Source organism: Monodon monoceros, unplaced genomic scaffold, assembly GCF_005190385.1.
Source record: "Monodon monoceros isolate NGI ecotype Baffin Bay Population unplaced genomic scaffold, NGI_Narwhal_1 Super_Scaffold_1, whole genome shotgun sequence".
NCBI lineage: Eukaryota > Metazoa > Chordata > Mammalia > Artiodactyla > Monodontidae > Monodon > Monodon monoceros.
The window spans coordinates 64,480,837-64,757,509 of NW_021703765.1; the positions used below are offsets into that span (position 1 = coordinate 64,480,837).

The following is a 276,673-nucleotide window of genomic DNA, read 5'->3' on the forward strand; positions in this document are numbered from 1 at the left end:
TTCCCTGGTGGTGCAGTGGTTGAGAGTCCGCCTGCCGATGCAGGGGACACGGGTTCATGCCCCGGTCCGGGAAGATCCCACATGCTGCGGAGCGGCTGGGCCCGTGAGCCATGGCCGCTGAGCCTGCACGTCCGGAGCCTGTGCTCCGCAACGGGAGAGGCCACAACAGTGAGAGGCCTGCGTACCGCAAAAAAAAAAAATCAATTGACCATCAGTTGTGAGGGTTTATTTACATACTCATATTTCTATTCTATTTATATATATGTCTGTCCTTTTGTCACTACCACACTGTCTTGATTACTGTAAACTTCTATTAAGTTTTGAGATCAGAGAAGTGTGAATCTTCCAATTTTGTTCTTTTTCAAGATTGTTTTGGCTATTCTGGGTCCCTTGCATTAATTTTAGGATCAGCTTGTCAATTCCTGCAAAAAAGGCAACTGGGGTTTTGATAGGGATTGCACTGAATCTGTAGATTGGGGAGTATTGCCATTTTAATAACATTAAAAATTTTGATTCATGAACACGGGTATCATTCCATTCATTTAGATCTTTAATTTCTTTCAATGACATGAGTAGTTTTTGTTGTACAAGTCTTGCACTTCTTTGGTTAAATTTATTCCTAAGTTTTTTATTCTTTTTCATGCTTCTGTTAGTTTGCTTGGGCCGCCATAACAGAAAAACCATGGACTAGTTGACTTAAACAACATAAATTTTTTCACAGTTCTGGAGACTGAAATCCCAAGGTCAGGGTGCCTGCAGGGATGCTTACTGGTGAGACCTCTTTTTGGCTTGCAGATAGCCACCTTCTCCCTGTGTCTTCACATGCATTTTCCTCTGTGCATATGTGGAGAGACTGAGATCTCTGTGTCTCTTCTTCTTCTTATAAGTACACTAGTCCTGTCAGATTTGAGCCTCATTCTTATGACCTCGTTTAACCTTAATTACTTCCTTAAAGGCCCTATTTCCAAATAAAGTCACATTGGGCATTAAGGCTTCAATATATAGCTTTTGGGGGACACAGTTCAATCCATCACAATGTAAATGGAAATGTTTTCTTAATTTCATTTTCAGATTGTTCATTGCTAGTGTATAGAAAGATAATTAGTTTTTATGTATTGATCTTGTATCCTTTAGCGTTGCTGAACTAGCTTATTAATTCTCATAGTTCTTGTGTGTGTGTGTGTGTGGATTTTCTACATGTCATTGCAAATAGAGCTGGTTTTACTTCTTCCTTTTTAATCTGGGTATCTTTTCTTTCTTTTTCTTGCCTGATTGCCTGGTTAGAATCTCCAGTACTATGTTGACTAGAACTGGGAGGAGTGGATATCTTTGTCTTGTTCCTGATCTTAGGGGAAAGCATTCACTCTTTCACCATCAGGTATGATGTTCACTGGGGTTTTTTCATAGATGCCCTTTATCAGGTTGATGGAATTTCCTTCTATTCCTAATTAGTTGAATGTTTTTAGCATGAAAGGGTGTTTGATTTTATACACATATTGTATTCATGCTTTTTTATACATATATTAAGACAATCATGTGGTTTTGTCCTTTATTCTTTTAATATGTATTAAATTGATTTTCATATATTGAACTTGCAACCTCAGGATAAATTCCATTTGGTCACAGTGCATAATCCTTTGTATCTATTGCTGGATTCAGTTTGCTAGTATGTTTTAAGGATTTTTACATCTAAATTCATGAGGAATATTGATCTGTAGTTTTCTTTCCTTGTGATGTTTTTATTTTTTAAATATTTATGCATGCTGCTCAGGGTCTTAGTTGCGGCACACGGACTCTTAGTTGTGGCGTGCATGCGGGATCTAGTTCCCCAACCAGGGATCGAACCCGGGACCCCTGCTTTGGGAGTGTGGAGTCTTACCCACTGGACCACCAGGGAAGTCCCCCTTGTGGTATTTTTAAATTTGGTTTTGGTATCAGGGTGATACTGGCCTCATAGAATGAGTTGGGCAGTATTCTCTTTCCTTTTATTATTTTTTTTAAGAGTTTGTAAGGGACTTCCCTGGTGGTCCAGTGGCTAAGACTCCATGCTGCCAATACAGAGGGCCTGGGTTTGATCCCTGGTCAGGGAACTAGATCCCACATTGCTGCAACTAAGAGTTCGAGTGTCGCAACTAAAGATCCTGCATGCTGCAATGAAGATCCACATGCTGCAGCTAAGACCCTGCGCAGCCAAAAATAAATAAATGTTTAAAAAAAAAGTTTGTGAATTCTTGTTTATGTGTTTGGTAGAATTCAACAGTGAAGCTATCTGGTTCTGGGCTTTTCTTTGTGGGAAGTTTTGATTACTGATTCAATCCTTTTGCTTGTTATAGACCTATTCAGACTTTCTTTTTCTTCTTGAGTCCATTTCAGTAGTTTGTGTCTTTATAGAAACATTTCCATTTCATCTAGGTTATCTAATTTGTTGGCATACATTTGTTCATAAAATTCCCTTATAATCCTTTTTATTGATGTAAGATTATAACATCCCTCTTTCATTCCAGATTTTAGTAATTTGAGTCTTTTCTTTTTTTCTTGGCCTTTCAAGCTAATGGTTTGTCAAGTTTGTTGATCTTTTCAAAGAATCTACTCTTTATTTCATTGATTTTTCTATTGTTTTTCTGTTCTCTACTTCATTTATTTCTGCTTGAGTCTGTATTGTTTCCTTCCTTCTGTTTCCTATAGGTTTAGTTTGCACATCTTTTTTTTTTTTTTTAGTTTCTTAAGGTGTGCAGTTAGGTAATTAATTTGAGGTCTTTCTTTTTTAATATAGCATTTATAGCTATAAATTTCCCTCTAAGCTTTAGCTGCATTATAACTTTTGATACATTGGGTTCTTGTTTTCATTTATCTCAAAGTATTTCCTAATTTTCCTTGTGATTTCTTCTTTGACCTATTGGTTATTTTGGAGTGTGTTGTGTGATTTCCATGTATATGTGAATTTCCCACATTGCCTTCTGTTATTTATTACTTTTTAAAAAACTTTTATTGAAGTACAGTTGATTTACAGTGTTGTGTTAATTTCTGCTGTACAGCAAAGTAACTCAGTTATACACATATATTCTTTTTCATTATGCTTTATTACAGGATATTGAATATAGTTCCCTGTGCTATACAGTAGGCCCTTGTTGTTTATCCATCCTATATATAATAGTTTGCATCTGCTAATCCCAAACTCCCAATACTTCTCTCCCTCATCCCCTGCTCAACAACCACAAGTAGTCTGTTCTCTATGTCTGTGAGTCTGTTTCTGTTTCATAGATATGTTCATTTGTGTTGTATTTTAGATTCCACATATAAGTGATATCATATGGTATTTGTCTTTGTCTGACTTACTTCACTTAGTATGATAATCTCTAGGTCCATCCATGTTGCTGCAGATGGCTTTATTTCATTCTTTTTTATGGCTGAGTAGTATTCCATTATACATATATACCACATCTTCTTTTTCCATTCATCTGTCTTTGGACATTTAGGTTGTTTCCATGTCTTGGCTATTGTAAATAGTGCTGCTATGAACATAGGGGTATCTTTTCGAATTAGTTTTGTCTGGGTATATGCCCAAGAGTGGAATTGCTGGATCATATGGCAACTCTATTTTTAGTTTTTTAAGGAACCTCCATACTGTTCTCCATAGTGGCTGCACCAGTTTACATTCCCACCAACGGGGTAAGAGAGTTCCCTTTTCTTTACACCCTCTCCAGCATTTCTTTTTTGTAGACTTTTTAATGATGGCCATGACCAGTGTGAGGTGGTACCTCATTGTAGTTTTGATGTGCATTTCTCTAATAATTAGTGATGATGAGCATTTTTTCCTGTGCCTGTTGGCCATCTGTATGTCTTCTTTGGAGAAATGTTTATTTAGGTCTTCTGCCCATTTTTTTGATTGGGTTGTTTGTTTTTTTGTTATTGAATTGTATGAGCTGTTTGTATATTTTGGAAATTAAGCCCTTATTGGTCACATCATTTGCAAATATTTTCTCCCAATTTGTAGGTTGTCTTTTCATTTTGTTTATAGTTTCCTTTGCTGTGCCAAAGCTTATAAATTTGATTAGGTCCCATTTGTTTAGTTTTGCTTGTATTTCTATTGCCTTGGGAGACTGACCTAAGAAAACATTTATATGATTTACGTCAGAGAGTGTTTTGCGTTTGTTCTCTTCTAGAAGTTTTATGGTGTCTTGTCTTATATTTAAGTTTTTAAGACATTTTGAGTTTATTTTTGTGTATGGTGTCAGGATGTGTTCTAACTTCATTGATTTACATGTGGCTGTCCAGCTAGCCCAACACCACTTGCTGAAGATATTGTCTTTTCTCCATTGTATATTCTTGCCTCATTTGTCGAAGATCAATTGACCATAGGTGTGTGCCTTTATTTCCAGGCTCTCTGTTCTGTTCCATTGATCCGTGTGTCTGTTTTTGTGCCAGTACCATGCAGTTTTGATTACTGTAGCTTTGTAGTATTGTCTGAAGTCTGGGAGGGTTATGCCTTCACTTTGTTCTGTTTCCTCAGGACTGCTTTGGCAATTCTGGGTCTTTTATGGTTCCATATAAATTTTAGGATTTTCACATTCTGTGAAGAATGTCATGGGTAATTTGATAGGGATCATGTTAAATTTGTAGGTTGTTTTTGGTAGTATGGCCATTTTAACAATATTAATTCTTCCAGTCCAAGAGCATGGGATATCTTTCCATTTATTTGAATCATCTTCAGTTTCCATTATCAGTGTTTTATCGTTCTTGGCATATAAGTCTTTCACTTCCTTGATCAGGTTTATTCCTAAGTTTTTTGTTTTTTGGGTTTTTTTTGATGTGATTTTAAACGTGATTTTTTTTTTTTTTTTACTTTCTGATATTGCATTGTTAGTGTAAAGAAATGCAACAGGTTTCTGTATGTTAATTTTGTATTCTGCTACCTTGCTGAATTTTTTTTTAATCAGTTCTAGTAGTTTTTGTGTGGAGTCTGTATGGTTTCCTATATATAGTATCATGTCATCTGCATATAAGGACAATTTTACCTCTTCTCTTCCAATGTGGATACCTTTTATTTCTTTTTCTTGTCTGGTTGCTGTGGCTAGGACTTCCAATACCATGTTGAAAAGAAGTGGTGAGAGTGGGCATCCTTGTCTTGTTCCAGATTTTAGTGGGAAGGCTTTCTTTCAGCTTTTTACCATTGAGTTTTATGTTGGCTATGGGTTTGTCATAAATAGCTTTTATCATGTTGAGTTATGTTCCCTCTATACCCACTTTGGTAAGAGTTTTTATCATAATGGATGTTAAATTTTATCAAATGCTTTTCCTGTATCTGTTGAGATCACCATGTGGTTTTTGTCTTCTCTTTTGTTGATGTGGTGTATCACATTGATTGATTTGTGTATGTTTTACCATCCTTGTGACCCTGGGATGAATCCAACTTGATTGTGGTGTATGATCCTTTTTCATGTGTTGTCAGATTCCATTTACTAATATTTTGTTGAGAATTTTTGCATCTATATTTATCAAATATAGATATCACTATATAGCTATAGATCAATATATTCATAGATAATAGATTAATATAGTCATCAATACAGATACAGATTTGCTGATACTGGCCTGTAATTTTCTTTTTTGGTGTTTGTCTGGTTTTGGTATCAGGGTGATAGTGGCTTCATAGAATGACTTTGGGAGTATTCCCTCCTCTTCAGTCTTTTGGAAGAGTTTGAGAAGGATCAGTATAAGTTCTTATTCATATGTTTGGAAGAATTCCCCAGTGAAGCCATCTGGTCCTGGACTTTTGTTTGTAGGGAGTTTGTTTTTTTGTTTTTGTTTTGTTTTTGTTTTTTTAAATTACAGATTCTATTTCACTTCTAGTGATCAGTCTATTCAAATTTTCTGTTTCTTGATTCAGTTTTGGTGGGCTGTATGTTTCTAGAAACTTGTCCATTTCTTCTAGGTTGTCCAGTTTGTTGGCATATAATTGTTCATAGTATTCTCTTATTTTTTTTTTATGTCTATGGTATTTATTATTTCTCCTCTTTCATTTCTTATTTTATTTGGGTCCTCTCTTTTCTTCTTGGTGAGACTACCCAGAGGTTTGTCAATTTTGTTTACCCTTTCGAAGAACCAGCTCTTGGTTTTATTGATTTTTCTGTTGCTTTTTAATCTCTTGTATTTATTTCTCTCTGATCTTTATTATTTCCTTTCTTCTGCTGACTTTAGGTTTTGTTTGTTCTTCTTCTTCTAATTCTTTTAGGTGGTAGGTTAGGTTATTTGAGATTTTTCTTGGTTTTTTTGAGGAAGGCCTGTATCACTATGAACTTACCTCTAAGAACTGCTTTTGCTGCATCCCATAGATTTTGTACAGTTGTTTTGTATATTTTTATTTTTATATGAAGCTGATACAACTGGATTCTAAGTACACTGAGATTGTCAAAAGGTTACATATTTCCTTCTGATTCTTTAGGGTTTTTCTTTGACTTCATACTCTTTTTTTAAAAAAAAATTCAGTGTACCTGTCCCATTTATTTTAACAAACACAAAAACATTCTCATAATGTTTAACATTTGATGGACACAACCCTATATTATAGATACTATTGTTGTCCCAACTTACAGATGAGGAAACAGAGACATGGAAAAATTAAATTCTTTGCCAATTTCCCACAACTAATAGATGGCAAAAACTGAGATTTGATCCTGGGCTTCCAGCATTTGAGCCCATACTTTCAGTTAGCAGCTCTCAGAGTTTCTGGTCTCAGGATCCCCTTATATTCTGAAAAAATGACTGAGCCAAAATGTATATGGACATACAAAGGCCCTAGAATATCTAAGAAATCTTGATAAAGAAAAAAATTTTTAATAAAAAAATGACTGGTTCTCAAAGCTGGAAGACTTAACCAGCATATTTCAACATTTACTACAAAACTACTGTAATTAACACAGAGTACTTTTGGAGCAAGGATAGATAAATATACCACTGGAACAGAACAAAGAATCCGTAAATAGACCCACAGATGTATGTTTTCTTGATTTACATCAAAGGTGCCACTGTAATTACATGGGGGAATTGATTTTGGAACAACTAATTGTGTGTATGGAGAAAAGTAAAGCCTGACCTTTAACTCAAACACAAAAATTTGTTAAGTATATCATAGACCTAAAATCAAAAGCTAAAACAATCAAACTTCCAAATAAAAGCATAGGAGAATATTTTCCTGGTATTGTGGTAAATAAAGTTTTTAATCAGATCACAAAATACACTAAACCAAATAAGAAAGATTGATAAATTTGACTTAAATTAGAACATCTGATCATCAAAACGCATCATTAAGAAAGTAAATAGGGGCTTCCCTGGTGGCGCAGTGGTTGAGAGTCTGCCTGCCGATGCAGGGGACACAGGTTCATGCCCCGGTCCGGGAAGATCCCACATGCCGCGGAGCGGCTAGGCCCGTGAGCCATGGCTGCTGAGCCTGCGCATCCGGAGCCTGTGCTCCTCTGCAACGGGAGAGGCCACAACAGTGAGAGAGGCCCGCATACCGCAAAAAAAAAAAAAAAAAAAAAAATAGGCCAGCTATAGAATGATAAAGAATTCATATATAGAATATACAAAGAACTTCTACAAATCAATAAGCTAAAGATAATTTTTTTTCCTATTCATCTTTTTTTTTTCTTTAGGGTTTGAGGTAGATTTTTTTTTTAAGGTTTTTTTAAAATTGAAGTATAGTTAATTTACATTGTTGTATTTCAGGTATACAGCAAAGTGATTCAGTTATCTGTGTGTGTGTGTGTGTGTGTGTATGTACATACATATATACATATACACACATATATCCTTTTTTAGATTCTTTCCCATTATAGGTTATTTTAAGATATTGATTAATCTTCGCTATGCTGTACAGTAGGTCCTTGTTGTTTATCTATTTTATATATAGTAATGTGTATCTGTTAATCCCAAACTCCTAATTTATCTCTCCCCACCCCTTGCTATCCCCTTTGGTAACCATAAGTTTGTTTTCTATGTCTGCGAGTCTATTTCTGTTTTGTAAAGAAGTTCATTTGTATCATTTTTTGGATTCCACATATAAGTGATATAGTATTTATCTTTTTAAAATGAACACAAGATTTGAACAAGCATTTCATGAAAGAGGATATTCAAATGACCAATTAATGTATTAAAAGGAACTCAGAATAATATCAAAGAAATGCAAATTAAAACCATAATAACACAATTAGCAGAATGGCTAAAAAAATTTTAAACTTTCATTATCAAGTGTTGCTGAGGATGTGGAGTAACTGAAATTCTCATCCATTATGATTTGGCAGCTTCTAATAAAGCCAAACATAGACCTACTGTGGAACCCAACAATTCCACATCCAGGCATATGCTCAAGAAAAATTAATTCATATGGCTACCAAAGACTTGTACAAGAATGTTCATAGCAGCTTTATTCATAATAGTCAAAAACTGGACAAAATCCAAATGTCTGTCAACAGGAAAAGAAAACAATATGTGATATAGTTGTACAATGGAATATTACTGGCAATAATAAAAATGAACAGACTATTAATACACAGAATGACATGTATGAATCTCAAGAACGCTATGCTGAGAGAAAAAAGCCAGGCACAAAAGTATACATATTATGATTCCATTCATATGAAGTTAAGAACAAGCAAAACTAATCTATGATGACAGAAATCAGAATAATGGTGACCTCTGGTGGATTGGTGAGTCCTTCCATGATGATGGAAATGGCCTATAACTTGAATGTGGTGGAGGTTACATGGTGTATACATATGTAAAAATGAATTGAGCTGAATCTTTAAGATTTGTGTACTATATGTAAATTATACATCAGTAAAACTTTAAATAAAAAGGACCTCCAAAGAGCCTTTGTTTATGTGAGTTATATCTATCAAATTTTATATTAGAAATTGAAATTGTGAAACTTTAAGGTATTAACTCATTTTAAAATAAAAAATAAAAAACTTACTACACATTAACATACATAATGTCTTTATGAAAAATAACTATTTTCTAAAACAAAATTAGAGGAGTGGCATTGTTATACATTTTTGCAAATTTCTTTAACGTCTGACTAAAATAAGACAGCTGGAAAAAAGACAGCTGGATTCTCAAACCTGCTTCTGCATTTAATGTGTTAAAATATCATGTTATGCAGCCTTTGGAAGCTCTACTGTACACTTACAGGAGAAGGCAAGTGAAAAGACAAATGAAACTTATAAAAATAGTTTTAACCTCATGATTCTCTGGAGTACCCCATATTATACTTTGGGAACTGCTGCTCTGACCCACCCTCCTTTGCTGCCTTTTTAGCTTGTTGCTAGAAGAGAAATGTAATATCCAAGTTTAGAATGGGGTTCATGTTAGCTATTTTATTACACAGATTCCTTAGTATCTCTCTCATTTTCCACAGTTCTACCCCTGCCTCCCCTACGTTTCCCAGGGCCAATAAGTTTGGAGATGAGGACTTCTCTTCCTCTTGGCCCTTGTCCTCTCTGTAGTGGAGGCTATATTCCAGCAAGCAGGTAGATGTTAACAATAGGACACATGAGCATGGCAGGGGCTGACTTTGATCATTATCCACCCTCTTAGCATAATTATCATCATAAGTTGCTGCAAGAATTAGTTTTTGTTTCATCTCTCAACTCACAGGTCACCCCTATGACTGTATAGGAAGCACCTTGGTTAGTGACTTAGTAACCTCAGCTGTCTCACACCAGTTCACATCACTGTCCTTTCCAGAGGCAGGACTGCCTTAAGGACCTTGACATGGCACTCTTTTGCTTTCTTAGTATGTCTTTAGTTATAGTTTAGAGCTGCTGGGTACAGCCAGATGACTGTAGGTACTGGTTGGCTTTCTGAGATGCATCTAATATGAGAGTAAGACATACGCTTCAGAACAATGTTTTCCCAACATTTTTTAATGAAAAATTTCAAACATACAAGAGAGTTGAAAGAATTTTATGGTAAAAACCAATATACTCATCATCTGGATTTTACAATTTACATTTTACTATATTGCTTTATCATATATCTGTCTATCCATCCCTCCATCCATAAATGATTTTTTATGCATTTCAAAGTAAGTTGCAGACATAAATACACTACACTCCTCAATGCTTCAGCATGCATACGTTTAACTAGAATTTAATGTTTGTGTAGAGGGTTGGTTTTTTTTTCAGGTAAACTTCATATATGGTTTACCCAAAGGAGCTGAAAACTATGTCCACATAAAAACCTGCACATGGATGTTTATAGCAGCTTTATTCATAATTGCCAAAACTTGGAAGCAACCAAGATGCCCTTCAGTAGATGAATGGATAAATGAACTGTGGTACCTGCAGACAATGGATTATTTTTCAGCACTAAAAAGAAATGCATTTCAAGCCATGAAAAACAAATGAAGGAACCTTAAATGCATATTACTAAGTGAAAGAAGCCAATCTGAAAAGGCTACATACAGTATGATTCCAACAGTATGACATTCTGGAAAACGCAAAGCTATGGAGATAGTAAAAAGATTAGTGGTTGCCAGAGGTTAGAGGGGAGGGAAGGATGAATAGGCAAAGCACAGGATTTTTAGCATGGTGAAACTGTTCTGTATGATACTACAATCCTGGTATGTTATTATATATTTGCCCAAACCCATAGAATATACAAAACCAAAAGTAAACCCTAATGTAAACCACAGACTTTGGGCAATTATGATATGTCAATGTAGGTTCATCAGTTATAACAAATGTACTACTCTAGTGAGTGATGTTGATAATGGGGCAGGCTGAGCATATGTGGGGGTAGGGAATATATGGGAAATCTCTGTCAGTTCTTCTCAATTTTGCTGTGAACCTAAAACTGCTCTAGGGACTTCCCTGGTGGCGCAGTGGGTAAGAATCCACCTGCCAATGCAGGGAACATGGGTTCGATACCTGGTCCAGGAAGATCCCACAGGCTGCAGAGCAGCTAAACCTGTAAGCCACAACTATTGAGCCTGTGCTCTAGAGCCGACGAGCCACAACTACTGAGCCCACGCGCCCTGGAGACCACGCACCACAACTGCTGAGCCGACGCACCACAACTACTGAAGCCCGCGCACCTAGAGCCTGTGCTCCACAACAAGAGAAGCCACCACAATGAGAAGCCCGTGCACTGCAAGGAAGAGTCGCCCCCACTCACTGCAACTAGAAAAAGCCAGCACACAGCAACGAAGACCCAATGCAGCCAAAAATAAATTAATTAATTAAAAACAAAAAAAAAAACTGCTCTAAAAAAAATTATCTTAAAAAAAATAAGTCCTGTCAGAAGAATGAGCTCTCTAGAAGACAAAGGCTGCTTTCATTTAAAAAAATTCATGTACAGTGAAGTGGACAAATTGTAAGTACAGCATTTGGTTAGTTCTGGCAAATATGTTCACATGTGTATCCCATATAGAATTGTAAAATATGACTATCACTCCAGAGTTTTTCTTGTGGTCCTTCTCAGTGAATCCCTGACCCCACCACACTCCCGGAGACAGGTACCTGTTTTCAGAATAATTTTTAACTTATACCCAGTGAAATTCTTTTTCAAATTAAATCCAGAAATCTCTGGATTACTTGGGCTTATTGTTCTTGGTTATAGACTCTCTAGAAGTCACAGAAAATTTCCAGCCTTTCCTTAGATGATAAGATATTTTGTGTAAATGACTTTTTATCTATAAGTTATTTTTTAAATTTACTTTTTATTTTATATTAGAGTATAGCTGATTTACAATGTTGTGTTAGTTTCAGGTGTACAAAGTGATTCAGCTATGCATATATCCATTCTTTTTCAGATTCTTTTCCCATACAGGTTATTACACATTATTGAGTAGAATTCCCTGTGCTGTACAATAGGTCCTTGTTGATTATTTTACATATAATAGTGTGTATATGTTAATCCCAAACTCCTAATTTATTCCTCTCCCCACCTTTCCCCTTTGGTAACCATAAGTTTGTTTTTGAAGTCTGTGAATAAGTTTCTGTTTTGTAAATAAGTTCATTTGTATCATTTTTTTAGATCCCATGCATAAGTGATATCATAGGATATTTGTCTCTTTCTCTGTCTGACTTCACTTAGTGTGATAATCTCTAGGTCCATCCATGTTGCTGCAAATGGCATTTCACTCTTTCTTATGGCTGGGTAATATTCCATTGTATATATGTACATCTTCTTTATCTATTCCTCTGTTGATGGACATTTAGGTTGCTTCCATGTATTGGCTATTGTACATACTGCTGCAATGAACATTGGGGTGCATGTATCTTTTCGAATTACGTTTTTCTTCAGATATACGCCCAGGAGTGGGACTGCTAGATCATATGGCAACTCTTTTCAATTTTTTAAGGAACCGTCATACTGTTCTCTATAGTGGCTGTACCAGTTTACATTCCCACCAACAGTGTAAGAGAGTTCCCTTTTCTCTACACCCTCTCCAGCATTTCTTATTTGTAGACTTTTAAATCATGGCCATTCTGACTAGTGTGAGGTGGTACCTCATTGTAGTTTTGATTTGCATTTCTCTAATAATTAGCGATGTTGAGCATCTTTTCATGTGCCTCTTGGCCATCTGTATGTCTTCTTTGGAGAAATGTCTATTTAGATCTTCTGCCCATTTTTTGATTGGGTTGTTTGTTTTTTTGATATTGAGCTGCATGAGCTGTTTGTATATTTTGGAGATTAATCCCTTGTTGGTCGCTTCATTTGCAAATATTTTCTTCCATTCATTGGGTTGTCTTTTCGTTTTATTTATGGTTTTCCTTTGGTGTGCAAAAGCTTGTAAATTTGATTAGGTCCTGTTTATTTCTGTTTTTATACTGAGTTATTTTAAATTATGAAACAGAAGAACTGATCTTCAAGCACAAAATAGGTGTTCAATATAAGCTTTTTATTTCCATAATTCTAAACTGCATGGATCTAAGAAAAATGTATTTAATGGGCAAAACTTTCAAAAGAAAAGAAAAAGCAAGTCACTGTCACTCATTCCTATATAGCAATAGTCCAGTGAAGGCAAAGCTCTCAATGTATTGTACAAGGTGAAAAAGAAGCTCTCAGGCTTCAGAGTTGCAGGATATTATTAAAGCCCTGTGACCATAAACCAGGCTGGCCTTAGTGCCTCTTTCCCAGACAGTCTTATTTAACATCAGCACTCCAGGCAGGGCAAGTCAGACCTTTCAGAGCCAGGAAAATACCTCCTGCAGTGCTTAATCATACACATCTTGAGGCTTGTGGATAAACTCTTTATCAAACGAAGGCTTGAGTCCCAAACAAGTATTGAATGGCTCATTTATTCCTTCTTTTGTCCCACCAAAATGATTTTTTTAGTGCATGGACAATTCTGCAGAGATTTATTAAGTCTTCATATAGACCTATTCCTGTGGAGCATGTGAGGATGAAAAATATTCTCAATTTCAAGGGGTTTTATGTTTTAGGGGGAGAACCAGGTAGAGGAGAATTCCAATTAAGAGGAGGTAGGGCATGATGGAGAGGGAACTTCTGGAAGAGGGAAAATCTGAACTAGACCTTGAAAGATTGGTAAGGTTTTTTTTTTTTACAAATATGGATGAGAAGAAAGAGCAAATAATTTTTCATACTGCAGCCCGAGTGATGTTTATGAAGCACAAATCTGATCATTACATTCCTCTACCTAAAGCCCTTCATCGATGAGAAATATTAACACTCGTGTTTTATGAGATAATAGTGCCTGGCACACAGTGGATGAGGAAACTGAGGCCCAGTAGGGGCCGTGCCCTCCCCAGAGCTAGGTACTTAATGGCAGAACCAGACTGGGACTTAGTCCCCTAGGAAATACTCCTCTCCTTAGGCACCTCAGTAGCCATTTTAGGTTCAAGAAAATAAATCAGCATCCTAGGATACAAGTATATCTGGGCTGTGGAGGACCATACAGCCATTCAAACCGGTGGGCACATCTGCGTGTAATCACCCAGAAGGAAATTCAAGATTACTGCTAATTCAGTAAGGGAAGTTGCAGAAATTATAGGTAGCATAATCCTGTTTTCACAAAACTAATGAAGTTTGTGAGTGGCAGGAAGAGGTCTGGAATGATAACACCAATGTGCTAGCTGAGGAGGGGGGATTTGGCAGAGGAACTTTCACTTGTTAACATATACATTTCTTTGTTGCTAGAGTTTGTTTTGGTGGTGGGTGGTCGTCTTGTTTTATTTACAAGGAGCATGCGTTTTGTTTCTAATTAAAAAGGCAGGCAAAACCAAACTCTCCGCTGACCCTCAGGATTGTGTCCAAACTCCTTACTGAGGCCCCTCTTGATCCACCTGCCTTCACGCCTCCTCTCCCCCTTCCAGTTTCGCCTGCATCCGAGCTCCAGCTCCCAGAACTCAGGGCTCTGCCTTCTGGACTGTGAGCTGCTTCTTCTCTCTACCCTTCTTTTCCCCTTCTCTCCGTGGGGCTTTTATTTATCCTTCAGGGCTGGTGCTTCCTGAAATACTTTCTTCCCTATTGTTTGGCACCATGTTGCCTTCGTTTTCCTTTTTCTTTTCCTTCCTGCCCTCTTTGGCAGCTCATTTCTTCTCCCTGGCCTTTTAGCTCAGTCCCTGGCCGCCTGTTCTCTCTCGGGCGGAGCTCCTTCCCATCCACTGCTTCCGTTCCATCGCTCTGCCTCGACTCTCACACGTCCAACCCCAGGCCACACTTCCCTCTGAGCACATTTGGAGAGCCTTCTTCAGAACTAACCCCCCGACTTCCCCGGGACACACATACCCTCAGCAGGTGACACTGTTGTCCTTCCTGTGTACTTCTCCCCTCTCTGCAGCCCAGACACTTTTCTTTATTGCACTGCTGCTCCCTTCTCACCCAGAGCACGATGGCCCTGTACCTCCTCCAGAAGGCTCTTAAAAACACAGCTCTGGTGTTCCCCCTACTGAAAATCCTTCAGAGGCTTCCCGCGGCTCTGAGGACAAAGACCTTACTCTTCAACCTCAGGTTCAGCTTATCTGACCCGAGCTCACATCCCCCTGTGCCCCCTGCACACCAGCCCCACTGGCCTTTCAATGCTTCCCTCTAAAGGGCCTTGCTTCCGAGACCACTGCCCTGCTGACCTGGCCCTCCTCACAGCCTCCCTGCACCCTGGTTGGTGCCTAGTTACCACCTCTCTCTTTCCACAGAAATCACACTGCTCAAGGAAACCTTTCCTGATGCCCAAACTAGACCAAACCCCTGATGGGGCGCTCAGAGCCCCACCACTTTCCGTCACAGTCCTCCTCACCGTTTGCTATGAAGGTTTGCATAATTCATGGGTTCACTAGACTGAAAGCCCAGGCTAGGGACTGTGCCTGTTTTCCTCCTTTTGTGTCCCCCAGACCTAGCAAGGACAGGCACTCAATAACAGAAATGTGAAAGTTGAGGGAGAGGAAACAGATGAGGAGAGTTAAGGGGAGAAAGTCCATGGGGTCGAGAATAGCTGAGTATGCCTGGTAGGCCAGCTGATGTCAGACCAAGGAATCTGGGTTGTATTTTGTGAATCAAAGGAGGTCAGCCAAGCTTCCAGGGCAGGACAGCTGAATTATATGATCAGCTCAACAGTGTAAATGGGATGACCTAGTACATTCCAAAAAGCCTTCAACAGTTTGGATTGATATTGGCTATGTCTCTGAGAAAAGGAATCGGGGATGGATTTTATTTTCTGTGTGCTGTGCTTGAAGTCTTTGGTGTTACTACTGTAGGTGAACGACACTGGAGGACTTCTCATTCAGCGGTCTGAGTGCTTCATCCATTAGCTCGTTAGGACGGGAAAGCCTATGACGATAGCCGGCGGAGCATTTCTGTACCTTTCTTTAGCAAGGAGTCCAAACATTTTTTGAGTTCAATTTTTTTTTTAAAACAGGTGTTTACTAAAGTGAGCAAGGATCTTCTGCAGCTGTTTGGAGCCTGAGTGGCAGATGACACCAACTAACTGGGGACAAGTATGAGTTACACCCCAAAGGCTGCTGCAGCAGGATGCCCAGACAGCACATAGACCACCTCCACACCTGCAGAGCTGAGAGGATGTCAGGTAAGGGGTCCATAGTTGCTCAGTAATGAGGCTTGTGAGAGAAATACTTTAACTGGAGGTGAGGCCTTGATGGCAGTTTTGGCTTCGGAAGCAAGGTTGGGGTCATCATTCAGCTGCCTCTCCCTCCACCTCCTGAGGGGCCCTAGGTTTTATTTATTTATTTTTATATTATTTTTGGCTGTGTCGGGTCTTAGTTGCGGCGTGCAAGCTTCTCTCTAGTTGTGGCACACAGGCTCTGTAGTTGTGGCTCATGGGCCTCTCTAGTTGTGGCTCACATGCTCAGTAGTCGCGGCACACGGGCTTAGTTGCCCCGCAGCATGTGGGATATTAGTTCCCCGACCAGGGATCGAACCTACATCCCCTGCATTGGAAGGCAGATTCTTAACCACTGGACCACCAGGGAAGTCCCCTTAGGTTATATTTAAGTAGACCGCCTTCCCTACCTATAACTGTGAGTGCCAAAGCAATCCAAACGTGCCTCCACTCTAAGCTATAAAGAAACAATTAACCACAGTTAATGGCCCATAATTTTACTTCTGTATTCTATTCCCAAGGTTCCCTCCTAAGTTATTACCCATGAAGAAACATAAAACTGCACATAAAACTGTATTTCACGGAAACAAAGTGAGCTCTTTTTTGCTTTATTTCCCTCTGATTTAAAACAGTGGGTCTTCCTAGATGGAAAAGAGGTTCATCCCCACAGATGGGAAAGGCTACCACTCAGTGTTTTGCACCATTACAATGCAGACACATGGGACAGGACCAGCTACAGAATTTGCAGGGCCCAGTCCAAAATGAAAATGAGGCCTCTTGTTAAATATAGTAGGAATTTCAAAACTGCAATAGAAGTGCATTAAACCGAGGGCAAGGTCCTTCTGAGTGCGGGGCCCTGTGTGACTGCAGAGGCTGTGCACACACCAAATGTTCTAGGTACTAGGAGGATGCGGGGTTGGGGGGGGGGGAACTCTACCCCGAGAAGCTCAAGCATAGGAGCAGCTCCTTCCCTGGCAGAGAGCCTCTGCAGAGGAGGGAGCGTCAGGAGACCTGGACAAAGTATGGGGTGGCCAGAGGGCCACTGCTGAGGGAGCAGATGGTGTGGCCAAGGACAGCATTCTCTTGGTGGTCCTCCCAGTTCTGATCTGCTTGGGGTTTGGTTATTAGAGGGCCCACGGATCAGAAAGGAATTGGGGTGCTTTAGAAAACTAGAAGGAAGGGGCAACAAATGAGTGTAGAAAACACTGGGATTGAGGAGGCATGAAGAGAGGGAGTTTCTAGAATGGAATTATCCCTGTTTTATTTTCATTTAATCAACCAATCTTTTTTTTTTTTTAAACTGAAGTAGAATATCAAATTTAGATGATTTTTCCCCCTAAACCTACTCCTCCCCATTCTCCATTTTAGTAAATGATCCAACTGGATGGATCACTGTCCATCCAGGTGATCCAGGCAGAAACCTGGAGTCTGGTTCCTCCTCCTCCTTTGCCTCAACAGTGCTCACTGAATCCTGTTAGTTCTCTCTTCAGGGTCCTTCTTGGGCCTGCACATCTACCTCTGTATCCAATGGTGCCACCACCACTTCTTGCCATGACTGACAGCAGCCTCCTCACTGCCTGGCTTTTGAATCATGCAGACTAGAGTTCAAGTCCTCATTCTGCCACATGTTAGCTGAGTGACCTTGGATAGGGCTCTTCACCTTTCTGAGCCTCAGTTTCTTCATCTGTAAAATGGGAATAATAATACAAAGGGTTGTTGTCTGGACTAAATGAAATGACGAAAGTGTCTTAGCACACAGTACATGCTCAATGAATTAGCTTCTTGTCTCTTTCCCTCTTCATTCCTCAGGCCTTAGTTTATACATTACTTCCCTAGGAACCCCTCTGCTGACTTGCTGCAAGTTCCCACAGATCCCCAGACTGCTCTGCAGCGTTCATCACACTTACCTGTCTTTTGTCCACAGTCTTCTCCATGAGCACAGGATTCTGGCTTTCTCTGCCTACTGAGGTGCCTGACATGAAGTAGGAATTCATATTTTGTTATTTGACTGGTATCCCTGTATATAATCAAAGGTTCCCAGCCATGGGGTCTCTGTAATGTCCCCCCACCAACTCTAGGTAAGTTGGTAGATGACCATAAACAAACGATGGAAACCAAGAGCATCCTACCCAATATAAGTTAAACCTAGGGCACTGGGGCAACTCGTCATAGCAGATCCCGTTCATGAGAAGCAGACCTAGGTCAGGTAAGGCCCATTCAAGGCCACCCTGACCAAGCCAGAAAGCCAGTGCTCCAGATCAACACAAACTTCCCTGGGAAGGCAATGAGGCTGGGCTAAGGAAGGGACAGCACTACGGGCAGGACCACCCGCCCTGGAGAAGGAATGAAGGTGGCCCCCATTCATTGACCCAGGGCCACCTGAGTAGTTGGGCCAACCCTTCTCCTCAGGCCTTGACAGCTCCCCACTAGATATCCCCCACTGAGGCCAGTCAATTGCATGAGAGGTATGCACACCAAGGGGCTGACGCCCTGAGAAGCCCAAGGTGGAGGGGCTGGGTTTTTTGTTTTCTGAACTTTGAAATAACATATACGTAGAAAAGTACATTAAAAATCTGTAGTTTATACTCCAATAAAGATGTTAAAAATTTTTTTTAAAAAATCTGTAGAGGCTGATATCAGATGAGCATTCATGAAACCCACTACTCTGATCAGTACCTAAAGCATCTCCTGCACTCTGGAAGCCCACTTACCCTCCCCAACCTGCTCGCTCCAACCCCTAGAGATGACCAAGGCCCTGGCTTTTGTAGTTACCATACCTTGGCATCTGAAATAATACTTTTGCCTGGTTTTGAACTTTTAAAGAATGGAATCATAGAGCACATAATATTGTTCTTTTTTCCGTTCAGTATTATGTGAGATTCATCTGTGTGTTTGTATGTGTAACTAGTTTATTCATTCATTGCTGTGTTAGATCTTGTAGATGAATGTTTCACAAATTGTTTATCCCTTGCTCTGTTGATGGACATTTGTGCTGTTTCTGGCTTGTGTATTTTATTGCCTTAGTGTGACGCTGTCCTGGATGACTTGCAGAGGCAAGGGGAGTTTGGAGCAGAAGGGAAAGGAGGGGGAGAGGCAGGAGGAGCTCTGGGCATGGGGGCAGGGCAGGTGAGAGGGACTCTCAGGTCAGATAGGGCTGTGGAAGTACAGTGGGGCTGATGGCACCGTGGAGGAAAGGGTGCCAGAGGGCTCCTTTGAAAGTTTGCTCCTACTCAGAGACTAGAGGAGTGCAGTTCCCCTCTGAGGGCAAGTGTTCTGCGTGCTGCAGGCCATGGTCATGTGGTTTAGCAGGCAGGAGTTCAACTCCTCCACCTTCTGGACCTGCTGCCTGAGCCCACTTCTCTGTTCCCCATGGGGTGCAGGGCCGGCTCTGCATGCCTAGAAAGCCAGGCAGGGCAGCTGATAGCAAAATATTGCGGGACAGAGGCAACACCACAAACTGGCCAGGGAGTCACCTCTGGTGCCTCTTTCTCAGGATGGGCAGACATCAAGAGATTTGTGTTTGGGAAGTTCAGGGATCACCACTGCCCATCCAGACACTGACCAGAATGGAGGTAAGGCGGCAGAGCCCCGAAGGGAAGGGGCCAGCATGGCTGACTGCTTGCCCAGCCCTCACCTGCCCTGGAAGCAAGGCCACCCCGTGGAGCCCACCTCTCGGAGACTCCCAGCAGCCCCGGGCAGAGCTCCCACCCCAGCAAGAGAACCTGTCCCTGGTAACACTCCACCCACTTAAGTGGCTGGATCTTAAGTATTTCACCTTGGGGACCATCTTGGCTGGAGATGGCTGGGAGTCCCTATCACCCCTGAAAGACCTGACATGTTTCCCTCCTCCCTCCAGCTGAGCAGGTACAGGTAAGAAGAGAAGTTCTCTTGCCTTGGAGCAGTACGGCTGCCTGGGAAACGAGAAGGGTTCCTGCCGCTTCCAGCTCTGGACGACGTGTGAAAGCAGGTAAGGTGGGGGCCTCAGGCAGAGCAGAAGTTCAAGTGTGGGCTTTGCAGGATGCTACCCCTCATGCCCTCAAAGTCAGGGCAACTAGACTTTGTAAAACATGATCTATTTCCTCATTGGATCCTCAACAGCTTTGTGGGTTGACTGGACAAACTTCCCCATAGAGGAGAAATTAAAGCAGAGTAGAGTGGTCAAGGCTACACCCTAAATCATCAATGAAGGGGCTAGAACACAGGTCCCACAATCTCCGGGTCAGGGCAGCACAGAGCTACGCACACACAGGCATGTGCCTAGGCAGACACCCAGCTCTGGCTTCTTGGGCTAAGAGTTGCCTTGACCCCTGACACCTTGACACCTGCCTTGGGGAGGAATTCAACTCTTCCTAGCAGGGCTTGGGAGAGAGGATGGCAAAGTGACATCAGTGTTCACACCTGCTTCAAGCTGACTGGGAAGGAAATGCTGACATCCTAGCACTTTAGATCCTGCACACAGAAGACAAAAGGCAAGGCCCGTGCTGCAGGCCTTTTGGTTCAGCCATCCTTTCAACTGACAAGACTGGGCAAGCAGTCCTCAGGCCCATGAGAACCAGTCCCCAAGTTAATGCCTCAGAGCTGCACAGGGTGGATGTAAGGGTATGCATGTGAGGTGGCCTTGCACACTGGTTCAGGTGGGCATACCTGATGCCTTAGCAGTTTCTCCAAGCCCCTGGAGAAGGATGACTTCGCTGCATTTCTGGCAGAGACTCATATGGAACTGTTGTTAATAAAGTGTCTCCATTTTAAGTACCCTGATTTATAAATTTCCAGGGAAGCAGGTGTGGAAGGAGGGCAGAGAACTGAACCTCAGGAACACCAATACCAACATAGGCACAGGGAAAGGATGGTCTGGCGCAGCCTCTAAGGCCAACTGCAGAGGCAGAAGAGCCAGCAGGTATGGATAGTCCTTGGGGACACCCAAGAACGTGCTGGGGTGCAGAAGTCTGAGGCAGCAGTTGGCTGGTTTATCAACTCAAGTGAAAGAATAGAATTATGCTACCCAGGTCAGGTCCCAAGGGCCGACAGGGACTTCAAAATTGGGAGCCTCCCCAGTATAGAGTATGTGCCAGTGAGTACCAGAATCTTCTGGGTGACTTGAAAGAACCTCTAGTTCTAGGGACTGATTTTCCAATGGGCAAAATACAGTAGGGGAACCATTTATAATTAACTCACATCTGTTTTAATTTGGATGACGAAGGCTTAAATATGTTCAGCCACCATGGGCTCCTTTGGCATTGGAGATGAAAGGAGGATGAGCTGAAGGCAAGGTCTTCACTCCTTTTCCAACCTTGGGCTCGCTTGCCAGGTAGTGAACACAATCTGGCCCAGGCCTTAGACATCCATGCTGGGCAGAGGTAAGGCCCACCTCGCTCTACCTACCCCCTCAGCCTGGAGAGCTGGCTGGTCTGCATATCTTAAGGCTTGGTCAGTCTTCAGTCAGGAACCTAAAACTCATCACCTGTTCAGCAAAGTGAGGCCACATCAGTCTCCACAGGACTCAGAGTTCTTAGATGCCACCCCAACTCCAACAAGCGATTTCTTTCTCTTGGCCCCCTTTCCCATTGCTTTTATAGGACTTTAAAGCAGCAGTGCACCTGCAGACTTGCATCCATTAAAAAAATATATTTTAAGTTCATGAACTTTAAAGTCTTTGAGTAGTGATAAACTTGCAATTTATTTTAACTCAGATCAGAATGTTACCTCTGTAAGGTGGAAGACCCAGGGCAGGGCCAGTCATCTTCTAGTTTTTAATACATGGTGGGACAGAAGCTCTGTTTGGCTCTGACCATTCAGAATGTCCACCAGCAGCCAGAGACAGAAATGTCACCTCATTTCATGGATGGTGGAAAGGGGAGCACTTTCTAGGCACTCACTGTCAACCCCCCCTTTGTGGCCAGTGCTCTGCTCTAGATAAGGAAATGCTCAGTTCCTCACCACCCACGGGCAACTCAGCTGGCACTGCGGGGCTGGATTCCAGCCCAAGTTTGTGGGCTCAGAAACCCCAGGTTCTTTCCACCAAACGAGTGGTTTTGAAACTGGCTCTTGTGGCAGTGCTTCAGAGGTTCCCTGCAAAGTGTCATCTTAAATTTTAAAAGTCGTCTGTAACACGTACACTCAGATGTAAAACATGCATTGCTTAGGCTGCCGGAGACCTCAGGTAAGGCCTCCATTATTGTGCTTGTGTGGGCTTCTCAGGTCGCTGATGCAGAAGGGGCAAGCCTTGTGCTGGGATCGCCACACCCAGCTGCAACTCAGTGCTATGGCTCTCACCATAGTACAGTTTTAGTGATTATAACCTTCGTGTGTTTCTTACCTGATGTATGGAGGATAAGGGCTGAAAGCAGGTATTGGATATTCCTCTTGATCTTTTTTCAAGTATCTACTTCAGTTTTGTCCATAACTAGAGATTGCAGACAACCTATGACTATTTCCACTTACACAGATAAAAATCAGGATTTTTTCCTCCATACTATACCAAACAAAATCAGATATAAATTGGACACTGAGATAGCTCACAACCCATTTGCACTAGTCAAAAATGCTCCCCCCACCACCCTTGCCACCCCACTAGTTTAAGACATGACTTGAACTTAGTTCATGCTATTAACACTTTTTATGTACATGAAAGGTTTAAAAGAAAAACAAATACTGCATTACAATATCAAAGCCTTTTGATTTGGGTTACCAGGGAGAGGAGGGCTCACAGTTTAAGCCTTCTGGTAGTGACTACTAAGCTCTTTTCCAAGATTTCTGGTTTGGCTAACTCAAAGAGAGCCAGGTTAGAGTAACTATTTATCTAAGGCTGCTTTCTGGAAACCCAAGAGCACTGAGGGGAAGGGGGCAGGAGAGAATGTTTCTTATTCAAATTCTTCTGTTTATTCACTGGTAACCATGGATGAATCTTTGCTGCTCCCTGAAACTTGGTTTTCTCAACAAAATATCACAAACTCAAAATGGATTAAATACCTAAATGTAAGACCGGATACTATAGAGGAAAACATAGGTAGAATACACTGACATAAATTGCATCAATATCTTTTTCAGTCTATCTCCCAGAGTAATGGAAATAAAAACAAAAATAAACAAACGGGACCTAATTAAACTCAAAAGCTTTTACACAACAAAGGAAACCACAAACAAAAAGACAACCCAAAGCATGGGAGAAAATATTCACAAACAGTGCGACTGACAAGGAATTAGTCTCCAAAATATACAAACAGCTCATGCAGCTCAATGTCAAAAAAAAAAAAGCAAACAACCCAATCAAAAAATAGGTAGAAGACCTAAACAGACATGTCTCCAAGAAGACATACAGATGGCCAAAAGGCACATAGATAGATGCTCAACACTGCTAATTATTAGAGAAATGCAAATCAAAACTACAATGAGATATCACCTCACACCGGACAGAATGGCCATCATCAAAAAAATCTACAAATAAATGATGGAGAGGGCGTGGAGAAAAGGGAACCCTCCTATACTGTTGGTGGGAATATACATTGGTACAGCCACTATGGAGAACAGTATGGAGGTTCCTTAAACTAATAACAGCTACCACATGATCTAGCAATCCCACTCCTGGGCCTATATCCAGAGAAAAACATGGTTCGAAAGGATACAGGCACCCCAGTGTTCGTTGCAGCACTGTTTACAGTAGCCAAGACATGGAAGCAACCTGAATGTCCATCGACTGATGAGTGGATAAAGAAGATGTGGTACAACAGAATGTTAGTCAATTAAAAAGAATGAAATGATGCCATTTGCAGCAACATAGATGATGGGCCTGGAGATTATCATACTAGGTGAAGTAAGTCAGAGAAAGACAAATATATGATATTATGTGGAATCTAAAAAAAAGATACAAATGAACTTATTTACAAAACAGTTTCACAGACTTAGAGAATGAACTTGGGGTAAGGGTGGCGGGGGAGGATAGATTGGGAGTTTGGGATTCAGATGTACACACCGCTATATTTAAAACAGATAACCAACAAGGATCTACTGTAAAAAATAAAAAATTAAATTTAAAAAAATCAGGAGGTTGGATTAAATCAATGATTTCAGACTTTCATTTTAATCATCAGAACCTTTCTTCAAATCACATCACATCTTACTTGGAAGCCTAATACTGAATGGGACAGAAGGCTCGCTCCCCACAGAACAGCATGAAAACCACAAAACCACACTATCTAAGGTCCCTCCCCCCTACCTCTAATACCAGGATTTCAAGTCCCAGGCCTCTGAAACACAGATGCTGACTCCTGCTGCCCCCTCCTGGCCAGGCCCCTCCCTGTCTCTTGAACAGACTAAGGAGTGGAGCTGTTTTATCCCATGCACCTAAAACACTGGTCACAAGACTGACTAGAGAACCACAGTGGCAAGGGGCTGAACAACTGTGGGTGAAAACGACATTTACTTAGTTTACATGGTCACGGAGGCTATAGCAGAATCAATGCTGTTACAATAGTGGGCACTACTGTCAGCAGCAACACGACGTTTTTAACCAGATTCCGAGCCTCATGGGTTCAGTTTGCATTTAAAAAAAAAAAAACTTAAACCAGTCAGGAAGAGTGAAAGGTCAATTTTGAATGCCAGTGTAAAACAAATTTCACTGAAAATACAACTGAAATGCAACTGCTATGAGCACTATAAGAGAAGCTAAGAACTTCGATATGATAAAAAAGTGGTAAATAAAATACCACAGCAGCATTAAAAAACTTTGTAATTTCTACTTCAGAGGGTACCCCTTCCCTTTCCTCCTCACGCCTCCGACAACTGCCTAGTCTGGAAGAGCCCTGTTCAACCAGGGAGGGAGCTGGTATCTGCACAGATGTGCAGCAGATGAACTCCACACAAGGGAGAGGACCAAGGTGTAAGTGTGGTTGTGTACCGGGGGCAGGGAGACTCCTGTTTAAGAGTCAGAGGCTTAGGAGCGTAGCCACCTACTCCTGCTAGATGCCTCTCACACATTCTTGTCCTGCCCTTCAGACATCTCATCAGTAACCTCGACTTTGAACAAATGTTCTTAAAAAATGTGACTAGAAATTAAACAGCTGGGACTCCTGCCATATTTTCCAAACTCCAAATGGAGACTCAAGTCATTTTGCTCCACAGTCCAGGTCCATTTTCACTCATTGTTAGCCCTACCCTCAGCTAATGCAGTCGGGTGGGTACAGCTGCAGCCCTGGAGACAGATCACTTGAATAGGTACCAGCAAAATGAAAAGTCCTGCAACAGCACCTTCAAAGCAGCCCTTGTTCTTAAGACATCAGCAGAGGTCATGGCTACAGTTAACGATCTCCCAGCCTCGTGTGCAGTGGCCAAGTATATCAGCTGTCTCAAGGACAGTGGCCTGAAACCATATTCTAGGGTTTATCCTCAATTCCCATTTTGATATTTTTTAATAGCTGGAAATTAACAAATGCTCTGGGGCAGCATTTTGTTCATTCCCCTTTAAATCCGCCACAGTACCTTTTTAATTCTTAGAATATTATTCTCTGCTAACATAGAAATGAACAATGAGCATATTAGCAAAATAAAGAAAAATTTTCTGTACACCTTTACTAGGAAGTCTCAGTGGATTAAGGCAGTCCTATCATTTTTTGGACTGGGATTAAGGACACCGAAGTACAGAAAGAGGGGAAAAATTCAGAGATGAAGAGGACATCCTGGCATCTCAAGGTCACCGTTAGTACTCCACTGCTTAGACCAAATACCTCCATGTGACAGCCTGAAGAAATCTGGCTGTGTCCTCGGATAACAGCTTTTCTTCACATACTGCCCTCTTCCACAGGGCAGTTCCTTGCCTTGACTCGCACTGTGCAGGTCTCACCAGCACCGGGCTCTTCATCTTCCGTAACGCCAGTAACTCCCCCTCTATGGACCCAACAGCCTTGCTAGATCCTACAAGTGTTTTTAACTTGCCAAGGGCTAAGCATTAGCCCCCAGGCACAACAGGAGCTCTGTGTAGACACACATTGGCTGACACAACTCAGGTTTTTACAAATTGGTCTGAGCACAGACTTGGCTCCCAGATGGACTGAAGGCAGCTGAAGTGGCACCTTCTCCTCCCAGAGGACAAGTTAGTTCTCAAACACCTGCCAGATGGCACACACAGCTCTCAGACTGGAACCAGCTGAGCTGTTTCTAAGTGCGTCTGTACTTTAGGAAGTGAGTACATCCGGAAAGTGACCTTGGAAGGCTCTCCGGTAGCTCAGAGCAGGTCACTCATCAGAGCCCCCAACTCACCACAGATGTGAGGCTGGCAACCCCAGAGCTGGGCGTTACTCAGTACCTACCTTCCCTCAGGAAGAACTGCATAACGTTACGTCCCCCACAGGCCCACGGGATGGGAAGTGTGCCCAAGAGTGACACAGGAAAGAAAATCCACCTCCGCGAAGAACAAGAACTAGTCCGGAAGTGACTAGAAACTACGGCCTTCTCGGCTGGTTGCAGAGCTTAGGAGCAGAGGTTCCTCCCTCTGTGTGGGAGGAGGAAGGAGACCTCTAGTTAGGCACACAAACCACTCATCCAATTCAGTTTCTGCCCAAGGTCTCTCTGCCCACCCGTAATTGTCTCATCCAAGACAGGCAGAGCAGAAGCACTTTCTAGCCACCCTCCCCGCAAAACCTCCTTTCAGTCTCCACTGCACGCATGCCTCAGTTCTTACCTGCTGCTACAGGTGCAGCTGTTGCTCCCTGCGTGGGGTTAAGGGGCTAGAGCACTGGCTAAAATCAAAGCAACAGCAAAAAAACAAAAACAAAAACGAGCCTGGAGGACAGAGGTAGTTTTAATTAGTGTTGACACTCAGTTCTTCAGATAAGGAAGAACAGCTGATTGTTAAGATGTCAGACTGCTTTGCCTTTTTAGCTTTGGAGATGTTAGTGGCAAAAACCATCGAGGAAATGTGTTGCAGTGTGTGGGTATTGTGGTGCGGCTCCTTGCCAAGGTCCAGAGTTTAAAAGAAATCAGTAGTTTTCCTTTGCCAAAGTCAACTTTCTCAGCAGCACCTCAAATTGCTTCTGTGTAAGAGGGAAATGGGGTGAAGGGGAATAAACCACAGGGAAAAAGAATTAGAACGTGTTAGCAAATGCTACCATGCGGAACACTAAACTTTATTCACTTTATTTATATATTTAACAGTTCTAAAGTATTTACTTCTTGCTTTGACAAAAAATGAAAAATATAGGAGCACTGACCAACTCCTCTTTAGGAGAAAAGGGTTATATATACAGCTACGGAGAGTTATGGTTCCTCCTTTACATACAAAGAAAAATATTAATAAAAAAGTGCTTCATTGATCAAAAAAGGGCTAAGAGCTGCAAGCATTTATTCACACTGTACATCAGACCCAAGAAACCCGTATCGTAACCTCTTGGCACCTGTCACTAGGACCTGCACAATCTTCAGATAGACTGACTTCTCCCCACCTGCAAGGCCAGACCACACAGAGTGTGAAGAACTTACACCCTGTTTCACTAAATTCAGATTCTGAGCAACCTCCTGCCACTGGGAAGTCGGATGCACTCAGACGCTCTTGGCTTTGCCTGGACTGACAGCTCCAGGGAAGGCTTCTGGGCCTCGTCTTATCTACACCCAGGCACACACAGGAGCCACCTTCCTGAGAGACAACTTGCCTTTAGCCAGGGAATTGCTTCCAAAGGGTAAGTAGAGTTCCCAGCCTCACCCCCACTGCCCACCACAATCCGCCCTGTTACCAGTTAGCAGCTTTTAGCAGAGCCAAGCATGGCCCTTCCCCCGAGAGGGAGGGCAGGCACAAAACATGGATGCCAAGATCACAAAGCACAAACCTAAACTCCTCTCCACTCTTCTCCATACACACCTCCACCACAAATATTCTTGATTTAAGGCTCTTTTTGGACCCCATCGAAGCTTACTAAGGAAAGGTGCCTTGCATCTCCTACGGGCTTTGTCACTTCTCTAAGGAGCCCTGCAGAGTCACCAAGTGGCCCCTCACTGCTGACCAGCAGCACAGGAGCAGGGCAGTGGGACTGCTGGGTCCTTCCCACTGCTCCAAGAAGGGGAGGCGGAGGAAGGCTGAGTCTATGGGACATGCTCCCTTCTCCAGACACTGCACTCTGAAAGGCTGATTCTACCCCTAAAGGGGGAGATCCATGATTGGTTTGGGAGTGGGGAATTTTTGGAACCCTGAGTCTGGATTTCCGTGTGCTAGACGAGGAAGAGAGATTGTTTGGGGGACCAGGCCCCAGAAGGGGCTTCCAGGCTCAGGGCATACTTTGGCCTTGACCATGGCAACAGGATACTGCACTCTGGCCAGTCTGCACCCTATGCCTGAGGGTGGGAAGCGCCACACAGCCTGGCTGAGGGGGGCAGACTGTTGACAGTGAGGGGAGCCCTAGACAAGGGGTCAAGTTAAAAAGAGAATCCCATGGGGGAGAATAGCCAGCCACCCATTCCCAGCCCTCTCCCTGCTTCACGAGTGTACCCCTTCTTTACCCAAACAGGGTGGGAGCGCCTAAGGGGTCCCACTTACTATGTGCCTGTGCCCCTCCCTCCAAACCCCAATCCCATTTATCTGCCTGTGGGATGGGACTAGCCCAGTCCCTCTTGGAAGGGAGAGGGCACCTGGGGCACTGCTCTTAGAGCAGATGCTTTCGGCGTCCTCAGCAGCAAAGGTTTTTCCAATCCAATCCGCTCTGATGTGGCAGTGATACAAGGAATGGTCACAAACGTCAGCACTGGCTTTATTCGCTGCTCTCTATCTGAGGCCTCCACTCCTGACTCAACCAGCCTCCTCCCATCCTGAGGAACTAAGCCACCCCTCAGCATCGCCTGACAGCAGGCAGCTCAACAGTTACAGGGGGCCTGGCAACCTCTGGTCTTCCATCCAAAAAAAAAAAAAGACAAATAGGGTACTTGTCTCATTTTTGGAGGCAGAGGGAGGATAGAAAATGGAGAGGAAAACAAATGTGGGGGTGGGTTGGGGAGGGAGAGATCAATCTACAATCCAGTGGTACATCCCAAATTTCCATCACTCTGCACAGTTGGTTCCATGTCCCCATTCCAAAGTGCACGGGCCTCTCAGTCTGCCCAGGCTGTTGTGGGCCTGTCAGAGGAACAGCAGCTTGGCCTCTGCCTGCCCCAGGTCACTGAGCTTCAGTTTGAAGTGGCAGCAATGGGCTTATCCAGTTCAAGGTCAATGCTGGAGCTTGTGGGATGCAGGCTGCTATAACAAGACTTGCACACTCGACTAGGTTCAAAGAGCTGTTGGCTGGGAACTGGAACCTTCTGGTTACAACAACTGGAGCAGAATACGTTCCCACAATTCCTTGAGATGAGCAGAAACAAAAACAGCATTAGTGTCAGCAGACACGGGGTGGAGAAACCAACTTCAGAAGACAGCGCTTCTCTGTACACGATTCAGATATGCCGGAGACTCCTCTAATATCAAACACTCATTTGTCTAAACCCACGAAGAAGCCAGGGAGGGAGGGGACCGCTCCCTAGCATAATCGCACACCACTTTCACTTTAGGGCCAAGGACCCTGGCTGCCTCACCACTATGGCTCAGGGTTACAAGGTGTCAGGTAGATGCTGCTCAAGAGAGATCCATGAAAACAAATGAGCCCAGGGCAGAAGGCAGCTGCTAGCTCAATGGCCAAGTCTTGGCCCAGGAAAACCCTGTGGCCACACCCACCTGGGCAATGGCCTCTGTGTAGCTTATGATCACAGAGAGGCCAGAGTCCAATGAACTGCCTCTGAGCTAATCAGATGACAGAAACTCCCAGCCCAGTTGGGGAGTGAGGAGCCTTGCCCAAAGGCTCAGAGGCAGCAACAGGAAGAACTGACTGCTGCCATCTAGGACTGCTTTTGCTGCCAGCATGCGAAGCCAGGAGACAAGCAACCAGTGACACATGCTCAGGGTGAAAAGACAAGAGCACAGGTGAACACAGGTGCACACACACACCCTATTAGACAAGGATGAGTTGACACTGGGTCACTCCCCTGCCCCCATGCATCTCCAGGGAATATCAGCTCTACCTGAAGGCCTGACTGCACCCAGGTCCCCAGCCTCTCTCCATTCCTCCAGTTGAAAAGCCCAGCTCTGATGCGCCTGTGCAGCAAAGGTCTGCACACCCAAACTGATGCCCTTCACAACTACCAGGAAAGGGAACTGGCAGAGGATGAGTTTCTGCTCACCTTACAACCCCACCCCACTCTGGGGAGGCCCTAGAATAGGAGACTCCGAAGAGTCTAATGCAGCCTGCCAAAGACTTGGGGCAAGCATCTAAAAGGAAATCCTCCTCCTTAGCCAGTTATCACTCACTACCTTTTCATTTATGCTCCTCAGAAAGGAAACCCACTGCTGGATTAAGGATCATTTAAGCACAGAAGAGAGAATACTGAATACCCTTTGGCAACAAAATACCACCGCAAAAGGAAAAGGCTAGACAAGGAGCAATGGAAAGACAGAACTAAAACACAAGACTTCATCTTCTAGAATGCAGTGAGTACTTCACAACTCTGTTTCTGAAAAGCATGAGTCAGCAACAACTGTGGTTACAGAGAAACATTACCTAAATCTACTTCTGGATGTGTACATTTATTTAACATACCTTCTGGAATTCAGCTTAAAGGCCTGACATGTATTTGATGAGTTAAGCTTTTCTATCTGACTTCTTTCAGGGGATCCTGATAGACCCTAAGTGGAGTTTTCCCTTAAGTCTTCAATGCTAACAGTTCTCCAGAAAGACCATCTCTGTTCAGTCCTGGGCTTTTTTTTTTTTTTTTTTTTCCTTAAAAAAGTCATGCTGTTTGACTTGAAAGTCACCGGCATCATTCTGGCATCTAAGTGAACGACTGACCCAAAAGAAATAGCTCTAAAACCCCTCAACTGGCTATTCCACAAGACCAGCGCCTGCTGAAGCACCGCTTCTTGCCATAAGCAAGATGGCTCGGCTGACCTATGCAGTCAGCAGGGGCAACCACGGCTGCAACCTGCAGCCAGCTGCTGTGGTCCCCCCACCCCACCCAAGCCCACCTGCTTGCCTGCCTGCACTCCTGCCCCAAAGCTTCATCCCAATGAGTGCAGAGAGGGGGAAATGGTAGCGTTAGTGTGGAGAAGTTACTGTAGGTGTGCAGAAATCACAGACAGGTTGTTGCAAATGCTCACCACGTTTGATCAACACGGTCAATGTCCCTGCAAGGAGGGGAGAAAGAGCTCAGAGAAGAAGCCAACTAAAGACATTTGGGCTTGGGGTGAGCGTGGGGAGAGAGACAGTCCTAGAAGCATCATCACCAGACAAAGAGGTGGTTCCATTTTCAATCCAGGTCCATTCATGTGGGTGGGCTATGTCACAGTTCAGATAAAATTCCTACCCCAAGAACACTGAATATCCTCCAGTCACCACCCCAGCTGGGGCAAAGCATCCCTAACCACTCACTACCCCAACCCAGAAGGAAGAAAGAAGTCAGGAGCCTTATGGATTGAAGACTATACCCTAACCTATTCCCACTAGTCCTCCAACCAATAAGTATGCGGTCAGGGAGAGGGGGTAAGGAGTAGGAAAACGAAGTTCTCTGCCCACAGCAGGAAAACTGTCTTTGCTCACAGCAGCCGTGCTGAATGGGAAGAAATTGTATTCTAGGAATAAGAAATGGCGGTGTGGGTGGTGGTAGCAGTTGCTTCATCAATCCAGGAACCAAAATAAAAAAGGGACATCATTTTCAAAACTTACTCACGATCACTCTAAAATGGAAGAAAGACACCCAGTGCAGTTCTGCAAACACCAATTTCAGAGGCACAAAAGGTGAGTCAGGGTCCTGAAGACCCTGGGGTCTGCCTCAGAACACTGCCAGCCAGCTGCCTGCATCTTTCAAATCTGCAGGCTCTGTGGACCAAACCTCAGCCTCTACACCCCCACCCACCCCACCACACCCTCCCAGTGGCACCTGCAGTGGTGCTTCCTGCTGGCAAGCCAGAAGGCGCTGTCGCATGCATAGCAGTGGGCAGCCAGGTGGTCAGGGAGCCAACGGGTCATCTGTAAAACGGATGAGGCCAGGTTAGTGACAGGAGATGGGCCATCCAGCCGGAGCCAACAGAGCCATGCTGGGGGGCAGCAAGAGTCACAAGGACCACACTGGCTCCAGTGGCACCAGCCCATCAGGTCTGATGTCAGCAGTACAAGAAAGGCGTCCAAATCGTTTCCCTGGAGGGGACTCCAAACTCCCTTGAGATCAAGTGGCAGGCAATAGCACCCTGGGTCGCTATGAGAGCTGGCAAGGCTCCAGTTCATAGAGGCAATGAGGAGAGAGGGCTGGCCTGCTACATCTCCCTTGCTGAGAAATTCTAGGCTTGATGGGAATTCATAGATGCTGAGATTCAGAGAGGCTCAAGGCTAAGTGTGCTGTGTGGTCATTCCTTAGCCAGGGGCAGGGGGAATGGATGATGGGGGTAGAGAAGAACTGCAGAACAGTTGCATGGGTGGCACTCAGAACAGGGGCTGAGCCTGTACCTCCGTGTCCTGTTTATCCACCTGCTCCCAGCTGGCTTCAGAGAAAATCTCTGTGCTGCAGCGAGACAAACAGTTCTGATCCAGAATGCTTTCCGAGTCAGGAATTGAAGTCTGTTGGCAAACAAACACAGCTGAACAGAATGAACCTGGTCTCCTCCCAGAAGAAGAAAGGGCTTGGCAAAGAAGGGAGCACTGGGGACTTTGGGCGGGCCTGGGTGTTAGGGCTGCTGAATCTCTAGGTGCCTCAGCCATCAAGAATTGGGTTGAGCAGGTTCAGAGACAGGGCTGAGCTCAGCTAGAAGAGAGATACACAGATCTAAGGTTATGTGCAGGGATTCTAGAGTGGAAAGACAGGCCTCGGGTTCCAGGAAGTGAGTAGGGCAGAAATGACCAGGATGAAGTGGGAACTCAGTGTCAGCTGCTTCAGGGGGCCTGTCAGTCCAACCCTGCCACTTACATGTGTGTGTTGAAACTGAGTGCTTTGGGCATGTCCTTTCTCTGAAGGACTCTGGGAAAATGAGAAACCATCATTAGTATAAAGGAAAAACCAAGTCAGTTTGAAGTGAAAGTCATTGGACGAGCCCGCCTTTAATGTACGCTGACTGCTTCAGAGCCAGACTCACACTTGTCCTTAATCATGTCGAGACTGCCTCCTTGAGAACCTCCCCTCAGGTACCACCACTCCGGTCACCAGGCTCCATCAGTGCTAACTCCCAACAGTGATACCTCTCCCCATTTCTACTGCCATCACCTGCCACAAGGTAGGTACAAATACCTGTTTAAAAAGAACTAAACCTTCACAGCTACAGCCCATGTTATGTTTGGGGGTTGGGGGGGTGGGGTGCAGCAGCTAATTGTTCACTAGCTACTGGGGTAGGACAGGCACTATGATTTCACAGGAACATTTGACATTGCCCTACAAATATTATTCTGCCCAGGAGTTCACGCTTTTCTCAAGGCATGATCCTCTCTCCGAAGAGAACTGACCAACCACATAGTGAGTGCTAACTCTCTTCCTAATTCTGTCTAGACAGGATACCTGTGGAAAGTAAGCAAGACAGGAAAGAAAAAGAAGAACACACTGCCAATCACCTGGCTGAGGCTGATCTCCAGCCTCTCTCAATTCTGGAACTTTCCAGTTCTTTCAGAAATCTGTACAAAGGGCGCCCCGGCTCAGTGTGCCCTGTCTCCTTGTGCAGCTATGGAGGCACCATAGTGTACTTACCACTTCATCCCCAAAGTCCCCATTGAAGCGTAGGGAGCTGGTCAGGTACTGGCTCTCCAGGCGACTCCTCAGCTCCTGGACTTGTTTCTTCAAGGTCTCCACTTCCTGCTGGTGGCCCGACTCAATCTGACGCAGGCGCTGTTGGATAGTGTCCGTGTACAGAGGCATGCCGTCATCGTCCAGGTGGCTGCGGGAAGGCTGGTCAGGGCTGCCAGTTGCAGACACCCTCCCCGAGTGGCTGTGCAGCCACTTGTGATGCAAGTTCCTCGAGTGTAAGTGGGCAGAGCTGCAGCTTGTGGCAGACAGCTGGCGGCTCAGTGAGTCCTTGCTCCTACCAGTCTCCCCATTGGCACAGTGCCCATTGGGGGTAGGGTACTTCTGGAGGGTACTATGCCCTGGGAGCTGCTCTGAGGCCTTATTTTCAGTCTCTGGAGCACCATTGCACACAAGCCCCTCTTTACATTCAGCTAAAGGCAAGGCACAAGGAGAATGCGCTGGGCTCTGGGTGCTGCTGGGGGAAGTCCTATACACCAGAGATCCCACTTGGGGCCTCTCAGCCAGGCTCCTCTCTGAAGGCCTGGGCTCCATGGCTTGAGGAAGCTCCTCCTTGCCACTGAACCTGCCACTGCTTACCCTGGCAGGTAAGCAAGGTCTATCATGGCCTTGGGGACCACTTTCTGACTTCACTTTATCTTCCACTAACATGTCCATGGAACTATCCGCATTTGGTCCTCTGGTCTCAAATGAAACTTGGGAGGGCAGAGAACTTGACTGTGAGGTACCAAAGCCAACTTTCACATCTACTGAGATTGGAAGGACTGCCTCCTCCCTGTCCTGTGTGATAGCTCCTATTCGAGACTGTTCCACAGGGACCTCCTGGGCATCCTCTCCCTGGGGGGGCTCCTGGAGAGAACTGGGGAGAATACTGTGCCCACCCTGCTGCTCAGGAATACCCTGTGAGAGCACAAGAAGGCTGGTGCCTAGATGGTGGCTCCTTAGAGCAGCATCACCCAGTTCTGGCTCTTGATGAAGCACAATGGCTGGGCACTCAGGGGTCTTCCCTCTCCTCCCCTCTTCTAAAAGAGCCTCCTCTTTGACCTCCTGCATCTCCCTGTGGGCAGGCTCCTCTACCCCACTCTCCTCTTTGGTGGCCTCTTGCAGGATATTCTCCATCTGCCCCTCAGCTACTCCAGCTGCAACAGACAGCTCGGCGCCACCCAGCACTTTGGCTGGCTTCCCCAGGCTGTCAGGATCCAGAAGCTCCTCTCCAGGACCAGCCAGAGTGCTCAGTTCCAGCGAACGACGGTGCTCCTGCCACTTCTCATTCAGGCTTGGGTCACTGCTGCGCCGGCTGGCTAGAGGCACTGTGTTCTCGCAGGCGGTGGTCAGATTGTCAAATGATCTAGTCTTTGGTAGCCTAAAGGAAGGAGTTTGGGGGAAATGAGAATATGAGGTTGTTCACAGGGAAGTAGGAGACAACAGGTTTTAACAGGCAGTCATTTCATAAATGGCTCCATTACGGCTACTCAAGGAGCCATGGCGCATCTGGAGTAAGGCTCAGACTGCAGAAAGGCAGAGCTCCAGGACGAGTACTTCTATTCCTCTGGCACCATCCCTACCCCATGCCCAACACATACAAATAAGCTAATAGCAAACGCTATTTTAAAAAGATATTCTTCATGATACTGCTATGTTTCTCAATTAGTGGCAGAGGAAAGTAGCACTGCTGATCTTCTGATATTACAATATTTTAAATTATTATTCATCAGTCTGAATTCAATAAAGCTAATTCATAGATCTCAAAGCCAGACTGTCTATCATCTGATGGCATCTGCCTTTCAAGCCCAGGACAGCAAGTCACAGCAGGGAGGCAGGAGCACAGAGCAGTGGCTGAAACTCCAGCCAGAGGGTCACAAGAAACCCAGAGGATATGCTCCATCACTGAGAAACTGCTCCTCAGAGATCTAAGAAAGATGTGTGGAACCAAATAATGTCATGATCTCCAACCATCCCTGGATGCATCCCAACACAGGAGTGTACACCCACAAAGGACCTGCAGTCTTGGCATCAGCCCCAGGCTCACCGACTCAGAGGTGGATCATCAGGGCTGGTGCCAGGGGCTGGGTATGGTGCACAGCTGTCGTCCACAGGGGTGGACGGGGATGGGCAGGGCAGGTACACTGCACTCCACAGCATCAGGTTACGCACGTGGCACACAGGGTACAGCACCTGAAGAGAAAGCGGTGGACACAGGTTTAAACAACTTCCAACAAGTCTGTTAGAAATGTCTAGAAATGAGGGTGAAGAAGCAAGCACCAAGCAGGAACGCCCAGCAGTCCTGCACAATCTCCAAGGGGCATTAGCATGAGTGGATGCAGCTCTATCACGGCGGGTGGTGGGTAGACGGGACATTTTTCACCTGACAGCCTCTGTGGGAATGAAAATCTAAAAAAAATTCTTTAAATCCACTTCTCATTAGTTGTTTCTTAGGTCACCTTTATTGAATGACTGGCTTTTCTCAACCTAATTTGTTGCTTTTACCACACAAGAAAATGAGTCATTCTAGATGGTTGATAGTTCCCTAGTACAAAAGCTTGGCTTCAGAACACATTGTCAAACCTGTTTTATAGGATCATCTAAATTAATCAAGTGAAAAGGAGGAAATTTTCTTCTGTACTGTTACTTCCCCAGCAGTCACAGGAGAGAGAGAAGCAGTTAGCTTCAATCTTTCCTTGGACTACTTAACTGTAGTAAGAGGTTTATTAATTAATAGTCCAGCAAATCAATATAACCTCTGATTAGCTTCCTTGTGACTTTAGAATTTAAGATGCATTAAAAGGAACATTACTGTGTACATTACTGTGTACCAATGCACAGATATAAGTGCCTCCTTTTCTCTGCTTAACAGAAAGTGTTCCTTTGAGGAACAAAGTCTTAAAGGGCCTGCCAGTTCTCCATGTGAGTAGAGGATCACACAGACACACTGCTAGTGTCACAAACAGTTTTCTGCTGAGACAGATGCTGTAATGGGTATCATTGCCTGTTGACACTGGAAGGGTGCTGGGGGCCTGCAGCTCCTTCTGAGCTATCAGGGGCATCCAGGGAACAACTTAAGTGCCTCCTCCACCTGTTAGACAGAACATGCTAGAAATAAGCTCTGGCGGAGGTGCCAGAAAAGATTCATGTCTAGAGTGGCAAAGTAGAGATGTTTGCTAAATCAAACCACCCTGAACAAAGAGCAGTCAGAAGCAGGGCAGAATAACCAGAAAACAGGCCTTTCTCAGGACAAAGTGGTTGGGAAAAAATGGAACTACTCCATCCAGAGACAACTGAGATGCCTTCGAGAAAACAGTCACTTCTCAAAAAAGATCCCATATGTCCCCATCCCCAAATTCATTCTGCTGATGAGGGAGAAAAGACTAAAGAATACATACGGCTTCTGACTGAGAGGAATACAGTAGGTTTTTGAAAGCCTTGTTGCCCGCCCGAAGCAGCGACCACACAGAACACGTCCGTTCCTGAGTATGTTTTTCCCCTCTCTCCTTGGCGTTGTTGCACAGGAATGTTCCAAACAGGCAGGAATAGGTATGCTGCACCAGTTTCACCTATGGGAGTCCAATATGAGGCAAAATCAAACAATGGGTACGCATTTTCTGGGGGAAGGTCAGCCCAGCTAAGCCACCTTCCCCGACACCCCTGATGTGCACTTCAGTTCATGCTTGGTAAGGATGGGGGACCCAAGTAAGCCACCCAATCGCAGACTCCTCATAACCCCAGCCACCATCACTCCTGAGTCAAAACGGCAAAGACAGGGTGTTGGCACCCCCATCCTCTTGACCTCCCTGGCACCCCCATCCTCTTGACCTCCCTTGTAAACAGTCTCCAAGGTCCCCAGTTAACAGCTATCCATATAAACTGGGCATAGGAGCAGGTCAGTATGCAACCCAAGTCTGAACTTCTAAACAGCTTTTCATTCAGCAAGTTGCTATTGAGCATCTCACATACCCCAAATGTTTCTGTGGGTGCTGGACAGGCAACAGTGAGAAGACGGCTCTCCTGCCCTGGTAGAGCTCGCTCTGGCTGTGGGGGTAGGGGTGACCAGTGCTATGGACAACAATAAGGCAGGGTAAGAGGGCCAGAGCACATGCAGGGCAGCGTGAGAAGGCTCACTGGCCTCTAGAGACCTGATGGAAATGAGAGAGCAGATCATACCAGCCGGGGGTGGGAGAGGAGGCTGCTCCAGGCACAATGGCCTTGAGGTGAGCACAGGATTGCAACTTCTGAGGAACTGACAGACATTGCATGAGGTGGAGGATGGGCAGACATTGCATGAGGTGGAGGATGGGAGGAAATGAGCCTGGACAGGCTTGCAGGCCATTTTAAGGACTGTGGAGAGAGCCTTGGAGGCCTTGCAGAAGGGCCTTGCAGGCCATTTTAAGGACTGTGACTTATCCTGTGTCAAAAGCAGAGTCATTGGAGGTTTCTTGACAGAGGAATGATACGGTCTGTATCATGTTTTAGAAGGATTCCTCAGGCTGCTAGACTGACTCGGGAATTGGGGCAGGAGATGTGGTGGCTTAGACCAGTGTTGGGAACAGCACAGGTAGCAATAAGTTATCAGGTTTTAGATATATTTTTAAAGCAGAGCTGCAGAATCTGCTGACAGACTGAATATGGAATATGAAAGAAAGGAGAGTTGAGGATGACATAAAAGTTTTTGCCCTAAATGAATCGAAGGTGTGAGTTGCCATTTGGTGAGATGGAAGACTTCTGGAAGATAAGTTTTGGGGTGGAGACATATGGAAATCAAGAACTGAGTTCTGAACGAGTTAAGTTTGAAATACCATTAAGACATCCAAGTGGAGATACTGAGTAGTCACAAGTGGATGAGAGCCTGGAGTTAAGTGGAGAGAGAGATCTGAGCTGAAGACGTATGCATGTAGGAATCACAGAGAGCAATTAAAGCCAACAAACTGGATGAAATCCCTAGAGAAGGAGGCTGAGCCCTGGGGCACTCCCAGCATTCACGAGTGGGGAGGGAAGGAGGAACCAGCAAAGGAGACAGAAAGGACCAGTTGGTGAAGCGGAGAACTAAGACTGTGCTGGAAGTCAACTGAAGAAAGTGTTTCAAGAAAGGAGTGATTAAATTGTGCCAAATTTTAATGATGGATCAAAGAAGATGAAGGCAGTCAAAAGGTACAAACTTCCAGTTATAAAATAAGTAAATCGTGGGATGTGATGTACAGCAGGGTGACTGTAAGTTAGGAATACTGTACTGTATATTTGAAAGTTGCCAGGAGAGGACATCTTAAAAGTTCTCATCACAAGAAAAAAACTTCATAACTACGTATGGTAACAGATGTTAACCAGAATTTTGTGGTAATCTTTTAGCAATTTATACAAATATCAAATCACTGTTGTATACCTGAAACTAATATAATGTTATCTATCACTTATACTGCAATTAAAAAAAAGGGTGATTGAAAACTGATCACTGGATTAGAAATGTGAAGGTCACTGGTGACCTTAACAAGAGCAGCTCTGGTAAAGTGGTGGAGTGAACACCTGACTGGACCAGGTTTAAAAGAGAATGGGAGGAGAAGCGTTTGAGAGAGTAAATGTCAAGACTTGAGGAGCTCTGCTGTGAAGAAATGAGATATGAAAACTGAGGTAATAGCTAGAGGGGGATGCAGTACCCAGAAACGGTTTTGATGAAATAGGAGGCACTATACCATGCTTGTATGCTGATGGCAATGATCTGGTAAAAAGGAAAATAGGCTCATGCACAGGGCAGGGAGGAGAAATGCTGAAGCAATGAAGCTGAGCAAAGGAGGGGGATGGAAGCTGGTGCACAAGTGGAGGAGGGGCTGGAAGAGGGCAAGGATAGTACATCCTCCTTCAAAGGACAGGGAGCAGAGAGTGTGGAACAGACACAGGGGGGTTGGTAGATGGACTGGAGGGAGCAGATGAAAATCTATTGCTTCTATTTCTAACTACTGTTTAGTGCTTTTATCATCCATTTTAAAAGTTATGTTTAGAAGAACTCAAAGTTTATGTAAACTTAGTACACATGGATTCACTAAATAAACAAACACCTGTTTATTACTATTGTTTTTAATTAAAAATGGAAGAATGACCCCTCAAATTCTAGAAAGGATGCAGTTTCATGTGAAAACTGGCCCACTAACATTTGCATTGATACCCCTATGAATTTAGAAGGTCCCCAAAACGAAGAATCACAAGCCCAAACTCACAAGGAATGCTTCATTGAACTCAAAAGAGCACGGAAATTGCCTCTGAAGCTGATGAACACAGTCCAGCCACTGTAAAAACACTGGGCAACGCTCGTTCAGATCATCCGAGTTCTCCCCATGACCACACCGGTCAGCAAACTTGTGGCCAAAATCCAGCCACTCCATCTCCACGAGGACCTGGAAACCCTGCGGGGAAGCACCCAGGAGAGACCCATTTGTGCTTGTCTATCCAAACTATAACTGTTCTGAGCCTAATGTCACCAACAGTGATCCCTTTTAACACCTTCCCACTAAGCCCACCAGGAGCCCCTAACCCAGCCCCACGGCCAAAGGATGGGACACAGGCTTAGGGCAGTGTCCCGATTCCCTCAACTCCATTCCATAATCATCAAAGGGGTGGTAACTAAGCATTTATCTAAGTCTTCGTTGAGACTATTTATATTTTTAGCCCTTCATTCACTATAAAAAAGTCATACTTTTTCCCCCCTTAATTTCTTTTTTATTTTTTAATTTCTTTCATGGTATGCTTACAAAGTCATGTTTGTAAAATCTTTCCCCATCCCAGATTTACATATATTTTAGGGTACCTTTATGGTTTTTCTTATATCTTTAACCCAATAGGTGATTATTTCACAATAGGGTTCTTTCTCCACAGAATATTGTGGTGATATACAGACCCATTACCATAATAAGCATGTCAAGATCCTTCTATAGAAGCCCCACTTTCCTGGGGTATCCAAGTAGATACTCTGCAAAGGAAAACATGTCTGTATTCTCAATACCTGGTTATTCACAATCTACCCCCTTTTAAGAGGCACAAGCACTGTGGTACGTACCACAACAATTTAGCTCAAGATAAAGGAGTAATGATTCAAAACTACAGAAATTTCACTTTCACTGGGCCTAGCCACCTCAATCAAAACCGATCATAAAACCCTCCAAGGTTTCCCCCACTCATCCTGAAGTGTCAAATCCTACCTCTATGGTTCGGTAATAAGGGTCCAGCAAGAGCTTAGCCAATGCCACAATCTGGGGGGTGCGGTCCCAGCCATCCGAGCAGTGCGCTAGCACTGGTCGTTGATCACGATCCACAGCATGCACTACCAGAAGTGCTGACTTCAGAAGCACAGACAGGTGATGGAGCCATTTTGTACTTTCAAGAGCTGAGAGCCAACTACAAAAATAAAACAGAAGGGGATAGGAAATGCTGATTTTTATGATATACTGGGTCATGCCAAATAGCAGTCATATTCAAAAGCAATTCCCAAAGACTTTTCCTTCCAAATAAAACACTGCCAAAACAAACAGAAAATCTCTGTGTTTACAAAGCATGTACAAGGATGAGACCCAAGCCCTACCATGCAATAGAGGAGAGCCTTAGAAATAGGACAGTAATTAACAGGGCCACCTTCTGTTCCAAAAATGTTATAGCTAATTTCCCAGAGAGAATTAATATTTAATATTCTTTAGTCCATAATAGGTATATCTACCCAGTATAAGAAAAGTAGCTCTTCCTGGAATCTTCTCCAAAAAACAACAAAAAAACAAAAAACACAGCCACTCTGAGATGGAAAAGAGAAAATATTTATATTTAATGATCAGCAACTCTGCCCAGCAAGTCCTCAAAAAAAAGGTAAAGAAAACTCAAATGTAAGTATGTCTGTAATAAGATACAAGCTAGATGCCACATCCAACAACAGTGCAGACAACATCGCTTACTACCCACACCCCAACACCCACCACTGATCAAGTCTTGAATGTCTATGGATTAAAACTGGATGGGCCCAAACTTATGATTTAGACTCACACAAATTAATACGCCTGTGGCTACACAGCTGCTGGGCTTAGTACAGACTAGATTCAGCAGGGATCTAAAAACCTTTTGAAAGGCCTTCAGGGAGTATCAGATCCCAAGAATGGCCCCTTGGGAATAATCACAAGCTGATCACAAATGGTTTTTTAACTGTGTTGACATTTTATTTCTTGTGCCCTGTCATGAATTCTACTCCCCAATCCCCCCAAAAAGCTCCAATTTCTCCAAAATGTGATCAGATTTGTAGTTAAGACCACAGTCTAGTCCTTCAAACTCTGAGTTTGAGGAGAGAATAAATACTTCTGTCAGGGGACTATGAGAAGGCTTTTGCCAAGACTAGCCTATAAAGGCTTATTAAACCTTGGGGAATTTGGAATAGTCCAAAGAGATGGTCTTTCCAGGCAAACAAACACCAGAATGTACTGCATAAGCAGTGGCTTCACATGGATTTGCTTGTTATACCAACCAGACTCTGACTCCTCAGTGGGCAGACACTGTGTCTCAGGCACAGCTATACCCTCCTTGTGCAGTGCCTAGCACACACTGAAGGTTCCTACTTTTTAAACCGTGGATAAAAATTCTATCTCAAGACCTTCTATGTCCTACTAAATACCTGAGAAACATTTTTTGCTGGTGGATTATTTATTCTCATTCCTCACACAGTCTTGAAAAAAAATAAAAGATGAGGCTTAGGAGAACAAATACTAATTTATCTCCTGGCCCCTGGAGAAACAGTAAATGAGAACCTGGTTCTCTTGAACCTGACTGAATCATTCTTACATACCACTTGGTGTCATCCGTCCATGCCTAACACAGAAGCTGCACTCCAAAATCTGCCAATGGAGGAGGTGTGCTGAGACTCCAGGCTCCCTTGTCCTATTTTCAAAAGCTGAGGTAGCAACCTAAGCATGCCGTAGCCCTCTACGGCCGCAAACAAGTGTCAGGAGGCTCGCTTATAAGCTGGTCCCGCCTCTGCCATAGCTTCTTTTTATCCACAAGGGAAGCTTCAGTACTGCATTATGATTTGCTGCCAAAGACAGACAAAGCATTTCCTTCTTCCTTTACAACCTCCCTCCTCCTCCCTGACATTCATTTGGACCAAGCAAGGGCTAATTACATCTTCTTGACTCAGAGTTTAAAAAACAGCTTTTTAAGAAAGAATTTTAACTTATGGAAGATATTAGAGATCAGGTAGTACTGACTCTATCCCTTTTATTTTATAGACAGGAAAAACTGATAACCACAGGAATTAAGCCACTGGCCTAAGTCACACAGTCAATTAGTGGCAGATCTCCTGAATCCTCAACCAGGCTCTTTCTATGCCCTCCCCTTCCTTTAGGGAAGAGTACTACTAGCTAGGTTCTGAATATGCATAGCAGATGCAAGTTGCTAATCCCCAAAGCAGGGCAGCGATCTCATTTCTTCGGTCAGGCTTTTCCCCAAGGACAACTGCTTCACCCTCTGGGCTGATTGCAACTGTGATGAATTTAATCATTTGCTACCAGGAGTTAGTACAACTGGTTCAGGCAGCCATTTGATTTAATAAATCAAACAATGCTGCAAAATTGATGCAATCATGAGATCTATTGAACAGAACCCAGGGAAACAGCTATGGGACCTAGCACAAACACCAGAACAGAGAAAATTCTGTCTTCTCTGGCACATTTCTGGCTTCCTGAAACAGTAAAACAGGGGATTTGAAATATTTATCTGTCCATATTTGTTTTACAGAGCATTCCTCCTAATTTATCTTGTATTCAAACAGTTCCCTTGGGGGGAGGAGTGTTATTTCACCTTCCTCACAGCAAATGCCAGCCATTCATTTTTAATAAGCAATAAAAATCATGGTAATGTTCTTAGTAAGTAAGATGGTAGTTTAGAAATTAGAAGCAAATGTAAAAGGAACTGACCTACTGGCAAGTTTAAAGAATTTTTAACCCTTTTCAGAACATAATGAATAAATTTTTACTCTTCACAGTAAAACATTCCAGTTCATAGAAAGTTAAGTGTCACTACAGTATGTCAGAAAACAAAGAATTAAGTTACTCTGAGTCAAAAACATGTGGAAGAAAAGGAAGAGGGCCCAGGAAAAATAAGACGGCAATGCTTCCATTCTGAGGGCTGAGATCTGTTCTTTGCTGCACATTTTAAACCTTTCAAAGTGCTAGATTTTTCTTCCAGCTCCTCCTTTGTGCTGCATGCTCCTAACACAGGAGTAAGAATAACCAGGGACTCTGAAAGTTAAACTGAAATTCACCAAAAAATAGAAAGACACTTTCAAACTCATTAAAAAAAAAAATCAGTGCAAACTTAAAGCCAAAGCCAAGGTCTTACTTTCCCGGATCTGGCATCTGTGTGCACAGCAATCGCAGAGACTGAAAACTCCTCCGAATTGAATGAATATTTGCCATCCCCATAAAAACAACTTCACAGTTCGGGTAATACTCTGGAGAGAATAACAACAAAGAGAACACAAATATGTTGAATTTAAAGTCCAAATGGCCAAATTTAAAAGGAGCAAACTGGCTATAAAACAAACCCACTGTAGCTGCTGACTAATGAAATGCCAATGTTTTGATGCCTATTAGCCCAGTCCTTTATTATGAGAGGAAAACAGTGCTTGATTTTTAGCTGTCTTTTCAAAAAGGAAGGTTAGATTTGTGAAGAAGATACTGATATAAAATAGAAGCTGTTATTTTTTTTAAAAAAAGATGTGTATACTTCCATCTTACCCCAGGTTTACTTCTTGGGTCTCTCCTCACTTTGCATCTCTGGAATCTCTTTGAAAAGAACCTAGCAGAACCATGCATTTCTGCATTCAAATTTCACCTTGGTACAACTGCTTTTAGATTCCAGCTTAGCTCACAGCTGAAAAAGGAGCTCAGTGCCTCTACCTGCTCCAACAGCACACAACTGGCACCTAACAGGTCCTTGGAGAAAGCCAGCGTTCAAACAGTAGGGGTGTTACAGGTCAAGACTGAGGCACTTTGCTAGAGTTTTGTATCTGCTGCTTCAATTTCTACCCCATGTTTTCTAAGTAAAAGTCATGTGAGGAGTTTTCTGTGAGGCTAGTAATGAGCATACCCACTGTCAAACACAAAAAAAAGCTTTTAGAAGGCTGAGAAACTGAGCTGCTAAAGAAGAAGCTTCCAAACATAACAGGCCTTATTATGGGAGAGGATTTACTTTCCTTATCACCTAAAAGTTGGCACAGGGAAGGAAGATTCTTTGGTTTCACTGCACCTCCTCCTCCATTTCTCCCTTAAAAAGAGCATACGGTATTAAGAATCCAAAAAGGAGCTCTGGCTGTCTCAAGACAGGTTGAGGAACATGGCTTTCCATTCACTTCAAATTGAGAACTAAGACCCAGCTGGGCATGGGGTGGACTCACAGGGACAGAGGGTCAGGGACGAAAGCACTGTGCGCCTCACCTGGGCATTCACAGCCTCCTCCTTTGGCTCGGTTCGCCACAGCTGCTGCATAGGAGCGTGCATCCAAGATCAAAAGCTTCTGTGGTTGGACAGCTAAACTCTCTGCTCCTGAAGCATTTGACAGAGAAGAATCTAGGGACATCAGGAGCAGGAAGGAAAAACTAAATGAACCTGTCTCTCCCAGAATTGCCACAAAGTAAGAACCACAGGCACTTATTACAGTATTCAAAAAACTCGATTAAGTGAAACCCACCTAACCAAAACTACATTAATACAATAGGACTTCTCTCTCTAGTTTGTTTTCTATTTTGCCTACAATCTCCTATACCGCATTTCTGTAGTCCTAGAATGACTACAACATAATCCTGGTGTTTTCCCCCATGGTCTGGAGACACTGTAGGTCCCCTATTACATATATATTCCATCTTGTCATGATGGCAAGAAAGACAACAAACACTCTAGTCCACTTAAACCAAGTCTGAAACAGAGGGTCTTCTGGTTTTTGCCAAGATCCATGACTCCTCAAACAATCCCATCAACTGATGCTTCACTCTCTCTCTCCTATGAAACAAATTCTGTGTCTTACAGGAAGAAGGCCATTTCAAGAAAAGGTTCTCAGATGCTATAAAAACTGCTGCCAGAGGCCCAGGGAGCACCTTACCAAACTCCACATCAGAAAGGTCTCCTGCATTGGGGAAGTCTCGGGGACTGTTCCTAGTTGACAGCTTGCTGCCACTGGATCGGGAGTCGGAGGCACAAGCTTTGGCTACTGACTGCACCAGGTGCTCATCATCAGCATTTCGCCAGCCCCACCAGCTGACCTCCGGCTGTCCACAGCGGGCAATGACAGCTCCATTGCTCTGGTGCCTGTGCGGGGAACAAGACAACAACTGTACCCATCCCAGTGGCCCCATTCAGATGCTCTGTGCTCATACAAAAAGTGAGATAGTAGATTTTAAATGCCTTAATGAACAGCTTGACTGCAAGTAAGTGATGGGTTAGCTTCAAGTCCTCTCAGGGCAGAAGTCTTATACAGGAACAAGAATAACAAAACCCTGGGACTTCCTTGGCGGTCCAGTGGTTGAGACTCCACACTTCCACTACAGGGGACACGGATTTGATCCCTGGTCAGGGAACTAAGATCCCACATACCGTGCAGTGCAGACAAAAAATAAATAAGTAATAATTAGGGACTTCCCTGGTGGTCCAGCGGTTAAGACTCCGTGCTCCCAATGCAGGGGGCCCGGGACTGATCCCTGGTCAGGGAACTAGATCCCACATGCCACAACTAAAAGAGCCTGCATGCCACAAACAAGACCTGGCACAGCCAAATAAATAAATATTTAAAATAATAATAATTAAAAATAACAAAACCTATCTGCATCTTTCTTGATTACCAAACCATTTTAGAGACCTCTGTAGAATCACCAACAAAATGATAAAAGTGTATTGTCAGAGAAAAATTAATATTCATAAAGAAAATACTTGAATATTTAAATTTATTTTTTGAAAATCAGTTAAAAAACTACAAATACCACACTTAATAATGAAGGATTAATCTCTCCTTTTTAATACTACACCTGAATATCCTAGCATAATAGATGCTGACAAACATTTGTTTCGTCACTGACTTCTGAGGGCCCACTGTAGCAACTGTACACTTAGGGCTGGCTTGAGGATTCTTTTCAAAACAAGATCCCACACGTGGGACGGATATACTTACCTGGCCCATAGTGGACTGCTTTACAAAACCTCCTGACATTTCATGAATCACAACTGCTCTTACTATAGGCAGATAGCTCAATGAGCCAGCCACCCTTCTGTAAACTATTAGAAGGAAATGAATAGAATAAATATCAATAAGCCATACTCTGATAAGATCCTTTATCAAGAAATAAGACCAGGGCTTCACTGGTGGCGCAGTGGTTTTGAGAGTCCGCCTGCCAATGCAGGGGACATGGGTTCGTGCCCCGGTCTGGGAAGATCCCACATGCCACGGAGCAGCTAGACCCGTGAGCCATGGCCGCTGAGCCTGCACGTCCGGAGCCTGTGCTCCGCAACGGGAGAGGCCACAACAGTGAGAGGCCTGCGTACCGCAAACAGGAAAAAAAAAAAAAGAAAGAAGACCAGAAATCATACTCATAGTCTACCTTAAGATGCTCTAAAAACCCAAGCTTTTCTTCATTAGGAATTTTAGTTAGGCAATTTTAGCAACTAAAAAGTTATAAAGGTAATATTATTTGGCAATGAAAAGGAATCAAGTTCTAATACATGTTACAACACGGATGAACCTTGAGTATGTTATTGCTCTTAAGTGAAAGAAGTCAGTTATGAAAGACCACATACTATGATTCCATTTAAGTGTCCAGAATCGGTAAATCTATACAGACAGAATGTAGATTTACTGACCCAGAACTAAGGAGCTTGGGGAGGGAATGGGGAGTGACTACTAATGGGTCTGGGGTTTCTTTTTGGGGTGGTGAGAATGTACTAAAATAATTGTAGTGATAGTTGCAAATATACTAAAAAAAAAATCACTGAGCTATACACATTAAAAGAATGAATTGTATGTGACATCTCAATAAAGCTGTTTTTAGAAGTTATAGAGGTAATCATTCACTTTAAAAATAAATGAGTAGAAAAGCTAGTAAGCAAAAATTTTTAATGTCTCCCAATTCTATATCCTAGAGAGAAATGTCAATGTCTTTTACTCCCATTAAAGTTGTTTCTAAACACATATTCATACACACATATAACACATGTAGGGCATAGATGGATTTTTTAAAAACAGACTATTGAATCTATTTATCTTGTTCAAGGAATGTGAGAAGGATTTTTGTTTTCAATCCTAAAACTCATAAGCAATAAATTAAATTTGGCAATAATCAAATTCCACTGGAACCATCAGTTTGCTTGTAGTTTTTAAATCCTCCCTCATTAGGAGACAAATAATGGAAAGTACTTGTGTATTGCCAACACATTCAATTGGGTCACCTGCTGAATGGAGCCAAACTATAAATAAAACCTCACTGATTCTTAAAATGCCTCCTAGCATATTATAATAGGTGCTGAGTAACCAATGAGCTGATTGACAGCAAACCCTTTATAGGATAGGCTGGCAGGGCCTTTCCTGCACATCCTTTTCTTCTGAAATCTTTCCCATCAATGCTCGAGAGGAACAGTAGATGGCACTCGTCAGCCTGGGTCTTGGGTTTTAAGGGCCACATTATTTTTTTTTTTGGCCGCATCACGCGGCATGCAGGATCCTACTTCCCCCACCAGGGATGGAACCTGTGTCCCCTGCAGTGGAAGCAGGAGTCCTACCTAACCACTGGACCGCCAGGGAATTCCCTAAGGGCCATAGTATTATAATAGCTAGATTGCAACTGAACTGCTGCAATAAGCAGTGAAGTTTTCTGCAGTCTTCTAAATGCTTTAGATTGCATGAAAGAGAACAAAAACACTACAGCTAAAAATCACTAAAGAGCATTTCCATCATTTTACAAATAGAACAAGGAAAAATAAAAATTAAGATGTCCAATGTATGAGTCCCCTACTAAATACTAAATGCTTCAGTTTTATATAGAAAGATACAAATGTTTAAACTATCCTTAAGTTAGCATTAATCAACTCCCTAAATAACTAGAAGTTTCTAACAATCACTCAATGCACAAAGGGGGAGAGCTGTGAATTACACTACAGATGGGCGCCCTTCGCACCATCTTTCTGTGTTAAAGCAATCTCTGTCTTCAATAATAAATCCAATTAAGCACTCTCTCATCACCATAGGAGAAAGCACTAAATCAGGTGCTGGTTCAGCATGGTGCTGTCAAGTAACTGCTGCTAGCAACCTAAGGAGTCATTACTGCAATTTACAGACAACTACATTCAGTAAACACACGATGGATTCAGAAGCATCCTGCCACCTGAGCTAGGGAAGCTTATGCCCTCTGGAATAAACTTTGGAAGGGGAAAGAAGCTTCCCATGTTTACTCTAAGTTTTTTTCTTCAGCCTACGCTTTTAGGCCTCTCTACCAACAGGGAGAATTCACCAAAAGACCCTTACTTTGAGAATGAGAATCCTTTCCCCTTATGCTCAAAGTCAGCAAACCTCACAAATGCCAGGGCTGCTGATCTAAACAGCTGCTGTCCACAGAGCAGCAGCTGGCTGCTTTCCCTATTTGAGCTGGGCCGATCACTGATAAGACTCATTAATCCTTTCAGCTTTCACTGCTCTAATTCCTGTGTCATCCTTACCATTTGAGTGATAAGTAAATTTGGTGACCTACTTTTCTAGGAGTGTCTGAAAACAACGGTGATGAAAACTGAGGCTGAAAACTTAATGGGTTCCACTGGGACAGAAGCAAATACGTACTTTTCCATCTCTCCCTCTTCAGGGTGGGCATCAGAATCTGCCTTCCATGGGCTAAACAAGCTGGTTACCTCAGTGGGAATTCCACAAGGAAATAAACCCCTTCTTACAACCTCAGTATTTCAATGGACTGCCTCCTGGCATGAGTTTCTAACTAAACCTCACTGGTTTGGCCCGAATTCAAGGAGAGTCCATAATGTCTGCAAACTGGAAAAATGAAATGGAGAACGTGATATTACAAGGACATCTGAAACTGTTCCAAAATAAGAGGGAATGACCTCTTAAAAATTTAACATGATTCTGTGAGAACTGAGCTAGCTATTCACTGAATTACAAAAGCAGCCCTCAGGAATACAACCTACTCCAGACATTGCTTAGGAAGCCCAGTGCTTCATTCAGATGTTGCAGCATACCTGTGAAGTAAGAACATCATTCCCATTTTACTAATTGGGAAAGGGCTGAGGTCAGTTAGGGGACTTACTCAAGGTGCCACAGCAAGGTGTGTCAGAGAGAAGACCTGAATTCTAAAACCTGTGCTCGTCACCACAACACCACCCCCTCCTAGGACCTGCCTCCCTTGACTCTCCTGCCTTTGATCTCTGATAGCATCTATCCAGCCAAGCCCTAGCCTTCTTCTCTAAATGCTCCCTCTCAAAGCAGACCTCTTCCATCTGTCAAAGTTTCAACCACAAAGACAATCACAAATGACTCAAATCTACACTCCCAATTTGTACTTTCTAGGATTCATCTCTCTCAATCCAAAGGCCAACATCTGAAGCTAAATGCAATGAGCACATTATCTTCCCACAGAATGTCAAAAGGATCTTAAAATAGCAAGTCCAGCCACTTTTCTATTAAAATTTTTTCAGTGTCAACTGAATCATCAGGTAGTGTTCCAGATGAATTACTGGTATATGAATGGATGAGCAGCTTCAGCAATAAGGAAGTACAGAATAACCTGGAAAGTTCCCTGAACCACCCCCCACCCCCACCCCCAGGTTAGCAGCAACAGAAGCAGCAGACCACATGCAGTGGGCAGTAGCACCAGACCAGGCTGGGTCTGGCCAGGCTTACTTACCTGTAGACGACGGCGGGGATGCGCTTCCAGGACCTGAAGCTTGCGACACTTTCTAGTTCTTTGTCAGTGATCCAAGCAGGCACTATGAGCTCCTGTGGATAGCTAGCACACAGCCTAACAGGGAAGGTGAGGAAGAGGGAGAAGGGAAGAAGACAGAGAGGGAGGGGAGAAGAGGGAGAGACATGAGTGAGCCAGCAGAAGGATGTCGATCAAGCTACCCCAGAGCCTGTTAAAAGGCAATGAGGAGCATTACCTGAGTCTTGGCCTGCTCAGCAGAATGGGTTGCCTTAAGTGTTTACTTATGTATATATGTACTATCTTGGATTGTTCCACTTGATGCTGCCTTTTGGAAATCTGGCGATCTTAACTATCAAGGTAAAAAGGGGAGTTGAGAGGCAGTTACTCCATTGTAACTGTTGTAACCAATATGTGGGTCATTTCTAACTACACAAATGCCCAGTCCAACTGCAGAGGTGGAAGTCTGTGTTACCTCTACCAGACCCTCAGTCTTTCAGGGAAACATGAAAAGAAGGGCCAGAGCCCACAATTTCAAGTTTCCAGAGACCTCATAGGATTACTAACATATTCTTTGATGTGAACCAAACAGGGTGTCCTAATTATAGGTAACAGGTGCAGCCATGGGTATATAGATAGAGCACTATGGGTCAGCCCCATCTGCATACATAATCGTAGCTCCATTAAGCCAAGTTAGTAATGTGAATATGCTATTAATCATAATTTCTATAAAACGTACTTCAGAATAAACTACACTCAAGGGGAAGAAAAGCTGTTTTTCTCTTTTTTTAATTTAACTTTTATTTTATATTATAGTTGATTTACCATGTTGCATAAGAAAAGCTGTTTTCATTAGGGAAAATACTAGTAGGCACATACTAGTCCAGCTGGTGCCCTAGAAAGCATTATTTCTGATAGGTTTTTTACTTACAAGACATGTCTCTCTCTGGGAAACCCAATATTCCTTCTCAATAGCGAAGGCAATAAGACATTTAATCCAAATCCAAAAATATACAAACTGCTCCTCGTCCTCCACTACCATCATGGCCTACCTACTCTATGCATTAGGGGAAGAGGCAGGAAAATACAAACTGCTTAGGAATTGAGGGATCTGATCATTCTGCACTAAATCTCTCTCTCTTATTCTCAATTTCCAGATTAAGTATCAGGAATTCAAAAGCCTAACCAGGAGAATGGAGACTGACCAAAAGTAGCTCCACAAACTTCCTAATACCTATCTACAAACTGCTAAAAATAACCTAGGACACAGATTATAAATTAACACTCTAACCATAAGTCTTGTTCCTTTTATCTTCTTTCAAGCTTAAGAGTAAATTTGGCTCTTATTCTTCCTTTGTAGTACGAAGAACTTTTCAATGTCCTGAAGGCTGGTTCTGAAGTGGAAATAGTGGGCTCAAAGAAGTTAATTTTTTAAATCCATATTAAAAAGAGGTTTCTGAAAACCACTAGCTTTTGAACTCAAAAATTTTTTCTCAACAAGCTTAGCTTAATTCAGGTTTTGTTTTACTTCACCCAATATTCTGGATCACTATATTCCTTGTTCTCTAAGGATTACATTACCTAGTAGTCAGCTCTTCAGCAAGTATGAGCTTCTCACTTGTAGATAAGCAGTTTCCAGTATAGGAAAGGTGGGTTACATGTGAGCAAAGCCTGTGGCAGCCTCAGGCTCCCTGAGGACCCCCCTCCTCACTCCACCTCAATTCTCTAATTTGACCTGTCACTGAGAACAGGCAAAGTATGATACGTCTGTAGCTCCTGATTCTTCACACCACCTCCTTGGCCAAGGTCCATGTTAAGAGCTGTGCATAGTAATTAGCCGTTGTTTTTCCAACAAAAAAGGAAATGCTCCGGTGGCTACCCACAAACAGTCCAGGAAAATACCTATCATAATTTGAGGCAGCTGGAAGGACAACAGAGTGATTAAGGCCTCCAATTGCTGCAGGGAAACTTAAGAGGAGAAGGATATGTTAATTTTAAAATTCTGGACAATTTTCTTTTGTTTTATAGAAATTTGGATCACCAAAATCATAGTAGTTAACTGCCCTCCCCTACCAAAGTTCTTATACCTTTTAGGGAAATAGGTAATGGGAAATATGTAATAATGGTTACATTAATATTTAATGGTTAAGCGATCATAGCTGTGACATTAGTTTTAGATCAACAAATTAGAGAATAATACGGTAGCCTATTTCATAGGATCTGGAGTAAAATTACAGTAAAAACCAACTCGTAAGCGTTTTATCACTGCTTCTGAGATCACTAATCTTATCTCTAATGTGATGTCAAGCAGTGATGAGAACAATAGAAACTCCCTGTTTACAGGTAAGCACAATATTATCTAGACATGCATGTGCCAGGAAGAATAGGAGGGGATAGAAAGGAAGGTTCCAGGATCCTACTATAAGTAAGGATCTCTTTCCACTCCAGTGATAGCAATGGGAACAGAAGGCTCAAGAAGTATGCTGAAGATGAGGCATTTAGATTTAATAAATAAAACTCCATTTCAAAGAAAAAGTCTAAATTCAAATGTCCTGCCACATGAGAATTGGGGTTTCTTGCAAAGGCAGTGGCCATGAAACACAGTCCACAGGGATCAAATACAACTCACTTGTACTTTTCATTGATGTTGGAAATCCTCCAGGCGTTGTTCATATCAAAACCCATCCGCTCCACTTCGTTTTTAAACCTTGATGTTACGTGCTCCCCTAAGAACCACAGGCAGATAGAAGAAAGGACGAAATGAATATGATTTTCCACAACAGGTGGAATGAAAGCATTGCTACCCTGCTCAGTTATTTTTAAAAAGGTATTGTATAAATAACATATTTAGTTAAAAAAATCTCCTGCCAGGTAAGACTATAAGAAGAAATGAGGAAATTAATTTTGATTTTAATTAAGAATTAGTATTATCTCTTCAATTAAAAATAAACTAAAAAACAAAAAAAGAATATTATCTAATCACTACTATCAAATTTGAGAGTAGTATCACTGGGCTCATTTTACAGAGGACAAAACTGAGACTGAGGTGATTATTATGGCAGGTCTGTCTAATCTAAAAACCCATGTTCTTATCCCTATACTGGCTACTTTCCCATTTCCACACTGAGACTGATGTATACATAAGAAATAAAATCAACAAGTTCATCAAGAATAGTAGTATAGACCTATAACTCCTCATGAGAAACACTTTGGGCCAGATTTCAGAACCTGAATTTTCTGGATTTTAAGGTGTGCATGTATAATAATACTGGGTTAATGATATCAACAGCATTAACCAAACACTAACATCATTACAGTGAAATGCATGGATAATTCACACTAAATGGGATAAATAAAGCAACAAATAGTTCAGATCAAGTCAAACTACCAAATAAAATAAAAATCTTTTGATTTTCAGAACCTTACAGATTACAGAATTGCAGTTAAAAGATCATGGACTTTTAACTGCCAGTACCCAGGAATCTCAAGAAACACCACACTAGTAACTACAGTGCTGAGCATTTGTAAGAACATCCACCCAAACAAATATAACCTGCCTACATTTGCCCTAATGAATTTGGCTGCTTCTTCAAGACAGCGAGCAACAAAGGCAGAAATGAACCGAACATAAAAGTCATTAAATCTGAAATAACTTCCTTCCTTGAAAACAGTCCTAGAGCAGTAATTTTATAAAAAACAAATAAACAACAACAACAAAACAAACCATTAAGCAGTACCTCTAACATATAGTATTACAGGTTGTAAAATAAATACTGGTGGGGGCTGGGAGAAACTACAGTAACAAAAGCATAAAACAGCCAGCACTGGTGATCAAAGCTTTGCTCTCCCTGGGAGAAGAGCTTCAGAATATGAAATAGCAATTACTTGAATGAAGGACAAGTCTATAAAACTACTTCCCATTTAAACTGCTTTTCTTGAGCTTAAACTAAGTTATTATATGTTTCCTGAAGGAGAGCTATAAAAAGGTGAGGTTCAGAGATGCAGGAAGAAATAATCAACTGAATCTATCCCATTTTGGAAAAGTTTTAAAAGAAATATAATCTTCCAAATAGGAAAAAGCTATCTGAATTGGAGTGTTGTCTACAAATTGCAAGGAGTGGTGACCATCAATAATTCTACACAGGGAATCTTTCACTTTTAATCGCAATATAAAAGCTGTAAGCACTATGGCAACTTCCAAGTTCATTAATTAATGACAAGATTTTCCCCAACCTAGGATACAGCTCTAAGTCTTTGCAAAAGGTAAAGGTATTTTAATTAATGGTCATTTACATTAGTACCTCTATCTTAAACACATACTCTAAATAGAATCTTCTATAACTTTAAAATAATCACTGGCAAAATAACAACAAGAACCTCCTCCTCCTTCCCCCCACTCCTCTCCCACCTCCTTCTCTTCCACCTCCTTCCCCTCCTCCTCAGGCAGTTTTCTACATAGAACAATTGCCCAAGAAAGGGCTTAGAATTACCATCCCCCGCATGAAATTCTGAGCTACACACAAAGAAATATACACTGAGTACTGAGCACAGAAAATCTGTTGTTTCAAGTTCCTTGAGAAGAGTTTTAATTATCTTTGTATCCTCTAAAGCAGTGACTTCATCAACTTCAACTTTGAAACTGACCATCACAACCCACAATAAGAATGTTTTGCATCACAACTCAATACGACATATTTATTTTTTTAAAGTTTCACAAAATACCCACCCTTACTATGTGTGTGATACATTGATATTTTCTATCCTGAATTTTCATTTCATATTTCATTTCTTAAAACTTTGATTTCATGACCTACTGGTGGATCACAACCTAGTTTGAAAACCACTGCTTGAAAAAAAAATTTAGCAGCAGACCTTACATACATGAGTAATTCAACTGGCTTTTGCTAAATTGTGTTAGAAGTTCACTTGTGTTTATTCTGCCAGAAAAGTGCATGCCAAGCACATATATTGCTGGATTTCCCTTAAGAACTCCCCTCTCAGAATTCTCGTGTCTCCACTGATTCAACATTAGATATGCTGTAACACCCCAATTTATTTGTTTAGCTTTGTATTTCCATTTCAACCCTTCCTGTGTGCTTCCCCCATCCCCAAATGAGGATCTGTCCCTTTTTAACATTTTGTATTTCTTATACTACAAACAGTCTAGCAATTCTTATTTTAATGGGAATGAAAAAATTTTAAAGCAGTAAATCCCTCTATCATAACCACAGTGTCAACCAGCAGTCTAAAAACAACTTCCCCGCAAAAGCCTAGCTTCCCAGTGATTCTGAGTATTCAAGCCTACAATTATACACAACTTAAAGGCCTGGGATAGAAGGGCCAGGCCCTTACTGTGACGAAGAACAGTATCAGAGTCAGAGAAGGTGAGAACTAGCCCTCCCAGATTTTCAAATACGGAGGGAAGAATCCTTCTTTTCTATGAACAAAGGTCCCAGTACAGTCGTCTAGACGTATACACTTACTGGACTGCATTTAAACTCAGAAAACGGACTCTGCTGACAAGGGCTTTTACTTTATACGAAACAGGCAGCTGCACAACAGTACATGACCCAGAGTCATGCTATTCATAGTTAATCAAAATGTGCTTAATGGGTATATCATAGAAGAGAGGTCAGAGATGTGGGTCTGATGCTACTAAAATAGCAACTGAATTGCCCAGTCATCTGTCAGAACTCCAGATTAATGCTGAAGTACAGAACAGTCACCAAGAAGGCAGCTAAAATGAGGATGTTGAGCATATGGGAGAGAAGCTTTAAGCTTTAGTCCATTCTTTTTTTTTTTTTTTTTTTTTTTAATTTTCTCCTGTTAATTTTTTTTAATTTTTGGCTGCATTGGGTCTTTGGTGCTGTGTGCAGGCTTTCTCTAGTTGTGGTGAGCGGGAGCTACTCTTTGTTGAGGTGCGCGGTCTTCTCATTGCAGTGGCTTCTCTATTTGCGGAGCACGGGCTCTAGGCACACGGGCTTCAGCAGTTGTGGCGCGCGGGCTCTAGAGCGCAGGCTCAGTAGTTGTGATGCACAGGCTGAGTTGCTCTGCGGCATGTGGGATCTTCCTGGACCAGGGCTTGAACCTGTGTCCCCTGCATTGGCAGGCAGATTCTTAACCACTGTACCACCAGGGAAGTCCAGGCCATTCTTATTTAGAGTTTGAAAGGGGCTAAGAGCAGAGTCAAGAGTTTTACAATGAACTCCAACAGCAATGTGGTGACTTCCTCCAAAGCAGATTAAGACTTAGAGCTGTGGCCACAGTATGGCTGGCTTAACTATGACAGGTTCAACAGTCAGAAACTACGATTTATATGAATACAGGGTAATGATGTAATTTTCCCATTTCCCCCCTCTCTGACACATTCTACTCTTAACAGGCTAGGCAGAGAAGAATCCATAAAAGGTTTTATTAACTTCTGAAAGACTAAACTAACTTCCACCCTTCAGAGTCTATGCTTGTGGTCTCATGTGTTGGGACAGATTACAGAATGGCATGACTCTGAAATATCTCAAGTGCTGTCTCACATAAAGATGACTTATAAGAATGTGGTTGTCTGGTCTGCTTGTAATTGGTAAGTAATGCTGTAGCCACCACCAATACTCAATGACATTGGGTGGAGACGAAAGAACTAGGTTGACTGGCTTTAAAAATGCCACCACAGGGGCTTCCCTGGTGGCGCAGTGGTTGAGAGTCCGCCTGCCGATGCAGGGCACACAGGTTCGTGCCCCGGTCCGGGAAGATCCCACATGCCACGGAGCGGCTGGGCCTGTGAACCATGGCCACTAAGCCTGGGCGTCCGGAGCCTGTGCTCCGCAACAGGAGAGGCCACAACAGTGAGAGGCCCGCATACCACAAAAAAAAAAAAAAAAAAAAAAAAAATGCCACCACAGTATTTTTTAAAAGCAGGTTTTCCTCTGTACTCCACAGTGAAAATATATAAAAGGAAAAAGCCATACATATATACACACACTCAAACCAAGTCACTGAAGTACAGTAAGATTGCATGTGAGTTGTAGCAGGTTGACTTCAGTGTGGAATGTATATATTGAAAAGAAAATACAACCTTTACGCATAGAGTAAGTTCCAATCAGTTACAATGGCACCGTCTTGTATATTCATAATTTCCAAAATGTATTCACAAGCATGGCACATAGGAGGCACTCAAACATTTACTGAATTGAACTCTCCAGCATTAACAGATTTGATCTTCAGAATATCCAGATCAGCTTGGGCAGGAAGAAAAAAAAATGTCTCACTTTGAAGAACAAAAGAAACTAAAGTACAGAGAGGATAAATGGCTTGCCCAGTATTATTTTTAAAATTAAATGGTAGAGTACAGGTTTGAATTCAGGTTTTCTAGTTCATAAATCAGTATTCTAACCCCCAAATGCCTCCATCCATCACAAACCCATGAAAAGACAGGAAATTGGATGTCCTGGTGGCCAACGAATACCAAATATCTTCAAGAAGGGAAAGACCTGGGGACCAAAGTCATCTCAGCTCAGGACAAAGTCATCTATAATTAATAGACAGGAGTGAAGTTTTGATCTGACGCATCTTAGGAATATTCTACGAGTTGACTCAAATCCTAAAGAAACTAAATTATCAAGGGAATAAGGAATCATCTAAAGATGAGGAATTTTCAGTCTGTGGTTGTGAGAGAAACAGGTTAGGAGAAATTCAAGCCTTGTTAACTGAACACTGGCAACCCAAAACTAGGGAATGCCTTTTGGAGTTAAGAGCCTTAAACAAATCAAAGTTCTTATATAACATAATACAGCAAGATACACTCAATAACTTCATTATCCTACGAGATGGTAGAGGTTAAAAATCTAATAAATAAGATATAATGGCTAAAAACTTAGCAAATACACATGTAAGATTTGTGCATTTCATTGCATGTAAATGTTACTTTTTTAAAAACTAAAAAAACTTGAAAAGAGCCATAAACAAAAAAAATTAAAATACAATGGCATCTCATATAAAGAAGGAAAAAGAAAGATGCAATGGATAAGAGAGTGAAGTGAGAGACAGCTAAGGCACATTCTCGTCACCTTCCAAGGTTGGTGTGGGTGACTCTTGTGAACGACTTTGGGTTCCACTGGCTGACCAGCCTTGTGGGAAGCTTGGATTCCTGGAGCTTTCCCTGAGGCTCCACAAGGGCAGGTGCCTCTGTTTTTCATCTCTGTATCCACAGCACCCCATACAGTCAGCTCCCAATAGCTGAGAACTGGGTTCAAGTCCTGGCTCTGTCACTGCCTAGCAGTGGGACTTGGCAACAGGCTTTACTCTGAGACTCCGTTTCTTTGGCTCCCAAAACAGAAACACCAGCCTATCCTGCCTGTTTGACAAGGTCATGAGGGTCAAACAAAAGTACATATTAAAGCATCTTTAAAAATATGTCTGTGTTTGCTATAATTTAATTAAATATATGAACCAAAAGCTTTAACCAGTGAATGAGCCAGGAAACAAAGGGATCCAAGCATTGCTAGATTAGCCTCCAATGTTTAAAACAACCCAGGGCAGAATTGTTAATATTGAAGGTTCAGGACTGAAAATTGAGGTTTAAAGGAAAAAGTCTCTAGAGTAAACGTTATTGGAAGGAAGCTCACAACGTTTCACTGCTTAGGAATTCAAGACGTTGCTTCCAAGCTAGACACATTAAAGATTCGGTGCTGGACCAGCAAAGTTCTATTTACGGCAACGTACAATTTATAGAAAACTACACACAGAGAAACAGCATGAACTTGGTCAACGCCATTTTTGAGGGAGAAAGACAGTGAGTGTGACAAAGATTTCATGAGGAGTCAGGAAGCCTGGGTTCCAGTATAGGCCCAACTTCTTTATTTGCCCTGAGAAAAGTCACCTGGCCTCTCTGGACCTCTGTTTCATCATCTGTGAGATGAAAGGGGTGACAAAAGGTAATCTATGACTTGAAATTCAAAGACAGCAAAAAGCCATTTTGTAATCCATTATTCTGTGGCCTAAGTTCACACTTCTGTACCTTTGTTCATGCTACTTGCTCTGTCTAAAGTTCTTTTCCCCAGTCTGTTATCAATGAACTCTTATTCAACCTTCAAAGCCTACTCAAAAGCCACTTCAAACGTGAAGTCTTCGCAAACATGTATATAACGCTCGTGGCTCCCTTCCACTGGGCTTCCCTAACACCCATACCCTAGGTGTTTTTAGTCAGGCCCAGTAAATTGTGATGCCAAGTCTAGTGTTCTTTCCTTCCCCCTGAAAGGTAGGAAACATCTTCCGTTGAGCTTAGAAGAATGATGGGCAAATGCTACGTGCTCCATAAAAAGTACACTGATTAAATACACGAATGCTAAGGAGTCCCATTTCATGTTATGGATATCTCAAGCAGTATTTCAATGAAATCACCATCTGAACGTTTTAGAAAGGCCTACCTGGCCTGCACAGGTCTCCATGTTGCTCTTTTTCACTGGCGTAGACCTCCATGCACCAAGCATGGTATGCAAATGAGAAGAGATCTTCTATTTTAGCAGGTGGTCGGACTGCATTGTTCAGTCTTTTCAGCCACTCTTGACACTGCTCAAAGGTTGAGAACTGACACCTTTGTAAAGCCAAGCAAGTACAAATGTAATCAGAAGACAGCTGACAATGAAACCTAAGGGTAGCCACCATTTCAAGAGTGCCTACTCACAGTGAAATGATAACTACAGTCAAAAAAGCACCAGAGGGCTTCCCTGGTGGCGCAGTGGTTGAGATTCTGCCTGCCGATGCAGGGGACACGGGTTCGTGCCCCGGTCTGGGAGGATCCCACATGCCGCGGAGCAGCTAGGCCCGTGAGCCATGGCCGCTGAGCCTGTGCGTCCGGAGCCTGTGCTCCGCAACGGGAGAGGCCACAACAGTGAGAGGCCTGCGTACCGCAAAAAAACAAACAAAAAAAAACACTAAGGTGGTCTAATGTTTATGATTTATAATAACAAAACATGTCCAACAAATTTTAGCCAATGGTGCAAAATGTCAAGAAGAAGAAAGCTGGACATGTGGAAAACCTATTTTTTTTAGACTAATAAAATCTCTTCTGAGATTGACAATTATTAAAGTAAAATGACAGTCATTCTCTTCCAGGAATGGGGTTTTATTCCACTTCTTCCACCAAAGCTTTATGGTTGTCCTTCTCAAACAATATGTTTAAAGAAGTTCTTTTTGTTTTGTTATGACATTATTATAGCAAGCTCAAAAATGGTTCACAGTACTTTTAGCCAATTAGGGAATAATTTCAAAATTTATCTATTTAGCAATTAGAATAAATCAGCAACTTTAGATCGAAAATAAGATACATTACACTGAAATTTTCAGATGTTACCATGTAGAGAAAAAAACAATTCTATTATCAAGTGCAATTTGCATTATATATAACTAGGAGGTTAAAATAATTAGTGTAAAAAATACTTTATCTTTTTAAATGCAGTATCTAAAATTGAGTAATTAATAAGCAACCTTTTAAAACTGTGAGTTATAACCAGTATCTATCAAAAGCAAGCCAAATCTCAATGGCTAAAAAGCAACTTAAATATTTACCTTAAAACCAAGGAGGAATCAACTATACTCCAACAAAAATTTAAAAAAAAAAAACAACAAGGAGGTCACTTAAACCTCTCTCTTGTCCCAATCAGTGTGGCTCATCAATATGTCCACACACAATGTTTACTGGCACTCCAGAACAGGTCAAAGAAATACAGCAAAAACTTGGGGAATTAAAAACTGGTAGAGCTACTAAATTTAAAATGCATTTTAGGCATCACTTTTCAACCATTATAGTAAAGACTAGATCAGATAAAGCCAACACTGGAGAAATGTGATGAGAAGCAGGACATTTCTAGTGTCTTAAAGTGCCTCCCAGACTGTTGATTAGTTGCAAGGGAGAAAATATAGAAATTACACAGAAAGCGGGTGACTCCTTGACAAGAGTGATCACAACTAACCTCACCAGCAAGGGACAGATGGACACCATTTGCCTCCAGCTGTAATACAATCTCCTGAAAAGGACACAACCTCATACATATAGTATTCCAGCTGAGAACGCACAACCTCAATTTAATCACAAGGTAACACCAGATACAAAATAAGAAACTTTCTATTACAATAAAAGATTTTTTCTTCAAAACGTTAATGTCATAAAAGATAAAGAAAGGTGGTAGAAAACATTTCAGATTAAAGAAAGCTACAGAATCACGGCAACTAAATGTAATAAGTGACCTTGTCTGGATCCTGTTCTGAACGAGGTAGGGGGAATGCTATAAAGGGCATTATTAGGTCAACTGACAAAACTGGAACATGGAGAGTAGATTGGATAAAAAGTATTATGAGTGCAAAACTGTGAAGTGACAATGATACTGTGGGTTATGTAAGAAAATACCCCTATTCTTAAGAAAGCACACTTAAGTATTTCAGGGCAAAGAGCCATGATTATGTAACTTACTTTCAAATCGTTCAGAACAAGAATTTCACACACTAGCGCGTGCGCGCGCGTGCACACACACACACACACACACACACACACGCCCCCTGCAAACGATAAAGCATAGGGTAAAATGTTAACAATACTAGTGCCCTTTACTATTTTTATGTTTGCACCTGTTTTGTAAATTTAAAATCATCTCCAAATAAAAAACACCTTTCCAATAGCAAAGTAGGCTAAAGATAACATATTTCAGGGACTAACTACTCCGAAAATACTCCTAACTAGGCTGACCCTCAAAAGCTGTTTTTCTGTTATCAAATCATGAATCCATCCTTTAAGAAGTATTTCCCACACTAAACAATAGCATAAACTCATCACATACCTGATAATTTTGCAGTCTTTGCAAGTCAAATGAAGCTGAAATATATCTCGGCATTCAACACTTTCTATAAGCTGTAATGGAACCTGCAATTAAAAAAAGATGAAGTTCCCTTAGTCAAAAAGGTACTGACCCTGCAGTTCTTCAGTGTGTCCAACAAGAGTGATTAGAAAGTTCTGCAGGAAAAAGAAGCAGAGAACTGCATATCCATCTAAATCAATAGCACTCAAGTGATTTCCTGGGTGATTTAGGGTTTCCCTTTCTCAATCTCTAATCAGTGCCCTCAAGTCATGTCATAGCACAAAGCTAACTAATAAAGAGGAGGCACCACATCTGGAAGAACAGGGAAATACGCCATCTTTCTGGCAACAAACTTTCAAACTCATCTCTCAAAGTACTACTTTACAAGGTTAGAGCTTGCTGTGATTTGTGATGACACAGAAGCTAAAGGGAACCAGAACAGTTATCCTGTCTTGTTGACAGAAAAGAGCTGCAGATCAAGAGGCTAGTGGGGCTACACTTGTCACTTGCCCCAAATGACAAGGTGGGCTTGTGGCTTTGTGTCAGCAAAGGAGAATCTTGAAAAAGACTGGAGGTCTAAACTGCCTGCAGGTTGCACAAAAAAGACAAGAGAGTAGACAGAGCTGCAGGTCAGGCTCTCTGCTCAGTAGACTAGGTAACGAGGAGAAGGGAGCAGGTCTCACAGTGGCCTAATTATCTAGGTCTAATTTGCTGCAAAAGACAAGCTGAGGGGACTTCCCTGGTGGCACAGTGGTTAAGAATCCGCCTGCCAATGCAGGGGACACAGGTTCAAGCCATGGTCCAGGAAGATCCCACATGCCACAGAGCAACTAAGCCCATGCACCACAACTACTGAGCCTGCACTCTAGAGCCCATGAACGACAACTCCTGAACCAGCATGCCACAACTACTGAAGCTCGTGTGCCTAGAGCCCGTGCTCTGCAACAAGAGAAGTCACCGCAATGAGAAGCCCATGCACTGCAACGAAGAGTAGCCCCCGCTCTCCACGACTTGAGAAGAGAAAGCCCACGTGCAGTGACGAAGACCCAAAGCAGCCAAAAAAAAAAAAAGACAAGCTGAGGAGCCCTGTCTGCCAAGTGGGGCTCAAGGTATGAGTAAGCTGGGATGGTTCTTTCCCTGCCAATCTGGTCAGCAGACTACTGAACACAGGATAAGTATGACAGTGGAGAGGGATCAAAGAAGGCAGGCAGACAGGAGGGAAAGCATCTGAATAGGGTGACAAATCCTTAAGCGGTTGTTAGAATCCTCCCTCTGTCCCTCATCTTATCCTGGTTCAACCCCTGGCTTCAAAAAACAATTTCCAAAACTTCTAAAGAGAGCCTGGTAAAAATAATAGTAGATATTCTCACTCATTGGAAAAGGGTCTTTTTACACTGTATCAAGCCCAACCAAAATGTGGCTCTGGGAGTTGCAAGGAGCATTCCAACAATTCATGTTTTGCATGAGAAGGAGGCAGTCTCTTCCAACAGACAGAAACAGGAGAGTGCTGCCTGCACAGGGTGGCCCTCCTGTTAGCTGAACCAGTTTCAGAAACAGACTTCTGGCAAACGCTGCCCCACCATGCAGTTGCCAGAGTCAGCTGAGAACTCTCAGAACAAGGATGTGGAGATCAAAAAGAAGCCCAATGCCGGACATCTTAGACAAACAAACAAACTGGGGCAGGGATTAAAAAGGGGAAGAAAACAAAATAATATTACTCAGGTAATGGCTGGGAGTTCTACCTCAGGACTAGAGCCTTCTTTTTTTTTTTTTTTTTTTGTGGTATGCGGGCCTCTCACTGCTGTGGCCTCTCCCGTTGCGGAGCACAGGCTCCATACGTGCAGGCTCAGCGGCCATGGCTCACGGGCCCAGCCGCTAGGCGGCATGTGGGATCCTCCCGGACCGGGGCACGAACCCATGTCCCCTGCATTGGCAGGCGTACTCTCAACCACTGCGCCATCAGGGAGGCCCGAGCCTTCTTGATTAATCAATAAAATTCCCTTACACTTATAATAGGACCAGAAGTAAGAGAAAGACTAAGAATTCTTGCCTGTGTTCTGAGAAAAAAAGGAGCTTTGGCCCTCTGTTTTTGTTTAAGTCCTTAACCCCAAGGTGCTGTGAGAAACTGGAGTTGATGCAGCTAAAAATTCTTTCAAGACCTGTACGTCTAAGAAGGAAAAAAAAACCCAACAATGTATCAGTGGGGATAAATTGTGAAGAAGTAATAGGAGATTAAGAGATCAGAAGAGAACACTGATTTGTTCTCAGGCCAGTCCTCTGGGTATCCTATAACAGACTCATGTTGGGTTTCTTTGTTTTTAAACCTACAACCCCCTTCTCCCTCCCCCCCCCACAAAACAAACAAACAAACAAAAAAGAGCTGCCAGACTGGCAATTAAGAGGCCTGAGTTCTTATCTCAATTTTCTAAACTTTTACCAGCCAAAATGGTGCATGCTTCCTGACTTCCTTGGACAACCTTCCAACCTTCCTACATGACACAAGCCTTTGCTTTCTCAACCTCGGATGGTCACAACTTAGGAAGTCCCAGGAACAGGGAATGGGAAGAGTCTGGGGTAGAGTGAGAGTGAGCTTTACAAATCCACCTGCTCTCTCAGCAGTCACCCGCATCCCAGATCCCCTTCTATCACCTTTCCTTATAGCTAGAAAACTTGAAAACCAACTAACGCTATTAGCAGCTGCTGGAGGGAGGGGACCAGTCTGTGCTATTTTGCTACAAAGAACAGGTAAGTTTACATCCCTACTATTGGACTAGAGCCCAAGAGCCTATGTCCAGACTTCCAAAATACAAATATGCAACACCTCAGAGCATGCAAAACACATGCTACCTAAATGCTTTCAATATACAAATTTTCATGTATTTTAACACTGCAAATTTAAGGAATAAGGATAAAAATGTTGGTTGCTAGTATACAGATACTAGCAAGTCACCAGAAACAACCATGTGTACTCAAGTCATAGACACAGAAAACAGATTTTAATAATCATGCAAATTGTCACATGCAAGGAAGTTTAATATGCAGCAAGAACAAGGACCTAAAAGGGAAATACCTGATTTTATATCAAATGAGTATCTCCCTTTTTTCTTCCCCTTTCACCTCAATGTTACTCTTCAATGCACCCCTGCCCCCAGACTGCTTCCTCTTCTAAAAAGCCAGAGATAGGCTTCTTTTCCTCTTCATACATCCAACGAAAACATAAGGTTCTCTACTTTTTTAAAGGCAAGTCCACTGATTTACGTTTCTCAACTTTCATCACATATTAGGAGGCTCTCTTACCATTTCCGTAACTAGATATACCCAATATTCAACCTCATAACAAAGAATTACAGACACAAGAGCCAGACCATTTTATAGCCCAGGAAGGTTAAGCCACTACACTAAAGCTAGCGGCAAGTCAGGACAAGAATCCATGGCTGTCCTCTAGCTCAGGGTCCTTCCATTACATATGGTACTCCTTTCTTTCTTCCTCTAAGATGCCCTTCCCTTCTGTGTGAGCTCTACTTTAGTTTTTCTTTCACAATTAAGTAGTAGCCTCTTTACCAGGGATCTTCAAGAGGAAAACAGAATGTAAACCAAGATTCCTTAGAGGCAATTCAAAGAAATCTAAAGTCACATTCAAATCCTCTCTTACCCACTGATTCAGTGTTTTGTAGCAACTCATTTTCTTTTTGCTCCTTTCTCCTCTGCCTTCTACCTGCCAGGCAATTCTATCTCCCATTACAGTGCTTTTCCTCTTATAAAACCCACCAAACTCATGCTCAAAATACATCAAACACACTCAGTGCTGTTAATTCCTCAAAAGGTCAAAAGTTATATCATGTACACCAAAACTCATAAGAGCATCAATCCAAAAAAGCAGAAGAGTGGCAGTTTAAAAATTTAATAGACATGCACAAGTATAAAAGACCCACAGTACTGTCTCATTCCAGAGGGAATTTTATATCATCATATCCTACTATATTTACCATAATTCATTCTGGGTGGGTGGGGGTGTGTGTGTGAATTATTTTTTAAGCACCAGAATTTAAAAGTGGGATAATGTATACCTTTTAAAAACAAATGCCCTTTTTATAGCATGAATGGGAAGTACTAATCTTGCATACACATGTGAGGTAAAACTGGCAATAGCAGAGTAAAAAATAATGTAATGAGTCTTAACCTAAAATCTGTAACACACTGGAATATCTGGACTCTAACTCCTATGACTCAAAAACCAGTCAGAGGGGGCTTCCCTGGTGGTGCAGTGGTTGAGAGTCCGCCCGCCGATGCAGGGGACACGGGTCCGGGAAGATCCCACATGCCGCGGAGCAGCTAGGCCCGTGAGCCATGGCCGCTGAGCCTGCGCGTCCGGAGCCTGTGCTCCGCAACGGGAGAGGCCACAACAGTGAGAGGCCCGTGTGCCGCAAAAAAAAAAAAACAAAAAAAAAAAACCAAAACTGTCAGAGGAAGAAGACTGTCACAGGTTAAAGACCCAAACTCTTCATTGCTCACCTGTGGTATTTACAAGATACTCTTCCAGCACTGGTTTCAGAAGCTATTCTGATTTATGAGTGCTAAGGCCAAAGTGCACTGTTAACAATAACCTCCTTTTTGATGCTTGGGGAATGAAGATTTTTGATATACAATAGTTAGGCAATGGAAAGAATCTAGGAAAATGCTAAGTAAAGTGTTTCCAAGTATACTTCCAGCTTGTTCCTAAGAAGCATTAACAGAGCAGTCTGGAAATGGAGTTTTAATGTCCTTTTAAATACTCACATTGACTTTACAAATTATTTCTGGTTGAAATTCAGTTTACATTTTTTGAAGGTCACAATTCCACCCGCTTATGTTTAAACTGTGTGGCTTTATCCCCACCCCACAAATTGTCCTCATATAGGAAACCACTAGAACTTTGTCTAATATGAAGGAAGGGACTCATGCAGAGATGACACACTTTGCTGATTTGCAAGGTGAGCATCTGACACTCAAAACCAGTTTGTTCCAAGCACAGGTGCAACAACCGCCTAGAATTCTCATGCTACTTACTGGGATTGCAGAAGCAGCAGATTGAGAGGCGGTCTATTGAATTACACAACAAGAATTGTTTAAAAATTTCATGAACTCCACTTGAACACTTACTTGTTTATAAATTAGTTGAACAAATTACCTGTACATATGTAAAAATATAGTTTGGGAAAAGCACAGAATAGGAGCAATTCATACCTTAAATGCTACAACTGAACTGTACTAGAGGTTCTTTACCCCAGAAACTGGAAACTTGATATCCAGTGAATGTGTGTGCATTAAAGTAATGATGTATCTCAGCGCTGCTGTGAAATTTACAGAGAATATATGATTATCAGGTAACTATTTAAAGCTTGACAGTAAGTCATTCTCTAAAGTGCTAAATGTGTTGATTCAAAAGCATACAAAATGATGTGTGTTGATTTAAAAGCATACAAAATGATGCAAACTGGAGCATGCCACAATATATACTGGCACATCTGGGTAATGGTAGATTTATGTTTGATTTAGATATAATAACCTTTAAGGGGGGGGGTCTCTTAATCTCACAGATTTTACTGAAATACTCATCTGCTGAGGGAGGACCCAGTGTAGGAGGAGCCATTGTTTCCTGGAGTAACCACAGGTTTTAGGAACCTTAGCACTAACTGCGATGTGATTAACGTACTTGTATGAAGAAGTCCTAGTCGCTCTCAACCTGAAATGTTTAAAGTCACTGCAACGCCAAAATACTTTTGCACAACAATTTTTCTGTGCAAAACCATTATCTTGGGCTTTTTAAAACGTGACATGCAGGCTCTATGCCTTAGAGGGTTATAATGCTAAATGGAAAGCACTTTTAGGTGAAGAAATGAGTCAAAAGTAAAAACAGGGGTAAGTTTTCTTAAGCACTGTATCTCAATCACAGTGGGGGACCAAGAATTCCAGTAAACAACCTACTCATACAGCTACTGTTAAGAGACAAGATGACACAGGCGTATTTACATAGAAGTATGTTTTAAAATGAACTTTAAACCTAAAGGGGGTTTAAAAATGGTCTAATATCAATTTCAAACCCCTATTAACTTCAATTCACTTTAGTATTTACTGAATACCATGGCACCAGTACACATGCTGGATTCTGAAGATACAAAGATGAATAAGCAAAAAATTACAGCATATCTGGTAAATGTTGTAAAGGTATGTTCAAGATACAGAAAAAGCCAGAAGAGAGGGTAATAAACTGTCAGGGAGGGAAGATTGAGAAAGGCTTCACAGAAGAATTTATCACCTGAACTGGGTTTTGACAGATGCAGAGAAGTTCCCTGGGTAGGAGAAAAGAGAACTCAGAGGTGTAAAGTATGTCTGAGATTCCAAGGAGGGTGGTTTTACCAATACAAAGGGAAGAAGGGGGAAAAGAGGGATACAGAAAAGCTGTCAGGGGCCAAGGATCATACCATGCTAAGTAATTTCATCTTAGAAGTAGTTAAGAAACACTGAAGGGCTTCAGGCTGGTGAATGACATGATCAAAGCCATGCTTTCTCTCCAACAGACCATATTCCCAAATAGATCTAAAAATAGTCTCTGAAATACTTCGCCATAAACCAAAAAGCTGAGAGACAGAGGACTGTATGGAAAAATGCAATAATATGAAACTAAATTATCTCCACATGCAATTTAATTACAATTTCATCAATTCTAGACATTTAAACACAGTTTAAACACAAAATTAAATTGGGCAATTCTACTAATTATTACTGTCATTATTTCCACAGTAACTGGTAGGAAACGCCTGGTTGCTGGAATGTTATAGGAGATTCAATCCTGTCCCCTCTTATCACGGCCACCCAATTCCAAATGGGCCCTTCTGAATACAGTGCTATATGGTAAGAAAGCACAACATGCCTCTTTCCTTGATGAATCCAGTGTGTATTTTTAGCTGATAGGCAGAAAACTAACATAACAGATATGATCATAGCCCAAATCTAGAAACCAGAAGGAATTCAGGCCACAATGATTCCTGGATATAAATGCTTAACTACAAAGAATAATAATAAATACTAAAATAATAAATGCCAACCACAAAGAAAATGTCAGCCATTTGAGTCTTGCCAAGGGAAAAATATGATGAAGGAATTGGGTAACTTCTGGATGGCTGAGTAAACTTTTTCTAAGAATCCCAAAATGAACCCCAAAACACACAATCTGAATGAAACTACAGTCCTGAGCTTTTACAAGATGTCATAATACACTTCTTTGTGCTAGAACCAAAGTGCAAAAAGCCACAATACGGTCCAGTGAGGAAGGAAGAAGGCATTCATTTGGTTGAAATACATGAACCTTCACATTTTTGTGGTGAAAGGCACATTTATTGAAAACTATTAATGATGGCAAGTGTGCTGGAAGAACCAGTTCACTGAGAATACCCTCATAATTGAAAAGGGTAAATGCACTCAAAAACTGAAAGCCTTCCTTCTCTTCAGCAATATATAGTCCATTATGCAAATACACATTGTACTTGACATCTATACTTAATACCACTAAGGAGCCATTAGAATAACTTCATCCTATAACAGAAGTCTGCACTGAGCTCAAAGTACAACTCAACATTTGACATTAAGGTCCAGGAAGTTCTCTCAACTGAGGCAGTCAGCAACTACTAAAAATTGAGGAATAAAAGCCTATATAGCCTTTGCACCCTTACAAAGCTTAATGGTACAACATTACCTACTGCAATTCATGCAGTGTTAGTAGACAATGGACACCTTAGCTGACAACTACATGTATCATTTTAAATCACGCACAAGAGTTGCTTGCTAACCTAGTGTCCCTGAGTGCTTAAATTACGTGAGAGAAAAGCAGAGCACACAAGGTTTTCAAACCAAACCCCATATAACACTCCTCTCTTTGAGAACAGTAACATGTTTTTTTTATTGAATGCTTCCTTTCTCCATCTACTTTAGTGGGAGAACAGCTGAGAAACACTTACGTTAACCAGAGACTCCTTGAACTTGATGTGAAGTCTGTAATTAGAAAGGGCAATGATGGCATCCTCAGCACGGCCCACATACTCTGTGCTTTCTCCATGAAGTTCAAGGAAAGGAACCTTCAAAATGGAAGAAGAAACCCTTCAGAGTTTTGAAGCAGTAAAGCAAAGTGTTCAAACACGGGTCAGGTGAATGGATGATAAACACTGTCACTCAAAAACACTACATAAATGGGTAAGGGACCTAAAGAGGATGGGTTTATACCCACAAGATTCAAGATTCATAAAACCTAGTTATTCATATTCTAAACTACAGAAGGAATGACACAGAGATGATCATCTCAGTGAATTCTCAGGAAAAAAAAAAGTCTTTCTAAAAGGAGAGATGTTTTCCAGCTTATATTTCTATTATGTGTATGGATCAGGAAAAAATATATTTTTCTAATACATATTTTCCTATACATAGTACATTACTTGAATCCATTAGCTCTGCTACATTGTTACTATGATGCTTAATACTTATTTCACAGTCAAAAGTGGCCTGAAATTACCTGAAGATTCTCATCCTCCCGGATCAGCTGCTTCCTGGGAAAGATCTGATTGGCCTGGATGCACTCAAGGCTGTGCCGAGTCTCTTCATCCTGGAAAAACCCAAATGTTTAAATAATTTCAAAGCTCCTACTCATCCATACTGGGTTTTTCTGCCATGTCTAGAAGCATAATAACAGTGAGAGTCCAGTGACCAAGGTGAACTGGCAGAAAGCTCAATGAAAAAATATTCACCCCCAAAAGTGTTCCATCTAATACATTAGGCGCCTTTAGATGGAGAACACACCAATGCCAAAAAAAAAGTCAAAGAAGTTAAGAACATTTCTATTAAGCACTAGTAAGTTCTTAGTATATTACTTTTAAGAGAAACCAAGATACAGTGGCTTTTTTCTCTTAAGTTATAACCTTTAATTCTTATTTTTGAAAGATACATTCTGTATTATATAAAAATGAAATGATGTGACTCCCGTCTGGAATTTGCTTCAAAATAATTGGAGAGGGAAGGGAATGGGGCATAAATGAAACAGAACTGTCCATGAGGGATAATTCATGCAACTTTTAAGTGAGAGTTCACTATACCACTGTGTCTACTTTGGTTATATGTGAACTTTCCATAACAGAAAGTTTTTTTCTTTTCAATGTAAACTTAAGAAGTGAATTCTCAAACTGAAAACATGTGTGAACCACTACCCCTAGCATAATCTGCTTTATATTACAAATTAGATTTATTACTATTAAGGCAATTTCAAAGAAGCAATAAATTATAATCTAAATGGCACGTGAATTGAACTAATTATAATTTATATTAAAAAGCAGCCTTTTACATTATGAATTTTTATGGTATAGGAAGACCAGGGGGAAAAAGCAATCTGGTGGAAAGTCTGACTTTAAATTATGATGGAATCTGTTTACACAGCAAATTTTACATAAGCAAAACCATATCATGTTAAACTGACAGCACCAGTAAGAAGTACAACCACTAGTTAGTGGACATTTCCACACATGCTACTTATCACACTTCTAACAATTTTTTAATCTCAAAGAAAGAAAAATCCTACCTATAAACAAACAATACTCAAGGTTTTTTGTTTGTTTTTGTCTGCATTGCTGCATGCGGGCTTTCTCTCTAGTTGAGGAGAGTGGGGGCTACTCTTTGTTGCGGTGCGCAGGCTTCTCATTGTGGTGGCTTCTCCTGTTGTGGAGCATGGGCTCTAGGCGCATGGGCTTCAGTAGTCATGGCACCCGGGCTCAGTAGTTGTGGCTCACGGGCTCTAGAGCACAGGCTCAGCAGTTGTGACACACAGGCTTAACTGCTCCACGGCATGTGGGATCTTCCCGGACCAGGGATCGAACCCATATCCCCTGCACTGGCAGGCGGATTTTTAACCACTGCTCCACCAGGGAAGTCCCCAAGGGTGATTTTTTAAAGAAATTTTATCACGAAATATGTCGACATTTGGAAGATCTGCATTACTCGTTATTTTCTCATTCCTCATTATTTTCAAAATGACCCATTCTTTTTTTTTTTTTTGCGGTACGCGGGCCTCTCACTGTTGTGGCCTCTCCCATTGTGGAGAACAGGCTCTGGACGCGCAGGCTCAGCGGCCATGGCTCATGGGCCCAGCCGCTCCGCGGCACGTGGGATCTTCCCGGACCGGGGCACGAACCCGTGTCCCCTGCATCGGCAGGTGGACTCTCAACCACTGCGCCAACAGGGAAGCCCCTAAATGACCTATTCTTGATGTTACAAAATTATGCATGGATAAAAGATTAATTTAAAGTGCAAGACAGACCTATGGTTTTAACATAATACAAAAAGTTCACTGATATGGCTTCAGATTCCACACTGCAACTAACCTTCAAAGAACTGATACTGGTCGGGGCTTCCCTGGTGGAGCAGTAGTAAAGAATCTGCCTGCCAAGGCAGGGGACACAGGTTCAAGCCCTGGTCCGGGAAGATCCCACATGCCGTGGAGCAACTAAGCCCATGGGCCACAACTACTGAGCCTGCGCTCTAGAGCCGGCAAGCCACAGCTACTGAAGCCCGCACGACTAGAGCCGGTGCTCTGCAACAAGAGAAGCCACCGCGATGAGAAGCCCAGGCACTGCAACAAAGAGTAGCCCCCGCTCGCCACAACCAGAGAAAGCCCGTGCACAGCAAAGACCCAATGCAGCCAAAAATAAATAAATAAATTTATTTATTAAAAAGAACTGATACTTGTCAAGTTCTGATGCAGTATAAAAGAAGAATACACACAACTACCTGGAAAAACTATTAAAATACTCTTCCTCTTTCTAACTATGAATCTCTGTGAGGCTGGATTTACTTCATTTATTTAAAAAAAAACATACTGTAACAAATTGGATGGAGAAGTAGGTATGAGAATCCAGCTATCATCTATTAAGCCAAACATTTTTTAAAAAAAAACTGTAAAGGGCTTCCCTGGTGGCACAGTGGTTGAGAGTCCGCCTGCCGATTCAGGGGACACCTGAACACCTTTAATACCAATTAAAGCTGTTTAATCTGAAGTCAGGCTTTCTATAAAACCAGTCACCTAGTGATGAAACGAACAGCCATACAGAGACTTCAACAACACTCACTCACTCAGCTACTACCCATAAAACTGTATCTTTGCTACTCTAGCTGACTGGGCCCATTCCAACCCCTCTAAGGGGCCATTTTATCTTGAGGCACAGGTTTTATCTTGAGGCACAAACTTTTTAAAAGTTTGATACTTAAAATGTATAAAGAAATTAGCGGCTTCAAATTCTAAAAATAAAACTGTAACAACTTTATAAATGGTTCATAAAATGCTACCAAAAAATATAAAACTTGTCATATACTTAGCAGTCCTAGGGAAGTGACACTGCTAAGTATTCACCATGACTGTCAAGAAATCATAGCTGATAATCAAATAATTTCAAAAGCAAAAGTATAAAAATCTATTCAGTTATTTATAGCAATAAATAAATAAAAGTTTAATGAAGTTGGTATGTTTTAGTAAGGTTGATATGACATGGCTTGGAGCCTCAAGAAATATAATTACCTAGGGTGTACGAAGAATGACTCCACTTCTATAAATACCAAAATAACTTGTTATATGAAGAGTTTTGTGTCAATCTGTTCCATTTTATTCCTTTCCACTCACTTCCTCTGAGGTCAATGATTGGGTGAAGGAATAAGGGACATAGTCATATTTGAAAGGAACTCAATTTTTCTATAAATGTTACCTTTTTTTCTTTTAACCAATACTATTTCCATTCTTAAGATGTAGTTCTTGACTTAAAGAATACTGAGTATTTACACTCAGCACTAAAGAGAAAAGATATGAGAAAACTTGAATTTAGGAAGTTTTTCTCATAAACCAATAGGGGATAGGCAGGAAAAGCTATAAAATATGGGGGGGGGGCTTTTAAAAATTATTACATAAAAGTACACTGTAAACATGCTTTCTCAGCATCACATTAACTTTTTAAACTCACCTAAATATATAAGGCCTAAACTTTTATTCTCTTCAAGATCATTTGACACATCATTAATTCTTTAAGTGATTCCTGGACTAGATTTTTACTGACCTCTAAATAGCATAGAACTGAAATAATATAGCAGGCCTAAAAAACAACAACAACAAAAAAAAAACTAGAGAAGCCATTTATCAATTCATTCTTGCTGGCACATTTACTTGGGGGCTAATCCAGGCCAATGCATATAACCAAAGCAGTTACCAAAAACTGAAAATGGAACAAATGATTTTCAGCATAAGAGAATTGAGAATTTGGCAAACAAGATGAGCATAAAGAAATAATATTTCACAAATGAAATAAATGCTTTTTTTAATAAAACTGTCTCAGTTCACGTTACCTGTACGGCTTCTGGACTGATTTTCCCCCTTACACTGGATGGCCAAAAAGTTCGTTCGGATTTTCCCACAAGATCTTACAGAAAAATCCGAATGAACTTTATGGCCAACACAATACATAAAAATGCATTTAATCCCCAAGGATTAGGATAAACTATTCACAGACTTTCCAAGAAGAATGGTAAAAACATTACTTGGCTAAACATAAGCTGAATCAACTACCTAATTTATTACAGTTTCTGAGTTTCATATGTAAAAGGGAGGACAAACTTGAGATGGCTGATGGAGGAAGAGCTGGAAGGAGACAAAAGGCAAGGAAGGAAAAGTCTGGGGACTTCCCTGGTGGCACAGTGGTTAAGAATCCACCTGCCAATGCAGGGGACACTGGTTCAAACCCTGGTCCGGGAAGATCCCACATGCCGCGGAGCAACTAAGCCCGTGCGCCACAACTACTGAGCCTGCGCTCTAGAGCCCACAAGCCACAACTACTGAGCCTGCATGCCACAACTACTGAAGCCCACGTGCCTAGAGCCCATGCTCTGCAACAAGAGAAGCCAGCACAATGAGAAGCCCGCACACTGCAATGAAGAGTAGCCCCCGCTCACCGCAACTAGAGAAAGCCCGTGTGGAGCAACGAAGACCCAACACAGCCATAAATAAATAAATAAATGTACTAAAAAAAGAAAAAGAAAAAGTCTGTCAAGTGTTAGCCTGATAAGAGGCTTGAAAACAAATTTCTCCTAGGCTAGCTATAAGCAGTAGTTTATTAGTAGGAGAATGTATTCCACATGGTCGATTTCCTGCTATTGCTGAGGAACACCAGGCATTGTGGAATCTGGTGGTACTTAATCTCCACCAGCGCCATATATGGTCACCTATAAAATCTTGAAAAGGGATCAGTCACCACAGTTCCAGGCTAATTTCTGCTATTCACTAAACTATGCAGGTAAGAGACTTAAGTCTATACCTCAGAAGTCAACATTAGAGATAAATATTTAAAGAACATGGCGAGTAGAGGCTGACCAGTGGAAATGTCTATAAACTGAATTTATATACAGCCTTCCAGGATAAAAAAAAAAAACTATACTTATGAGTGAAATATCTGTAGGAACATTTGACAAATGTAAAAGTTAAAGTGACTGTCAGTCTGTCAATTTATCATTCTTAAGACTGGTATTAAAGGCGATCAAAAATAAATTTCCCTTGATATAATGTTTGTGATCTGTTTCAAAATAATACAAAGAGGTGTGGGTGAGGGAGTCAGAAGAAACAAGTGCGGCCATGAACTGACGATTATTGCAGCTGGTTGATGCATATATGAGGGTTCATCATACAATTCTCGATATGCACAGGCTTGAGATTTTCCATAATGAAACATGAAAACATCTTCCTAATACTTAATCTCCCGAAAAAACCTCAATCTCATTTAAGAACTTTTAAAAGTATGAGAATGTTACTCAAATTAGTATAGAAGTATACACTAAAAAAACAAAGAAAAACCAGTACTTCTGAATTCTCTTTACAAAAAATAAGGATTAAGGACACAGAACCAAAATTCTAAAACAAAAGAAAATATTAATTAATATTATTTAAATCAAATGATTCAACAACTTGCAAAATGATATGTAGCTAGTAAAAAATCATTAGGAATCCAATGAGTCAACGAGTGAAAAATGTTTAATTCATTTAGTGAAATAAGCAAAATAATTATGTTTTAATTCCAACTACATATCGACATAAACTAGTTAGAAAGGAACACAACCATGGGTTTTGGTGGAAGAGTTGTAAATAAGTACTTGTAAAAACTTGTTATAATGCTACTTTATGACAGATTTTTTAAAAAAGACCCATGGTCATATTGCTCGCCAAGTGCTGCACACAGAAGTATCTCCAGAGCACACCAGGAAGACCGTCTGCAGGGCACCAGAGACCCCAGCAGCACCAGAATGAAGACCACACCGTTGTAGCTATGTGGTACACAATGAAGGACAACCCCTCAGTACAGAACAGAGCTGCTTTCATAAGCCCACCATTTGCTACTCATTAGCATTGGCATACATACCATAAAATATTAGGCAAACACTTTTTCAATTCATTAAAAACTCGTGAAAACCAATAAAATCAGTGTTTGGGTATAGAATACATTAGAAAGTTGTTATGCCCATAAACTAAGAAAAAACTGGCAAAGATTTAAGATGAGAGCAGTTACCTTTGTCGTCGTTTTAATGACACTTCTATACAACTAGTTTTTCTGTTTTGTTTTAGTTTGTTTTTAATTTTGAAAAGCATTTTCCACCCATGTTCCTAATGAAGCTTGAAATTAACATGGCCTTTTCAATTCCTTTTTTGTGCACCAGCATGAGACAGAGTTTGGTTCTAGAAAACATCACCAAGATAGAAGCGGGACAATATTACAGAGGACCATTTCCTTTTTAAGCCTTGGAGCACGGTTTACATGTTCTCAGGATTGATAGAAATGTGGTTGGCTCATTGCTCCATCATCTCTGCCTGAACTGGGTCTTAAATGGCCCACAGTCACTGAAATACACTCATTTTAGTCAAAGACGTAGGTAGGTAGGTAGGGAGTGTGCAGAGCTACTTCATCTTCTCTGGGATAAAAATAATGCCTTAAAGAGACAGGACAGGAAAGACAGGGAATTGCTTCTATCCAGAAAGGTAAATTCATAAAGAATATGTGTATGACCATATAATTCTCCCACACACAACAAAACACACACATGCGCGCGTGCGCACGCGCGCACACACAAACACACACACAGAGAAAAACTTTTCATGATACCTTCTTTCCTAGAAAAGGAATAAGAACCCTGTAGTCCAAGAAACATGGGTTTTAGTCTTGACTCCATTTACTATCTTACTGAAAAGAGACAATATCTAACTCACAGGATTAAAGTTAATAGAAGCAAAACTGCTCTAAGACACTAGAATATTCTAAAATTATTACTACTAAGTAAACAATAAAAGAAAATAGACAAGAGAGTTCTGGGAAAGAAAAAGTGAAATGATTTCTCACAATAACAAAAATGGGTAACTGAACTTATTAGTATTCACTTAATTGTCAGGACAGAGTTCAAGTTCAATTTTCTTGTTATTTCTCTGTACTTACCATGACAGGAGGCCCAGATTAGGAGGAGAGATCCCCGTCCTTTCTTCCGTATCTTGGCAAGGCTTTTCTTTCCTTTATGCCTGGATCTTGAAAAAGAAAAAAAAAAAAAGGACATAATTGGCAATTCCCACACACACCCCCACCCCGTTTGGCCATACCCTAATTAAAGAAACTGCATATACAAGGAGCTAAAGACCTGACCAGTCAGCCAAGGAAAAGCTGAATATCACCCAGCCAATCCCCACTAGTCAAATCCAAACTCCTTAACTCCCTTGTGAAAATCCTCCTGGTCATAAACTATTTGAGCAAAAAAGTAGCAAATGCTCACGTTCTTAATGTTGATAGCAATACAAAAAATATTATAAACCTTAGATGAAAATAATAAAGCAATAACTAAAACTGACCTGCAAATGCAAAAACAACATTCTTGTAATATTACAGTATGTTTTTGTGGTTATCTGTAAATTCAAAGTGGATCTCCCCATCTGTGGGAACCAAACTGGCTTAGTAAAAAAATATGAAAAAACTGCCTTTTGCCCCAATATGCTGTGCTCACTGAAAAGTCACATAAACTGCACTAATACCTTTACCTGGTTTTCAGAAACAACTATAAGAGTGGGGGAGGAATACCTAACAAGAAACTCAAAGACAGGCTAGTAAGAACACTATCATCTCTAATAAGTAGCTTTTTTAAAAAAAAATACATTTCATGCAAAGCCAGCATTTCTAGTTCACTGAACTTCCATGAATATAGGATATTTTAGGCAGTCTGGGATTCAATATTCAAAGTAAACTCTTTGTGAGCAGTGAAAGTGAGGGAACAGAGGACATCAAAGAAGTAGCAGGGCCCAGAACATGTGGAGCCTTGTGCAGTTATGAACAAAGGAGTGACATGAGGTGACTTAAAGGATGGCTCTGGCTATAGGGCGGGAACAGACTAGATTGTTGGGGGAGCTGAGGGAGCATAGGAGGAAACAGGAAGACCTGTCAGAAGGAAATAATCACCATAGGAAGTAGTGATGGAAATGGTTGAGACACTGCTGGATTCTGGATATATTTTGAAATTACCACCCACAGGATTTGAGCTAATTCATTAAATAAAAGAAGTCACACTTTCTGGCTTCAGCATCTAGAAGCAAGGATTTCCCACTTACTGATGAGGGAAAACATTAAGAAAAATGGATTACCCACTCTGTGCAGAGGTACAGGAGGGGAAACAGGGAATCAAAGGTTCCATTTTAGACACATTATATTTGAGATGCCTATCAGATATCCCGTTGAAGACACCAAGTAAAAGCTGAACAAACTAGCCTGGAGATGGAGAAGATGGAAGCTAGAGATAGTAACATAAATGTGGGAGCCGTAACGGTGTGGATGGCATTAAAGCTAGTAAATTCCGGGGCAAGTACAGATGGAGAAACTAAGAGGACCAAGTGGTGGTTTGGGGTACTCCATTGTTCAGAGGCTAGAAGGATGAGGAAGAACCAAGTGGTTTAGTAACAAATCAAGTCAGAGTCATCATTCTTACCATTATTCAAACCTAAAACAAGTCTTTGTGATATAACCTAGCTCAAGAACAGAGATTAGCATAAAATTCTCATTTATTCATTCATTTCAATAAATAATTATTCAACATCTAGTATAACCCAAGCACTGCTCTAGATCTAGGGGAGACAACTATAACCAAAAAGTCATGGAGCTTAATTTTAATGCCTGGGACTTCGCTGGTGGTGCAGTGGTTGAGAGTCCACCTGCCATTGCAGGGGACACGGGTTCGATCCCTGGTCTGGGAAGCTCCCATGTGCCTTGGGGCAGCTGGGCCCTTGCACACCACAGCTGCTGAGACCATGCGCCTAGAGCCCGCACTTCGCGGCAAGAGAGACCACCACAGTGAGAAGCCCGCACACCGCGGTGCAGGGTGGCCCCTGCTCGCCGCAGCTGGAGGGGGCCCGCGCACACCAACGAAGACCCAATGCAGCCTAAATAAATAAATAAATAAATAAATAAAAGAATCTGCCTGCCAATGCAGGGGACACGGGTTCGATCCCTAGTCCGGGAAGATCCCACATGACGCGGAGCAACTAAGCCCATGCGCCACAACTACTGAGCCCACATGCTGCAACTACTGAAGCCTGCACGCCTAGAGCCTGTGCTCCGCAACAAGAGAAGCCACCACGATGAGAAGCCTGTGCACCACAAAAAGACTAGCGCCGCTCATCTCAACTAGAGAAAGCCCACACACAGCAACGAAGACCCAACGCAGCCAAAAATAAATTTAAAAAATGAAATAAAATAAAAATTTTACTGCCTGCCTTCCCCACTAGAAACAAATAGATATGTTTATATTAGGTAGCTGGTAAGTGTTACAAAGAAAATAAAGCAGGGTTTAGAGATGAGTAACAAAGAACTGCTGTTTTAGATGAGGTGGCAAGGGTATGTAAAGAGGCCACCTGTTGGAATTAATTAAAAAGGAAAGGAGGAAAGGCAAAGAAATTATTCCTGAGGGTATGAACTTATTAGAAAAAAATCTCTTAAAGATCACTTTAAAAAGAAACACCTACTGGATGAATTTTATTTTTAAACTGTCCTAATGTTGTGCAAAAGACATTTGTGTTTTAGAATTAAATGTCTAATGACAGTATCATATACATATTCGAACTGCTGTATTTTAAATAACTCAAATAGAAGTGGATTTGAAGTTTTTCAAAACATAACAAAGTGCAACTCCAGTGATGAAGAAATGAACATAAAAAAGGTGGTGGAACATGGAGAACTTGAAACCTTCACGCACTGCTGTAGAAAATGGTTTAGCAGTTCCTTTAAAATTCACCATATGAGTCATTAACTCCATTCCTGGGTATATACCCAAGAGAACTGAAAACATATCCACACAAAAACTTGTGTGTTAATGTTCGCAGCAGCATTTTTCATAATAGCCAAGAAGCAGAAACAACCCAAATGTCCATCAAATGATGAAAGAATAAAATGTGGTATATCCACACAATGGAATATTATCCAGCAATAAAAAAAGACTAAAATACTGATGACACATGATACAATACGGATGAACACTGAAAACATAATACTAACTGAAAGAAGCCAGGCACAAAATACCATATTGTACAATTTCATTTATATGAATTGCCCAGAATTTTAAATCTAGGTAGAGACAGAAAACAGATTAGTGGTGGTTTAGCACAACATACTAAAACTCCTGAACTGTATGCTTTTAAAGGGTAAGTTTTATGTGATGTGTAGGTGAGGAGTATGAATATAATCAAACTCTTCATGAAATACTAAAAATAATCTTACTGCAAAAAAGTTATGGAACTAACCCAGCAGCAACGAGCATTCTAAGCATGTAGACCATGGTATCTAAATATTAATTCTCACTTCAAAAGGAGCCAACAAAGCTCCTGAGAAATAGCCAATTACAGGTCTAGAACAGAAAATGTGTAAGTTGATCCTGGAACATTAAATTGGAAAGCAAGGAAACTATCAAAGACTACTAAGGGTATATCAAAAGGACTCCAGAGCCAATCTAAACAGAATTACTGGTGAAAATGGAGTAATTTGAGCAAAAATAAGCACTATGTATTGAATTTCAATATGTTTAATTATAAGTTCATAATATTTCTCTCTCTCCCTCTCATTGGTCACCACTGGAGGATGCTAAGTAAGCAACTTCTTATTTTTGAAACTGGTAAATAAAGGCAAAGAATTAGTATTTATCTTGCTTTTCCTATATAAACTGAACCTCTGTACAACCAAGTAGTTGATGGGGGTAGTATTTCACCTAATACACAAAAAAGGAAAGACACAAATAAGTATCATCATTTTACAACTGCTAATGAAATATAGGATGAACATAGATCTAGTCTAGAGAAACCTATAAAAATATAAAAATAACCCCAATTCTTTAAACTGCAAGACAGAAGAGATCAAAGGAACACTCAGATTAAAAAAGAGATGTAAGTGACATGTCAACCAACTGCAATATATGGACTTTGCTTGGATCCTAATTCAAAGTATAAAAATAATTTGAGACATTTAGGGAAATCTGCCCATATAATATTTGATGTTATTTATTAATTTTCCGTATAACTGACAATGTCACAGTGGTTAGGAGGTTTCTGTGGTTATGGCTTTTTAGAAGTTTCTTTTAGATATACAATTGAAATATGTACACATGAAGTAATATATCATGGAACAGACAGAATGAATAGGAGTATATATCTATGAAATGGGATGGGCCCATGAGTTGATAGCTTTTGAAGCCCAATGAGATAAGTAAATGGAGATTAACCTATTTTCTCTACTTTTATACATTTGAAATTTTCAAAAAGTTTTTTATTTTTTTGATGTGGACCATTCTTAAAGTCTTTATTGAATTTATTACAATATTGCTTCTGTTTTATGTTTTGGTTTTTTGGCCACGAGGCATGTGGGATCTTAGCTCCCCGACCAGGGATTGAACCCGGGCCCCCTGTACTGGGAGTGCAGAATCTTATTAGCCACTGGACCACCAGGGAAGTCCCTGATGTCTTCCATTTCTACACCAAATAAAGACTGTAAAATGGTGTGCTGCACTTTGGTCAATCAACAATTACCTGAGAACTAACTACGTGTCAAACACTATGACACTATGCTGGTTCCTGCACTAAGGAGCTCATATCCCAGTGTGGAAGACAGAAACAAATAATTATAATTACAAATTGTGCTCAATGTGATAAAGGAAACAAACAGGATGCTGAGACAGAGACTGAGAGGGTGGGGGTATGGGAGTCCTACTTTAGGTAAGGTGGTCAGAAAAGGCCTCTCTGTGCAGCAAGGCCAGTTTCTGGTACAGAAAACAACATGTGTTCCTGACAAGGAAAAGACTTTGGCATTTCTGAAGGATTAAAAAGAGGAAGCCGGTATAGCTAAAATGTACTGAGTCAGAAAGAAGAGTGGCCCAACTTGAAGATGGAGAAATGTACAAGAGGATAATGTAGATAGTAAGGAGTATAAATTATATTCCAAGGGCAACAGATTATATTCCAAGTGTCAAAAATTCATTGACAGATTTTAAACAGCCGAGTGATATGATTTGATTTTAAAATAATTCTGATTACTGTGTGGTGAATGGATTAGAGAACAAAAAGAACAAAGAGAATCAGGAGACAATTACAGGGAGGAAAATGGTGGCTTGATTTAGAATGGAGGCAGTGCAGATGGAATAAAAGCATAAGGATATAAGTTATTTTAGAGTATAACTGACAGTAATAGGTAAAGGCCTAGATGTGGGGGCTAAGGAAGATTAAAGAATTTATGGTGCAAGAGGGGAGATAAGAAAACAGATAACATAGTTCAAAATAAGAGGTGCTGCTTTAAACATCTGAGGAAAGGTAAACTTTCTATAGGAATTCCAAGTTCATAAGAAAAAGCCAAGATCATGGGTAACTCTGCAACCAATATGAATCACGAAGCTGCTGGAGGTCCTTATAATATTAATACTACAAAGAGCAGATATAGCCAATCATTAAAAAATAGTCAATAACTGACTTGCAAAACTTGCGTTCCAGAATGGTAATTACACTAGCACCAAAAGGAAGAAACTGAGTCATTACTGTTAGCCTAAGAGAAGTAGTTTAACACTTTTTAATTTTTTAGTTGTAATAGTAATGCATGCTGCTTCTAAGAAAATTTAAAATACAGGTGTAAAAAGTAAGCAACTGTCCCCAGATACTGCTTCTGGGAGTGTAAAATGGTTCAGCCTCCTTGGAAAACAGCCTAGCAGTTCCTCAAACGATTAAACATAGAGCTACCACCTGACCCAGCAATTCCACTCCTAAAGAGAATAGAATTTTGTCTAAGAGACAAAGACATATCTACAGAAAAACTCATATACACATGTTTATAGCAGCATTATTCAAGATAGTCAAAAGACAGAAACAACCCAAATGTCCACTGACAGATGAATGGATAAACAAAATGTTGTATATCCCAAAATGGAGTATTAATCAGCCAATTAAAAGGAACAAAGTACTGATACATGCTTCAATATAGTTGAACCTTGAATACATTATACCAAGTAAAAGAAGCCGGTCACAAAAGTCCACATATCATACTTGACAGAAATGAAACAGGAAAATTAATAGAGATAGGAAGTGGATTAGTAGCTGCTTAGATCTGGGAGAGGTGGAAGGTAAGGGGGGGGTGATAGCTAAAGGGTATGGAGAGCTTCTTTCTGAAGTAATAAAATGTTCTAAAATTGACTGCAGTGATGGTTGCACAGCACAATGAATATACTGAGCCACTGAACTGTATACGTTAATGGGTCAAATGTATAGTATAATATATGAATTATATCTCAAATCTGTTATTTTTTAAGTAAATAAGTAGAACTTCCATTCTCGTTCTTTGCTGCCCTTCACTTCAACTACACGTAATAACAACTACTGTTAATATTTTATAATTCTGTCCAGGACACTTCTTTATTCATATACAAAGACATACATAATCTACCCCCGAAAAATGAGGGGGGAGGATCATACTGTATTCATTGTTCTGCACATTTTCCCTCAATGTACCAAATCCTTCCTGTGTCACTACATACTTTCAACATGGCAGTTCAGTATTCCATTATATTCCGATACACCATAACCTACTAATTCATCAATTACTGAGACATTTAGGTTATTTTCACTTTTCTATTACAATCAAAATAGCCACAATAACCATCCTTGCCCATATCTCTGCACAAGTCACTATTTCTGCAGCCCTGATTCTTAAAAATAAATTTACTAGGTGAAAAAGATACACACTTGGTGGGGGAGATCATTATTGCCAAAGACTACACATACTAATTCCATTTATGAAACTATAATTCACTAACTCAGTTATCAACTTGGTAGAAGTTCTAATGTTCTGTAATTTGAAAGGTTAAAATAAAAATACGCATAAGCATTATTTGTATTAATCCAGAAACATGTTTGTACATGTACAGAAAAATGATATAATGATTGTTAACAATGGTTACCACTCTAAGGAAGAAAGTGGGAATAGGGACTTTGTTTTTACACTTTTAGAATTACTTTACCCTTGTAATTAGAAAAATAAACTTTTCTACAAAGACATTTTTAAAAAGGAAGTTCAAAGTAATATTACATAAAAGCTTTTCACTTGACCTAAGACAGAGTGTGAAGATAAAGCCATCAAAAAAAATAATCAGGGATGTAAACCAATGGTTCTGAGGGCAGAAGAGACAGGAGTCCTGAGTCTGCCATTCACTAAACTCTATGACCTTTGGGACCTTTAAGGCAAGTCATGCTACTTCTTTACCCCTTACTACTTCAATATATACTTTATAAGAACAAAATTAATCTCTTATATAACCACAGAACTAGTTTTCAAAATTCAGGAAACTTGACACTGATATAGTACTTTAGTCTACTTTTTATATTCCAATTTGGTCAACCAATTACATTCTTTACAGAGATTTCCTCCCCCCTCTATAAAAGGATCCAGTCTAGGATCACATTGGATCTAGCTGTCATCTCTCTTTAGTCTTTTAATTTGGAACCCACATTATATTAATTCCAATAATATGTTTCCTGGTATCAAAATTAATTTAATAATCTAACATCAGGCTTCCCTGGTGGCGCGGTGGTTAAGAATCCACCTGCCAATGCAAGGGACATGGGTTCCAGCCCTGGTCCGGGAAGATCCCACATGCCATGGAGCAACTAAGCCCGTGCGCCACAACTACTGAGCCCGGGTGCCTAGAACCGGTGCTCCGCAACAAGAGAAGCCACCGAAATGAGAAGCCTGCACACTGCAACAAAGAGTAGCCCCCGCCTAACAGAACTAAAGAAAGCCTGTGCACAGCAACGAAGACCCACCCAACGCAGCCAAAAATAAATAAATTTTTAAAAAATTAAACACTGAAGAGTCAAGTAATACGTTAGGATTACATTTCCTCTCCAAAGGTCTAATATGCACCCTGCTAGGCCAAATGAAGGGTAAAATTCTTATTTGAAGCAAAGTCAAATGATTTCTCTTTTCTTAATGTATGTATGAGAATTTGACAGTTGGAATCTGCAGGCTTCACTGGTCTCCAGTGTCAGTCTCAGAATGTGACTTCTGAGAAATCTTTACCGAAGTAAGACATTTATCTTCCTACTTAACATGGAATCTCATTCTTTCAGGCACCTGTTAACAAGAAATTACTCAATTCCTTAATCAGTAACTAAAACTCACACTTGCCAACAATAACTCAGCCAAGTGAGATACTGAGCAACTTGGACTACAAGGACACATTATATGTACTATATAAATCCTTCCTATATAGAAAGGAAAAAACCAGTACCCTGAAAAAAAAAAAAAAAAAAAAAAACAGTACCCTGAATCAACAAGATAACTAATCTCTACTAGAACAAAAGAATCTAATTCTTCTCTACTAGAATAAAAGAATCTAATTCTTCTCCCTTATTCTTAACCAAACACACACAACAAAAACAAAAATCCTAATTAAAATGAAATTATACTGAGAAGACACTAGTATCCCAGGACTCAGGGAACGTTTGTGTGATCTGAAAATTCAAACATGAAGATAGTTCTTGCCTTCAAGATGTTCACAATCCTGTGGGGTGACAAACATAACTAATAAGGCAGAGTGTGATAACAGATGTAGAAATATAATATCATGGGGATGCAAAAGACAGAGAAATGGACTCTGAACTGGGCACTCAAGTAAGGCTTTGTGGAACACTCGCACTTTTAATGGCTGAACCAGACAGATTTTGAGACAAAGTGGGTAAAGGAACAGCACAAGCAAAGAATACCAGCACAAGCAAATATCTTGCCAAAAAAAAGGCAAGATATTGGACAGTATTTGAGGGACAGTAAGTAGGTCAGGTTGGCTACAGCAAAAGACTTTCTAGATATATGGAGGAAGTGAGTGCCTAGTTGCAGGTGCTTAAAGCTCACTTATAAAGAGCTTAAAATGCCATGCTAAGGAGCTTGATCCTTAATCTGGAGGCAATGCCAAGCTAAAGGTTCTGGAACAAGGGAATGATTTGGATCCAGAAACTTAAAACCAAAACAGCAACTTCTCTTTTCAATAAACTTAGATAATAATTTCCTCCATTAAACAGATGGCAGAAAAAAGAGGCAGTAATAAAGACTTAGGTAATAACAGATCCATAAAGGTCTATGAAAAAAAGGACAGGACAGGGGTTAACATCCACACTGGGGGCAGGACTAACAAATTTTTTAGAAGTTATTTTCTAGTTGAACGTCACATTAGTACCACTAATGCTAGTAATGAGGCCTCGATTTTCACACAAATTTAACAATTTAAGAAAACTCAAAATAAGAACCAAGTTTCAATTTAAAAGAACATCATGTTAAGAACTATTTTAAACAAAAGATTAGGGCCACAACTCATTTAATCTCAACTTAAATACAAGTTTCTAGGCACAGTATATTATACTATGGCACAATTATATATGGGAAAAGTAATCTGGCTTGAGTCCTAATGGGAAAAAAAAACCAAACCACCAAATATTGAGATTTAACATTAAAGTGAACATACAAGGGTTCACCTAAATAATTATGTCCACAGACAAAACAGGCCCCCAAAATTCATCTATAAATTACCTTTTGCTGCCTCAGAACAGCAGAGAGTATAGTAGGGGGCAGGAGGTAGGGGGACAAACTTACCAAATGAAGTTTGTCCCAAGAACTTTTTCTACTGGAACGTTTCACAAGAAAATCTGCAAAAGAAAAACCAGTAGTTTTACAATGACAAATATCCTAAGTATCAAGTTAAGCCACTTAGATCTCCCCACAAGACTTTTCTCTACAAGTTAGAATGCGATGACAATACATTATTTTTTAAATTGTTACAATGTGAACTATTTAGTCAACCACAGGTTTTAGAATGTTTAATTGTGCAAAACGGGCCAAGTCAGGCCTTAGCATACTTTTAGAAACTACAGAACTGCACAGATAGAACTTTCCAAGAACCTATAAATACTCCTCTTTAAGAGTTTTTCTCTATCAATCTAGCATCATTTCTGATGGCTTCTCAGGTAAACCTTTGCCACTAAAGGAACAAGTACTTTAAACAACTAAGAAGATCACAGGAAATCTAGGTTTGGTCTTGGTAGTTTAATTTGTACACATAATTGGCTTCTATCAAGGGGTCTTTTTTGTGTAAGAAAAAAATCAGAGAGGCAGGAGTATAGTCTAAACACAAAGAATTCTTGTCACAACTAGGCAACAATCTGATCTTTAGAGATAAAAGACCTTATCAACCTGATTCCTTTGTAAAGACTTCTCTCAGTATTGGCAGGCAACTCATCCTTTTGAGCTGTTTATGTGACATAAAGTCACATATATGAACAGGACTGCACAAAATATCAAAGTCCTAAAATTAAAGAGTCAGTCAACATATCACATTATTGCCATAACCTCTGGAACCATTTTTTAAACAAGTAAGAACCATATAAGAGGAGGCTAAACATGTAATAATAAAGTGTTTTAACCACTTTACAAGTAATTATTTTTGTCTCCCAGTAACTTTTAATTTAAATTTTGTAAAAGTTAATTTTAGTTTAATACAGGCTGGGCTGTACTGACCACATGCTGTATGGGAAAGGAACTAAGGCTACTCATAACTTGCAACTTCAGATACAAATCGTATTAGTATCAAGATTGGTCCTGTTAAGTTGTTTAAGGAGGTACAACACAGTATAGCAGGAAAGTTCAGGGGTTTTAAATCTGTAAGAACTTTTCTTTCTAGAGTATAATTTTTGCTGAGTATTTGAAACCTGAAATACAAGTTACAAGTTTTTTTCATTTTTCCTTTATACTATAGTAAGGTTATTGATTTTTTAAAAACTACATCTGTAGGTACATTATATCATCTATGAATTTTATTTAGGATAATAAGAAAACATTTGTTTAAAAGAACAGATGCTGGGTCTCTTTGTCCTTAGCTATTAAAAAAAAAAAAAACCAGATAAAACAATATATATGAAGGCACATTCCACTTAAGTATTAAATGCAAAAAATGATGAGACATAGTTCATTGTAACCCAAGAAGTATCAGAGTACTACAAGGTTAACTGTCCAATGACATGCAAGTACTTAGAGTTAAGAGGAGAGACAACCCAGGGAAGTTTCACAGGAGGTGGAAAACTTCAACTTGAGTCCTACAGATTAGGTGGAATTTAAATAAAGAGAAAGAGGGGATGGAAGCCAAGTAAGGATGGCTATTAATGCCACAGTGGGAAGAAAGCACATTTTTGAGAAATAAAGAATAGGTCAGAATACCAATCATGTTCAGGAAAATAAGACTAAAAAGACAGGACACACTGTGGGCCTTGAATGCCAAGCTAAGGAATCTAGATTTCATTCGATGGCACTAAACCAAAAGCTTTATGAGCAGGATAATAACAACATGAAAATGGTAGTATTAAAAAGCAGCAAGTAGGATGGTTTGGAGGGGAAAAGTCACTTGGGATGTTCCTAGACTAGTAGTGCAGGTATGAACTGCTAAGGGCCCAATATCTCAACCATAGTAAAAATGCAGAAGACACCAAAATGAGTGAAAGCATTAATTGCCTGAGCTTGGTAGTTGATTAGGAATGGAAAAAAGGGGGCAGACCATGTTGTCAAAGGTAACTGCAAAATTCTAAGGCCTGTGGTGAGTAGAAAAAGAATGGTATTGTTAAGAAATGAAGGGTAGATTCCAAGGAAGCAACACCAGATATGATACCCTGACTTTAAAGGTGGCCTCCCAAGTACATGTATGTCCAGCCAGTAATAAGGGGTGAAATGGGATTAAATTCAAGAGACAGGTTAAGTCTAGGGGTAAGAATGAATTGATGGTGTTACATTTACTTCAAAGAAATCACTACATCTAGTACAAGGATCATTTGACATGTTTAGAAATTACTTGGTAATTTATTCTGTCAAAGATATTAAGTCCATTAATACAAAAGTGTTTGTGTATAGTTTCCACAGGTGTAAAGCTCCAAGGCATGGACCAAACAACAGGAAGATTCAACAAAAATGTTCAGGCAGGTCTGCTTCAATGCCAGCAATGACTCCTCTTAACCACAACCAAACATCTACTTGGTTGGAAACAAGTATGCCATTGTGAAACACTGCCAACAAAATTTTAAAACCTGCCTATGCCTCTTAGGACTATTTGCCAGATAAAGGCCATGTAGAAGTAAGTCTGAAATAAGCTCTTTGGTGCCACCAGCTACCTTCTCATGAAGCCAGATGATATTCTGTGATACCAGTCATGTACACCTCAGAGCAGGAACAGTTATGTTTGGGTGACCTTGAACGGTCATATATTTGAAGAGGTAGAATGTAAAGTGGTTACGTTAAATCTAAGCAATTACCTAAAGTGTCTAGTAACATGGGATTCTTAAACACATAAAGCACTAATGAACAGCCAGCCAGGGCAGCTGTGTGGGGCAAGGGTTAACTATGGTCACCCTTAAGTTCCATCTGGGGGATAGTGTTAAAAGAAAAGAAAAAGAATTTGCAGTTATCCGAAAAAGGTAAATTTTTTTACAATCATGTATTATACTATGGATAGAATTTTATCTATTTCAAGAGGAAACCCTAAAGAGAATAAAAATATACTTGATTATTAAATACTAAAATACTAGATATTACTGTGCAGCTGCAAAGCACAGTCCATGTCTTTCTGGAAGACAATGAGATACTGATTAAGAAGAAGAGCATGGAGGCCCTGAGAAGGCTAATAAGGAATGGACACCTACATGGAATAGTTTGTTATCATGTGTATGCCACCTACCAGATCAGCTTCAACAAAGAGGCACACCAATTTGGGCCATTTATATAATAAATGAATCCAAACTACAAAAACTAATTAGGTCAAACCAAATTCACAAGGAAAAACTCAAGAGGCTCAGGCCAGGCCTCCTAAAAATGTGTGTGTGTGTGTGTGTGTGTGTGTGTGTGCGGGGGGGGGGGGGGGGGGGGGGGGGGGGGGGGGGGGGGGGGGGGGGGTGTCCAGGGTGGGGAAGGGTGGCTAAAGCAGCACTTTTTTGCCTAGGGTACATTTTAACTTCAAAAGAACAATGAAGTTTTTGTTTGTTTTTTAACATCTTTATTGGAGCATAATTGCTTTACAATGGTGTGTTAGTTTCTGCAAAGCGAATCAGCTATACATATACATATATCCCCATATCCCCTCCCTCTTGCGTCTCCCTCCCACACTCCCTATCCCACCCCATGAAGTATTTTTTTACAGCCCTGTCTCACTTTCAAATGCAGGAATGATTGAGGGTTCAAAACTTTAAGAAGGCAACACTGAGTAATTTTAAAGGAATCTTTTATTTTCACTGTATGTGAAAGAAATGGCTTTTCTTGCACATGCACTGCATAGTAAGAAACACTGACAGCAAAACTTGAGTGTGGCGGTCATAAAGTAATTCAGAGATGTTAAATTTTAAGAAGTGACTTTACAACTGCTACTACTTTGGGCAGCTTCTTAGTGCTTCCTCATTTATGCCTAGTAACTTTTCGGATATCCGATGGATGATATGACCTTCCCAAACTAGGATTCTATGGCATGTTGGGGAGATTATTCCATGGTGGGGAGATGATTTAATCACTAGTATTACCCAAAACCCAAGCATTTAGCAACTGAGTAAAACTACTGTGGTTTGGTCTTACTCCCTGTACAGGAGCCCAAACCTCAAGTTTTCTAAACTTCTGCTGCTGAAGTCAACTATAAATGAAAATAAAAACCGAGAGACAGTTCAAAAAGTATGGCTATATAGCTGATTCACTTTGTTATAAAGCAGAAACACACCACTGTAAAGCAATTATACTCCAATAAAGATGTTAAAAAATAAAAGTATGGCTGAATGCTCTCAGTTGGACTTTTCCCCCCTCTACTTATTAGGACCATGTTTCAAAAAAAAAAAAAGTAAAAAGAAACTAAATACAAAATTGAGTCAGTGTCCTGGAAAACTCAGTGAGTTTTCCAAACACGGTAATTTATTTAAAAAAAAAAAACTTTTAAAAAGATGCCACATGTCTTTTCTACCTCTTTTGAAAACACTAAGTAAGGTCTGTGTGTTTTCAGGGATACAGACGCAAATTCATGGTCAGAGTACTGCATTCCTCTGCCAGCTGTAGGACACAGATAAGCAGCTAAAATATTATCATTTCCTAAGCAAAAAACAACCATCTTCTTGAAAAACAAAAATCCAGTAGGTTGTCAGAAACGGTCAGATGAACTCCATGTTATAATCAAATTTCTGTATCAAAGAGTCTTTTACTAGCAGTAAGTCTCTTGAACCAGCAACATTAATGATAATGTTCACTCTAACAAGTAAAATTCTGTTTCAATAGATAATGACCAAAGATCAATCTTGAATAATTCTGTGACTACATTAGTGGTACAGAGTGTGGTTCATTCTATGAGGAGTTTTTTTTGGTTTGTTTTGTTTTAATGTGGGAGAAGTTCTGAATACATTCCTCAAAGGAGTATCTGCAATAGACAGAATTTCAAACAGTTGGTTAGTGATCAATACTTAAGATCATTTGTCTTCATTTAAGTGGCTGAAATACTGACAGCTGCTTTTCCAAATGGGACCCAAAAATGTGAGAAGTCAAAAGCAAAGAAACTGTGCTCTAGAATTTTTAGACATTAAGATCTGACTGTACTTCAGGTGCACCTTTTTGCTTTTCACATCTCAAGTGGGCAAAAGGAAGCCCATGACCATGTTCTCAGAAAAGATCAGCTGTGATCAAACGAACTTTATCGAATTTGATTTGTACCTTTTAAAATCACTTATTTTACAAGTGTTTCCCTTTTAAACTTAATCCTTATACAAAAGGGGGGCGGGGGAGCAAATATCATACATGATGTCTTAGTGAAGACATTTTCTGGTGGTGACCAGAAAAGATTAAAACCGAAGATATAATACAATCTGCTAAAAAGGGTAAAAATAATTTCAAAAAAGGTTTTTTTTTAATGTTTTGACTTGCTCTTTATAATCACTTCTATAAAGAAATTTATTCACGGGACTTCCCTGCTGGCGCAGTGGATAAGACTCCGCGCTCCCAAAGCCAGGGGCCTGGGTTCAATCCCTGGTCAGGGAACTAGATCCCACATGCATGCCACAACAAAGAGTTCACATGCCCCAACTAAGGAGCCCGCCTGCCACAACTAAAGAGCCCATGTGCTGCAACTAAGGAGCCAGCAAGCCACAACTAAGACCCGGTGCAACCAAATAAATAAATACTATTTTTTAAAAAAGAAAACATTCACTTCATACTACTAACTCAGATATATTAAATCATTAATGGGATTATAAGGAATTTCTGTAATTTGTAGCATTATTTTCTGACTCTATATCCTCCATGAAAAGTCACAAGGCAGGTATCATTTTACTACTGAAATTAAGGATTTTAAATCTAATTTTATAAGGCAGCATTTAGATTCACCATGGTAAATGAAGAAATGTTCCCTATCTCCTAAGAAAAAAAACTCTTAACAGAAACCAAATACTTAAGTCTCGGTTATCGAGATAGAAAATCCAGGCATTCAAAGCACTAGAAATTAATTAAATTAAAAGCCAAGCAGGATCATTTCATCTAAGTGCCAGAGGTAGTTCAATATTTATAACTGCTATGGAAAGATCAGAAAGACTAGCCCCAGTGTTGGAAAAATGTTTCCTGACTTTTGCTTCTTTGACTAATTCCAAGGTCTACTGTTGGGAAATTAAGAGAAGGCAAATTTTTGCATGCTCATTAATGTCCTGCCACTTGCTCTCAGTTAACCTCTGATGAAGAGGAAAGAAGTAATTTTGTTTCCCCCTCCTTCCTCCCCTGCACTGTCCCAAATCAAAGTTCTCAAGGGCAATGCATAGGTCAAATGTTCTATTTTTAAAAAAAGAAAGGTTCCTAATCAGGAAGTATATACCTCTTCATGGAAACTTAAATTTTCCTAATTATAATCCTGTAATGACTTCTGCCTCTCTTAAAAAATCATGATTATCTCAACATGAGACTGCAGACTCTGTCCATGCCTCCTACTGTTCGAAGAATAAAATTATAACTGCATTTTCTTGGACAAAACACTTAAATGACCAATCCCTATGAAGATGAGCAGTTTTACAATAGGTTCTCAAAACGTTTTTTAATAAGGCTTAAATTATGAGCTCCTATTTCTTATGTACTCAGAAAAAGAAATCAGTGAGGTAGCAAAGACCAAAAACTTATTTTTGTTAAAGACAACTAAAAAAATGTAAAATTCAATAACACCAATGTCATTTTGAAATCTGCAAATTTACAGCGTTTATTCTAATATGCTTTGCTTCTGCATCCTGCCCTAGAGTGGCAAAAACAGACTCTCTAAACCCCACCCTTTTTATACCAACCCTCCGCCCTCACTGCTGGAAGAGAGGTTTGTTTTCTAGAAAGACAAGCAACTTAGTTTGAAGGTCTACTTACCATAGGAAGTCAAAAGTATGCCCACGTATAAATGACATGGTTTTCCTATTATGCCTAGGTACTTGGGATATTCAACACCAATTCTAGGAAAAATCTGGAATTAAACTACACTCAAAAAATAGCTATCAGTATTCCAAACCTAGCTAATCTGCATACTGCTTATCAGTTTTTTAATAATATATGGAATGTTAATGTTTCTCTACCCATCTGTAAACAGATTCTTCAGAAAAATTCTGGTTCACTCCACTTAGTTTTATGCAGAGTAACTGGCATCAAAATGGACAAGGACCAGAAAGCTGAAGGAAAATGCAAATCCATCCTTTAAGCGTAAAACTTAACAATGAAGAGAAGAAATGGATTTACATTTTTAACTGCTGTCATCTCAATTATAAACTGTCCAACTCCAACTAGCCAATAGGTATATTCAGAAAAGAGAAACAAAATTCCAATAGTAGAGGCTATATGTGCAACAAAAAGAATCCACTCTTCTTCCTGCTGGCCTAGTTAAAATTTGTATTCTGGCAATTAGGTAGGGGGCTACTCATATTTTTGAAAAACAAGCCAATAAAAACCCAATAACCTCCTCAATTCTCAATTATTAAATAGCCAAAAGACCAGAAATCGTCTTGACCAGAACACCATCTTCTTAAGAATCCTTTTAAGACCAATACAATTCAACAGATCCCCAGAAAGAGACCCACCCTTTTAAACTAGTAATATTTATCTCATGTAAACAGAGGGAAACATGTAACTGCCATCAAAATATACACAGGGGGGCTTCCCTGGTGGCGCAGTGGTTGAGACTCCGCCTGCCGATGCAGGGTACACGGGTTCGTGCCCCGGTCCGGGAAGATCCCACATGCCATGGAGCGGCTGGGCCCGTGAGCCATGGCCACTGAGCCTGCGCGTCCGGAGCCTGTGCTCTGCAACGGGAGAGGCCACAACAGTGAGAGGCCCACGTACCGCAAAAAAATATATATATATACACAGGAAGAAAAAATTTTCAGCTAAAGTCAAAAAGTAGAATTCACGAACATGCTTTACTTAAAAGGAGGGCAAAAGTCCTAAGCTAATAAGAAATAAAGTCTTATTAAGAGGGTTCTCCTTTGTCCTTAAATAACTGCACTTAAATTAACCACTCTGAAAACCTCAAGACAAGTCATAGGTTCAAACTGAAGACAAAAACCAAAGCTTGAATTTTAAAAATTCTTAAGCTATCAATTTGCTTAATCCATTAATCAGAAAAGGAAGGGGGCGGGAGCTTTTTTAAAAAACATGCTGGCTAAATTACTTATATTCATAGTAAGCACATTAAAATATAGGTAAGGGACTTCCCTGGTGGCGCAGTGGTTAAGAATCTGCCTACCAATGCAGGGGACACGGGTTCGAGCCCTGGTCCGGGAAGATCCCACCTTCCGCGGAGCAACTAAGCCCGTGCGCCACAACTGCTGAACCTGCGCTCTAGAGCCCGTGCTCCGCAACAAGAGAAGCCACCGCAATTAGAAGCCCGCGCGCCGCAACAAAGAGTAGCCGCCCCTGCTCTCCGCAACTAGAGAAAAGCCCACATGCAGCAACAAAGACCCAACACAGCCAAATAAATAAATTTATTTATTTAATAAATACATAAATAAAAATAAAATATAGGTAAAATATTCTCTAAAACAAGATGAAAAACTGCTCAAACATACAGCCTAATATCAACCTATTCTAAACATATTGAGTATTCTAAATATATTGTTTATACATCAAAAAACTTAAGTACTAGGACTTCCCTGGTGGTCCAGTGGTTAGGACTCCAAGCTTCCACTGCAGGGAACAGGAGTTTGATCCCTGGTCAGGAACTAAGATCATGCATGTGGCGCGGTGCGGCCCAAAAAAAAAAAAAAAAAAATCCACACAGACAAGTGACCGGAATTCTCAAGTTTCCAATAAGCATGTGAACATAACTACTAAGAATAATACCACACTTTCAAGGTCAATCTGAGCCACTCATGTTTCTTGCATTTTCCAACATGAAAATAGTTTGTCAAAGAAACTGAAGTCTAAAAGAGGTGTAAGGAATAATGCATTTACCCAAGCTCTCTGGTAAACATCAGGCCTATGAATGGACAAACACATTCTGTATTCTGTTTTTAGTCAGGACACACATATGCTAAAATGCAAAGAAATATAAAAACCTTGGGAAGAGTTTACACTTTCTACTGATTTACTCTTCAACATCTAACCTAAAACCTATATTCTACAACATATAGGTATTTTTTCAATTGTTTCCATGGTATGGTATACATACCATTGGTGATATTTGAGAGGATTTAAATGTAACACAAAGGCCTTTAAAAAACAAAACTATATACTTATGCTAATGAGCACTGGAAAAAACATTCTGCATTCTATTGACTCTGAGATGCCACCGAAGTCAAGGCACACCATTAAATTTACACATCACCAAGAAAGAAAAAAACTTGATTTTAAGATGCATTATCATTTGGTATACAGATACTGCAAAAAATCGTGTAGGTAATATATTAATGAGAGGTTTGGGTTATACTGCACTATATGATAATACAAATCCTTCATAAGACAAACTGCTACCTGTCTTTCCTCGGGCTGCTTTATTCTCTCATTTTGCTTAATAAGACCTATTTTTCCAATCCATTAAAAGTCTGAAACCATTCAAAGCAGGCCTGAGCAGGGCCATAAACAACAACATCCAGTCCTCCCCCACAGAAATGATAGCCTCTCTCAAGGTTTCTGCTACTACTACGTGAGAGCTCCCACAGCTTCCCCAATCCTGACTGCTATTGCTGGCACAGGAGCAGAATAGCAGATCTCCTCTGGACTGTCAATGAAGCACCTCCAACTCTACATATTCCAAACAGAAGCCATCACTGGCCTCCCTTCCCTTCCCCCACCATATCTTCTTTCTTAATATTCCATTGGGAATCTTGGTCAGCCTAGGTCTTCAAGACTGGAAACCATCTGACACTCTTTCCAATAACAAAATCTGACACCATCTCCCACTGCTTTCTTTGAAATGCTCAATTTCCATCTTTCCATTCCATGCCACCAGGGCCACCACCACTGGTCTAGCAAACCGGTTCTCAAACATTTGCTGAATTCAATTTATTTAGACCTTATTACCTATGAAACAAAATAACCAGTTACAACTGAACTTAGAACTGATTCTGGTCAATTCCTCTTTGAACATCACCTGGCATATCGATCCTGTCAACAGACATTTCCATAAAACGTCCCTGCTCAAAAAAGATATGCCCTATGGCGTATATGTCCAGAATGAACGACCTGAGGCTTCTTTAAAATTTTTCATGCATGAGCATTTGTCACTGCTACTACCTCTGCCTGATTTACTCATACCGCCTAATCCATTTGGATAAATCCAACATATCCTTCAATACTTGGCTTGAAAACATTAATTTCACTGTGAAAACTTTCCCTTCAGAGTTCACTGTGCAGTTTCAATACAGCTCTATTTTGTAACACTTACTACATGTCATTATAATTACTTACATTTCTAACTGTCTAGACCGTGATTATCTATATAGGTCATTTTCCCACTCAACACTCAACATCTGAACCCAAGGGCCTTACCACTACCGCTTGACAAGAGGCATTACGATACAGCTTACTAGGTAAGAGCACAGGTTCTGCAATCAGACTGTTCTGGATGTGAATTTTGGCTCCAAACTGAGTGAAATTCCCAAAGTGATACAGTCTTCTCATCTGTAAAATGGAGATAACATTAATAGTTTTCTAATCAATGTTCAATGAATACTAATTCTGATGAGGACAAGAAACATGCTCAATAACTGTTTTCTAGATTTAAAAAACAAGCATAATTTAGGTCAATACAAGAAATTAACCAGAGCCTCCTATTACCTACCCACTGAATAAATGTTTCAAGCACACCCATTCCCATTTAAAATCTCTATATTCTAGTTCTTACCATAAATCCAACATTTCTACTTGCCTTTCTTCATACAGAATAAACCCTTGGGATTGAAAGATGTATAAGTTTCCATTATTCATTAAAAACTTTCAAAGTCCAAAATTTTAAAAAGTAATGTGATTTTGCTGAAGCAAAAATTTTAGTCGTAGGCATTTGAGGCTAACCAAGAAGAAATCACTTAACTGAGCCAAGCAGTGTTAACCATTATTCTCTACACATTCTCAATTCTCAGGATACTATCATAGTACTTGTCAAGATCTAAACATACCTCTCAACAAGACCTCCCCAAAACGAGGACCTTCCTTCTTAATGACAAGGTCTCCCCCACATGAAAATCTTATTCTTCCCTCTAGGACATTCTGTGTCCATTCCAAATGCCTTGCCATTGCTTATGTTATTTCCTATACCCAGACTGGCCCTTTCTCCACCAACCAGATCCCTAGAGCTCCTCTAGTATTCCAAACCACTAAACTTTCACTGCATTTTTGCAAGTACACATGATTTAACATTTATTCTCTTTTACTTAGGTCTACTTCTCTCCCTCCCCTCTCTCACCCTCCTCCTTTTCCCTTTTTTCCTCTCGCTCTCTCTCAAACACACAGAGGCAAGTTCCCTCAAGAGGTACTCAAAATGTTTTGATCAATGAAATTTCTCTCCTTAAGAGGTTTTTTTGAGGTACAATTTATAATATGTTTCAGATGTACAACATAGTGATTCACAACTTTTAAAGGTTATACTCCATTTATAATTATAAAATATTGGCTATATTCCCTGTCTTGTACAATATATCCTTGTATCTTTATTTATTTCATGCTTAGTAGTTTCTCCCTCTTTGTCCCCTACCCCTAACTTGCCCCTCTCCCCACTGGTAACCACTAGTTTGTTCTCTGTATCTGTGAGTCTGTTTCTTTTTTGTTATATTCACTAGTATGTTTTATTTTTTAGATTCCACATATAAATGACATCATACAGTATTTGTCTGACATTTCACTAAGCACAATACCCTCCAAGTCTATCCATGTTGCTGCAAATGGCAAGATTTCATTCTTTTATATGGCTGAGTAGTATTCCATTGTGTATATACACATCATCCTTATCTATTCATCTATTGATGGGTGCTTAGGTTGCTTCCATATCTTGGTTACGGTAAATAATGCTGTTATGAACACTGGGGTGCATATATCTTTTTGAATTAATGTTTTCATTTTCTTCAGATATGTACCCAAGCTTAAGAGTTTTGAGATATCATAAAAGTTTTTCTCATAAGCAATTAAAGATAACTGGAAGAGAGGTTATAGGTGATAATTCTCATTACAATCATGGGAAAACTGGAGTGCTTTCTACTTTCACGTTCCAGTATTACACTAAAAATAGATAATATGTGACCAGAAAACTGTAACTATAGTTTCACTAACATGTAAAAACTTCTTGAAGCAAACAGGAACTTGATAACTGTAATAACTGATATTATAGTTAATACAGCATTCTATTAACAGAATGCTGCTTTTGTGTAAAATGAGGGTCATTTTTGTCAAGCTAGAAATACTGCTTCAAAACAAAGATATGGAATACAAAAGTGACAGCAAGAAAGAGGTGGTCTTAATCCTCTTTGATCTCTTTGAGGCCATCATATAAAAGTAGGAATTCTTGATCAAGCCACTTCTAAAGCGTCCTTTTTATGTCCCATTCTTTGTGTAATAATTTTGCTTCTACCTCCAAAACTGGACTCCTCCTCTTTCCTTTTCTCAACCTTCCTTGAATTAACAAAGGTGAAATAAAGCAGTTTCTTCCAATTTGAAGCCAAGATAATTTTTCAGTCATATACATTTAATGCTTTTTATAACTGGCAAAGAACCTGAATAGTACTACATCCACATGAATAGCTGACTCTACAGCATCAAAAAATATGGAAATACTCTTTGGCATGCTGCATAGGAAGAACAAGTCCAAATTATTTTTAATAATTTTTTGAGTAACAGCAAGAACAGGGAGAGAAAACAGTCAAACGAAACAAGTATAATCTCCTATTAATGAGTCAAATGTGGCCAGCTGTCAAGCTTGTTTTATTAGCAGTTAACTTTTATTGAGCATTTCCCTCTGTCAGGCACTGTTTTAAAAGTATTATGTATACTAACTCAATTAACCCCACAATAATTTTATAAAGTAGTAACCATTATTGTTACCATTTACAGTTGAAAAAAGATATACAAACAAGTAACTTTCCTAAACTTATACCAGCTAAGTGGAGAAGCCAGAATTCAAACCTAGGCATTCTGGCTCCACAGTTTACATTATAAGCATCTATACCACACTGCCTCTCCATTAAATAAGTTCGCTAATACAGTAAAACTTGATGCTAACTTTACTGCTCATAAAGAGTATCCAAGTAAGGAACCCCTGTAATATTGAGCATGTTTATTTCTTACATACTTACTACATGTTCAACTATATTTTTCAGAGAACAGTACAGGTTTTATTCAATTTCATTCTCCCACAAATCTAGAGATTTTCATCAGTGTTTTATTATCCACTGTCTAAAGTACACTATTTGACACATGTTCCTTAAAATCTTTACAACATCTTCTCACTTGTCAAGATAATTCTGAACTCTAATTCTATCCTCCAAGGAGCTTACAAGTCATCTGTGAACTTAATAAGCATACTCTCCATTTGATCTCTATCACTAGTAAGAACCCTATATGGTAAGTAAACAGCCCAATCCGAACCCCGTTATAAAAAAAAAATTTGTTCTCTCTTCTGACAGCAAACCACCAGTAACAATAAATATGACCCTCCAAATCTGTTTTGCACCATTTAGCAATAAGACATATTTTCATCCCATATGGATGAAGGTGCCACCAGGGATAATTAAAAGTTTTCCTAGAGTTAAAATATATCGGCACTTCCCTGGTGGTGCAGTGGTTAAGAATTCCCCTGCCAATGCAGGGGACACGGGTTTGAGCCCTGGTCCGGGAAGATCCCACATGCCACGGAGCAACTAAGCCTGTGCACCACAACTACTGAGCCTGTGAGCCACAGGTACTGAAGCCCGCACGCCTAGAGCCCGTGCTCCACAACAAAGAAAAGCCACCACAATGAGAAGCCCATGCACCTCAACAAAGAGTAGCCCCAATCGCTGCAACTAGAGAAAGCCCATGCGCGGAGCAACGAAGACCCAACGCAGCCGAAAATAAATAAATTTTTTTTAAAAAGGTAAAAATATCAGTTGCTTGCCTCTGTTCCACAGACCTGCCTCCATAAGAATATTACTTTGTAGAACAAATTGTCTTTCAAAACTATGCAGTTTATTGTTTCATCACCTTTAAAGTCTTCACAAATTTTCTAGATTATTCCAAGATTTTGTTTAGCTTTATTAAGGTATAGTTGAAATATAACAAAGTACAAATTTAAGGTAGTTTTTTCAGGGTTATTTTTACTGTGGTACAAAATATATAATATTTACAATTTTAACCATTTTAAGTGTACAATCCAATGGCCTTAAGTATATCATACTGTTGTGCAATCACCACCACTACCCATTTCCAGAACTTTTTCATCATCCCAAACTTCGTTTTTAAGGCCAAATATACTTCATTGTATGTACAGTAGATCCTACATATTCTCAAGTTCCCCTCAGCATATTCAACAAACTGCAGATCAAAAATATTCAGGTGGGGCTTCCCTGGTGGCGCAGTGGTTGAGAGTCCGCCTGCCGATGCAGGGGACGCGGGTTCGTGCCCCGGTCCGGGAAGATCCCACATGCCGCGGAGCGGCTGGGCCCGTGAGCCGTGGCCGCTGAGCCTGCGCGTCCGGAGCCTGTGCTCCGCAACGGGAGAGGTCGCAATAGTGAGAGGCCCGCGTACCGCAAAAATTAAAAAATAACAAAATAAATAAATAAAATTTAGGTGGAAAAAAATCCAGGAAGTTCCATAAAGCAAAAAAATTTGCGCCTGCCAGAAACTATACAGCATTTACATTGTATTTACATAGCATTTACATTATATATATTAGGTGTTACAAGTAATCGAGAAGCAATTTAAACCATACCAGAGGATGTGTGTATGTTATACGCAAATACTATGCCAAATACTATGCCATTTTATACAAGGGATTTCAGCATCCTTGGATTTTTGTATTCACCACAGGGTCCTGGAACCAATCCCCCATGGATACCGAGGGATGACTGTATGTACCACATTTTGTTTATACATTCATCCACTGATGTACATTTAGGTTGTTGCTACCTTTTGGCTACTGTGAATAGTGCTATGAACACTGATGTACAAATCTGTTAAGAGTCCCTGGTTTCACTTCTTTTGGCTAGATACCCAAGGAATGGAATTGTTGGATCACATGGTAATTCTATGTTTAATTTTTTAAGGAACCACCACATTGTTTTCCACAGCAGTTGTACCATTTTACATTCCTATCAGCAATACACCAGGATTCTAATTTCTCCATATCCTCATCAACACTGTTCCACTTTTTGACAATAGCCATCCTAATGGGTGTGAAGTGGTATCCCGTGGTTTTGACTCGCAGTTCCCTAATGATCAGTGATACTAATCCTCTTTTCACGTGCTTACTGGCCATCTGTATAACTTATTTGAAGAAATGTCTATTCAAGTCCTTTGCCCATTTTTAGTTGGGTTGTTTTTTTGGTGTTGCATTGTGGTTCTTTATATATTCTAGATATTAATCCTTTATCAGACATGACTTGCAAATATTTTCTGTCATTCTTTGGGTTGCCTTTCACTCTCTTGATGGTGTATTCTATTTCTTTCTTCTATTGCCTGTGTTTTTGATGTCATATCCAAGAAATCAGTGCCAAATGCAACGTCATGAAATTTTTCCCCTACATTTTCTTCTAAGAGTGTTATAGTTTTAGCTCTTAGGTCTCTGATCCTCAATTACCCAGATAATTTTAAAGCACAAATAATCATGTTTTCAAATCCATAAAACTTTTTTCAAGTTTAAGTATTAGGTGAGACTTAATAGAATCTATACGCTATAGAAATAGTCACAGATATACAAGATGTGAATTTACACCCTGTTTACAATTTTTAAACAACTGGAAATAGGTAAACTGATATACCCATACAATGGAATATTATGCCCTTCTAAGCATAGGAGTTGGGTGAGTAACCCAGGTTAACCAAGTCATAGCCTATTCCCTGAACCACATGAACCAAGGGGGAACCAATGAGAATCCTTCTCTTCTACTAGAGTCAGTCCCCTCACTGTGTACCAAGTCACCCTGGGCCTACCACAGCAAGTTCACAGGGTCCCTACAGGACTGTTTTTAGTTTTTAAGGGAAATGGCAATAACTGACATCTAGTGGACCACACAAACGACTATCTGAGGTCATTCATAATTTCAACATTAACTCACAAAACATTCCTTTCAGTGACATTTCTTTAAGCAGCAGGAGTTTTAGCAGCTGCTATGATAAAAAGCAAGCACCATGTTAACAATCAGTGTGGAACAGGAAACAGAGGTGTAATGTCTGATCTGATTCTAAGGCTTGAGAATCTGTGCAGTATCTAACATGCATATATATGGAAATTAAAATGTTCTCTTTCAAATTGCATGTATCAACTTTTCAAATAATTAAATTGTTAGGAAATAAATACTTAGGATGTTTGGCCCTAACCACTTTATAAATGGAACTGTTATTTTTTTGGCCTCTGGGCACCATGGAAAATATTACTGAGACACTTAGAAGACACTCTGGACTGTGCAGCTATGAACCAGGAGAAACCTGAGAGGATCCCACACCAATGCCCAGAGAGATGCAAAGCTAGAATACTTGAGACACTCTACCCCCACTTCCAGTCCTCAAAGTCCCCAAGCTGCCTGCCACAGTTCTTCAATTATGTGAGCCACTCCAGTGTTCCGCCAATAAAGCCACCCCTTCTCTTGTTGTTTATTTAAGCTCTAATTCAGTTTCTATCACCAGCAACCCAGAGTCCTGATAACAAAATCATGTGATTCAAACATTCAGCCTTATTTCCTTAGTAAAATCATAATTGAATAATGTATATCAGAGTTTTTTTTTTACATAGTTAGGGCATTACTTTAACTCAAATATAAATCATTCTGTTTACTGTTTCTTGTATCAACTGAACAAAGGATACTATTAGACACTGCATGCTAAAATTTAGTTTTAAAGTTTTATAGATTTCTTGACAAAAATACTCATTTGAATTAATTTTCCACATGATAATATAAACCATACCATGTTTTTTCTTTCACACTAACATTAGAAATTTAAAAATTTCTAAGTAATCAAACTATTATACTCAAATTACAGCTTTAAAGAATAAATAAAACATTCAGTTTATGAATATTAAAAGTCAAATATTTTCTTAATAATTAATTCATTTCCAGAAATAAATTAATGTAGAGCTTATATTTACTTTATGGTGAGATCTGCTTTTAATATAAATCAAAGACAGCAGTGATTTCAGCAATGAGGACAATTTACACTTCATTCATTGTAACTGAGATAAAAGTAAATATTTCAAAAGTGAGAAAAGCTTAAATCAGAACTATACCAATTAAAAATGGCAATTACAAAAAAAAACCAAACGGCAATTACAGCTAATTTTTATGTTCTGTGATAAAGCACTTATATAGACCTACTGCAAATAAAGTTTTATCAGAAAGAAAAATAACTAATCAGCTGACTAACATTCAACAGTTCTACTACTAATGGAGTATTCTGCCTTTGTCACACTAGCTAAAAATCCTAACAATGAACTTGCTCCTCAATGAACGTCACTTTACTACCACCACCTAAAGAAAACAATCTACCATCTTGTTTCCCCAGAATAACTTGCTAAAACTGAAGACAGACTGAGCTGTACTGTCCCAGCAGCCCCCAAATTTAAAAATCCAACTACAAGGGAATTCCCTGGTGGTCCAGTGGTTAGGACTCAGCACTTTCGCTGTGGTGGCCTGGGATCAATCCCTGGTTGGGGAACTAAGATCCCTCAAGCCACTCGGCTCAGCCAAAAAAAAAATCCAACTAAATACTGTTAGAAACACACAACTGAAAATTTAAGGAAACAAAAAAATTGGAAAACAGATTATGAAGAAACATGTCAAGCAAGTATTAACAAAGGAAAAACTGGTTTGGCTATACTTATACAAAAAAAGGACTTTAAGGCAAGAAGCATTACTAGAAATAGAACCTTTCATAATGATAAAATGTTCAAATTAGGAAAACAATGCTGCTGTATTATATAAACCTAATAACATGATGTAGAAATATATAAAAACAAAGGATTACAAAGATTTAGCAAGACTAAGTTAGAAAAAAATTTAGAGAAAAGAGACAATGTATGTATAACAGCATCAAAAACTATCAAGCACCCAGGACTAAATTCAATGAAGATAGATTATGAGGAGGTACTGAAAGACAGTAAAGACCACCACAATAAATTACAAAGTCTGTAAATTATCAGTTCTCTCAATTTGAACTGATAATACAATACAATCCCAATCAAAATATTAGCAGGTGTTTTTTTCTTTTCTTATGAAGGAGATGATAAAATGATTCTGAAATCATGAAAGTTCAAGAATAGCTAAAATGCCCTTCAAAGGGGGAGAGGAATCAAGATATGAAGATTCATTAAGACAGATATGAAGATTAGACCATACTAGCTAAAGATGGTGTGGTACTGTCGCAGGGAGAGACCAATGGAACAGAACAGGCAGCCACGAAACATATCTACATATAATGGACACCTGATTTATGAAAAGAGATAATATAGAACAGTAGGGGAAGGACTGGCCTTTCAATAAAGTATGCTGGGACAACTGATATCCACATGGAAAAAAATGAAATTGGCCCCTATTTCATACACTATAAGCAACATCAAGTGAGTTACTGACATAACTGTGAAAGGCAAAAGTATAAAGCTTTCAAAAAATGTTTAAGAAAATATTTTCATGATCTCTAGGTATGGAAAGACTTTTAAAATAAGACAAAAAGTAATCATAGGTTTCCCTGGTGGCGCAGTGGTTGAGAGTCCGCCTGCCAATGCAGGGGACACGGGTTCGTGCCCCGGTCTGGGAAGATCCCACATGCCGTGGAGCGGCTAGGCCTGTGAGCCATGGCCACTGAGCCTGCGTGTTCGGAGCCTGTGCTCCGCAATGGGAGAGGCCACAACAGTGAGAGGCCCACGTACCGCAAAAAAAAAAAAGTAATCATAAAGTAAAAAAAGTAAATTTGACTACACTAAAGTTAAGAATTTCTATTAGTTAGATCATAAAGACAGTGAAAACAAAGGCAAATAAATGGACAAAAGTATTTGCCCAAACTTAACCAACAAGGTATCCAGAATATACAAAGAACTACAAATTAGTATTTTTTTAAAATAAGACAAATAATCCACTAGAAAAATGGATGAAAGACTTGAATAAGCAACTGCAGAGGAAATCCAAATTGCCAATAAACATAGGCAAAGATGCTCAAAAACAATCATCAGGGAAATTAAAATTAGAACCACAAGATACTACTAACCACCTCCCAGGTTTTGAAAACTGAAAACACTGACAATATCAAGTGTTGATGAGGATATGGGACAAGAACTCTCATTCATTACTAATGGAAATATGAATTGATAAACCACTTAGAAAACAACATGGCATTCAAGTCGAAGATATGCATACCCTGTGGCCTGGAAACTGTGCTCCTAGGAATAAACCCTAGAATGCAGATACTGCACCAAAAGAAATGTTTAAGAATATTCACAGCAGCATTGTTCATAGTAGTCCAAACCTAGAAACAACCCACTTGTCCAGCAACAATAAAATGGATAGTCTGTAGCATATCCGTACAATATACCAGCAATAAAAATGAACTAGATCAACACACAACACATAGGAATGTGCAAGAGAAGCAAGATAGAAAATACAGTATGATTCCATTCAAAGACAGGCAAAACTATTGTTTACGAATGTACACGTGGGTAACAATACAAATAAAAGCCATACAGTGATTACCATAAAGGCCAGGAGAGTGGTTACTTATTTCTAAGAAGGAAGGAAAGGATAAGCATTGGAAGGAACAGAGACGTGGACAGCCTTTTGGGGTGCTGGTATTCTATTTCTTAACTTGGATAGTAGTGACATGAGTGTTCACTTTATAATCACTCATTACACTGTACAATTACATCTCATGCACTTTGTCATACCTCAATACAAGAAGTGTTCAAAAAAAATCAATAAAAAAAATTTCAATGGGCTAAAGATTTTAATAGAAATCCCACAAAAGATATATAAATGGCCAATAAACACATTAAAAAATGTGCATTGTCAGTCATCAGCAAAAAGCAAGTGAAAACACCACAATAAGATAACCTTTCACACCCAGTAAGTAACTAAAGAGACTGACAAGAACAAATGCTGGCTAAGATGTTGAGTAACTGGAACTCATACATGGCTCACGGAAATGTAAACTGGCATTACCACTTTGGAGGACAGTTTGACAATTGCTTATTAAGTTAAACGTACATCTATCCTATGGCCCAAAAATTTCACTCCTTGGTATTAACCCAAGAGAAGGGAAAACACATGATCACAAAAAGACTTGGACACAGATATTCACAGCAACTGTACTCATAATAGCCCCAAACTGGAAAGAACTCATAATGTTCAGTAACAGGTCATCAGATAAACTGTAGTGTATTTCTACAATGGAATACTACTCAGCAATAAATGAACTACTGATATTCACAGCAACATGGAGGAATCTCAAAAGTATTATGTTGACTCAAAGCAGCAAGTTAAAAAAGAATACTACACGATTCCATTTAAATGAAATTCAAATACAGATAAAACTAATCTGTAGTGACAGAAACAAGAACAGTAGTTTGGGCAGAAGGAGACAGGGAAATAACCAGAAAGGGGCAAGAGAAAACTTTCTAATGCGATGTATAAGTTCTATATCAGGATTGAGGCAGTGGCTTCACAGCTATAAATACATACTGAAACAAACCGCACATTTCCATCTGTGTATTTCACTAAATAAATTCTAGTTTAACTTAAAAAAATCCTAAAACAGTATCCTAAAGCAGAGTCTCTAAACCCCATCCAAAAGTAGTATACTGTCTTTAGAAAAGGTTGTACAATGAGATCATATGCATCACCCTCCCAATATCACCAGACTCTCTCTTTCTGAGAGTATGCATATGAACTCCTGATCTCCCCTATAACCAAAAAGCATATATTTACAGGTGACTAGTGTTTTGGGTAAAGTCCAAGGTTCTTCTAAGGTACTAAAATTTGCATGAAGTAAACTAGTCTCCAAGGAGATCAAGTTCTTGACATGATCGAAGAACTACAACCTTGCAGCCTGTGGAACAAAAACCACATTCACAAAAAGATAGACAAGATGAAATGGCAGAGGGCTATGTACCAGATGAAAGAACAAGATAAAACCCCAGAAAAACAGCTAAATGAAGTAGAGATAGGCAACCTTCCAGAAAAAGAATTCAGAATAATGATAGTGAAGATGATCCAGGACCCTGGAAAATGAAAGGAGGCAAAGACTGAGAAGATGCAAGAAATATTTAACAAAGACATAGAAGAACTAAAGAACACCTAGAAAAATTAAAGAACAAACAAACAGAGATGAACAATACAGTAAATGAAATGAAAAATACACTACAAAGAATCAATAGCAGATAACTGAGGCAGAAAAACGGATAAGTGACCTGGAAGACAGAATGGTAGAACTCACTGCCGTGGAACAGAATAAAGATAAAAGAATGAAAAGAAATGAAGACATCCTAAGAGACCTCTGGGACAACATTAAATGCAACAACATTCGCATTATAGGGGTCCCAGAAGGAGGAGAGAGAGAGAGGACGCAGGAAAATACTTGAAGAGATTATAGTCGAAAACTTCCCTAACATGGGAAAGGAAATAGCCACCCAAGTTCAGGAAGCACATAGAGTCCCAAGCAAGATAAACCCAAGGTGAAACACGCAGAGACACACAATAATCAAATTGACAAAAATTAAAGACAAAAAAAATTATTGAAAGCAACAAGGGAAAAACAACAAGTAACATACAAGGGAACTCCCATAAGGTTAACAGCAGATTTCTCAGCAGAACTAGAAGGGAATGGCATGATATATTTAAAGTGATGAAAAGGGAAGAACCTACAACCAAGATTACTCTACCCGGCAAGGATCTCATTCAGATTCAATGGAGAAATCAAAAGCTTTACAGACAAGCAAAAGCTAAGAGAATTCAGCACCACCAAACCAGCTCTACAACAAATGCTAAAGGAACTTCTCTAAGTGGGAAGACAAGAAAAGGACCTACAAAAACAAACCCATTAAAAAAAAAAAAAAAAAAACAAAAAAAACCCATAACAATTAAGAAAATGGTAACAGGAACATACATATCAATAATTACCTTAAACGTGAATGGATTAAATGCTCCAACCAAAAGACACAGGCTCGCTGAATAGATACAAAAACAAGACCCATATATATGCTGTCTACAAGAGACCCACTTCAGACCTAGGGACACATACAGACTGTAAGTGAGGGGATGGAAAAAGATATTCCATGCAAATGGAAATGAACAGAAAGCTGGAGTAACAATACTCATATCAGATAAAACAGACTTTAAAATAATGTTATAAGAGACAAGGAAGGGCACTACATAATGAACAAGGGATCAATCCAAGAAGAAGATATAACAACTACAAATATATATGCACCCAACATAGGAGCACCTCAATACATAAGGCAACTACTAACAGCTATAAAAGAGGAAATCGACAGTAACACAATAATAGTGGGGGACTTTAACACCTCACTTACACCAATGGACAGATCATCCAGACATAAAAGAAATAAGGAAATAAAAGCTTTAAATGACACAACAGACCAGACAGATTTAATTGATATTTATAGGACATTCCATCCAAAAACAGCAGATTACACTTTCTTCTCAAGTGCGCTTGGAACATTCTCCAGGATAGATCACATCTTGGGTCACAAATCAAGCTTTGGTAAATTTAAGAAAACTGAAATCATTATCAACCATCTTTTCTGACTACAATGCTATGAGATTAGAAACCAATTACAGGGAAAAATACGTAAAAAACACAAACACATTGAAGATAAACAATACATTTCTAAATAACCAAGAGATCACTGAAGAAATCAAAGAGGAAATCAAAAATTACCTAGAGACAAATTACAATGAAAACACAATGATCAAAACCTATGGGATGGGGCTTCCCTGGTGGCGCAGTGGTTAAGAATCTGCCTGCCAATGCAAGGGACACGGGTTTCAGCCCTGGTCTGGGAAGATCCCACATGCCGCAGAGCAACTAAGCCCATGAGCCACAACTACTGAGCCTACGCATCTGGACCCTGTGCTACGCAACGGGAGAGTCCGTGACAGTGAGAGGCCCGCGCACCGCGATGAAGAGTGGCCCCCGCTCACTGCAACTGGAGAAAGCCCTCGCAAAGAAATGAAGACCCAAAACAGCCAAAAATAAATTAATTTAAAACAAAACCAGGGCTTTCCTGGTGGCGCAGTGGTTGAGAGTCCACCTGCCAATGCACAGGACGCAGGTTCGTGCCCCGGTCCGGGAAGATCCCACGTGCCGCGGAGCGGCTGGGCCCGTGGGCCATGGCCGCTGAGCCTGCATGTCCGGAGCCTGTGCTCCGCAACCAGAGAGGCCACAACAGTGAGAGGCCTGTGTACAGCAAAAAAACAAAACAAAACAAAAAACCTATGGGATGCAGCAAAAGCAGTTTTAAGAGGGAAGCTTATAGCAATACAAGCCTACCTCAAGAAACAAGAAAAATATCAACAATCTAATCTTACACCTACAGAACTAGAGAAAGAAAAACAAACAATACCCAAAGTTAGTAGATGGAAAGAAATCATAAAGATCAGAGCAGAAATAAATGAAATAGAAACAAAGAAAACAATAGCAAACATCAATAAAACTAAAAGCTGGTTCTTTGAGAAGATAAACAAAATTGATAAACCATTAGCCAGACTCATCAAGAAAAAGAGGGAGGACTCAAATCAATAAAATTAGAAATGAAAAAGGAGAAGTTACAACAGACACAGCAGAAATAAAAAGCATCCTAAGAGACTACTACAAGCAACTCTATGCCAATAAAATGGACAACCTGGAAGAAATGGACAAATTCTTAGAAAGGTATAAGCTTCCAGGACTGAACCAGGAAGAAACAGAAAATATGAACAGACCAATCACAAGTAATGAAACTGAAACTGTGCTTAAAAATCTTCCAACAAACAACAGTCCAGGACCAGATGGCTTCACAGGTGAATTCTAACAAACATTTAGAGAAGAGCTAACACCCATCCTTCTCAAACTCTTCCAAAAAATTGCACAGGAACACTCCCAAACTCATTCTATGAGGCCAGCATCACCCTGATACCAAAACCAGAAAAACATACTCCAAAAAAAAATGACAGACCAATATTACTGATGAATATAGATGCAAAAATCCTCAACAAACACTAGCAAACAGAATCCAACAACACATTAAAAGGATCATACACCATGATGAAGTGGGATTTATCCCAGGGATGCAAGGATTCTTCAATATATGCAAATCCATCAATGTGATACACCATATTAACAAACTGAATAAAAACCATGTGATCATCTCAATAGATGCAGAAAATGCTTTTGACAAAATTCAACACCCATTTATGATAAAAACTCTCCAGAAAATGGGCAGAGAGGGAACCTACCTCAACATAATAAAGGCTATATATGACAAACCCACAGCAAACATCATTCTCAATGGTGAAAAACTGAAAACATTTCCTCTAAGATCAGGAACAAGACAAGGAAGTCCACTCTCGCCATTATTATTCAACATAGTTTTGGAAGTTTTAGCCACAGCAATCAGAGAAGAAAAATAAAAGGAATACAAATTGGAAAAGAAGAAATAAAACTGTCACTGTTTGCAGATAACATGATACTATACATAGAGAATCCTAAATATGCCACCACAAAACTACTACAGCTAATCAATGAATTTGGTAAAGCTGCAGGATACAAAATTAATGCACAGAAATCTCTTGCATTCCTATACACTAATGATGAAAAAGCTGAAAGAAAAATTAGGGAAACACTCCCATTTACCACTGCAACAAAAAGAATAAAATCCTAGGAATAGGGCTTCCCTGGTGGCACAGTGGTTGAGAGTCCGCCTGCCGATGCAGGGGACACGGGTTCGTGCCCCAGTCTGGGAAGATCCCATGTGCCGCGGAGCGGCTGGGCCCGTGGGCCATGGCCGCTGAGCCTGCACGTCCGGAGCCTGTGCTCCGCAACGGGAGAGGCCACAACAGTGAGAGGCCCACATACCGCAAAAAAAAAAAAAAAAAAAAAAACCCTAGGAATAAACCTACCTAGGGAGACAAAAGACCTGTATGCAGAAAACTATAAGACACTGAGAAAAGAAATTGAAGATGATACAGATGAAGAGATATACCATGTTCTTGGATTGGAAGAATCAATACTGTGAAAATGACTATACTGCCCAAAGGAATCTACAGATTCAATGCAATCCCTATCAAATTACCAATGGCATTTTTTACAAAACTACAACAAAAAAATCTTAAAATCTGTATGGAGACACAAAAGACCCCAAATAACCAAAGCAGTCTTGAGGGAAAAAACCAAGCTGGAGGAATCAGACTCCCTAACTTCAGACTATACCACAAAGCTACAGTAATCAAGACAACATGGTACTGGCACAAAAACAGAAATATAGATCAATGGAACAGGACAGAAAGCCCAGAGGTAAACCCACGCACCTCTGATCAACTAATCTACGACAAAGGAGGCAAGGATATACAATGGAGAAAAGGCATTCTCTTCAATAAATGGTGATGGGAAATCATGTAAAAAAATGAAATTAGAACACTCCCTAACACCATAAACAAAAATAAGCTCAAAATGGATTAGAGACCTAAATGTAAGAGTGGACACTTAGAGCAAAACATAGGAAGAACACTCTTTGACATAAATCACAGCAAGATCTTTTTTGGTCCACCTCTTAGAGTAATGGAAAGAAAAACAAAAATAAACAAATGGGACCTAATGAAACTTAAAAGCTTTTGCACAGCAAAGGAAACTACAAACAAGACAAAAGGACAACCCTCAGAGTGGGAGAAAATATTTGCAAACGAATCAACAGACAAAGGATTAATCTCCAAAATATATAAACAGCTCATGCAGCTCAATATTAAAAAAACAAACAACCCAATCAAACAATGGGCAGAAGACCTAAAGAGACATTTCTCCAAAGAAGACATACAGATGGCCAAGAAGCACATGAAAAGCTGCTCAACATCACTAATTATTAGAGAAATGCAAATCAAAACTATAGTGAGGTATCACCTCACACCAGTTAGAATGGGCATCATCAGAAAATCTACAAACAACAAATGCTGGAGAAGGTGTGGAGAAAAGGGAACCCTCTTGCACTGTTGGTGGGAATGTAAATTGATACAGGCATTATGCAGGACAGTATGGAGGTTCCTTAAAAAACTAAAAATAGAACTACCATATGACCTAGCAATCCCACTACTGGGCATATACCCTGAGAAAACCATAATTCAAAAAAAGTCATGTACCACAATGTTCACTGCAGCTCTATTTACAATAGCCAAGACATGGAAGCCACCTAAGTGTCCATCGACAGATGAATGGATAAAGAAGATGTGGCACATATATACAATGGAATATTACTCAGCCATAAAATCGAACGAAATTGGGTCATTTGTAGAGACCTGGATGGACCTAGAGACTGTCATACATAGTGAAGTAAATCAGAAAGAGAAAAACAAACATCCTATATTAACGCATATATGTGGAATCTAGAAAAATGGTACAGATGAACCTGTTTGCAAGGCAGAAATAGAGACAAAGACAGAGAGAACGAACGTATGGACACCAAGGGGGGAAGTGGCGGGGGGAAGGGGGCTGGTGTGATGAATTGGGAGATTGGGATTGATATATATACACTAATATATATAAAATGGATAACTAATAGGAACCTGCTGTATAAAAAAATAAATAAAATTCAAAAAAAAAAGTTCATGACATGATCAAAGGCATGTGGTATATGATGGCTTCAGTCAGTTACCTTGCACCTTTTGTCAAAGAAATTGTTTAACCACTCACTAGCCTACTGGCAACAAGGAACAATAAAAGAAAAAAAAAGAAATGTTGGATCTTTGAGAATGTTCCAATTTCCTACTTGGAAGAAAACGGGGGTTCTAGTTTCAACTCCCATCAAATTTTTCACCTATTAAAATAGAATATTATTATCAATAGTACAGCATCATCTGAAAGTCCACATCAATTGTTATTCTTCTGTATAAAATAGCCAAGTAATACCACCGCACACATAATCATCCCAGAATAATGTCTAACTTGAAACCTTCAAGTAATTTCATTAAAAAACTGTATCTTTGGATTTTAAGGCTCGATTTAGCTCATTAGGAAAAGCACCATATGGCTTTTGCTAAAAGTAGTTTTAGTTAACCTCAATTAGCATGCCTGAAATGGTTTATAAGGTTATCTCAAGAGTAAGATAAGCACATGACTTCAAGTCACAACTCAGAACCATCTATTTCAAGTCTCTCTCTATACGATCTCAATGTCTGAATAAACTCTCAGCTCCAATAAAGTCCCTTTCCCATCTTTCAGATGCATAGTCTTTTGTGTTTTTTATTTTATTTAAACCTGTAATAAAAATTTGAGTTGTAACACTCCTGAACCAGATCTTACATTAGAAAATAAAACTAATGTAAACCAGTTCAAGATATTCTAGATTCTACTGATAGTACAGACATGTTTTCTTCGAATGAAGATAGTAAAACATACAATTATGCCTCAAAATTAGGAAATGTACAGTTTTTCTAAGTCATCTGTTGAAGAACTGAACACGTTAGCCAGGACAGGGGCAGCTTCATGGGTGTGCAACCTGTGCGGTCACATGGGACTCCACACTTGGTTTAATGCTCTGTTGTAGCCATTCTGAAATTCTTAATTTTTGAAAAAGAGACTCTGCCAACTACATACCCAGTCCTGTGCTAGGATTCTATGGGAAAAGCAGAAAAGAATTTACAAACACCAGTACTCTAGTGACCAAGAAAAATTTACTTCTGAGCTCACAAATCAATAAAAATCTTTTTTTCTCATTATGACCAGAAGTGTATATATGGTTCCAAATCAGACACTCAGATTTCAAAACGTCTGTACCTACTGAAGCATCATAACTAAAAAAAACAGGCTTTGGGAAGTTTATCCCATCATTCAATGATTTTAGATCCTTTTATATTATGAAATGCATTTTGATGTGTACTTCATTGGGACCCCAAAATTATATGTAGTGCTATTATTCACCAAACTTTATATTCTAAAAACTAGTATTTAAAAAAAAAGGTCTTCAAAGTTTTTTTTTTCTTCAAAGTTTTAAGAAAGAAAAGGTAAACAAGCACAAAAAGAAGAGAGCAAGCAGCTCCTGAGCCTAAAGACTGCTGTGATCAAAGGTAAACAGTGTGTGGTTAATAAAGAAGTCTCCAGAAAAGGATATCTTGGCATTCAGTAGGCACTCAAACATCTAATTTTTATAACCATTTAAAGTGTCAGCATTCTCCTCAGAAATAAAAAGATTCAGCCCTGCTGATAAGGGTATTAAAAGTCCCAAGTCCAAATGAGTTAGAAAATACAGTGAAGCTGAAAAATTAGCAGAAATGACTAGAAGGGTAACATAGAGAATAAGAAGTTATATAATAAGGAAGCTTAATCCTTACTTAAGATACTTATCAAGAAGTATCTTAAGTTTTTTTCAGCTGTAGAAGCAGATGCTTGACAAAACGTTCTGGAAAAGGGGCAAAACATAAGCCTTTAAAATCCAAAAAATCAAATCATCCAGGATGTCTTTTAGCCAAGTCAGTTATATCAAAAAATAAGCATTTAAAAACTCAAATGGAAAGGATGAAGGGGGTTATTTTTTATATGTTACAATTTTATATTCTATTTAAAGAAATTAACTCAAAAAACTGAAGAGAAGCAAGTTTTGGAGAATATGGGAAAATACAGAGAATTTACCAAGGCAAATAAATGACTATTAAATTGAAAACTTGGTGTCACTAAATAATGTTCCACTACAATTATTCAATAGTATTGGGTTGGCCAAAAAGTTCATTCAGGTTTTTCCATAACATCTTGTGGAAAAACCCAAACCAATTTTTTAGCCAACCCAATAACATTCAAGCCACTGACATTTTCTGAGATGTTAAAGCAACAAATCCATTCACTTTAAAGCTGAACATTTATTAAATATCCTCAAGCCAGGCACTGCTTTCTACCCACTTTTTACTTCAGCACTGAGACAATCTAATCCAATGGGAGAAAGTCAGGAAATCAGGTTTTTCCATTAAACTCCCAGGCTCACCATCCTCAGGGCTGGCATACAGTACAGGAAAAAACTTCAGGGTAGGAAGGAAGTCTACTTGCCCTGCATCACTGGGCTGTAAGCTTGTGTTGTTATGGGCACCAGCACAATAGAGCAAATGCAAGAGCAAGGAAGCAAAAAGCTGACCGGATTAGAGAATTTGGTCCATGTGATCAGTGTATTAATGAGACTACAACTACCTAAAAGTTCCGAAGCATACCCAAATTATCTGATTTTCAAAGAAAATTTATTAGCGTGTTAAGGTCAGTACTATAACAAAACCATAGAAGAGGGCTTCCCTGGCGGCGCAGTGGTTGGGAGTCTGCCTGCCGATACAGCGGACGTGGGCTCGTGCCCCGGTCCGGGAGGATCCCACATGCCGCGGAGCGGCTGGGCCCGTGGGCCATGGCCGCTGAGCCTGCGCGTCCCGTCTGGAGCCTGTGCTCCGCGGCGGGAGAGGCCACAGCAGTGAGAGGTCCGCGTACCGCAAAAAAAAAACCACAGAAGAAACTTTTATTCTTAAATCTAATTTTGTTCCAAATTGTAATTGTAGACTATAGAATAGGAAGAGATGCAAACCAATCAAAGGAGTTTCAGAGTGGACAGGTGGTTTTGTCCACTGCTTCTAAACTTCTCCCTGGAAAGGGTACAGGGGAGAAAGGATTATCAACCAGACAGTAAACCTAATCGGAAAGGCAAATTCTTTGGTAAAAGTCCATATTTAATACTAAATCTCCTGCTTTCCTTCCTTTGTTCTACTCCCTACAACAGCCTGTGGCAGAGTGAAGGAATATGATTTCCCCTTTTACTGTATAATATCTCTTCAGTGTCTCCTGTTTTAAACAAAGCCTCCAGGGGGAATGTTAATGTTTACGAATTAAAAACAGGGACTTCCCTGGTGGCGCAGTGGTGAAGAATCCACCTGCCATTGCAGGCGACACAGTTTGAGCCCTGGTCCGCGAAGATCCCACACGCCGCGAGCAACTAAGCCCATGCACCACAACTACTGAGCCTGTGCTCTAGAGCCCACGAGCCACAACTACTGAAGCCACCGCAACGAGAAGCTCGCACACCGCACCGAAGAGTAGTGCCGCTCGCCACAACCAGAGAAAGCCTGCACACAGCAACGAAGACCCAACACAACCATAAATAAATAAACAAATAGAATTTAAAACATACACTAGCATTACAGTGTTAGTTTTTAGGCATTCTTGCACAGCTTTAGAGTCAGCCTGACCTTGCCTCAAAACCTAATTCAGGCAGTTACTAGTTCTGTAATCTTCAACAGGTCACTCTTCATTAACGAAGCTTCTGATGGCAACAATGTATCAGAGTATTAAGGATTAAATGATCTAATATACAGAAGCAATTAGAAGTGTACCTGGCACTTAGTAATCACATACATGGTAGCTTTATCACTAATGCCCTGATATGCATCAATAACTAGTTACACCACACACTCTGGTTATCGTTCCTGAGCTCTCAAAAAAATTTAATTACCTCCCCTGACCAAACTCATGAATTACTGGAGAATAAATTAACATACATAAAAAACTCTTGAAAGGTCTTCAATACAGAAGTATCCATTACGCAGTTCACAAGAGAATCACAGTTAAAATACTGCATACAGAGCTCTTTTTTAAAAAAATATTTATTTTATTATTTATTTATTTGGCTGCTCCAGGTCTTAGTTGCAGCACGAGGGATCTTCATTGCCACGTGCGGGATCTTTTACTTGTGGGATCTAGTTCCCTGGCCAGGGATCGAATCCAGGCCCCCTGCATGGGGAGCACGGAGGCTTAGCCACTGGACCACCAGGTAAGTCCCCAGAGCTCTGTTTTAACACTATAATAGGATAATATAGGCTTAGTAAAACTAGTCTAAAGGGCTATTTTATTATTTTGTTAAACAAAACCAAACTCTGAATAAACACCATTATCTTCATATTTAAGAGCTAGTATTTACTGAACTATGTGTCAATGTACTTTTCATACATTATCCCATTTAATCTTCATAGGTTGCTCATACCTATTTCAGAGAGAGTACTCCAAGTCTCCCAAAGATTAAGTAATTTGCCCAAGGTCAAAGAGCTAGTACATTTCTAGATTCTAAAATACCAGAGTAGACACCTCACCATGATGTGAATGATCACCCGAACTGAGTTTTCCCCTAAAACAATGATAGGATTTTTCAAATTCTACCAATATAACAATGTATAATAAAATACTGAAACTTAGGTACTAAGGAAAAAATTATATTATAAATTTTAACATGCAAATAAAACAAGAGAAAATTCCAGACGTTACATGTATAAAAGAAAAATTATCCAGACTATCCAAACAGGGCATGAGGGAAACCACCACCTTCTTCAAGTACTCCAACACGGACAGTTGCTCAGTTGGTTAGATATATGCCAAGACCTATAGTGCCCAGAGCTTAATTTTCTGGTGTATCCAAGCAAATTTACTCACTTCCATAAATCTTATACACAACAGAAATGCCTTTATCCACAAATCAACTGCCCTAAAAGTGTGTACTATTATATAAAGAGAACAAGGAGGAGAATAAATGTGGCTCAGACAAGCATAAGTACATCACCTCTGTGGGAGGTGGTGATAAGGAAAAACAAAAAATGCTCTGTTGGGTTTATAGTATCATCTTTGATACTTTATGGTATGAATGTGCAATGGACATTGACAGACTAAAGTCTGATTAGCACCTCTCGGTTCAAAAATTATGTGAAGATACTGGAATACAGTATACCTGGTGACAACAACACAATGAAATACAAGCGGAAGTCAGCAAGATGTATTTTAATTCTCAAATGTCAAAATGTCTTGACCAACAGCAAAACAAACAACAACTGCATTTCGTTATAAGACACTTAAAAATATACTGGGCTTCCCTGGTGGCGCAGTGGTTGAGAGTCCGCCTGCCGATGCAGGGGACACGGGTTCGTGCCCCGGTCCGGGAAGATCCCACATGCCGCAGAGCGGCTGGGCCCGTGAGCCATGGCCGCTGAGCCTGCGCGTCCGGAGCCTGTGCCCGCGTATCGCAAAAAAAAATATATATATATATATATATTTATATATATATATATATATATATATACTAAAAATTCTGATGATATAGGAACCTGAGGAAACGTGAATATTTTGCCAACTAAGAGGTGTATCCAAGAACTCAGATATAAAATTATCCTCAAAATTAAACTATAAGAACCCATAAAGGATTGCTCTGTGGTTATACAAGAGAATGTTCCTTACCCTATTCTTAAGAAATAAACTCTAAAGACACAAAGGGGCACAGTGCCTCCAGCTTACCCTCAAATGGTTAAAAAAAAAAAAGAATTATAAAGCATATGAAACAAAATATAAACAATTGGTGAAGGGCACTGGTAAATTCCTCATATTACTTCTGTAGATTTTATTAAATTTGAAATAATATCAAAGCAAAAAATTTGTTAAGTCTGACATAAATATGACAGATTAATATTGTTAAATTAGTCTGTAAGTACATGAACATTCATCATTCTTTATTTTCCTTATTATAAAAAAATCAAAATGAAAAAGGAGGTTGTAAAATATATTGTCTATGAGGAAGGCTGCATAAGACTACCTTAGAATGATACTATTAATCATCTGAATCATACAATTCACCTTGCTTACTTCCATGCCTTCCAAGCAATCTCTGATTATAACTTTACTAATAGGCTAGGTATGCCACTCCAGTGTTCCAGTAAATTCACAACCAAAAAAAGGAACATTTTAAAAAGAACTGTTACCATGGAACTAAACACAAAAGCAAAGGCACTATAGTAACAGAAGTCAAAACTGTGATTATCTCTTTAGGGTACGTATTGACTGGGAAAGGGTGGGAGGGAGTCTTAATGGAGGAGAGCTGTAAATGTTCATCTTAATCTAGGTATAGTTACATAGGTTAAAAAGTTGTCAAACTTTAAGGTTACAACACTTTATTATATGTATATCATATCTCAATTTTTTTTTAATTAAAACAAGAAGTGCTTTCAGAGAACAGAGAAGTTCTCAGTTTAAATACAAACCTACAATGCAACAGACTGACATATATTGAATGGGCATTCAGATTTATTAACCAGTCCCTGTAATCTTGGTTAACATGAGTGAAGCTCTGAGATGGGTATTTTTTAAAAGAATAACCACTGCAGAACTTTAAGCAGAAGGTGTGCAATGAGATCAAGGCACAAGCAAGGAAGAAAGAAGAGCTGGCTGTCAGAGGAGTTCCCACCAAATAACATGAAATCTTGATGAATCTGTAACATTAACTGTGTTACAAAAAGGCTAGAAATCAGGTTAGACATCCTCCCCTCTACTAACTTAGTCTGCTTAAAAAAATAAACTTGGAGGTTTTTTTCCCCTTTTGGGGGGGACTATGGGAATAAAAATTATTTTTTTTTAATATAGCTTTGGCAAAAACTAAAACACTATCACTCTGGATGTTGTCCTTTATCAAAACAAGGTCTGCATGTACAAGACAATATAAACCAAAATCAATGTATGTAATGGTAAAGAGTACCATGAAACTAACATTTAAGAGGCAAGTATGGAAACAGATAGGGGTAGATCAGCTACTGCTATCTTCCTTCCACTGGGCTATATCTCATTTCAGAGATTCGAGTACTGTTAACCTTGTTGTGTCAGTGTTTCCACTACAGAATTTAAAACAAAATTTTTTTCTAATTAAACAGTGAAGGAAAGTTCCCAAGTCACTATTTGGAAACCACTCAACTCTAATTCAAAATTTTTTAGCCAACAACTCAATTTTTTAAGTTCCTTTTCTTAATAACAAACTGAATATAATCATAAGCTCAGAAGTCCACATAAAAGGTCTGGGAGGGGTTCCCTGGTGGCGCAGTGGTTGGGAGTCCGCCTGCCGATGCAGGGGACGCGGGTTCGTGCCTCGGTCCAGGAAGATCCCACGTGCCGCGGAGCGGCTGGGCCCGTGAGCCGTGGCCGCTAAGCCTGCGCATCCGGAGCCTGTGCTCCGCAGCAGGAGAGGCCACAACAGTGAGAGGCCCGCGTACCGCAAAAAAAAAAAAAAAAGTCTGGGAATGACCATTTATATTAAATTCTGTAAAACTAATCTATGGTAAAAGGAAGATCAGATTGCAATAATCTGAAAGGAATTGAGCATATTCTTTTAAAAACCTCCTATAAGCCATGAGAGAGGAAAAAAATCCCAACTGAAAAAATCAGACAAACGATAATGGGAAATCACAGAAGAAATGCAAACGTTCAACATACATATGAAAGTATGGTCAACCTCAAATAATCAGAAAAATACAAATGAAAACAACGACAATAACTATTTTCCATCTATAAGATTGGCAAAAAGATACTGTTTAATTTCAAATACTGGTATGTGCATAGAAAATGACTACTTGCATACACTTTTGGTAGAAGTAAAATTATTATAGCTACTTTGAAGAGCATTTTGGCAGTGTGTTAAAACTACAGGTATGCATGTCATACCTGTAGCAACTCTATTTCTCTTGGTATACTTCAGAGAAGTAGTCACATGTGCACGGAGAGAAATGTAAGAAAAATCTTCACTGCAACAGGTAATAAAAACAAAGCAATGTTCATATTAGGTAATGTTATATAATATTTAAGCAAATGTCTCTAAGACATATTACTGAGGAAAATGTAAGATATAGAGAGAAATGTACAATATATTATGAAATGAGGGAAGAAATTGAGTCTGGACTTGTGCCTCCTCCCTACCCCCTCTGCCCACCGCTTGGTTCCTTCTTGTGCCTGTGAATCTTTCAAGAGCAAGATATGGAAGCTGAGGCATCAGTGAGGTTACTTGGTTTGCCCAGGATCTGCTGAGAGCAGAGGAGAACCCCAATTCCCAGGGAAATTATTATCATCACTGGATAAAGACGCTTATGAAGAAACTGGACTTCAAGGTCATTCACCTCAGTATTCTGGCAGAAAAAGCATGAAATTTACTAGGAATTATGCTCACTCCATCACTTTCTAACAAAAATAATGATTTCATATGAACCTACTGCTGTCCTCAGCCAATGACAGTGGTGGCAAAAGCTGATTTGTGTATACTAATCACTGGCTTCATACTTCCAGAGAAGAAATGCCCCCTCTTGGAACAGCTGTGACACTGCTTTGATGAGCCAAAGTTAAGCTCTGTGGGTTACACTGTGGTTCAAGGCTTTCCAGGCAGCCCTGTTTCATGGAGAGAAAATGAACATGGTTTTTGAGAAGGAAGAGAACATTTATACAACTTTGTGATTTTTTAATCAAGACTATTGGCCTCAAATGGGCAAATGATTATTGTCTACCATAAAAATTACAAAATTTAAGATAAAATTGAAAAAAAAGAATGGTATATATATTATTTAGGGGTACATATATACACAAAGGCATGAAGGAAAAAGCCTGGAAGAAAAAACCAAAACTAATTACAGTGGTTTATGTGTAGAGACAATGAGAAAAAAACAGTATTGAAAAACATGGTTAAGGTAATTTTAGCCTTAATGTTAATGTTTTAATATTGAGTACTGAAATCTTATTTTGGAAGGCACTGGTGCAAACAAGAAATTATAATACGTTTCACCCCTTAAATGATCTCATCTGAGAAATATCTCTATGATTTCACACGTGTTGCTGTTGCCTACCGCACGCATCATATCGCATGCTGCTTTGGAAAATACAGCGATACTCAAATTTTCTTTCTAATAAACTACCACCACTAAGGATGAACTTTACCCTTTAATACACTTCAAAATCTAGAACAGAAAATGAAAAAAAGAATTTAGGACAAATAACTTCAAAACTACAAAACACCGCTGAAAGACATTAAAGATGACCTAAGCAAATAAAAAGACATCCCACCATGTTCATGGATCTAAAGATTTAATTTGTTAAGATGGCACTACTACTCACACAATGATCTACAGATTCAATGAAATCCCTCTAAAAATATCAGTTGGCTTTTTTTCTTTTTTCTTTTTTTTTTTTTGCGGTATGTGGGCCTCTCACTGTTGTGGCCTCTCCCGTTGCAGAGCACAGGCTCCGGACGCACAGGCTCAGCGGCCATGGCTCACAGGCCCAGCCGCTCCGCAGCATGTGGGATCTTCCCGGACCGGGGCACGAACCCGTGTCCCCTGCATTGGCAGGCAGACCCTCAACCACTGCGCCACCTGGGAAGCCCCTCAGTTGGTTTTTTTGCATACAGTAACAAGCTGATCCTAACACTTATAAGGAAATGCCAGGGACCCAGAATAACTAAAATAATCTTGAAAAAAGGAATAAAAGTTGAAGGACTCACACTTCTCAATTTCAAGACTTACTACAAAGCAAGAGTAATCAAGACAATGTGGCACTAACTTAAGGATAAACATGTAAATCAATGTCATAGAAATACATGTCCACAAAGAAACCCAGACACATACAGTCAACTGATTTTTTGACAAAGATGCCTTAACATATCAATCGGGAAAGAAGACTGTTTCCAACAAAAGGTGGTAGGACAACTGAATATCCACGTACAAAAGAATCGAGCTGGAACACTACCTCACAACCATACGCAAAAATTAACTCAAAATTGATCACAGACTGTCAGAAATAAAGCTATGAAACTTCTACAACTAAGGAGTAAAACCGTCATGATTTTGCATTATGCAACGGCTTCTTCGATAAAAAACCAATGCCATACGTAACCAAAGGAAAAAAAAAAAGGTAAATGGGATTTTTATCAAAATTAAGCATATTTGGGGGCTTCCCTGGTGGCGCAGTGGTTGGGAGTCCGCCTGCCGATGCGGGGGACGCGGGTTCGTTTCCTGATCCGGGAGGATCCCACGTGCCGCGGAGCGGCTGTGCCCGTGAGCCGTGGCCGCTGGGCCTGCGCATCCGGAGCCTGTTGCTCCACAGCGGGAGAGGCCGCAGCGGTGAGAGGCCCGCGTACCGCAAAAAAAAAAAAAAAAAATTAAGCATATTTGTACTTCAAAGAACACCATCAAGAAAAAGACAATCGACAGAATGGGAGAAAATTTTTGCAAATTATATATCTGATTAGGAACTTGTATCCAGAATATATAAAGAATGCTGCTCAACAATTTTAAAAATAATAAACTTTAAAATGGGCAAATGATCTGAATAAACATTTCTCCAAAGAAGATACACAAATGGCCAATAAGCACATGAAAAGATGCTCAGCATCACTAGTCATTAGAAAAATGCAAATCAAAACCACAATATATACCATTTCCAACCCCCTAAGGATGGCTAGACAGGTAACAATAAGTATTGTTAAGGATGTGGTGATACTGGAACCCTAAAATACTGATGGTACAAATGTGAAATGGTACAGTCACTGTTCAAAACAGTCTGGCAGTTCTTTAAAAAGCTAAACCTATAGTTACTACATGACTCAGCAATTTCACTCCTAGGAGCATACCCTAAAGAACTGAAAATATGTGTCCACACAAAAACCTACACATAAATGTTCATAATAGCAGTATTCATAATAGTGAAAAAGTACAAACAACCCAACGTCCATTGATGGATGAATGGATAAACAAAATGTATTATCCACACAATAGAATATTATTCAGGCATGAAAAGGAATACAGTACTAATACATGCTACAACATGGATGAACCTTAAAAACATTATTCTGAGTGAAAGTAGCAGAACACAAAGGCCACATATGAATCCATTTATATACAATATCCAGAATAAACAAATTCACAGAAACAAAGTCAACTAGTACTTGCCAGCAACTGAAAAGAGGTGGGAAAGGACAGGAACTGCTAAAGGGTACGAGGTATCTTTTGGAGGTGCTGAAAACGTTTTTAAATTAGTGGTGATAACCACAGAACTCCATGAACACACTAAAATTTACTGAACTGTACACTTTAAAAGGGTGAATTTTATGGTATGTGAATTATATCTAAACAAAGCTGTCATTTAAAAAAAAAAGGAAATCAAAAAGGAACATATTGTTTCCACTCTTACTCCCTGGTTACTTTTTTAAAAAATGGGATTTGTACTAGCTGGAGTTCTCCAGAGAAACAGAACCAATAAATTACATATATGAAGAGACTTATTATGAGGTATTAGCTCACAGGATTAAAGCAGATGAGAAGTCCCATGATCTGCCATCTGCAAGTTGGAGACCCAAGAAAGCCAGCAGTATAATTTCAATACAAGTCCAAAGGCCAGAGAACCAGGGGAGCTGGTGGTGTAAATCCCAGTCCAAGGGCAGAAGACCAATGTCCCAACTCATGCAGACAGGCAGGAAGCAAAAACAGGCAAATTCCTTCTTCCTCCACCTTTTTGTTCTAGTTAGGCCCTCAAAGGACTAGATGATGCCCACCCACACTGGGGGTGGGGGGTAGGGCACTCTACTAAGTCCACCTATTCAAACACTAACCGTATACAGAAACACCCTCACAGATACACCCAGAAAAAATGTTTAATCTGGGCACCCCTGGGCCCAGTCAAGTTAACATACAAAACTAACCATCACAAGATTTACCCTTTAAGATGTGTCTGGAATTATTCACTACAATTACTCTTAATTTTAATCACTTTATCTCCAAGGCTCAGGCCACTCCCAAGCTACTACCCTAATATTCAGAACAAAGGGCACACAAATTACTACTGGCATCAAAAGAAATTAAGGAAAAACATGCTTTCCAAATTATTTCATCCAAACATTTTTTCTTAATTTACTCTGTTTATTTACTTTTGGCTGTGCTGTGTCTTCGTTGTTGCGTGCGGGCTTTCTCTAGTTGCGATGAGCCAGGGGCTACTCTTCATTGCAGTGGGCGGGCTTCGCATTGCGGTGGCTTCTCTTGTTGCGAAGCACCGTCTCTAGGTGCGCGGGCTTCAGTAGTTGTGGCACGCGGGCTCAGTAGTTGTGGCCCACGGGCTCTAGAACTCAGGCTCAGTAGTTGTGGCGCATGGGCTTAGTTGTTCCATGACATGTGGGATCTCCCTGGACCAGGAATCGAACCCATGTGCCCTGCATTGGCAGGCGGATTCTCAACCACTGCACCACCAGGGAACCCCTCATCCAAACATTTTTAAAAACTGTTAAGACTACCAAATCAATTATGAACATCAGTATGGATAACCAAGTTAGTTACCAGCTAGGAAAGCTAGAAATTTATATTCTTGGTCCAAGACACAAAAATAAAATACAGGGACTTCCCTGGTGGTGCAGTGGTTGAGAATCCGCCTGCCAATGCAGGGGATATGGGTTTGATCCCTGGTCCAGGAAGACCCCACATGCCGCAGAGCAACTAAGCCCGTGTGCCACAACTACTGAGCCTGCACTCTAGACCCCGCGTGCCACAACGACTGAAGCCCGTGCGCCTAGAGCTCAAGTTACCCAACGAGAAGCCACCGCAATGAGAAGCCCGCGCACTGCAGGGAAGAGTAGCTCCCGCTCGCTGCAACTAGAGAAAGCCTGCATGCAGCAACGAACACCCAACGCAGCCAAAAATAAATAAATTTATAAAAATATAGAATACTTAACAATGAACAACCCAAAGATGAAATTAAGAAAACAATTCTACATACAATAGCATCAAAAAGAATACTTAGGAATAAATGTAACCAAGGAAGCAAAACACGTGTACACTAAAAACTACAAAAACAGGGCTAAAAGAAATTAAAGACAACACAAATAAATGAAAGATACCATGTGTTCATGGATTGGAATGCTGAACACTGTGAAGATGTCAATACTACCTAAAGTGATCTACAGATTCAATTCAATCTCTATCAAAATCCCAATGATGTTTTTTGCAGAAATAGGAAAATTCATCTTAAAACTCATGTGGAATTTCAAAGTACCATGAACAGACAAAACAATCTTGGAAAAAAAATGAACAACACTGGAAAACTCACACTTCCTGATTTCAAAATTTACTACCAAGTTATGGTAATCAAAACAGTGTGGTGCTAGCATAAAGACCAATGGACTAGAACAGAGAACTCATACATAAAACCTTGCATATATGGGGCACATAAGGTACCAAGACCATTCAACAGGAAACCCAGTCTTTTCAACAAATGGTCCTGGGAAAACTGGATATTCACATACAAAGGAATAAAGTTGGACCCTTTTCTTATACCATATACAAAATTTAACTCAAAATGGATCAAAGAGCTAAAACCATAAAACTCTTAGAAGAAAACACAGGAAGAAATTTTTATGACATTGCATTTGGCAATGATTTCCTGGATGTAACATCAAAGGCACAGGCAACAAGTAAAAAAATTAACAAAGTGCACTTGATCAAAATGAAAATCGTTTGTTGATAATGTCCTTTGATGCAAAGAGTACAAAGGCAGCCCACAGAATGAGACAAAATATTTGCAAATAACATTTGTGATAAGGGATTCATATCTAGTCTGCGTGTACATATACATATGTATTTTTTAACTCCTACATTCAAGAACAACCAAAAATAATTTCTAATGGGCAAAATACTTTGTTATGGACTGAATGTCTGTGTCCCCTCAAAATTAAAATGTGGAAGCCTAATCCCCAAAGTGACTGTATTTGGAGAAAGAACCTTTACAAAAGCAAATAAGATTAAATGAAGTCATAAGGGGTGGGTAGGGCTCTGATCCAATAGGGTTAATATCCTTATAAGAAAGACACCAGAGAGCTCCCTCCATCCTTCATATGTCTCAGAGGAAAGGCCATATGAAGACAAAGTGCTCTTCTGAAAACAAGGAAGAGAGCCCTCACCAAAAACTGAACCCTGCTATAACTGTGATCTAGGACTTAGCAGCTTCCAGAACTGTGGGAACATAAATTTTTGTTGTTTAAGGCACCCATTCTAAGGTATTTTGTGGCTACTAAAGACAGACTTTGTTCCAAACCAAAGAAGACATACAAAGGGCCAGTAAGCACACGAAAAGATGCTCAACATCACTAGTCATTAGGGAAATGCAAATCAAATCCACAATGAGATACTACTTCACACCCATTAAAATAGCTATTGTTTAAAACAAAGAAAGAAATTAATAAAGTATTAGGATGTGTAGAAATTGTGCATTGCTGGTGGGCATGTAAAATGGTGCAGCCACTGTGGAAAACAGTATGGCAATTCCTCAAAAAACTAAACATAAAATTATCATATGATCCAGCAATTCTACCTCTGGGTACATACGCAAAAGAAGTAAAAGCAGGGACTTGAACAGGTATTTGTATACCCATGTCCATAGCAGAATTATTCACAATAGCCAAAAGGTGGAAGCAACCTACGTATCCACAGATGGATGAATGGATAAACAAAATGTAGTATATATGTACAGTGAAGTACTATTCAGCCTTTAAAAGGAAGGAAATTCTCACATATGCTACCACATGGATAAACCAATGATTTTATGCTAAGTGAAATAAGCCAGTCACAAAAGAACAAATATTGTATGATTCCACTTATGGGGTACTTAAGGTAGTCAAATTCAGGAAGATAAAAAGCAGAATGGTGGTTGCTAGGGACTGAAGAGAGAGAATGAATGAGAAGTTTGTATTTAATGGGTAGAGTTTCAGCTGAGGAAGATGAAAAAGTTCTGGAAATGGATACAGGTGATAGTTGCACAACAATGTGATTGTACTAAATGTCACAGAACGGTACATCTATAATGGTAAATTTCATGTTATGTATATTTTACCACAATAAAATTATATATATGCACATATATAGTAAAAGTAGTAAAGTGAAATAAGAATTTCAGAAAATAAATGAACTATGAATTAAAATGTTAAAAAAAATCCTAAGCTCCCATAAAAGAAATTCCCCCAAATATTAAAAGGATGTTCATTAACTTATTGTAGCATTACAAGAGGACAACCCACCCACCCCCACCCCAGCAAAAAAATCCACACACAAAACCTTGTGGAGTTTTTGTTTTAACTCTGACATGTTAAACTTGTAAGCTTTTTTAAGTCTTTAAACAAAATTTAGTAAAAGCTGAAGAAATTAAGTAGTCATTCATATATTTTCAAAGAATATCAAAAGGCAAAAAAAAATTAGAAGCAGCAAAACTCACAAGGTTTAACTTTTGGTCAGCATCAATCTTTAGGCCAAATGCAATTACCATCTGTGCCTTATATCAAAGCTTGAACAATCTCTATGCTAGAGAATTATTTATACATAAGGTTAAAAAAAATCTTTGTTCATAATAGGTGTACAACACTGGTCTTGAAATGATTTCCTTTGCCTCTAAGATTCTTTTCCTACCATTCAAAAAGTTTAAATACCAACCACTTCCTTTTTGTTATGTAGATGCAAAAATAAATATCCAAATGAATATAACACAACATTCAAATATTCTAAATACTAGCAGGAACCAAAACTGAAGAGACAAATTTAGCAAGAATACTGTTTACTAAATGCCCATATTCAGACTTCAACTTAAGAACCTTGTATTTCTAAAGTCTTAATCTTAGCCATGAATTTACTGATGGCTTAGTTTTACATAGTAAGACTCCAACAAAATGTTCTTTTCTCTAGCCTATTACAGATGATTTAATTAGCAGAAATGAGTCAATTTGCATAATATGTGATCTAATAATATTTTAAATAAGGAATAACTAGTGAATTCTTGAGTTGTCTAATTTTTTTTTAGAGTTCTCATGCATTTGATTTTTTTGAGTGTTTTTATTGAACATAGTTGATTTACAATGTTGTGCTAATTTCTGCTGTACAGCAAAGTGACTCAGTTATACACATATATACATTCTTTTTTTATATTCTTTTCCATTACAGTTTATCCCAGGAGATTGGAAATAGTTCCTGCGCTATACAGTAGGACCTTGTTGTTTATCCATTCTAAATATAATAGTTTGCATCTACTAACCCCAAACTCCCAGTCCATCCCTCTCTCCCGAGTTATCTAATTTTTTTTAAAGCAAATTACCTAAATCTTAAGAATAAGAAACGCACAGGTGAAATAAAATGCACACATAATGTTATCAATCAGTAGCCTAATAAAGTTAAATATCTAAAATAAATTATAAACATAATTATAGTGGGTTGAGTTTAATCTAGAAAAATATTTCCTACAGATTAAAACCAGAATTGGAAACATGTCCAAACATCAATATAAATTAGTAATCCAGAAACACTTATTATATTCCAAGAGCCAAATTTCTTACTGGGCATATATCACTGTTTTACAACAATAATTTTATTAACCTCTTGATAAAAACTTCCCTTCCTCCTTTCTTGGCTAGCTTTTGCTGTCAACATACATGAAATTGGGCAGTTTAAACCCCTTCATCAAACGTGTCAGTGAGAAATCCATGGCATGACAGAGTATCATTCACTCTTAAATATGTACACTTTTGGTATAAAGAATAAAAATGTGCCATGCTACAAGAATTGGGAAGAGATGGGACCTAGAGAAAACTGTTTTCCCCCCTAGAAAAGAAAAAGGACAGGAAGCATAAAATGAGGAAAACTTAATCACCCAGTGACTACTAGCAAAACTATGTAGTCGTACGATACATTTCCCCAAAACTTTAAGAGCTATAATTTTAGATTTTAGGCTGATACTAAAATGTCTCCTGTGGGAAGGAAAGAAATAAGAAAATTGTACAAACCGACAATCCTTTCTTTGTATTCTTAAAAGCAAGTAATATTGTGTACCTCTACCTTTTAGAATCCACAACCCATAGCATCATTTTAGGTAAAGTTCGCTTTACTCATAACATATGACATGATATAGTCCCTTTAAATTAACAGTTGATTGAGACAGATTCTGGTGAAACTCCCAGTGTACCAAAACAAAGCAGAAGACTACCTTACCCATTCAGCATAGTTTGCCCATTTTATTTAAAAAAAAAAAAAAAAAGACACATACATAAGTAATTCCCCAACTCCTATTCCTTTTCCTTTACAGGCTACAAACTGAATGAGGTCAGACACCAAGTAATCTTGTTCCCCACTGCATACACAGGCCTAGCGCATAACAGTGTCTAGTAAATAGGTGGCACTTGGTAAATATTTATTATATTAATAAACCTAAGCCAAATCCTGTAAAGGAAATAGGCAAAGATAATAAACAGAAAGATGTTTCAAGGCAGAGAAAATGCTTCAGAGCTCCTATCTGCTACCAAAACGCAAAACTTAAAGTTCAAAATTAACTAGACTACATGGAAGTCATTTTAAATTACATGACCAATTTAAAGATGCTTGCTTAACATCACAGACTTATTTTTCAATACATCAAGAAGTAAGACCTTATTCTGGCATACACTGGGAGATCAGTGTAAGAAAGAACTATGTATGTATCTCTAAAGAAAGTTCTCAACAGCCCAGTACAGATCATGCTCCCAACACTTCCTTCAAGGTCATCTCAAGCCAGATAACACCAGCAGTTACTAATCTTTGCTAAATTAAACACTTAAACTGTCTGCATTAGCCACATAAGACATTTGATGATTTCAGATGAGAAAAAGTATTATACAATTTCAAGATAAATAAGCAACCTCCCTGTATCAAATGATCCCTTGCCAGTTATTCAAATCCCATTTAATTGTTAGCAAATATTATTTACTCCATGAGCTGTCTTCAAGCTACACGAGGATCTTACTATCCATATATATCATAGACACAGTATGTCAATTTACCCAAAAAATGACTTTTTACCAAGACTTTAAAAACTAAAAGGAAAGCAAAAACATGTATTAAATAAATGCACAATATTTTTATAACTTTCTATCTTTTACCCAGTAGTAATAACGACAATAAAGTGACAGGAAATTATTTGACATCTTTTGTCAATATTTAAAGGCTGCCACTATTCCTTGAGTGGTGCCAAAACTGGCACAAAGACTTGTTCCAGTGAAATAAAGGTTCTGGTGAACAAAGATGGCCCTATTTAGTAGGTGAAAATTACACATTATGACTATAAATTCTACTAGGTATACAATGCAACTTTTAATGCAAATCCCGGTATGATTTTTTAAATCTTATATGAAGGGTCTTCTCTTAGATGAGGAGGGAGTAGAGAATAATATTACTAAGAAAACAAAACTGAAGTCCGCAGTCCTAGATAATGACCAAACTATAAGAGATAACCTTTGGCCACATAATTTTTTCCTTAAGCAATAAATATGAAAATGTAATGCTGCCTTCATGTGAAAAAACAGTCACTTAGAATCACCTTTCCTCCTCTAACATTAAAGTGGATTTTTAAGAGGTTAGTCCTCTTGTTTGAGTTATTTCCATATTCTAATGAATACCAGCTGGTGGAAGCCAATACAAAATCCTTTCTAAAGGTGTTGGGATATTATAAAACAAGAACAGAATAAACTGTCATTCATTAGTGACATTATACCTCAAAGCTCAAACTACTGTGGTTGCAGTGGCCAATGAGACAGTTCCAGCTATCAACTGTAGGCATTAGGAGGCAATTGGTAGATCCAGGGTACTATTTACAATCTTATTATAAAGGCCAAACATTTCTTAATTTACATAAAATTCTTTAATGCGTAATTACAACACGGATACTGGCTAAGCCAGGAAAGCTGCTGCAAAAGATTGCCTGCGAAGTGCAATATATTATTTAAAGGCTATAAGAACTTTTATTATGCAGAATCTTGCATTTCTAAAATATTAGTCTCGTCATGATGGAGTAAATGGTCTCGGACTAGCCCTCCCACCATAACCAACTAGAAGAGTGGACAAAATATATAAACCAAAATTCTTGGACGATCAACAACAGACAGCACAGAACTTCAATCCCTGAGAGAAGGGAAATAAACTACCTCAGACCTCTGACTGCCCAAGCTTTTTGCCTCAAAGTACTTTGCACACCCTGGCCAAAAAGCGGAAATCCAAGCACAGTAGAAACCCAATCAGAAACTCAATTATGAGTTTCAAAAGTTTGAGACAGCTCTAATTTGAGGTATCCTTTTTTCTTTTTTAATATAGTTGACTATACATTATATTAATTTCAGGTGTACAACATAGTGATTCAAAATTTTCATACATTATACTCCATATAAAATTATTATAAAATACTGGCGGGCTTCCCTGGTGGCGCAGTGGTTGAGAGTCTGCCTGCCGATGCAGGGGACACGGGTTCGTGCCCCGGTCCGGGAAGATCCCACATGCCGCGGAGCGGCTGGGCCCGTGAGCCATGGCCGCTGAGCCTGCGCATCCGGAGCCTGTGCTCCGCAACGGGAGAGGCCGCAACAGTGAGAGGCCCGCGTACCGCAAAAAAATAAAAAATAAAAAAATAAAATAATCATATATCAATTCTAGAGGTCCGAGTGGATCTCCACAACAGAAAACAAGGAGCAAGCTGGTAGACTTAAACCTAACCATATCAATACTTAAATGTTAACAGACTTTTTAAAAGATACCATTTAAAAGGCAGAGACTGTCAGACTAAATTTAAAAAATCAAGATCTAACTATGTGCTAACTACAAGAAACACACTGTAAATATAAAGACAAAGACAGGTTGAAAGTAAAGGTTGGAAAAAGATACACCATTCAAATACCAGTCTAGTCCTAAGAAAGCTACAAGAGCTATCCATATTCATGTCAAAGTTTCCTTGGGAAGAGCAAATATTACCAAGATAAAGTAGGACAAGTCACTATGATAAAAGGGTGAGTTTACTGAGAACACATAACAATCCTAAAATATATATGCACCTAAAAACAGAACTTCAAAAAACATGAGGCAAAAACTGACAGAACTGAATCCATAATTGTAGTTTGAGAGTTTAGCACTCCTCTTTCAGTAACTGATAGAACAAGTAGAACAAAACAATATATAAGTGTATACAAGACTAATAATGCTAACAACCAATAACTGATGTCTACCTGCAGGGTACACATTCTTCTCAAGGACACATACAATATTTACCATCATGTGCCTCACCACAAAACAAACCTCAAATTCAAAAGACTGAAATCCTATACAGTATGTTCTCTGATCACAATGGTATTAAATTAGAATTCAGTAACAATAAGATAACTAAAACCCCGAATATCTGTTAACTGAACAACATACTTCCAAATAATCCATAGCAAAAAAGACATTACAAGAGAAATTAGAAAATATTTCAAACTGAATGGTAGTACATAGTATGTCAATTTGTGGGATGCAGCTACAGCATTGCTTAGAGGAAATTTTAGATATCTATATACAAAATGATGAACCTCAACCCTTATCTCATCCATTAAACAGACTCTAACTTGAAGTGTTTCACAGAACTAAATGTAAAACCACAAACTTGCAAAAGAAAAATTTAAGAAAATATTAGTGACCTTAGGCTTACAGAAGATTCCTTAGATAGGATATAAAGAACATTAACTATAAGAGAAATAACACATCAGTAACTTGGATTTAATAAAAATTAAATTTTTCAATCTTTGAAAGATACCATTAAGAAAATGAAAAGGCAAAACCCACAAACTATGAGAACATATTTGCAAAACATGATTTGCAAAACCTGTAATAAAGGACTCATATCCAGAAAACATAAAGAACTCTTGCAATTTAAAAAACAACCTGATTTTTCAACTGGGCAAAAGATTTTAAAGAACACTTCAAAGAAGATAAATGAATAGCAAATAAGCACACGAAAAGATGATCAATGTTAATCATCTGGAAATTACAAAGTAAAACTACAGTAATATATCACTACGGACCCAGAAGAATGGCTAAATAAAGACTGACTATACCAAGGGTTAACAAGGATGTGGAACACCTGGAATTCTCATACATTGCTGGTAGGAATACAAAACAGTATAGTCACTTTGGAAAACAGTTGGGCAGTTTCTTATAAAGTTATAAACATACATTTACTACATAACTCCAATTTCCACTTCTAGGTATTTAACTGAGAGAAATTAAAACAAATGCCCAAAGACCTGTATACATATATTTATAAGGAACTTTATTCATTACAGCTACAAACTAGAAACCCAAATATCCATCAACTAATGAATAAAGAAACTATGGAATATCCATATAATGGAATACTACAATTAAATACAACCTGCTACTACTTTTAACAACAGGAATGAATCTCAAAGCATTATGTTAAGTCAAAGAGGGCAGACAAGGGCTTCCCTGGTGGCGCAGTGGTTAAGAATCCACCTGCCAATGCAGGGCACACGGGTTCAAGCCCTGGCCCAGGAAGATCCCACGTGCCGCGGAGCAACTAAGCCCGTGCACCACAACTACCGAACCTGTGCTCTAGAGCCTGCAAGCCACAACTACTGAAGCCCCCGCACCTAGAGCCCATGCTCCGCAACAAGAGAAGCCACCGCAATGAGAAGCCCATGCACCTCAATGAAGAGCAGCCCCCACCCGTCGCAACTAGAGAAAGCCTTCGGGCAGCAACGAAGACCCAACCCAGCCAAAAATAAATTGATTAAAAAAAAAAAGAGGGCAGACACAAAATAGTATGTATTGTATGATTCCATTTATATGACATTTTAGAATAAAGGCAAAACTATGGTTATAGAAAGTTATCAGTAACTGCCACAGGCAGGGATTGGGGAAGAAAAGTGATCCAAACTTTTTGGGGTGATAGAAATAGGAGTATTTATATGACTTTATACAATTTTAAAAACTCAAACTACATAGTTAAAAATGAGTGAATTTGGGGAATTCCCTGGCGGTTCAGTGGTTAAGACTCCAGGCTTCACTGCAGGGGGCGTGGGTTCGATCCCTGGTTGGGGGACTAAGATCCCATACACTGCTTGGCACAGGGGAAAAAAAAAGTGAAATTTTGTGCAAATTATACCTCAATGAAGCTTTTTTCCCCTGCACTTAGCAGCAAAAAAAGTCAGAGGTATACACATATGCTCCAGGTAAGGCAAGTATTTTTCCAAAATCTTAGTTAGAGTAAGGCTCTAAGAAGTTAATGACTTGCCCCAAAATCATTAGTAACTGGTGGAACCATGTTTAGGGATACAGATCATTTTATTGTAAATCTAAACACAGAATGTATGCTTTAGGAATGACCATGAGAATCTGTATAACTAATACCCTTTTGATGGAGCTCCACGAACTGCATTTAACCCATAGTGAAGCCGTAAAGGAAGTTTCAACTTACTCAGGGCAAGCCAGCTAAAACAGATTAGGCTAAAAGTTGGACGGTGTAGCACAGATACCTCAAATACTTGCCAGTGGTCATGTTTATTTTGGGAATGGATTATTTTAAAGTTCTTCATGTTAACTGAAGTGCCTATGCATTAATCCCAGTATTCAAAGGCTTCCAAAACAAAAATGCTGAAAGTTTTGAGTACTTTACCTTTCATTCTCCCATTATGTGTTACAATCAAGCAATTACGGTCAAGTAATGAAAGAACCAGATTTTGCAAGACAACATAGTATCAACAGCTTATTTTATTTTATTTTTTTTTATTTTTTTTGCAGTATGCGGGCCTCTCACTGTTGTGGCCTCTCCCACTGCGGAGCACAGGCTCTGGACGTGCAGGCTCAGCGGCCATGGCTCACGGGCCTAGCCGCTCCGCGGCATGTGGGACCTTCCCGGACAGGGGCACAAACCCGTGTCCCCTGCATAGGCAGGCGGACTCTCAACCACTGCGCCACCAGGGAAGCCCTCAACAGCTTATTTTAAAAGCAAGACAAGAAAGCTGCCCTTAATACTTATTAACCACATCAATCTTAACCTCAGCCTAAAGAAAACAAATTAAAACTTTTCTTCATCTCTATTACCAATTCATTTCACAAGAGTCTAGCATCTAATCCAGAAGTAGGCAATCCATGGAACCTACAGCAAATACTAGTTGTTCACTAATTCTTAGCATACGTAGCTCATCTCTTCAATTCCTCTTGTCTGTTCTACTTTCCAGTTTTTCTCCTCCCTCTTTCTGCCACTTTTATACGGTTACCACAGCCTCTTTTTGAGAAAACAATAGAGGATATTCATGCCTGATGAGTGAATTATGATTATAATCTAACTTTCTATCTTTGCTCTTCTACTTATGGTGATAATCTCTTTAAAGGAAACTCCTACATCGTATAGGTATAAACGGTTAGAAAAGAATACTGATCCATTCTATACCCATCCTGACACTTTTCCCTATAAGCAAAGACCACTGAAAATTGAAAATACTTCATTATTTTCACTGATTCTGAATATTATGTATGAACTGAATTTACCTATGCATATTAATTATTTACCCTGAGATTAAAGTCCAAACTATCTTTAAACGTTACTAGACTAATATTAGATATATTAGAACTCTCCATTTTAAGCGAAAGAAACCCAAGCTAACTTAAAATCAGAACTGCCTGGCTCACAGAAGAATACTAAGGTGGTGCACAGATACAAAAAGAATGAACTTCAGGCAGTAGGGCCTCAAAGTCTCAATGCCACCAGATCCATCTCTTTATTTCATGCTCCTCTTTACTCATTTGGCCTCATTCTCTCCCACTACAAACCTCCTGCCTCCCGCTAGAGGCAGTCTCAGCTTCACAAGCCCAGAAGAAAACTGACAGCTTTCTCCTGTCATCTGTGTATCAATACCAGTGAAGAATACCTACTGGCCCTTTGTGTAGGATGCCAATCAGTACAAGTGAGAGAGACAAAACTGGCCAGGCCTAATACACATGTTCTACCCTTAAGGCACCAGAAAATGAGTAACGAGAAATCTTTCTGAATAAACTAAAAGCAATGACTTGCCACTATCTATAAGTTATCTTGGTTCCGTGAATTAAATGTAAGAACCTCAAAAACAAACAAAAATCCAATGAAAACCCTATTCCTTTTACTAGTATAATTAAGGGTTGGGGAAGCCCCTAATGTTCAAAAAATCTGCCTTAAGGGCACAATCTAGGAATTAGCAATAATCCTCCAGATATAATCCAAAATGTAAAAAATAAAGAAATCTAACCCCTGGCTCTAAAACCAGTGACCTAAAATTACAGAAAAGTCCAAACACAGGGGGAAAAGGTCAATTTAATGAGCATATATGATAGTTTACCAAGAAACAGAGCAATCTCATTTTAAAAATTCACTCAGTGATGGCACAAATCTGAAATTAAAGCATAACATGAGACTCATATTTGTTAGTGATCATATAATCAACACAGCAATGGCTAAGAATCATACAACACTCAGGGAGCTAAATATTTCTGGAAAAATGCTTCCTTTTTCTCCCCCCCTTCTGGCACGCCACACGGTTTGCACGATCCTAGTCCCCTGACCAGGGATGGAACCCGGGCCCCCTGCAGTGGAAGCAGAGTTTTAACCACTGAACTGCCAGGGAATTCCCGCTTCCTTCCTTGAAAGGCATTTAAGTGGAAAGGAATCTGAAACTTCCTAGCATATCTAAGTTTTAAATTACTTTGTTTCAAGGCTAATCATTTCAAAACAATTGAGTGTTATAAAGAAAACTCACAACCCAAAATTCTTCACTGATCCACCACTCAGTTTAAATGACGCAGTTCAGTTCGCTACCCTCTACGGATTTTATCTTTCTGGCACTTCCAGTCCCATGCAAGCTGTTTCTGTTCTACATAACTGCATGTATACTCAGAATTCAATTCAAACGATGACCTACATTTAGTAGTATCTGAGTACCTGTAAGACATAAAAAAAGGCTCACTCTCTACTAATTCTTATCTTTCAGGCTCAATCTGAGGGAATAAAATGATATTCTATTTTTAATAAGTAGCAAATTTATAGTTATTTATGATAATTAAATTCCTTAATACAGAGTTCTGTTAGTCATACTACTTATGAAAACATTACAAAAACGTAGAGCTGCAAATAGTGTAGGGGAGAAGGTCCTTGCTCATAACAATTATAATAGCCAACACATATAAAGAACTCTTCCACGTGCTTCACCATTTATTAGTCATTTAATCTTAAAACAACCCTATGAGGTATTATCCCATTTTACAAAGGGGGTAACTAAGGCACAAAAAGATAAGTTAACCTGCCCAAGTCATAGAGCTAGCTAATAATTTACAGATCCAAGTTTAAATCATATAAGAACTTAAGTAGGACAAGCATATATAAGACCAATTCAAAAACAAAAGGGCCAGACACTGCTTTGGGAAAGATTCCTCAGTGTTCTCCCCAGTGTTGCAAGCAATAATAAATCCTTCCTTCTCCAGAGTTTAAAAAAAAAGAAAAAAAGGCAAGGGGGGAATGTCATACTACTCCATTTCAAAAAGGCAAAAAAGAAGAAAAACTAGGATTTTTTTCCTCTCAGTGCACTGAAACCAGGCCCAGATTACTGGGTTGGGGGGGGGGGGGGGGGGGGGAAGAGATATCTATATTCTCAAATTATACAAAAATATCACAAAGTAACATTTCTTCAAGAAAAGCACTTAAAGAGGCACATTCTGGATAAAGCACATATTAAATTACAGCACTCAGAAAACTAAGTTTTTATTTCCTAAACTTTATGCTTGAAAAAAATACAGTAAATAGCTAAAAGCAATCTTCCTTAATATTCTATAGGAAAGGACTATGATGTTAACAATTTTTATTGGTAGATAGAAAGTACCACAATAATCAAAAAGGGTCAGTCTATCACTGTGGCATATTCACTTAGCTTTATCTCTGAAAAATACTTTCAGATTATTGAGGTGTTTTCTTATCTCTGAAACAACTTTCAACAACATGAAAGGGCATACTGCTATTTCCACACAGAGTCAGCAATGATCTTCGGTAGTGATTATAGTTTAATTTGCCATGTAGAAAAACTTAAGCCTATAAAATTGGATTTAGAAATGGAGCTGCAATCATTCTAATCCACAAAAACAACCACAGTTAGTACTTATTTCATGACTCGGAAGCAAGTCCACCTTCTTAATATTTTTACTCCTAAAATATGCAACACTAGTAGGCAAAGGGTCTGTTCCTCAAAACTGAACTGATTCTGGTCTTGCTTTGGTTTCTTCTAGTCTGTTCAAGTAGGAAACAGTAGCTACAGTGTCTGACATGAACATGATACGTGTGCTTACTACTGAGCTAAGTATATTCCCCGAGCTCTAGAAAACTGATATGGCATTGAGCTTCTTGAGTTAACCCTTAGTTATTACAAGATTATTCTCATCCAGTCCAAGAGAAGGAAATGGTACTACAGCCTCACAAAGGTCACCACCATTCTGAATCTGCACCTTTTTGCCCATCCCCAAGTTTTACAAGATCATTACGAAAAAAATCTTACTTGCATCCAACTACAGAAGTCTTTCCTACCATTATTCCCAGGAGATACAAGTAAGATCACATCTTGATTTCTTGGCTGCCTTTCACTGATGTTATCATAGCATGAAGCTTTGAAATAGGACCCTGGGATAGGCCATTGCCTTCAAAGTGTCTATCATTACTCCTTGGTGAGTCAGCTTCTGGACTGCTGCCAATGTGCTTTTTGTTGTGTTTATCATGAAACCATATTTCTGCAGAGCTGAAATAGTGGCCAAAACACTGCATTTCCAAAGACTCCCTCAGGTGTTTATCAAAGAAAGGACACAGATACATATCCAAGCAAGCCACTCACATGTTTCAGTAAAAGAAGGAATGAATAACCCAAGCAGGTTTACATAGTATCATGTTAAAAGATTCTCTTCTGTGCAAGTGTCCAAAAATGCCCTGTAAAATCTCCTGATAACTTTAAGTAGATGTTATGCAAATGGGTACATTTAAAAGTTTTTCATGCTCTTGACAAAGGAAAAGTTATCTTTTTCTGTATCAGGTAAACTAGCTGAAGAATTCTCAAGTTAACAAAAGTTTGAGATACCCAGGAATTCTCTGAAGGCTCATCAAATATCTCTAAAGGGAAAAATCTATTTTTGTATCTTTTTAGATGAACCCACTAATAAATTTTTGTATTTCTTCGTTTTGAGAAGGTAAAACACTGGGAATGGGGGAAGGGTGTGTGTAATGCAACTTAAGTAGTTCCATGGAGCAGGAATGCAAAAGCTCCTAGCTCTAAATAAAGTAATGGGGTTTCCCTGGTGGCGCAGCGGTTGAGAGTCCGCCTGCCGATGCAGGGGACACAGGTTCGTGCCCCGGTCCGGGAAGATCCCACATGTCGCGGAGCAGCTAGGCCCGTGAGCCATGGCCGCTGAGCCTGCGCGTCCGGAGCCTGTGCTCCGCAACGGGAGAAGCCACAAGAGTGAGAGGCCCGCGTACCACAAAAAAAAAAAAAAAAAAAAAAGTAATGGACAGTTATAATGCCTTCAGGGAAAGAAGCAGTGTTATCACTGTAGTAACAGTAGCAACGACCACAACCGGCATATATGGAGTGCTTACTATTGGCTAGCTACTGTTGTAAGCATTTGCCGAATCCTAATTAAAGCCCCAAGTGCACTGTTATCCCCATTTTAAAATTGAGAAATCTGAGGCAAGGAGAAGTTAAGGAATTTGCCTAGGATCACAGGGTACTAGTGCTAAAACCAAGATTAAAACCCAAGCCTGAGCTCTTCACCATACTAAACTGCAATAGTGGAAAGAACATCCAACTTGTTATTAGAAGACCTGGACTGAAGTTCTAATTCAGCTATTCACTAGCAGTGCAACCTCAGACAAGTTCTGACAGCTTTGAAACACAATTTATTCACCTGTAAAGTGAGAGTAATAGTACAGCCTGCCCTGCCTACTTCACTAGGTAGCAGTGAAAATTTAGTGTGCAACTAATACAGCTAATTAAAATTTTATTCGTAATACTGATCCCATGGTTGCTACCTCCATACTCCAATATTTCTAATTTTGGCAACTCTATCCTGGAATTCTCAACTTGAATCACCAATATTGTAGTCTTAGGAAAAGTAAAGAACCTAAGTCTTGCTACTAGCAAACAACCACATACAGAAAACAAACTGTTAATCTGCAATCCCCATTACTGTCAAGAGTGGGCATCTCCGGATGGATATTTCCATGGGAAATAGCTAGAAACATGATGGCCTACAAGTGAGATATCCCCTTAACCAAATGTTCATATTTGAAGTGTAATGTCTCTTGGTTCTAAACACAACATTCAGTTTTCTAAATATCTTAACTCAGAAGAAATGTACATTGCTGAAAGAAGCTCTGTAGCTCTGTGTACCAAGTACCTCATCACAGTATCCAAAAGGCTTAAACTAATCTAATTCTAAGACTAATCAAAAGAAACACACACATACTATTCTCGAAGATGTCATATACCACCTACAGTCTCTGAAGTCCTCTGCAGGGTCAGAATCAGAACCCTGAAACATTAACTTGCAAAAATTGCCTGCAATTTCTTTCCCAAGATAAAAGCTCCTACACCTCTTTTTCTTGCCCTCATATTGCTAGAAAAAGAAAGTTCACTACAGAGAAAAAAAAAAGAGGATAATTTAATTCAAGTAGCTAATCAACCATAAACTGTAAGTTTTATGACTTGTTTACATGAAACTGGCAACCAATATTAATACTTCCAGCTATCTTGCGGGAACTCTGTAGTGCTAAACCTGTTTTACTTATAGACTTTTTATAACCAATTATATAACCATTCTGCTAGCTAGAGGAACAAAAGAAAGTCAAAGATTCACAATTCAAGAGCTACTAAAAACAAAATATGACATTATGCACTAAGGAGTTTGATAAGTAAATATATCCACTAAGTACATGTGCCTACTTCCTTAATTTTAAAAAATTCTCATTATTTACAGTTTACACTGTAAGATTATTTGTATAACAAATTATTCTCATTCCAGAGTGAAATTTCTGGGGGGTGAAGTTTACTAAGCAATTAACAAAATTCTGTGAAAATTACAAGCTTTTTCAGGTTCCATAATAAAGTTAAAAAAGCTCTAGGCACCATATATTTTTTTAAACCATAAGAAAACACATACATGGGCATACACACACGTGTGTGAATACTTTGATAGCAGCTTTATTTGTAGTTATCAAAACCTGGACAACCAGGACTTCCCTGGTGGCACAGTGGTTAAGAATCCCCCTGCCAATGCAGGGGACACGGGTTCGAGACCTGGTCCGTGAAGATCGCACATGCCGCGGAGCAACAAAGCCCGTGCACCACAACTGCTAGAGCCTGTGAGCCACAACTACTGAAGCCTGCAAGCCCTACAGCCCGTGCTCTGCAACAAAAGAAGCCACCGCAATGAGAAGCCTGCACGCTGCAACAAAGAGTAGCCCCCGCTCCCTGCAACTAGAGAAAGCCCACGCACAGCAACGAAGACCCAACGCAGCCAAAAATAAACAAACTGGACAACCCAAATGAACTTGGAACGTGAATATACAAACTGTGGTACATCCATACAATGGAATGCTACTCGGCAATAAAAAGTAATCACTGATACACAAACTATGGATGTCTCAAAGTGCATTATGTTAAATAAAAGCAGCCAGTCTCAAAAGGTTACATACTGCATGATTCCATTTATACGAAATTCTGGAAAAGACAACTATAGCGACAAAACAGATCAGTAGTTGCCAAAGACAATTTGAGGTGATGGAACTCTTCTATATCTTGATTAGTGTTGATCATGTGTTTCCAAAACTTGCAGAACTGTACTCAAAAAGGGTGAGTTTTACTGTATGTAAGTTATACCTTAGTCTAAAATAAATTTTTACAGAATCTGTATTATTGTCCTGAAAACAAGGACCAGATGCTGCTGAAACAACCGATACAGGAACACTAAACCTTATTAGATCTGCCTCCAAGTCTGAAAACTCCCTTCCATTAACATTTTGCCTAGAAATCTAGACAGTATTTGTAAAGTAGAAATAAACTGACTTAGGATTAAAAAAACAAATCTATTTTTAAAAGAAAACTACCTAGTGTTTACATCCTAGTCATTTTAAGAAGAAAATGAGCTTTGTCAAGGACAGAATAAAACCCAAACAGTAAGTATTAACATCAATCTTTTCCATAATCATGATAGTCACAACAAATGAGGTTCCTTTTTCTAATTTTGGTTCAAAAACCAAAATTTTACTTCACAAAATCTGTAAAACATTATTAAAAAATCTTAATATTTGCCTAAAATCCTTAAGTGCTTTCACTTAGCTAGGCAGTATAGCAAAGAACGCAACTACCTGGGCAAGTTACTTAACCCCATTTTGCCTCAATTTCCTCATCAGTAAAATTGGAATAATTATACCTACCTCTGGGAATAATCCTAGACAATTAAACAACTTAATACATGTAAATTGCTTAGAATAGTGCCTAGCATACTTAAAAGCCTCAGAAATTTTTAAGCCAATGTAAATGAATAATCTTAATAATCACCAGCTGTGTGTCCTTGTACAAATCATTTTATCTTTTCACATCACAATTCTGTTCTGTAAGGTCAGAGACCTGAATTCAAGCCTAAAGGGCTATCTAGTAATATTATTCTATGTTCCTATAATTTTGAATTGCACCAGTCACCTTGCAAAGAAGGTTAGGTATGATCCCCAATGTATAGAAAAATCTGAGACCCAAATTAAGTTAAATGATTTGCCCAAGGGGATAGTAAAGGAAGAGCCAAGGCAAAGATATGGTATTCTGAGAATCCTCAAAACTTTGTTCTCTTCAAAAATTCTCGCCCTCTATCAACTCCTTCCCTTCTTACAGACATAGGTACGACATACTCTAAAACAAATGAACAACAACAAAAAAACCCTCCAATGTAGTTTTTTTTGGCCACGCCACAAGGCATGCGGGATCTTGGTTTCCAGGCCAGGGATCGAACCCATGCCCCCTGCAGTGGAAGCAGAGTCTTAACCACTGGACCACAAGAGACGTCTCTCCAATATACTCATTTTAAAAATTCATTAAGCTATACATTTTTTATGCACCCTTCTGCATGTTTTAGATCGTAATTTTAAAAGACAAAATAGGTTTCATCATTAAGTGTATTCACGTATGGACAGACATAGCAGAAAAATTAAAAAGCTAAAGAAAGACAAACTCAGCTAATTATGTTCATTAAAATTTTGTGAGGCGGTAAAAGTTTTAAAACTGAAGTGTTACATACATACAAAAAAGTTTATATAAGTATACAACTCAATGATTCTCATAAAGAAAACCATGAAATTACCACCCAGATCAAGATACAGAACATTAACAACCCTATAGTCTCCCTTATGCTCACTACCAAAAATAACCATTATTCTGACTTCTGTTGCCATCTATCAGTTTTGTCTTATTTTTTTAACTTTATAGAAATGGAATCACATAATTAGCACTGTTTGTGAATGGGTTCTTCCATTTACACTTAATTTTTCTTCTTGCAAAGTGCATTTAGGTAAGCCTAGTAAGAAAGGTTCTCTCATGTATTATCAAATATTCAAATTTAAACCATAAATCATTCTCAAAGCAAACCATTTCTCAAGCCATAAAATATCTAAGATATTGATTTGTTTAAAGTATAGCTGGTATTCCCTCTCTCCCCAATGAGATTTCTAAAACAGAAATTTTCAGTTACTTTTAATTGGAGAAAATAGAGATCCAAATGTCTCAAAAGATATTGGGTAAAATTTGAATTATAAATTATAAAATTTGAATTATTATCTTTAAAAAGCAAGACAGAAGAAAAAAAGGGAAGGGACATCATGAAAAAATTTCAGACCATAATTCTCTTAAAATTAATTTTGATCTTCCATATAGAAAAGAGTTGTCAATTAATTATAGCCAGCACTGAACATAAAAATGCAAAAATCTGGTTTGCACTAAAATATGTAATTCCAACACAATTTTGATAGCACTGCAACAAAATTTTTAAATAACGAAATGCTTCTACTTTATCCTGAGATCTCCTCCTCCTGCTAATCTACATCACTGTTTCATTTTAACAGTCCATAATCTGTGCCGTCCAACATGTAGCCATTAGCCACATGTGGCTATTTAAATTTAAATTAATTAAAATTAAAAATTTTTAATTTATTGGGATGGCTCTAGTAGCACTTAGTTGTCTTTAACTTCATTCAAAACAATGTTGTTACTGTATTGTGACACCTGTCGTATCAGGGTACAGTAAAAAAAAAAAAAAAAAAAAAAAAAAAAACAAAACTTGGGACTTCCCTGGTGGCGCAATGGTTAAGAATCCACCTGCCAACGCAGGGGACTCGGGTTCGATCCCTGGTCCGGGAAGATCCCATATGCCACAGAGCAACTAAGCCCGCGCGCCACTATTACTGAAGCCCACGCGCCCTAGAGCCCGTGCTCTGCAGCAAGAGAAGCCACCGCAATGAGAAACCTGCACACTGCAACGAAGTGTAGCCCCAGCTCACCACAACTAGAGAAAGCCCGCGCACAGCAACGAAGACCCAACACAGCTGAAAATTAAAAAAAAAAAAAAAAAACTTATCAAAATTGGTGAATTTTTGTGTAGCTGTTTTAATATTCAAGATGGAAGAAAAAAGCAATATTTTTGCCATATTATGCTTTATTATTTCAAGAAAGGTAAAAACGCAACTGAAACGCAAAAAAAGATTTGTGCAGTGTATGGAGAAGGTGCTGTGACAGATCAAATGTGTCAGAAGTGGTTTGAGAAGTTTCGTGGTGGAGATTTCTCGCTGGGCAATGCTCCATGGTCGGGTAGACCAGTTGAAGTTGATAGTGATCAAATCGAGACATTGAGAACAATCAACGTTATACCACATGGGAGATAGCTGACATATTCAAAATATCCAAATCAAGCGATGAAAATCATTTGCACCAGCCTGGTTATGTTAATCACTTTGATGTTTGGATTTCACACAAGTTAAGCAAAAAAAAACCTTCTTGACCGTATTTCCGCATTTGATTCTCTACTTAAATGTGATGAAAACGTTCCGTTTTCAAAACAAACTGTGTCGGGCAATGCAAAGTGGATACTGTACAATAATGTGGAAAGGAAGAGATCGTGGGCAAGTGAAATGAACCACCACCAACCACACCAAAGGCTGGTCTTCATCCAAAGAAGGTGATGCCTGTGTATATGGTGGGACTGGAAGGGAGTCCTCTATTACGAACTCCTCTGGAAAACCAAATGATTAATTCCAACAAGTACTGCTCCCAATTAGACCAGCTGAAAGCAGCACTCGACGAAAAGCGTCCAGAATTAGTCAACAGAAAACACACAATCTTCCATCAGGATAACGCAAGACTGCATGTTTCTTTGGTGACCAGGCAAAAACTGTTACAGCTTGGCTGGGAAATTCTGATTCATCCGCTGTATTCACCAGACATTGCACGTTTGGATTTCCATTTATTTCTGTCTTTATAAAATTCTCTTAATGGAAAAAATTTCAATTCCCTAGAAGACTGTAAAAGGCACCTGGAACAGTTCTTTGCTCAAAAAGATTAAAAGTTTTGGGAAGATGGAATTATGAAGTTGTCTGAAAAATGGCAGAAGGTAGTGGACCAAAAGGGTGAATATCTTGTTCAATAAAGTTCTCAGTGAAAATGAAAAATGTCTTTTATTTTTACTTAAAAACCAAAAACTTTGGCCAACCCAACAGTTCCTTGGTCAAACTAGCGAAATTTCAAGTGCTCAATATGTACTGAACAGCAGTTATCGAATGTCAGAAGGAATCAGAGAAAGTTCTATTGAACAACACAGGTTCCATACATGCTGTCTCATCCCCCACTCCTCACCCCTTATTATGCTAAAATTAACCTAAGAAAATGATGGATGACTAGTATGGATCACCAAATCCCATTGTTTCCCATTTCACTCAAATTTAATTATCACTCGTTTGGAAATCTCCTTGGCCTCCACTATGCCTCATTAACCTAATTTTAACAGGTTTTCTTAAAATTCAATCTTCTCCCACTCCCCTAAATGTGAGCCTCAATCTCTGGCTCTTCTAGGTTCAAGATCTCATCCAGATAAGGCCTACCTTTCTTCCTGCCTCAAGTTCTCTATCTCCAAGCTCCTGCAGGACATTTTTACTACTATACCCTGGCCTCAATGGTAAACGTGTGAAGGGTTTCATTTTTGTCCTTTTCCAAAACCAGCTCCCCCTCCCAATTCCATATTTCTATACTATCACTATTCTCTGAGACCCAAAACCCACCAACTCTGAATCCTTGCCACTAACCTCCCATTCAAATTTGTGTATTTCCTTTAGGGTATCAACCAACAACCCTCTACTTTAATCTAGCTATCTAAATTACCACCTTGCCACCACCTTAATTCAGGTCCTTATTACCTAATTCTGAGTACAGTACAGATTCTTCACTGCTTTCTAATCTTTGCCTGCTCCCGATCATGCGCACTACCACCAAACACATCTTCACCAAAACTGCCTTTGATCTCAGCCTAAAAGGGCTCAGTACAGCAAGTAAAAGAAATTTCAAGGGGCTTCCCTGGTGGTGCAGTGGTTGGGAGTCCGCCTGCCAGTGCAGGGGACGTGGGTTCGTGCCCCGGTCCGGGAGGATCCCATGTGCCGCGGAGCAGCTGGGCCCGTGAGCCATGGCCGCTGGGCCTGCACGTCTGGAGCCTGTGCTCCACTATGGGACAGGCCACAGCAGTGAGAGGTCCGCGTACCGCCAAAAAAAAAAAAAAAAAAAAAAGAAATATCAAGTAATTTAAGGATTTGATTAATTTATAGCACTTTACAAACTTATTTTTGAATCCTCTATTCTGTGCTAGCAAAACTAAAACTATTCCCCGAACACAGCTCTATGTGCCTCACCTATATAAAGCTGGGACTCCTCCTAGTTTCTACTATGCAATTTTAACATGTTAGCTGCTTTATATTACAAAGCTATCCATCTCAGCGCCTCTTACATAGCACCCATTTTGAACATACCTAAGTGAACAGACCAGGAATAAGAAAGTTACAAATACACGTATTGGTTTAGATTTTAATATAAAAGCATCAATATTTATTGCATGCAATTCTATTCCCCCAAAATTTACTCTGCAAAATTATTTCTGTGGAAATTATCCTACCGTTGTTCAAAAGTATAAAGTGCTAGAATATCCATGAGAGACAGCACTTTTTGTAATAAGGGGAAAAAATGCCAAAAAAAAAAAAATCCCTAGATGTCCATCAGTAAAGGACTGGATAAATAATTGTAGCATGCCTATAAAAAGTTTTAAAAAACTACAGTCCTTAAAAATGAAGTAAATCTATATTTTGTGATACAGTAAGATGTCTGTAGTACATTACTGAGAAAAAAACAAATTGTAGATAAGCACGTACAGTTTGATCCTACTAAAGGGAAATTTTAAGATCTATATATTAACTGAAAACAACTATTAATAGGGGACTAAAATTGCATTCTATTCATACAACTGAATAGCTATTAAGCTAACAGCTTTTAAGTGAAGTAAATATACATGTATCAACACAGATAAATTTCAAGCTTTTCAAACAGAATATATACACTAAGGTACCACACACATTTGAAACACCATAATACTAAATGTTAAATACACAGAGACATTTGTTGGAAAGATAAAAGAGCATGGGCTAAGAGAGTAAAACCACCTCTGGATAATGGAAACAGGATCTAAGATGAATGCAAAAGGGACTCCAAACTATATATTTTGATTTTTAAAAACAAATATAAATACACCTTTCAGGCAAATCTTACAAGACGTCAACATCTATTAAATCTAAATCAACATCTTTTAAATTAGGTACATGGTGATTATTAAATTATTCTCCATATTTTTCTAAATTTTGAAATATTTAAATTTTACTTTTAAAAAAAAGAAAGCCAAGATTGTGGAATTTTGGAACAGAGGAATATGGCCTTTATCGACTTCTACAGGGTATTTTTTTTTTTGACAAGCCCATATATCTTTATTATAATATTTTTAACTAAAAACCTCTATAAATTTATATTAGCACCTACCTTTATTACCTTGATTGTTCTTCAACTTTAATCTTATTCTTTAAAATAATAAAGTAGGGCTTCCCTGGTGGCACAGTGGTTGAGAGTCCGCCTGCCGGTGCAGGGGACACGGGTTCGTGCCCTGGTCCGGGAAGATCCCACGTGCCGCGGAGCGGCTGGGCCCGTGAGCCATGGCCGCTGAACCTGCGCGTCCAGAGCCTGTGCTCCGCAACGGGAGAAGCCACAACAGTGAGAGGCCCGCGTACCGTAAAAAACAAACAAAAATAAAAACTAAAATAAAATAATAAAGTAAGGGCAGATAGTTAAAAAGAGTTCTACCCCAGAAATCTAACATTCTGAATATTTACACAGCATTTAAGTCACTATAACATGCAATAAACAGCAAAAGCCCAGGCTCTACCTAAACTCTATCACTTAAACTCTAAAGGATGTATTACATAGACGTTCCTAAAATATCAACAGATAAATGAGTAAATAAACTTACAGTGGCTCAACTCCCAGCTGTACATTAACACCAAAACCCCAATGAGACTCTACTGCCAAAATAAGTCATTTATCTAAGTATATTCCAGTTCAAATTACATGTACAAAATCAGTATCACATCTGAGTTGCTATAGTCCCACTTGATTTTTTTTTTAACATCTTTGTTGGAGTATAATTGCTTTACAATGGTTAGTTTCTGCTTTATAACAAAGTGAATCAGCTATATATACACATATATCCCCCTATCTCTTCCCTCTTGCATTACCCTCCCTCCCACCCTCCCTATCCCACCCTCCCTATCCCACCCTCTAGGTGGTCACAAAGCACCGAGCTGATCTCCCTGTGCTATGCGGCTGCTGCCCACTGGCTATTTTACATTTGGTAGTATATATAAGTCCATGCCACTCTCTCACTTCGTCCCAGCTTACCCTCCCCCCTCCCCGTGTCCTCAAGTCCATTCTCTACATCTGCGTCTTTACTCCTCTCCTGCCCCTAGGTTCTTCATCACCTTTTTTTTTTAGATTCCATATATATGTGTTAGCATGTAGTATTTGTTTTTCTCTTTCTGACTTACTTCACTCTGTATGACAGACTCTAGGTCCACCCACCTCACTACAAATAACTCAATTTCATTTCTTTTTATGGCTGAGTAATATTCCATTGTATATATGTGCCACATCTTCTTTACCCATTCATCTACCGTTGGACATTTAGGTTGCTTCCATGTCCTGGGTATTGTAAATAGAGCTGCAATGAACATTGTGGTACATGACTGTTTTTGAATTATGGTTTTCTCAGGGTATATGCCCAGTAGTGGGATTGCTGGGTTGTATGGTACTTCTATTTTTAGTTTTTTAAGGAACCTCCATACTGTTCTCCACCTACTTGATATTTTTAAACACACACACACACACACACACACACACACACACACACACACACACAGCTACAGTTCTTGCTCCACATGGCAAGTCCACATGGCATATCAGCAAGCAAACTGGGAATTCAGGCCAAGTCCTGTGTTTACAGTACATAGGATCTGATTTTTCTTTTTAAGGTTTCATAATTCTCAAACAGCTCATTAGGAAGAGTAAAATTAGATGGAGGTCTTGTGTTTAACTGTGACCAAAGCCCAGACTGTCTCAGTCATAGTGGAAATTACAATAAGAAAGTTCAAATCAGCTTGCTTGCCCCATTTTCCCATACCACTTCCTACAGCTGCCACTCTGCTTAGGAACTGGAGTCAGTTAAGGAACCACTTCCTTCCTCTATTTTTTTTTTTCCTTTGGCCACACCCCACAGCATGCAGAACTTCCCCAACCAGGGAGTGAACCCGCACCCCCTGCAGTGCAAGTGCGGAATCTTAACCACTGGACCACCAGGGAAGACCACAACCCACTTCCTCAATGGTGACTATGACTTAAACCTTCATAAGCCAGCCAATGAAAACTAAGGACAGGGACTTCCCTGGTAGTGCAGTGGTTAAGAATCCACCTGCCAATACAGGGGACGCAGGTTCGATCCCTGGTCTGGGAAGATCCCACATGCCACAGAGCAACTATGCCTGTGCACCACAACTACTGAGCCTGAGCTCTAGAGCCCACAAGCCACAACTACTGAAGCCCGTGCACTCTACAGACTGTGCTCCACAACAAGAGAAGCCAGCGCAACGAGAAGCCCATGCACTGCAATGAAGAGTAGCCCCCTCTCGCCGCAACGAGAGAAAGCCTGCACGCAGCAACGAACACCCAACACAGCCAAAAAAAAAAGAAAACTAAGGATATTAAAATGTACTTTAAAATAGCAGCCTTTTCCTAATTATAAGAGTAATAATACATGTTCATTACAGAAAATTGGGAAACTACAAAGAATATGAAGCAGAAAATGGTCACTATCCCAGCCAAAAATTAATCACTATTAATATTTCCATTCTTGTCTTTACAGGGTCTCTCTTATATATAGAAGTATATTAGTTCACTTACTAAACATGATTTTAAGTTCAGCAGACCAAAGGGGAATAAAATACCAGCTTCTTCAGAAGACTAACTTTTTTTTTTCAGTGTTTTCAGAGTAAACCAAAACCACGTGTACAGGCAACTGGAAAGAGTAAGACAAGTGAGAGAAATCATACTTGCTCCTTTTCATTCACCCTATGGCAAACCATGAAGTCCACGTTTCAAGAACCACTATACACCCAACGACTAACTAATGAGTATGTTTCCTTTTTAAATAGGAAACTACTATATAAATAAATATACACATACATATATACACACACACACAGTCTTGCCAGTAGGAGGGACACACACAGTGAAAAGAATTACATCAAGACTAATTTTTTTGTCACCATGAGTCTATCCTTAAGAGAAAGAAAGAGGATATCTGAAAGGCTGATGGTAAAGTTAATGACCTCTCCCACAAAAACATTTTCTGTGCACATCAGATGAACGAAAAATCTAACTATAGAAAATGATGTATTGGTTTTACAATGCTATAACTTATTTACACATGTAAATATATATGTACGAGTTCAAACAGTTAGTCCATAAATATTGATAGCTTACTTTGTACCAGGCAGTATATAAAGTGCTGAGGAGTGAAGGAGAATAGCCATCAGTACCTACTTCTGCAGGGATTACAGTCTACCTCTTTAAATATGATGTCAAACACTAGGCATGTGGCCTCAAAGGAGTCACAACATCCCTGATTAAATGATGCTTTCAAATCCTTATGAGGATCTAAGAAGATGTATGTGACAGCACCTTATAAATCATGCTACCTAAGGTAAAAAGGGATACCTGGCCCTTTTCCCAAAATACTGTATATAGCAATCCCCTTCAGTATAAATTATCTTTTAACTGGCAAAAAAAATTTCTTTAGCAAAAAATAATCGCTAAGGTTGCTCTTTTCACAATATCTAAGATTTCAATATTATCTTTCTCTGATATCGACCCATATAAAATAACTGAAATTAAATTCTCCATGATGGGAAGTGAGAGGGAGACTCATTTTTGTAGTGCAAAAACACCATTTTCTGATTTCATAACTTACAGCGGGGAGGAAAGGGGCAAATCAAAAGTAACTTATTCAAACTTAAGGAAAAAAGTTACCTTTTAATCTAAGATTCATCAGGGAAAGTTTCAACCCAAGAAAGCATTTTTTAAAAGTTACTGACTCAGGCTCTTCCAAATGGAGTTAGAGTGAAAGGTTAATTGTGGTATTTTGCAAGCAAAGGAAAGCAAGTACGGAGCAATTTTTTCAGTCTCCAAGACTTTTTTTTTTTTGCGGTACGCGGGCCTCTCCCGTTGCGGAGCACAGGCAACAGATGCGCAGGATCAGCGGCTATGGCTTACGGGCCTAGCCGCTCCGCGGCATGCGGGATCTTCCCGGACCGGGGCACGAACCCATGTCCCCTTCATCGGCAGGCGGACTCTCAACCACTGCGCCACCAGGGAAGCCCAGACCTAACCTCTTAGAAAACAAAAATGTTATAACCAAACTGCTTTCCATAAAGCATAGACTTTTAAAAATATACTCTACACAATATCAGTTCTTCATATCTAAAAGAAGTAGACTAATTATTTAGACTGTTTCCTATCCTATGATTTGCCCTTTTCAATTCAGCCACGTCAACAATGACAAAAGGTATCAAACTGATGCTTTATGAGCAAGGTTTATGTTTGCACTTACTGAGGATGTGACTCTGAACAGCATGGGACACTTTAAAGACTATCATAATCCAACTAGGCTGGACCATCTGCACAATTAGTGGAAAGGCCCAAAAACAGTCAACCATAAAAGCCCAACGTTAAATCTTAAGCGTCGAAAGCAGTTACGTCCAAAGTAGAGTATAGTACACTTCAAGGAGTACCCAAGATAGCTCCACTGGGGTAAACAAGAAAGATATTTGAACTTTATTTTTAATTCTCATCCTTGTTAATTTTTTTGTTTATATTGTATAAGGTACAAAATAACCAGTTACTATACATATTATTTGTAAATTAAATACTTAAGGATTGAACATTAATACTCAAATTTTTTTTTTACTGTTGGGATGAGCAATCAAAAAGTTTACAGACCATTGGTCTAAAGTAGTCCCTATCACTGCACTTTCATTTTTACCTGCCCCTTCCACAGTTAAGCTGTAGAGGCTAAGATCTGATGCTGAAAAAAGAACAAAGGAAAACTATTCCCAAACTATTTTAAACTCCAACAAGCTAAAAGGTAGTAAATCACTAGCAAGAATATATGGAATTGCACAGGGAGCTCAGCTCGGTGCTCTGTGTCAACCTAAATGGGTGGGTGGAAGGGAGGTCCAAGAGGAAGGGGATATATGCATACATATAGCTGATTCACTTCATTGTACAGCAGAAACTAACACAATATTGTAAAGCAATTTTACCCCAATTAAAAAAAAAGAATACATGGAATTGGACACTGATATTCTCTTGCTGAGACTTTAAAATAGCATCCTATCTAGAGGGTGCCCTGAGTATATTCAAATTTAAAAAACAAAACCCGGGGCTTCCCTGGTGGCTCAGTGGTTAAGAATCTGCCTGTCAATGCAGGACACACGGGTTCAAGTCCTGGTCCGGGAAGATCCCACATGCCGCAGAGCTACTAAGCCCGTGCGCCACAACTACTGAGCCTGCGCTCTAGAGCCTGCAGGCCACAACTACTGAGCCCGTGTGTCACAACTACTGAAGCCCATGCGCCTAGAGCCTGTGCTCCACAACAAGAAAAGCCACTGCAGTGAGAAGCCCGCGCACCGCAATGAAGAGTAGCCCCCGCTCGCCACAACTAGAGGAAGCCTGGGTGCAGCAACGAAGACCCAACGCAGCCAAAAATTTAAAAAAAAAAAAAAAAAAAAAAACCCTTTGCCAGGTAAGCCCACTTTTAGGAATTTAGCCTAAGGAAACAATAGCACATGTATTTTAAAAGTCCAGACAAGGGAATTCCCTGGCAGTACAGTGGTTAGGGCCCCATGCTTCCACTGCAGGGAGCACAGGTTTGATCCCTGGTTGGGGAAGCAAAATCCCGCAAGACATGCGGTGCAGAAAAACAAAAAAAAAAGAAAAGAAAAAATACATTTTATGTTGCAACTCAATACACATATATAAATGTATAAAACAACAAAAGTTTCCCAAATCAATAATTATTTTTACCATTTCTGATGTGCTGATATTTTCTAGTTTTTAGAAATCACCACATTGATTTCACTACCCTATGACGTTGCCACCTGCCATTTAGAAAACAGAGCCCTAAAACTTTACACAGAATGTACTAAACTCCTTGACCCTTCCACTTTCTACCACCGTTCTAACATAACAAAATGTGTGAAATCTAGCAAGTCTACTCCAAGTGCAAACCTGGGCACAAATGTAAGACTCCCAGATCCCTCTGAAGTTTCTTGAAACACTGTGACCATTTCTATTGGCAGACTGGTACAAGTGCTTGCTAAAAGGTTTCTCCAGGCAGAGTACAGACATTTTGTTGTTGCTTTACCAGAGATATTAGTAAATTCTGCACTTGACAGCAGATACCAGATTTTACCACTGCTCCACAAGCCAACTCTTCCAGGAAAATAGGATTCTAATACAATATGACTCCATTATCATCCCCTTACATTTTTAGATTGCTTTTCATATACACCACTCCATTTGATCCTCACTGACAGGTTGATATAAACAGAGAATTTGCTCTTCTTCCTTTTACTAATGAAGGAACTGAAGCTCAGAAGGGTTATGTGGTTTGCCAGAAACAATACAGCTAATGAGAAGCACAACCCAGGCTTGAACCCAGGACTTACTGGTCATCCAATGCCATGCTACAATAGTTTTCACTTTGAACATCTGATACAAATGTGAATTTAAAAGGTATGTTAAGGTTCTAGGCGCAAAAGTGAAGATACAAGCATGAAATTAAAATTAAAAATAACAATGAATATTAACAATTTTCTAGCCTCTAAAATTATTGGGAATCCTAATTCAACTGGATATGTATTTAATCTCGTGCTTTGTCTTAAGTTTCACTGATTATAAAATTACATATAAATTCACCACAGAAAATTACAAAATTGGGTGGTCTGTAAGAAACAGCTGACCACATAAATTACACAAACTTCCCCCGAACCATTCTTAATCTTGTGGCTTCACACTAAATTTTGAAGTTCCCTATGTGAAATCCATTTTGATTTCAACACTAAGTTAATTACAACAGCATAAGCATGTTGTTTCTGCATAATACTTGCAACATGAGCTCAATTTCCAGAGCACTTTTGAACAATGTCTAAAATCCATAAGTCAAAAGCAGAATTCAAAACAGAATGTTCTTTTTTCAGTTTTTTTTTAATTAAAAGGTTCATCTACCTATATGAGATTAATACTAAGTAACAATTACAAATTATTAAAGATTTCCAAATTCAGGCTGGAGAAACTACTTGAGGTCAACAAGTACAGGCCTTTAATCGTAGATTGATAAGAAAACTGAGGTCCAGAGAAGCGACATTCCTAACAGCAGTCACAGAGTCAAATTAATGACACAATCTCTGCCAATCTACAGCTTCCCATTATTCTAAATACCTCTGCATCTAACAAAATGCGCTTAAAAAAAAAAAACACCAATACCTAAAATAATTAAGAAACACATACACACACAAAAAAAATATTAAGGCACATTTACGACCCAAAAACTAGAGAACAGGATAGTGTGCAATAGCAGTCTTTAGAAAACAGAATCTCTTGATGGGATCTCAAAGTTCCAAACCACAAGGACTAAAAAGCTCACTCTTTAATCCAATGCAAATGATCAAGTAACTTTTAATAACAAACATTGTTATCAACCACCAAAACTGTTCTTTTTCCCATCTCAATACTATTCATTTACTCGACAAATATCTGAGAGCACAGTATATGCTGGGAACTATGCTAGCTACTGGAGACACCAAAGAACAAAACAAACATGGCCTCTGGCTCTTGCAGTGGACAACTAGGTGTACTTCTCTAACAATACTACACTATGATTTAACAGGATATTTAGCAAACTCCTTCACTGCTCTATACAACTGTAACATTTTCTTCCAACTCTTCCAAACTTGTAACAAACCTCACCACACCCCCTCTGCAATATGACTACTTCCTTTGGTAACTCAGCACTCCACTTTACCATAGAAGGTGTTAACCAAAACTGCAACAGATTTTAAAACTGACTTTACCAGTCCTCAGGGCCTCAGGCATATTTCAACAACTTTTCACAGTCCACAGTAAACCTGCCTGGTTCACAACCCTTGTCTCAAATGACTGCTAATTCACCTGCCCTACCCACACTTTACTAGAAACTGAATCAGATGGTGTAGGAGCAATCATGATGCTGGGAAGCACCTTCAGTGGAGCTCTTTGTGGGCCAGAAGCAGACTTACTGCCTCTCCCTCTCTGCTTCCTTCCTCTGGATTCCTCATTGTATCTCTGGATATACCTCCAGTCAAGCAGCCTCTAATTTTATCAAGTGTGTTCCTCAGAACCTGCACAAATAATTTTTGGCAACAAATCTGTTTCCCCTACATAAATCCATTATATTTTAAGAGATGCTCAATTTTCAGTTTTATCTCTCAGGCTTCCCCCTCCTCCATACCTCTGAAATTGTATAAACAATTAAAAACACTCTCAGGAGTCGTAATTAGTGGAAATCTTTTGGAATACCAAAAGTGATCTAAAGCACAAGTTCACAAACCTGGCTGACCAGAATCATTCAGGGAGTTTTGTAAGGATGGATTCCTAGGCCCCACCCTCAGAGATTTTAATTCACCAGGTCCTGCGTGAGGCCCAGGAATCAGCATTTCAGGCAGTCCATATTATTTCCGACAACTGGTATTTAATTAGGTAAGGACTGAACTAAAAAAACCTGGCCTACAAGCAGGGAAAACCTCGGTTCTCCTATGGCTTGCCATTAACTAACTACAAGTGGGGCTGCACCAGTGTGCTGGTCACTCGAACAGCTCAGGGCCACCTGAAAATGAGGAAAGTAATTAGAGCTGAAAGAAGCCTTTATAGGGAGCAAATCTAAAATTCTAGAACTCTCCAAACTTAGTTAAATGACACATACTGTACTGGGTTTACTCAAAACAGTGTCATTCTCTAAGCTCTTCTACCCACCCAAGTCACAGGCCTTGGAAAAGAAGACTTTCTGCTTGCCACCAACACACCTTACCTTAGTTGGTCTCTGAGCAAAAAGCAACACGCGTCTTGTCTCTTGCCCTACTGAAACAGCCTTGGATCTGAAAGGGGAAGGTCCCCAACACCTCTTCATGTACAAGTCACGACTACTTTACATTAAAAAAAATCATCTCACCTAATTCAACCCAGGCCTCGATGGCACTGTTGTCAACATTATGAGAAACGATGGTGAAGCTCAACTGGAAGGGCATGCCAACTTTTTTTCCCTCGTTGTGAAAAAATAGATACTGTCAGATAGCAAAGTGTATGTCAAGATACTAAAACGGTTAAGAATTTAGGCCTCAGTCTGGAGACGACACCTGACCATCATTACCCAACAATAGCTAATGTGCAAAACTCACAGGTGAGACTATCAGACCCCCGATGAGTTTATTAAAACGGCCATAAAATTTACCCCACTATTTTGAAGGAAGTTTTCCAGCCCAAAGTACAACCAACAATATTATCTTAGGGGTCCTAAGCAGCAGGATTCAATACATTTAGTGGCCCGATTTTCATCTGAGAAATTACTCTGCAATCTTTCGTGGAGCTGTTTGACCAGTGTTGCTGAGCTCTCTCAACCGCCTCCGAACCATCCTTCCCACCCAAGCACTACCAGGTCAGGGTGATGCCCTGCTGCACAGTAAGGCGGCCACTCCTCCTTCCCACAAGTCCCGGGCCCGCTCCGCTCGCCCCGGGGGCTCCGTGGCCCCCGACCTCCGGCCTCTCGCCATGGAGGACTCCCACAGACCCGGTCGGGGCGAGGAGCGCACACTCACCTCCCGGGGGTCCGCGGACATTTCCCCGGACGCTGCGAGGTAGCGCCTCACACCCCTAGCCCCGTGGGCCCTTCCCCACCAAGTTCAGGAAGGCTGCCCGGGTTGGACCCCGCCTCCTCCGCGCCGAGGGTCCGGGCCGCGCCGGGCCGCTGATCTCCCGCTCCCCGCGCCTCCCTCTGGCGGCCGCGGCCGCCGCCCGGGCCACCCTCCCCGGGCCACGCACGCCGTCCGCAGCCCCCCGCCGGCCGCCGCCGCCTCCTCAGAGGGTGACAGCCGCCGCGCCTGGGCCGAGGCCCGCCCCTCCTCCAGCTCCTCCTCACCCCCGGAGAAGACGGGGCGGGAGGGGGGGGGCCTTCCTTACCGGGCGGCAGGACATGGTGAGGCCCGTCACGGCACGGCCTCCTCCGCCACCCCACAAGGCTCCCAGCCAGGGCCGGCGGGGGGCAGGGCCTGGGCCGCTGGAGCGTCTCGACCGGCTGCTCCTCTGCCACTGCCGCTGCCGCCGCCTTCTCACAACCACAACAACATGGCGGCGACGGCCACACAGAGCACGCTCCCGAGACAGAGCTGGGCCGCGAGCGGGGGCGCGCGCGCACGCTCGGCCTCTCAGCCGGCGGTCAGGGGAAAAGAGGGCGGGCCGTCGCGGGGGAGGGGGCGGGGTCTGGGCCGATTACCACGCCCCCGGGGTGAGCCGGGTTGCGGGTGAGCCGGGTTGCTGATCAGCCGAGCGCCCGGGGCGAGCGAGGGGCTGGCTGGGAAGCGCAGCTGGCGAAGGAGAGAAACGGCTGGGTAATGGGCGAAGAAGAAAACCAAAGGTGGTCCCACAGATTTTTGGGAGGCATCTTTTCCTAGCTCTATAGCCCTGGGCAAGACAACGCTAGAACAATAGTAGTGTCTTTCACCTGTAATTGTGCTGAGGATAAAACTAATTTAATGTAATGCAAGTTAAGTACAGTGTGCTCAAGGTTCTACTCAATACAATTTCAGACTGCTTGCACCAAAGCACAGCTGGAAGAAGTGAGTTTTCAAACAAGCAAAAAACAAACTTGTAACCCACACTCAATAGCCTGTAGAAGAATTCTACACACCAGAACTGAATTAACCTCAGGCCCTAACAGATTCATCTCATCAGAGTTACGTTTTAACGTTATACCTTTGACTTTTCTGGAAAATGACTGCGAGAACCAGTCAAATGAAATCTATCCTTGCATTTGTTGTACCGCTTTTTCCACAGTACTCTGTGCAATTATTTACCTGTTTTTCGTGTTTGTTGTCTTTTTATCCCATTCTGAAGTAAAAGCTACTTAAAGATAAAGATCTTCTTTGTTTGGTTCATCACTTTACCCCCAGCACCTAGAACTGCTCATGACAAGCAGTGGGAAATTTCTTGATTAACTAATAGCTAATATTTATACAACTCATCTAATTGAATCTTCACAGCTCGAATAAGTAGATACTGTTATTATCACCATTTTACAGATGAAGAAACTGCAGCCCAGGATAAGATGCACTAAAAGTTTTTTAAAAATCAAACCCAGGGGCTTCCCTGGTGGCACAGTGGTTAAGAATCCACCTGCCAATGCAGGGGACATGGGTTGGATCCCTGGTCCAGGAAGATCCCACATGCCGCAGAGCAACTAAGCCTGTGCACAACTACTGGAGCCCACGCCCTAGAGCCTGTGCTCCGCAGCAAGAGAAGCCACCGCAATGAGAAGCCCGTACACTGCAATGAAGAGTAGCCCCCCACCCCCGCTCGCTGCAACCAGAGAAAATCCCGCATGCAGCAACAATGACCCAACGCAACCAAAAAATTAAATAAATAAATTTATTTAAAAATATATATATGTCAAACCCAAACCCAACTGACAACAAAAGCTATGCTCCCACCCACCAGGCTGTACTGCCAACTCTATGGCATCGTTGCCTGAAATAAAATCCCAAGTAAGAAACTACATTAGAGTTCAAAGTTAGGAAAGGCTTTGCTCTACTCTGTCAGCTGAAAAAAAATTGCACAACCTAAAAGTTGAGAATATGTTTTATTCTCAGCCTCTCTGATACCTCTGGGGACTGTTCCAAAGAGGTAAGGGAGGAGCCAGAATATATAGGAATTTTTGCACCAAAAAAACAGGTAGTCAGAACATCAAAAGATTACCGTTAATTAAAGAAAAAACAGACATCTCAAGTTAATGAATTTAGCACTTTACTATGCATGGGAAGATGCAGGAGTCTGGGCTCATTGAAATCATTTCTTTGATATGCACCTTAACGAACTGGGGCCAATATCCTGTTTTCTCCACCCTGAATCCCCTGCAGCACCGTAAAGAAGGTGGCTGCAGTGGCTGATGGCTTGATGGCCACAACATCCTTTGTTTACTGATATAGCAGGCAATATTCTCTGACTACGTTGCTCACAGATACAGGTGCACTTCCTTTCTGATAATTAGTGTGAGGCAGCTGATTGTGTATCTTCTCACCTTGGCTTCCAGAAAGCCCAGGGCTAAATCTGAAGCTCAGTGGTGGCCTGCTGTTGGCCCTTCAGATCCACATATTAACGGTGACTTTCCCTCCCACCTCAACTCTGCAGCTTTATTTATAATTTGCTATCCAGCTTTCCTTTTACTGTTATATGATTATAGCCTTTAAAGTATGAGAGAGGAAATAGTAAGTACAAAATAACAGATGAACAGGTTTTCCCACCTGTTTCTCCTATTGCCCAGTAAAATAAGGTTCCCATCAAGTTCAGTCCCCTCGGGGCACACGTTTTGCTACCTAGGCCTCTGCTCAGGCAATGGATGAAGGGTAGGGTTCCATAGTTGGTGGTCTCTGATTGGGTGGAAGCTAGTACCTGACTCCAGGACAGCCCAGCCATAGGCTGGCTAGCTCCCAATGAGTTGGCTCGAGGAAGATATTCAGCCAATATGCTGTTAACATCCACTCACCCAATCCCACAACTCCCCAGGAATACGACGGGAGAAGGCAGACTTTTGGCATATCACTTTGACCTCTTTTTAGACAGAGTATCACCGTATTTGCCTTTTAACTTGGGCTAAGGAATCCTCAACTAGCATATAGGATGTAGGAGGAATTTCTGTGTGCACATAAGATCACTATTTGCGTGTCCTCGTTTGCTTAGATGGGTAGTAATATTAACAAAAGTGAAACATTGATACTGTATAATAAACCATGGCTACATTTGGAAGAGCCACATAACCCAATGAACCAATATTTTCTAAATGACCAATTCATGATGTTGCCAAATCATGCATGAATAAAAGATCTATTCAAAGTGCAAGATAAACCAATGGAGTTTAGTGTAACTGAGTACAAAAGATTCATTCAAATGAATTTATGCAACTAAACTTTAAGAAACTACCTCTTCTCAAGTTTTAGTGTAGTATCAAAAAAAGAATATCCACAACCATCTGAATTGTATGAGGCTGGATTGTCTTCATGTATTTCAATGAAAAAAACTGACAGATTGAAAGCAGAAGCAGAAAGGGGAATGCAGAATTCCTGTATTAAGTCAAACTTTAATAAGACCTGCAAATGTGTAAAACAATGCCATTCGTTTTTTTTCTCTTTTTAATATATTTACTTATTTATTTTTGGCTGTGCTGGGTCTTTGCTGCTGCGCGCGGGCTTTCTCTAGTTGCCGTGAGTGGGGGCTACTCTGTTGCGGTGCATGGGCTTCTCATTGTGGTGGCATCTCGTTGTGGAGCACAGGCTCTAGGCGCTCAGGCTTCAGTAGTTGTGGCGCAGGGGCTTAGTTGCTCCATGGCATGTGGGATCTTCCCAGACCAGGGCTCAAACCCATGTCTCCTGCATTGGCAGGTGGATTCTTTTTTTTTTTTTAACATCTTTATTGAAGTATAATTGCTTTACATTGTTGTGTTAGTTGCTGCTGTATAACAAAGTGAATCAACTCTATGTATACATATATCTCCATATCCCCACGCTCTTGCGTCTCCCTCCCACCCTCCCTATCCCACCCCTCTAGGTGGTCACAAAGCACCCAGCTGATCTCCCTGTGCTATGTGGCTGCTTCCCACTAGCTATCTATTTTATATTTAGTAGTGTATATATGTCCATGCCACTCTCTCACTTCGTCTCAGCTTACCCTTCCCCCTCCCCGTGTCCTCAAGTCCATTCTCTATGTCTGCGTCTTTATTCCTGTCCTGGCAGGCAGATTCTTAACCACTGCACCACCAGGGAAGTCCCCAATGCCATTCTTCTCATTAAATTTTTTGTTCTGGAAAATAGAGCCGTTTTTCACAAAAATACGTTATTTATATTACCATGTCATGGGTTTACAATATTATTTTTAAACCATGTTATATTTTAATGAATATAAGTAATTTAATATCTTGTCAGTTTTAATTCTTAACAAGGTAAATATCAATTGACATACCCTACATAACAAAAGTTCTTCAGGGTCCTCAATAATTTTATTTATTTTATTTTATTTTATTGGCCGTGCAGCACGGCTTGTAGGGATCCTAGTTCCCTGACCAGGGATTGAACCCGCACCCCCTACAGTGGAAGCTTGGAGTCTTAACCACTGGACCACCAGGGAAGTCCCTTTCTTTATTATTATTTATCAATAATTTTAAAGAAACCAACAAGTTTGAGAACCACCGCCATATTCATTGGAGTTACTCAACTGCAAAGACATTTTTAGTCAGCACATAGATTTTTTAATTTAAATAGTTATGTTTAATATATATTTGGAAAAATATAACAGATCAAACTCAGTATCACAGATAGCTTTGCTTAGGATGAGACTACGTTTATTTATGTAAAGTGAGGAATTGATTTAAAGAAAAATGTGATATAAGTATTAGTACAAAGCTGATTATGTCAAAAATTCATGAGGATAGTACTCAAATGACTGGTCTTTGGGAAACACTGAAATAGTGATGGAGTTTTTTAATCGGGCAGACCTGCCACCAAACCTTACTATGTGGGTGACTTCATATGGAAAATGAATTACTGTGGTGATTAAGTAAGTTAGCCTGTGTACAGATGTGCTTCCTGTCCTCCTCCCAGGGAGAGGCACCCAGCAGTCCAGTGTCAGGGAAGACCTGCTGCAATAGGAGGTAGGAGGCCTGGATTCGTGACCCAGCTGAACCACTGACCCACTGCCTAAACTGACCCCACCTTCCAGGCCTCGGTTTTCTCATCCAGAAAATCACAGAGTAGGATGTCATCCTCTCTCTGCAGCCTGCCAGTCCTACCAACCATGCTCTGATTAATGGATTCAGCTTCACTTTGTTTGATTGCATCAGAGAATCACAGAATTGCAGCTGGAAAGGACTCAAGAGCTCCAAATATGTCTCTCTGCCAAGACCTCCCCACTCCCCACCCACCCCCCACAATGATTTCATAAATGAGGGAACTGAGGCCCAGAGAGGTTAAGAAGCTGGGGACGAGGGGTTCAACAAGTACCACCCCAGGGTCCAGTGGGGAAATGAGAGTGCTTCCTCTACACTCTGATAAATGATTTAGATGTTTGATGGTTTAGACACCACTCACGCTTTAGTAAATACTGCACAGTTCTGCTGGGGATACGAATCCCACTTCAGCCTAAGAAAATCAGTGCTGTTTTTTGGGAACACTGTGTCAACCAGATTGATGGATCGCTTCATGTTGCTAACTAAATCCACCTTGAAAGGCCAGTTGCCCCCTCTAAATTCCCCCAGAGAAAGCAGAGGAGATGAAATTGGCAAGGAGAGGATAGAAAGGGATGGAGGGGAGCGAGAACCATAGGAGAGGAGCGGTACCTTCCCTCTTTCTCCTTTCCGTCCCCCTTCCCCCTCTCTCTACCATCTCTGATGTAAGACGACACACCCCTCTCAGTGCCCAGCTTGCTCTACCCAAAGCTTCCCTGCAGCCTGGGCCAACTCGCAGCCACAAATAGAACCAGAATCCACTGAAAATAGCTCCTCCTCCCTTCTGCCCAGAGTTTCCAAGTGCTGCCAGGGATGCCCTGCCCCCACTAACCAGGTCCCAAGCAGGGAACTCTGGTCAAGGGACACCAAGACCAGGGTTAGGGACCATCTCAGGGACAGCAGTCCCAATAATAGTTGACTCTTATTAAGTGCTGGTTCCGTGACAATACTGCTAGGAGCTTTAGTTCCCAGCAACCCAATGAGGAAGGGCCAGACGATCCACCCCATAATGCAGATGAGGCTCTGAGAGGTGAGGAACTTGCCCAGAGCCCTAGCCAGTGCGAGCGGGAGGTGGGGTCCACATGGTTAACCACTGTGCTGCCTACACTCCTCTCTCCATGTAACACGGCCGAATCAGCACCCTCCAGATCTCTGAGGCTGTGGGGAGCTCAAGCCATCCAGACCCTCCCTTGCCAGCTGGGGAAACTGAGACCCAGAGAGAGGAAAGTCTTGCCCAAAGGCACTCTGTAAACAAGTAAATCAAGCACCCAGGTCTTTCAGCTCAAAAGCCAATGGTTTTTGCAAAGGTTGAAGCAAACAGAGACTCCCTTGTTCCTTTTATGTAAAAGCCCCATCAGTCTTTTCTTTTTTCTTTTTCTTAACATTTCGACTTCCTCCCATTTCCCACCAGAGCAGAGAGCCTGCCCCAAACACCCATCTGGCCGCCAGGCATCCTGAGATTACCTCTTCTTCCCCCTCTGCTCAGGGTGTTTAATGTTCTAGGGGAAGAGAGCAAACAGCAGGGCATAATCATGCATGACACAGGCTGGGTTTCTCCTTTGCTAAGTATGAAGCAGATAGGACCCAGCAAGGGAAGAGAATTAGCAGGGATTTTCTGGCTCATTTAAATTCAAGGTCCAAAAGACACACGTTTTTCCTTACCCCTGAGAGTTAGATAAATTTTCTTCTACCCTAAGATCCCATTTGTTTTAAAATAATTATCCGAAACAGTCTTAACCTCTAAGGTGATGACAAGAAAGACTAGAATAAGGCTGCAAAAGCTCTGCTGGAAAGGAATTAAGTTATTTAAGAAGTGGTCTAGGAGTATGAAAAAGAATCTTATACCCGGTGTCAGAGGATCTCGGCTCCATTCCCAGACCTGCCACACCTCGACAGTTTCTCCAATGTGTCTGAGAACCAAGCTGCCTCAGTTGCTCCAATGTGTCTGAGAACCAAGGAGTCCAAAGAGCATACACACTCAGTCTTTTGGTTTGTTACCAATGTTTGTGGAGTACCCACTTTGTCCAGCACAATGCCAAGTTCTGCAGACGCAATAGTGTGCAAGACACAATCGGTCCCTGCCCTCCTGGGACTTATGGTCTAGTTGACAAGGCAAAGTCAACAGAAGGCAGATAAGTGCTCTGATGGAGAAGATACAGGATTTACAGCAGCAGTTATGTAGAGAACCCACCCACACTTATAGTGGTCCAGGTAACCTTGATACAGAGACTGGAAAGAAAGCTGGAGTTAATTGGGCAAAAGTCAAGAGAAAGATGACTCTTGAGAGGGAACAGCACGTGCAAAGACCCAGAGGCAAAAGAGAAACTATTCACCAAACCAAGCAACTGGAGCAAGTATAGGTTTATTTGGGCATCTTTCTGTGCTGCAGGCTTACCATTTTAAGAATAAAATTGTGCCGAAATTCTATGATTTAATGCTGTGTAAATCATAGATGGCAGGCTAGATTCCATAATGGTTACATTCTTCTAATATTACAAATTCCTTCATCAGCACCTCTAGGAAATAATCAACCCTGTTCCAACAAGTCTCTGGATGTTGACAAATCCTTTTATTGGATGTATGCCATCTGTCTCCCCGAGTCCTACATTCTTGACTTTTTAAGTTTGAGTCTCCTAGAACCTAACCCACTCCACCCTTCTTCATCAGGGCATACATGGCATAAAAGGGCAGCTGATGTGATCTGGGGGCCTTGGTCATTCAGGGAAATTACAGAATTATATCCAACCAGAGAGAAAAAATAATCCTGTACCCCTAGCCCAACAGCGTGAAAGATTGTCAACAAACACCTCTGTGGGAAATGCGGCTCTAAAGGCAGGAAACAGAGGATCAGACATGTAGCTGGAAATAAGTCTTTGCTTTCCACCAATGAGGCTGGAAGAGGCTGAGTGACTTGCTCAGGGTCTTACAGCAAAGTGGCCAGGCCAGCTGTCAAACGCAAGTGATTGGCCTATAACTTCCGAATTTCCAAAATGTTTCTGAGGAATGATATTACGTAGCTATCATCAAAATAAACAGAACAAAACAAAATTTTCCTAACTGAATAAATTTGGGACATGCTGAGTTCAACAAAGGTAACCAGATTATTTTCTTTGCTGTAGGACTTCTCAGAACCTTGATATGCTGTTATACATAGTAACCTTTCAAGAAGAGGTTATGGACTTTTCAGTTTCCAGAACTCGTTTGAGCTGAGGACATGTTTCTGGGCAACTCCCAGGATCTGGGCTCCTCAGAACCCACTTTGGTAAATACTGCACTAACTATCCCATGCTTTTGCAGACTTTTATCCTTACATATAAAGGGAGTCCAATCTATATATTTTGGATGGATGAATGGATGGATAGCTTGACCATTTCCTTGTTGTGTGACCTCAAGTATATGACATCCTCCCCTTCTTTGAGCCCCAGTTTTATCCTCTACTACAGGGGCCAGCAAACTTTATCTGTAAAGGGGTAGACAGTAAATATTTTAGGCTTTGCAAGCCACATACATTTCTGTGGCATATTCTGCCCTTTCTTTCTTTTTTCTTTCTATTACCAACACTTTGAAATGTAGAAAAAATTCTTAAATCTCAGGCCATACAAAAAGAGGCTGGGGGGGTGTGGAAGAAGGGCAGGATTTGGGCCTGAGCCATAGTATAGAACCCCTGCTCAACAAAGCTTAACACATGTTAAGCATGAGGACATCCACCAGGTATTCTGTATTTTGTTATTTGTTGGTCCTCCTAAGCCACCTTAGGAGATGAAGACCAAGTTTCATCCCCTTTCTAGGGAAAAGCTGATGTCCAGAGAATGAAAATGATGAACCTCATTTGCAGTGTTAGTGACCAGATGAGGTTGAAATGGAGACCCTTGAATGCCAGTCCTAAGTTCTGATGCTCATGAGAACAGATGCCCAACCTATACTGTGGACCTGTAGCATCTCTGCAATTTCTGTAAGAGAAGGGTTTAAGAGCAGTAGCTTGCTTAAAGGGAGGGACTAGGAAGTCCCTAGCTTTGAGACATCAAAGCTGCCTTTGTAAAACACATTTACAAATCACACACACTTTTTACTTACAGTGGATGTTTACTTTGGTTGCTTGGGAGGGGGCTGAGAGAGAAAATGGGGGTAAAACTCCCAAACTATCCCTCAGATCTGTCCTTGCTGCAGCTACTGTGGACCAAGTTCGTTGTTGGCCATTTTCAGTTCCCCACCACAAACTAATCCTGTGAGGCAGGTAATATTATCACCGTTGAACCATGGAGAAGGTGAGGCTCCAGGAGGCTAATTAACTCACTTACCTGCCCCATGTCTTTCAGGTGATAAACTATGGAATCATAGTTCCAGAGTCAGGGCCTGATTCTTTTATTTTTTAGAAAAACTTTTTGACACACAGCGTATGGAAATTTTAGTTCCCCAACCAAGGACTGAACCTGCACCCTCAGCATTGGAAGCTCAGAGTCTTAACCACTGGACCACCAGGGAAGTCCCAGGGCCTGTTTCAATACAACCTGCTGCTTTGGACCACATCCCTGGGCCTATGTTGGAATGATCAGGATACTCACAGTCAATTTCTTACAGTTTCACACTTAATTACGTAGATGATTAGATTGCTTGATAAATACTTCACATGTTGGTCTTCATTCAATCTTTGTATGGACTGATACCACGTGGTAAATATTTGAGTCAAAATTGCTTTGGGTTCTTGGCTTAGAAATAGAGCCAAACAAATACGCCCAACTGATTTTTGACAAAGGTATAAAAGCAATTCAGCAGAAAAAAAAGAGCCTTTTAAACATACGTTGCTGGAGCAATTGGACATCCTTCGGCAAAAAAAATGAACATTGACCTAAATGACACACCATGTACAAAAATTAACTCAACATGGATCAAGGATTTAAATGTAAGATATAAGACCACAAAATTTTTAGAAAAGAAAAAAGGAGATCTAGGGTTAGGCAAAACATTTTTTAGACTTGACATCAAAAGCATAACTCATGAAAGGAAGTCAATAAGTTGGACCACATCAAAACTAAAACCTTAGGCTCTGCAAAAGGCCCTACGAAGAATACGAAAAGACAAGCTACAGACTGGGAGAAAATATTTATAAACTACATATATGACAAAGAACTCTCAAAACTCAGCAGTAAAAATCAAATAATTCGATTAGAAAATGGGCTAAAGACATGAACAGACGCTTCACTGAAGAGAGTAGACAGATGGCAAATAAGCACATGAAAAGATGTTCAACATCGTTAGTCATTAGGGAAATGCAAATTGAAACCATAGTAAGGTATAACAATTAACCTACCAGAATGGCTAAAATAAAAAATAATAATAACACCAAGGGCTGGTGAGGAAGCAGAGAAACTGGATCACTTATACATTGCAGGTGGGAGTGTAAAATGGTAGAGTCACTCTGGAAAAAAGTACAGCAATTTCTTTTCCTTCTTTCTTTCTTTCTTTCATTTTGGCTGCATTGGGTCTTCACTGCTGTGCATGGGCTTTCTCTAGTTGCAGTGAGCGGGGGCTACTCTTTGATGCAGTGCGCAGCCTCTCATTGTGGTGGCTTCTCTTGTTACAGAGCACAGGCTCTAGGCACGCAGGCTTCAGTAGTTGTGGCACGCGGGCTCAGTAGTTGTGGCTTGCGAGCTATAAAGCACAGGCTCAGTAGTTATGGCACGTGGGCTTAGTTGCTCTGCAGCATGTGGGATCTTCCTGGACCAGGGCTCAAACCCGCGTCCCCTGCATTGGCAGGCAGATTCTTATCCACTGTGCCACCAGGGAAGTCCAGTATGGCAATTTCTTACAAAACTAAATATACACTTACAAATACCCAGCAGTTGTGTTCTTGGGCATTTATTCCAGAGAAATGAAAACTTATGTTCACACAAAAACCTGTACATGATTGTCCATAGCCGCTTTATTCATAATAGCCCCAAATTGGAATCAAACCATATGTCCTTCAATGGCTGAATGTAAAACAAATTTTGGCACTTCCATACTATGGAATACTACTATTCAGTAATAAAAAGGAAGTAACAATTGACACCCGCAACAACTTCATGGGATCTCAAGGGAATTATGCTGAACAAAAAAAGCCAACTTTAAAAGGCTACATATAGGATGATTCTATGTATATAACATTCTTGCAGTGACAAAATGGTAGAGATGGAGAATACATTAGTGGTTGCCAGGGGTTAGGGAAGCAAAGAGGAAGGGAGAAGGCTATGACTATAAAATGGTTGCCTGAGGGATGCTTGAAATGAAACTCTTCTGTAACTTGACTGTGGTGGTAGTCAAACAAACCTACACATGTGATAACATTGCATAGAACTACACACACACACACACACACACACACACACACACGTAAAACTGGTGAAATCCAAATAAGTGGGTGGATTATATCAATGTCAATTTCCTGGTTGTGATATGGTACTATAGTAATAAAAGGGAAAATTGGTAAAGGGCATAGGGGCGATTTCTTACAATTGCATGTAAATCTACAATTATCTCAAAATAAAAGTGGTCTTTTTTTCTGGCCGTGCCACGCAGGATCCAATTCCCCAACCAAGGCTCGAACATGTGCCCCCTGCAGTGAGACGTGTGGAGTCTTAACTACTGGACCACTAGGGAAGTCCTGAAGTGGTGTGTTTTTTTTTTTAATTCCTTTGAGTTCTTGGCCCAAGATGGTTCCTTTCAGGGGTAAAGGTGCATTTAGCATTCATTTGCCTAACATGGTCTCACCTGATAACTTTTAGCAAAGACTGGATATGTCAAGCACTGGGCTAAGCACTCTCCACAGATGATCTCTTTTAAGAGAACTTAAGGAAGACAGAAACACTATTATTATATCTCCATTTAATAGATGAGGAAACAGGCTCAGCAAAGTCAAGTCATTTGCCCCAATCCACATAGTCAGTAAGAGTCAGGAACAAAACCAGAGCCTCTGAGTCCAAGACCCACACCCTTAACCTCTACACTGCTCCTCTTTGATTAGATGCCACATGGCATTGGTCTTTGGCTTAAGCTGGCCTTGAACCTGGGGCAAAAGGCTAGGCCTTTCCTTTGATTAGCTTCCAAGTGTGGCAGTACTACAGTGGAAGGAACACTAGATCTTTCCACTAGATTCCCCTAGACCATTCCAATTCCCAGGACTAAGTTTAAGTCCCAAAACCATCACTTGCAGGCTGTATGGCCTTAGAAAAGTCACTTGTGTCTGAGCTTCCTCACCTCAAATCAGAGCTTGTAATTCCAGCACTGCCAGTGGATCAAATGAAGTAATACATTTCAAAGGACTTGGGACACTCCAAAGGGGGCAGTTATTATTAATAACAGGGCACCGTGAAATAAATTCTAAATATAGGCCACTTGCTCCTATTTATCTTCTGGCCTGACAGTAAATGTTCTGAGGGCATGGGCTGAGTTTTAACCTTTTATTTTATCCTAACCTCCCCTTATAAAGTGTTCACAAAAATAGTAGGTTTCTAAAAGTCCTTGTTAACTGCTATGTTGGTAGAAATGTGATCAGAATGCAAAAAGAAAAAGTAAAGTATTGAGGGTAAAAATGAAGAACTTGTTCTTTAACTATGCTTTTCTTATAAATTGTGAAGAGAACTGAGAACTGTTTCAGCCAAAAATTGGCCCCTGAATTTCTTTCCTTAAAACCCCAGGTAACTCCTTGTTTTCAGTTTTGGAAGTGTGGGTTCTATCTTTTTAGGGACAGGGAAGAATGTGAAATTTGCAAAGTCCTTTGAGGTACAGGATGTTCTTGCTATTTATACCAACCAGGATCTGTGGCTGTTTTTTGGGCAAGGTTTTTCCACATAAAATCAACCTTTTTTTTTTTCCCCCTTTTCCCAGTTATGACAACCTTGCAAACTCGCAAATTCCTCAGCTTTATTACTAATGCTAATAACACGGACTTTTAAAACTGCCTTTCATCTCAACATCTTAAGCAATGCTGCAAACAGTAATTAAATTTCAACACCCTGTTGAGGGAGGCATCAATAATTTAACCCATTTTCCAAACAGGTAAGCCCAGACTTACAAATTAGAGGCCTGCCCGTGGGTCACCAAGGATGGAAACGGAGAGGAGAGCAAAATCAAGAATTCTAGGCCTCCCAGCTCTTGGATTCACCAAGGTGTGGGTAGTAAGAGCCTGTGGAGATGCCCTCTCAGTAACCAGCAGTCACAGAGGTGCGGTGATTCCGAGGGGGGGAGAAAAGAATAGGCCAGATTCAACGATACTTAAGAAAAGGAAGGAAGGAAGGAAGGAAGGAAGGAAGGGAAGAAGGAAGGAAGGAAAGAAAGAAGGGAGGAGTGGAGGAAGGAAGAGCTTAAAACTACTTAGAAAATACATTTATTTGATTCATAAAATCCATAAAACATGAAGGTAAAGAGGAGTGTGGGACTTCCCTGGTGGCACAGTGGTTAAGAACCCTCCTGCCAATGCAGGGGACAAGGGTTCGATCCCTGGTCCAGGAAGATCCTACATGCCACGGAGCAACTAAGCCCATGTGCCACAATGGCCTGTGCTCTAGAGCCCGCGAGCCACAACTACTGAACCTGCATGCCTAGAGCCCGTGCTCCACAACAAGAGAAGCCACCATAATGAGAAGCCACCACACTGAGAAATCGGCACGCCGCAATGAAGAGTAGCCCCCACTCGCTGCAACTAGAGAAAGCCTGTGCATAGCAACAAAGACCCAACGCAGCCAAAAATAATTTTTAAAAAAATAAGAGGAGTGCAATTGGAAGAGTAATGTTTAACCTGATTTATTTATTTATTTAAGCTTTGCTTTTATAAAATTTAAATTTTTTTTTTATTTTTTTGGCCACACCGTGCAGCACGTGGGATCTTAGTTCCCTGACCAGAGACTGAACCCGTGCCCCATGCAGTGGAGGTGCAATGCCTTAACCACTGGACCACCAGGGAAGTCCCTGCTTTTTTTTTTATATTGAAGTATATTATGTAAGTTACAGGTGTACAGTAGAGTGATTCACAATTTTTAAAGGTTATACTCCATTTATAGTTATTATAAAATATATTCCCCATGTTGTACGATATATCCTTGTAGCTTATTTTCTACATAATAGAACCAGGATCCCACAAGCCATGCGATGTGGCCCCCCCCCAAAAAAAAAAATTGCTGAGGAATGACACAGATTGGGGCTAATCTGTTACTATTCAGTCCTGTCCCAAATTTCCCTGGTATACCTGATCATAAACTGAGATATTGCCAAATATATATAAACTGGGCTGCCTCCATGCCCTGCCAGCCCTGCTCTGGGTTTCTGTTGGAGAGCTAGAGGATTGTCAAAAGGCAAGGCATACTGGGCCTGAGGGCCTTTTTGGCAGCAAGGAGCAAGGTTTGAGCTCAGGAGAGGTGGCCAAGGGCCCTGCCAGGAGGGGCGCACAGTAGGTGTATGGGCTGTGGCCAGAAGGTTGAGAAAATGAGGCATTCATCCCAACAGTGTCAGGGATTGTCAGTGGGCATCGGTGGAGGAAACCGAGCCTAGGGAGCAGGAAGCAGAGACTTACTGTGACATGTGTCTATAGCCAGTGGAGGAGAGGCAGGCGGCTACAGAAAAGGAGACAGCCCTTTCTCCAGGCCCCTCTCACTATCTCTGCAAAGAGTGCTTTGTGCCTTGTCACCGGCGGGCCACCCCAAGTGAGCTCTTGATGCCCAAGTGGAGTTGAGGGCATGTCAGTCAGAATCACAGGGTGCAGCTGGAGGCAGGGCAGCCTTCCCAGTTTGGCTGGTGACATCTTGATAAAGTTCTCAAGGCTGCAGTCAGCCCCTGACAGCTTCTCTGGGCAGGGGTTCATCTTGGGACACTCCTGCCGCCCGCCTGGCACACCCTGGGCACAGCAGCTGGCAGACCACTGCCTCCTGCCAAGAAAGGTCTGGAACTCACATGGTCTCAAGAGGCTTGACTTTCAGCGCTGAGAGCAGTTTCCACTGAACATGGCCCCCAATCAACAGGCAGGAGGCCAATTTAAAGGCACAAAACTTTCTTTTATTTTCACATGCTGTCTAAAAAGTATAAAGACCTACATCTAAATCTCAGACTAGCTAAGATCTTTGACTTATCCTGGGTTGCCCCAAAATTACTTTACTTATTTATTTATTTTTATTTAATTTATTTTTGGCTGCGTTGGGTCTTCATTGCTGTGCGTGGGCTTTCTCTAGTTGCCACGAGCCGGGGCTACTCTTCATTGCGGTGTGTGGGCTTCTCATTGTGGTTCTCTTCTCTGCTCATTGTGGGCTTCTCTTGTTGCGGAGCACGGGCTCTAGGTGTGCTGGCTTCAGTAGTTGCGGCACGCGGGCTCAGTAGTTGTGGCGCACGGGCTTAGTTGCTCTGCGGCATGTGGGCTCTTCCTGGACCAGGGCTCAAACCTGTGTCCCCTGCATTGGCAGGCGGATTCTTAATCACTGCTCCACCAGGGAAGTCCCCCCCCAAAATTAGAATCTGAGATAAAGGCTTCTGTGTGAATAGTTTATTTAGGAAGTGGCCCCAGGGAGCAGGAGTGAAGGACAGACAAGGAGCAAGAGCCAGGACAAGGCGGGCCATGGGTGGATCTGATGTGGGTGACTGGTGGCTCAATACCTTGGGATTGTCTGAGATGCCTTAGGAAACATATCTGGGATGTGTCCACTCTGAGGAATAAAAGGGAAAGCATTTAGCCATCAGCTCCGAATCCCTTTGGTCAAGGGTTGCCGTGTGAGCATTAACATCCCACATTTCTAGGTTACACAGGGTGAGTACTGAGCCTGACAGGTGGCATAGAGAGAGGAGGGGCGTTGTCAAGTCGCACCTGAGAGCACCTATCATTAGTTGGAATAAATGGTGAGCTCCGTGCCGCTGAAGTGGTACACAGAGATGTCTGATCCCCTCTATAGATATCCTAACATGCCCCCACCTCCACAGCCCTCTCTTGACCTCATTCAATGGACACCTTTTATTCTTGCCTGCCCAACATCCATTTATGCCCTTTCCTGGTAGCTGCATCCCTATTTGGGGATTAGGAAACCAAGCTTCCCCCCCTTTCAGTCCCTCCACTTGGGTGAGGCTGACTTCCCCACCTCCCCATGCCCTCATCTCCAAGGGTTGGCCAAGACCCAGGTCCAGCCAATCAACTAGTCTATTCCTCCCCTCCACCAGAATGATTGGTTCTAGAACACTCACTGGATCCTGTTGGTGCTAAGATCTTCATTTCTTCATTTGAGTATCTACACAGCCATACCCTGGGAAAGGTGATTCCATCCCAAGTTCCAGGGGTGGGACTTGATGGGCATAAACCACACAGCACACCCATTCTACTGAATGTAGATGCTAATTTCAAAGTGGGCTTGTGACTTAAGTGGCCCAGTCAGGTTGGCTCTCAGGACTCTGGCTTGGAATGCAGGAACAGATGTGTTCTTTCAGACCCTGAAGTGAATAAGAAGGCCCATGGTGCTGACGGCTGTTGAAGATCTTCCTAGGGCCCGAAGGTGAACCAATCTCAGTAGAAACCCTCACTGTATATGGCAGAGCAAAAAGACAGAAAGAACTGGTCCCTGAGGATGAGGACATGGGTGAATTGTGGGATCAACCAAACCTGAAGATCAACTTACTTCTGGGACTCCAGTTATATGAACCAATCACTCCCCTTCACTGTTCAAGTCAGGTTAAGGTGGTTGTTCTGTTACCTGCAGCTGAACACAATCCTAACTGAGACCTGGACTCAGTAATAAAAGAGAACCGTCAGTTCCTGTAACAGAAATGTCCCAGGATGGGGACACTCTGAACAGGTGGAGACCTCACATCTGTGATCTTGTTTGACCATCATATTTCACCTTGGTAATTACTACCTAGATCCCCACTGAATAGATAGGAGAAGAAGAAGAAAGAAAAAGACTCAAAGAAGTGAAAGCACTAACCCAGTGGCTCTCAAGTGGGAGCAACTTTGCCCCCGAGGGGACACTTGACAATGTCAAGACTTTTTGGTTGCCACAGCTGGGGGCAGGGGGAGGTATGCTACTGGCGTCTAGTGGGTAGAGGCCAGGAATGCCGCTCCACATCCTACAATGCACAGAACAGTCCCCAAAAAAGAGTTATCTGGGCCAAAATGTCAACAGGGCTATGGTTGAAAAATCCTGCTTGATTAACCCTGAGCCACTTAGATTCTAGGCTCAGAATCAAATCCAACTCACTCCACGGAATGCAGCTGGGCCCACTGTGGACACGCAATACAGCCTAGCACTGGAGCCAGTCAGGATCGCCACAGCGAAGACCCAGGAAAGCAACGTGCCTGAGAGCCAGAGGAGAGTGGAGCCCAGCCACTTCAAGGGGCACCATGATCTTGTACCAACTTCGCCCTCAGTCAAATGCATTCCAGGGCGAGACCCTTGCAAATTCCTGCATAATTTCTTGGCCCTGGTGGCCTGTGCTTAAGGGGACCTGGGGAGGTCTGTGGCTCCATGCCCAGGGTCCCAAATCCATTTCTACCTGTTTGCCTGGCATTTGCTGTACAAAATTAGAAATTAATAATTCATCTCACCGGATGAATAATTCAACAGAGGGGACAAAGGGTTGCCGGTGATGGTTGGCATCACAAAAACAGCCTGTGTTGCCTTCAAGAGGGAGAAGGAAAAAGAGATTCTACAGAAAGGCTGGTGTCTGGACCCAAAAGACTCTGATGCTAGACAGTTTAAATGACCTCTCCTTTGGGGCATGGGGAGTTGATGAGGACATTGGGGCTCCCAGAAGGGAATTTGGGACCCTATCCCTCTCCCTACATCACTTCTAGCCCTTCAAACCTTCACAGTTCACTACAGCCCAGCTTAATTCGCACCTATTCCAGGAAGCTTTCCCTGATACCCTCAACCAGCTGAAGCTGAAAGTGCATTTCTCTCTGATTGCACGTGTTAGCCACTTAGCCCTGACCTCTGCTAGCCTCGCAGCCTCACACTAAGCCATGTTTCTGCTGCCAGAGATTCTTGGGCCGTGGAGTGGCTTTTCTAGTGAGAAGGAAAGAAGAGATTCAGCAAAGAGCTAGTGTGAGTGATTCTTAGCATTTGGGGATCTTGCTCATTTGAAGTTCAGATAAAACCCGGCAGCCCTTCTACTGAAAAAAGCTCCGCAGTATACCTGCATACATTTCAGGGGATGCATAGATCCTGGAGCCCCTTCATTGACTCAGGTTTAGAATTCCTGCCTCATGGGGAGACTTCTGCTAAGGAGGGGACTACAGTTGTCCAGAGTATGGAACACAGCTGAGTCCCTCAGCCTTGCATTGCCTTGAAGTGGCTGTGTCCCACGTGCCAAGGTATTTTAAGGGAGTGAATAATCAGCAAGGACCTATTAGATGCCTGCATGTGATCCTGGGCAAGTCATTGCCCATCTCTGGGCCACAGTTTCTTTACTTGGAATTAGAAGCGTTGTTCTTGGGACTACCCTGGTAGCACAGTGGATAAGTCTCTACACTCCCAATGCAGGGGGCCTGGGTTTGATCCCTGGTCTGGGAACTAGATCCCGCATGCATGCTGCAAATAAGAGTTCACATGCCTCAAATAAGAGTTTGCATGCCGCAACTAAGAGTATGCATGCCACAACTAAGGAGCCTGCCTGCCACAACTAAGACCTGGTGCAACCAGATAAATAAATAAATAAATATTTTTAAGAAAGAAGAGTCATTCTAGACTATCTTGGCACTTTGATTCAATCATTCATTCAGCAAATATTTATTGCATGCAATTAGGTGCCAGGTACTAAGCTGAGAATTGGGAATAAGTTTAGGGAACAAAACAGATGAGGTTCATAACTTGTCAGGACACATAGTCTAATGAGGGAGGTGGTCACTGATTAAATAATCTCACAAAAAATACAAGACGATGAACTGTGAGCAGTGATACATGGGGAAATTCAGGGAGCTAGCTAGGAGTGTATATATCAGGAAAATGATTATAACCTGGGAAAAGAAGAGATGAAGGCTTTACCTTGATAAGGAGAGCATGGGGGGCATTTCAGGCTGAGGAAGCAGCATGGCTAGTGCCCTGAAGTGCGAAGGGACCGGGGCGTTTAAGAAATTAGAAGGTCAGAGTGGCTGCATTCTGGAGTCCGCTGGGGACTATGTGGCCCAGGGAGAAAACACCCAGGAACATGAGAAGGCAAGGTTCCTCTGTTTTCATGATAGTCAAGGCATATCTTCCAGTAACTTCTTTTCATGCTCTCCAAAGGACAGCTAAAGAGCTGGCACTATTCCACCATATTGAAACCCCAGGCTTAATGGTTAAAAACATCAAGTACCTACCTTTCCCATCACCAGAGTAGCTGGAGGTGCCTTTTGAAAGCCCTTCGTCTCAGAACCTACATGAAAAGTCTGAGACGCTACCAAATAAAAAATATTCAATCTTAAAGTGAAGCAAAAATCCCCCTGCCCAGCCCTCGCTGCAATTTAAACCTGGTCGCAGCCCTTGAGGAATTATTTCTACCCCCGGTTCTGTGGCTCCATCGTCCCACACTGATGATTGCTGAGAGCCCGGATGTGCCAATTGCCACTTCGATGGGTGGTCTGAGTGCAGTCTCTGAGCAGCATGGGGCAGACAGAGCTACACTTTCATCTCCCTGGGTGGAGCTTTTGGCTGGAGCCAGCATGGAGACTTCAATTCCTGTGCCCTTTTGGCCACCCGCCAGCTGTGGACCTCTCTGGGCAAGTCTCATCCCCTTTCTGGGCCTCAGTTCCCTTACCCACCAAATGAGAGATCTGGACTACATGTTTGATAATATTCTTTTCTTTGACTTGGGGGTTCTCTGCCCTCTTCTTTCTAAAATGCATTAGCTTGGACTTTTTTAAAAATTTTGTTTTATTTTGTGGCTGCACTGGGTCTCCGTTGCTGTGTGCAGTCTTTCTCTAATTGAGGCAAGTGGTGGCTATTCTTCGTTGCGGTGCACAGGCTTCTCATTGCAGTGGCTTCTCTCGTTGCGGAGCACGGACTCTAGGTGCGTGGGCTTCAGTAGTTGTGGCTCGCGGGCTCTAGAGCACAGGCTCAGTAGTTGTGGCGCACGGGCTTAGGTGCTCCACGGCATGTGGGATCTTCCCAGACCAGGGCTTGAACCCATGTCCCTTGCACTGGCAGGTAGATTCTTAACCACTGCGCCACCAGGGAAGTCCGGACTTTTTTTAATCTTTCCAACTACTATTTGCAGACCAGTGACAGAAGGCAAGATAACCACTATCTGTAAATTATAGAGTGGATAATTAGCTGCCTTCAAATTAAGCCTCCCTTCTTGGAAGCCAGGAGGCTTAGTTTTTAAGTTGTTTATCATTATCTTCATTTAATGCTGCTTTCTCACTAAAACCCAGAGGGAAAGGGAAGAATGGCAAGCAGATGTTTTGTTATTAGGGGCCCTGGGGGATGATTTGAGGCTTTCACTGCAGTGATCATTCTCTAGATTCTTCTTGAGTCAGCAGAAGCTTTGATGAACTCGACAGAGGGCAGGGGGATTGGACAGACACGGCCTATGGAGAGAAAGCCTGGCTTAACAGAAAGCTGCTGGGGACAGCAGTTCCTGGCTGGGGACAGTGTAGATTATGAAATTTGTATTTTTATGTAACACTTTGCAAAGAGATTTCACTGCTATTGTTTCATTTTCTCCTGAGGATACTTTGCTACTGCCAGAGCTCAAAACACCATTATCTCCCACACAAATCTCTCTTATTGCATAGTCTCCCTAGCTGTTGTAGGTTGCCTGTAAAACGGCCATCAAAAATCTATAGAGGGCTTTCCTGGTGGTGCAGTGGTTGAGAGTCTGCCTGCCGATGCAGGGGACACGGGTTCGTGCCCCGGTCTGGGAAGATCCCACATGCCACGGAGCGGCTGGGCCCGTGAGCCATGGCCGCTGAGCCTGCGCGTCTGGAGCCTGTGCTCCGCAACGGGAGAGGCCACAGCAATGAGAGGCCCGCGTACTGCAAAAAAAAAAAAAAAAAATCTATAGAGACAGAAAGTAGATGAGTGGCTGCTTGTGGATGGGGCAGGAGGGCTACTTCCTCTCCCCATGAATCAGAGCTGGCCTTATAACTTGCTTTGACCAATAGAATGTGGAGGAAGTGATGTTGTATGAGTATCAGAGCCTAGGCCTCAAGAGATCTGGCAGCTCCCACTATTACTCTGTGGGGACCCAACTACCATGTAAAGAAGCTTGGGTTGGGGGACTTCCCTGGTGGTCCAGTGGTTAAGATGCTGCGCTTCCACTGCAGGGGGCGCAGGTTCGATCCCTGGTTGGAGGATCAAAGATCCTGCACGTTGGGTGGCGCGACCGAAAAAAAGAAAGAGAACTTTTCTTTCTTCTTGACTCCAATAAAGATCTCAGAATTTGGTATAATTTGGATCATGTATCAATTCTTGAGCCAGTCACTATGGCTGAGGGTTTGGAATATGCTGATTGCCAGACTCAGATCCATGTGGTAGCCACTTTCCAAGATGGCCCCCAATGATCTTGCCTTCTGATATTCATGTCCTTTGTCTCCTCCATGCTGAACAAACGCTGGCCTTTGTGACCAACAGAAATATGGATGAAGTCATGGCATGTGACTGCTAAGGCTAAATCATAGAGGCACAGCTGCTTCTGCTTTGATCTCTTGGATTGCTCCCTCTGAAGGAAGCCAGGAACCATGTTGTGGGGATACTCAAGCAGCCCTGTGGAGAGGAACTGTGGCCTCTGGCCAACGGTTGTTACCAACTTGCCAGCCACATGAGCGGATCCACCTGGAGGTGGGTTCTTTAGCTCTGATCAAGCCTTCAGAGGAGTGCAGTCCCAACTGACATCTGATTTGCATCTTCATGAGAGACCCTGAGCCAGATCCACCCAGCCAAGCCAATTTGGCATCCTTAACCCACAGAAACCATGTGAAATAATAAATAATTATTACTGTTCTAAGCCACTGAGTTTTGGGGTGATTTGTTGCACAGCAATAGATAACTAATACAGTTGTACACCCCTCAACTCTGGGTGAAGAGTCAGTCCTACTCCATGTGGACTGAAGCGGGAAGGATGGTTCTCTGAGGAGTAGTCAAGCTGCTGTGAGTGGGAAAACAGGAAATGAACACTGTGTGGGCCACACAACAGCTAACCCCAACGATGGGTGCTCTGCAAATACACACTTGCTGGAGGATTGAAACACAAAGGCAATACTGATTCATTTTAGGTGACTCAGAGCATCTGGGCCAGGTGGGACTCAGTCCCAGATATTCCTGTGCTGATTTTCTAGTTCCAACTCCTGACGGATTTTCTCTTTAGTTATCCCTAGACTTGACTGATTTTGAGCACCACAGACACTCGCCTCCTTTGCCAACCCAAATAATTGCTCTTAAAGTAAGTTAGTTGTTGTGTTTCTTTTAATTTAGAGAATTGAGGCCCCCACATTCCTCCATACTTGTGTGTAACTAATACATGGTTTAAGGTTTCTCCTGTTAAAGTGGTTTTTTAAAAAAATTTTATTTATTTATTTGGCTGCGTCGGGACTTAGTTGCAGCACACGGGATCTTCGTTGCAGCACGTGGGATTTTTCCTTGTGCGCGGACACTAGAGTGCGCAGGCTTAGTTGCCGCGCAGCATGTGGGATCCCTGGTACCCCAACCAGGGATCGAACCCACAACCCCTGCATTGGAAGGCAGATTTTTAACCACTGGACCACCAGGGAAGTCCCTATAGTGGCTTTTTAATTTCATTTCAGTTGGACATATGATAGCTCAGACAAGGATGCCTCCTTTGGAAGCTCACATTCCTCATTAATCTTTTCAGGCAAAGAAGAGAAAACAAAGATGAAATAAATATAAGGGTTAGGGCTTCCCTGGTGGCGTAAGTGGTTGGGAGTCCACCTGCCGATGCAGGGGACGCGGGTTCGTGCCCTGGTCCGGGAGGGTCCCACGTGCCGTGGAGCAGCTGGGCCTGTGAGCCGTGGCCGCTGGACCTGCGCGTCTGGGGCCTCTGCTCCGCGGTGGGGGAGGCCGCAGCGGTGAGAGGCACGCGTACTGCTAAAAAAATATATAAGGGTTAACACTCCAACTGATAGGGAGTCTCCTTCCTTCACTTCCTCCCTTCCTCCTCTTCTTCCTTCCTTTCTCTCCATTCAATTTTTTGAGCACCTACTATGTGCTTGCTATTGTCTGTATTATCTCATTAAGTCTCCTAATGATGATGAAGTGGGTATCAATGACCCCTTTTGACAGATGAGGAAACTGAGACATGTTTAGAGAAGTCAGGTGTCTTATTGGATGTTTTTCTCTTGTTATAGTCATGTTATTTAGCTCTAAAACTTCAGTGATATTAATACCCATCGGGAATGATGAGACCAATCCATACACTTTTGCCAGAAGTCCTATTTTAAGCTTTCTCTGTACCAAAGGCTGCCACACATTATTGTCTTCCAACCAACCACGAAGATACAAATTATATTTCCTGTGTGGCCAATGGATGTGATGCCAGAAGAAAAAAACATGGAGTTACCGGCACTTTTTTTCTGTCCCTTCCATATCATTGGATGTTCAGTTTGCCTGAAAAAATGATGCCAATAAAGGGAAGCATTCAGTGTTCTGACACAGCTTGCAGCATTCAGCTGCAGAATTCCTCCTGGACTTGAGATTATGAATGAGTAGGTTAAGGAAGGAGGTGGAAGCCTGCGATCCTAAGAACCCAGGTACCATACTTGTTTTTTCCAAGAGGTGGAACCATACCTGCTCTCCGCCCACCTTCCATTCTCTCTGCAAAAGCGAGAAGGGAGCTAAGGGGGGACAGTGGGCGTGGTTACAGCCAGGCTGTTCCTAACGGGGGCAGAGTCTTGCGGCTGGGGGCGTGGCCCCGGGCCCGGCTTCCCGGCGGCAGTTGGCTTCGGGGGCGGGGCCGGGCCGAGGCTTCCTGTCTGCGCCTGCGGAATCGCAGTTTGACCCCGGAAGTGCCGGCGCTGTGGGAGCTGTCATCGTGGACCGCGGCGGCTGTGGCGGCGGCGGTACAGCGCCGGCAGTGGAGCCGCCGAGGTGAGTGTGTGGCTGGGCCCTGCCGGATGTGGGGCATCGGGCCTGGGAAGGGCCGCAGCCGTGCCTTACGCGGCCTCGGGCCTCCCTGCCTACACGGCAGGGCCAAGCGTTACACTGCCCCAGGGGCCGCGAGTCGCCCCGTTCCTCCTACCCCTCCACCGACCCCCGCCCAATTAGGCCGCCAGAGCTTAGAGTCTCGGATTCGAGGATCGGCCCGAGAGTGACCTTGGCATTGGACGAGTCACGATCCTCCCACTTCACCCCGAGCTTCAGTTTCCTCAGCGTTCATTAATTCGTTCAACAAATATATGTCCAGCGCCTTCTATGTGCCGGGCACAGATCTAGGTACTGGGGATACAAACAGAGCAAGACAGACAAGGCTCCCGCCCTCATGGAGCTTACAGTCTAATGAGCGGAGACAGTCAACGACAAATAAATGCGCTAGGTAATTAAAGATATGACAGTAACTAGGGGAGTGGATACTTTAGATAGGGTAGTCTGGTAAGGTCTCTGAGAAGAGTAATATTGAATTGAGACCAGAAGGGTGAAGACAGAAACTGAGGCAGCAGTATCCCTGGGGATGCTCCCAGGACTTATTGAAATTGGTCAATATGGGGCCCTTTCCTAATTTGTGGCATCTACTGCCCTGCTTGGCACTGAGGATGCATTGGTGGGACACAGATATCATCATGGTCATGGTCCTCATCCTTCTGGAACTTAGAGTCCAGTCGTTGCCTAGTTAATTTCTATTCATACTTGAGATGAAAACTCAAAACTTCCTTGACATCCTCTCTCCATCAAGTTAGTTCTCTCTGTTAAATGCTGTCATAGTCCCAAGGGCCTTACCTGCATAGCATACTCACGGTGTTGAGTTTTACTTGTTTGTATGGCTGTCTGGTTCATATCTGTCTTAACCATCAAGACTGTAAACTCTATGAAGGGCAGAATCAGGTCTGTTACTTGCCCGCCTTAGGATTCTCCAGGCAGGCTTCCATGCCTGGCACATAGTAGGTACTCAAAAACTCTTTGAATGGCCTATTAACACAGTTATTGAACACAGTTTTTGCTCTCCAATGGTTCAAAGAAGGCCTCTCCTGCACCAAGTTATTATCTTCTCTTTCTGATGGTGTCTCTCCTCTACTTAAATGACGCCTCACTGCCTTCAAATGAAAGGCCAAAATCTTCAGCATAGCATTTGAGGCTCTTTTTAACATGGCTGCATCTTTCCTATCCAACCTCTTCTCTCCACTTCTGTCACCCCCTCTCTGACCTTGTGTTTTCAGCCATCCCAAATGTCTCCCTCTTCCTTCAGAGCCACAGGCTCTGAGCCTTTACTCATGCTTGCTCTTTGCTTGGAATGTCCTTCCTTTTCATCTTTTCCTCCTATCCTTCAACAGCCAGGTTGTAAGTCATCTTCTCTGTGACATCCTTCCTTTCCCTGCTGTGCTTGTTCTGGAAATTTCCAGTTACAGCTCTAACTACACGGAATGATAGTCATTTACATGCCCAGGACCCAGAATGTATTCAGTTAGTGTTTGTCGAGTAACTGGGGAAGCCCAAAGTGCTCTGCTTATGATTGGGACTTGAATAATAACAACAAGTGAACTTTACTGAGTGCTTATTATATGCCAAGTACTATCCTGATGAATTAGTACTGGTTACTTCTCATGGCAACCCTGAGAGCTTATGAGATTATGTACTGTTATTATCCCGATTTTACAGATGAGGAAATGAAGGCTTAGAGATGTTAAGGAACTGTCTCAAGGTCTCAACATGGGTAGGATGGAGCCAGGATTTGAACCCAGGCTGTAGAACTATAAACTTTTCTTTCAACCATCACACCATCACACCAGCCTGGGTCTGAACTACCCTTACAGGCACTGGCTTGTAGGAGTAGATTTCTTCCAAAAGCAGGTGCTGTCTCTACCTGTCTAGGCCTGAACTATGGGGCCTAGAATTATAAGGGTGGAGAGCCGCCTCCTCATTATGACTCTTTCCCCACCCTAGGTCCCCACACTGGACACTCCCACTACTGTCTTTGGAAGGTAAGTATGGAAAGGACTGGGCTTGTGACTTCTGCACTGGTGAGCCAACCACTGATGTTTCCAGCTGCCCTCCCAGCATCGCTGAGGGGTTAGGAAAGAAGTATTTTTAGCATCAGCACAAGAGACCTAAGTGTCCAGGCACAAGAGCTGGGCTTCAGTTTCAACTTGGCCACTTATGTATTTACCTGAGCAAATCAGGGCCCCTCTTAGGACATCTGAGCATAATAATCCTTGTCGTTCTTATCTGGGTTATTGCAAAAGGCTAGTAAGATAGTAACTTGATTAGAAGTAATGTATATACAACAGATGGTGTTATCTACATGTTGCAAAGGTGAAAGATGAAAGCTCAGACACAGGGACCATGTGTCTGATCCACTATCCACTGCAATCCTAGAGCTGGAACAAGCCTCGAGGACTAGACAGACTGGACCTCTGTCTTTGCATCCCATGTGAAGATGGATATCTTCACAGTCTTTAAAGCAGCCGCTGAACCAAGGTTCCTCGTATACCAAGCTGCTTCCTACCTCCTTACCTTTGCTCCTGCCGTTTCCTCTGCCTGGGACATCCTTCTTCCCCGGCCAGTCTCCACTATCAAGACTCAACTCAGGCTCTCCTGAGCCTTCAGGCACTCCTCTAGAAATGCTTCTCCGACAGCCACAGCCCCCACCAGCTCAAGTGCACTAGACTCAGTACAGCGAATGGTTAAGAGCCAGCGTGCTTCACCAGCCACTAACTCTGAGACCTAGGGCAAGTTTCTTATCTTCTCCAAGCCTCTGTTACCTCATTGATAAAATTAAGGTAATAATAGTACCAACCTTAGAGTTGTTACGAGCATTAATACATGTAAAGCAACTTAAGGTGCATAAAGAGAGTTCATGCTAAGAAAAGCACTGAGAAGAGCACCAGCACATGAGAAGCATGTTTCCGCCGCTGCTATTGTCATTTTTATTATTGGATCAGAAGCTCCCCCAGGGCAGAGACCCTGCTTTATCAGTCTGTCTTCATAACACCAGGGCCAGGCCTAATATCTGAGAGCTGGGACTCCAGTAACTCATGGCTGACCATGCCCCTCAGCTCCTCTGCGAGGGTTCAGGAGGTGATGATTTCCTCATCCCAGCCTTGATATGTCTTCATGTCATCATTGAGACTGTGCTGGCCTTTTGTGGCATGTCTGAGGCCTGAGTCACTTCTGTTCCATGATTCAGCCAATACGCATGTCCTTCTGCAGGTCAGGCCAAGTTGTATTGAGAAAAGAGCATTGGATGGGAAGACAGGAGACATGGTGTCTGCTGCTCACTGACTCTGAGGCCAGTTTGTGCCTCTCTAGAAAGGAGCTTGCTCTGGCAGTTTTCTGTGAATTCTGTTGCCCTCCCTGGTCCTTCTATTTATCCGTGTCCTTCTTCCCTGAAGCCTAGAAAGGCTGTAAACTCTTAACTCCCTCTGCAAGTGAAGAAAGGCCCATGGCTCCAACCCTCAAAAGACTTAAAATCTGGTTAGAGTGGTAAGAACAGTATCCTCATATTCAATTGTTCATGAAATATTTGATGAAGCCACCTCTGTATCAGGCCTATGCTTGTCACAGGAAAGGTAGCAAGAGAAGGAGAGTCCAGGTACTGTCTTCACAGTTCACAGGCCAAGGAGGGCACGGACCTGGAGCCATAATAAAGATAATCTAGGTACTTTTAACCAGTACTTCTCAAATTGGGTGGGAGTATTTCAGGAGTCACCTGGGGAGTGTTTTCCTCCTCAGCTGATAACTGCTACTTTAGGCAAAAAAGTCACTTTCGTCTAGATGAGTAGGTACAGGAAGCAGGCCTTTGAAGCCTTTGAGGCCAGAGGTTGAAGCTTCTCTCCTGGCTCTGGGATCAGCCCCAATGCAGGCCCCTGCCCCCAGGAGCCTCTGTGTCTGCTGTCTTCTTCCCATCCATATTCCTTTCAGGAGGGTCAATGCAGCACAATGCCAGCTCTGCCCCTGGACCAACTCCAGATCACCCACAAGGACCTGAAGACAGGGAAGCTGAGGACTTCACCAGCGCTGGTGAGCCGGTGCCTTGAGGCCGTTCAGCCTGATATTATCATTCTTGCAATTTCAGAAGCAAAAAGTAAATTCCTTCTTTATCTGTTCTAGAATGACCCAAGGGCCACAGTCTGTAATTCAGTAGTCGGACGCTATTAGGTCCTTCCAGGCCCAGAGTAGAGTAGAAGTTTCCTTTCCGAGCAGCTTGAATTTGAGTGGTATTTTCCATGTCACCACCCCACACCTTGCCTGCAAAGCATTTCATTTTGAATCAGTCTGATGGCAGTCTGACTCAGCCTGAGCTGGCCTAGCAGTGGGGCTGGCCCAAAGCTGGGTCTGGGGATTGGACCCTGTGGGAGGTGCTCAGGTTTCGGATGGGCCTTTTTCAGAGCTGTCCCAGCTGCTATCCACTTTGGCGGGGCACACTGATTTCAGAGGTCAGTTCTGAACGGGCTGAGAAGCGCCACACACAGACCTGGCAGGGCTTGTGAGACTGAAAATTAAGGAGGCTGTGAGCATGCCGATTACCAGCTGCGGGGAGAGATTAGAGCCGCAGAGAGGTGCCAGGGTGCTGGAGAAGGAGACAGACGCGGAGACTGGAGTCCCCATACCCCCTTGCTGTTTTCCCAAGAATATGAGCTTACTTGAACAAGGTGGGAGGAAGTATTTTCTGGAAGCTTGAGTAAAATTGTGGGAAACGAGCTTGGTGTTTTATTTCCTGCTTTCTGGATGGCTTCCTATTATTTCCTAACTACTCTCTAATAATAGTACTTAATATTTATAGAGGGGACTTCCCTGGTAGCTCAGTGGTTAAGAATCCACCTGCCAATGCAGGGGACACGGGTTCGAGCCCTGGTCGGGGAAGATTCCACATGCCACGGAGTAACTAAGCCCGTGTGCCACAACTACTGAGCCCGTGCTCTAGAGCCTGTGAGCCACAACTGCTAAGCCCAAATGCCTAGAGCCTGTGCTCCACAACAAGAGAAACCACTGCAATGAGAAGCCTGTGCACCATAACAAAGAGGAGCCCCTGCTTGCCGCAATTAGAGAAAGCCTGTGCACAGCAACGAAGACCCAATGTAGCCATAAATAAATAAATAAAAATTAAAAAAAAAATTTATAGAGCACTCGCTCTTGGCCAAACCTTTCACCTGGATTTATCTCATGTAAGCCGAACCACAGCCCTCTGAGTAGGCATTTTGGTTGTCCCCATTTTACAGATGAGGAAACTAAAAGTTCAGGGTCATAAAACTGGAAAATTAGGGGAGCCAGGATGGGAACACAGCTAGGCTGCCCCTAGAGCCCATACACTTAACCTTTCTGCTATAAAGCCTCGTTTCTTTTTTATAACTTTTTTTTTAATTGAAGTAGAGTCAATGTCCAACATTATATGTTTCAGGTGTATAACATAGTGATTCACAATTTTAAAGGTTATATCCCATTTATAGTTATAAAATGTTGGCTGTGTTCCCTGTGTTGTGCAATATATCCTTGTATTCATAATCTTTTTATGTAAGAGGGTTATTGATCAGAAAATTGAGAACTGTTCTGTCCAATATGTTAGCTGTTCACCACGTGTGGTGGTTGAGCTCTTGAAATTGTGGCTAGTTCAACTGAGGAACTGGATTTTTAATTTAGTTTTAGTTCATTTAGGTTAAAATAGTCCCATGTGGTGAGAGCCTACTGTATTGGCCAGCACGGACCAGGTCTAGAGCAGTTCCGTCACTGCAGAGGTTCTGTTGGTCGGCGCTGGTGGAGACGGGTTCCTTGGGTCTGATTTCCCACCTCAGTCCTTCCCCACGTACTGGACACCTGGGCTGCTAGACTGTGGGCTCCATGGGAGCAGGGACCGGGCCCTTCCCTTTGTTCTGGTTTTCCAGTGCCAGGCACGTAGTAGCTCTCAGGAGACATTCAGTAAATGACTCAAGGACCCTAGCCACGCTTTGTGACAGGCACTGGAGCTACAAAGAGAAAAGACATGGTTCCTGCCCTTGAGGGGAGAAAGCAGACTGGTAGTTCTCTGCAGCATGATCAGGATATGAGGGAAGGAAGTCCAGGCTGCTGATCCAGACCAGCGGGGTTTATGGGTACGGGGAGGTCTTAGGGTGGTGGGAGAGCACACACTGCCAAGGACTCCTTCCAGAAAGAGGGGGATCGTGAACTGGGTATTGAAGGGTGAATAAGCACTAGCCGGGCAGAGCAATGGGAGGAGGATGGACCTGGCAGGAGGACCTGTGTCTATTGGCCTGGACTCCTGAGAGCCTGACTCCTACACAAACCACCTGGGGTGGAAGCAGAGTTAAGGAGCCCGGCTTTGTGTTTAATGTCACACAGACTTGGCCCTGTGACTTTGGGCAAGTTACTTAATGTCTCTAAGCCTCAGAATCCAAAACAGGGTAACAGTAGAACCAGCTTTGCTGGGGTGGTTGTGAGGATTAAATGAGATGCCTGTGAATTAGCAGTGAACCTAGGACATAGTGAGTACTCAATGAAGACGGTGATGACAGCTGTGACGGTGACAGCGGCATTATGAATGGGGTGTAGGGTGGGGAGAGGGACGAGCTAAGGAAGACAGCTGTTTGATTGAGGAGCAGTCTTTTGGCTGTGCTGCAGGCCACCAGAAGCTCCTGAAAGATTGTCCTCAGAGATGTACCCACCCTGCATTTGTCTCTTTAGTCCCAGCTTGGGAGAAGAAGATCTCCAGCAAAGGGACAGCCATCATGCTGCCTCTGCAGAGTGATAGCTGAAGCTAATGTTTATTGAGTAGTTACCGTGCAGATGCACACACTTACTATTGAAGATCCAAAAGAAATCAAGTCTTGGGCCAAAGTGGGTGAATGGGCTCTTGAGAAAGACAAGACTCGTATAAGTGGAGCATTTGGAGAACAGTCCAAAATAGTTTCTTATCAGGATAAACAGAGCAGAAGTTTGATGGGCAGAGAATGTTCAGAAAGCTTCATGCAGCAAGTGGAACCTAAGCCAGGCCTGAAGAGTGGAAGATACAGTTGGAGCCTGCTGCTCCTTGCCCTGGAATCTTCCATGCCCCCTCCTCATTTTTTTTTTTTTTTCTTTTTCGGCTGCACCATGCGGCATGTGGGATCTTAGTTCCCTGACCAGGGATTGAATCCATGCCCCCTGCATTGGGAGCATGGAGTCTTAACCACTGGACCACCAGGGAAGTCCCCCAATGGCCCCTACTCTTGAGCGTGGCATTGAAGGTCCTTCAGAGACCCTGACAGGATCTGGTCCTTCATTACCTCCATGCATTCCTTTGTTCAATCAGCAAATGTACATGGAGAGTCTGCTCGATGCCAGGCACTGTTCTAGGGGTTGGGACTGCTGTGGTGAGCAAGACTCAGACTCCCTCCAGAGACCTGCAGGGTAGTGGAGGAGAAGGAGAAGGCAGGCCCTCCCTTTTATATCACTTTATTGAGGTATCATTGGAGGACAATAAACTGCATGTATTTATTTAAAGTATACGATCTGATTGGTTTTGACATCTGCATACACCCATGAAACGATCACCATAATCAAGATAATGAACATTTCTGGACTTCATGGTGGTCCAGTGGTTAAGACTCTGCACTTCCACTGCAGGGGGTACGGGTTCGATCCCTGGTACCCCTGGTTGGGGAAGTTCCACATGCTGTGTGGTGCGGCCAGAAAAAAAAAGATGATGAACATTTCTACTACTCCCGAAAGTGTCCTGGTGCCCCCCCCTATAATCTATCCCTTCCTCTGTCCCCTTCCACAGCAACCACGGATCTGCAAGCACTTCTGATACAGTTTAACAAGTGCTACAGTCGGGGAAGCATAGAGTGCAGGTGCTGGGGAGCCCAGGTGAAACCCCTAACCTAGTCAGGGTGGGACTTGGGAGACTTCCTGGAGGAGGTGGGGTCAGAGCTGGGGTGAGAAGGATGAGCAGTGAGACCAGGGTGACACGTGGTACCTTAGGTCATTTAGTAGGTCTGCAGTGTCAGATTTGGTTCAAATCCTGCCTCAATTGCTTCCTTAGCCCTGTGACCTTGGCAAAGTTGCTGAATCTGACTGAGTCTTGGTTTCCTCCTCTGTAAAATGGGGAGAATACTGTCTCCCTTTGAAATAGTTGTTCTAGGTAAAAAAGAAATGGGCTGGGGGACAGGCCTACTCAGCAGCCGGCACAGGGCAGGTCCTCCGTGAGTGACGGCTTTTATTATCCTTCCAGCATCTCTCCCTCCAAATCCATCTCCCACCGCCTGGTGCAATCTGTACCCTTTTTTTTTTTTTTTAAATGGCCCATTTTTATGCCTCCATAAAAATACTGTGTTTTCCACCTAAAAATCCTTTTCATCCTGCAAGGGCCAGCTCAGATGCTGCCGGCCCTGGGAAGTGGCCCCTCGTCCTCCAGGCGCAGTTAATCACCTGTTGCCCTCTCACAGTCTCTCTGCCGGGTTTGAGCTGTCTGTGTTGTGCTCATTTGATAGCTTAGATGTGCATCTTCCCCTCTGCAGAGGATGCCTGTCTTCATGTGCGCAGCAGGGTGTCAGTAAATGTGTAGGATTGTAGGGAGGTAGACTCTCAGGGGTGTGTGTACATGTGTGTCTGCTGGGCGAGTGGGATGAGTAGCCTGGCCCGAGAAGTGACCTAAGAGGTGAGATGTCAACAGACAAAGGCAGGAGGGGAACTCGAAAACCAAGGAGATGAAATTAGGGCCTAGAGAGTAGTTTTGAATTTGTTTCAGGCAGCAGGATTCCTTTTGTATAAATTATGATTTAAATGGGAGGGGTCCTGAAGACCCACCTGGCAGGTCACCCCCAAGGAATCCTGCGGGACTCAAAGACTCCACAGTTTGCAAACTTGCATTAGGCAGTTGGGAGGTGTAGGTGGTTCTCGAGGAGACTGACAAATCAGCTGTGGTTTTCCTGTGCCCCCTGGATTGACAGACCTGGAAGTGGGTGGATTGTGGTTGATAATAGCTGAGACGCAGCCCAGCCTTCTTCCTGTTATCACCTCCCCCCCCTCCCCAAGAGAAAGCAGCCCTTATGTAGTCAGAGGAGAAAACTGAGCTCATCTTCTCTTCTTTATGGTGAACAAAGTAAGATTTGTTCATGGCAAGGTAAGGGTTGGAAGAGAGAGCTTGTGATGCTAAGCTGAGACCTGCAGTTACCTGATTAGCATCTTTAAAAAAAAAATACTGAGGTTTTTTTCTGATTATACAAAGGGTATAGCACAGTGATATGTACAGTATGGTACTGTTCGTGTCAGAAAGATGAAAATGGGTCCAAAGAAATGCCTCATATGGGCACATTTTAATGTAAATACTTAGAAAAGGTCTGTGAGGATGCTCAGGGAATGGTGAGGGGTTACCTCTGGGTTGACACAGGGGCTGGGGGTATGGGCCAGGCAACTCACCTTTCTGTACTATTGTAAGTTTTTGAAAGAGGATGCTCATGCCTCACTTGTATGATTTAAAAAATAATTTAAAAAATAATACATGTTCTTTTTTTTAATGGGAAAATATAGTCAAGTCATAATCCCTTCCACTAGAGATAGCCACTGTGAGCTTTGGGGGGTTGCCCCCCCCACACACACTTTAAAAAAAAATCTGTACCGGTGTGTGAATGTGTTAAATATGTGTACTTTTTTTTTTAACTCCCCAAACTGGTTATATAAAATAGAGAGGTTTGTGTCCTGCTTTTTCTTCCCTTAACCTTTCCCCATGTCATTAAATTTCTCCAAAAAACATGGTATTTAATGCCCGCCTGGTGTTCCCTGGCTGCAACCAAGCCCCCTTTGTCAGAGACACTCAGTTCTTTATGCCTGAGGGTCACTGGTTGGAACAGCCCAGTGTTGTCATTGCTGTGGGTTGGCAAATGGGCCCTCACTGACTAACCTCTGCCACGTTAACACGTGGTTTTTGGATCCGTAGCACCCCGAGCAGAAGGCAGACCGGTATTTTGTGTTATACAAACCGCCCCCTAAAGACAACATTCCCGCCCTAGTGGAGGAGTACCTGGAACGCGCCACCTTCGTAGCCAATGACCTCGACTGGCTCCTGGCCCTGCCTCACGATAAATTCTGGTGCCAGGTAACATTCTATCAAAATTCACGCTAAGACAAAGCACATGACATGCCATTGGTTGGGTGCTGTTGTTTTTCTCTCCCAGGAGATGCTTTTTTTCTCTACTTCTTACACTGGATCCTTAACAGCAAATTGTGGTTTGGATTGCTCTGACTTGTATCACAGTCTTAGTGATGTTTACACAACGCCTTCTAACACGTCATTTTTAGAAACTCGTGTTTAGCCCTCGGCTCATTTATACCTCTTCAGTCCCTTGGGGTTGGAGTGTTTGCCACAGGCCAGGGCTGATGGGCCGTGAGCCCTGCACAGTCCACCCACACGCCCTTGGGCCTCAGTGACGAGCCCTTGCTGTCCTCTGTCGCCTGGCTTAGGTTGTCTTTGACGAGACTCTGCAGAAGTGCCTGGACTCCTACCTGCACTATGTCCCCCGAAAGTTCGACGAGTGGGTGGCCCCGGCCCCTGAGGTCGTTGACATGGAGAAGCGCCTCCACCGAAGTGTTTTTCTCACCTTCCTTCGCATGTCCACTCACAAGGAATCCAAAGTAAGCCCCAGATCCCGTGACAGGTCACCACCGCCACCTGACACCTCTGTGCCAGGCTCTCAGCCCTGGGAAGGAAGGCTCTGGAAGTATCATGTTTCCTCTGTCTCCCCTCTGCTTTTATTCCCACCATTGGGGAAGAAATCTGTGCCACCTCCCTTATCCTCTAAGTCACCGGGTCGCCTGCGTTACACCCAATGTTTTCATCGATGGGGAGCTGAAGGCCCTGTGCCAGGTGGCGCGTGACTATGCCCTCCTTGTGCGTCAGAGGGCGAATACATTGGTTCTGAGTTTTTAGAGGAACTCGTATGTGCTTTTTAAAAACCTTTACTTTTTTCCCCCTGATTTTAAAAATAATAATGCTGTCTCTAAACAACTCAAACATAAGAGAAATATTTTGTAGATTATGAAAGTCATCCACAAAACTCCCTCCCCTCAAAATGACCACTGTCAAGGTGCATGTTCCTTCAGGAAACTTTTTTCCTTTCAATGTGTGTGTGTGTGCGCACATGTTTATTTTAAAAATAGTATCTTGCTTTTTTGTTTTTTTAACTTGTTACATGGAAATTTTCAAATATACACAAAAGTATAATGACTCCCACGTACCCATTACCTGGGTTCAACAGGTATAGACATCTTGTTTGCTCCCTCCCCCTGAGTTTTCTGTTTTTCTTGGAGTATTTTAAACAATCCCAGACATCATGGTGATTTACACATAAATATTTTAGAATGATTCCCCAGCTGATGGTTTTATAGTGAGCTTTTGCTTCTGTTTACGTTAAGATGAAGTGTGACCACCGCTCCAGGTCAGTCCATGAGGCTCAGACATGTCCGCGGTGTGGACAGAGCTTCTTCTGTTAGCCAGGCCCCTGCTGATGGACCTGAAGGTGGTTTCTTGTGAGCTTGCTATTACCCTGCAATGCACATGTTTTTGGAAAGTCTCTCATGCTTTCTGCACTGTTCCTTAGGATCACTTCATTTCCCCCTCTGCTTTTGGAGAAATCCTCTACAACAACTTCCTGTTTGACATCCCAAAGATCCTGGACCTCTGCGTGCTCTTTGGAAAAGGCAACTCCCCGCTGCTGCAGAAGATGATAGGTGAGTAGGGCCTGGGGGCGGCAGGGCGGGGGGGCACAGAGGTGGCCCCCAAATTCCAAAGGCGGGCGCCCGGATGAGCAGAGCAGTGGGTGGTGCTTGGAAATGTCTTAGTGGACGTGTGTGTCAACTCTGAAAGAAGTGACTGAGTGGCGGTGGGGGAGTGGAGACAAAAATGGGCATCACACAGCTGCTCCAGGATCTTGGAGTCAGCATTAGGCCATGTGTCAAACAATCGAAGGAGTCGGGGAGTTTGCTTCGGCGATGAGAGTAAGAACGGTGGCGACAGCTAACGGTTATTTGAGTGCTCACTGGCGACTCTGCGGATGCTCCTCATATGTCATCTCAGTTGATCCTCCCAGTCGCCCTGTGATGTCAGTGGTGTCATCATCCCCATTTACAGTTAAGGAAGCTGAGGTTATATGTAAGGGACTTGCCTGAGAGGCCGTGACTAACGAGTAGCCAGGCTGGGATTTACGTCACTTGGGTCTGACTCTCAAGCTCTCACCCTTGGCCACTCCCTGCCTCAGGGGTGATGGGGCTGCCTCAGAAATGTCGAGATTTGCATTGCTGCTGAGAACAGATGGGGGCAGAGTTCAGGGAGGACCCTTTGGGCTTGTGAAGGGAACAGACATCAGCAGTTGGATCCCATCAGGAGGCCATGGGTTGGAAGGTTCACTCAGAGCCGGAAGCTTTGTTGGGAAGTTACAGAGGGAACAGTGCCACAGTGGACTCATTTTTGAATAGCCACTCATGGCATTGGACTGGCACGGAGAGCTACTCACCCTGGACACCCCTGTCAGCACTCCTCACCCTGAGATTATAGGACAGAGACTTCCAAATGCCCAGTTACAGAGCTCAGTTATCCCTAGAAATGTCTTCTTCCCTTCCTTCCTACCTCCCCACCGCAATAATAAAGGTAATATATGTTAATTTAGAAAATTTTGAAAGAATATAAAGTGTAAAGAAACAGGAAAGCAATTACTAAATTCCTGCAACCAGAGACAATGATTTGGTGATTATTCCCTTCTAGTCTTTTCTCTTTGTATTTTTTTAAAAACATATTAGAGCATAATGTGTATGAAATTTCACATCCAGCTTTTCATTGGAACAACCTCTGGTTTCTCATTCAAATCTAATTATTGCCTGATCATCAGTTACTTTCTTTTATTTTCCCCGGGAAAGACCCTTAATAATTATACTCTAGACAGAGGTTGGGATGAGTGCACAAAAGCAGGCACGATTAGCTAGAGAAACAATTATTAGGCCGGTTTGGTTGGAGTGGAGCATTCTGGGAGGGCAGCGCAGGAGCCAGGGGAGGAAGCTGGGGCCAGATCAAGGAGGGCTCCACGCCAGGCTTTGGCACTTGGGGAGCAGTATCGCTTGGTGGCTAAGAAGGCAGGTTCTAGAGTTGAATTGCCCAATCCACAGCTCTAGTCCCAGCTGTGTCACCTTGACCAAGTTAGTTAGCCACTCTAAGCCTGAGTAAAGGAAAGACCAACTTGTAGTATGGTTGTGGGGATTAAATATGAGGTGGTGCTCAGCACAGAGCCTGGCACGTTACAGGCACTTGGTAAGTGCGAGCTCTTACTGTGACGAGGCTGTGGGAGCCTCTAGGAGCTTGGAGCATCTAGGAGCTTGGAGCAGGGTGGGGAGCCATCTGGTGACAAGGTTAATCTGGCAGCATGCAGGTGGGGAGGGTGGTGATGGGAGCCCATGGAGGGGGCCAGGGCTTCAGCGTGGGTTTGAAGGTGAGAGCCTGCTTGGGCTGCTGGGGCAGAAAAGGACACATCTGGGAGTAAAGCGGGGCTTAGTGAGGTCAGCTGGAGGGAGGAGTCTTAACGAATCTGGAGAAAACGTGAGGTGGGGGAGCAGGTTGTAAGTAGAGGCAAGGGCAGCATTAGGTCCGTGGGCTGTAGACGGCTGTGAGGGTCCAGGCAGAGATGCTGTCTGGCCGCATTTCCAGACCAGCAAGGGTGGTGTGAGAGAGCTCCGCCTGTTGCCAGGGTTCCTAATCTTTTAGGTCACTGACTCCTTTGAGAATCAGATGAAAGCTTGTCTCCAGGAAAACATACCCCCTCATAGAGTTTGAGCTGTTTTAGAATATTCTCATCCCTAGATTGAGAACCCTAAATTGGCTTATTAGGGAGAGCCCTTTCTTTGGCTCACAGAGGCTGGTTCACAGAAAAGAGGGCAGGATCAGGTATCAGGAGCCCCTTCATATTGTGTGTGCGTGTCTGTCTGGCTGGCTCTCCGTCTGCAGGCCCCTTCTCCACACCCTTCAACATGCACGCACACGTGCGCGCGCGCGCGCACACACACACACACACACACACACACACACACACACACACACACACTAGCTCTCTTTCCAACCCTTGAGCAGAAGACATGAGACACAGCAAGGGGCAGCCTCCACTTTCTCCACCACAGAAGCTCTTGAGCAAAGCAGATCAGCTGGAAGAGGGTTGACAAAGGAGACAAGGGGGGAGCAAGGGAACTGGCCAACTGTCCTTTGGGCAGAAGCCCAGTCCTTGCCCTGTCCCTGCCTCCTGCTTTTTTTTCAACCTTAAGGCTGGTGTTGTGAATCAGCAAGTGTAATTGTGAAAGCAGGGCCCTTCAGTTAGACTCTCTTGGAGCTGCTTTGCCAGAGCAGGAGTATATGAGGCCTTGGCCCTGTGGAGGACAGCACTGATCTGTTTGACAATACCTTGCATCCACCCTGGGTTTCTGAACTGCTTCAGTCTGAGAAGGGATATTTCAAGGGAGGCCATTCCTGTCCTTTCTTTTTAAATTATTTCTTTAAGAGATCAAAAGTCAGATCTTCAATGTCATTGGAATCAGATAAAGGAGAAGGAGACTCCAAAGACCCCAAGGGTAGATTGTGAAATGTGATCTATTTTGATGCTTATAAAATATCCCTGTTACTCAGGCCTAAGCATGGGAAGGATTATGAAAGAGTGCCTTCCCCTGTTCCCAGTGGTCCAGGAGTGGTGAGGACCACTGTGTGGCCTGGGAATTATGGGAGGAGACCTGCTCCTGATGCCTGGGTCAGGAGACTCTGCCGAGAGGGTGACATCTGCCTTATGGTGGACTTAGCTCTGGGAGGTCACTGCAGGCAGAGGGAGGGGACAGGGCTCGTTGTGTGAGGTTGAGGATGGTGTGAGGGAAGAATGCAATTCGAGGGATGGGAAGAGGGTGGCCGGAGATGCCAGCAGAAGCCAGATCTTACAGACCCTTTGTGCCGTGGTCAGGAGTTCAAACTTGCCCTTGAGGGTATTGCTAGGAGGGTTTTATGAGGAAGAGCAGAGGTGGGTGGGGAGACAGCTCAGTCACTCCCCGCCTGTCAGGAGCAGGTGGGCACAGAAGGTCAGGGAGTACCTTCACAGGTTGAGGGGTCAGATGGGAGGTGCTGAGGAATCTCCTGCTGGTAAAACTCAGCTTTCTGGAATCAAGGAATGAAGCGGCCTCCAGGAAGGTGTTTACAGAAAGTCCAGCCATCTAGTGACTCGCTTACTCACCCAGCCCCATCTGGCCTTTGATCTCATTCATTTTCAAATCATCCAGGATAGAGTGAGGGCTGCAGGGTTATCATTAAGGCAGCCGAGGACAGACCTGCCCAAAGACAGAGGACACCTAGAGGTCAGAGCACCCTGACAGTCAGCCAGCCTTAGGTCCTGGGATTGTAGTGGGATGAGGAACCCAGGCCTCTTCTGAAGGGCAGTGGCATTTTGCATCATGTCCCCCAGCTAGCTGTGATCCTCCTTCCCTCCCCGCTTCCCCCACCCATTTGGGCAGCCAGGACAATTGGTTTCTGTTCCAGTTACCATATGCTCTAACCTCCACACTCACAGCAGCAGCACTTGGAGGATAGTGAACACTTGGAGAGGGGCTTCATTTTATAGGAATAAGTGCAAATGTGCGGTAAATCTATCTCCAGGTCCCTGGCAGGCCTCTCACCTTGGAGTAGGGATTAGTATGGCTAGCAGATTCAAAAGCAGAGGGTAAGAGAATTTCTAGAGAAATTTCTCCCTAGAATCTCCTCACATTACTAGAGGCGTGGCCTGGCAAGACTCCTGGATTGTAGCACCCAGGTTTCTTGAGCAGAGTAATCCTGTCTCCTAATTTTCCTGGATGACTAGCTCCTATTTACAAAGCTAGTGTTGTCATACAAAGCACAGTGCCCAAGTGTGATCATTCCCTGGGGATGGTAGGGTGAGCTTGTTAGACCAGGGAGGGTCTTTTACGTAATTCGCTGGGCAGAGGTGCTTAAAAGGTTAACTTGTACTGAGCAAGGTCCCTCCCTCACCCTGGGGAAGTTTCTAGGCTGGGCCAAAGCTCTGTGCCAGCGGGGCCCGGGGCCAGGACTGCTTTAGTGCAGGCAGGCTTAGGAAAGGGGAGAAAGGTCACAGAACATGCTGGCAACCATTTGTACTGTGTCCTCTCCACCCCTACTGTCTTTTCCCAATTCCTACCTTTCTCTTCTCTTTTCAGGAAACATCTTTCTCCAACAGCCAAGTTACTATAATGACCTGGATGAAACCATGCCCACCATCCTTCAGGTACTGACTGGCTCTCAGCCCTGCCCAGGGGAGGCAGAGCCTTTCTCCTACCTGCTGATGTTTCTCAACTTTCCTGGAAGAGTCTGGGAGAAATCCCCCCCCACCCGCCACCCCAGATTCACCTCCAGACTGTCACTGTGTTGCACCCCTCACCTCGCTCCTTTGAATTCACCCTTTCCTCTCTTGAACAGGACTGAAATCTAAGGGCTGTCCAGCACTCATACAGAAAGAGCTTGGGGTGCATTTTGTGTTGTTTGTCAACAGCCATCTACCTCTAAGGATACCCCTGTACGTTTCTCAAAGCAGATGAAATAATGTTCATTGTAGAAAATTTGGAAAATTTTAAAAAAAGAACAAAAAAACAAAGAGGGAGATTAATCTTCCTCCATAATCCCACCAAGAGATAACCACTGTTCACAGTAACTCTTAGAATTTTACATGCTAGCATACTTAAAATATAGCACCATCAGTTAAATACTTACATGATTTTATGATGGGCTCTGTTTTCCCCTCACTGTTGATTTGTCTTTTATTTCAATATAGTTCCCATAAATTGCCATCTCCAGGGGATCCAAAAACATATGTTACTGACTGTAACTCTTAAATATTCATCACCATACACTTGTCCAGTCTATCCAGGTAATATCCACAGGATTTACATATATTTTGTCATTTTAATCCTCACCACAATCCTTCAAGAAGGATGCCCCCATTATTCCACTTTGACACAGATTCCACTCTGACCCCGCTCTCTGAGAAGGTCACTGTCTCAGCTGGTGTCCCAGGAACGCTGGCATATATTCTAAAGATTCCAAAGCAGTTTTCAGATCACCAGTCCCTAGCTGCAGGATGGGGGTCTAGCTGCTGGCTCGACGGGATGTGGGAGAGTCATCTCTTGTGTTTCACAGGTCTTCAGCAATATCCTCCAGCATTGTGGTTTGCAAGGGGACGGGGCCTGCGCCACACCCCAGAAGCTTGAGGAGAGGGGCCGGCTGACCCCCAGCGACATGCCTCTCCTGGTGAGGTTGCCCTTCAGCCCAGCTTCTTTCTGGCCAGTAGAAGGCCCAGCAGCTTCTTCCCCTGCTCACAGCCCTTTACCCCAACCCCACCAGCAGCTGTTCCCATCACACAGGTTTAGAGCGTTTCAGCAGGCCTTTTCACTGGGAGCTTCATTTATGGAGTAGCGGAGGGAACAGGATGGAGGTTTAGTCTTCACATAGTTCAGGTGGACAGGTTCCTGGGTGCATTATTCATTGAGCCTTTCATCCACCGCGCCGATTTGCGTGGAGGAGCCCCTAGCACGTGCCAGGCCCCAGGCTGGGCCGTGAAGGTAAAGCAGTGAGCAGAAGCAGACATGGCGCCTGCTTTCATGGAACTCAGAATCTAATGGGGATGCCAGATGGGAGGTAAATGTTTAAGGAGCCTGGACATGCGTCTGGCCCTGTGTTAAGCACCAGAGTTAGAGGAGGAATGAAGCAGCTGTGAGCTGCCCTCCTGGAGCTTGCGATCTCGTGGGAGAACAGGCCTTAAACAAGTGTTTCAGAAAAGGGCACACCGAGTGCTGTGGGAGCAGGGCATGTTACCCCTCTGAACCACAGAGAAGTCTCTACAGATAAGTCTCCTCATCTGTAAAATGGAGATCCCAGCCTGCTTGTTAGCGTCATCGTGAGAATCAGAGAAGCCTATGAGGATGCACTCCCTGTTCTGTACAGGCGCTTCAAACTCTAAGGAAAGTAGGGTGGGCTATTCTTGTCCTCACTGGGATGTACTTTCTGTGCAGGACCTCAGGCGCTGTCTTCAGATTCAGGGATGGGTTCTCCTTCAACTTCCAAGAGAGAATCGTATAAGCCCAGGGGACCTTCCTGGCAGTCCAGTGGTTAAGACTTTGCCTTCCAGTGCAGGGGGTGCGTGTTAGATCCCTGGTTGGGGAGCTAAGATCCCACATATGCCTTGCGGCCAAAAAACCAAAACAAAGCAGAAGCAATATTGTAACAAATTCAATAAAGACTTTTAAAATGGTACACATCAAAAAATATATATATATTTAATTTTAAAAAAGAGAGAGAGAATCGTATTAGCCCAGAGCTAGAAGTCACCCTAGAGATCCCCGGCTGTGCATCTGTTGGAACTACAGTAGCAAGACCCAAGGCTTGGGTTGAGCTCCCCAGATCGTCCTTCTAGAGATGGACAAGCCAGTCTTTGCCCGGGACCTCCAGCGTTCACCTGCCTGTTAGGGACCCCCGGCTTTGTCAGCCTTGTCTCAGACCCTCTACAGAGTTGTCCCTGGGGGCGGAGGAGAATAATGCAGTGTTTTCCTTTGGCGACAGGAATTAAAGGACATCGTTCTCTACCTTTGTGATACCTGCACCACACTCTGGGCCTTTCTGGATATCTTCCCTTTGGCTTGCCCAACCTTCCAGAAACACGACTTCTGTTACAGGTACAGAGGTAGTTCTGGCTGTTGAAGTCAAGGTTGGAGTTCACACCTTCGTTCAGCAAGTATTTATTGGGTGCTTAGGATGCACCAGGCCCTCTTCCAGCTCCTGCCTGTGTGGAGGCTGCATTTGAGAAGCACTGCTATTTGGGGCTAAGAACAGGGGAGGGGAGGAAGAAAAACACCAACCCAAGAGTCAGGCAGTTTCAATTCAGTCCCGTTTTGTTTCAGAGCCCCTGTCACAGGCAGGCACAGGGAGTGACAGATGATAAGGAGCGGGCTGAGGACTTCAGCCTCCAGCCCAGGGAAGAGCACACGTGAGGATGTGAGCAGATGTGCGCCCGTGTGGCGCCAGCAGTTGGGGCCGAATTATGAACACAGACGAGGGAGCAAAGTTCTATCTGGTGAAATAAGAGAAGGTTTTAGGGCGACCTTTAAATGAGGTCTTAAGAATGAACAGCAACCTTCCAGGCAGAGAAAGGTTTCCATGGCTGGAAGCGCATTCAGGCTGGCGGAGTGAAGCCTGCGGAGGCCCAGCGTGTGTTCCGGGGAGAACAGGGGAGTGGAGTGTGACACGAAGGGCGGGTGTAGGCGTGGGGAGCAGGCGACAACCAGAGAGGGCTCCAGGGAAGTCAGACTTGGTTTGATGTATGCTGGCAGGGAGTGGGGCCTTTATTGTGCAGGCAGGAGGGAGGCCCTGGAGGCTTTTATCCAAAGAACTCATAGAAAGATCCTGCTGTGATGAAGAAAGATACCAAGGGGGATACGGGGCAGGGAGGGAGACCCTCTTTGCCCACTTAGCACCGTGGGCATCTGTTCCGTGTGCAGTGAGAAGGGGGTGCGCGGGGGGTGGGCTGGTAACTGGCACACTGCCTGGCAATGGCAGCAGGTGGGGGTGGGCTGCCCTCTTCTCAGTGGCCTCTGGCTGTTCTTGCCAGGCATCTCTCCCCACCGTTTGCAGGAGCTTCTGGGAGCTGCCCAGCTCCGTCCACCCAGCCCTCTGTCCATTCGGTCATTTGCTCACCCATTCAACAAAACATTTATCTAGCCCTGGCATGTGCCAGAGATGGCAGCTGGTGCCCTGAGCCCGCCTCGTTCTCCTCAGCTCACAAAAATCAGACATGAAGATTGATCAGCCTCCCGGAGAACGTTAGAATAAAGCACTGATCCACACTTTCCCCCAAGGAAGGGGTTAGGATGGGACTCTTAAAAATGTTGTCACAGTTTTTAAAAGGTATCTTTTCTCATGGTAAATGTGACAAATGCTTGTAGGAACTTTGGGAAATCCCCAAAGGTAGGAAATGAAAATCACTATGAGAGATCATGCTGTTCTTAAGACTTATTTTCACTCACCATAAACATTTTCCCATTTTGTGAAAGCATCTTCCCAAACATGGCGCAGATGGCTTTGGAAAAGGTCTTTGGAGATGGGAGGGTCATTTCTGGAAGAGCTGACTTTCCTGCGAGGTACCCGTGGTGGCAGGGGAGCAGCTCCACCCATCTCAAGATGAGGAGGAAGAAAAGAAAACACTCTTGACTGCGAGTGACCCTGCCTTTGGCAAGTGACACTGCCTCTGACCCACAAACAGCCTGGGGCTGGCTCAGCCTGTTCCAACTGTGCTGGAGGCCAGGAACACCCGCTGAGCAAAGCAGCCCCTCAGTCCCAGAGGGCTCTGGTCAAGGGACTACCTCCCCAAACAGCCCTCTAGCTAATCTCTCTCAGAACAACCTTCTCCACCCTCCTCTCTTTCTGTCCTTTAATTCTGTGAATGAATAATACATTCACATGGTTCAAAACTCAAAAAGTATAAAATACACATTGAAAAGCCTCCCTTTCCTCCTTCCCCAGTTCTGTTCCTCACACACAAGCATCGGGTTAGTTTTTTTTGTGGAATTTTCCAGAGATATGCATATAAATATGCACATATAAGCAAATATACACATTATAAATCTCCTGCCCTCTTTTTAATATTTAATATACTGGCATATTATGAGGACTGTATGTACTGTTTGCATTTTACTTTTAAGTTTAATGTACATCTGTGCATAAAACACCTTCAGTCTTTGGTATGGCTGGGTAGAATTCCGTTGTGTGGGACACCAGCCCCCAGAGATTTAGGTTTTTTCCAACTGTTTGCTATTACAAAAAAATTGCCGTAAAGAATAACTTTGTACACAGGTCATTATGTACCTCTTTACAAGTATATCTGAGAAATAAATTCCTAGAAGTAGAATTGTGGGAACAGATGGTATATGCATTTAAAATTTTCACAGATCTCACCAAAGCACCCTCTATAGGGGTTGTTTCAGTTAACTCTCCCACCAGCAGTGTATCCTGGCAACGCCTGACTCTGCTTGAGCCAAACTACCCTCTCTGTCGTCTTCTGAGTGCCATGCTGTGGGCCTCGAAAGGCCTGCCTCTTTGGGCCGGTTTACCCTCTGCTACGCACAGCACTGCACTAGGAAAAAGTTGTCAGCAGCCAGCCGATTGACAGACAGATGTTTACAGGGTGCCTGCTGCAGATTCAGCACTGTCCTAGGCACGTCAGCTGCATTTCTGGCTTTGGGAAGCTTAAGATGTTCAGAGATAGAATTACACCCCAGAAGAGAGGTAGCTGCATTTTAAGTTGTAAAAACACTATCTTCTGAGTGCTGTGCATCTAGTTCCGGGGAGGAGTAATCACAGGGATGAGCGTGATCAGGAAGCGTGTGGCTGGGATGAAGAGTTTCTGTTTTCGCTTTTGTTGAAATTTTTATTGGAGTATAGTTGATTTACAATGTTGTGTTAGTTTCAGGTGTACAGCAAAGTGAATCAGTTATATATATATATATATATATATATATATATATATATCTCCATTCTTTTTCAGATTCTTTTCCCATATATCAATAGGTTGCTACAGAATTTTTTTTTTTCAGAATTTTTAAAAAATATATTTATTTATTTATTTTTGGCTGCATTGGGTCTTCGTTGATGCGTGCGGGCTTTCTCTAGTTGTGGCGAGCGGGGGCTACTCTTCATTGGTGCGCGGGCTTCTCATTGCAGTGGCTTCTCTTGTTGTGGAGCACAGGTTCTAGGTGTGCGGGCTTCAGTAGTTGTGGCTCGCGGGCTCTAGAGCGCAGGCTCAGTAGTTGTGATGCACAGGCTTAGTTGCTCTGCGGCATGTGGGATCTTCCCAGACCAGGGATCGAACCCCTGTCCCCTGCATTGGCAGGCGGATTCTTATCCACTGCGCCACCAGGGAAGCCCTGTTACAGAACACTGAGTAGAGCTCCCTGTGCTATACAGTAGGTTCTTATTAGTTATCTATTTTATATATAGTAGTGTGTGTATGTTAATCCCAATCTCCTAATTTAGGGGATGGAGAGTTTAAATCTGAGTTGAGAAGGGGTGGCTGTGAGGTTGCTGAGGTGAGAAGCAGGGTTGGCTATACTGTGCCAGGTACGGATGTACCAGAGAGGAGTTACACTTTGATGTCATAGGAGGTAGGGGCTGCTGGCAGTTTTTGAGCAAGAAAAAAGTCACCTTGTATTTGTTCCTCAAACCCCAGTGAGTCCTGGGTGGCCTTCTCATTGCTCTGTTAGAATGAGCCTATCTGGGCCTTGGTTTCCGGTATGAATGGGGGAAGTAGCTCCAGGGCATTTCCCACAAGGCTCTTCCTAGGACCAGCCACTGTGGGACAATCTGGGGTGAACTTCAGGAAGAGCCAGGGTGGTCCCGGGAGAAAACTGTGGTGACAACTTGGGAGCAAGAAATAGGCCTTCCCACTCCCTTGATTTTGCTTTGCTTTTTCTAATGAAGTGTGATATTTGTGAGCTAATCCAGCCTTTTACCCACATGTGCCACCACAGGCTAGCTTCCTTTTACGAAATAGCAATTCCCGAACTGGAGTCTGCAATTAAGAAGAGGAGGCTTGAAGATAGCAAGTGAGGCGGGGACAAAACTAAGAGTATTGTTGTGGGAGAGAGAAGCCCCAGCTCGGGCCCTGCCCTCCGTGGGCCTTGGCATCCCCATCTCTAAGTCAAGGGGGTGGGACCACGGACCGTGCGGATTTGGCTGGTGCCTCCCTACCTAATGGCCTCCCGGCCTCTGTATTGAAGCCTTTTCCCTTCAGCTGTTGCTCCAAGCTCTTATTGACCTGCTGGTTCCTGACCGCCTGTTTGAGCTGAGAAGTGGCCCTGGAACCAGCCGGCCTCTCAGAGCCTGTAGCCTTTTGCCAACTGCTGTCAACAGCAAACTGTGAGGCTTTCCCAGCCCCTGGGGGCGGGGGCAGGGGTTGGGGGGCAAGGGGCACCTGCAAATGCTGGAAAGAAGTTCCCTCGGTGCCCTTTTTGCCTCTCAAATCTACTTTTTTCTCTGTGGCCTTCGAAGGCTGCTAGGTGACCTGTGGCAGAGGCTCTCCCATTCCAGGAAGAAGCTACTGGAGATTTTTCACATCCTCCTGAACCAGATCTGCCTTCTCCCAGTCCTAGAAAGCAGGTAAACACTCGGGAGCCACTGCCCTACCCAGGTGGAAGAGCCCCCACCCCAAGCCCAGCAAAGGCGTTTCCCTCACTTCATCTTGTCCCTCCCCTGCTCCAGGGTTGCTGAGCAAAGATGGGAAACTGAGAAAAATGCCTCTTTCCTCCAACTGGCTGGAGGCCTGGCAGAGGGTGGGGTGAGCGGGCGAGGAAGGGAGCTGCAGATTGTCTGCATGGAATGAGCTCATCTTGCCTGTGTCCTGTTCCAGCTGTGACAACATTCAGGGCTTCATCGAAGAGTTCCTTCAGATCTTCAGCTCCTTGCTGCAGGAGAAGAGGTGAGCGTGTAGCTGAGTTGGGACAGTCCCGTGGCACTCCCACCAGCCCCAGGAGACCTTACGTAAAAGAGCCCCTGCCATGTGCTCACCACGGTCTAAGCTTCTGGCATTTGTGGTTGGGCAGCAGACACGGGGAGTGGCCCTCAGCAAACCAGCCCCTGTGGCTCCAGCCCTGTCTTCCCCGACACCCTCTCCCCCAACCCCCGCTGCGCTCTCTCTGGCAGGTTCCTCCGGGACTATGATGTGCTCTTCCCCGTGGCCGATGACATCAGCCTGTTGCAGCAGGCCTCGTCAGCCTTGTATCCTTCCACTGCAGCCCCTGGGATGGGCCTGACCTGACCGGGTCAGACCCACAGGGAGTGGAGGGACATTTGGCCCCAGAACACGTCTAGGCCAGCCTTCCCTAGATGCCCGCCGAGGCCCCGGCCCCAGTCTCTGGAGGAGATGACTGCTCTGATCCTTGGGGCAAATACAGCCCTACTTACCCTAGTCTTTGCTGAGCCTCTGGGCCTGTGTGATCAAGATGGACTCAGCCCTGCCCTTATGGACCTCACTGCAGGATGAGAGATGGATAATTAAATAGGCAGTTAGAGTGTCATATGGGAGAAATTCAGAGTCAGGGGAAACCAAGGAGGCCTTCAACCCAGTGGAGCTTGGGGTGGGGGTGTCACACGGAAGTGAAATCCAAGTTGAGAACAGCGCAAGGAAGAGGAGGTGGCCAAACCCAGGGGACAGCAGACAGAGCAGGCCTGTCTGAGGAGCCCACAGATGTTGTGTGCAGATTGCAGAGGGCTGAGGGGAAGGGGTCTAGCGGGAGGGGGTTTAGGCCATGGCAGCTGAGCTGGGGCCGAGCAGACCTGCATGGCCCAGGGATGGCCCTCACTGAGAAGTTTGGGGTCAGCCCTGCAAGTGCTGGGGAGCCATGGAAGGGTGTGAAGCAGAGGGTGACATTGTCAGTGTGAAGCAGAGGGTGACATTGTCAGTTTCATACTTTGCCTGGTGGGGGGTTGGGTTAGAAGTAGAGTGAGGGGATCTAGGGCAACTCCCCAGCATCTGGCTTGGCAATACCCAGGGTAGTGGAGAGGGAGGAGGGGCAGGAACGAGCAGGCCCAAGGACCATTTTGGTGACTGGATAGGTTGCTCAGTCCTGTCTCAGGGACACCCTGTAGGCCCCCAGCCTTTGCAGAAAGCCTGCAACTGGTTCGACAGGAAGCCCAGTGGTAGTGTCCCCACTGGGCCCTCCTCCTGGGGGTCAGTGCAGAGGAGGAGCTGCTGGATTGTCCAAATGCCATGTTCCAGGATGCTCTGCTGCCAGCCCCTGGCCTTGTCTTTACCCAGAGCTTCTTTCTGCTGAGTGGCAGGTACTGGGTTTTCAGGCTAGTGTGGCTGTGGTCTGCCTGGCCCGTTTCCTCATGTAGCCCAGGTGCCCGTGATGCCCACTGGATGCAGCCCAGACAGCCCCTGGCCGAAGCCGTACAGTCAGATGCTGGGGATAGATTGAGAAACAATGCTGCCTCAGAGCTGCCCTCCCGAGAGACTCCTTAACACGTCCTCACAGGGACGAGACTCGGACCGCCTACATCCTCCAGGCAGTTGAGAGTGCATGGGAAGGGGTGGACCGAAGGAAAGCCACCAAAGCCAAAGACCCACCGGTGGCTGAGAATCCTAACGGGGTCGTGGTGGCGGCGGAGGCGGTCAGCAGACCGTCATCGCTTCCCCAGAACTCGGAGGAAGAGGAGGTGTGTGACAAGAGCGGTGCTTCCCCTGCTCCCCAGCCCCTCCTGGCCCCATCGAGAGGTTTGGGCAGCGGGAAACCTCCCTTCTTTGTTCCTGCTCTCAGGGAAAAGGGTTTCTTTTGGAGTTGACAGTCTTGAGCTGCTGGTCAGCTCTGCGTTGCCTTTAGAGGGTTCTGAGCTGCGGGCGTGCTAAGCAGGGTGTGAGGAAGGCAAGTCGCTTAGCTGTCAAAGCCTCAGTTTCCCCTCCATAAGATGAAGCAATGGAGCTTTTTCCATGTGAAATCCTTGTTGGCACTCTCCTCTAAACAGAGTGGAAACCTCTGATCTAGCGCTTTCACTCCAGGCTTTTACAGAACTCACCATCGCCAAGTCTGTGGCCATACTGATTGGCCACTGAGCCCAGGACTCTTACCTGAATGTCAGGCACCATGATGTGGGGATTAAGACCACACAGTCTCTGGGGTCAGGCAGCTCAAGGAAGTATCCTGGTTCTGTCACCCGCCAGCTGAATGGCCTTAGGCACGTCCCTCACATCAGCCTTGGTTTCTCACCTGTAAGGTGGGGACTGCCACTGTCCCTACCCACCTCCATGTGGCTGTGGGATGATGCTCAGAGCTGCTGTGTGGAGTGAGTGCTCTGAGCCTGGCTGGCCCTCAATGCTCCATTGACAGACGCTGCTGCTCTTCCTGTTAGACCCCAGGCCCCGTGACTGCTGTCCCAGGACCTTGGAGAATGACAGCCCCTTGTGCCTCCCCCCACACACCCCCTTTTCCCCGTTTGGCTTATTTCAGACATGGAGGAGTTTTACTGTTGTTTTTTTGATTTGTAAATTTCCTTAAAAGCCTAAAAAATTAAGCCACTTTGAGCTGTCTGTGCACTGAATCCCCCTCATCGAGGCGGAGATAATCAAAGGAGAGCATCTCCACATAGTCAGGTCTGGTGGTTGCTGTTCCGCTCTGACATCAGTCATCAACCTGTCAGAGCAGGAAAAGGACTTGATTCATAGAAGCCATGGCCGTTTATGGAGAACCTAGTCCATGCCAGGCACAGTGCTCTGCGTTTTTTGTGCAAAAGCACACTGCCCCAAGTCACACAGCCAGAAGTAGCTCAGCTGGTAAATCGTAGAGCCCCCTTTCACTTAAGTGACTTGGTTCAGGTCCCTCGGCCAGGAGGGGCAGGGCTGGGACTCAAACCAGGTCCCCTGACTCGAGACCAGCACTGTTGGGGGCCGGTTGCCCTGTCACTAGCCCAACCTAGCCTTCCCCTACTTCACTCTGGCTCTTCCCACAGTGCTTGGGGGCAGCGGCTGCTCCAGGCCCCGCGGTGTGTGGCGTGGAACTGGACTCACTCATCTCTCAAGTGAAGGACCTGCTGCCAGACCTTGGCGAGGGCTTCATCCTGGCCTGCCTGGAGCACTACAGCTATGACCCGGAGCAGGTGATCAACAACATCCTGGAGGGGCGGCTGGCCCCTGCCCTCAGCCAGCTGGACCGCGGCCTAGACAGGTGGGAGAGACGGGTGGGAGGAAGCTCACGGCGTCCAGCCTGCCCCGGGGCCCTTGTCAGGGGCCCTTCTTAGTTCCTCTGCCTCCCACGCCTCCTTCCCACGTGTCCCGGGACTCAGCTCGCTTGCTCTTCCCCACAGCAGAGTTTCCCAACCGTGGAAGCTAATGTCCTCTTTGAGGAAACAGAAACCTCAGGCCCAGGAGGTCCTCACATGCCCCCTGCAGGGCAGAGTGGGCACCGCTGGACTGCCCTGCTCCACCTCGTAGGAAGACCCATTAGAGCCACAGGGATGTGACCAAGGGGTCGAGAGCCTTCAGAGCTCTGATATTGCTGGCCTGCCCTGTCATTGCCACCTTCCCAGTAGATTCCTGAGGGAGGACAGCCAAAGCTTCTCACTTCCTTCACAACCACCCTTCTTTTTTTTTTTTTGGCTGCACCGCACGCCTTGTGGGATTTTAGTTCCCAACCAGGGATCGAACCTGGGCCCTCGGCAGTGAGAGCGCAGAGTCCTAACCACTGGACTGCCAGGGAATTCCCCCATACCCACCTTTCCTGAGTTGGGCCCACTGCTTCCCTGAAGGCCCCGGGAGGCAGAAGGAATGAGTGCAGGAATGGGTGTTTCTTCCATAAATAAATGTTGTTTATTGAATGAATGAATGAAGTTAGCTCTGCCTTTGGACAAGCTCCTCAGCCTCCATGTGTCCATTTTACAGGTGAGGGCACTTGAGGCAAAAAGAGCTTGAGTGACCTCTGACTATCTCATAGGGCTGTCGTGAGCAAAACCTGTGTGAATGGTGTGCAGGACCAAGGGACACTTTATATGAGGGGTGGCCGCCTACCCAGGCAGGGGCAGGATTGGACAGGATTGGGCAGGTTTTTAGGCTGTGTCCCAGATGTGGCTGTTGAAGGGGGGTGGAGTCTCTGACGGATAGGACATGATGGGGGGAGTGGGTGCAGGTAGGCATCCACTAGCAAGGACCCCTGAAATGGATTTCTGTGCTGCCCCCCAGACAGGTGAAGCCAGACCTGACTCCCCTGCTGGCATCTCGTCACAACATCTTCCAGAATGATGAGTTTGACGTGTTCAGCAGGGACTCAGTGGACCTGAGCCGGGTACACAAGGGCAGGAGGTGAGTTTGGTGGACCGTGGGGTTCCAGGGACCCCAACTCTGCAAGTGCAGAGAGAAAGCGAGAAACTCAGGGCCCCCATCTTGATGGAATTGGTCATGGAGCTTCAGCTCGGGGCTCCCCCATACCTGGCACCCATGTGCTCCCAGCAGCCGAGCTCAGGGTCTCTAATGATCCCGCTTTAGGCTCCAACTCTGCACACAGAGTTAGTGAGTCCTCCTTGTTGACAGCAAAAGGCCAGCGGGACCAAAACCAGCTCCTCTTCCCTTCTTTCATCTTTGGAGGTGTCCACCACTGAATCCCTGGGTGGGAGAGCTGGGCAGTGCTTCCCAGCAGCTGCTCCTTGACCTGAATTTTTCCATCTGATGACAAAATGAGCAAATGAAGGACCTGTCCTGAGTGAGCTTTTCAGAAGTGAATGTATTCCATTTTAAGGCCTTTCCACTTATGTTTGGTCTATGTCCTTCTTACTTTTTTGGCATTGAAAAGTCCATTCATGATTTATTCATTTATTCAACAAATATTTGCCTGGTGCTTCTAGGCTCTGGATTTATTAGGTGCTGGGGATGTGGTGGGGAGTGAAACAGGCAGGGCCCCTGCCCACGTGGAGTTTGCACTAATCAGCTTGGCAAACAAGCAACATGAAATTGCAGGTGAAAAAGATTCTCCAAGGTGGAGGTGTGCAGACTTCCAAGCCTCTAGTCGGGGCTTCAGTCCAGGCAGAAAGGCTCCTTGGAGAAAATGATGTGGGAATGACTGTGGAAGGACGAGGAAGGGTCAGTTGTGCAAAGGGGGCAGGAGAAGCTTTCCAAGCAGAGTGAACAGCAGGGGTGGTGGCCCTGAGGACGTGGGAGCATGGTGAGGGTCGCCTGAGCCGGTACATTATATGTTTTGGGAAGATCACCTGGCTTTGGAATGGAGACCCCTTGGAGGGGCTGAGAGTCAGCAGCCACAGGGCATGATGGAGAATGGCGGGATCAGACACCGTCAGCCCTGCACTAGACCCCCAGCGTTCTCCTGCATGGGGCTGCTTCACGGAATCCAGAAATCTAGGAACTGCTGGATGAGTCCAGCCCGCCCTCTCCCCCAACACATAGATGGAGGTGGTGAGGGTCAGAGAGGAGAGAGGACCTGCCCCATTCTTGGGATAGGAGCCTCAGTGCCAGAAGCTCAAGCTGTTCCCCATTCCCGGGGCTGTCCAACGCTAGAAGCATGGCTGACTGCTGGCCTGGGTACCCAGCACAGGGCAACTATAAAGCCATCTGGCTGGCTGGACAGGAAGCATTTGCAAACTGCTTAGTCACACACGTTGCAACATCCCCAGATCCCAAGCTGCCGATGTTCTCCTGTATCAGTGGCCACTGTTCCAGGCCAGAATGACCCAGCCATGGGGAGAGGGGCAGACGAGGAGGGCTGTACCCCTGCTCGAAGGAGCTCCCGGCTGCCTGGCAGAGAGACCAGGTAGCAAATGTTTACTGAGCTCGTTGTGCTGGGTAGCCTGGGCAGAGTCTCTGTTCATGTGTTCATTATTTATTTATTCATACAGAAAATATTTATTAAGTGATTCACTATCTCCAGATCCTGTGCTAGAGACACCAGGAGACAAGGTGAGCAAGGTGCCCAGGCCTCATCCTCAAAGGGCACAGAGACCGTGGGAAAGACTTAGGACATTAAACAGGCCGTGACAGAGTGGAGAGGTGCCAGGATGGGGCATGGAGGGACCTCAGTGGGGACCCCTGTCCTGATGTGGGCAGGGCAGTGGGGCTTAGGGCCTTGGCCCTGCCTTCACGGAGCATGTGAGAAATTAAGTAGCACAAGGCAGATCACCCTTGAGTTAAAATGTGTGCGTGTCATTAAACCGGATACGATATACTCAGTGGCTCAAGTAATAAGGAAATCTGTCCCCTTGCTTGACAGGCAGTTACAGGGTAGGGAAATCTAGGCTTGGTTGACCTGTGGTGCAGCCACATCATCAAGGGTGCATCTTGCTCCCTCAGGGCCACTGGGTAACTGCACCTGTTTCAGCTGTGACGTCCAGAAATGACACAGCCAAGAGGAAGTCTGGACGAGGTCTTTCTGCATCTCTCTTAGAGGCCAGGAGACCTTTCCCAGAACTCCCCAGATTCCCCTCACATCTCACTGAGGAACTAGGTCACAGGGCTAAGGTCCAGGGCTCCCGGAAAAGGGGGAAGGGGGAGGACCTGAGCAAAATGAGGGTCTGATAGGAGTGGGGGTGAGGTAAAGGGGGGTTGTTGGGTAGACGCCAAGCACGTGTGCCACAGGTGTATAGTAGCTAAGGAAGGAGGCGGTGTGTGTAAGGTGGGGTCCCCTAACTCCTTTGGACTGGACAGTGGTGACCTGGAAGATAATAAGTGTTCTCTCTCAAATTAGTTCTATTGCCAAAAATGTCTGTGCACCCTGTGTGCCTCCTGGAGAGTCACAGGGCACATTAGTACATTAAAGGCTCTGACAAGGCCTGCAGTGAAAGAAATAGGATTCCCTTTGCTGAGCTCAGCAGGTGCCAGGTCCACTTCTGCTCATTGTCTGATTTCATGCTCACATCATCCCTGGGAGGCAGAACTAAGTCTTGGCAAGGATAAGGGGCCAGCCTGTGATCACACCACACAGGAAGTAGCCAAGCAGACTTGAGTCAGGAGGCCTGTGTTATGGCCCTGGCTCTGTTGGTAGAAGATGTGTGACCTTGGGAAGGTTACATTGCCTCTCTGGATCCCCTGATTCCTCACCTGGAAAAGGGGGGCTTTATTGCCTCTGCAGGCCCTCTAGAGGTTCAAAAGTGGGTGTCACCCCACTAAGGGCCAGTTTGAGTTGGGCCTTGAAGGATAGGCTAGAGGAAACAAGGATGGAAAAGGTGGCACGTTTCAGGAGAGCCCACATGTTCCCTGGGCTTGTAGGAGGCCAAGCAAGCAACTTGTTCCAAATACGGTCTCCGAAGCTACTGCTGCTTGACTGATGTTCTGGCTCTCAGATGGATCATTTTTTTTTTAACATCTTTATTGGAGTATAATTGCTTTACAATGTTGTGTTAGTTGCTGCTGTATAACAAAGTGAATCAGCTCTATGTATACATATATCCCCATATCCCCACGCTCTTGCATCTCCCTCCCACCCTCCCTATCCCACCCCTCTAGGTGGTCACAAAGCACTGAGCTGATCTCCCCATGTGATACAGCTGCTTCCCACTAGCTATCTGTGTTACATTCAGTAGTGTATAGATGTCAGTGCTACTCTCTCACTTCGTCCCAGCTTACCCTTCCCCCTCCCTGTGTCCTCAAGTCCATTCTCTACGTCTGCATCTTTATTCCTGTCCCCCTAGGTTCATCAGAACCATTTTTTTTTTTTAGATTCCATGTACATGTGTTAGCATACGGTATTTGTTTTTCTCTTTCTGACTTACTTCACTCTGTGTGACAGACTCCAGGTCCATCCATCTCACTACAGATAACTCACTTTCATTTCTTTTTATGGCTGAGTAATATTCCGTTGTATATATGTGCCACATCTTCTTTACCCATTCATCTGTCGATGGACACTTTGGTTGCTTCCATGTCCTGGCTATTGTAAATAGAGCTGCAATGAATATTGTGGTACATGACTCTTTTTGAATTATGGTTTTCTCAGGGTCTTTGCCTAGTAAGGGGTTGCTGGGTCGTATGGTAGTTCTATTTTTAGGTTTTTTTGGGGGCTTTTTTTGCGGTATGTGGGCCTCTCACTGCTGTGGCCTCTCCCGTCGCGGAGCACAGGCTCTGAATGTGCAGGTTCAGCGGCCATGGCTGACTGGCCCAGCCGCTCCACGGCATGTGGGATCCTCCCGGACTGGGGCACAAACCCGCGTCCCCTGCATCGGCAGGTGGACTCTCAACCACTGCGCCACCAGGGAAGCCCTATTTTTAGTTTTTTAAGGAGCCTCCATACTCTTCTCCATAGTAGCTGTATCAATTTACATTCCCACCAACAGTGCAAGAGGGTTCCCTTTTCTCCACACCCTCTCCAGCATTTATTGTTTGTAGATTTTTTGATGATGGCCATTCTGACTGGTGTGAGGTGACACCTCATTGTGTTTTTGATTTGCATTTCTCTAATGATTAGTGTTGTTGAGCATCCTTTCATGTGTTTGTTGGCAATCTGTGTATACTCTTTGGAGAAATGTCTGTTTAGATCTTCTGCCCATTTTTGGATTGGGTTGTTTGTTTTTTTGATATTGGGCTGCATGAGTTGCTTGTGTATTTTGGAGATTAATCCTATGTCAATTGCTTCGTTTGCAAATATTTTCTCCCATTCTGAGGGTTGTCTTTTCGTCTTGTTTATGGTTTCCTTTGCTGTGCAAAAGCTCTTAAATTTCATTAGGTCCCATTTATTTATTTTTGTTTTTATTTCCATTTCTCTAAGAGGTGGGTCAAAAAGAATCTTGCTGTGATTTATGTCAAAGAATGTTCTTCCTGTGTTTTCCTCTAAGAGTTTTATAGTGTCTGGCTTTACATTTAGGTCTTTAATCCATTTTGAGTTTATTTTTGTGTATAGTGTTAGGAAGTGTTCTAATTTCATTCTTTTACATGCAGCTGTCCAGTTTTCCCAGCACCACTTATTGAAGAGGCTGTCTTTTCTCCATTGTATATTCTTGCCTCCTTTATCAAAGATAAGGTGACCGTATGTGCATGGGTTTATCTCTGGCCTTTCTGTCCTGTTCCATTGATCTATATTTCTGTTTTGGTGCCAGTACCATACTGTCTTGATTACTGTAGCTTTGTAGTATAGTCTGAAGTCAGGAAGCCTGATTCCTCCTGCTCTCCCTGTTTTTCTTTCTCAAGTTTACTTTGGCTATTCGGGGTCAGATGGATATTTTCCTGGCTGGTTTTGCCCCTGATTTTCGTTTCCTTCTCTGGCTCCAAATGAGATCATGGGGCCAAAGCCACACCTTCTTGGATGGGGTACCCAGGGCACCAGGCTCCTCTGTCCTTACCTGTGTCCTCTCCTAGGACCCAGCTGGGGCAGGTGCGGTTTGCCAGGCTTCTCTGTGGTCCTGCTGGGAGCAACATAACCAGAGGGTGCACCGTGTGAAAGAACCTCCCTACTGCCGGGACTGGGGGCCAGGTAGACCAGGAGCTGTGAGATGTGGCAGAGAGAACAGTGACAGTTCTCATCCATCCTTGGTCCCCTGGCCCCGCTCAGGGCCTGGTGCCTAGCAGGCCCTCAGGAAACGTGTGTTGATTGAATGGGTGTGCTTCTGCCAGTGGCACCAACCACCTGAACATGCTTGGCCCCTTTCATTTCCTCTCTGCCTCTTTTCTCTCCAGCCCTCAATGTGGCAAAGAGAGCCAGGTAAGGGCCGAGGCCACAGTCACACGCCCCCTTTCCTGACATGAGCTGAAAGATTCCTGTGGACCAAGATTTTTCCCTGGTCCAGACAAACGTCTCTGCACCATAGAGCCTCCATTACCCCTTCTCCAGCGCCCCCGCTAGGCCCCCTGCACCCCAGTTCATTTCTCCTTTCCTTGTGTTTCCAGGACATGCTTGCCTTCATCTAGCACACTTCTGCTCTTTGCCACTAGACTGAGCTCCTTAAGGGCAAATCCAGATCTTACGCTTTTCTGAATCTCTCCCTAACCCAGCTTTAGCACCCTGCCCAGCATATAGTAGGCCCTTTATAAAAACTGTTGAAGGAAGCAAATCCTAACCCGCCATGCTGGGGGCTGCAGTCCTAACCTGCACCAGGCTCCCAGGCCAGACACAGCCCGCCAGACTCAGGCGCCTGCCCCTCCCTGCACCAAAAGCCAGTTAATAGAAGATTTTTATGAATGCTACGGACTTTGTGTCTCTTCTTTTTTTTCCCCTTACCCTTGATACATTCCAGAGGCCCGATTTCACAGCTAAGCTGGATTTTCTTTCCTGGCATCTCATATTGATTTCCCCTGCAGGGCTAGAAACTACATTCCACAGGCCTATGTGTCTGACAAACCAGGTTTTTCTACAGATTTGCAAAACCCGGAGTCAAGAGGCCTGAGTCCCCACTATGGCTGTGCTACAGCTCACTGTGTTCCCAAACACGTCTCTCCCCTTCCTTCCCCTGCACCCGACTTTCCTCCCCTGTGATATGACAGGAGTTAAACTTTCAGACTTTTTCTTGCCATGCAATCTGACATGGAAGATTGAACTGCAGGACGGATGAGACCCTGTGCTAAAGCGGGGGTGAAAGTGAGAGACCGGGACCCCTCCTCGCCCCTCACACCCTGAGGCCGCCTAGGGCTCCCCTGAGCTCACTAAGAAAGTAACATGTGGCCTTGCTCTTTCTTCAGTTTGTGTTTGTTTTAAAAGATTTGGATAACCCCAGGCCCCTCCTTGGAGTAACCAGGCATTTGGCAGGGGGCTTACTAGCCCTCTCTCTGTGCATTTACGTGCATAGATAGGTATGTGCCCACAGGAGGAGATAGTTGTTCTGGTTTGCCTTCTGCTTTTTATACAGATGGGATCATACTGTGCGTTTTTCTCTGCTTGCTTTTTTCCTGGAGAATGTCTTAGATTTCTTTCTCCATCAGCACAAATAGATCACCGTCATTCTTGAGAGCTGCTGCCCAGCATTCTGTGGCACAGAGAGAGCACAGGTCCTTTGGCCGTTTCACCCGTGATGGACATGAGTTGCTCTCTGTTTTTCACTGTTAAAAACGATGCTGAAAAGAAAATCCCCAATCAGACCTCTGTGCGCACATGGCCAGTGTTGCTCCAGGGTGGACGCCTTGAAAGGGAGTCTCCCAGCTGAAGGGGGGGCATTTTTTCCACTTTAACAGCTGCTCCTGGGGTGCCCTTTAGAGTGGCTGGACCCAGTCACATGGGCACCAGCAGCGGTGAGCCCCACGCCCCCACCAGTGCTTGATCTCGGTTTGTGGCGGCCTGAGGCGGGGAGAAGTAAGCCATGGAAGCTGCAGCCCCTTCCCATGCCTTCAAAGCCTAATGGTTTTCCTTTGTGTCTCCTTGCTGTTCCCTCTCGGTGCCAGGAAGGAGGAGAGCGCGCGGAGCCTGCTGAACGACAAGCGGGAGGTGGTAGCGCAGCGGCGGCGCTACAAGCAGTACAGCGTGGTGGCAGAGGAGGTAGGCTTCCCCAGGCCACCGGCCGTGCTGCGGGGGGAGACCGGCCAGCCCCGGGCCCCTCGGACCCACACTTCTGCCGTCTCAGGTGCCAGTGCAGCCAGGGGAGGACTCGCCTTACCGCAGTGACGACTACGAGGATGAGTATGATGACACATATGATGGCAACCAGGTGGGCGCCAACGACGCAGACTCTGATGATGAGCTCATCACCCGCAGGTGAGGCTGTCAAATTCCAGGGGCAGAGTGGCCTCCCGCAGCCTCTTGTTTATACAGATGTGGGAGCCAGGGCCCAGGTCACGTGAGCAAGTCAGTGGCAGAACCAGGGCCCAAACCCAGGCTTCCTGACTTCTAGTCCAGTGCTCCCTCCACCCCAGCCACCCCCTTGGCCGGTTGGTCCAACCTACCCTGAGTGAGGCAGCATTTATTGGGTCTCATGCAGGAGTTTTACATTTTTCTTCCTAATTGCAGAAAACTTTTCCCAATGGGATCTTATGGAGATTCCCCAATTCCCCGGTGAAAGCAGAGCTGCCCTGACTAGAGAGAACTGGAGACCCCCACAGCCCCAGCTCAGGCTCCCCAAAGCCCCCACATCAGACCCTGGTACCCACACAGAATCCAGGGGCTGGAGCAAAGCTGGCTTCAAAAGCACTTTGGTTTTTCCCAGCCTCCTGAGCCCTTCCCCGTCCTGGCAGCCCCTCTCACCCAGTGGGGTTCCCTCCTCCCTGAGGCTCACTCTCCAGGTTTAGTCTAGTCTTTGATCTCGCTTTCTCTCTAAACCCTCAGGCCCTTCACCATCCCTCAGGTGCTGAGAACCAAAGTGCCCAGAGAAGGGCAGGAGGACGAGGAGGAGGAGGAGGAGGAGGCTGAGGACGAGGCCCCCAAGGTACCTCCTTGGCAGGTGGCAGGTGAAGGGGAGGGTACACTTCTGAGAGGTGAATCGGGATCTGTGCCCCGCTTCTCTGAACCTGGCCTTGAGGCGGCTCCAGCATTACTGCCCGGGAGGGTGGGGGTCCCTCTGAGCCCGGGATGTCTGCTTGGAGAACTGCTAGCTTAGAACCCGCCTCTGCTGCCCAGTGAGGGCCCAGGGGATGGATCAGAGGCCGGGCCTTCGAGCTGCTGGGTTCATTAGGCCTGGGGTCCAGGAGAGGGACAGCTGTTGGCCTCTGTGCCCAGGTTGGTAATTCTTGAAATCAGAGAGGCGTTAGAGCCCAAGGGCCCTTTGGAGGTCATCTGGGATGATGGGTTTGAAAATTCAGTTTTTTAGCCGCTAAACTTTTTCTTCAAGTGAAATCTTAACTACAGCCTCATATAAAATAGATAAGAGCAGCGCTGCTCAGGTTGAATGGGGCAGCAGCCTGGGACCCTTGGATGCCCCGCCATGTCCTCCCACCAGGGTGACAAATTCAGACGTGTCTGGGGCCAGGCCACCAACGTAAATGAGTAGCGGGCCCTGATGGAAACTGAGGGGGGGACACACATGCCCTGCCCAGGGGCTCCTCAGCACTGTGGAGGCCCGGACCCTCCAGGGCTTTCCCTTCTTCCAGGGAAGGGATCAGCCTGAATTTTTATGTCAAATCCTGAAGTTTTCAAAAGTTACTAATTCCCCTTGTTTTGTTGTTTTTGTGAAACAGCCCGGGCCCCCAAAGCCTGTCTGTGGTTCTTGGGTCCCGCTTTCTCCCGCTAGTCCAGTCTCTCCCCACCTTGGCACAGGGCGGGCGCTCCCACAGCCCATTGTTTGTGGCGCCAGCGGGGAGAGGAGTCAGCTTCCAGGGCTCTCTCTTGGGTTTCCAGGCCCCGTGTGGTCTCTCATGGTGGCCATCCTGGCCTTCCCCCACTGCTCCCACCTGTCATCATCATGCTTCTGCTATGATGGAGCCATCTTTAGCTGCCTCTCTTCCGGAAATTGGTGGGAGGGTCAGAGGAGGGGCTTCTGGTGGAAACCTTGGACCATAGCAAGCCAGCTGCATTCTGGGGCATTGCCCAGCCGCACTGTGGCTTAGCCCCACTCCTGGCATGGGGGTGTCACCAGGATTGGGCCAGGTGCAGCCTCACCTCAGCTTAGGGAAATAGAGCAGCTCATGATTCTTTTCTCCCCTCCCCTCCACAGCCTGACCATTTTGTGCAGGACCCTGCAGTGCTACGGGAAAAAGCAGAAGCCAGGCGCATGGCCTTCCTGGCCAGGAAGGGGTGAGCATTTAAGAGGCTGTGTTGGTGGGAGGGGGAAGCCCAGCCAACCACACAGGAAGCCCACACACAAACCGCAAGTGCTTTACATGTGTTAATTTAGTTCTGGCAACAGACCTATGAAGTAGCTACTATTACCATTATCCTCGTTTTACAGATGAGGAAACTGAGGCCCAGACATGTTAAGTAACCCGCCAAAGGTCACACAGCTAGTAGGTGGCGGAGCAGAGATTGAGTCCAGGTGGCCTATCTCTGGGGTCCACACTTGTAACCATTACTTGATAGACACTACAAGGGGTTTATCACCCAGTGTGGGAGCATGATGTGTCCACAGCTCGCTGGTGTCAGGCAGAGTGTAAAATCTGGGAGAGCCCAGATAGACAGACAGGCACATATCCTTTACGGCCGAGAGAGGCATGTTAGGGACGGGGCATGTGAGCTGGGCCCTTTAAGGTGGAAAGTGTGCAAAGGAGTTTTTCATGTGAGGGGAAAAAGGCAAGAAAGCTCAGGGTGGTCAGGGAGGGGGGCCTTCGGAGGGGAGCTGGGAACAGGTAACTAGAGACTCCTCTAATTCACCCCGTTGTCTTCCTGGGGGTGGGGTGCGGTCCAGAGGGGCCAAGGACCTGCCCCAGGTCCCTCCTCCACTTAAAGCCAAGCCAGGGGTTTCAAGCCCAGTTCCCCATCCTGGCCCTGGGACTCCCACAGCCCTGCGCACTGGGTGCAGGGGGCCTAACCAAGTGGGGAAGGCATTGGATCTCATTCTGAAGGCAGCCGGGAGCCACAGGAGGTCGTTGAGCAGAGAGCAGAGTGACTCTGACCTCTGGTCCATCACAGCCCCCTGAGCACAGAGCTCTGGGTAAACCCAGCAGCTGATGTGGTCTGAAGAGGCCCAAGGTCATATCTGAGTGCACTTGGTCTTGGGAGGCCACCAAGCAAGGCCCTGGGGTGTAGAACTGGAGTCCTACCTCATCTGTATCACGTGGTCCTGGGTGGAGAAGAGAGGGGCCCATCCCCAGGCCCTCGTCCTCTCTGCACTGTGGGCTGCGTTCAGCCCACTAGCTGGTCCACCCTCAGATCTTAGCCAGAGGCCCATCGGGAGGCAGGGCTCAGAGGAGAGTAAACGGAGGGCACGGCGCTGGCTGGAGCCCCCACAGCCCTGCCCCTGCCGGGCTCCATTTCTTCTGCCCCTGGAAGCTGGGATGGGGGTATCCTGGCCCAAGCTTTGGGTCCTCTCCCAGGGACCTCCGAGGAAGGCAAAGGGCTCTTCCCATCAGGTCCTCCTCCTTCGGCTGATGGGTTCTTGTGGGGGCGGGTTGTTCCTCCCTCAGGTACCGGCATGACAGCTCGATGGCAGTGGCTGGCAGCCCCCGGGGCCACGGGCAGAGCCGAGAGACAACACAGGAACGCAGGAAGAAGGAATCCAGCAAGGCCACACGAGCCAACCACAACCGGAGAACCATGACTGACCGCAAAAGAAGCAAAGGCATGATTCCATCCTGAGGCCGCTGCACCAGGGCCAGCCGGACCTGCCAGGCTGAGGTACCATAGCCTGGGTCCTCCTCGCCAGTTGGCCCCCTGCCAGGCCCCAAGTTCAAGTCCACCCCTAGACAGCCTCAGCTTCGCAGCCCCTGAGAAGGCTGCCTCGTTGTCTGCCAGCCAGCTGTGAGCGCCATCCTGCAGAACACACAGTGCCTTATCCACAGCAGATGAACTGAGCGGCCAGCGCGCAGGTGCAAGGGACGGGGTTGGAGCCCCAAGGCCAGCCCCCAAACCTCGTGCAGCCGGATACCACATCCCTTTCTCCCTGGACGGCAGGAAACCTGTGTATTGAAAAACAAAAAAAAACACAAAAAAAGCCCTGTGAATAAAGTTTTGACCCTTTCAAGAAATGATCCGTGCCGGGCCTGTGACCCACTCCCCCTGTGTCCCACTGCTTCGATGACAGCCACCGTCAGGAGAGGAAAGCGGCAGGGCGGTGCTCTTTTCATCAGCCTTTCATGCTTGCCTCTTATTTTCACCCCTCCTGATCTTGCTCTGCATCAGTGTGTGGCCCAGAGAACATCACTCCCTTCTCTGAGCCTCCGGTCCCTGCCTGCAGAAGCAGGGGCTGAGTGTGTGAGGCCCTGCAGTCCTTTCTGTGAGCTCGTTCAGTCCCCATGACCGCCACCCTAGGAGGTAGGTACGTACGATTTTCAGCCCCATAGTACAGATGAAGGAGGCCAGGCACTGAGAACAGCAGGTGGCTGTCCGCCCACAGCCAGGAGGTGGGAGAACAGGGATTGGACACCCAGTCTGACCCCTGGCCTTTTCAGGGTCCTGGGCCCCCACGGGTGGTGTCATCTCCATCTCATAGCTGCCCAAGGATGGTCGGCCAGTGGCCGAGCCAAAACCAGAACTCAGTGCCTCCTGGTTGCACAGACGTTCCATTAAATCCTCCAAAATCAAGGGGTTGGAGACAGGAAGAAACAAGTGATGATGTCACTACCAAGTCCTGTTGAAGTGAGTGGGACTTGGGCCTTGTTCCTCAAAGCCCCCTCCCAGGCATGGCCAACCAGCTCCTAGCATGGCCGCAGCTGCCAGACGTCCCGATTCTTGGGCCACCCAGAATGTGGCTGATCGGTGGCGGATCAGCAGCAGGGCATTTGCTGGGCTGACCCCCTGCCAGCCTGGCCCGGAGTCCATCAGTGGAAGCCAGGGCCCCTGCCCAGCTGGACCTTGACAAATCACCCTAGATGCTAGTGCAATTTATTTGCACGTGGTTAGGATGAGCGTCTGAAGCAGCGAGGCAGACAGGCACTTGATGAATTGGTTTTGTTAGGTCAGCCTGCACAAGTGGAAATCAAAAGCAATTCCTCTGTCGCGCCAGTTCTCTCGGTGTGTTTGAGATGCAGAGTAGATATGGGGGTGGTGTCCTCCCCTCGCGCTGTCAAATTAGCTGAGATCAGGCCCAGGGACAGCCGTCTTGACAGGCAGCAGGAAGACTCTTGTTTCCTCCTGGAGGCATTTGCCAGGGACCCAGCTCAGTGGCAGGCCCATCTTTTTTCTCTCTCTGAGCTGCTTAAGCCCAGCCCTTGGCCCTGGAGCGAAGTAAGGTGGGTTGCGGGGGGCTCCTTGGCTTTACCTGCCTTACCTGTTACTGTTTATACAGCCCCTCACACCTTCACTTGTCATCTGTACTTCCTGACCACCTGGAGTTCAGGCTTCACGTTAGCGTCCTGGTTTAAACGATTTAAGAAGACGGGGGATTTTTGAAAATTTCCGGAATGTAGTGCCAGGTCCAACTTAATCTCCCTTGAAGAATCACCTCAAGGTGATTTTCCATTTCAGATCATGAGGGCATCCTTTCGGGCTTGCTTTGGAAACAGCTCAGGGGTCATCCAGAATAGTGCTGGCAGACGTACCCCTTCACCTCTTGGGGCCTTGGTTTTCCTACATATAAAGTGGGTACATTGGACCAGATGAATGGTTTCCATTTGGTGCCAATTAGATCCACCGAGGAGGCCCCAGGGTTTAAGATGGGCAGCACTGTAAGTGAAGTGGGGTGGAGGCTCTGAACCCTGCCCACTCACTCACTGGGCCCTACCACCCCCATGACTGCTCCTATGCAGGAATTTTCTAAGTGCCTTCTCTGTACCCTGGCAGAGAACATGACTATCACAGGCATTTCCCAGGAAGCTTTTAAGACCTTGTGCCTCCAAGAGGACTTAAGATTTGAGTGTCTTTGTCTCCAGTCCATGATTGGCAATGACGGTGGACGTGTCAGTTTGAACAGTGCACGTGTGCCTCTGTGAGGTGGGTGGGCAGAGCCATTCAAAGGGGCCCCGGCAGCCCAGGGAGGGCAAGTAACATGCCCGGAGCCCATGGATACAGATCCTTTCTGAGTGGCCCTCTGAGATGGCTAGGTGCAGTTTGGAAGAGTAAATACTTGGCAAGAAACTGCCTGTCCCAGCCACACCAGAAGCTTGGGTTAAATAATACAGGGAGAGAAACAAACAAAAATAAAAGTTAAACCCACCAAAAATGCAGGGGGGTGTTATATAGCCCTTTAACATGATGTCAATGAATACTTGGTAGCAACATGAAAAACTAAATATTCAAGAATTTTTTTTTAATTTAAGAATAAATGTGAAAGCAGAATCCATGGTAATGCACCATGATTGTGAAAATGTTAGAAAAAATTTTTTTTGCATTTTTCCAAGTCTGGAAGGGATTGTGTGTAACTGAAAATGATGATAAGAGCATGGACGACAATGGTGGTGGGACCACAATTATTTGTAATTAGAATAAAAAGCACTTAACTGTGGCCAGAGTTTCTGCCTGACTCATTCCTTGCATTATCTTGTTTAATCCTCACACAGGTACAGATGAGAAGACCCGAGGTACAGAGAGGGTAGGTGGCCTGTCCAAGGTCACACATTTAGCAAGTGACTGAGGGAGGATTTGGTCTCAGGATTGTCTCCTAAAGCCGACTCTGAACCCCAAGCCACCTACCATTCATTTCCCCCACACCCGCATCCTTTTTTTTTTTTTTTTTTTTTTGCGGTACGTGGGCCTCTCACTGTTGTGGCCTCTCCCGTTGTGGAGCACAGGCTCCGGACGCGCAGGCTCAGCGGCCATGGCTCACGGGCCCAGCCGCTCCGCGGCATGTGGGATCTTCCCGGACCGGGGCACGAACCCGTGTTCCCTGCATCGGCAGGCGGACTCTCAACCACTGCGCCACCAGGGAAGCCCCCGCATCCTGTTCTTACAAAGAAAGAAAAATACAAGTAGTAGCTGCAGAACAAGAGGATGGGAAATGCCATTTCAGCAGACCAAGCTGATGGGACTCTGATTACATGTATGTTGGACTGTTTGATATTGTCCCCCAGATCTCAGATGCTCTGAGTTCCATTTTTAAACTTTCTATTTCCAAATTCATGTATCCTTTCCTCTGTGTGTCCAGTCTGCCATTAAGCCCACTGAATGATTCTTCATATTTGTGTCCAGTCTCTCTAAGGCTGGAGGCTAAGATGGGACTAGCAGAGGCTGGGGAGCACTGAGACCTGGTAGGGGGCCAGGAGGTGGGAAAGTCAAGAGATCCAGGGTGAATGTGGAAGGGGGGTGCAGAGGAGAGGGAATGCAGTGTTAGGCTGCAGTTTAGAGGTCAAGCAGGCTAAGAATGGGGCTCACTGCACAGCTTTGCCAGGAAGTCGTGGGGAGATAGCCAGTGGGAAGAATGGGAAATGAGGAAGAGGAGGCAGGAGAGTGGGCCCACCTAAGGAGGAACTTGGCATCAAAGAGAAGGAAGAGGGGGCTCAGAGGTGAGGAGGGAGTGTTGGCATCCAGAGCATGTTTATGGGATCTTCAGAAGGAACTGGGGAGGTGCCTAGGGGACCCACCTTGGGGACGCTAGTCCCCAGGGAGGGGAAGGGTGGAGCGTGGAGCTCTCAGATCAGCCCAGTAGAGCAAGGGGCAGCCTGGCATCAGCTCTTACCTAGATCTCCGTGCTGGGGCAGCAGGGAGGGGCCTTGACCTCAGTCAGAAGCTATTGCAATTCTGCAGGCTGAACCGAGATGGAAGATTCAGTCTAAAGGTTACCATCTCCAGTCCTGTGTGTGTGTGATGAGGGGTGGAGGGATTGTAAAATGAGCATTAAATTCCAACTTCACATCATACTAGAAATTCTCTTCCAACAATCGATAATCACCAAGAGAATTTTACACAGACTGGCAGAACTGGAGAGCCTTAAAGGGCATTTAGTCCAGGGTTCTTCAACCTATTTAAAACCCCTAACCTGCCCCTATCTCAGGCCCTGGGATTTTGGATTCCACCTCCTCCCCGGGGGATGGGGAAGTTTGCCCTGCTTAAGAATTCACTGGGCTCCTGGGGGTCTCTCCCAGCCCTGGAGGTGGTGTGGAGCTTCACTTGCTTTGGTCTGAATTACAAAAACAACGGGTCCTTAATTCTAGTTCTCCACGTATGAAATTATGACATTGAACATGCTCTGTCTGGCTGCGTGAGCCCACCCTCAGCAATCTGACATGTCCCTTAAGTGCTCTGCCATCCCAAGGGGGTAATTATGGTTTTCTCCTCCTTAGAGTGGTTTTCATAGAAGATCCTGGCAGAAAAAGAGCCTCCAGCAGGATGAGCACCAATCATTCCTGTACACTTAGGAATTTTATTTACAGAGATTACACGCAGGCACCCACCCTGTCTCCCATCTCATGGTCTGATCTACTTAGCATTCTTTCACATGCACGTTCCCAGGCCTCACGTGTCCATCCTTTTTATTTTTAATTTGCTCATAAAGGTGGCCAGGGGTGGTGAAAAAAAGCACTGGATGGAGGGTCAGGAGGCTGGGGCCCAGGTTCTAGACTTCAATAAGCTGTGTGACCTTATGTCAGTCACTCGGACTTTCTGGGCCTTGATTTCTTCTTGTGCGAAACAGGGATGATCATTCTCTAAGCCCCCTTGCCTCGTGGGGACCAGTAACTGTGAGGGTCAGATGAGGTCACAACTGGGGGACACTCTGACAGCAGTGAACTTGTTCAGTCGGGAAAGAAGAAAACTGGTGGGCAGCCCTCTCCACTCTGCATTTGTCCAGCCCTGCATTACTCTGCTCTCTTTTAATCACCTTGCCGCAAACCTCTTTGCACAAATCACCTGTTATTTCCAGGGGAGGCACATTTCTAAGCGTGGGATTCTGGGGTCCCAGGGCCATGAACAGTTTTAGAGCTGCCTCTATCTGTATTTTTGCTGACAGCTCCCACCAGGAGGACAGAATCGGGGATGGCTTTTACCTCCGTGGGCAAGTTCTTTCATGAAACAGCCTTCCCCACAGGCTGTTCCCTGCCTCTAGGGAGCCTCGGGAGCAGTCGAGCTGAGACCCCTTTGGATGGGAGTTTGATTAGTGGCAGGTGAGGCTGCCGTCTCTTCCTGTGACAGGCTCACCAGGTCCACATGACGATGGGCAGAGCCCCACCCCCAGGTCCAGTCAGCCTCTGTCACAGGAGAGGAGCAACAGGTGAGGACCAGCTTGGTGACCTGCTAAAGGGGATGCACGTGGCTTGTTACACCTCGAAAACCAGACTCCCCCGCTCAGGAGGGGTCCGCACAAAAAGGCATTGGTTCCTCCCTGAGAGTCGTTAACTCAGAGTAACATGCAATGGCCAGGCCAGAACTTTTTCTTGGGGATCTGGGGCTTCTGAATGGCCAGTAGCCTATTTCGCTTTTGCCATTCAGAGCAGGGGCCAGGCTCTGGGGTCAGAAGCCAGCTGGCCTCAGCCACTGTCAGTCTGTGTGACTCTGAGCAAGGTGGCCTCACCTCTCCGAGCCACAGTTGTCTTGTCTATAAATTGGAGATGCTGGCAGGATGGCTGGGATAAGGCGTGTACAGTCGTGGCCTGCTGTGAGGTGGCCAGTGAACTCGCAGGGCCCTGCTCACAGGGACCCAGATGAGGGGTGGCGGGTGCCTCCAGCCAGCTTTCTGGGCACCCCACGTCTCAACCCCTAAGCACAGCTGCCCTGACTCCTCCAGGGCAGTCTTCCCAGAGGCCTCTGGGCTCAGGATGACCTAGACACACAGGAGCCAGAGAGAGAAGAGGACAGGTACAAGTCAGCCTGGTAAGTGTGTGCTGGGTGCCCTGGGAGCCCAGAGGAGGTGTCCAGGGGACTGTAAACGACCTCACTGAATCCTTGAAACGAAGCCAGTGATAGGTGTGATTATGAGACCCATTTAGCGGGTTAGTCGCTTGATAGTGGCTAAGTCAGGATTCAAACCCAGGTTTGCCAGCCTCCAAAGTCCCTATTTTCAGCCTCTTGGTTTTCCTACCTCTCCATAGCTTGGCACTTGAACCGGAAGCCACAATACTCTACATGCGGTTGGCTTAGCATGAAAAAGAGGACCTATCACCTCCTTCGTTCTAAATACCATACTTCTGACGATACAACCCCTCTAATAGAGTCATTCCATTGACAGAGGGGCAGGGGAAAGGAGAGGAGAGTAGAAAGCCAGACAGGACCTATTTTCCAAATCCCTACTCTGCCACAGTCTCCCGTCCGCCAGTGGAAGGAAAGGATAATCATTGGACGGCGCAGTTTGAAGGAGGGGTTTCATAAGGAAAGCTTAGTGAACCAAGGAGACAAGGCATCTCATGGAATTTCAGCCCCAGGGCAGGAAGTGGCTTCTCTGTTGGAAGCCTATACAGGAGGGAGACAGAAGTCTGCTTCGACATCAGGAAGGAAGGAAGATGGCCGGAAGCAGAGGACTCTGTTACACAGTGAAAGGTGTGGGGAAGAGATAAGGTCTGCCTGAGGAAGACACGAGGCTGCTGGGTTTACAACAGTGCTAGAGACACCGAAAACAAGATTGTCAAGGGACACAGAGGGGAACACAAGAAAGTGATCCATCCTCAGAGGGATGGAAAGGAAACGTGGTTTTAAAGCAGCTGGGACAACGGTGGTGTCAGGGAGGGGTCACTTGGATGATTCAGCTGTACAGTCAGCCCCAAAGCTCTCAGCCATCATTTTGTGGACTGAATATGCTAATTAGGCGCTGGTCCCTAGAGACTGTGCAGGGAGCATCACCACCACCACCACCCCCGCTCCCCCTCATCCCCCCACCGTTAACTTGCTCGCTGAAGCAGTGTATCAAAACGACCCCTGACAGGCCTGTGCTAAGCACAGCACAAGCCTTATCTCACATGTCTTCCCAAGCACTGTGAGGTCTCATTATCGTTATCCCATTTTCCATATGAGGAAACTGAGGCTCACAGAGGAGAAGCAAAGTCTCCTGGATGTAGAGGCGCAGAGCTGGAGTTCAAACTCGGGCATGTTCTGCTTCCATAATCCATGTGTTTTTGTTGTTGGTGGTGGTGGTCATACCGCGCAGCTCACGGGATCTTGGTTCCCCGACCAGGGATTGAACCCGCGCCCTTGGCAGTGAAAGCGCAAAGTCCTGGTTAGGACTAGACCGCCAGGGAATCCCCATAATCCATGTTTAAGCACAAGATGAGACAGCAAAGGGCCCTATTTGGAAGGTGTATTAAGTGAGGTTTGAGGTAGCCTGGATCTTAAATGTCAGGCTGAGGAATTTGAACTTGATCTTATAGGTAGTGGGGAGCTATTAAGGCGTTTGAGCAGGGGAGTTGACCTGGCAGCCTTCTGAGGGTTCAGTGGCGAGGAAGGGTCCAGAGAGAGCAGTTGAGGAAGTTTCCATGTAGGAGTCCTGAAGGCAGGATAAGCCAGGAGCAGCAGGAAGGCAGTCAGCACCCTTGTACTCACAGACTGTCGATGAAAGAGCTTCCAGCCAATGCTCTCTGCATTCCATCATTGCCTTGTCCTTGATGCCGGCTGGAGCCTGCCCTTGGCTTTCAGTCTGTGCATAAATCCAAGCATATCAGGCCAAGGCCTCAGTGAAAAGGGGAAAATGATTTTTATACGGTGTGGTGGATATGAGCTCTGGAGCCAACTGCCCTGTTTTTCAACTTCTGCTCCACTCTCACTAGCTGTGTTACCCTAGGCAAGACACTTAACCTCTCTGAACCTCATTTTCCACCTGTAAAATGGGGTGGAGAGCAGTGCCCACCTCGGATTGAGGATCCAGTGATACAGGGCGTGTTAACGGCATGGGGCCCAGGCCTGGTCCTGGGTGAATGCCTGGAAAAGGCAGCTTTGCGTGTGTGTGTGTGTGTGTGTGTGTGTGTGTGTGTGTGTGTGTGTGTGTGTGATCTTCCGAGTGGGCCAGTGCCTGTCCCTGGTACAGAGTGTCCATCCTTTCCTAACACTCAAGAAGCTGCCATTACCTCCATCTTGCCTGGGGAATTTGTATTCCCTCCAACTTTGCACATTGCTCAGACATTTTATTTATTTATTTATTAACATCTTTATTGGAGTATAATCACTTTACAATGTTGTGTTAGTTTCTGCTGTATAACAAAGTGAATCAGCTATATGTATACATATATCCCCACATCCCCTCACCCTTGCGTCTCCCTCCCACCCTCCCTATCCCACCCCTCTAGGTGGTCACAAAGCACGGAGCTGATCTCCCCTCCCTGTGCAATACAGCTGCTTCCCACTAGCTATTTTACATTTGGTAGTGTACAGATGCCAATGCTACTCTCTCACTTCATCCCAGCTTACCCTTCCCCCTCCCCATGTCCTCAAGTCCATTCTCTACGTGCTCAGACATTTTAAATTCATTGATTTCTGTCCCTTCCTCAGAAGACTTCAAGCTCATCTGTAGGACAGTCCTTGTTCCTTGTTGTTGGAAGGGCTGGCTGTGTTATGGGATGAAATCTATTTCTTTTTAGTAACTTACATTGGCCTCCCTCTACCTTCTTACAAAAGCAGTAACATGCTTGATGTGGGTCACACAAATAAGCAAAGAAAGAAAAACCAGCAGAAATAATCGCTTTTAGGATTTTAGTTCTCATCCTTCTAGCATTATTTTAGAAAAAGGAATATAAACATTGGTTTTCTACAAAAATGAGATCATTCGACACATGCTGTTCTCACCATTTTTTCAGTTAATAAAACATTGTGAACATTTTTCCAGTTCTCGTCTGCATCCTTTAACAGGTAAAAGCATGTCTAGTTATCTTTATTTTGCAAATTGGATCTTGCAGAGCCCCAAGGAGTGGATGCAGGTATACACGGCCCCGAGGCCTGCATTAAGACAGCATTTACATCTGGCTTCTCCCTCTGGTGGCCCTATTTCCTATCCTTCCTTTGTCAACCTGAAGGATATTAACCCCAAGGGCACTCCTTAATAAACCTCCTGAACCCTAACTTCCAGCCCAGAGTCTGCTTCCCAGGGAACCCAGCCTGTGATAGGTGGCATTCTTGTGTTTACTGTGGACTAGCCTAGAATGTTCTGAGGGCTGGGCCTTCCTTCTTTCTTTGAGCTGCCAGGACAAATTGGACTCCATCCAGAGCTGAAAAGTTTTGAGCCTTGGCAGGCTGCCCTGGAGTGCCAGAAGTTTCCACGGTAGCCCCTAGCTGGATTAATTAAGCAGACAGCTGGGTGAGGATTTACTGTAAGTAATCTTTACTCCCCTTGACACCCCTCCAAGATGACAACATCTCCAGAAATAATAAGAATCATAGCTGTCATTGTGAATATCACGGTATTTTACAGATGAGGAAACCAACTCAGAGAGGGTAAGTAACTTGGCTGAGTTTACACAGCTAGTGAGTGGTGGGGCTTTAATTCTAACGCAGGACTGTCCATTCTAAAATTAGTGCTCTTTACACTTCACTAGAGCTATTCAATAGGAATAATATCAATAATATGACCTTTTGGATTGTTGTTATTGTTCAAATTAAATGACATGTGAACTGCTGAGCACTGAGTACAATGCCTGGCTCATAGTAAATGGTTGATAAATGTAAATCATTAATCAGAACCCCACCCCCACCCCAGGGGCTTCCCTTTCTTCTTAGAATGAAATCCAGGACTTCCCTGGTGGCGCAGTGGTTAAGAATCCTCCTGCCAATGCAGGGGACATGGGTTCAAGCCCTGGTCCGGGAAGATTCCACATGCCGCGGAGCAACTAAGCCCCTGTTCCACAACTACTGAGCCTGCGCTCTAGAGCCCGCAAGCCACAACTACTGAAGCCCGCATGCCTAGAGCCCGTGCTCCACAACAAGAGAAGCCACGGCAATGAGAAGCCCATGCACCACAATGAAGAGCAGTCCCCGCTTGCCGCACCTAGAGAAAGCCCGCGTGCACCAACAAAGACCCAACGCAGCCAAAAATAAACAAATAAATAAATTTATTAAAAAAACAAAAAAACAAAAAAGAATGAAATCCAAACTCTTTTAGTGTGGCCTACAAGACCACACAGCATCTGACCCTATCATTCCCTCTCTTCCTTCAGTACAGTGACTAAACCAAACTCACATCTACCTCAGGGCCTTCGCACTTGCTGTTCTCATTTACAGGAATGCTCTTACTCTGGGTCTTTACCTGACTGAGATTTCTATTCAAATCTCAGCTCAAATGTCATCTCCATAGAGAAGACTTCCTTGACCATTTAATGTTGCTCTTCAAACCTGAGTCTCTCCCTATATGTTACCCAGTTTTATTTTCTTCATAGCCCTTAACGTGAGCTATAATTCTTATTTACTTTCTTGTTTACTGTCTGTCTCACCTCCTAGAATGCTTAAGCTCCAAGAGGGTAGGGGTCTTTCTGGTTCTCCACTATTTGCCCAAGGTCTAGGACAGCGCCAGGAAGAATAGGCACTCAACAGAGATGTATTGGTTGAATGAATGAATGAATGATTTCTACCAGTTTGGAGAGATGTTTCTGAATGCAAGAGAGAAGCTAGAGGAATAGGACATCAGCACAAAACTCTTTGCCCAGAGAGCAGTCCTACTTGCTCAGAGCTATACCAGATGCTAACTTCTGAAGACAATTTCAGAGACCTTCTGGAACTTGCTTTATGAGGGACCTAAGCAATTAGCTTTTCCTGACACCTGTGCAAGGGGACCAGGTGCAGAGTCCTTGGGGCTTTCTAACTGTAAAGACAGCTCTCATCTCCAGAACATGCCTCCAGTTGAGCTTGGGACAGAGGTGAATTTTTTCCAGCAATAAACAGCTTCTCTGTGTCAGTCTGAGGAGGGTGCTAATCCTCACTTCCCCCACCTTCGGACAGACCCACCCAGCCCTGGGTAGGTCCAGCTCCCATTTGGCAGCGCCAATCAAGGACAAGTGCCCACTCGGACCTCAGGAAGAGGAGCCCTGGGCCACCCAGCAGCCGGGTTCCAGACCTGGAGCCAGGGATGGGGCTCACATTTTTCACCTCTCTGTGATCAAGCTCTCTCCCCCTTTTACTTAAACTCCCACATTATGAAGAGAGTACATGCTTGATGCAGAAAACTTAGAAATCATGGGGAAATACAATGGAAAAGAAAATAGTTCAGCCAGTTCACCACCGTGAACAATTTGGTGTGAGCATTTCCTTTTTTTTTTTTTGGCCACACCTCACTGCTTGAGGGATCTTAGTTTCCCGACCAGGGATTGAACCCAGGCCCACAGCAGTGAAAGCGCTGAGTCTTAAAAAATGTATCATGCTTGGGCTTCCCTGGTGGCGTAGTGGTTAAGAATCTGCCTGCCAATGCAGGGGACATGGGCTCGAGCCCTGGTCCGGGAAGATCCCACATGCTGCAGAGCAACTAAGCCCATGTGCCACAACTACTGAGCCTGCGCTCTGGAGCCTGCAAGCCACAGCTACTGAGACTGCGTGCCACAACTACTGAAGCCCGCGCGCCTAGAGCCCGTGCTCCGCAACAAAAGAAGCCACGACAATGAGAAGTCCGCGCACTGCAAAAAAGAGTAGCCCCCGCTCGCCACAACTAGAGAAAGCCCGCGCACAGCAATGAAGACCCAACACAGCCAAAAATAAAAAATAATTTTTAAAAATGTATCATGCTTTATAGGAATTTGTGACCTCCTTTTTTTCACTCAGCTTTATATTTTGACTGTTTTATCTGAGCATTTGCCTTAAACATTTTTTAATGAATTGCTTTCTTTGCTATAAAATATTTTTATTAGAACGTCAACATCTGCTAGTTGCAAGAAAGTCAATCACTGTTGCACAAAGTGAAGGTTGTTTGAAATCCTAGCCCTCAGGTGTGTGTTTTCCCAGGAAAATTTAGTGCACATCCTGCAGTACTCTGTGTGTACCCTTATCAATGTGTGTGTGTCTACATAAGTGAGATCAAACTAAACAACTAAACATACCGTTTTGCAACTTGATTTCGTTTTCACTTTTTCTTTTCAACTACACGCTGAGTCACCTCAGTCTTTTTTATTGTCTGCATAGACTTCTGTGGTATGAATCTACCTTGTATTTAACCACTCCCCTATTGAAAGGCATTTTTCTTCTTTTTTAATTCCAAACAATGCTCCAATGACTTTTTGTATGGGTTCACGTGCACATGGGATTCTGGAGATATTTTTCTAGATGTGGAAGATCAAGGTCAAAAGGAACAAACATTTAAATAAAATAGATATCGACAAAGTACCCTCCAAAATCACTGTCCCAATGCCTGTGGACAGTGCCTGCTTCTTCACTAAAATACTGGTGCTGCTAATCTTTTCCATCTTTGTTCATCTGATGCACAAAAAAATGGTATTTCATTTTGTTTCTTTATTAGTGAAACTGGGCATCTTTTCATGTTTGTGGCCATTTGTATTCCTTTATTTATTTATTTATTTATTTTTTTGCGGTACACGGGCCTCTCACTGTTGTGGCCTCTCCCGTTGCGGAGCACAGGCTCCGGACGCGCAGCCTCAGCGGCCACGGCTCACAGGTCCAGCCACTCCCCAGCATGTGGGATCTTCCCAGACCGGGACACGAACCCACTTCCCCTGCATCGGCAGGCGGACTCTCAACCACTGCGCCACCAGGGAAGCCCCCATTTGTATTCCTTAATTGCCTATTCCTGTCATTCACCCCAGCTTCTACTTAGTCTTTAGATTTGGAAGACTGCTTCATATTAGTGAGGTTGGATATGCCATGTTTGTTAGATATTGTCTCCCAGTTAAAACTTGGTTTTAAATGACTGCATATTTCACCTCAATAGTAATTCCTATTTTGGATATTTCATCCTCCCCCCACCCCCGCCCATTATAAACAACATGATGAACATCTCTTGTGGACCTTCATTTTTTAAATTTTTTTTAAGGAAAAGTTGCTAGAAGTGGAATTTATTGGATCAAGGGTATGTATATTAAGGATCTTAATACATATGTACAAAATATCCTCCAGGAAATGGTACCACTTCACACACTCTTTCCGGTAGTGCATCTGTGCCAATTTTCCATATCATTTCTTTTGGCTGCGCCATGCAGCATACGGGATCTTAGTTCCCCCACCCAGGGATCGAATCCATGCCCCCTGCAGTGGAAGCGCGGAGTCATAACCACTGGACCGCCAGGGAATTCCCCCTCTGGTTTTTAGGGAAGAATCCTTCCTTGTCCCTTTTCTTGCTTCTGGTGGTTGCTGGCAATCTCTGGCATTCCTTGGCCTGTGAAAGCTCAACTGCAATCTCTGTTGCTGTCTTCACATGGCCTTCTTAAAAGGGCACCAGTCATTGGATTTAGGGCCCACCCCAACCTTTTACGACCTCATCTTAATTTAACTAATTACATCTGCAAAGACCCTAGCTCCAAATAAGGTCACATTCTGAGGTTCTGGGTGGAAAATATTCAATCCCCTAAAATAAGTAAAACAGGGATTATTTTAATGTTTGGCTCTTATTGAAAGGAAATACACACACAACCAACCTCAACAGCCCAGAAATGCTGATGATAAATAATGGGGCATCTTTTTTTTTTTTTTGGCTGGGCCACAATGCATGCAGGATCTTCCCCAACCAGGGATCGAACCTGCAACCCCTGCAGTGGGAGCACAGAGCCTTAACCACTGGACCACCAGGGAAGTCCAGTAAAGGGCATTTTAATGTAGAATGGCTTAGGAATACGCTTGCTGCTTGGGCTGAATGTGCCCCGAGACAAGTGATCAACTAAACTCATTCTAACTCTGCTGCCCTGAGCTCGTCATCAGGTGCTCAAGAATAATGTAGAATAACTCTTCGAGAATGCTCCCTGCTTTATTGTTTTTCACCAGCACATTGCCCTCAAATCGTTGGGAACAGTGTAAAGTAAGTGGCAATCTTCAACCCCCAGAGTGTTCCTCTATTAATGCTGAAATCATTCTTAGAATCAGTCTTAGAATGAACCTCTACTTTGGTTCAGGTCTTGATTTGGCCCCCAGAGCTGTACTACCTTTGGCAGGTCATGATTTCTCGAGGGCCTGACTTCATCTTCATTAAGATATGCCTCAGGTAGGGCAAACTGGGCAATTCCTAGGTTCTCTCCTACCCCTGTGTTTCCCGACCTGACTCTTCCCCATTAGTTGCTGGTGGTTGATCCAGCTCTGGCCCAATCATGCCAAGCTCCAGGTGAAATATGGCAGACAGGTGAGTCACTCATCTTCCCAGGCCAGTTACCAAACAGAACTGCTCTTCTCCTGTTCAGCACATCCCAGTGCTCTCCATGGCTGCTCCCAGCCATGTTGCATGTTTTCCAACGTCCCTTACAGCCATCAGAAGATGAGCGGTGGCCCAGAGAGGTACGCCAGCTTACCCAAAGATACTCAGCAAGTTAAAGGCAGAATGGAGACTAAATCTTCAGGCCATGGTTTGTTCCCCTGCTGGATCCACAGAGCTTCCCTAGGGCCAAGCCAGTTAGCTATCCTCTGCCTGACTTAAGAATGGAGTTATTGGTTTAGAAGCCAAAGCTGAAGATAACATCACCAACTCTAGCTCATGGTTTGAAAACTACAATTCTTCTTTGGAAGTTAATGGGAAACCCAAAATAATGGAATCTGCCCTTCAGATATTCGCAGAGGACTTCGAAGTGGTGTCAAATAACTGTTAAGTGAAGATCAGGTAGTTAAAGAGCACCCCATGCAGAAGAAGGTCTCAAGGACAATTTACATTTATTTGTTGATGACTCTGACTAAACATACTTCAAACATAGCAGAAGTTAAAGAGTCTGTCAGGTGACGTCATCTCATGCCAACAGCTAAAGGTGGCCCGTGTAGAGTGACATGAGCTTCATCTTCAAGCTGAGGCCCTGACTCTGGGCAAACAGCTGGTGGGTGGACCTGGTCCTTCTGGCCTGGATTGGGGCCTCCAAGGAGCTACGCCTTGTTCTCATACTTGTGCTTGATGTGTTTCCATAGCTTCTGCATTTTAAAGACAAGAACCACAAACTTAGTTTTGCCTCTCACATTTTATAACTCCTCCCACTGCCCTGGTCTCTAAAACAAACCTGAGAGAAACATGTACCACATGCTGACAGTTTGCAGTGGGCAAACTGGAAGCAGTACTAGGCTTGATGTACATTCCTAACATTTACAGGATGCTCTGATGCTCTCAATCAGGGTGTGAAGTAAGTGGGAAGGCATGATCTCACTTTACAGGAAACAGGTAGAGAGACTGAGGGACCTACCCCCAGAGCATACAATTATTAAGGAACAGAGGCTGGAAAATGTCTCATTTCTTCAACTCCCACGTATTACTCAAGAGGTCCTAAGTGCATGATCCCCAAATACTTCACATTGAGCCATTTTAAAAATTTCCTCAGACCTATGATCATTGGGTCAGGAACTAGCTGTATTCTCATTCCTAAAAGCAACAAAGATGGGTGGGTTATGACAACATCCTGAGATGCCTTCCCCACACATTGGAAACGGCCAGAGGAACTGCCTGAAGATGAACAGTAGCAGCACTTTCATAAGGGCAGAAAGTTGACCTGGGCACAGGCCACATCAGTGGACAGAGCCTGCCTGGGCTGTAGGGCCAGACCGCTTCAAATTAAAAACAGAGTGAGTGGTGGCACAGGCCTTATTTGTCCAAGACCTTCCCCAGTATGAGCCACAATTTAACGATAGAAAGCAGGCAAGGCATCCAGCACAGTGCCTGGCACACAGTGAGTCTAAAAAGTGTTGTTATGCTCTATCTTATGCTTCCACTTTCTCGTGAGGAATGTTAACAAATGACATTTTTTGGGAGTACCACCTACCAGGTACTGTGGCACCTTGCCTGCATCTCATATAATCCTCACAATAATTCCCTGAGATAGTTACTATTATTATCATTTCTATTCCACAGATAAAAGTGAAGCTCAGACGGGTTAAGAAACTCGCCCACCTTAATGTCACAGTTATTAATTGATAAGGCCCAGTATTCCCATCCAGGGCTCTCTGATTTCATACCCACCCTACTCTTAACCATTATTAATACCACCGCTGACAGCATGGAAAGACTTTGGAACTGAAAAGTGCTATCTGAAAAGGCCAGCCACGGTATCTAAAGAGTTGTTCTTTTCACGACCGTCGCCCGCTCAAATCTGCCCTTGAAACCTTCAGACGAGATAGGGGGTCCCGGGTCCAGCCCTGACTTGCCTCTAACTCCCTGGTGATGTAGCCCTAACAAGTCCTTTGCTCTCACTAGGTTAGTCTTCGCTTCTGCAAATGGACAAGTGGGTGTATGAGGCGGAAGACAGCAATACTTAAAACCCCTGCAAAGTGGGATCTATTGACCCCGTTTAACGTTTTAGGATTCACACCGGGCGGAGCGGACAGACGGCAGTCTGCAGACAGAAGACACCCAGGGATCCCCCCCTCCTCGTAAAGGTAGACTGAATCCCGCCCCACCCTCACTCTCACTGTCACCCCTCAGAGGGGCCCAAGGTCAGGATCGGCCTAGGCCCTCACCCCTTCGTTGATGTGTTCGTAGATCGCGTCCGCGCCTTGATCGAAGGCGCGCTCGAAGAACAGGGCGCCCACGGCTATGGTGAGGGCAAAGGTGGAGGTCCTGCGGAACAGCAGGGAGTACAACCTCGCAGTCAACGTCGGGCCCGCCATGTTTGTCCGCTGCCGAACTAGCATCACCGCGCATGCACCGCGACCGAGCTTTCTCTCCAAAGGTCCTCAACTTGTAACGCTTTATGGGATTTGTAGTTCTTCTGGATCTCAGCGCTCGTCGTTTTGAACAATGGAAGTAACTGATGGCTTGCGCGTGATTCAAATCGCCTAAAATCCAGATCACGGCAGCCCAAATAGTTGGCAAAATGTATTACCGAATTTTTCTCCTCAATCATTTCTTGCTGATTGAATATTTTAAACTACAACACCCAGAAGCCCTCGCGCTTCCTCCGCTTCCTCCTGCACGGTCTCAGCTTTGATTCGCAAAGGTTTCTGGGAAGGGTGGACCGATACCCAAGGAAGGACTACGAATCCCAGCAAGCAGTTCGTGGCGTGAGGGCGCAGGAGGAGGAGCTCAGAGCCGTTGGGCCCCGCGGAGCCAGGTACCTTCTTTGGCGGGACGTCAAGGGCGAGTGTCCTTACCCCCACGGGAGGGCTTGGGCTCTTCCATCTAAGTCCGCGAGCCCCGCGGCGGGCCACACTATTAAACGGAATGCGGAGTGGATAGGGGAGCGAGGCCTGGGTGCCCGGTCCCAGGCTTGTCCCCCGTCCTGTCTCTGTCAGCCCCAAGTCCAGGGTTAGAGTTGGAGCCTGTGGCACAAGTCGGGTCCTGGGAACTGAATCCCTCTGCCCAGCCTCAGGGGAAGTGGCGATTCTGCCCATGCTTCATGTTACCCTCATCCCTGGGCTTCGCAGCTGACAGTCCTGGCTTGGAAGGCAGGAGACCTAGATCCACTCATTCCTTCTTGGGAATAGAAATAGCAAGGACTTAGGAGGACTAGGGCCGTCCAGCACATGTTTTCTAAGTGCCTCTGGGCCTTGCGCTGGGGACCCAGCGGTGAACAAGTCCCTGCCTTCATGGAGCGCCCATTCTACTGTGTATGGGTAGATGGGAAGGTGCAGTAATGACAAGTAATGCTTTGAAGAGCTGAAGAAAGGTTGATTGGGGAAGGGGTGGTGGTGGTAATATTTTAGACAAGGTGGGCCCCAGGGCGACACTTAACCCTAGACCTGAGTGAATAGTAGCCGTTCAAACAGGAAAACGTTGGTGCGAAGGCCTTGAGGCTGTTCTATCCTGGGGTGTTTGAGGGGGAAAAAAGTAGAGTGGACTATGAAGTAGGCTCAGGTCAGCTCATATCTGGCCTTGTAACCCGTGGTAAAAAGTCTTAGTTTTTTCTAATTGCACTAGGAAGCCAATGAAGGGTTTTAAGCTGCGGTGTGACATGATCTAATTTACATTTTAATGTCATCATTTCTGGCTGCTCTGGAGAACAGACTGAAGAGGGGAAGTTGCTGTGGTGGGTCAATTGAGGCAGGGTGGTAATTTAGATTAGGGTGTGGATTAGAGTAGTGATCAGATTTGGGATGTATTTTTGGAGGTGGGACAAACAGAACAAGCTGACAGATGCATGTAAGGGCTTACAGGAAAGTGGACTCAAGAATGGCATCAAAGTTTTGACCTCAGCAACTTAAAATCAACAGGATGATCTTAAGTTCTGTTTGGCCACATTAAGTTTGAGCTGCCCCTTAGGCATCAAATGGAGGGGTCCAGAGGCTAATTGGGATTTGGATCTGGAGTTCAGAGGAGAGGCCTGAGCCAGAGATAAAAGTCATTGGCGTATGTGTGGCATTGAAAACCAGGGACTGGATTCGAGACCCGGATCTGCCTCTGACTTGTAAAAGCAACAGTAATGCCTTGTTTGGGGACTGGTAGGAAAAACGTGAAATGCTCTATATCCACCATGCGGTTATTTTCTATTTGCAAAGCGTCCTGGTAGCCCTTTCGGGCAGGAAGTTGTGAAGCTTCTGGGAAAGAATACTTATATCTTGCTGACAACTTCCCAGATGAGTTCAGAGGAGGGAGGAATTATTTTAGGTGAGATGGGTAGGGAAGACCACAGGGAGTTAAGGTGGGCTTGTTTTATTTTTTTGCCTTTTTAGTTCATTCTCATTTTGGAGCAACAATTTTTTAAAAATCTAATTTTCTTTAGGCCATCGATTTCAACTTAGAAATTATTATTCTATACATAAATCTAGAAAAATTAGAAAAATGACCTTAACTTTCCCTTTGATTAATGTTTGAACTCAACTTGAACAAACTAAATTCCTTTAAACATTCAGCCCTATCTTCAGCTCAGTTACATTCCCTTACACATTTAAGTCCACTTACACATTTAATATATTTGATTTTCTTTTTAAGTACTTCAGATATATAACCTAACAAGCATAATTTCCCCAGAATACTCAAACAGTTACTAGAAAATCTAATAAATTAACCTTATAAATGTAATAAATTTTAATACTTTTCAATACTTCTAACAAACTTAGTCAAATTCTGTTTTGTCAACTTGTTCTCAGTCAGGGAATTCAAAAAATACAGGCTCCATCTCTGACAAGAAATTAGGATATGGCGGGCACCCTTAGTAGCTTTTATAGCACCTCAGTCATTTTAACGTGCAGCCAGTGTTTCCAACCATTGCTGACCCCTCAACTTAGAATCACAAGTTTCATATCAATTACTGACAGATACTTTATCAATTACCTAACTACATATTTTAACGTTTATATTTTAAACTGGAATCACAGTGCTTTTCTGTTATATACTCAACATGTCAAATTCTTTTCAATGTGATACTTTTAAGCACCAGGTAGACACTGATTATTAATAATCTTAGGACAGGAACATTAGTACAATAATTGATTTAGTCTACTACCTCTGTTTTCAATTTTAAGCTTTCCTGGAGTGTGACAGGACGCTTAGCCAGTAAGAAAACACTTTTATCCACTCTAACAAATTGTGCTTAGCATTCTCATCAAGTCGGGGTTACCATTTCAGCTTACTGAGGTGGTTCATAGTCCGACCAGTTTCTGACTGGGACACAGATTTGCGGGCTGTGTCTACCCAGAGTGACTGCCTTCAGCAAAGGCTGCCTTTGGGATGCAGGGGATGAAGAGGTCAGTGAACAGTGGAAGCTCAGTTCTCCAGGCTTTTATTTCTTGGGGGTACCTACTGGGGGTGGCTAGAGTCCCTGGTTAAAATGCAAATTTCTGAGCCCCTCTCCAGATCTGCTGAGCCAGAATTCCTGAGGATCTGATTCAGGAGACTTCATTTTTAATAAGCTCCTCACCAGGAGCAATGGAAAATTTTGAGGAGTTGTTTTGAGAGGGTTGATCTGATGCTGCCAAGGGTGGGCTGAACTAAGGAGGCTGGTCCAGATGTGAAGGGGTGAGACCTGACTTGGGCAGTGGTAACAGAGAGTCACATGGTATTTGGAGCCCAGACTTGGTGGTGGGGAGAGAAGGGAAAGGCAGAGGTGTTTATATGAGTCAGGGTATATGGTTCAAGAGCCTCTTTCAGACTATTTTTGCCTTTCCTATTTGGAAACTCTGGCCTCTTGGGACCTCTAACTATCTGGTGAGAAACTGTCTCCATCCTGAAGCTCCTGGAGCCCAGATTTGGGTTCAGCTGACCTTCACTGGGCCAGGTCCACTTGGAATCAGGGCTTGTCCTATCAACCGTCAGCCTGGACTGAGGAAAATGTTTACGCTAGATCCCTTTCAACACCACCCCCGGCCGGTTCATCCAGGTGAACCAGGTCACTGGAACCATCCATGGAAGCCTCCTAAGGAAGAAGGAATAGGGTTTATCCCTGCCTGACAAATTTCCCACTTTTTTGAAGGGAATTTTTTGGGAAAATTTTAAAACTATACACGCCAAAAATAGAAACTTAGAAAAACACAAAATGAAAAAAAGAAAATCCCGCACATCGTAATTTTATTCTCTAGACATAACTACAGTAAATATTTTGTGTCTTCTCCAGTCTGTGTGTATATGTGTGTGTTGAGGCGGGAAGTTCTTTCTCCTTAAAAAAGTGGTATCATGTTGTACATACTGTTGTGACAATGAGTCATTTTTCATTTACAATATGGGATGAACATTTTGTCCCTGTAGGGAATTGTTCCCTTTGACTGATTCTTCTTTAACTGAAGTATAGTTGATGTATTACTTTGACTTGATTTTTTTTTTTTTTTTTTTTTTTTTTTTTTTTGCGGTATGCGGGCCTCTCACTGTTGTGGCCTCTCCCATTGTGGAGCACAGGCTCCGGACGCGCAGGCTCAGCGGCCATGGCTCACAGGCCTAGCCGCTCCGCGGCATGTGGGACCTTCCCGGACCGGGGCACGAACCCGTGTCCCCTGCATCGGCAGGCGGACTCTCAACCACTGCGCCACCAGGGAAGCTCTGACTTGATTTTTAATGGCACCATTGAATAGGTTTGCTCACACCCTACTCTTGCTCCTTGCCAGTTGTGGGCTCCCTCTACCCAAAGCTATTTTTAGGGTAAAATGAGGATGGTAGGCTTTGTGCATCATCATTGAACCCCTTCCCCCTCTCTACACAGGACCCTGAGCGGTCTGCCTGGCATGTGGTGAGCAATGGATAACTGTCAGCTCTTTTTACTCTTGGACATTTGGAGTTTGATTTCAGGACAAGCTACATTGCAGTGCTCACCTTGGTACCTAGATCTTCGAGATGATCTCTGATCATTTCCTTGGAGGAAGTCCCTGTTGGATGCAGGCGCCCCTCTTTGGGACCCCCGGCACAGAGCTTGTTACCTATGACTGTTACTGGGGGCACATCTGTCGGCCACCCATCCCCAGCACATACTCAGCTCACGTTCTCGTGAGAGCATGGACTCTGTGTCATGAAGCGTGAACCCCAGTCTGGCAGAGAGGAAGTGCTCAGTGTGTTTGGCTGGTGAATGAATGACTGAAAAGGGAACCATGGAACTTTAGAGTTGTGCATATGCAAGTGGGAGGGGGGCCCTCCTTTGACTTGACTCAGGAGAGTTTTGCATTGTGGGGCACTTTGTACCTGTGGCCATCACAAATTATAAAGTGATTTAGTTTCTCCATTCATTTATTTCACTGTATTAGTTAGCTGTTGCCGTATAACAAATTACCCTAGAATTTAGTGACTTACCACAACAAACATTATCTGATACGGTTTCCGATGGTCGGGAATTTGGGAGTGGCGTAGCTGGGTGGTTCTGGCTCAGAGTCTCCCACAAGGTTGCTGTCAAGCTGTCAGCCAGGGCTGCCCTCCTCTGAAGGCTTGACTGGGGCTGGACGGTCTGCTTTCAAGCCCACTCACTTGGCTGTTAGCAGGAGGTCTCAGTTCCTTGCCATGTGGGCCTCCCTACTGGGCTGCTCACAGTATGGTAGCTGGCTTCCCCCCAGAACAAGTGATCAGAGAAAGGGAGACACCAGGATGGAAGCCACGTTGTCTTATAACCTGATCTTGGGGGTGACATACCATCCCTCGGCTCTCTTCTCTTAGTCACAGAGACCAACCCTGATATGCTTTGGAACGGGAGACACAAAGTGCAGACACCAGGAGGTGGGGTCATTGGGTGCCACAGAGGCTGGCTGCCACGTCCACAGATGTGCATTAAGCAGCACTGGCTTGCCAGACGCTCTGCCAAGCACCTAGCATGCACGACTCAATCCTCACAGTACTCCTGTGAAAAGTATTATTACCCCCGACTTCCAGCTGAGGCTCAGGGGCAGGTAGTTTGACGAGAGTATCACAGCCCGCGAGTGGCAGGGTTGGGATTCAGGCCTGGGTGGGTGGCTATACAGTAAGGGCTGACTTGTGTGGCCTGCGTGACTTCAGGCAAACTCCCTCCTTCTCTGTTCCTCAGTCTGTCATCTCCCCCCTTAGACCAGCATTTCTCCAAGTACGGTCTGTGGACTCTGCATCAGGGCCTCCTTAGACCCTACCCCTGTCCCAGACCTGCTGAGTTAAGAATTCGCTGTGGGTGGAGCCCCCACTGCCTCATATTGCTGAGAGTGGATGATTACTTTAAGAAGTGAACACGTTTATAAAGCAGAAACTAACACACCATTGTAAAGCAATTGTACTCCAATAAAGATGTAAAAAAAACAAAACGAAGTGAACACGTGAATGAGGTCAGGATGAGAAAGCTTCGTGGTTGCTACAAAACCCTGGGACATCTGAGGGAGACCCTTAACATATCAGGGCTCCTATCAGGGGAGACATCTGCATCTTCTTGGCACTTCTGTTGGAGCTGGGTCCTGAGCAGGCAGTCTGCAGGCCACCTGCAGGGGCCGGGTCCGATGCCGCCAACTCCAGACAGCAGGCATATGTGGCGCTGGGACATTGCCATACTCCTAGTGGGCGTGCAGTAAAGCCGTCCTCTGGCTGAGGTTTGCTGTTCACCTGGGGTCTGGTGGTGCCATAATTAGAAGAAATGACAGGTAAGCTCGAGGGCAGCATGTGGTGAGCACAAGTCCTGTATAATTACAGCATGCATCCCAGCCCCTGGCCACGGCCGAGCTGTTGACTGATTTTAGCCTTGTGCCAAAGCCAGCTCTGTACCTGAGACGCACGTGATGAAAGCAACCAAGAATATCAGTGAAGCACAGATGTCTGCCTTGAGCCAGCCTCACGGTGGAGCGGTGGGGTGGGGAGAGAATGGGTCCCGGGTCAGCCAGGCCCCAGTGTGAATGCTGGCTCCGGTGTGCCTTGGCACGCCTGGTGAGGGCTCCACAGGAGGTGCACGGGGGCCCTCAGCACCACTGGCCCACCCACAGCACTCAGGTTGATGAGAAATCTTCCTTATCAGTGTCTCTCCCGGTCGTGGCTTTGAGCAAAATAGGAGTGAGTGTTTGTGAACCTGTTTCCTAATCTGCGAAGTGGATGCCTTGATATCTACTCCGAGGGTCTGTGAGGATTAAATAAGAGGATGCCTAGCACACAGGAGTCAAATCTGATTCTCCTTTCTTCCTTCCTCCACCCCACAGCATCTCAACTCGTTGGTCATCTTTTCCTTGAGCCCGGAGGCCTGCAGTCAGGTGCCGTGGGCTCGCCGGGTGTGGTCTAAGTCGGTAGTGGGGGCCCTGCTGGAGACAGAAGCCCTGCAGGGAGGGTGGGGGTGGCAGAGACCTGCTTTCGGGGGCCTTACGTGTCTCTCTTCTCATCCCCGTCCTTGTCCCCAGATTCAGGCTTGTAGAGAAGAGGGTCGGTGAGCAAAGGGCGGGAGGCCTTGGGCTCCACGGGTGGCTCCCTCGCTTATTCCACCAGCAGTTCTGCGTTTGGTCCTCTCTTCCGGGTGGTGCAGTTGGACAGACAGACAGAACCCTCTGCCCCCGTGGAGCCTGTATTCTAGTGGGGAGGCAGCTCTTGTGACAGTAAATCAGTGTGTGAGACGAGCTATGGAAAACAGCAGGTGGTGAGGGGGCAGACGTGTTTGCTGCTGTGACTTTGGCTGCAATTTTAAATCAACTGGTCAGGACGTGCTGGGGGTAGGAGGGGAGTGAGCTTCCCAGGGGATGATGGCAACAGCAGTAACGGCCTCCATTCTCTGTGGTGGTAAATTCACAGCAGCGGCGGGGTCCCTGTTTTATAGCTAAGGACAGACTCTGGGAGATGAAATAACTTTCTAGTGGTGGAGCTAGAATTTGAACCCAGGCCTGTGTGACCTCAGAGGGTGGTCCCACTAGCATTGCCCTCTGCCCCATGCCCATGAGGAGCCACCCTGTCACCTGGCGAAGCTCCAGGGAGCCAGCAGATGCTGTCGCCACCGTGGACCTGGTCTCTGGGAGTGGGTGGGTGGCACTGCCTGTGTTCCTGGTGAGGGAGTCGGGCCGGATGGTCCTGTGTTCCGGACAGGACCTCGCTCACACACTGCAGCGTGCGCCAGCCTCAGAGGACGAGGATGAATCACAGCAGAGAGGGCCAGCTTAGTCAGCACCCCATGCTGGTGTCTGGGTGCCGTAGAGACGTCCGGCTGTCCCCATTCCCCTTTCCCTGACCTCCCACTCAGGGCTGCCAAGTGCGGCGGTGCAGGTTGTGCCTTGTGCAAGGACGCCTGGCTACGAGGTGAGGCAGAGTGAAATACGCTCTGCTTGCCAAGTTGTGTGTCTGGCCCGGTGCTGTGTCTGTCCAGAGGATTCTGCAGCCGCATCTTTTGCTAATGTGCGCCAGGGCACTGGAGCGGGAGGGATTTGGGTCAGGAGCTCTAGAACTTCACACCTGGACGATGCCTGGGTGAGGTCACCTTGCTGGAGGCCAGCTCCTAACCAGGGACAGGGCCTCTGCCTCCATGGGGTCAGGCCTGTGAAGGAGGCAGGAAGTGCTGGCCCCTCTAAAGCCGCTCTGCTCCCTTGACACTGTTCCCGGGCATTGGGGGCTCTGCAGAGCTGCTGTGCAGGCAGAGGTCTTAGCCTGCCAAAAGGGCTGAGGTTCAGTCCCACCCCTGCCTTGTGCTGTGTGCTTTGGACAACTCAGTTCCCCTTTCCTGGCCTCCCTTGCCTCATCTGTAATATGGAATAGCTGACCACAGAGGTCACTTGGGCACTGATATCCTGTTCCTTGTTCTGAGTCTCAGTTTTCTGAAATACAGGCTTTTGGAGGCTAATAATAATGATGGTGATGATGGCCAATGTTTCTGGAGGGCCTCCTGTGGGCCAGGCTCTGTGCTAAGTGACACACGTGTGTGTGTGTGCCCTTAGAGATCACCTGGTCTAGCTGTCTGCCTCCCACTTCACATGTGGGGAAACCGAGGCCTAGAGAGGGCAAGTGACAGAGCCACATCTTCACCTGGCAGAGCTGGGACTAGACACAAAGTCCATTGACCCGTCCTGGACGGCTGAGCACTTCCCCTGTGCCAGATGAGGGGTGGCCAGTGTGGGCAGAGGGAGGCACGGGTGGGCAGCGCTGCCACGATGGCCCTCAGCTGAGGCTGGTGTGCCCCCCATGGTTTGTACATGTGAGAGAGAGGGGAAAACACAAATACACACGCTCACACAGACACACACAGCCCAGCCCCGAGGGGCTCATCATTTGAATCGGTGTTGCTGGGCAGATTGGGAGAGGGGCGTGTGATCTTCATTTCCTGGTGGTTTGTTTGGAGACCTGCTTTGCCCTTCCTGGATGTGTGATCTGGGGCACCTCACAGCACCTCTCTGGGCCTCAGTTTCCTCAATCGTAAATGAGGTTGTAATACATACCTCTTGGGGTTTAAAGGGGCCACGTGGTCCTGGGGGTGTAGTGAGTAAAGGAAAGCTGTCATCAGTATGATTTGTTAGGAGGCGACTTTCATAAGTGATTAGGAGTATGGGCTCTAGAGCCATCCTGCCTGTGTTCTAAGCCCAGCTCGGCTGCTTTCTAGCAGCATGATCTTGGCTAAGTCACTTCACTTCTTGGAGCCTCAGTTCCCTCATCTGAAACCTCACAGGTTGTCCTGAGGATTAAGTGAGATGATGGATTATAAAGCTTTTAGCCCAGTGCTGGCACATAGTAGGTGCTTAGTGCATCAAATATTACATAACATTTATTGTACACTTGCTTAATGCCAGACATTATTAGTGTCATTTGTATTGCTGTTACTCTTTTATTAATAATTCATTTGGATTCAAACTTCCGTGTGCTGCTCCCTAAGCAATCAGCCAACCCGTTGGACCCACTGCCCCATATTCCTACAGTGAAAGTAGAGGCCTGGAGAGGTCCAAGGTCACACAGCTGGCTTCCCAGTGCCCTGTGTGGTTTTGCCTAGCTAAGTCTGCCGCAGAGCCACTGTTCCTTATCAGTCTCCTGGAGGAACGCCCCTCCCACTGGCCCTCCCTTCCCCTCCCCTTTATGCTCCAGAGCCAGTGGCTCCTCTGAGCTTCAGCCTTCATGAATGGCTTAGTTAAGCACTCGGCCGTTAAACGTTCATCTCTTACAATTTCAGTCCAATTCCTATAAGTTTATTGGCAAGACAGGGTGTATTAGAGCTGCCAAATTTAATATATCAAGTCCGCGTGTCTGGGATGCGGTTTCTCAGCAGTAATGGGAGAAGAGAGGTTTTATACGTTTTCATTTTGAATGACTGTTCGTGATCCCATTACAGCCCTTGACTTAATGGCTGCTGTCTCTGCCGCAGGAGCGGCTTTCTCCATCCCTCGCCTGGCTGCCTGGACTGTCCAGGGGCTTATTTGTCTCTGTGTCTCTTCCCGTTCTCTTCTTCCCAACATGTATTCCCCCATCTCTCTGCCCTGTGGGTCAGGTCTCAGCTTTAACTCTACTTGCCAGATTCTGAGAGTCTGGGGCTTTTGCCGCTGGCCTGGGCTGCTACCTCGTGACCTTGGGGAAGTCACTTTTCTTCCTCCTCTTGGCCTCAAGAACCTGCTCTGGGGAATGAGGGGTCAGACTATAGGACCTGAAAGGTGAGAGGCTATTCTGGGCTCAGCCTTTGCAGATCCCACCTGGTGGCCCTGAGTGAACCCATTTGTCCTCTGGTCTTGTGACACCAAACGGGGACTCAAGGGCTGGCCTTGAGTCATGGCTGCAGATCTCCTGGGTCAGGAGTGGCAGCTGTGGTCACCAGGACTGAGGGGTCTTAAGTGTCTGAAGACCCTGAAACGTTCTCATTTCCCTCTGTGATTGCCACCTAAGTGTTTAGCTGATCTCCTTGGGAAGCTGTGTGCATTTCTACCTGAGCCCTCTGGCTTCTCTAAGCCTTAAGCTGGCTGTGAAAGGGAGGACACCAGCAGCAGGATTTTAGGGCACCTGGGTTTGCCTTCTGCTTACCAGCTATGTGACCTTGGGCAGATCGCTTCCTCTCTGTGAACCCCAGTTGTCCCATAAGGAAAATGGGAATTAACTCATTGTTGAATAACAAATATTTGGTTGCCTACTCTGTACCATGCACCACTTTGGGGGCTGGGGCTTTGTAAATTTTATGTAGAAAAATAAAGTGTGAGTGTCCTAAAAACAACAACAAAAACACAAAAATATCCCAGCCCACATGGATTTATATTCCTGTTGAAGGAAAGAAAAATATAATAAACATAACAAGTAACTTATTACTTCAAAGGTGATAAAAGTGAAGCAGGGAATAGGGAAAGCTAAGTGGAGGGTTCTGCAATTTTAAATAAAGTGGTCATGGGAGATTACTGAGAAGGTAGTATTTGAGCAAAGATCGAAGGAGTCAAGTGAGCAAGCGGGGCAGGTATGCGGGGGGGAGCATCCCGGCAGAGGGAACAGCAGGTGCAAACAGCGGGAGGTGGGCGTGTGCCTGGCGTGTGCCTGGCGCGTGTGAGGAGCAGAGAGGGGGGCTGTGCGGCCAGCATGGAGGAACAGGAGAGGGGACGTCAGAGGTGGTGGTGGGGGCTGTCCAGAGTGGATGAGGTGGTGGTTCTCCAGCCTGGCTGCAGACGAGAATTCCCTGGGGTGCATTAAAACATGCTGATGCCCAGGCCTCACCCACTGTGTTTCTGCTTTAACCGACCTGGGGTTGAAGCTGGGCGTCAGAACTGTTAAAAGACCCCTCTGGAATGAGGCCTCTCAGGCCATAAGCATCCGCCCGGGTAGCCCCTCATGGGCTGTTGCGGAGTTCATACGAGCTGGTGTGGGTAAGTAGAGCCTTCCTGACGTGGCGCAGGCCTGGCCCCCGGGCATGCTCAGGCAGGGTGGTGGCATTTCCTCTGCGCTCTGACCCAGCGCCCTGCGACTTCCCAGGCAGCGGCAGCACCTGGCGGGGGTGACCATGGGGAAGCGTTACTTCTGCGACTACTGCGACCGCTCCTTCCAGGACAACCTCCACAACCGCAAGAAGCACCTGAACGGGCTGCAGCACCTCAAGGCCAAGAAGCTCTGGTACGACATGTTCCGAGGTGGGTGTTGCCGGCCTGGCGGCCGGGCTGACGAAGCCCTATTCTCCAGTCTTTCTTATCATCAGACAGGGAAACGCTGCGGGCCAGCGACAGTGCTGGTCTGGGCTCTTTGAGGAGCAAAAGAGAGGAGGCCTGGGTTGCTGGCCCCTGGGGCAGATGGGCCCTCAGAAGGGCAGGTGGAAGGCGAGCTCCTTTCCCTGCAATCCTGACTGAGGGCTCCGTTCTCTGACGCCTTGCCAGGCTCTGGGGACACTGTGGCCACGAAGAAGGCCTCTCTAAGGAGCTAATGTCTGGGCCCACAGCTGAAAGGTAGGGAAAAGCCAGTGGTCCATCCTGGGCAGAGGGCAAAGCGCCAGCTGCTCTCGGAGCCGAAGAGAGGATGAGAAGGAGCATGGTAGGGGCCGAGGCTGGCCACAGGGCCGGGGCCAGATCGTGCAGGCCTGTGGAGGCCACGGTAAGGGGGATGGGCAGAGGGCAGCCTTTGAAGGGCTGTGGACAATAGCCACCACGACTGGAGCTACGTTTGATGGCGATGGCCGACTGCTGCCTGAGCAGGGGGCGCAGTAAATGGCTGTCGAATGACTGAGCTGCTTCTGGGAAAGGCTTATGAGGCAAAGGAATTAAGGCCATAACCACCTGGCACAGGGCCTGGCACCCAGGAGCATTGGCTGGAGGGGAGCTGCTGCTGCTCTGCTGTCTTTAGACACACTGAGCCGTAGTGAGAGAGGCACCAGGAGCTGGACAAATGGAGGGGGACTGTGGCAGTGGGGTGGGGTGACCAGGAGCTCCTGGAATGAGCCGGGGCAGGGCTGGTGCTCCATGAGCTGGGAAGCAGGATTCCAGGACAGGGCCCAGAGGCTGGAAGGAAGAAGCTGAGTCCCAGCAGCTCAGAAGGGGAGACAGAGAGTTCCCTGGTCTGTGACTCAGATTCAGGTCACTCACATTTTATTGAGTGCCTGCTGTATGCCAGGTGCCTTCCATGGTCTGTCATTTGCTTTTCTCAGTAACTCTGTAAGGCAGCAGATCTAAACCCTTTGAGTTAGGATCACCTAGAGACCTTAAAATAAAAAACACTGATCCCCTGACCCCCATCCCCAGAGGCAGGTTTGGGCTGGGGTCTAGGCTTGGGTGAGGGAGAGTGGCCAAGCCACTCAGCAGACCAGGCGTGGCTATGGTTGCAAGGGGCTGGGAGTGGGGGCAGAGGGGAATTCAGGGGCAGAGGGGTCTCCCAGGTGCCTCAGAGGCCTCTGAACCTGGTGTCAGGCAGAGGCTTCCTGTATCCCAAATCCAGTAGGGGCTGCGATCTGGCGTGGTGCTAGGCCTCAAGGTTATCCTGGTGTTTGTTCCTAGTCCCAGACTTTCAGCCAAGAACCCTGGCCCCGTGGGTACAGGGTTGATTGGAAGAGGGCTATAGAAAAGATGAAACAGTGGGTGCCACGAGCCCCTTCTCAGGGTTCCCAGCATTCGCTCACATCCCCAGCCATATCCAGTCCTTAAAACAGCACTTCGAGGGAAGCTGAGCAGGCCAGGGGGCCCCACTTACAGGTGGTGACTTAGAAATCCAGAGCAGTGGATCACCTCACCCTGGTCCCCAGGCTGACATATGAGCTCTTTCCCCTTCCCTGGGAGGCTTCCCCAGGGCTCCAGCTCACCTGCACAACCGCACAGCACAGTCTCTGCAAGGGCACAGGGTACCCTGCCTCAGCTAGGACTCGAGACCTGCTCTGCTCCCGGCTTCATGGCCTTGAACAAGTCCCTTAACCCTCAGAGGGCTGATGATCCATCTGCCTTGGTCAGGACAGGCATGGGCCCTGGAGCTGGGCTGCCTGATGTCAGTCCCAACGTGTCACTCACTAGCACTGTAGCCCTAATTTTGCCATGTGTAAAACAGCTGTAATAGCCATACCCCGCCTCCCAGGGATGTGACGGGGCTCAGTAATCTCCTGATGACTGTATGGCACGTAAGGACTTACTAAGTAAGAACGATGCTTATGGGTCCACAAAAGGATTGGCCTTGTACCCTTTATCTCATGGCTCATTCATTCAGCCAACACTTGGTGAGCGCTTAGCGTGTCCTTGGCTCCCAGAGAGGCTCTGAAGACTTAAAAGGTGAATAAAACAGGGCCCCTCTCCTGTGTAACCTCACACCCCATTACAACAGTGTGTTCTGGGTGGAACCCCTGTCCCACCCAGGCCTCCAAGCCCTGCTGAGCTGTCCCTCCAAGCTCCAGCCACACTGACCACCACAAGTACTGTCCCCTCTGCAGGCATGCCTTTCCTGCTGTCCTCCCCACCCCAGACAGTCCTCCAGGACGCCCTCTCCAACTCCTGGGCCAGGTCAGGTCATTTGGCTGCGTGCTGGCTGTTTACCCCGTTTATATCCACGTGGATTAGTGTGACTATTGGAGTGGAAGGAAGGACCAGGTCTGACTTGTTCTCCACTAAATCCTCATCCTGGCGCAGCGCCTGGCACACAGGACGTGCTCAGTAAATGTTTGTTAGATGAATATCTCAATGAACAAGCAAACAAACCCAGGGCAGCAGGGCAGCTGTTAATTTGGGGAGCTGAAGCGAGAAGGACCAATAGGGTCAGATCATGAGGAGCCTTGAATGCCAGGCGGAGGAGCAGGGCCTGTGGCTGGGGGTTCTCAATCCTGGGTGCACTTCAGAATCACTAAGGAGCTTTTAACAATTCTCATGCCCTCCCCTTAGGTGAATTACAACAGAACCTGAGAAAGATGGGCTTGGGCTGTGTATACTTTAAAAGCTGCCTAGTGATTCGCCGTGTGGCTGGAGTTGAGACCCACCAGCCAGATGCTGGGCAGCCTGGAACTCTTCTCCCGTACTGAGTCACCCCACCAGGGCCCCTTGTCTAAGACTCAGACTCAGCCCCACTTCCAGTTTAGCTGTCCTACCCCAGTGGGGCCCTGGGCAATGTCCACACGCCCTCCACCAGCCCTCCTCCCCAGGGAAAGCCTCTGGCACCAGCTGGGTGGGCTGAGTCTGACAAGTCCAGTGCTGACCCTCTCCCCACGCTGCTGGCCCACCCACGCTCCTGCAGGCCGCCCCGGGAGTAAGTCCTCTGATAGCTAACTCTCGACCCCAGCAGGCCAGCCCTGAGGAAGTGAGAAGCCCCCCTCAGAGTCGGCTACTCACCAGCCACCAGGAAATCAGCAACCACACAGGAAAGGGTGGGGGCTTGAGACGCACAGGCCAGGGTTCAGACCTGGCACTGCCACTTCTTATGTGTGTGCCCCCTTTCCCTGTGTGAACCTCAGTTTTTCCGTCTGCAAAATGGGGATGTTCATGTAAATGGTGGGTTTATGAGGAGGAAATGGAGTAAGAACTGCTCTCGTTTGTTGAGCATCCACTCCAGAGGCTCTCAGCCCTGGCTGCACATTAGCATCACCCGGGGACCATGATGCTGAAGCCGTTCCCAGCCCCACTTTCCCACAATTCTAATGTGGGACCTCCTCTGCCCAGTGCTCTCTCCATCCGTTATCTTATTAAATGTTGACAGCAGCCCTACCAGGTGAGAATTCTCCCATTTTACGTATGGGGAAACTGAGACTTAGAGTTCACCTACCAGTCAGGGCTCGTTAATGGGGAGCCCACCTAACCCCTCACTCCATTTGGACGTGGCCTGGAGAGTATCCAATTGGAAATGCTTGGTGCCTGCTCCAGCTGGAAAGTCTGACTTGAGGGCTAGGTAGGAATTTAGTGGTGAGGTCTCCATCTTGGAGTAACCAGCGGAGATGTGTTTGATTTCCGAATAAATTTAGGAAAGAAACAAGAAAGTGTAACAGAAAATCTAAACAAAGAAGAGCAGAGGACCCAGGGGGCTCTTAGAGTGAAGGTCAGAAACACCAGGGGAACTATTTTGACTCGGTGACTTTGGAATCCAGTGAAAAGGAATGGCTAACACCATGAAATGAAGCATAGAAGTCAGAAGTCAGGTGGGATAAGGCTTCCAACAGCCATTAGACTTCTGAGGTGGAGGTCATGGTGACATTTGGCGGATGTGGTGCTGTGTACCTGGACTCAGTAGCCCATGGTCCTTCCTTTACCCCAGCAGCCTCTAGAAAAGGCAGCAGATGGACGGGGAAAGTGCACAGCTCAGACCTGGCCTCTCCTTCCTCCAGGGCGACATGAGGGCCTCTGAGTCAGGGCACCTTCCTCACTCGTCTCACTCACTTACAGATTTTGACTGATTGATTCCTTGCCCACCAAGGAGCATACAAGATTTAAACTGTACCTATATGATGAAAATAAAAGTAGGAAAAATCGGAGGAAACCGGGGTTAAGGTTCATATCCAGAAAGATTGCCAGGAAGTCCTGTTGAGGCCGGTGGCTAGTGTGAGAGGGGAACAGAGGGAGGTGGGGTACAGCCTTGGCCATGGAGCAATGCCTGGGCCCTGGGGTTTACTGGTGGGCTTTTTAGGTTTTTATTTTGAAATAATTAGAGAGTCTCAGGAAGTTGCAAAGACAGTACAGAGAAGTCTTCTTCTGGTACCAGGACTTCAAAAAAAAACACCTCCCAATATGATCTACTGTGCAAAGTTGAGAGTCTCTGACCTCAAACCTGGTCCAGGCCTTTGGCTGGGTCTAGGTGGGGTGGGTGGGGCTGAGGTCACCTGAAGCTCGGATCCCTCTGCCCAGCATCCCTACCTGTGGTCATCCCCTCTTACACTCCTCCGTGGATGAGGACCTCTTTCCTTCCCTGATCTCAGTGGTAGGAAGTGCCCGTGTGCAGCTAAAGTCTGAACCCGGATCCCCTCTCCTCGCAGATGCAGCTGCCATCTTGCTGGATGAGCAGAACAAGCGGCCCTGCAGGAAGTTTCTACTGACAGGTAAAGCGTTCTACTCCGTTCAGGTCCCCTAGGGACCAGCATGCCCTGTCTGATCTGCTTGGACTTCCGCACAGCCTCCCCCCACCCTCCCGCCTGAGCCCGCTTTGTGGCCTTGGTGCGTCAGCTGACTTGACACAGTCAACAGGGGCCTTCCCAGGGGTTGTGCCTTATGACATCCAGGGCTTGGTCCTCAGCTCTTCAGACCTAGAATGTGATTTTATCAGCTTACCCAGAACAAGCAAGGGCTGGGAGATTGCAAGTAAATCCAGGAGATACTAATAGGTGTAATAGACTGGCTGATTAAGTTAGCCTGGGAGCCTGACCTCTACTGTGCCCGACCTCCACTGTGCCCTCCCTCCACTGTGCCCTCCCTCCCAGCAGGCAGGGCTGGAGACAGGAACAGGCCTGACAATGCCGAGAAGCTTCAGGGTTAGAACAAAGGATGCTGGGTGTTGATTTCACTGCTCAGTATGCAGCTAATAAAGATGCATATAGTTCAAAGAGACAAAAACCTCAGTAAGTGAAGGAGCCAAAGGCAGATGAAAATAAGGGTAGGAAAAATAAGACAAGGCCAGAAGAATGCTTAGTCTCCTCCATGCTTGCCTTGAGGTCCTGTATACTCTAAGGGTTTGGCCTTGAGTTTCCTAGCAGCCAAGGCAAAGAGGAAAGCCATGATGATTAACATGGTGTAAAAGGGAGCTTAGCACCAAGGAGAGGTACTGCTGTTGGCCTAGGAGAGCGGGGTGAATGGCTGTGCTCCCCTCAGGAGACCATGCTGCCCCTAGAATGGGCACCAGGCCTGCGAATCAGGGGCTGCCATTCCCCATGGGCTGCACCTTGATGTGAACACGCTGCTGGTAGGCAAGGCTGTCTTAGGATACCTCTAGTCTCCTATTATTATTATTTTTAAAATTTATTTATTTTTGGCTGCTTTGGGTCTTTGTTGCTGTGTGCGGGCTTTCTCTAGTTGCAGCGAGCAGGGGCTACTCTTTCATTGTGGTGCGCAGGCTTCTCACTGCGGTGGCTTCTCTTGTTGCGGAGCACAGAGAGGCTCGCGGGCTTCAGTAGTTGTGGCACACGGGCTCTAGAGCACAGGCTCAGTAGTTGTGGTGCACGGGATTAGTTGCTCTGCGGCATGTGGGATCTTCCCAGACCAGGGCTTGAACCCATGTCCCCTGCGTTGGCAGGCGGATTCTTAACCACTGCACCACCAGGGAAGCCCTATTTTTTTTATATAATTTTTATTGGAGTGTAGTTGATTTACAGTGTTGTGTTAGTCCAGGTGTACAGCAAAGTGAATCAGTTACACATATACATATATCCACTCTTTTTTTTTTTTATATATATTCTTTTCCCATATAGGCCATTACAGAGTATTGAGTAGAGTTCCCTGTGCTATACAGCAGGTTCTTATTAGTTATCTATTTTATATATAGTAGTGTGGATACGTCAGTCCCAATCTCCCAATTTATCCCTCCTCCCCCTAGTCTCCTGTTATTTTGAGAAACATTTTGGTCTCCCCAGTTGAGATTTGGAAAGCCAACCTGGACTTTGGTACCTCCTTGACAAAGCTGCCATTAAAGCCTTTCTGGGGCACAGTCCAGCTACTTGTGCCCCCCTCCCCTCCCACCCCCCGCCATGGGCAGGGGGCACCAAGGCAGGGGTGTGAGGAAGCAGAACCCTCTCAGGGACCCACCCATAGTTAGTCGGGGCTACGGGCCAGGGCAAGGGGAGGTAACAGGAGACAAGCCTGCAGAGGCTTATGGAACCCAATCATGAAAGGCTTCAGTGGACTTTGGTCCCCGGCCAGGGAAGGGCTGTGAGCAGGGCCTAGTGGACCAGACAGGCCATGCTGGCTGCTCTTATGGCTGGGCCAGAGAGAGTCCAGCTTCTTCCTCAGGGCTGGAGTTGCTACTCCTTAGTCCCTAACACCCTGCCCCTAAAACTCTGGTGGCCCCTCATCAGGCTGCCCTTCAGCTCAATGGTAGGAGTCCATCCCGGGCAGCAAGTGACTCTCTCCTCCCGTTGCAGGCCAGTGCGACTTTGGCTCCAACTGCAGATTTTCCCACATGTCAGAGCGAGACCTGCAGGACCTGAGTATGCAGGTGGAGGGTGCGTTTCACTGGGACCCTGGGCTGGGCAGGGGTGGGTGCTGGGGGGATGTAGGGGAATGCTGCCCTGTGTCTCCCCCCTTCCCCCTCTTTTGTGGCTGCCATGTGGGGTAGGCTGAGGGCTATCCAGGGCATCAGGAACTGCTTTCAAACCACACCAGGCATGAGTGGAGAAGGAGCCAGGGAGCCCCCATCCATGTGCCCGGCTGGGTTTAAAGTGACACGCATGGCTTCCTGTCCAGGAGTCCTGAGGGTGTGCCTCAGCCCCACCTGGGCCCTGCTAGCCTGGCATTCATTCATGTACACCCACCCTCCCTTCCTCAATCAGGCAACGTGTTTGGAGCCCCTATTCGGCCCCTGGCAGATCCCCCACTGTGCTCTGGGGACAAGGGGATAAAAAGAGCACCTTCCCTGCCCTCAGGATGCTCAGGCCTGGGGACTACAGGGAAGGGCAAGTTCAGCTTCCCTCTGGAAACTGGCATGTCTGCCTTTGGGAAATTCACTTCCTACTGCTCCAATTAGAGATAAGGAAATTCCCACTTAGATGGTCTTTATCGATCTTCGCATGCAGCCCCTCACTGAATGGATGGAGAAACTGAGCCTCATGTGAGCCCCCATCCAGTGCGGCTCCTCTGTCCACGTGGCCTCGGGCAGCCAGCGAGCGTCTGGGGTGGCCTGGCCTTCACCCTCATCCACCAATAGGCCTCACTCCCCTCCGACCAGTCAGACCCTGTGGGCAGTAACCTGCCCTGGGGATCTGATGACAGTGTAGCAGCAGCCCTGCCACAAACACAGGTTTCTAGGAGCTTTCCCAGGGTGGAAGTGAGGCCTTATGGGCCAGGCCAGCGAGTCCTGGTGACAGCTGTATCTCCAGCTCTTCCAGCCATGGTCTCTCAGAGCCTTTGGCCCGTGGTGGGAGAGCGCAGGCTTTGCCCTGTTCTGCAGCCCACACTGCCTCCCTGACCCCAGGTTTGGACCCCTCCTGAGGACCAGGCTCTCAACTGTCCTGTGTCCAACTCCAAAAAGCTTGGGAGGCAGCCAGTGTTTTGTCTTCACTTCATGGGGAAGCAGAGTGAGGCCCAGAGGGGCTACCTGGGGAGGTGGCTGCAGGATGGGGACAGGCCAGAGGACCTGCTCCTGGCCTCCCAGCCCGTGCCTCCCCCCCCACCTCTGGAAGGTTCCAGCTGCTTTGTGAGAGTGTGGGGTTCAGATGGGGGTGAGTATGCCCCTCAGTTGCCTGTCTCTCTATCCCCACAGAGGAGAGGTGGGCCAGGGAGTGGCCACTAGACGTCACCGAGCTCCCTGAGGTCCACGTGGAGGACTGGCTGGAGAAGAGAGCCCAGCAGCTGAGCTCGGCCCCAAGCAGCAGGTACAGGCCCTGTGGGTCCCCTTCTCCCATGCCCTCCAGTTGCAAGACGCCAGCCAGCTTGCCCTTGTCTCCACGAACTGCCCAGGGACCAGACACGGGTGCCCCCAAAGGACTCCTCAGGTGGGGGCCACATCGGGAGCTCTTGGGTCCCCAGGCCCTGGCCAGAGGCTGAAGGGCACTCGCCTGAAGGTTCCTGGCCTAGGCCTCATCCCCCTGCCTTAGTGGAGTCTGCAGTGGCTGAAGGGGGCAGGTGGCCAAGCCAGCTTGACTCCACATCACCAAGTCCATTGCCAGAGGGAGAGGCCTGACTGTGGTTACTGAGGCCCCAGAAAGCCAGTCACCACACTGTCCCCTCTAGGCCCTGCCAGATAGGCATGGTTGCTCCGACCCTGCAGAAGGGGAAGTGAGGCTCATGGGATGATGTGACTTGTCCAAGGGCACACAGCTCGGAGCAGGCACAGCTGGGATTGCACAGGCATGTGACAGGCTCTTTGTCATTGTCCCACTGCCTCCTCGAGGAAGTGGCTGGGGTGGGGCTGGCCCAGCTGCTGCCTGGGCCCAGCACTCAGGATGCTCAGAAGTGGACAGGGTGTGCTTTACCCCTTGTATGGGGAGCACCCTGGGTCAGGAGCCCACAGGTGTGTGCTGTGTGCCATCCCAAGTTCTCCTCTTCAAGGTCACAGCCAAGACCAAAGCCAGGGCTCCTGGGGTCGTCTACCAGGTATTGAAAGAGAGAGAAGGGAGGAAAAGGGCTAAAGGATGTGCCTGTGACCTGCCTGACTTGGTAAAGTCACCCCGTGCTGGGCTGCCTCCTTTCCCGTCCTGCACTGGGTCCCGGTGGCCTCATGGGACAGCAGCCTGGCTGGGACAGTCTGTGGGAGAGGTGAGGCTTCCCTTGAGGCTCCGCCAGGAGATGAGGGCCAAGCTTCTTGCCTTCTCCGTGCCTCAGTGAGGAGAGCTTGTTAAGCTATTTTAAAATTAACTTTAATTGTTTTTAAATCTGTGCCCAGTTTGTCCCCCGACCTTGAAAATATATAGTACAGTCATGACTCCTGTGTTGGAATGTGACATCCCTTCCGTCTGGTCTTGTCAGAAGTGGTTGTGATCTTGGTAGTGTGGGCACCTCCCTCGGGACTGGTCCAGGGACCCATGTCCTGCACCCCAGCTCGGGGCTGAGGCCACTCAGAGAACTCTGGGGGCTTCCCCACTCCCCCACTCCCTGGACCCAGCTGCCTCCCCGCTCCGCCACCATGGTTCCTCTGCTGGGAGTGAGCCCCAGAGGCCTGGGCACCCCCTGGGCTTGTGCCGAGGGCTCAGGGAGACCCTGTGGCTGGGCTGAGGGGGCGTGGGGGTGGGTAGAGATGGGTGCCCTGAAGTCCCTTCCTAGGGATAGATGTGTCCCTGTGCTCTCTAAGGCAGCGTGCCTGTGACCATGAGACTCAGAGGACTAGGGGACAAGATGGAGAAACTGAGGCTGAATGATGGGCCCAGAGTCGCAGGAAGAGTGGTGACCACGTGATAATCAGGTGTGTTGGTGCCGTGGTGTGCCCGGCACTCAGCCCCGGCCTTTAGGGGGGTTGGTGCCCTCGGTTTGTAGCTGAGGAATCTCTTCCCCTCCAGGAGGTTGTGACTGCCTTGGTCACACACCTACTACCCTTAGCAGCACTCAGCTGTCACTTGAGAGAGAGCTTAGGTCCCTGCCCTGGCTTTGGACCCTGGGCCACTTCTGTTACCAGGTCTAGGGCTGGCCAAGGGCCAGTGCAGTGGTTGGCCACTGCAGCCGGAAGTCTGCAGTAGTAGTGGCAGTAGCCGGCTGCTGGGATGGCAGTGACTGGAATAGAGCTTGCCGCTGGGGACCACCCTAGGCTGAACCCTATCCCCTGGGCTCCTCTCCTGCTGACCACCCAACCTGGCCCCTTCCAGGGGACCTGCTTTTCCACTTGTTCTCTGTGCCTTTGCACAAGTCCACCTGCCTCCTGAGGGCTTGCAGCCAAAATGAATTACTCTCTGGGCAGAGCAGGCCAGTCCAGCCTTGAGAAAAGGAGGTTGTTAGGAGGGAGGTGACCATTTATCATTGCTTTTGCCATCACAGCCTCGGTCTTCCTCAGCCCTCTCCCTTCAGGTTGGTCTCATGAAAAATGATACCCACACCCTGCAGCCCACAGGCTTTGGGCTCTGCCCTTGCGTCCCTGGCCCCCACTCCGCAGGGTCAGGGAGGTGGATTGCAGCCAGGAGGCTGCCTCTCTCTGTTCCCTGAGTCTACCATCAAGGCAGCCCTGTGGCAACAGTGCCCTCTCTGCCCTTCACCCACCCTGGCTCTCCTAGACATCACGGCAGCCCTTCCTGGTCTACCTGCCTCTGCTCCTCCAGTCCATCCTCCACACAACAGCCCCAACCAGCTTCTAGAACACTCCCTGGCCCCGGCCCTGCTGAAACCCTCCTGGGCTTCCTCCCCGTCAGGGGGACCCGGACTCCACAGCCCAGTTTGCAAGGCCCCGGAGAACTTCCCTGCCGCCTCCACGGCCCTTGAGGGTCACCTTCTCACCTCTCCCATCTGGCCTCTTTGTCACTCCCGCTGGATGCTTGGCAGCTGGTTAGGTGTGGTGGGACGTTTCTGATTTTGGGGCACCTTGTGCACACTATTTCCTCTGCCTGGAACTGCCCCACCACCACCACGTCTGCCTGGCAAAGTCAGACTCATCCTTCAGGCTTTAGCTGAGACATCTCCCCTTTCTCCCCTTCCACCCCCGGGCCTCCCCCTCACGGCCCTGAGCTCACAGTCATCAGCCTGGTGCAGACCCAGGACATGTTGGCTGCATGAGAGAGCATTTGGAGGAGCAGGGTCCCGGCCTGGAGGACTATTCCTGAGTATTAGTGCCGTGGGCGCCTCGTGGGGACGGGTCTGGTGGCCCCTCTTCCTCTCTGGGTGTCTGTGTCCTCCCCCCAGGACACAGGGCAGAGATGGCTGCCTGGCCCACCTGGGGCCACCCAGACCTGAGGGCTCTGACCTCACAGGCTGAGCGGAGCCCTCAAGGTGAGCCGGGCTAACCATCCTTGTAAAGGGGAGATGGAGGCTCAATGGGGCCCCAGCCTGGTGCATTGTCCCACCCCCCACCCCCACCCCCCACCCCTTGCCCCAGCAGACTGACCCTGAGGCACCTGCTGGGAGCAGACAGTAGGGGGAGGGAGGGGCCAGCCTCAGGTGAGCAGGCTGATCCCTGCGAGGCCAGTGCTCGCCCCAGCTTTCCACTGTTGGCTCTTCAGGTTGTGACTTTATCCGTCTTAATCTTCCCCTTTGCACCCCTCTCAGGGCTGGTGCTACTGTTCTGGCCCAGGTGCCTCCCTAAGACTCTCTCCTTCTAATTAGGACCATAGCTGGGGACAGGTGAAAGAGAGCTGCCCTGTCCCTGTGACGGGGCAGACAGGCCAAGAGAGAAGCCACGAGCACAGTCCTACGCACCTGTGTCCCCGTCTGCTCCGTGCAGACTGGAGGGGTGTGCTCCAAGGCCTCGGGGCCCGCATGTCTGAGGCCCGGGGAACGCACCCTTCTCCTGGCGGGAGGCCTCAGCTGCCCGGGAGTCTAACCCGTGTCCTAGAGGAAGGGCCTGAGGCTCACAGGAAGGGGCTCCCTGATGGATCACACCCTCTCAGAACTGCGGTCACCCCAGCCCCACGGGGAGCCAGGGCTTGGCTGGCAGCTGGGGCTCTCCCTTCCAGCAACTGCGGAGCCTCCTCCATTCCCACCCTTCTCTGCGCCTGGTGGAGTTTATAAAATCTCCCCGGCACCATAAATCATGCTGGGAGCCGCTTTCTGTGCTTTCCAGTGGGCAGCAGGCTGCCGAGCAGGGATTCCCCTGTCCTCGCGCCACGGGAGGCCCCAGAGGCTGCACCGGGGCTGCCTGAAGCCCTTGCTTTGGGTCCGACAGCAGGTCAGGCCCAGGAGGGGTGGCTGGTCGAGGCTTCAAACCTCTCAGTGGGCCTGGGACGCTCCCGTCCTGCAGAGGCCCGGCCACTGGGCCCCTGAGCCTGCCAGGGCCTCACCTTCACTGAAAGTGGGACCTGGGGGTGGGCTGGGCTGGGCTGGGGGCAGAAGCGTGAGGGACCAACATCTGGGGCCCACGTGTAGGTGGCATTCCGGCCTCTCACCCCCCATTCTAGACTGTGTCGCTTGGGCCCGTGACTGATTCCATGCACCTCAGTTGCCTCATCTATAAAATGGGGTTCAGTAAGGATTCTTGAGGTTCCTCTCGGCTGTGCTGTCTGGCCCAGAGTAGTATCCAGGCAGTAATAGCGCTCAGCATGGCTGTTTGTCATCAACAAGCATTCACTGGGTGGCTCCCTGTGCCAGGCCCGGCTCTGGGCACTGCGGGAGCAGATGGACGCCACCCCATCCCCTGGTCTCTCCCCCTTGGAGAGCTCCAGTCCTACAGGGGCGACGTGAGCTCCCAAGTGAGTTCAAGGTAGCCTGAGGGGCAGAGCAGCCCTGGAGCGGCAGTCTGAGTGGGGGTCAAGTCCAGAAGGATCGGAATGTGAAGCAGTTGGTGGGGAGGCTGCCTGTGCGCCTCAGCGGCTCCCTTAGGACAGGGCCACCCCGGGCTGAGCACACAGGGTGGGTGCTTCAGATAGGCCCCGGGCCTTAGGAGGTGGCTCCTGGGGCGATGGATCTTGGGGAAGGGGAGTAAGTAGCATGAGAAATAAGGCTTTTAAAAAATTTTTAGACATTTTTTTCTCATTTCAAAGGCTTGCGTGCTTGAAAAACTTTCTTGAAAAGTATAAAGAAGTAAAAAAAAATCACCCATAATTGCACCGCTCAGATAGAACCACTGTTAACATTTTGCTGTGTCTTCCAGGTTTTTTTTTTTATGCATTTATATATGCTATATATCTTTAAACAAAAATAGTATCATGCTATATACATTATTTTATAAGCTGCTTTTTCTCCCTACTCACACAGTATTATACATCATGACACCTTTCCTCATCAGTGCATATAAGTTTGCCTTAATTCTCACGCAGGCTGCGTAGCATTCTCTGCTGTGGACGTGCATATATATTTAATTAGTCCCCCACAGGTGAACACTTAGGTTATTTCCATTTCTTATAGCTCAGTCTCTGCCCACAGCCCCCCTATTTCCTTGCGCTCAATCCTAGAGGTGAGGTGGCTGGCTCAAAGGGTCTGCGTGTTTCTGAGACTCTGCCTTCCAGAAAGGTGATACAGGCAGCTGCCCCTGCCCACAGCTGGGGTGGTGGGGAGGGTGAGCTGGAGGGGGGTGCCCCCGCCTGGGCCTGAGCTGTGCTCCACACTAATTCTCTGTTCTTTTCTTTCCCTCTAGGGCTGAACCCATCAGAGCCACCGTCTTCCAGTACCCGGTGGGCTGGCCACCAGTCCAGGAGCTTCCTCCATCCCTGCGGGCACCCCCGCCTGGGGGCTGGCCCCTGCAGCCCAGCGTCCAGTGGGGCTGAGTCCCTTATCCCTGCCTAGTCAGCCCTCCAATCAGCCACAATAAAGATAAGGGCTTGTACAGGGGACACCCAGGCCCCCTCCTGCTGCACCCCATGGAGCATCTGAAACTAAAGACCGGGCCTGGCCTGGCCTCTCTGAGGCCTAAGTGTCCTCCCCAACCAGGTGCAGCCCTGGTCCTGGCTCTGACCCAGGCAGCTCCACCACCCCCACCCCAACGGGACATCTTGAGAAGACTTCCTTCCAGATGTTTATAAAGAAAGTCTGTCACCACCATTGTGCGGCTGCTCTTGCCCCTTGCCTGGCGCCCTCAGCTCCGTGCTCTGGCCCTGGGTCAGATGATGGGCAGGGCTGGAGTGAGGTGAGGTCCTCTCCAGGGTGACCGGTGCTTGCTGCCCTTCTCCCTTGGGAGCCGGCAGAGGCTCAGCACAGCCGGGCAGGGGGCAGCCAGCGTGGCTGTGACTCGCCCAGGCGAGCAGTAGCCCCAGATCTGGGGAGGAGAGCTGAGGACTCAGTCTGCTGTCCTGGCCCCCACATCAGCCCGTGCTGAGCTGGTGCCCAACCGTGAGATGGCACAGCTTGGGCAGGGATGGGAGCTGGGTCTCCAGCCTGGATGGTGTGGAGAAGTGGGCGACCCAGGAGGACGGGCCCTGAGCTTGGGAGAGTGGCCTGGCTGAACTTCCTGGCACTGACACCAGGGGTGGCTTCTGCCCTGGAGGAGCCCCCCAGTCAGTAGGGAGACCACATAGGTTGCTCAGGGGATTCGCAGCCTCTGGGCCCCAACTCTGCTTCCTGCCTCCACTGCACTCCACTGTGCTGGGGTGCTCGTGGGCAATGTGGCCCTCAGGTCACTGGGCCTCTGGTGGGGGGCCCAATGGATGAGGTGGCAGCTGGGCCACCTCAGATGCTCCATCTTCTGTGAGCTTCTGCCCTGCCTAAAAATCAACATTGATGGGGGAACTGAGGCCAAATCTGGGAGCCCTCTGAGCCTCAGGGTCCTCATCTTTGAAATGGGCTGATTCTCTAGCCTTAGTGGGTGTGTGGAGGAGGGCTGGGTTTGAGTCTAAGGAAGGTCAGGGGAAGGGATTCAGCAGAAGGCCGGGGGCTTCCTCAGGCCATGCCAGGGAGAAGGGCCCAGGAGACCCCAGCCTCATGTTGCCCTCCAGGAGGAGGCTTTCTGTCCCCTGCACTCCCTTCCATGGCCCTGGGCAGACCTGAGGGACCAGGGTTGGGTTGGCTATATGGCCCTGGGCACACAATGCCTCCTCCTGCCCAAGGGACCTGCAGCTACTGGGTCCTGTATAAATTCCTCCTTAATTTCCCAGGAGCCCCTGCACAGCGAGAAAAGTTAGTGCTACATACAGGCCAGGGTGGGGCAGGGCAGGGTGCAGGCAGGGCCAGGGCCAGGGCCGTCCTCAGAGCCACCACCAGGCCCTCTGCAGCTGGGCCACAGCTCCATGCAAGGCCTGTGGGGCGGGCGGGGTGGTGCCGCTGGACGCCCAGGCCCTGAAGTACACGCGGTGGTGGCCCAGGGAGTTGGTGGAGGGAGAGGACTGTGGGCGGCGGTGGGTGTGGAGGGGCCCCACGCACCGTGCGCCCCATGGGGCGCCCAGGTGGCGCCTATTTCATGCCGCTGCGCAGCACCTGGTTGGCTGCGATGAGCATGACGCTGATGATGAAGGCGATGGCGAAGGCGCAGATCAGGCTCTTGCGCACGCACGTCTGACGGATCTGCTGGTTGGAGCAGGCTGTGGCCGCCCGCCGCCGGGGAGCACCAGAGAGAGAAGGGGACAGCCAAGTGACGGACTCAGGAGCCGTCTGCCCTTCTGCACATGGGCTCGTCCCGCGGGGCACACGGGGACGCAAGGTTTGGGGCAGCAAGGAGGCCCCCAGCCCCCCTCTGCAAGCCCCTGGTTCCTCCCCTGCCCGAGCAGTTGGCCCGCCCGTGGGGTCCCGGAGTGGGTCACTCACTCTCCACGTCCACGGGGCACTCCTCCGCTGTGCCTAGGTGGCTCTCCTCCTCCGTCATGATGATGTTCTCAATATCCTTCATGGACAGGTGCTCACAGAAGGTGTCGTAGAGCAGCCGCTTCAGCTCGTCCACGGTCAGCTTTTGCATGTCACACTTGGGTGGGGGGAGACACAGCGCTCTGGCCACCAGCACCACCACAGTCCCCCCCGCCCAGCACCTGCAGCCACACAAGCCAGTGACAAGCCTCCAGATTCTGGAGGGCTGGGAACCACTCACTCCATTCTCTGAGTCCTCGACCAACACCAGCCTCCCCAGGGAACCCCATGGCCCGCTGGGAGACAAGACGTCCAGTGGACAGAGCCTGGGGGTGTCATCCCCCTCTTTATGGTGTGGGCCCGACCCTTCACTGGCCCAGTACAGCCCTTCACTGTGCACACAGCCCTGGGTCCCAATCAGCCAGGGAGTACCTTCCAGAAGACGGTGTCGAAGTCAGTGCCGTGGAATTTCTCTGGGATCCCCGAGGTGGAGAGCTTGGGTCCCAGAAGGGTCACAAACTCCTCGAAGTCCACTTGGCCATCACCTAGAGCGGGCACAGTTCCAGTCAGCTGGTGAGGCTGCACCTGGGCACCTTGGGCCACCATGGGACCTCAGGCAGGTCCCCTCCTCAGAGCCTGATGTGCCAGTCTCTGGGCTGATGCTGAAGCCACCGAGTGTGCTGAGGCCCCACCTGACAAGGTGGGGAGTGTGGGGGTGCGCACAGCAGGTGGGCCCTGAGTAGGCCTTGCGTGTGGGAGACACGTTTCCCTCTGAACCCTACATGGCTTCCCAGCACCCTGCTGCTGTCCCGGAGCAGGTGTGGCGCTGGACATCCTCCCCACCACACAGACGGGAAATGAAGCTCAGGATGGGGGACCGCCTGCCCAGGTCATCACCTGCTCTCTGGGTGGAGATGAGGTGGGGGAGGCAGCCAGAGGAGGATGAGCGGAGGGCACTGGGCATTACTGGTTCTTATGAGTTTTTCCTTGATTAAATGCCAGGTGGCAAATATTTACAACTAAATTGATTTTTTATTTTTGGTGATGGGAAATGGGGTATTTAGTATATCCGTTCTGCTTTCCTGTACTTTAAAAATTTCTTGGAACACAGAGTGAGAGGGGCAGAATCTCCAACCTTTGGGTATGGCTGGGGCTGTCACACTCTCTCTAGCCTCAATTCTCCAGGCTGAGAAATGGGGCCAGACCTGGCTGCAAACCCAAGCCATGGGCTTGGAAGGCTGGCTGGGAGTGGGGAGAGTGAGAGGCCCCCTATGGGCTCAGGCCCCAGACTTGCCCCCCACCACCAGGTGAGGGGTGAGGAAACAGCCAGGGGGCTGGGCTCACCATCCATGTCCAGCCGCTGGATAATAACCTCCAGCTCCACCTCGTTGGGCATGTATCCCAGGGAGCGCATGGCCGTGCCCAGCTCCTGCTTGGAGATGAAGCCATTGCCATCGCGGTCGAAGACTTTGAAGGCCTCTCGGATCTCTGTGGGAGGAGCAGAGCAGGTCAAGACCTCACTCCTGTCCCCGACAGCCCACTCCCCAGACCTCCAGGATCCCAGATGCCACATCCTGAGGCTGGGATGGAGAATCCCCGCTTCCCCTCTAGAGCCCAAAGGTCTGGTCAGAGAGAACTGGCAGGTGGCTCAAGAGTCCACTACAGCGCTGCCTCCCTGGAGCTCAGGGCAGGCCAAGCAGGCAGCAAAGGTGCCCAGGCCCCGCGGCGGTGACAAGACCGCCCCGGGGGTCTCCGGCTCCGCGTGCCAGGCTCCCACAGCCTCTCCAGGCGTGCTCACGACGACCCCGTGTGGCCGATACCACGGGTCCCACGGTGCAGGGGAGGACGCCGGGCTAGGCAGCCGGTCTTCTGTGAGCTGCTGAAGGCTTCCCTGCCTACCACCCCCCTCCATCTCCCTCCCATCATCCCCATCGCACTTCCTCCCCAGGCTCAGCTCCTTAACACCAGCCAGCACTCATTAATGGTGGCTCCGGGCTAATGGGCTGACAGCTCAGTGCAGACTGCCTCCCAGATGGAGCCCAAGGTTTGGGAGAAGAGAGAGGATGGATGGAGCAGCCCCAGACCAGCTCAGGTGCGGGGGGTCACTCCCCCCCATTGTATGGAGGGGGAGACAGGCCTGAGGACCTGGGTGACTCAGGGGTGGGGAGCAAGGCACTGGGCTGGGAGCCTGGGAACAAGCAACCCAGTGAGTGACCTTGGGCCAGCCTCAGTCTTACCCACAGTAAAATGGGCGGTAATGGTGTAAGGATGAAAGGGTTTTACCAAGGACATCCAGGAACTGTTGAGGGTTGAAGGGTCCTAACCTCTCCCCAGTTCACCCTTTTTTCACCTCTGTTTCTCTGTTTGCTGTCCCTTCATTGTTACTCAGCCCAAGAAGGGTCCTACAGAACATTTCCCGTTGATGGGGAGTGAATTTCAACCCACTCTGCTCCAGCTCCCGGGGGTCTCCTTGTTCAATTCGCGGGCAGAGGTGAGCTCATGTGCGTGCGTGCGAGCGTGCGTGCGTGCATTTGGAAGGAGAGACAGATGAGATGCTCCATGCTGCCTGCCTGGAAAATGAGGCCCAGAGAGGCTAGGTGGCCAGTGTGGGGTCAGGGCTGTTTCTGGTGAGGGCAGGAGTTAGGCTGGCCCAGGCCTGGCCTAGAGGGTCTGTGAGCCCCTGAAACTGACTGTGGGATCCTGCACCTTGGGGTCATCCCCTGATTCTGCAGGACCCACTATAGCCCAGAGAGGGTAGCCATGTGTCCCAAGCCATACGGCAAGGTGGCTTGGGCTGAAGCCCCAAACTTCATCAGGCTCTTCCCACCTGGCATCTACAGCCAATGCCTGGAGGTTCCAGTTGACATGCAGGCCAAGACAAAGTCAGTGGGCCACACCTGAGTTGCCTAGGCCCCCAGACCCTCTGACTCTGGACCACCCCCTACCCATCCCAGGCAGGTCCTGAGAACCTGGTCTCCTAACCAGTGGCCCCTTGGCCAGGAGAGCAGCTGGGAAGGGAGATCTGGGCCAGGCCCAGAGGCTTCTATAAACCCTGGACTCTGGGAACTCCAGGCCAACTCCCACCTGAATTTTCCAGGGCCGCGGAGGAGGTAGTGAGCTCCCCATCCCCAGAGGTGTGTGAGCAGAGGCCCAGCAGTTACAGAGGCTGCTGAGGGAATTCCAATCACCTGGGAGTCTTTGGGTTCAGAGGAGGGCACTGACCATGCAGCCAGGCACACCCTCTGCCCAGCCCTCCACACACACACTTAGGTTTCTGGCTGTCACTGTTGGCCTCCTGACCCAGCCATGGGCTCTGCCCACCTCAGTCATGGTGGGCACCAGGGCTGCTCCACCTCCAGGCCTTTATATATGAGGCTCCTTTTGCTTGGAATGCTCTCCCCTTCACCATGGTGAATTCTGATACATCCCTGGTTCCCAGCGTGGATGGCATCACCTCCCTGGAACCCCCCCTGCCCCCACAGCTGACTCTGGCCCTCCTCTGGGCTCCCACAGACCCCACTCTTCCCCCAAGGATTCCTTCCTGACCACATCAGATTGTGAACTATGAGACGCCATGAGAGCAGGAGCCAGGTCAGTCTTGTTCACCGCTGTGTCCCCGCTCCCTGGAACAGTGCCTGTCATTCAAGCATAACCATTTGCTAATAAGTGGTTAAGTGAATGAATGACTGATTCAGGGAGCCCACCCATCTGGAGCACACACACAAAGGAGCTGACCAGAAGTTCATGCTCCACTTGGTGTGGGGTCATCACTCAGAGCCCATTTACCCTTAGTTTACAAATGATCCTAGTAAGGGCAAGCGTTTGCTTTCTACTCCCCAAGCAGGCAAGAAGCAGGAAGGGAGGCTGAGGGTGCTGCTTGTCCCCTTGTGCAGTCCCTAAGGACCCCCTCACTCCATGGGCCACCCAGAGGAGGGGGATCAAGCCGAAGTCAGGGGTGGGGGAACCATCCTCAGACCCACCCAGGTCAGGGGCTGGTTTGGGGAACCCAAGGCAGGCACCCCATCCTTCTGGGTGCTTGGTCGGGAGAGCTCAGGGTGGGATGGCAAAACCCTGGACGTGCGGTGGGTGCTGGCTCTCTCCCCTGCAACGAATTGCGGTCCAGGCTGTCCCTCCCACACTGACAGGGGCCAGGTGTGGCTCCAAGAGCCCAGGGCTGCTTCAACTGGAGCCCCTGATCTCCTTCTAAAAGTCCTGAGAAAATGCACAGGAGACAGTGGAGGGCAGGTGAATCTTGGGGTCCGTGGGCAGGCGACAGGCCCAGGGGCAGCCCTTTCTCAGGCAGGACTAACCTTCCAAGACCACTAGATCAATCCAAAGACCGCCACCTCCTCATTCATGTGTCGCCTCAGCCACTCCTCCCTGGCACGCCCGGCTCACACCTCAGTCTTACTCTGTGTCCTCGCCCTTGCTCAGAGCTGTGACCCAGCACCAGCTGATTTCTGAGGCCAAGTTCAGGGATCACCTTCTCGGCCAGAGAATCGGCACTAAGTCACACAGATTCAGGGTCAGAGCCCAGCTCTCCCACGTCCTGGTCGGGTGCCTTTGAGTGGGTGTTTGCTCACCTGTACAATGGGGCTGCGGAAATGACTAAGTAAGAAAATCAAGCATGTAAGTGCTTGGCTGGGGCTGGGCCTGGCTCAGAACAGGATGCTATAAATCAGAACATCCCAGACGTTCTGGCAGAGCCGGAAGGAGAGGGAGGACTAGGGGAGCTTCAAGCACCAGGCCGGCCTTCCTGTTTGCTGGTGCCAAGACTCGGGGGCCCAGGCTTGGAGTCTGGCTTTGCCACTCAGCAGCCAAGTGACCTCCCTCTCTGAACCTCAAGAGCCTCGCCTGTGAGATGCGAACGTGACTCTTGCCCCATCTCTGCAGCCTGGACTCTGCTGCAGGCTCCCAGAGTGGGGTGGGTGTCCTGTTGCTGCTGCCGCCATCGGCACATCCCAGCTGGGCACGTTTCCCCGAAAGCCTCACTCTGTTCGCTCCCCACGAGGCCAGGGAAAGCCTGCCGTGCTCCATGTTGGCATGGGGAAGCCTGGCCCAGGCAAGGGCTGGCAGGGCCTCTGGGTTTCCGGGCCGACACTGGTCCCTACCTGCCACCTCCAGCCTGACGCCCTCAATCCCCTCCCCGGCCCGAGAAGCTGCGTCAGGGCCTGAGTCCCCAACCGCCCCCAAGGGATGCCAGCACCGTCAGGGAGCCAGAGTCCAGAGAGGGGGTGCGTGGGCTGGAGGTCACTTTGAGGGGGGCAGTGTCTGTCCTCTCCGCGGCATTGGCCCCGCGCCCCAGCACTTTGGCCTCCCTGAGAGTCCAGCCTGACAGAGGTGGCTGCTGGGCTTGCAGAGAAGAGGGGCAGGAAAAGGGACTCCTCTGCCCCCCCGTACCCCGAACGCCCCCGTTTGGCCACTCTCATTGCAGGCTCCACCATCTGACTAAGCAGGTCAAGTGCCAAGCCCAGACCTCTGCCCTGGTGGTTGTCTGCCTGTCCGTCTGTCTTCCTCCTCCCCTCTCAGAGGGAGGGCCAGTCTAGGGCTTGCAGCTGCCCCAATTCCCACCCTCAGGTGCTCAAGCCCGTCAATGCCACTGGGGTCAGCCTCAGCACTGCCACAGGCCAGGGGAGCTCTGCTGTGTGCATCTCAGGGAGAATCTGGGAGATCCTGTACCTCCACCTCAAGGGAGGCTGGAGGACCCAGACCAGCTCTGCCGAGCCACGTCTACCCGGCCAACTGCCAACCAGGGGTCCCCAGGTGCCTCTGCCAGACCTTCAAGGCCATTTCCACCCACCCTCTCCCCCAGCCTGCCTTTCTGGCCTGGCCCCCCTGCATACCCCATGTTCCTTCCTCATGGGCCTGCCTTTCTGGCCTGGCCCCCCTGCATACCCCGTGTTCCTTCCTCATGGGCCTTCCCCGACCCCCACCCCTCAGCCTCCCTGCTGCTGCGTCCCGGTCCCCGAGTCCCCACTGCATGCCAGGCCCTGTGCTGAGCACTTCCATCACATCCTCTGTCACTGGCAGCCCTGGGGAGGGGCAATGTCAACCCCCTTTTACAGATGGAGAAACCGAGGCAAGAGAGGCAAGTGATTGCCCAAGGTCACTCCATAAATTGAGGGAGCAGAGAACTCGAACCCACCACTGCTTGGCTAGGAAGCCCTCACCTTAACCGGTGCTCTCCACCTCCCTCCCTAGTCCTCCCCCCCCCCTCGGACTAACCACCCCCTGGATTTCTGGAGGCAGGCACATACTGTCTGTAGCATTTCATCCCAAGCTACCGGGCTCCCTCTCCTCGGCATGTGTGGCTCCCCCAGTGATGGGCATCCTCCCAGCAAAGAGCCTGGGTCTTACCCACACTGCCCTGGGGCGGGAGCACTGATGAGGCACTGGGGAGGTGGAGGGGGCAGAGGGGGGATCTGTGCTGTGGATGGTCACCCTTCCCACCCACCCCTGGCACTCAAGGCCCACTGGGGCCTGCAGAGACTTGGTCTCCTAGGAGAAGGGCTTCCAGAGTGCCTGCAGCCAACAAGGGGGCCGATCACAGAGGACTTCCTGTCTTCATCCATGGCTGCCCGCAGGCTGGGGCCACCAGGCATCTGCTTGCTCCATGGCGCCACCCCCACCCACCCACGCCAGGGAGGGCTCTGTCCTTCAGATGCCCCCTGTGCCAGGTCCTTCTGCTTCACAGGGCCCAGGAGAAGTGGACAGGAGAGAAGCAGGGAGTGCGTTTTGGCGTGGCTGGTGACTAACATTCCTGGGCTCCTGCCAGCATGTCTGCCATGCGGTCCAAGGGGAGCCTGTGGCCTCTTTGCCCCTGGACTGCCCGCCCTGTGCCCTGCTCACCCCTGCACCCCAGCCTCCTCAGCTTCTCCCCTTCCTTGGGGTCTGTACTCCAGGGCTGGGAGATCAGGAGAGGAGGGACAACTGAGGCCCATAGCAGGGCTGCCAGGGTCATGGTGGGGTGCTGGGAGCAAGGGGAGGGAATGAGGGGAAAGCTGCCAGTGTAGGGGGACAATGTTTACCCCTGCCCGCGTAGCCAGGAGGAAGGTGTGGATGAGGGTCTGTGGAGGGGAAACTGGTAGAGGTTTGCGGTGGCCCAGGGCAGGAGAAGACAGTGTTAGGGAAGAGAAGTCTATGCCCCATCCCCACCCTCTTGTCCCTCATCATACTCCCTCCTTTTCCCAGGCCCTGGATGAGACTTTTTGTTCCTGGGCTTCGGCGAGACAGGGCAGGGACTTGGGCTTTGGAATTCAAGGCCAGAGACCCAGTAGCGGCACCCATCCATCTGTCCTGCCCGCCTCAAACATCAGGCTCCATTTCCATGGCTCTCCCAACCTCTGGAGGCTTTTGGAGGGACTTGCTGAGAAGCAGGCGGCTCATAGTCTGTGGTGCAGTGCGGGGGTGGGGGTGGGGTGGGGTGGGGGTAGCTGCCTTCTCCCCTTGATCTTCCCTCTGATCCCGTCTGACTCCCCCAGGATCTGCTCCCTCCAGGGCTGGGGGATGAGGCTGGATCTCTCTCCATGGCTTGTGCTCCCACCATCATCCCTGACTGCGCTGGTGTCTCAGCTGCACCTCCCAAAGGCCCTGTTGAGTCCCAGATCGCAGAGACCCCTGGACCTAAGGTACCTGAAGAGAGGCCCAGCTTCTGGGTGATCGCAGCCCCTCCCCCAACAGCAGACAAGCAGATCCCAGGGCGCCAAGACTCCCATCAGCCCAGAGCCCCTCACTTCATTCCATATGGGACCCCAGGAGGTCTGGGGGGAGGGAAAACCTGAGCACCTGTTCTTAGCCCAGTAGGGAAAGAGCTCGCAGGCCCCAGGGGTCTCATCACTCCTCAGAAGCCTCTGTCTAGGGACCCTGGCCTCTGCCATCTGCTCTGATCTCGCCTAGCCTGCTGCCTAAGGTCCCCATTCATGTCCAGAGGTGGAGGGACTCCAGGGGGACAGATTTAGGTCCCGTCCTCTCTGCCTTTCCCTACCAGGCTTGGTTATCTCAACCAAGCCGCCCAATCTGGCCACTTGTTGTCGCCACCACCTCCCGGGCCGCCTTCCTGGCGCTCCAGGCTGGGGGTCCCCGCAGGGCTGTAGGGAAGGGGCTACGGCCGTAAGAGGGGCTGCGGGCATCCCGGGAGCCGGCAGGAGCAGGGCAGTAGCCCTCTCCCCTTCTCTCGCTGCCCGAGCAGACTGGATTTTAAAAGCGACACGAGCGGAATGTCAATGCCAGCGCAGAGCCGCGGGCGGCCGCCGCGGAGGGGATCAAGATGCGGGTGCTCTGGCCGGGCCGGCGGAGGGGACACAGCTCAGACCCCCAACCCAGCCCGCCGCGTTGCCGCACCGTCACCGCGTGACCCCGCTGCAGGGCCCGGCAAGTTTCCGCAGCGCGGGGGACCACGCGGGCAGGGGCTGGGCCGCCCCTCCGCCTTGGCGACCCCCACCGCGGCGCGCAGAGGTGCGAACTCGTCCTGCCTCCCTGCGCAGCTGTTCGCTGGAGTGCCCACCTGGCAGGCGGCACCTGCAGACAGCCCCCCGCCCCTAGACCGCGCTTCACCTGGGCGCACAGGTAGGAGGGCCAGCGGGCGGAGGTCCCGGCGGGGCACTCACCCTCGAGCTCGTCCTCAGGGATGTCCACGGGGCGCTGCTCCGACAGCAGGTTGGGCACGGTGTAGATGCCCCGGTACATCAACGCCGCCGTCACCGGGTGGAACGGCATCTTGGAGGCTCCGCGCCCGCCCGCCCGCCGCAAACTTTGAGGTCGGGGCTCATGGGCCGGCGGCGGCCCCGGGGGCGGCTGGAGCGGGCAGGGCGCGCGGCTGCGGAGAGCGGCCCGGCGGCGGCAGTGGCGGCGAGGCGGGGGGCGCCCCTCCGAGGGCCTAGCGCCCCCGCGCCCCGGGCCGCCGGTCCATGCCGTCCCCTCCCTCGTCGGGCTCCCGGCCGGGGCCCC

At 44.6% G+C, this 276,673-nt stretch overlaps 5 protein-coding genes across 14 annotated transcripts; 2 read left to right on the plus strand and 3 right to left on the minus strand.

The window, feature by feature from the left end:
- Nucleotides 1-28,971: 28,971 nt before the first annotated feature.
- Nucleotides 28,972-160,911, minus strand: MTMR3 (myotubularin related protein 3). Of its 6 annotated transcripts, none has more exons than XM_029233852.1 (20): nt 160,733-160,911; nt 87,841-87,893; nt 78,136-78,221; nt 71,151-71,240; nt 70,603-70,719; nt 62,591-62,673; nt 60,185-60,351; nt 53,395-53,491; nt 50,751-50,864; nt 45,962-46,167; nt 45,301-45,432; nt 44,204-44,315; nt 41,035-41,230; nt 40,057-40,242; nt 37,237-37,407; nt 35,886-36,031; nt 33,803-35,219; nt 32,578-32,688; nt 32,015-32,103; nt 29,146-29,390 (listed from the first exon to the last, which is right to left on the minus strand). In XM_029233852.1, exons 3-20 carry the CDS (start codon nt 78,136-78,138, stop codon nt 29,219-29,221), a joined length of 3,609 nt encoding a protein of 1,202 aa, XP_029089685.1. In that variant the 5' UTR covers nt 78,139-78,221; nt 87,841-87,893; nt 160,733-160,911; the 3' UTR covers nt 29,146-29,218. The 6 variants fall into 6 exon arrangements, 5 of the variants coding, with proteins under 5 accessions (XP_029089709.1, XP_029089685.1, XP_029089700.1 ...); XM_029233867.1 differs by lacking the exon at nt 160,733-160,911 and adding an exon at nt 160,372-160,530; XM_029233860.1 differs by lacking the exon at nt 160,733-160,911 and adding an exon at nt 98,283-98,365.
- A 23,575-nt stretch (nt 160,912-184,486) lies between these two features.
- ASCC2 (activating signal cointegrator 1 complex subunit 2) lies at nt 184,487-226,070 on the plus strand. Of its 4 annotated transcripts, none has more exons than XM_029226664.1 (21): nt 184,487-184,561; nt 186,569-186,606; nt 188,546-188,644; nt 194,532-194,690; nt 195,056-195,226; nt 196,192-196,321; nt 200,813-200,880; nt 201,789-201,899; nt 203,208-203,320; nt 207,167-207,241; nt 207,687-207,794; nt 208,045-208,113; nt 208,338-208,412; nt 209,672-209,852; nt 211,140-211,354; nt 212,365-212,484; nt 219,490-219,583; nt 219,669-219,799; nt 220,367-220,466; nt 221,691-221,770; nt 223,096-226,070. In XM_029226664.1, exons 3-21 carry the CDS (start codon nt 188,564-188,566, stop codon nt 223,265-223,267), a joined length of 2,253 nt encoding a protein of 750 aa, XP_029082497.1. In that variant the 5' UTR covers nt 184,487-184,561; nt 186,569-186,606; nt 188,546-188,563; the 3' UTR covers nt 223,268-226,070. The 4 variants fall into 4 exon arrangements, with proteins under 4 accessions (XP_029082497.1, XP_029082504.1, XP_029082515.1 ...); XM_029226671.1 differs by having other exon boundaries at nt 194,544-194,690; XM_029226682.1 differs by lacking the exon at nt 194,532-194,690.
- A 12,171-nt stretch (nt 226,071-238,241) lies between these two features.
- LOC114897986 (cytochrome b-c1 complex subunit 9) lies at nt 238,242-240,242 on the minus strand. The gene is made up of 2 exons (XM_029227015.1): nt 240,041-240,242; nt 238,242-238,507 (listed from the first exon to the last, which is right to left on the minus strand). Exons 1-2 carry the CDS (start codon nt 240,212-240,214, stop codon nt 238,463-238,465), a joined length of 219 nt encoding a protein of 72 aa, XP_029082848.1. The 5' UTR covers nt 240,215-240,242; the 3' UTR covers nt 238,242-238,462.
- A 287-nt stretch (nt 240,243-240,529) lies between these two features.
- Nucleotides 240,530-266,198, plus strand: ZMAT5 (zinc finger matrin-type 5). 2 transcript variants are annotated; one of them, XM_029234515.1, is made up of 7 exons: nt 240,552-240,633; nt 251,775-251,929; nt 256,717-256,779; nt 258,811-258,891; nt 260,148-260,259; nt 261,675-261,785; nt 265,593-266,198. In XM_029234515.1, the coding sequence occupies exons 2-6, from the start codon at nt 251,803-251,805 to the stop codon at nt 261,739-261,741; spliced, it is 450 nt and encodes a 149-aa protein (XP_029090348.1). In that variant the 5' UTR covers nt 240,552-240,633; nt 251,775-251,802; the 3' UTR covers nt 261,742-261,785; nt 265,593-266,198. The 2 variants fall into 2 exon arrangements, with proteins under 2 accessions (XP_029090347.1, XP_029090348.1); XM_029234514.1 differs by lacking the exon at nt 261,675-261,785 and having other exon boundaries at nt 240,530-240,633; nt 265,593-265,994.
- Nucleotides 266,199-266,406: 208 nt separating this feature from the next.
- CABP7 (calcium binding protein 7) lies at nt 266,407-276,442 on the minus strand. Its single transcript, XM_029234513.1, has 5 exons — nt 276,334-276,442; nt 269,072-269,215; nt 268,160-268,272; nt 267,692-267,845; nt 266,407-267,468 (listed from the first exon to the last, which is right to left on the minus strand). Exons 1-5 carry the CDS (start codon nt 276,440-276,442, stop codon nt 267,341-267,343), a joined length of 648 nt encoding a protein of 215 aa, XP_029090346.1. The 3' UTR covers nt 266,407-267,340.
- Between the last annotated feature and the right edge of the window lie 231 nt (nt 276,443-276,673).

Coding starts and splice junctions, on each gene's coding strand:
- LOC114897986 (XM_029227015.1), bottom strand. CDS start 240,214: ATGCTAGTTCGGCAGCGGACAAACATGGCGGGCCCGACGTTGACTGCG. Junction 238,508..240,040: donor ACGAACACATCAACGAAGGG/GTGAGGGCCTAG, acceptor TTTAAAATGCAG/AAGCTATGGAAACACATCAA.
- ZMAT5 (XM_029234514.1), top strand. CDS start 251,803: ATGGGGAAGCGTTACTTCTGCGACTACTGCGACCGCTCCTTCCAGGAC. Junction 251,930..256,716: donor CTGGTACGACATGTTCCGAG/GTGGGTGTTGCC, acceptor CTCTCCTCGCAG/ATGCAGCTGCCATCTTGCTG. Junction 258,892..260,147: donor CCTGAGTATGCAGGTGGAGG/GTGCGTTTCACT, acceptor CTATCCCCACAG/AGGAGAGGTGGGCCAGGGAG.
- CABP7 (XM_029234513.1), bottom strand. CDS start 276,442: ATGCCGTTCCACCCGGTGACGGCGGCGTTGATGTACCGGGGCATCTAC. Junction 268,273..269,071: donor CCAGCGGCTGGACATGGATG/GTGAGCCCAGCC, acceptor TGCCCGCTCTAG/GTGATGGCCAAGTGGACTTC. Junction 267,469..267,691: donor GTGCCCCGTGGACGTGGAGA/GTGAGTGACCCA, acceptor GGGCGGCCACAG/CCTGCTCCAACCAGCAGATC.
- MTMR3 (XM_029233852.1), bottom strand. Junction 70,720..71,150: donor GGGAGGATGAGAATCTTCAG/GTAATTTCAGGC, acceptor TCCATTTTGAAG/GTTCCTTTCCTTGAACTTCA. Junction 36,032..37,236: donor ATTCCTCTCAGTCAGAAGCC/GTATGTATTCTT, acceptor CTTTCTCTTCAG/GTGCTGTACCCTGTGTGCCA.
- ASCC2 (XM_029226664.1), top strand. CDS start 188,564: ATGCCAGCTCTGCCCCTGGACCAACTCCAGATCACCCACAAGGACCTG. Junction 211,355..212,364: donor CTGGACCGCGGCCTAGACAG/GTGGGAGAGACG, acceptor GCTGCCCCCCAG/ACAGGTGAAGCCAGACCTGA. Junction 212,485..219,489: donor CGGGTACACAAGGGCAGGAG/GTGAGTTTGGTG, acceptor TCTCGGTGCCAG/GAAGGAGGAGAGCGCGCGGA.